Source organism: Hemicordylus capensis, chromosome 1, assembly GCF_027244095.1.
Source record: "Hemicordylus capensis ecotype Gifberg chromosome 1, rHemCap1.1.pri, whole genome shotgun sequence".
NCBI classification, from domain to species: domain Eukaryota; kingdom Metazoa; phylum Chordata; class Lepidosauria; order Squamata; family Cordylidae; genus Hemicordylus; species Hemicordylus capensis.
Window position 1 is genome coordinate 113,669,603 of NC_069657.1, and position 288,358 is coordinate 113,957,960.

The 288,358-nt window shown below is 43.2% G+C and overlaps 1 protein-coding gene and 1 long non-coding RNA gene across 11 annotated transcripts; both read left to right on the top strand.

The window, feature by feature from the left end:
- The first annotated feature begins 8,994 nt into the window (after window positions 1–8,994).
- SYT9 (synaptotagmin 9) lies at window positions 8,995–138,338 on the top strand. 8 transcript variants are annotated; one of them, XR_008313235.1, is made up of 9 exons: window positions 9,402–9,549; window positions 72,341–72,686; window positions 77,995–78,541; window positions 123,570–123,690; window positions 125,101–125,272; window positions 126,500–126,629; window positions 127,181–127,339; window positions 135,338–135,591; window positions 137,370–138,338. XR_008313235.1 is itself a non-coding variant. In XM_053284257.1 (7 exons), the coding sequence occupies exons 1-7, from the start codon at window positions 9,402–9,404 to the stop codon at window positions 135,350–135,352; spliced, it is 1,479 nt and encodes a 492-aa protein (XP_053140232.1). In that variant the 3' UTR covers window positions 135,353–136,220. The 8 variants fall into 8 exon arrangements, 4 of the variants coding, with proteins under 4 accessions (XP_053140233.1, XP_053140232.1, XP_053140230.1 ...); XR_008313234.1 differs by lacking the exon at window positions 137,370–138,338 and having other exon boundaries at window positions 135,338–136,220; XR_008313237.1 differs by lacking the exons at window positions 127,181–127,339; window positions 137,370–138,338 and having other exon boundaries at window positions 126,505–126,629; window positions 135,338–135,352.
- Window positions 138,339–231,231: 92,893 nt separating this feature from the next.
- Window positions 231,232–270,610, top strand: LOC128341206 (uncharacterized). 3 transcript variants are annotated; one of them, XR_008314259.1, is made up of 6 exons: window positions 231,232–233,405; window positions 235,633–235,758; window positions 236,189–236,260; window positions 238,046–238,111; window positions 266,496–266,614; window positions 268,476–270,610. It is a non-coding gene; the product is annotated as an uncharacterized LOC128341206 (long non-coding RNA). The 3 variants fall into 3 exon arrangements; XR_008314260.1 differs by lacking the exons at window positions 266,496–266,614; window positions 268,476–270,610 and adding an exon at window positions 240,746–242,020; XR_008314261.1 differs by lacking the exons at window positions 266,496–266,614; window positions 268,476–270,610 and adding an exon at window positions 241,206–242,020.
- Window positions 270,611–288,358: the final 17,748 nt, after the last annotated feature.

A 288,358-nucleotide genomic window follows, 5' to 3' on the forward strand; every position in this document is an offset into this window, starting at 1 on the left:
GCATTTCCCTAAGGGTGTCAGCAGAAGCAGCCTATGAGGTAAGGCCACAGCACCTTTTGATTCTGAACCCCCTCTGGTAGCAAGATGATGGACTCAAAAATGACTCCACTGTAAATGGTTTATAAAAACAAGCTCAGCATCTGGAGAACTCTATTGTGTGACTAAAAAGATGACTTATTTTCAAGCTGTGCCATTTGAAATCTTCCTCGAAACACATTATGTGTTGTGATCCTGAGTCTTTATCTACAAAGGGTTGGTCCTGAATCTTGAGGCTTCATTTCAGGTTTTGGTTAGATGTGGGACAAAGCTTTTTCAGTAGAGGGTGGGAAGCATTCACACCAAGGGCTGCCTTTGGATATGTGTATACTGTATTTACCCAAATAGATGATGAGACTGAATTTAAGACAACCTCCTTTTTAAAAAATAGGGGTTAAATCTAGGTTATACCTGCATTGATCGAAAAGGAAGATGACTCTGAATTTAAGGACCCCCCCTCCCCAATTTCTAAGATCAAAGAACTTGGAAAAATCTAGTCTTGGATTCAGGTAAATATGTTACCTAACCTAGAGATAGAAAGCAAAGGACTGCCTATAGATAGATAGTACAAAAAAGCAATGTATTTTTTTAAAAAAACATTTTGATATCTGGTAATAAGCAGAGTGCACTTGCTCTTGAGTAATAATCATGTATAATGTCAAATATGGGAAGGGGGAGAATTACTGCCGTCCCACTCTCTATAAATTGCTGACCCTCATCCTGAATTTGATCTATTGTTCTATTAGTTGTGTACAATTATTAATTGTGTGAGCAACTAATGATTCGTTCTGTTAGTTGTGAACAAAATTATGTTTGGATTTTCTTTGTAACTTTCCTCAGGGTTGTTAAATTTCCTTATAACTTTCCCTTGGAATCATGATTTGGAATATAACTTAGTCCAAATAAATGGAATATTTGCTATCAGATGAATATCTTCTAAATGTAGCATGGCTTTTAGTGAAGCTCACCAGTACAGAAGATATTTGAATGCAGTTTTCCTTGCCGGATATGGGGCAACATATTCCACACTTCTATCAGGGCATGCTGTGATGGAGCTGCCTAGCTATCATTCACCAAGCAAAAATCTGCAATGCTGTTTAACTAATGCTGGCACACAAGTGGATTACAGGGCTCCTGTGGAGTAAACCTATGAAAGCTGTACTTCTTATTGTTCTGAAAACTGATGTGCTTTATTATGTTGGAAAGCTTGAAAGGATGTTAATCAATTGCACCTGCCTTGATGCTATGAAACACTTAAACATGGGAAAGTAGCAAACAAACCAAGCTGGGAAGCCAATTTATCTCTAACAGTTCTCATGCACTACAATAAACAATCATTCAGTCAATTGGTCAAGTTTATTAATATGTAAGCCAAAGGCCACACATTATAAGCAAGCGTGTTTGCAATGGAAATGTGAATCAACAGAGGCACCAGATCTGCCACCAAAAAAAGTTATTTTATATAATTAGAAATCTATTCACTTACTTACATTTTTACTACTTCTTTTATTGTAAGGCAGTTTACAATATAATAGTAAAACAAACCAAAGTGAAAAGCAAGTTTTGGGCAGTATAGAAATGTAATAAATAATAAATAATAATAATAATCCCCTGCTAACTGGGCAAGGAGGCACCTTTTAAAGTGGTGGTTTTCTTTCTTATATTTCGCTCAAGAAGACCAACTGTCCCTGTTCTATCCTAGCACAGTGTCTATCCTAGCACAGTGTTTACCCCAGTACTGGTATCTAACAGTCCAGGGCTATTGCTGGTATCTATCTTGTGTTACTTTTGAGAAATGCTCTTCCAGGACAGGGCACCATCTTCTTCTTATTTTTCCTATGTAAATCAGAGTAAGCAGTAACAACAATGACACAGCCCAGATTTGTCTCAGGCCTTTGGTGGTCTCCTAGGAGCTCCCTGACCTACATAGGAACATAGGAAGCTGCCATATACTATGTCAGACCATTGGTCTATCTAGCTCAGTATTGTCTTCACATACTGGCAGCAGCTTCTCCAAGGTTGCAGGCAGCGATCTCTCTCAGCCCTATCTTGGAGAAGCCAGGGAATTTGTTCTGCTGTCTTTCACTTTATTGAGAAAGGTAATACAGCTATACAAGCCCTGCTGCATTTAATTCAATATTCAGTATTAATGTAACCAAGTCAACATTGCTATAACATAGTCTGAGCTTGAGTCAGACTTTGATTCTAAATTCTTGTCTTGTACCTTTCATATTTAAAATCAACTTCTTTTTTGAATGTAAATGGCTTTGAACATTTTTTTGTTGAAGAACAGTATATACAGTACATCATCATCATCATCATCATCATTATTATTATTATTATTATTATTATTATTATTATTATGCTATTTATACACAGTCTACCAGATGTTATTGACTGGATTTGGTACTTTAATTTCGGGCCCTTTCCAAGGGTCTAGGATAACTAAAGAAGAATTTAAGATATCGTTGTAGTATTCGTGCTGTCCCGAGTAGTGTGGCCTTCTGTAGTTCATTATTATTATTATTATTATTAGTAGTAGTAGTAGTAGTAGTAAAACCTTTTCCGAAATTATGTTTACTCTTCATTCCAGAACAACTTGCTACTGAAGCCATCATCTCAAAAGAACATTGTAAAAGCTGAAGAAATGGAATATCTGTGAACCCAGATTCTCCCTAAGGTGTTTTAACTTTAGACAGAATGTAAGAACAGATAAATATTTGTTTTCAAAAAAACTGCTTTTAAAAGCAAGGAGAGCAAAGCAGGAAAATCAAGCGGAGAAGATCAGATCTATTTCTGCACAAATATTGGTATCTTAGCTAGATACATTTTTGTTCAGATGATTGCAGTAGATTAACTATGGGTGTGCGAGCCGAACCAGGCCCTGTTCGAACCAAGCCAGCTCGGAGCTATACTGGTAAAGGGAAATCCAGTGTGGATTCCCCTTTACCAGTACAAGCAGCAGCAGAGGAGCTTTCCTCAGGATAGAGGGGGCAGGAGGGGAGTAAATATGTACTTGCAAGTATGGCTGTGGCAGCCACCGCCTCAGGAGGGGGGCGGGGGGCATGATGGTGACTTCCCCCACTCCCACTGGCATCCCCCTGAGTAGCCTGGGCCAGTGGCGGCCTGGTTCAGGATCTCTGTGGCCCAATTCAGGCCTCTGCACACGTGCGGGGGCCACTTTACTGACCTCCGTGCATGTGCAGAGGCCATTTGCATGACCACACAAACCAATGGCCTCTGCACATGTGCACTGGTCAATAAAATAGCCCCCACATGTGCTCAGAGGCCCAAATCAGGCTGCTGCTGGCCCGGGGTACTCAGGGGGAGGCCAGTGGGAGTGAGGGGAGCTGCCATGAACTCCTGCCAGTTTTTCTGAACACAAGGACTTTGCAAGCATGTTATACATCCAGAGACTGTTCACACAGCCAAGCGCGGTCTTTGCTGTGCGTGTGAACCCCCGGGAGCCATGCAGCTCCCGGCATCACAGTGGCAAACCCTGTAGGGAGCCCTGACTGTTAGCCAGGGTTAAGGGCAGAAGTGCGCTTTTACCCCCTGGCTAACTGATCGTGTGTCACTGCCACACAACTCTGTGTGCCACCTACACACGAGTAGCCTCCAGGCCTATGTCAGGAGGCTCCCCATAATGCACCATGCACTCACGTGGTGCATTGTGGGAGTTCCGGGTGCCAAGGCAACGTGCCCCGGTTCCCAAGCCTCTGCATGGCCATGGAAAGATGTTGTCTGTGTGGGCGTGCGATCCACACACTCAGCCCGGACAGGGCAGTCATCTGCAGGGGAGGTAAGTGTTTACAGCCTTCCTCCCTGCATGCTCACAATCGGTTTACAGTAATGAAGAGGTTTGGGCATATTAATGCAATTTAGCATTCATTTATTATACAAGGGGTTTATTTACAAAAACCAAGAGGTCTGGGCCTCATTGCTCCACATTTCTACTCTGCTCCTTCCTTTAAATAACTTGGAAAGGCTTACAGATTCTTCTCTTCCAGGCAGCTCACCATGGCAGATCTGCTTACAGGACCACCTAAAAACCAAACCACAGAGTCCAGTTTACTTCCAAAACTGTAATTTGGACCTGGGATTATGCCTCAATTTCACCATTCTAAACTTCTGTTAGAAAGGGGCCATCATGTTGTCTGCATGCATCTGCTGTTATAACTGTGGTTACAGGTTTAAGCAGCAGCTGGAACCAGTGAGTAGGGGTGTGCACGGAACCGCCACACTGTGATCCGGCACTGGGGTGGGGGGGTCGCTTTAAGAGTGGCAGGAGGGTTTACTTACCCCTCCCGCCGGTTTCCACTGTGGCGCCATAATTTGTAGAGTAATTGGGGCGGCAGGATACCTCCCTGCCGCCCCTTCCCCGCTGCAGCACTGCAAAACTCCCAGTAATGCTTTGCGCGTGCGCACATTGTGCACGTGCATCATGTCACTGATGTGCGTGTGCACAAAGCATTACTGGGAGCTTTGCAGAGCTGCAGCGGGGAAGGGGTGGCAGGGAGGTATCCTGCCACCCCAATTACTCTACAAATTACGGCACCACAGCGGAAAGTGGTGGGAGGGGTAAGTAAACCCTCCCGCCGCTCTTAAAGCGACTCCCCACCTTCAATCCGAACCACCCTGGTCCGGACCGGTCTGGAGGCCTTTCAATGGCCTCCGGACCGGTCCGGGCCCATCCCTACCAGTGAGAGGCCAGCTCAGAGCAGCACCAACAGGCAACAGCATTTAAGCTTTGGGCTTACCCAGCACTCCATGGTGTGTTCCCTTCCCTGAACGAATGTCACGCCCCTCCCCGCACACTTCCTACTTCCTCTGCCTGCCAACAGACACACCAGGCCCTGCTGCTGTTATAATTAAAGGGCCAGCTGCATTACCGAGCGAGCACTTCTTGAAGTCTGCGATCCTTGAAGCAATGGCAGTATTAGGTCCATGCTGGACATTGGACTTAATCACACTCCCTCCAAGCTCATGGCCAATTGTGAGTGACTTCCTGGAGCTGTGAAGACATGCCCACAACCTGGTGACAGCATGGCTATACAAGTGGGCGGAACCAAGCTCGGAGGACCAGAAAGTAGGCAGGGAAACTCTAACCTGCTTCAGGAGTTTCCCTAACCGGAGATGGAGGATTGTCTTTGATGCAATCCCCAGTTTAGAACTTTAACTGCAAACTGTAGTTCTAAGTCAGTTCCTGCTATGTCTGAATGTGGCCTTAGTCTGTTTATTGTATTCTTAGCCTATGTTTCAGTTAGTAATAAATATCAAACTCTTGTTTATTAGTTAAAGTTGTACAATTACTTATGGAAGATAAGTAATTTCTCTGCAACACCATGCATTCTATATCTCCCCACTAAGAGGCAGCAGGCCATTTTGGACACCTTTATTCTCTAAAAGATTTACAAGTGGGGAAAAGTTGAAAACACTCAGTCTTGCTTCTCCTTCCCCCTGCTGCCTGCCCCACAACCTGGCTGGGGTGGCACCAGCTCCCTGTTGAGTCTCATTTCATGGAGGCATCCAGCACAGCAGGGGTTGGTCAGTTTCCTAGTTCTTCCATCCATGTAGCTGATGGGACATTATCCCTTGAAAGGCTGGCTCAGTCTCTTCCTCTCCCATCTCAGTTTGTTTTAAAGGTAGTTGAGGGAGGGGCTGCACCATGCTCTGTGGTGTCCCTGTATTTATGTGGCTTGCAAAAAATGGTCCCTCTGAGCTCCTGGCTTCTATCTCCCTGGAGGAGAGCCCCAAGGGTGAAAGACCCTTCCACGGGTTGTCCCTCAGTGCAGCAAGCACTCCACGAACTTGCCTGCTGGTCTCACACAGAGATTTTTCATACTCCTTTGTTATCCTTCACAACCAATGGATTTGTTTGTTGGTGATTATGGGAAATGTGAAGCTATGAAATCTGGTTGGCTCTGTATCCAATCTGTGCAAAGTAGCTTGTAGTAAAATGCTACATACCATAAAATAGGTCAAAAAGACGTGGCATATGTTTGAGATTGTTCCTGACTTATACACAGACACATTTTGATTTGCATAAATAGCTGTTCGTTGCGCCTCAATTTCTAAACCAAAAAGGCTCTTTGTTTAATATTGGAAAACACAAGATGCCCAACCCCCCAAACAGTCAGGTGCAGGCTGTATGTACAATTGTGCATGCATTATTTATAGAAAATAATTGCAGAACAATTAGCTGAGTGACAGTAATGATTTTTGAATAGGAGTGAATAGCGAGACCCAGAAAACATATGGTATTTTACCAACTGTTTATAAATATTATAGCAGAATTGTATAGAAGAACAGCCTCCTCTTCTACAAGAATCAATACAGAAAATTACTGAAATATCTTCTTTAATTGCTGACTACCCATGGTGTGTTATTATCATCCTGACATTTTGTCCTTTGCGTACGTGGTTTTTTTCTCACATACACTCAAATTCTTTCTCTTCTTCCTTCCTTCCAGAGAATTTCTGTTTCTGCTATGCATCCTGGCAGAATAGGGTACAAACTGCCCCAAAGCAGCATACACAGTAGTTCTATTCAGACATAACTTTGTACATGTTTGAAGGTGTCTGTACACATGTACATGTTTTTGTGTGAATGACTGTACATGCATTCATTTTAAAGGTGAATCTGGATATTGGGTACTGGTCTCCTCAAATGCAGGGTATACTGCATGAAGTATACTACTGCATGTGCATTGAACATAATATATTAATAATTGTATGTATGTACAAATATGTACATTGTACACAGAGCTAGTGTGGTGTAGTGGTTAGAGTGCTGGACTAGGACCAGGGAGATTTGAGTTCAAACCCCCATTCAGCCATGAAACTCACTGGGTGACTCTGGGCCAGTCACTTATCTCTCAGCTTAGCCAAACACACAGGGTTTTTGTGATGATAAACATAACAATGGACACCACTCTGGACTCCTTGGAGGAAGAGCAGGATATAAATGTAAAAATAAATAAAACTAGCTGGCCCGGGCTCAGAGCATCTGCGCCCTTAGTTCTCCCTTGTCCCCCTCCCTCTTTCTCGGCCCCTCATTCTTAGCCCTCCCCCCTCCTCTTCCCTCCTCCAATGTGTTTTCTCTTTGGCCAGCCACCCCGCCAGTTGCTTTTTCCGGCCCTCCACTGCTTTCTTCTCCCCGCCCCAGCTGCTGCCACTTTCTCTCACCCTCCCCCCGCCTCTTTCTCTCCATCCTGCCACCACTGCATTCTCTCCCCCACCACTTTCTCTCCCCCACAGCTGCCACTTTCCTCCACTTTCTCCCCCCACCGCCGCTTTCTCTCCCTGCCCGCCCTTCACTAATCTGTCCATTGGCCTTATGTTCCCCACCGCCATTGCTTTCCTCTTCCCCTCCCCTTGCGAAGTCTCGCGAGAGCTGACACACATGGGATTAACCACAGGTACATCTTAGAGAATTTTATATACCTTAACAGTTCTGAGAAACTTCAAGCTTAAAAGGATACCATCTCCATGGGGAAATCCTAAATGTAAAAACCTAGTTGTTCTCGCAGAGTGTTAAACTGGAAGCCTGGGAAGGTCCCTTGAAAACGTCATCATACATCTTTACTCAACACAATCACTGGCTGTAAAGATTGTCAAGTTAAGATGCATCATCACAACTATTGAGTGTTGATATGGTGGGCTGCTATTGGCATAAGGAACACTCAAGTGAACAGGAGTGTAAAGAAGAGCGGGTATGAGTGGGATGGGAATGATCAGCCAAGACTATAACAACACTGTTGCAAGTGTACCTTTTCTTTTTTGTGTGAGGGGTCTATGTGACCTGAAAATTAAAACACGCGTACACACACACACACACAGCAGCCTTGGCATATGTTAGAAAGCTGTATATTGCATTGATTCTCATCTGTACTTTTATGAGCGTGTGTATGCCAGTGTTTGAAGCTACCTGAAGTGATTTCACAGAACATTCGGAGCACAAGACAATTGCTGGCAGATCTCTCTTGGACATCCACTGGCATTTGACAGAGTCTTTGCAATGTATGTGTGCTGTGGGGAAGCAGGGAATACTGACCTATTTTGAGGAGTAGTAACCTCATTGGCTTAAGATGTTGCCTTATTTCCCAATCCCATGAACCACAAAGCAGAATAAACCTGTGAAATGCATTCCTCTTTACCAAGGATTGTGTGCTGTTACCTCTGCATTAATTTGGAAGAGTATGTCTAGACAACACAGGGCCTCTATGGGGAAAGCAGGCAAGGAAAAACATGAGAAGTAGTAATAAAACAAAACAAAAATAAAACAACGACGACGAATAATCTATGAAGGTTTGTATATTTTGTTCCTTCCTTGCACTTAACAACGAGAAGGAAGCAACAGAAGCCATTTCTAACAGGAAAGTTTATGCAGGGATGAGTCCATCCTTCATACCAGCCTGCTTTCCTCCTGTGAGTGACCGGCTGGGGACGACGGAGCAGGAAGAGGCAAAGGATACAAAGCAAACCGTACATTGGACAGCCTCTCCATGTATGTAGCGTTACAGTAATAAAAGGGGCAGGGAAATTGACCAGGAAACAAAAAGCAGGCATGAGTGTAGTTTAACCAGCAGGATGAGTACTTGCTGTTAGCGGCTCCAAAAATGTATTCTAGTTGAAGGAGACCCTCCAGACACAGTCGCATTTCCCCCTCACATCTACACAGAAGAAAAGGGTGGGTGAAAAGGTGTGCTTGGTAGCTTTCGTTCCTTTGTGCAGGAACGTCCAGAAAGCCCGTTTAGATCACGTAATGTAAGTCCACAGGCAAACTTGGTTCCAGAAAGAACATGTGGGGGGAAAGAAACGTGGCAATAAGCATCTGGGGGAACACTGGGAGGGGCCCGCGCTCTCGTCTCGACTTCAGCTCCGAGCTTCCCTCTCCCGCGTCCCCCCGCCCTCCGGTTTGGCGCCTGCCTGCTTCGGCGTCAGCGAGAGTTCCCGCCGCTAGGGAGAGCTGTTTGGGCGCCGCTTTGAGCCGAGGCCCGCGCGCTCAGCCGCCGCGCCGTGGTTGTTTGGGCGCCTAGTCTTGAGCGCAACTGGTGTGTGTTTATGCGCGCGCGCGCGTGTGTAGGGTATCCTCCTCCGCCAGGCGGGCTTTCCTCCCTTTGCACGTACGGTGGTGACTCCAGCACAGTCCCAAGGCCGTCTGGGCGAAGCTGGGAGCAGCAAAGCTCCGAGGGAAGGGCGAGGAGGGGCGTTCTTGCTGCTGCTGCTGCTGCGCCTTCCAAGTATGCAGGCGGCTCCCCAGTTGCCTCGGCGGCGGCAGGCGGGCGACAAGCAGCGGCAGCCAAGGAGGTGCGTGTGAGCGACGGGAGAGCTCCTCTTCACTCACAAGGATGCTGGGGGGCGATGCCTGGCGGCAGGGAGGACGAGATTTGCCAGAAAGCGCTGCAGCTGCTAGCCGAGCTCTGCTCCGTCGGGGCGGTAGAGAACGACAGATGCCTGGAGTTCAGCTACTACCTGCGGGACAGCGCCAGACCCCGGCCCATAGACTCCGGTAAGCGGCGCCGCGCCTCTGGATGCGAGGCTTGGATGGGCTGCTAGAGATGGTAGCAGAAGCAGCGGGACGGGGAGCCCCTTGCCTTGGCATATATATATAGAGAGAGAGAGAGAGAGAGCAAGCTTTCATTTCTCCTGCTTTACAATCTTTGGAGAGGTGGCGCATCTGTGACCGCCTCATCCTAGCGCAATATCCCTTAGGGGGGGGCAGATTTCTTGCTCCATCTGAAATGTCAGGAAATATCCACCATCAGGATGTTATAGCCAGTAAGTGATACTGAAGTTGATGATATCCCTGTTCAAGACAACTAGTAAGCATGCTGTCCTGGGCAGCCCCCATCTCCCATGTCTTCTAGTCACATTTAGTCATCACTCCCGTTGGTTCTGCTGGGACCTTCTTCCAGCTCTGCATGCTTGGAGGATAGATTTTTAAATTGATGTAGAAGGGAATCCCATTGATTTAAACAGGACTGGAATCTTAGGAATCTCAACTTTCCAGCCCAATCTGCATGTTTGCATAAGAGGTAAATCCGCTGAGTTGAGCAGTAGAGTTACTCCATCTAAGTGTGCTTAGGTTTTGCAGCTGTAGGCCAGTGTAAGGTTATCATCTGAACTATTTTAAGATCCAGTCTGGTTTCCCATTGCTACTCTAAGACCTGCACATAAGCAGGATGAACAGAAGAACCTTCCTCAGGAACCAAATAATCATAGCACGGGCTGAGCATGGCAGTGGGATTGGGGTGGTGTGTGTTTTCTATAAGACATCACACTGCACATTGTTCACATTAACATAGTGACTAGAGGGCTCCTGGGCAATTCAGCTCTTACTGGAACGACCTCTCCTCAAAACATAACACAGCTAAATCATTTGTCATCAGTTCCTAATATTCTAAGCATTTGTGCTTAGAATATTTGTGTTACTACAAAAACAAAGCTCTATACCTGGATTCCATTAGGACTAAACTGATTATGAAAATCAACTGGCATCAGAGATTGTTTTCTTTAAAACATGTTTCCTGAGTCCAACAGGATTGCACTGGACTACTGAAGCACTGCCACAATTTATTAGTTCTATCCCTTTAAATGAGTAGCTGTTAGGCTTTGGAAAGTTATTTGCTTCCTGAGTGGAACTGAAAGCTAGAAGTCAGCTTTAGTAAGGAATTTAAGCAAAGTGTGTGCCCTAAACTGTGACACTGATTCTATTTTGTTTCCTCGAAATTATTCTTAGGCTATCATGCTGAGCATACTTGTTTGGAAGTAAGTCTTACTGAAATAAAGAAATGCGCCTCCAACAGTAAATATGCTTAAGGTATTGGGTGGGAAGGGATGTTGGGCTCTGCAGCAGATGAGATTTTGAGTTATTGTTTTCTTTAAGTATAATCCAGTCGTATGTCCTGTAGTGGCATTTTTAATACATTGACAAGCATGATGAGTTTCCTCTCTGTGGTTCTCTACCAGAACAATTGTGCATACTAGGCTTTGGAACTGATTATGGGATTTGCATTGGATTATGTCTTCAGTGTAGCATCTTTGGTTTCTTATCTTTTTGCTAATATTCTGCTTTAAATGCTTCTTTCTTAAGGAAGACTCTCAGTTAGGAAACTGTTGTTGCTGCTCTACTTTCTACAAGGATTTTGAAACACTTTTTTACCCCTGAAATCCTGGGATGAACTCTTCTAGGGAACTTAAAGGTCTCTTCGGGGCATTTATAGATTTGTATTGGATAAAGAGAATAGTTTCCAAATGAATAACTGGGAGGATTTGGTGCATCTTAGGTGTATGTGGGAGTGCATGCGTGCATCTCTGTGTGTGAAATTTGTACCCAGTGCACATCCAACTCCCAAAGTCTAAAAACATGCACAGTCTTCAGCCCATTATGCTCTACCACCCATTTGCCCTGCAGATGGGGGCGGTGATTGGAAGACTAGCATGGGTTATGCAACCAGTATAGCATGATGCAAGGTTCTCCTATGTCACATTATACCTGCTTTTTGTTGGTCCACCTCCTGGGCTTCTGGTTTGGTGTTTTAGCACTAAATCATGAGCTTGGGAAGCTACCAATCAGTGCATTATTAATGTCAGGCATGACGTTCTGAAACTGTATTGATAGTTTGTTTAACCTGAATGTCCTCAGAGTACTTATTGGAAAGAGTGTGCCATTGAATTCACTGGGACTTCTAAAGAACATCTTTCAGATCAGACTGTTAAAGACATTAGTTTATTTATACTTCTGCATCGTGGAGCATGATCTCACCAAAGAAAAACAAAGTCATTCCTATTGATTTCATTGGAGTATTGTGTCTATAGTTTTTCACCTGAAGTTCAGTGACTGTTACTTTATACAGTACAAGCAATTTAATGGATATATACATACTGTTAAATTATTACAGAAAAAGTAAGGGAACTCAAGCAGAACAAGGAAACCACCTCCCCCCCCCACCACCAAGTCTGACATCCTAACTAAATTAATTAATATTTCTGATCAGAAGTTACTCTGAAGGACCACTAAATTTCAGTAGGGCTTCCTCTAGTCCTATTCCAGGTTGTCAGCTACTGGGAGTATTTATCACCAATCTTTACATATAGAAACTATGTTCTGAAGTCAGCTAAAACTTCGCAAAGGGCACTTTGTTGCTAAACATGCATCAGATAAAATCATGCCGCTTGTACTAGGCAAAATATACAAGTGTAATGTACCATATTTACCCGAATCAAAGACAACTCTGAATGTAGATGGTTCCCTTTAAAAGTAGAAGTTAAATACAGATTATACCTGCATTTACTTGAAAGGAACAGAACTTTGAATATAAGACAACATCCTGATTTTCTTATATCAAAGAACTTGGAAAAACCATAGTCTTGGATACAGGCAAATACAGTGTTCTTTTCAGTAATTACCAGCCATAGGGTCATCATGACCTGCACCCTGATTAATGTCAGTACATTGTAAAATGCTTATACATTATAAAATACTTTTATTGTTAAAATGGAAAGTTCTGGGAATCCTACAAGAACGCCCATCAAAATATATAACTGAATGTGAAGATAGCACCTCAAAGACATCCCTACATTTGGTTGGATTTCATGATGAAAGATGAAAGTGACTTGCCTCTATTTTCTGACGATGTAGTCAAGTTAGGTAACTATTGGAATAATCTGTTTTCTTTGATATAAGGGTTACCTAAATTAGTAGGGAGTTGTATTTGCACCATCTTCTGCAGATGCCATGAAAAACAACAAATTCTTTGGAGGGTCCCTGTTCAGAAAGGAAAACTTCTAGATTATTCATCTGGAAGTTTCCCACATGTGGCTTTTAGCCTGCATCTCCTCCAGAATGGGTGTGTGTGTGTTCACATTTTGACCAGGTTTAACTCGAAGTCCCTGCGAGCTTTCAGGGAGCACTTCACACACAATTCAGGTTTTTCACTGCATGTTAGAATGTAGCCTGATTTATATCCGGGGTAAAAAAATCCATTTTGGGGGCAGCTTTGAACTCGCATAAAAGCCTCACAGCAAACTTGATGTAAAACCTGCTGTCTGGGAAAACTCCTGCTATGCTGAATGTAGAACTTTTGTAAACAGTCTCAGTAAATTCGTTTAATTGCTTCAGCACTATTAAGTGTGTTCATTTGGCTTCGTTGCCGCTCTCAGTCTCTACTACCACCCCCGCATATATAACAGTTACTACTCCATGGAACTGTTTACTAGTTTATGTGCCCACACCTATTACCTGTGTTGGCTGTTTGTGGCATAGCAACACTTAAAAAACCCCAATATGAAGCTGTCTAATACTGAGTCAGACCAGTATTGTCTAATACTGGCAGCAGCTCTCCCGGGTCACAGGCAGAGATCTTTCCAGTCTTGTTGCCTGATTTGGTGGGGATGGAGCCTGGAACCTTCCGCATACGAATTGCGTGCTGTCCTACTAAGTTATACCTCACCTCACCCCATTCCTTTTAAAGAAGCCTCCCTGCCTGGTTACATGGGGCAGTTACTTGCCGCAGGCAACCAAGTAAGTGGCTATTCACAAGCCCAGCCTATTTTTAGGAGCAATTTTCTGTATTAGGTTTAATGGTGAGAAATAAAATGTTACTTGGGCTTACACAAATGTCTGTACTTGTGAACATTATTATCAAAAGATCCCAAGCATTTCAAGTAAAGATTCTTAAACACTGAGGCAGTTCTCACGAGCAGCAGAAACCGGGTTAAGGGAGCCCAGCCTGGTTTCTGCTGCTCTTGTGCAGCAATGGGAGCTGTGTGGCTCCCGGAGGCAAGCCCGTCTAAATGCCTTCCCCCTTAAATGAGGTTAGCAGAGCGAGCGCTCCACTAACCCTGTTTTCTTTGGTCGTGTGCCGTGGCTGATTGCAGCCATGGCAGCCACACTGGGGGAGGGGGGACCCCAGTAATGCGCCATGTACTTGTGTGGTGCATTCCTGGGGCTCTGGGGGCAGGGCGCAGCATGGCAGCGCTTCCCTCTGCCCGACTCCTGGAGCTGCTGGATGAGCTGCGGCCGGGCGCAGGAGCGCCTGAGTGAAGCCACCACTCATCTGGGTGAGTGATTCGCCCGCCCAGTAATGGGCTAGTGATTGTCTGCAGGGAGAGCGAGTCAAGCCTGCTCTCCCTACAGAACCTGTTCCAGTTCTACATCATGGATCGTGTGTAGAGCCTTATAGTTGACCATTGTAAAAGGTTTAAACATGGGCTTCACAAGTTAAACCATAGCTGTCAATTATACTTGGTGGACATTCACACAATCAAAAAATGTGTTCTACCCAGTTTTGGGAGCTGTGTGTGTTCCCAGTTTTCAGTTGCGTGGAAGCAAGGTAGAAGGAAAACCTGGGTAGACGTGATTGTATGGAAGCAAATTAGGAGGAAAAGGCGAATAATCTCTTGGTGTGACTGATGGATACCTATCAAAAGGAATTTGTAAAGTGTTTGTTTCATTCGGCCTTTGTCATGTTGCTGAATTCTCAACTACATTTCTGAGATGTTGTCCAAGATAACTTTCAATAAGCAAATGACTTGGACTATATTGTAAAAGTTTTCTCTTCAATCCTCAGAGTTCTTGTTCAAATATAGTCTTATCCAGGCCCTACTGAGAACATTGGAATGGCTACTGTTCAGCTGCAAAATAATTGGTTGAGTACAGAAACCATTGATTTTATCAAAAGCTCTTGAGATTTCTTGCAAAAGACACATTATTTCTACAAAAATAGAATGTAGCTCAACTTCTCCCCTCCCCTGCCTAGTATCCTGAGCCTAAAGGTTGACAGTGAACAAAGTAGTGTGTCTTAATATAGTTATAGCATTGCTCTGTCAATGGCATGTGCAACTTGTCTATCCTGCTGTGTGGGTATAATCCTGAGCTTTTATTTTTCATAAGTTCTCAGTTTCATGTTTATTCCATTCAGTTCCATAAATATTCAATTTTCCCTGCTAACTTGGTGAAGAGGCACCTTTTAAAGTGGTATCTCTTACATTTAGCAGAGAGATAGCAATTGTCCCTATTCATCCCAGTGAATATTCATCCCAGTCTCCCAGTGACTTGATGGTGTTTCTCTTTAGAAGATTGCTAGCTACAGTGAACCATCTTCTCATTCTTTTTGCTATGTAAAAAAGCCCTTTCTTTTTTCAAAGGGTTTTTGTTGTTATTGAAAAGCACTATATGGATATTCTAAATGGTAAGATAAAAACAAGCCTTTCTGCAACTAAAGTGGCACCCTTATATTCTGCCTGAAGTTTTTGAAGCTACTTTATCAATATGGGCTAATATCCTCACTAATGATGTGGAGGCACATCACCCAAATCACCTCCACAGTGATTACTAATGCAGAAACACACTGCATATGTACAGGAAGGGGGCAGGTTTGCCAACTTTCCCCTCCCCTGGAAATACTACCTGTAACTCATAAATAGATCCCTGAGCATTTCAGGGAGTACTTCTGAGGGAGGGGCTTGACACCCACCTACCCCCCTGCCCCATGCACAGTGCAACTCTGCATTACTAAACGCTATGGAGGTGCTTTCAACTCTTTATTTGAAACCATGCTTACAGCCCTCAGGTGTACAGAACCCTGTTTCATGCACAGAGCATGATCCATATGCAAAAGTTTGCTTGCACCCACAGATATCTTTTGCTTTCAATATCAGGGCAATACAATAGAACTTAGTGGTTTTTAACATAGTGCTTTTCTTAATAATGAAATGCATTTTTTTTAAAGTGGAAACCATTATTTCTTATTGCTTTTTTAGCTGCTATGCAATGCATGAAGTAATTGGCTGACATCCTAACTAAATTTACTCAAGGAAGTCCCATTGAAATTAAAAGGTGATTTTTAATTTTAATTTCATCTTTTAATTTCAATGGGACTTCCTTGAGTAAATTTAGTCAGGATGTCAGCCACTGTCTACATATATCTGAGGACTGTGCTTTTAGCTCATCTTTCTCTAGCTGAAGTACTGTACACTGTATAATTATATGAGGAATGCAGATTAAAAGAAATTCCCTTGCTGGCTGCCTTTCTGATGATCAGGTCAAATGTCTTATCCTAGTAGGAAAACATTATATTGAGTTTACAAAAAAGAAAGGTAGTGCTCTGTGTGGCTCGGCAGAAACCTATCAATAGTAGACAAGCCAAAGACTGCTTGATTTATTCAGACAAGCAGTCTCATTGAGTTATTAGTGGAAGGCTGTTAATGGGCTCTGAGGAATGTCTCTTCAAGTTGTTGTGGTCTGGAAGGATGGTGGTAACAGAATGGAGCCAACTAAGAAAAAAATGTTCCTAATTAGTATTGTTAGCTTGACTCCAACATTATTCACATTTTAGCTTAATTCCTGTAAAAAATGTTTTCATTTGAAGATTTGATCATTATGGGGAAGGTTGCTACAAGTACATAAGATAGCAAATGCTTTAGAAAAATAAAAGAAATTAAAAGCAAGCATTGGTTTATCAATTTACGTGCTGTAAATAGTTGGGTACCCAGTTGAATTAGTAGCCAGCTTAAAGCCAGGGTTCTAGCAATGTGAGGTGGATCTCCTTGCAGGCAGTTGCCCCTGCTCAATAATGCCCTTCTGTGCGTTCTGCTTTTTCAGCCCCTTATAGGACTTTGCTGTGTGCAGTAAATAAGTCACTTCTATATTAATTTTATTTATGGATTGCATTTATATTCCGCTCTTCCTCCAACAAGCTCAGGGTGGTATACATGGTTGTTTTTATCTTCACCACAATGCTGTGGGGTAGGCTAGCATAAGAGAGAGGTTACTGGCCCAACCTCACTTTGGTAAGCTTGAAGGCTAAATGAGGATTTGAACTTGCATCTCCCCAGTCCAACACAGTAAACACTATTCCACAGTCCACACTTGTTTTCATGAAATACCTATGTGGGGAGGTATTCCATGCACTGTTCCCTCTAGCAGGGATTCCCAGATGTTGTTGACTACAACTCCCATAATCCCCAAGCAAAAGCCATTGCATCTGGGGATTCTGGGAACTGTAGTCAACAACATCTGGGAATCCCTGTTAGGGGAACACTGATTCCATGAGAAACAGTATGGAGTAGTGGTTAGCATGTTGGACTAGCAGATCAGACCTGCAGATCTATTTCCTCTATCGCAGGGCTGCTCAGCTTTGGCCCGCCTGCAGATGTTGGTCTACAACTCCCATAATCCATGGCTATTAGCCACTGTGGCTGAGGATTATGGGAATTGTAGTCCAAAAACAGCTGGAGGGCCTAAGTTGAGCAGGCCTGCTCTGTCGGCACAGTGATAATGAATGGAGAGCCATTCTGCCCACCCTGACCAGCTATCTGGATGGATTTGTACTGGATAGCAAATGCATGTGTAAATTTTAATACAGATACAGCTGCACACATCAGAAAATGGCATTTGACCCTCGCAGCAGACTCTTCCCTCTTGCATACAGGTTTCTTAGGGCTGAGCCCAATCTCTAAGGAAGATAATATTTTATTCCTGCCTCAACTGCTGCTTGGTTAGAGGTTTTGTGCACTGGACATGAGATCCCATGCTGGTCATTGCCAGCCACATGCTAGATGGGTGGCAGCATGCCTCCTTGGTGGTGACAATGGGGCTCTCTCTTTCCTGTATTCATGTTTCATGTTTTCTTTCCCCGATACGACATAAAATCAGATGTGATAGTAAGAACTGTCAGACAGTTTGTCTTTGTTTTATTCTTAGTTATGATTGAAGGGGTTCACTATATTAAAGCTTCTGAGATCTGCTAGTTTATGCAAATGCTATAGAAGACTCCTTTGGCCATAGAACTCCTTTCTATCACGCAGGAGGATGTCCAAGAGCATCCCCATTGCTGTAAACAGTGGCTGAGTAAGCAAACACTCCAGTAATGCTCTGTTGTTAGACATTTCCTCTGTAAATCTGAGGTCAGCCACTGTTTGAAATATGGCTCCTGTGTAAATGCGGTCTGACTGTTCCTATTGCATGTATGTATGTATGTATGTATGTATGTATGTATGTATGTATGTATGTATTGCATTTATAAACCGCCCCATCCAGAGGCTCTGGGCAGTGTACAACAACTTTAAAAATACATAAAAACACCCAATTCAAAGCACAGTGCTAAAACAATATAAAAACAATTCAAAAACAATTAAAACAATTTAAAACCAATTAAAATACTTTTAAAAAACAACAACACTTTACAAGCCTTGGAAGGCCAGGCCAAACAAATACGTTTTTAGGGCTCTCTTAAAGGCTGACAGTGAGCCTAAACTGTGGATATCTGTCGAGAATGCATTCCATAGACCAGGAGCAGCTACAGAAAAGGCCCAGTTCCGAGTCTCCACCAGGCGTACCGGTGATAACTGGAGACGGACCGCTCCAGATGAATCAATCATATTTAATGTTGGAGAATTAGTGTGGTCTGCTAGCCTTGGATCTTGAAGGACTGGGTTCAGATAGGATTAGTTTCCCATTTGAGTCAGCATAACATAGTGATTAGAGTGTTGGACTAGGACTGGGAATACCCGTGTTTGAATCCCCATTCAACCATGAAACTCACTGGGTGACTCTGGGCCAGTCATGTATCGCTCAACTTAACCTACCTCACAGGGTTATTATGAGGATAAAAATAAACATGTACAGTGCTCTGAGCTTGGAGGAAGAGCGGGATATAAATGTAAAATAATAATACATTAAAATAAAATAAAATAAATAAAATATTTAGTTGATGGCCTTGGGCAGAGTTCTCTCCCTCGCTTCCTCTCTCCCTTCACCACATGCTATAATCTTTCAGAGTAGGGATGTGTGTGGAGCAGATTTTGTGTTCAGTTTTGAGCTTGGAATGAAACACAAAATGACCGAAATGTTCCATTAAAGCAGCGGTCAAGCTGGTTGTTTCGATGGAACAAACTCAAAATGTTTTGAGTGTTTTGGCTGTAGGAACAATGGGGAAAACAAACACCCATTGTTCTTCATGGGTAGCTCCTAGAGACACCAACGTGGGTTGGATGGTAGGGCATGATGTATGTTATCTAACCCACAAAGAAATGGCAATTTTAAACAAATTTTTAAGCTTTCCCCCAAACCCCCATAGGATCTTAGTAGCAGGCATAGCCATAAGATGAACTAGAGCAACTTCAGCCACATGTTGACTAAGTACATCTTAAATACAGATTGCAGAGCAGACCGGAGCAGTGAGTGAAGCACAAGTTAAGTCTCAGGACCAGACGTTGAGTTCATCACAGCAATCACCAAGAAATCTCTCTCTCTCTCTCTCTCTCTCTCTCTCTCTCTCTCTCTCTCTCTCTCTCACACACACACACACACACACACACACACACACACACACACTGCCACTGTCCATTTCTCACCACAACACTATCTCACAAACAAAACAACCTCGACTCAAGGAAGGCAGGTACCCAGGTTCTGCCACTATCAAACTGAGATGCAGCAAAACCAGATAGTTATGCCAGCAATAGCACAGGCAGCATATTATACTCAGTAATGAGAAAATAAAACCACAAAATCAAACCTTCCTTCCTCCTGTCCTGATATATCCTCTTCTTCAAGAGAGGCACGATATAAGGGTTTTCTCTGCCTCCCAATGCCTCTGAATGCATTTTGAAATCTCCTCTTTTTGGGTTCCCCCACCCTCCTTACTCTCCCCAGCCAATGGTGGCACAGTTGCCCATGACAACACTTGATTTATTTGCTAATAAGCCAACCAAGAAGCAAAGTGATCACAAGCCAGTCAGAAGCCAGTGCCAGAAAACCAATCAGCAAGAGAAAAACAGATCTCCAAAATGGTGCTTGGAAGATTGAAACGTTTCAACCAAAATGGGGGTTGTTCTGCTTCAAGTTTGAAACAGGCACTTTATTTAAGGGGCATTCTGTTTCGAGCTCTAAACGCTTGAAATGGTCAATTTTGCTGGTGAAATGTTCTGCACATCCCTATTTCAGAGCTGAGAGGTGATATTTTATGGCTGCCATTGCTCATGTGTTCCACCATGGTCCCTGGCCAAACCTGATAGCAGTATTGTTTGGTGTTTCAAGCTCTAGCCTGGGGAAAATAAAACTAGTCTCTAGAAGTTAAGCTAAGCTGCTGCACATACATGTATGTGTTTGTGAATATCACAAATTTTTGTTTGTTTGTTTGTTTGATTGTTTATTAGATTTATATACCGTCTAATATAGAAATCTCTAGGCGGTGTACAGAATTAAAACACAATACAAATTTATAAAAAATTTAAAATTCACACAAAAAAGATAAAAATCATAATCAATAAAAAGACATTAAAATTTAAAATTTGGTTTCAGTTAAAAATCTGGGAAAATACTGTAGGTATGTCTTCAGGGTCCTCCTAAGAGCAAATAGAGAAGGAGATGCTCTTATTTCAGCCGGGAGCATGTTCCAAAGCCCTGAGGCAGCCACAGAGAAGGCCTGGTCCTGAGTTGCCACCAAACGAGCTGGTGGCAACCGTAACCAGACCTCTCCAGATGATCATAATAGGCGACGGGGTTCACGACAGAGAAGGCGCTCTCTTAAGTACCCTGGACCTAAGCTGTTAAGGGCTGTGATAACCAGTACTTTGTATTTCGTTCAGAAACATATTGGCAGCCAGTGCAGTTCTTTTAGAATCAGTGTTATATGGTCCCTTTGGGTAAACCCAGAGACCAATCTGGCTGCCACATTCTGTACCAATTGTAGTTTCCAAACTATGAACAAAGGCAGCCCCACATAGAATTCATTACAGACTAGAGGTTACCAGCACATGTACCACTGTTTTAAGGTCATTTGTCTCCAGAAATGAACATATCTGGTGTATCAGTGGAAGCTGATAAAAAGCACTCTTGGGCACAGCCTCAACCTGAGAAACCAGGGAGAGTTTGGGATCCAGGAGCACTCCCAGACTACGAACCTGATATTTTAGGGGGAGTGTAACCCCATACATAACAGGCAGATCTAAACCAACTTTCGGATCCTGAGCCCCTACAGACAGTACCTCTGTCTTGTTTGGAGTCAGCTTCAGCCTGTTATCCCCCATCCAGCCCAATATTGCCTTCAGGCAGGCACTTGTAGGGCGGGGTCATGCCATTTGCAGATGAAGTTGGTATGGAGAAATAGATCTGGATGTCATCAGCATGTTGATAGCATCCCACACCAAACTTCCTGACAATCTCTCCAGAGGTTTCATGTAGATGTTAAAAGGCATTGGAGACAGTATGGAGCCTTGTGGAACCGCAAACTTTAGCTCTCGCTTTTCAGAACATCAGTTTCCTTGTGACATCATCTGAAATCTGCCAGAGAGGTAGGAACAAGACCATTGTAAGACAGTGCCACCCATTCCCACCTCCTTCAAGCTACCCATTAGGATACTATGGTCAATGGTATTCAAAGCCTCCAAGAGATCCAAAAGGATCAGCAGAGTTACACTTCCTCTGTCAATCGCCAATTGGAAATCATACATCAGGCCGACCAAGGCAGTCTCAACTCCATAGACCACCCGAAAGCCAGTCAGGAAAGGATCTAAATAGTCTGTGTCATCCAAAACTTCCTGGAGCTGAGAAGCAACCACTCGCTCAATCACCTTGCCCAACCAAGGAAGATTAAAGTCTGTAATTAGCTAGCTCTGAGGGATCCAATTCAGGTTTCTTCAAATAAGGTTTAATAACACCTATTGAAGGTTTTAAAAATTTTCTTGCACAGGAAATTATGGTAATGCTTATGTAGCACTTGATAGAAAAACAAAGAAGGCTGTTTCCTTGTTCTTTCCACTCCCCCTGCCACACAAATGCCCTGCCATTTCAAGAACATATTGAGGCTATTCACACGATTGCAGAAAATTGGGCTAGCCTCCGCTAGCCCGACTTTCTGCAATTGTGAGAACCACCGGGCTTGACTGCGAGCCTGGTGGTTCTTGAGTGGGTAACCCAGTCAAGTAGCCCGCCCCTAAACTAGGGCTCCACAAACCCGTTTTTTTAATAGCCACGGCTACTCACGAGGAGACCTCCAGAGGGGAGGCAAAAAGCCGGCTTCAGGGGTCTTGCCATCATGCCCTGCGTGCTCACACAGGGCATGCTGGAACTTCCAAGGGCCGATTGGCCCCTGTTCCCCCCCAGCCCCCGCCGGCTCCGTCATGGAGCCAGCAATCGTGTGGGCGGCCAATTCGGCCCAGGGCTCCCACCCTGCTTGTGTGTGGGAAGAGCGGGCTTTGCCCTCTCTCCCCGCTCATTCTCCAAAACCGGGTCTCGCTGATCATGAGACCTGGCTCATTGTGTCTTCCCTATTTCTAGCCTAGACCAATTATTTTGCTTTGCTTGTTTTTGAATCCTCCTCCTTGCAAAAATCCCATCCCTACCCCAAGCAGAGCTAGGAGAAGCGGTAAGGCAAGCAAGGCAGCTCAGTGCAGCACATATAGGGGCACAACCAGAGTTGCCACATTTGTCAGAGAGAATTCCTGGACACACTCGAGGGGAGGGAGGGGTGCAAACGTTAAAACCCTACTTTTCTACCGTCCAAGATTGGAACAAGTGCTTGACAATGTAGCCTTGCTGTTGTTTCGCACATTTTTCCCTATAGTGTTCTTTCCACAGGAGATTGTTAGGAGCAAATATCGTTTTGGGTGCAGTAGCTGGAGTAGCTGAGCTTCATCTTTCATGTTGTAGAAGTAAAGGACAGATATATTTTAAGGCCTCTTCTTCCTTGCATTTCTTCCTGCAGTTCCACACAGGAGGTCCTTCCATTTGGCTAAGAGGGGCCCGCGCAAGCCTGCAGGTGCTACATCAGGCAATGAGTGTTCCAGAGAGAAGTGGGATTCCAAAAGTGCCACTAGAAAAAAGGGGGCTCTCTCCATCCATATACTTCCTGGAAGCCCACTACCACCCTTGCTACCTCTAGGGGTGATCCATAAAGGAGGGGTGGCAGTTTACTGCGCCATATAGAGAGAGCCAGCCTAGCAGTCAGTAGCACCAATACCAGAGAATGGGTAAGAACATGGGGCTTTTAAACACTGACATTATGTAGCTATAATGGCTGGAGAGAAGCACCAAAAAAACTGGTAAAAATTTGTTATTGCAGATTTGTAAACCACCCAGAGACTTGCATTTTGGGCGGTATATAAATGTTTTAAATAAATAAATACAAAATAAATGGAGGCAAACATTTCAAATGTGTTTTTCGGTTAGGGAAAAGTCTGTCATATACATAAATATTATTTTGTTCCTTATTTGTAGTCTAAAACCCTGATGTTGTTGCATCAGCACAAGAAGTGCTGTCACAAAACAGAGCCTACATCCTATCAGCTACTTTTAATCTTCAAAACCGGCAATGACTCAGTCTGCAGTGTGGCCCTTGGGGAAACATTAGTAGAAGATATGGGGATACCACATAGGATTGACAGCTCCATTATTCATTTCTATAATAATTTTTTTTACTGTTGATATGTACCATTGAGAAGAGCCAGAGCATGTGTTACTCCTGCCATGAAGATGCTGCCAAAAATGGCATCCCTACGGCTAGATGTCTGCTTCTTAGCAGCAACTAAGAGTGATTATTAGTGCACAGTATGTAGCCAACATATACTAAGTTATCCCTGGTCTTTTTCCATGTCCCTGATGGTGGCTGGTGTGAGTAAGGACACTCACAACCTGATAGCTGCACTCAATGCAGTAAGACTCAGCAGTGTATTCCCAGAGCAGAGGAAACATATTTTCCAGATCTTGGTATGGCACAATAGTGAGCAAAGGATGCAGTCATCTGCGCCCCTAATTCAGTAAATGAAATTTGAAATAGATTCATCTGTCAGCATTTTCTCTCATATTATATCCTCCAGTTTCGGTACATTCCCTTGGAATAGCAAACGTCCTACACAGATTAGTTTTTTTGAGTGTGTATGTTACAACTTTGAGGCAAAGAGGGTACTCTGGATTGCTCGTCATGTATTGTCATTGTTTTTGGAAACGGCTATATCCCTCCTTTTCATTCATAAAAAGTATTCTGGTAACATCAATGAGACTTTTTCCTAAGAAACAAGCAAGGATCTGACCCTAGGAACCTTCCATTAAAAATTCATAAAGGTCATGAGAAACTGTTGTGAAGCTCCAAAATAGGATGAAAAGAGAGATCAGGAAATACTTATGCTGATAAAGAAGATAAATACAAAGGCCAGACCATTAATCATGGTGAGTTTCATTAATGCCGCACTGAGTGGAAGAATGACACTACAGATATTAAGTAAAGCTTTCTGGTTTTTTTATTGCCATGCTGGGCTGTACATTGTTGAAACTCAGAAAATAAACTAATGGGCTGCTGCTAGTTATTTGTAGTAAAAGCAGCTTCTGCCAAATTACAATATAAGTAGATACTGTTACTTTACAAAAGGAGGTTTCTGAATTTCTGGAGGTATGAGGGAAAAGTGTAAAAAGTCACATTTGAGTATTTATTTTTACGTCTATAAGAAAAAGGGAGCTCTTAACAAGCATGTAATATGATTTGATACCGGTTGAATCAAATGAGGTTTAATCATTAATATTTTACTGTGCGTGTATATGTATGTGTGCATGCGTTCTCAGCTTTGCTTTTATTTGAATCAGGGAAACGATGATCGGGAAAATTAGAGTGTAAATACTCTTGATAAAATTAATCTAGCATGTTTCCTTGCTGGCATATACATGTATGTTTTTGTACACACACACACACACACACACACACACACACACACAGGGGCGTAACTACAATTAGGCAGGGGGAGGCCATTGTCTCAGGGCCCCCCGCCTTGGGGGGGGCCCTCAGAGGCTCTCCCCCACCCAGCGCCTACCCAATCTTCCTTGTGAATTGATTTTTTAAAAAATTTCTCCTCCTTGTTCTGGTGCCGCCTGCTATTTCCTTATTGTTTGTCTCCGCGAGTCCACCCTTTGCATCGTGGGGGCTCCTCCTCCTTCCCCAAATCCCCATCCATTGGCTGGCTGAGCAAGCAAGAGGACTCCTGCAAACAAACCGCCTGCAAACAAAACCGCTCGCAAACAAACCACTGCCTCACACTTGTATTTCCTCCATCATTTGGCAGATTCAACAAGTTACATTAATAAATGGTTCTTTGAGGGTGATGTGGGGGACGGGAGAACCAGCACTGACAAGCATCTGATCACATTCAACCCCGCTACTCCTCCAACAAGCCCCTGGCAAGCAAGCGGACTCCTGCAAACAAACCACCTTCAAACAAAACCGCTCGCAAACAAACCGCTCGGAGGAGGACTCCAGAACTGTCCAGAAGTGCCTCCGAATCCTTACATGCCTTCATGGATTATGTGCAACCCCTGGAAAGGAAGGAATGCCCTCATCTCTTGCACAGTAAGAGGCCTCTGTGCCTTTCACCATGCAACTCCAAAACTTTCCTATCATTGCACCAACAGCGCAGTGAACACAAACGAACACAATATGTATAAACCAATACAAAATCAACGTGTGTGTTTTCCATATCACTCACTCACTGTTGTATTAGTTGGTTCTGCTTTCGTGTTATCTATACCTTGCAACTAGTTGGGATAGTTAGCAGAGACATCGGGCCAGAGGAAGGAGAGGTAAGCGGTGACGGCGGGGGGGGGGGCATTTAAGAATCTTGTCTGAGAATCTAGTTACGCCCCTGCATACACACACACACCCCTAAACTAAATACTGTTTTATACTGTGCTCAAAGGACAAGACAATAGCATCTGGAGGGTAGTGAGTGGATGAATTTTGCTTGGTTAAGTATATATATATACTTACTGAATCTGAAGTTTACTGGGTTTTCAAAGCCATATACATTCCTAGTTAACTGCCAGAACACAAAATCAGATACTGGTTACTCACATATCTGTTATGGTTGTTAAAAATGGATGCTGGTGAGTAATACTGTGCCATACTCTGTTCTCTGATCTTGACATATTGTGTCTTGAATTTCATTAGTTAATCTGTGGGAGATAGATGATTGGTTGAGAGTTGGATTTGATAGCCTTTGGTCCCTTATGATTCTTTAAATGTGTGAACTGATGAATCTGTAAGAGGTTGAGGTGGTTTATATGTCAATGAATGTGTGAGAGATTTTGCTCTTGGACGAAGTGATCATACTGGGTGAACTCCAGATGCTTTGATTCTGCTACTGTGCTTCTGTGGCAATTCTAAATAAGGATGTCTTTTTCAAAATATGGAGGCCTCCTTTTCATGAAACCTTTCCCTATGTTAAAAGCCACCCCCTGCACTTTGGCATTCTTGTGGCAGGGGGACACTTAGGGATAAACATGTTTGTCATCTCTCTCCTATCTGGTCAATTAGTGATGCACTAATTGCCAAGAGATGTACATATCAGGCGGTATAGAAATATGATAGAGAAGAGAAGGGGAAGGGATCACACATGTAGTCACCTTGACAGTTTGCAAGGGTTTTGCCACTTTAAAGTGTGATTTCTCCACCCTTGCCTCCACCCAGCTTGACAAAGTGCTTGCAACGTGATGAGAGGGATTTGCATTGCAATATCCACTGCAATTTACAATTATAAAACTTGCAAATTGTAACTTTAAATCAGGCAAGATTCAGCATGGTCCCCCCCTCCAACTGGTGACAGCCTGTCCGGGTGGGGTGGCAAATGAGCAGCCAATTCCCATTCTTCTTGTCCTGCCCTGGCTGCCTTGTTCTCCCTCATCTTAACCCCACCACGTTAACTCCCACCTCATTAACCCCACCTTATCTGTCACCACATTAACCCCAGGTGCATGGACTGGTCATTCATTTGGTTCCCAAACCAAGAGAATGACCAGCCCTTATGCGTGAGGTTAACACTGATGGAGTGGGGTGAGGGAGATTGAGGCAGGTAGGGTGGGGCAAGAAGAATGGGACCGAGCCACACCTGAGGCTCATTTTCCCCTCCCCACCACTGCCCCAACTCCTCAGTTTGCCTGCTTAGATTGTTAAGATCACCATATGATGAATCCAGAAAGCACTGTACTCATTATAACCTTTGCCCTCAAGAGATAATAGCCCTGATTGGCTAGGATCACTCCCGGCAGTACAAGTCCGAGGAATAAAATGACCAAGCAGCAGCAGCTCCCGAATGTAACTATGGCTGCAAACAGTGCCATGGTAAAACAAGATGTGTTTTTAAAAAGGAACTTCTTTAGTTCCATGATAAACCAAGGTGTTTGGTGGATTTTTAAAAGGATCTATTTTGTGCCTCCATTATGCCTGAAAGCACAATGCCTGGCATGAAAATGTTCTCATGTAAACATTTGGCATAGCCCTTTTTCATTGTCATAGACTCTTCTAGGATATTACTTATCTTTAACTACTACTAAATCCCCCGAGCGAATGTGAAGTTAACTAAAAGAAAGAGCCTTTTCTTTTAAAAGGCAGCTTAATTTTTAAAGAAGGGTCATATATAATATTTTATGCTTGAATAACTCAAAAGTGATTTAACTGATTTTGGTCAAATGTTTTCATAATAGCATGAACTCTTAAAGATTAATTTAAGCATGACAAATTTCAGCCAAAGGGTGAAAGCATTTATAAAGTCAAGATAGAGTGGAACTGTGGATGTATAGGTGGAATAATTCTTTTAAGTTAAAATGCAGGTTGTAGTGAGTTAGCTGTGATGTTACTCATACTGGGGTACATTTACCAGTGTTTTGCATCCATCGTGGTGCAAATTAATTCTGACTAAATGATGCAGCCATTATGATTTAGTGGCATTTTATTTACATATTGCACAATTACAAACTATTCCATGAAGTACAGAGCTGTAGCAACAAGCATTTTGACAGTATTGGCAAGTGAACTACAGAGCTGAAAATGCAAGTATTGGATTTATTCATGCTATATTTTGGGGGCCATAATTGACCCTAATGGGCTATAAAAATTTGTAAAACTTTCATTGTGACCTATGCTACTTCATATGCTATGCATTCTCCTACAATAATGGGGTTGATTGTTCTGGTGTTTCAGCCCCTGCATCTCTCCCCCACACCCCCAGTTTTTAAATTTAAAGGTTCCAATATTGGCTTGGGTTCCAAGCAAAGAAGCATTACTCATCCTGAGAAGGGTGGAGAGCTGGTCTTGTGGTAGCGAGCATGAGTTGTCCCCTTTGCTAAAAAGGGTCTGCCCTGGTTTGCATTAGAATGGAAGATTACATGTGTGAGTACGGTATGATATTCCCCTTAGGAGATGGGGCCGCTCTGGGAAAAGCACATCTGCATGCTTGCATACAGAAAATTCAAAGTTCCCTCCCTGGCATCCCCAGGATAGGACTGAGAGATGCCCCTACCTGCAACCTTGTAGAAGCCACTGCCAGTCAGACAATACTGAGCTAGATTGACCAAGGGTCTGATTTGGTATAAGGGAGCTTCCTATGTTCCTATGAGAGTTTTAAAGTGACTTCCAACATAGTGAAAATTGTTCACTTAATACAGTAGCTAGTTTATTCTGATGCAACAGTTAAGATAATTTAACATAAAGGCTCGCCTCCATATTAACAGCACACTTGTAGAAATATATTATGTTAGCTCAAGGGAAAAGACATTATTTTTATTGCTCTCCTCTTTCCTTTGCTGCCCCCGATGCTGTCCACCTTGAAAATATGTCCCTGAAGGTCCCCCAACCCTCAAGTATATATATTTTGGAGGGGCAGCCAGAAGAAAGGCGGTTTAGCAAAAAATTGTCTTGTGTGAGCAGAGCAGAACGCACATCTGAAAATGTGATATATGCGAGTCTCAGTTCTTTTTATATTTATTTCATACCTCCAGATATTTTGAATTGAGGGATAAAGTCACAAGTAACATATTAGGAGGCAATTCAACACCATACTAATTAAAATTAACTGTTACTACGCTCGCTCACTACTTGTGTATCCTACACATGTGTGCACCTATGCTTTGAGATCCACATGGGGGAATCACTCGGACCCAGTCCAGATTGTGGCAAGACACATTAGAGTACCCCAGAGGAACAAACAGAAACAGAGGCAAGACTTTTGACAATAAAGAAATAAAGTTTATTTTTGTACAGAGCAAAGACACAATGTGAAAATATGGTGTTCAGCAACCTTCATATTACTGGGATTGAAGGCAGCTCCTGGGGAACGGGGAGACAGTATGGCAGCTAGCAGTGGGGGAAGGAGGGGTGAGGAGAGAGAGGGAGGGAGTGTGCATGAGTGAGTGTGTGCGTGTAAAGAGCAACTTCTATACCTGCTCTTTAGTCTGCTGTCTTGTGAATGAAGCCAAGGAGTGAATTTCATGCGGTAGATCCAAAGGGTCCTATCTACTGCCAAAGCAGTAGGCAAGGAAGGACAGCAGGGGTTTGACTTGGTAGCAGGATTCAAGAGGCTAAGGCACTCCGTACGCCAACAGCAAGTCATGGGGATGATTGTGGTTCCAACGCAGTCAGGTACAGCCTGCTTGTAGCAAGGCTATTCAGGGAGTGGCCCAAGGACAGTGATTTCTGCTCTAGTTCCAGCAGTGTCCAGAGCAGTCTTATGCAGGTCTCCCTGCACAAAGCCTACACAAGGAATCACCCAAGAATTGTGATTTCAAGTCAGGATTGGTACTCGGCAGTCCAGTGATTCAATTTAAGAGGGAGGGTGCACAAACGGGCATTCAGCCAGTCCAAGGCTTTAGAGCAGTACAGGGGAGACTGTTACCATGGTCCCATGTAGGAAGTTACACACACATGCCTTAAAGCAAAGACTATTTATAGGTCTTTCCTTCTGGGGTATCCTTGCAGGGACTGTAGCAGAGATAATTAGGAATTTCTGTTGTGGAGGCAGAGGGAATTTCCTAGGGTGGGAGTCTGTTACTCAGATGATTCATATACCTGCCAACGTGTCCTTATTTTCCCTTTCAGGTGAATGGGAAAATAGGAACATGTTGGCAGGTATGGGACTGCCCAAACAAAAAAACACTAGAATGCCACATTTAAGTCCTGTTTTGCACTTTAGGGTACAGCTTTGCCTCTTCAAGCTCTTATTGCAGTTCAAGTTGTAGGATTCTGCTATTTGATCCAAATGAAGTCCTGCTTCCTTCCTGGCACCAAACACCTGTCTCTGCAACAGTCTCACTCAGGTTCAAAACTGAAAGTCTGAGATGAAGGGAAGGGAAGGCTGACTGGTAGAGTTAAAGGCCTCTGATATCACCTCTGCATAGGTGTGCCCTGTACTAATCCTTAATATAATTTCATATTAAACTGGAGACATTCTGAAATACATTACACTGTACTTTTAAAACTATAACTTAATTGGTGTTGCTTTGACCCCAGTCTCTGATTAACAGTGTGCATTGGAGGGCTGACATGCAGAGCTGAATACCTTTAATTCAGTGCCTTTAATTCAATATACTGCACTTGTCTAATTAGCTTTATTGTCCATTAACTGTAAAGGGACAGGCTCTTAAACTTATTAGTGTCACTGGATGATGTTTTAAGTACTTGGGTTACAAGGCAGAAGTTATTTTACATCTAGAACTGCCAAATAACTTTGGAGATACAAGTTAAAAAATGTCTGTTAATAAGAACGACACAGTTTCTTTGCAAGCCCGGTTGGGCACTTTTAATTGCTATTTTACATAAGGTGGCAATACAGTTGTAATGGTTTGTTCCGTTGTTGGGTATAAAATGGAATTATTCCATTAAAGCAAGAAGTCTGAGGTTCATAACTTTTGAACAATACTTGCTGCTGAGAAATGACAGAAGCTCTGTCATTCCTTGTAAGAAGCTCTCTATTTTTATTTGTTTGTTTTTCCCCACCACCCCATGGGCCATTTATATTCTTCAAATGATTCATATCTCAGCTCTGCCATGGCTTTATGCAGTGGGCTTGACCTGCTGCTATCAGTCAGCCTCAGCAATGTGTCGGTGATAGTAGTAGCCTTCCATAGAGGGCTGTTGTGAGGATACTTTAAGTATTTAAGAGAAAGGTGCAATGTCAAGTGAGCTATTGCTGTAATTAACACAACTGCCAAGGAGGTGTTAAGTGGCAAGTGGCAGCTTCACAAGGTTGGAGCCAGGATAGGTCAGTTTTTTCATCTTGATTACAGCCCCAGTCCACTTGCATGGTGCTATGAGAATAGCAAAGGAGAGAGAGGAAGAGAGAGAGGGGCTACTCTTCAGAAGCTCTTCTGAGTTCCTCCCTCCTATATTAACCAGATTTGGCAAGCTTGAGCATCATTGTTGAGCATTACAAGCACCACTCTATGAACCTCAATGGTGTGTGATGAGTTATTACAGGTTAAATTTACAAAGGACTAGAAATATTATTCACATGCCTGTCTTCCTTAACAGTTGCATGAGTTAGACCTTTTAGATATAACTTTGCCTTGTTATGTTTCTGGGTGAAATACAAAGTGCTAGTTATTATCTATAAAGCCCTTAATGGCTTGGGTACAGGCTTTTTAAGGGAGCGCCTCCTTTGTCATGAACCCTGCCACCTTTTATGATCTTCTGGAGAGGTCCAGTTACGGTTGCCACCAGCTCATCTGGTGGCGACTCAGGACTGGGCGTTCTCTGTGGCTGCTGCCCCAGGGCTTTGGAATATGCTCCCTGCTGAAATAACAGCATCTCCTTCTCTGTTTGTTTTCAGGAAGACCCTCAAGATTCTCCTCTTCTTGCAAGCTTTTAATTATAATTAATTTTAATAATTTTAAAATTTTGTTTTATATTGTTTTTAGTGTGTTTTATGTATTTTAATCTGTGATTTTTAATATTAAAATTTGTACATAGCCTAGAGATGTACATATCAGGTGGTATAAACATATGATTGATAGATTGATAAATAGATAAATAAGCTGTCATTATAACAGCAGGAGATCTCCAGTCCACTTGGTGCCTGTAAAAAAAAAAAAAAAAGCATAAGATCAATCTGAAGTTTGCCAGTAGTGCAGAGCAATTGGAAAGCTGCTCCAAATATATGCAATATATTCATAATCACCTGTATTGGGTAGTGATGACTGCATTGGATCAGACCTGGGAAGCCTGTTTGGCCACTGATTTATTGGGTGGCATTAAGAAAGTGTTCTGTCAGTCTCAGTATTCAGTATGTAAAGGGGGAATAGAGTAATCTGCATTGGAGTGTTGTGAAAACTGGCAAATAAGGATTTACAAGCATATTTTCCTTGAACATTATAAGGCCTTACATATCAGGAGATCAGTGGTGTGCTGATATTGCTGGCTTGCGGTGAACCTATGATAATGGCAAAGTTGCTTCCTGTACTGACCTGTCTCTGCGATTCCTCTCTGCCCTTTTCCATGCTGCCTTTAGCATAAAAGACAACACATTGCACCCCAGCTTGTGGTTCTCCTGAAAACAACCAAGTTTGGTCCGTGGGAAGGCATCAAGGATAAATGAATTGTAAATATGCTCATTCATTATTCATCTTAAAAACCCAAGTAAATGTCACAGGAACATAATAATGGGAGTCAAACTGTAGGTCACTTTTGTTTTTGATATTACTGGAGAGCATTCGTATATGACTCCTTGCTGAAGGCATTAATAGTATGGAATATTTCAGAGATATTTTTGCCCATTATAAACCAAACTGTAAGAAAGATCTCATCAAAATAAATGAAACCAAAATGGACAACCAAATACCTGTACAATGAAACTATAAGACTCCTGTTTTACTTTGAAGATGTACATTAAAAAGAAACACCAAAGTCTTCAGCTTATCAGTGCTACAATTAAGGTTGTAATTCTTTACTCAGTTAGCAGGGAACACAGGCCCAATTCATTGTTTAAAGCAATAATTACTTAGTGGCGCAGCGGAGAAATGACTTGCATAGCAAGCATGAGGTTGCTGGTTCGAATTCCCGCTGGTATGTTTCCCAGAACACCTATATCAGGCAGCAGCGATATAGGGAGATGCTGAAAGGCATCTTCTCATACTGCGCGGGAGATGGCAATGGTAAACCCTCCTTTATTCTACCAAAGAAAAACCACAGGGCTCTGTGGTCATTGACTCGATGGCACACTATGCAGAACCAGTGTATTGGCCAGTAATGTAAGTGAAGAATAATCACGTGCGACTTGAACACACAAAAGGGATGCTCCTCATCCTGCCTAAATTGCTGCCTTTGTTATTGACCCTGATGCAGAGGTTCTTGTGCACCACAGAAGGCTGTCTGTTTGCTACTGAGAATCTCTGCCCAGGAAATGTATGTATGACACTGTAATCCCTGACTGACAGTGTTGGTCTTCTTTTGTGGGGGGGAAAGGTGTAGAACATGGGTTAGTGGCTTTACTCCCCAAATTAGTGGGATTCATCATATGAGTATTATGTCTGCATTCCTGGTTGGAGGATGAAGGATTTCTGATTTGGAATGTTGTCTTATCTTATTTGGAATGTTATCTATAATAATATCTAGACCCATTTCAGACTGGCTTTCGGGTGAGCTATGGGGTGGAGACTGCCTTGGCCGGCCTGATGGATGATCTCCAATTGGGAATTGACAGAGGGAGTGTGACTCTGTTGGTCTTTTTGGATCTCTCGGCGGCTTTCGATACTATTGACCATAGTATCCTTCTGGAACATCTGGGGGGATTGGGGGTAGGAGACACTGCTTTGCAATGGTTCCGCTTCTACCTCACAGGCAGATTCCAGATGGTGTCCCTTGGAGACTGTAGTTCTTCAAAATCTCAACTTTTGTATGGTGTCCCTCAGGGCTCCATATTGTCTCCCATGTTGTTTAACATCTATATGAAACCACTGGAAAAGATCATCAGGAGATTTGGTGCAGGGTGTTATCGGTATGCTGATGACACCCAAATCTATTTCTCCATGTCAGCCTCATCGGGAGAAGACATAACCTCCCTAAATGCCTGCCTGGAGGCAGTAGTGGGCTGGATGAGGGATAAAAAGCCGAGGCTGAATCCAGATAAGACACGTACTTTTTGTGTGTGGTCGGAACTCGGGAGATGATTTTGATCTGCCAGTTCTGGATGGGGTCACACTCCCCCAGAAGGAACAGGTATGAGTCTGGGGGTGCTTCTGGATCTGAACCTCTCTCTGGTGTCCCAGGTTGAGGCCGTGGCCAGAGGTGCTTTGTATCAGTTTCGGCTGATATGCCAGCTGCGTCCATTTCTTGAGATGAATGACATCAAAACGATGGTACATATGCTGGTAACCTCTAGGATGGATTACTGCAGTGCACTCTATGTGGTGCTGCCTTTGTGCGTAGTCTGGAAACTGCAGTTGGTTCAGAATGCGGCAGCCAGGTTGGTCTCTGGGTGATCTAGGAGAGACCATATTACTCCTGTGTTGAAGGAACTACACTGGCTGCCAGTATGGTTCCAGGCAAATTAAAAGGGGCTGGTCATTACCTATAAAGCCCTAAACAGCTTAGGCCCTGAGTATTTAAGAGAAAGTCTTCTTTGCCATGAGCCCCTCCACCTGTTAAGATCACCTGGAGAGTTTCATCTGCGGTTGCTGCCAACCCATTTGGCGTCTACTTAGGAATGGGCCTTCTCCATTGCTGTCCCTAGACTTTGGAATGTGCTCCCTATTGAAATAAGAGTCTCCCCATCTCTGGCAACTTTTTAAAAGGTTCTGAAGACACACTTATTCACCCAGGCTTTTAATTAGATTTATAGTTTTTTAATTGGGTTTTAAATGTTTTCAATGTGTTAAATGATTTTAATTGTTAATTGATATGATGTTTTAAATGATTTTAATTGTAAATCTCCCAGAGACACAAGTTTTGGGCAGCATTAAAATATTTTAAATAAATAAATACATTTGCCTGTGCTGAAGAAGACTATCTACCATATTTTATGGACTATAAGACGCTATGGACTATAAGACACACCTTAATTTTAATCCAGTTTTTCAGAGTTTTAACATATTAAACTGTTATCAAAACTGTACCGAAAAGTCCTTCTAGCTCCAGGAAAGGACTCCCAGCCTTGCTTCAGTTTGTTCTGCTTTCTTCTTGCCTCAGATAAGTCCTCTTTCAGTTGCTCCTACTCCACTCCTTGTTTTCTCTTTAACCTCGCTTCTGATCCTGTTAAAAAAAAACCCCACCTCTTTTATTTTCGAGCTTTCCTTCTCCTCACCAGAATGCACATACCAGAGGAGGGAGAGGCCGCCACTTCGGCTCTCCTACTTCTTTGCACTTTCTTCAGCTGAACATGTTTGCAGAAAGGCAGCTGAACATGTTTGCAGAAAGTAAAACGGGAGGGAGAGCTGATAACGATGGTGTTGCTGGTGGTGATGTAAAACTTGCATGATCGGGGAGGAGGAGGAGTCCACGGCCCAAGTGGCGGAGGGTGAGCTGGAGCGGCAGTCCCCAGGCGGCACGGGGTTAATAGAGGGTCGCCCCCAACCCCCTCCTTTAGCATCGGTACAGGCTTTGCCATGGATAGCCCCCCCCCCCCCCCCGGAACCTGTTGGGCAGGCTTACGAGTACAAGACGCAGTTACGAGTATAAGACGCACCTGAATTTTGGTGGATATTTTTTGAGTGAAAAAGTGCGTCTTATAGTCCATAAAATACGGTAACTGATGCACTTCCTAGTCTCAGCTATGTGCTACCAATACAATAGCACCCACCACCAAAATAAGGGGAATGTTCTTTTATCAGATCATTAGTCCAGGCTAGAGGATAAAGTGGGTAATCTAGCAATAGACTAAGGCTTCCTTTAAAATGTGGAACATTTTGTGCATAACTATATTTTTAAATTAGTATTTTGCAGTGTTGATCTGTAGTAGCAACATAAGAAATGAAAGGTTAGTTAAATGTTTAAACTTTATGTTTCTTGTAACTTAGACTTGGCATACAAATATGAAGGCTGATCTCATGAGCAGCCACACCCAAGCTTAGGCAGAACCACCAGGATCCGTGTAGATGCTGGCAGTGCTGCAGTGCCAAACCCAATGCTAAGGCCTGGCTCATAGCAGAGATTAAGGGCGCAAACTTGCCCTTAACTCAGATCCCGGGATCGTATGTTAGCGTGAGTTGCTTGCAGCTCGCGCTAACACAGAGTCAGGCGCCTAGAGTGCCCGTCCCCTGGGCGGAATCCCCCAGTGCACTCTGTCCTCCTGACAAGGACAAGTCAATCGTCTGGGGTGGAAGGCAAGATTTGCAAAGCCTTCCCACCACTGCCCACCTGCCTGCCTGGTAGATTCTGTGAATTACCCCTTTGTGTTTCTATCCTCTCATAGGCAATATTTGACTTTTTCAAGAAAGAAACAAAAAGGTAACGTTGCATACGTCAGAGGACAAATGCTTTATGTACCCAGATAATCTTTCCCCATTCAAGTGTGTGTTCGTTTGTTTGCTTTGGCAGTTTGCCAATACTTCTTCAATAGTACAATGTTCTGATCCAATTATACATCTGTATATGCTTGTTCCAGAAAGCTTTGGTCTTCAGGTTTCATTTCCGATTAACATTTCCAAATGTTGTCTAATTTGTGGCTCACAAGTTGTGTCTTCTTCCCTGACACAGCATTTAATGTTCTCAAAATATTTTGTTCTCCTCCTCTTTTATGATTTGTCTGCCTCAGTGGTTCTTGCGTTTCCTGTCAACTCAGTATCACTCGATTATTCCATTTATGATGAGTCTGCCTTTAATTCAAAAGGTATCGGGTGTAACTGGAAGCATCCCTGTGCCTCTTTGTGCTGGCAGCTTGGAATTTGAACTGCATTCTGGACCTAGTGTCAGATCCAACACCAGTTTCTACATTATGTCATCAGAATGTTTTAGACAGATTTGTGAATGTCTTTGTGTAGCTGCCCTTTTGTTCCAGGTCACTGTAACAAATTTCAGTGCATAATAAAGTGTTCATATTCTTTTGATGTTTTAATTAAGATTTCAAAGGACAAAATGAAATGCTTTGTTATGGTTTATAACTGCTAATTAAAACTTATGTGAAAGTACAAGCAGTCCAGTCCTCAAGGCTCTTTTCTTGGCACAAACTCTTGTTTCCTCATATATATTAGTTTGTTCATGTGATGTTATGCTGTTTTTCTGCCTGTATCACTTTAGGGATAACAGAGGGAAATGAAACATCTTACTGCTTCTTCTGCCTCACTTTTATATTATTATTTTCATCATACTTTCTCTTTCTTTAACTGTTCCCCACATAATTAACACTGGAATTTGGGTTTATCCCAAAGCTTGTCCCACTGCTCATAGTGTCACTTAGAGCAAAAATAATACAGGCAGTTGATACCAAAAAAGGAAGTCCAACACAAGACAAAAGAGGTTTTTGATTGTGTTTTTTATTGAACAATGAAAAACTGTTCTACCCAGGTTTGGGAGCTGTGTGTGCTCCCAATTTTCTGTTGTGTGGAAGCAATGTGGGACTAAAACCTGGGTAGCTTTGCCTCCTACTTTGCTTCCACACAACCAAAAATTGGGAGTACACACAGCTCCCAAGCTTAAAACAAACAAACAAACAAAAATAATAATATCCCCACTTTGCCTAGAAGTTAATTGCAAAGATGATGAAATGCCTGTTCTTTCAACATCCTCATTGTGATGGGGTTAACTACAGGCTGTTAAGGAATAATTAAGTTAACATATCTTAAGTGCAAAGTCTAAGAAGGTTGCACAACTTTGACCCTCTAGCTGTCGCTGGACTACAACTCCCATCATCCCTATTGGCCAGTAGTCAGGAATGATGGGAGTTGTAGTCCAACAACAGCTGGAGGGCAAATGTTGGGTAGCCCTGCTCTAAGAGATAGTTCCTATATATGGGTCTCTAGAGCAAAAATTAAAAATGATGGGATGCATTTAATAATAGTATTAAGCATCAATGTAGCACTTTAGAGCGTTCAGAGTGCTTCATTTACATTCACTTGTAATCCTTACAACAATCTTGTAGGTCATTAGTAGGTCATATTGGAATAATGAGGCTGAGAAAATAGTTTGCCCAAGTTCACTGACTGAATTCATCATGGCAGAGGCAGATCCAGCTGAGTATTTGCCTATTTGTAGCTGTTTGTTTATTTGTTTATTTATTTGTTTGTTTGCTTGCTTATTTATTTATTCATTCATTCATTCAATTTCTATACCGACCTTCCAAAAATGGCTCAGGGCGGTTTACACAGAGAAATAATAAATAAATATAAGATGGATCCCTGTCCCCAAAGGGCTCACAGTCTAAAAAGAAACATAATATAGACACCAGCAACAGTCACTGGAGGTACTGTGCTGGGGGTGGATAGGGCCAATTACTCTCCCCCTGCTAAATAAAGAGAATCACCACGTCAAAAGGTGCCTCTTTGCCACATTAGCAGGGGCTGTTGAATTTTGCTCCCAATGATCATATGCTCTTCTCCCTCCATTTGTGGTATTTTTATTTCAAGTTGCTTCCTAAACCCTGCTTCCATGCTTAAGGAAACATTGAGAGTAGAACTGTGCAATAAAGGCAAACATTCACCACCCTGCATTTGCCTTGTATTGCTAATGTGGAGGGTGAGCGAGGGACAAATGGTGGGCAGGTAGCAGGTGCTTAACTGTTCCCTGGCTGCTGATTCTTTCGCCCAGTTACTTCCTTTGGCTGTGCTTTCTCACTTTTCCCTTCGGCTAGCTCTGCGACAGAGATAGGAAATGAGCCTAGGTGGATGGGGGGAAATGCCTGGAGAAAGGGGGGCTGGTTAAGCATCCTTCTTCTACCTGACTGTTCTTCCCCACAGATGCCCATGCCATCCTCTACTTTACCATTGACTTGTTTGCTAAGGAAGCATGTAGTTCTGTCCTGTGCTGGATTTGAATGTTTGCCTAATGATGCTAAGAGCAGCCTTATGTTAAATCCGTCTACTACTCCATCTAGCTCAGTACTGTCTGCTCTGTTTGAGAGCAACTCCCAATGGCCTCAGTCTTTCCCAGCTCTGAGCTGAGGTCCTCGTTAAACTAGGTATGACAACAATTGAACTGAACTTTTTGCACAAAAAGTGTGGTCTGTCGCTGAGCTGTGACCTTTCCCCTGGTTGTATTGAAAAAGTAGGTGGATGGTGGGGTCTTAGGCAACCTCCTGAGCATTACTATTCTGTAATCTATCATCCACAGTCAGGGGTGTAGCAAGGTTGGCTTGGGCCCAGAGACAAGGTTTTAAAATCCCCCCCCCCCGCCGCCGCCCGTCACCACCTTCCTCTCCTTCTCCTGGCCCAATGTAAACTCTGCTAACTATCCCAACTAGTTAAAAGGTGTAAATAACAGCACAGCAGAACCAACTAGGTACACACATACACACACACACACACACTCATATCCAAGACAAACTACTTCATCACAGCCTTTTTTTTCTTTTGTAAATGCCACCAATACTGTCTTTACAGCAGGGAGTTCCACAGGTTAAAGACAATATGAAGAATTGAGGCAGCGTTGGGGAGAGCTGTAGTAATCAGTCGCCCTAATTATAACTATATGGGCAAGATCCAGGGGCTAAGCCCTATTGACATTAGTGATTAATTAATTACAACTGATTAATTTATTAATTAGCCACGATTCACGTTTCTCACAAACTTCCCTGAGGCTTAGACTAGATGCTGCACTCTCTCTTCCTGTGCCTTCCAAGTGTCTCCTTCTCCTAACCAGGCTTGAGTGATCCCATTGCCAAGCGGCAGCCTGCACGGGCAGCGGGGGGGGGGGGGGGGGGGAGATTTAAGCGCTGGGCCATCATGCCCAGTCCAGCCAGCCAAGGAGAAGCAGGCATGCCTAGACATGCGGTGGCTGCCTGCAGGTGGGCAGGGAGTTGGGGAGAAAAGCGGGCTGCCAGCGCCATGCCCAGCTGAGCGGCAGCCTGCGGGCAGGCAGGGAGAAAAGCGAGCCTCCATGCGGGCGGAGGTGTGTGAGAGAAGCGGGGGCCATGCCCAGCCATGCGGGCGGTTGGGGAGGGGGAGAGAAGCGGGCCATGATCATGCAGCTCAGGCTGCTGCCCAGTGCAGTGTGCCCAGCCATGCAGGTGAGGACAGGGAGGCGAAGAGAAGCGGCTGCTGCGGCGAACACTGAGCTACTGTAACTTGGCTCTGAGTCCTGCTGCCGTAGCCCCTCCATGCTGCTTGTGCCCGCAGTCATGTGACTTTCTGGCTCACGTGTGGCGCTTCAGCCAATGGATGGGGGAGCAGGAGGAGGAGCTGGAGCCCACGTGACATGGCAAAAGGGTGGAGAGGGAAAAAGGAGGAAGGGAGGACTATGCCGCGCTCCTGTCCCGATTTCAACAAGGATTTTTTTAAAAAAAATAAAATAAATGATACATGAAGAAGCTGGGGCAGTGGGCGCTGGGGAGAGACATGTGACATGTCGGTGGGGGGCCCCCAGAGGTGGGGGCCCTGAGACAACGGCCTCCCCTTGCCTAATTATAGTTACATCCCGGTCCACAGTCCTTACTTTCACATGACTCTCCTAGAAATCTCTCAAGCAACTACATAAAATAACCCCATTAATTCAACTGCATGGTGGGGTGGAGGCGTGGAGCAAGCCACGGACAAGATGGCAAGATGGCCTGTTAGTTCAATCGCTCTATCCATCTCAACCCCTTTATTAGACCGGGCCTTGAGAGTTGGGCAGCTACACTTGCTAATTCAAATCAAATCTCTTTATTTTGGTCAGCGACCAGCATGAGATTAAAACAAATGTAGAAGAGAAAACAATCTCTACAAACAAACAATACTACAAACATTAAAACCAAATAAATTTTAAATAGTCCTCCTGAACATAGATCAAGGTACTGAAAGTGGACCCACCAGAACTACTAAAAATACATAACTAAGAATAAAGGGAGACAGTAGTATTTCATACTTATGAGATTATTACATACAGATCAAAATTTAAACAGTTGCCTTCCCAGCTTCTGAATCTGAGAGGGGTTAAACAATTCAGGAGCTTGGGGAAATTTTGTTGTTAGATTTACTGAAGATATACAAGTGATCCCAATACCTCCGTGCCCACCTGCAGTTAGCCACACTGTAGCTGCAAAAGTTGCTCTGGCCTTAAATCCATCACCTATCTCCCCGTTATTAAGCTCATACACAAACAGAGGGCTGCACTACAGAATTTAGCTACCTGTCTGGTGGTGCTGGAATTACTTCCTTCCAACAGCCTGCCAATCATCTGAGGAGAATCAAGACCTGGGCATTTAGCCATCAAAGGGTAAATGAGATCCCAACGCAGGTCTCTATAGAACAAACATTCCAACAGCACATGGGTAACCATTTCCACTTGACCCTCCCCACATGGGCAGAGCCTCTCCCCATAGAGAGTCCCTCTATATTTGCCCTCTAAGAGGGCTGAAGGCAGGGCATTGCATCTTGCCAGACTAAAAACTCTTCTAAGTGGGGGCATCTCCAAGATAGTGAGATAGGATGTTGGGGCCAAACTATTCCTGACTGATACCTGGCTCTGAAAGTCAGGTGCCCTCGCTATATCCGTTTGTCTTTCGGTATCCTCTATTCTCTGTTTAATGAGCTTCCTAGCTGTCTCCAAACTTTGTGTAAGCAAGACAGACTGATCGAGGCCCAAGGCATTCTTCTTTTGGTTCAGAGCACACTTCCAGGTCAACTGATAGGAATCCTCTAATACTAAGCCGCTCAGCCCTGTGTCAGGAAAAAAAACCCTCAGCCAATAAAGCAGTGCCATTTGCCAGCATCTGGCCTCAACTCTGAGACCTGCCTACAATCTGAGCCTCGCATTAGAGGTGCACTTGGGTGTCTGAAATATTGCTCTCAAGAATTTAGACTGCACCACTTCTAGGGGGGACAGATCTGGGTAAGGACCCAATTGGGCACCATACAGTAACTGTGCCAATGATTTCGCTTGAAAAAGTTTTAAGGCTGCAAGGCACTTGCTAATTTGAACTGAGATTAAAGAGCCGAAGTGGAAAGGAAAAGGAATTAGAGTCTTCCTGGATGATTTGAAGCCAGCTGGTATGTTCCCCTCTCATAATGAAGGGGGGGAGGAGGATGAAGAGATCCAGGAAGAAGCTCAACCGGAGTTACAAAAACAACAAGAAAAGCCTTTGGACAGTCCCGGAGGAACCCTCGAACTACAATCAATTGAACATCTGATGAGGCAGCTTAATAAAGAAATGCAAGTGGAATGGAATAAATCATTTACAACGGTCCGTCAAGATTTGGCAAGTATAACTGATCAAATTAACAAGCAATTTAAGGACCTTGCATTGCAAATCTCTGATATTGGACAAACAGCCAGTAGTGCCTTTGATCTGGCTAATAAGAATGCCTTAGAATTAGCTATTACTCAGAAAAAAGTGGAGGAGTTAAGAGAGAATGTGGTCTTTATCCAAGATCGCGATAAAAGAAATATTTTTAAAATTCGGGGCATTAGCTCGAAGGTGTCAAATGCGGATTTAAGAAGCTATGTTATCACTAAAATGAATGAGCTGTCTGCTGACTTGCAAATTGAAGAAAGAGATCTGGAACGAGTCCATAGGATCTCATACAACATTCCAATACAGAAACCGTGAGACGTCCTGGTTAGATTTGTGAACGCTGGCTTAAAAGACAGAGTGCTATATCAAGGGCGTCAAAAAGACATAATTTGGAATAATGAGAAAGTATTATTCTTTCAAGATATAAGTGCAATAACTGCAGTGGTGAAAGGAATTAGGACCTTTGACTGAGATTCTTCTTTCAAAAGGGATTCGATACCAATGGGGGACTCCCTTTAAAATAATCTTTTTTTAAACCTGAAGGGAAGCAAGTCATCACATCTCTGGAACAGATGCAAAAAGATGTAGCTGAGCTGAAACGTCCAACAGGGAACACAAACACGGCCTTGAGTTAACTGGCAAACAGGAGAATTCTCTCAAAAGATATGAGCTCCTGCCAAGAAAAACTTCTCTTCTTTTTCTCTCTCTTGTCCCCCCCCCCCCCGTTTTCTCTTTCTCCTAGCTGTCTTCTTTGAAATCAGACACTCTGACCTCGAAACTGTGAAACATGGTATTTACGAGAAGCAGCTGGAAGATTAGTTAAATTTCTTAAACTTCTATATTAAGGGAAACTTAGGGGAGAGGTGAGGAAGAAGGGAAGAAATTATTGGGGTGATATAGATAACCACCTAAATAATTATGTGGATACAATGAATGGTGGGCTGGGATGGAGAGAGGGTGAGCTGGTGTGTCCCCACCCACCAAACCATTAGAGGTGTAATATAACTAAAAACATTAACAAATTATTCAATAGAAATTTTAACGTAATTTGGAAAAAAACTTAATAAGGATATAAATCACTGGAAAAGATTAAATCTTAACATTTTGGGAAGAATAGCAGTAATAAAAATGAAAGTTCTTTCTAAACTTAATTTTCTATTTGAATCTCTTCCTGTGGAAATCCCTGATAAAATATTTAGGCTATGGCAAAATAAAATTGAGAGGTTTTGCTTTAATACAAAAAAACTGAGATTAAATACAAACATAATATATAGACCTCAAAAACAAGCTGGATAGGGACTTCCAAATTTAAAACTGTACTACCAAGCTGCCCAATTAAGACATATGGTAGCATTTATAACGGAGGATGTATCAAAACAGTGAATACAAATAGAAGAGACACAGGAACCAGAAGGAGTCTTGAGACAAATAATCTTTCATCCAAGTAAATTTAAGGAGTTTAAGAAAATCAATAATGTATTCACAAGAAATATGATCCAGATATGGAAAGAAAAATTTACAGTAGTGATAGGAGATACTTCTCCGCTAACACCTTTACTAACTTATCTGGATACTGGGGCAGATAAATAGATTGGCTGTTTTGAAGATGTTGAAGGAGAAGAATTTTTAATAGAATAAGAGACTTTTATAGAAACAAAAGGTTGCTTAAGAAGGCAGAGATTGAACAACAAATAGGTTTTCAAATACCTTGGCTAGTCTGGTTTCAAATTAGATCTATATTGATGGATACTAGCTTTGAGGACTCCGCCACCCGAGCACTTACTAATTTTGAGAAATTAATACTTAGTTATTTGGATCAACTTAAAGGGATAAGTTCTAAGATACACAAAATGTTAATACAAATAGAGATTGAAGATCCCCCATTAGGTTTAAAGAAAACATGGGAAATGGATTTAGGTAAAAAGATAGAGGAGATGCCCTGGCTTTCAGTATGGAAGCGGGGGTGGGGGGAGCTTTCTCTCAGCCTCCATTCAAGAACTTCATTGGAAAATACTACATCACTGGTATTTAACACCTTCAGTATTAGCTCAGTTATCTCAACAAAATTCTATACAGTGTTGGAGGGGTTGTAAATAGAAAGGTACATATTACCATATGTGGTGGACGTGTGAGAAAATTAAAACTTTTTGGGAGAAAATTTTTGTTGAAATTAGTAATATAATGAACCAAAGAGTAGAGTACTCTCCAGACTTGGTTTTACTACATCTCTTTAGAGGAAATAATACCAAAGTTGAAGATAAAGAATTAGTTACTTTTTAAATCCTGGCTGCTAAAGCAATTATGGCACAGCAATGGAAACTACTAGATAAATTAAATGTGGAAAGATGGTACAATAAAGTATGGTCATGGACAATTTTAGAAAAAAATTCATATAAACTAAATATAATGAAAAACCAGAGAAAAGAATCACAATTTTATCACATTTGGAAAAAATATATCTTTTATATAGAGTGTAATTGAGGCAATTCTGACCCTATTAATGAAGTGTGGAAACTATGATTACTTTGATATGTTTAAAATAGTAGTTTTGTTCTTAGTAGCAGTCTTATACTATCTATATAGTTTTGTTGGTTGATATAAATATGCTATATTGATTCGTATTGACTTGTTGATTTGATTTGAATTGGAATAAATTATGTTAAAATGTTCCAATACACATTTTTTTAAAAAATCAGTTGTACTTGGCTTTGACTGTTTTTATTACCACTGGGGAGTATCTACTCATATGAGCAATGTATTGCATGACCTGGAAGTTCATACAGCTCAGCCATGATAGTTTTTATCTCTGAAGCTCTGAAATCTACCTAACATAAACTTGCAGCAAGAACCGATTGCCCATTTTGTAATGAAAGCAGCTGGTTTTGAAAACTTTATGTTGAAAAGCAGTTTATAAATATTCTAAATAAATATTATTAATAAATAAATATTAAATAATAATAGTTCCCAGTTTCCTTGTCACATTTCTCCTATGGGTGCACCAGGAAAACAGCTAAAAGCAATACTTGAAATAGCCTTGAGATTATGGTGAATTTTTCTAAACTGAATTTTGTTTCTAAGGTGTTGCTGATGCTGTTAATAGGTGTACAGAGAGGCAGAGTTTTCAGCCTATGAGGTTGTTGCCAATAAAAGGAAAAGCAAAAGCAAAGGGGGATGGTATATAATTGATGCCTTTTGATGATGCCATTCTCATAACGTTCTCATAAAAGTCAGCCTACTTGAGTTATTTTTAGAATGCTAAAAAGTTGCACTGTTCCTGGAGGGAAAGCACCATATACAGAGACACTGACCTATTATAGACCCCTGACTTTCAGTACTAATGTATTGGGTTTTTAAAAACTGAAAATGGATTATTCTTGGGTGCTGGTGTTTCACTGCAAAAAGTTTGAGTTTGCTGACTCATGCTTAAAAGATCAACAAATTAGATGTCAATGACACATTCTTAGATGAAGAGGAAGTATGAAAAAGCACTTTTGAATTATAAAGTGTTAATGCATTCCTAATTGCACCAGAGCTGCTCTTATGATGCCCTGTGAATCAGATTTGGCTTGTTATTATAGTGATGCAGTGCCTGCCTATCTTGTGAGTTTGTAAAGAGACTGTGGCCAAATTCAGATGTAACATAAAATCAGAGTTAAACATGGCAGAGGTTGGAACTCCAGTACATTCATGATACCCCAGTTTTGTAGCTAAAGCAACCTGCTGTTTGCCTCACCAAACACCAATTGGTTTGCATAAAAATTCGCTGCCAGGACCTACAGATTGGCTGCCGAAGGGTTGCATCCGAACCCAGATGCTGCCATAACTGCGGTTTCATGCCAGTTTTGAAACTGCAGTCATAGAGACGGCAGGGCAGACATGCCCAGGATTGCATCTGCTCCATTTCTGGTGCTTCTTGCTGGCTGCCTCTCCATGCACCAGCCCCTCCCCTCCTGTCTCTAATCCAGCAATGCAGTTGCCCGGCAACAGGGATGCCACCACTTTCCATCCCAAGATTGTCAGCCTGTCAAGCGACACAGTCACACAGAGGCATTTCCTTTTCCCACTCTGTCCCTTGCTCCCTCCTCCTGGCAAGCAGGAGGGAAAGGGGATGGGATGATAGGATGGGCACAAAGTGCTTTGCTCCTCCAAAATGAAATGACAATGATGTATGTTCACAAGCACAAACACTCCAGGTAGCAACATAAGCAAGACACCCCATCATAGCACATGGTGTGTGTTCACCTGGGGTTGATTTTAAAAGGCATTCCCAAGCAGGGATTCTCAAGCAGCCAAGTTCTATTTTTTTCACTGAAAGGTTGGGGAAGGAGGTCCAGCCCCTTCCCCTTGGGGGTTTGTGCTCCCTAGACTAACTCATGAGCAGAACTGGTCATCAGGTTCAGCAGTGCTCCAGTCGGAGTGCCCAGATACGGCAGTGGAACAGAAGGAGTATGCTGGCCCAGGCTCAAGAGAGTGCCAGGCCATGGCAACACCCTCTTACAGGGTGAGTAAAGAAGGTCCATCAGAGGGGAGGGGGGAGAATTGCTGAGCAAAATCTCGAATGATGCCTGATGGCAAAATATTCCCTTCTCCAACAGACCACTCTCTCATGAGAGTGCCAAGCCAGTGTTGCTCTATGCAGAAAAGTCATGGGGATGGATACCCTGGTGACTGCTCTCCCTGTCTTAGTGACTGCCACCAAGTGTCTGCCAAAGCATGCCCCCTGCCAGCCCATGTGGACATGTGCATCCTTGCTTGTGCCCCAAAATGGTGACCCTGCTCTCCTGAGGTCACTGGAAATCAGGGCTCCCCTCTCCTGCGATTCTCCTCACCAGCAGTTCTGCATACCGTGTAATGGCGGACCAAGCCCAGGCATTTTGAATGGGTTTTAAAGGTTGCACCCGGTGCTCCTCCCAGCCATGCACGAATCCCGGCTTTGACACATGAAGCATCAAAATTTCCTTTAGTGTGTGCAAGGCTTCATAGGGAAGAGAGAGCTGCAGCACTTCTGTTCTGTCTCTTTCCATTGTGAGTTGGGGGCCCCACACAAGTGGGACCCCCTTTGACAGGTTAGCTCAACTTGTGAGCATGCAGTCCAGCAGGAGTCCTAGAGTGTCCTACCTAATGGTCCTCCCCAGTATACTGGCCCTCTCATGAGAAGGTGACCCCACCGGCAGCAAGCTGCCCGTGGCGCAGGAACATAGTTTGGTCTGCATGGACTGCTTTGATGGGGTGATCCTTTACAACAGCATCGTAGATCATGACGGGACAGACCCCCACCCTGCATCCTTTGCCCTCCCTCATATACACTTCCCCTCCTAGAAATCTCCATGCCCCCTTCCCCCCGCCCCCGATTGTGCTTGTGTTGGACTGTGGGTGCAGGGCTTTTTGTGAGGGGGCCAGTGCCATTGCTTTCAGAAGAAGCACTGCCATGCTATTTAAAGAGATTTAAATCCCTTTCCCTGCCAAGGGTGGGCGGTCCATGCTCAGCATGCCCCTTTCAAGATCATGGCCAATTGTGGCTGCGCCGCTGACCTGCTGACGGGTTGCCCACAGTCTGGCCATGGAGCTTGCTGGGATCCCCTTGGCAGCCGAACAGCAGGGAAGGGCTCCCCTCTCCTGGAACTGGAGGTTGGTGGGTTTACAGTTTGACGAACGTCTGCGGTGCAATTTGCAGTTTAGAACTGAAACCACAGGTTCGCCAACTTCCGGTTTCATTTTATGTCTGAATCTGGCCAGTGTCTAATGCAGGTCTTCCTGAAATAACACATCTGACAAAATGTGAGTAGATGAGGAGGCAGTAATGGGTGGGGACAGACGGAGAAAAATGAAACTGCCTGGCTGATCCATAATATCATGGATATGTCTGGAAGTATGAATTGTATAGATGGGGAATCAATAAAGTGTTTAGTGACATTTTGAAAGAAATTTTTTTGCTTTAGTGCCTACCCCAGCGACCTTCTTTTCTTTGTTCTCTGCTGGATTAGGAGTACAGAAGAACCTCGTTATACGTGGATTTTATATCTGTGGTTTCATGTATTTACAGGTGTCTAATTGACACCCTATTTCAGTATCCACAGATACTAAAGGATTAACACCCATGTATCTGCGGTTCCTAGAGGGCCAAAAATGACTGCCAAGATCACTTCTGCACTCCATTTTGTCACCAGGAGCCAATTTGTGGCTTGTTTCTTTGAGGAAAAAAAACGTTTTTCCATGATGTTCTGCAGATTTGGGGGACATTTGGCAGTCTGGGGGTCATTGCTGGGCACATGAAGGGCACAAGGAGACCCCACAGAGGTAAGGTAGAGCTTTTTTTCACTGGTTTTTGACATTTTTCTGTCATCTTTTATCTCTTTTCTTAATAAAGCAAGCATTTTCAAGCAGTTTTTTTGCTTGTTTAGGGGGTCATTTTGTGGTCTTGGGGGCATTGCCGGGCACAAGGAGACCCCGCAGAGCATACTAATAAGAACACAAGAACAGCCCTGCTAGATCAGGCCCAAGACCCATCTAGTCCAGCGTCCTGTTTCACACAGTGGCCCACCAGATGTCACTGGAAACCTACAGGCAGGAGTTGAGGGCATGCCCTCTCTCCTGCTGTTACTCCCCTGCAATTGGTATTCAGAGGCATCCTGCCTCTGAGGCTGGAGGTGGTGTATAGCCTTCCGACTAGTAGCTGTTGATAGACCTCTCCTCCATGAAGTTATCCAAACCCCTCTTAAAGCCATCTGAACTAGTAACCAACACCACATCTTGTGGCAGAGAATTCCACAGGTATTCATAACAGCTAGAATTGAACTAGCACAAAAATGGAAAAACCAACATTGCCAACCATTGAGCAGTGGTATAGGTGACTGAGGAACATAGCATTAATGGACAAACAGATACAACAATCACAAGTATCCTAAGGAACAACTACGACTAAGACTACAAATAATCAAAAGTTGTCAAAGCAGTTTACATAGAATAATAAATAATAAGTAAAGTTGCTTCCCTGTCCCCAAGGGGCTCACAGTATAAAAAGAAACACAAAGGAGACACCAGCAACTCCCACTGATGGCTGTGCTGTGGGTTGGATAGGGATGGTTGCTCTCCCATTTCTAAATACAAGAGAATCACCACTTCAAAGGTTCCTTTGCTCTGGTAGCAGGATTTGCTAATTCTTTACTCAGTTAGCAACATCCTGATGTGCTCTTTTCATCCTGCTTACCAGTACTGTCAAATCCATTTTTCTAGAAATGTTAACCAGTTCCTAACTTCCTGTGTAGTCTAGCAGTTTGCTGTTTTAGTTGGTCTTCTGGTATTTATAACTGTTAAAAAGATTAAAAAAGAAGCCACAGCATTATGATGGATAACAATCAGAAGTGTTCTGATCTGAGTTTAACCTGTACTCAAACATTTATCTCAGCCTCCCTTCCTACGATACCTGTAGTGTTAATGCAATTCCATTAAACATCTAATTCTTGAGTAACATGGTATAGCACTGGTAGAGCTATGGGAACGCTGCATCTCAAGCCACTTATATGCTAGAGCAGGTAGTTTTAGAATTTAGCCGTTAGTTCCACTGACTACAAAAGGGAGAATCTGCTTTATATTCCAGTATTTTATCCAGATTACAAATAATAATACAGAATGTGGTTGCTCATCACTCACTCAATCTACTTCTCCTGCTTTTCACAGCCTGGGGAGGGTTAGGTAAGGCTGGGAAAGAATCCTGTCTGAAACAGTCTCATGCCATGTCAGCTGTGCATGTAGCTCTGCCTACCTTTTGCCTTAATGCCAGGAAACGGAAAGAAGTCCTTGATAGCTATGGAGGACTGGGAGATGGACGGGCCATGATGCAGAAGCAATTGTGATGGCCTCCAATATTTTGGAGAAGGTTGCTATGTGCAAAAGAGAAAGTTGCTATGTGCTGCAGGCAAAGGACTATGGGATGCTGTATATGTGAAATGCAGGCACCCTGTAAAGCAGGGCAAGGTAGTTTGAGGATTTTGCTTGCAAGAACAGAAGCTCTCTTAAACAAAGGATGAGAAGACAGCTATCATTAATGTTGTTGACAATTCCTGGGGAGCCAATAGCATTCACTTTAAGTGCAAATAAACCAGGGCAAAATAAACATTTGTCATTAAACTCAGCCAAAAAGCTCCCATATGTCGGTAAATGTTTACTGTTTTATTTTGAAGCAGGCTCTCTTAAATGGCACCAAGCTTCCTATATGTGAATGTCCCTTGGGGTAACTGCATTACAGTTTAGCTTGTGATGATCAGACTGTTTTATGCTCTAAGTTTCTTTTAAGTATTTTTGAGAATTTAGACCATTGAGTGCTTCCAAGGTTCCTTTGTACAATGAGACAAACCTATGTAATTGTATTAAGAGTTTTGTTTGCTACAGATAAAAAATAATCAGAATGCTACAGTTTACTAAGACATTTGTGCTCTCTTAAATTGCATTAGTCTGGTAATTTGTAGGAATATTTCCTGTACATGTCTAGCCTGATTTATGATCCAGTCTTGGGTTGAACGTGGCCTGCATTTCTGATTCCATTATCACTGTGGGCTATACTTACACCTGAATCACTCATGTGATTGTTGTTCTACAGATTTTTATCCTGCTCTATCCACAAAAATCAGGGTATGTTACTGCAATACAAGAACTCCTCCCACCCCACAAACAAAAGAGCATTATCTTAGAAGTTAAATTGCACCCTGCGGTGGGGGGGGAGTGGTCGTGCCGAGCGTGGCAGCTGCTCTAATGAGAGCAGCCACCACGCTCATTCCCTGGGGCATCCTGGGATGCAGGGTGGGGGAAAGTCCTCACCAGATGCTCCCAGCATCTGTCTCTGCCACACCACCGTTCATGTGAGCATGTGGTGCAGCAGCGGGGAGGTCAGTGGCTGCTCATCTGTTGGGGATGGCAGGCAAGCTCCTGCCTTCCGCGTGCTCTGCCCTCCCTCCCCAGCGAGGTCATGTGCACGGCCTCTGAAAGTTATAAAATAACACCTCCCACCAATGAAAGCCCGCTAAAATTTGCCTAATTCTTCCTACTCTGCCATTCAGAGATCAGGATACTATAATACCTCCCCTAGGGCTAGGTAGGAGGGCTGGTTCTAGAAGCTCGATGGTCTGGGGAGGCTCTCCTTCCAGACCATTTAAGACCACCATTTTAATGCCTAGCCAAGGCTAGGGCTAACATTCTAACATGGTGCATGTGCAAGGATGTTGTGGAAGGCTGCTCCACTAGTTGGTTGTGCCAAGTCTGAAGCTTGTGTTCCAGAGTAGTGTTGGGCTAGCATCATTCGGCTAGCACAAACGTGCATGCGCTTTCACAACAAGGTTCACAGCTTGTAGCACACCTCATACATTTTGCAGGGAGCTTTTGTATAATAGCACAATTCCAAAATTGCCATGTTTTAGCGCAGCTATGCAGTCTTCCTGCACTAGCGCAATTTTGCTCATTATGCAAGTGCAAGCATTAGAGAGGATGTTGTAACAGTTGCATTCACATACCATTGTGCAGTTCTGAATTTCCCTTTTGAAAAGCCCTGGCTTCAAAACTTATGAGTGGCTGACACCTTGGGATAGCAAACACATGGTGATGTTTTGCCAGAAGCAGGGAAGTCAGAGTGGTTTGGGAAAGTAGTGGTATTTTTGGATGATATATTCTTTACAGGAACCACCACACAGGAGCATCTAAAAAATTGGCTGAGGTCTTGGACAGTTTGGAGAAAGCAGGACTGCAATTTAAAAAGAGTAAATACTCTTTTTTAACACTAGAAGTCACCTACTTGGGATATAAGGTAAAAAGCCTTTTTCTTGGGACAAAGTGAAGGCTATTCCAAGAGGTTCCTATGCCATGCAATGTTAGTGAACCGAAAGCGGAGAATGATGATGTTCTCCAAGAATATTTGATGTTGGATGGCAAGTAACTAAAAGCAGTTGTCATAATATTTTGGGATTGTGGATGCCTAAAGTCATAATCAGTATTCAGCCATACGCAGAACTGCTGCTCCAATTTTTATTTTTATTTTTATTTTTGCCAAAAGTAACTGAGACAGGCAATTAAATGTTTTGAAAATGGGCAGGCTAATTTCTGACTCCCCCCGCCATATGAGCCCAGTATTGCAGACCCAATAGCTGTGAATGGGCATCAGTGGCTCCAAGGCCTTTTCCTGTATGTGTCTGTTTTGTAGTTCATCCTTCGACTGTGATCACATAGTGCCATTTACATCCCCTGTAGGAGCTCATCTGGCTTAATTTGCTGCCCTAAATGGGAAAGCTTTTATGTAAAGTTCAATTGCATGCACATTTCAGAAACAGCACAAGAAGAGGTTAAACAAGTGTTCCAAAAAATAAAAGATAAAGGCATGTTTCAACCAAGTTTCTCAGGCAGGGGCGTAGCTATAATTGAGTGAAAGGGTTCAAAGAACAAGGGCCCCCAGCTCCTGAGGGCCCTCCAGACCCACCCCTCCCTATTTTCTTCATTATCCCCCTCACTCTGGGGGGCCACCAGAGAGAGGGATGAACACGGGCCCCCTCTCCCCTAGCTACGCTCCTGTTCTCAGGTTAGTTGCCCCTGATTGCTGCCAGTTGTTTTATCTTCTATTTTTCATAACCAGCTATTACAGAACCAGTCAACAGGGATCCATCCCTGCTGACAGTGGTATAAGATGGTGTCAGGAGAATGTTATTTCAAAAGTGAGACCTAGTTTGATCCTGTATAAATAATATCCCATGTGCTTGATTTGATTTCAGATTCCTAAGACCATCTCTGCTGATAATGCTTGCCAGGCTTCTTAGCACAGTTCTCAGCACTTCCAGGAATCTCCCTTGTGGATTCTATCTCTCACAGTCTCAATCTCCTTCCCACACTGGGTACTTAGCATTGATTGCTTTGGCTTTATGTGGCATTCTGAGATTCACAGTCTAATCAAGTATTCATAAATATTGGTTTCCCTATAAATTTTACATTTGAAAAGGATCCAGTTCCTGTCATCTCTAAGGCAATAATATCATATAGCACTTGTGAATTTGTGAATATGAGTTTAGCATTTTATAATAAATCTGCATAAATGATTTGATTCATTCATTCATTCATTTGACGTATTTGTATAGCTCCCAAAACTTGCATCTCTGGGTGGTTTAAACAAAACAAAAATAAAAAGGTTAAAAGCATTATAAACAAAACAATTACAAAACAATAACAAACACATTACAAAACAATACAAACAAAATAAAAAGGTTAAAGACATTACAATGATTTAAAATTTAAAACAATGTTAGAAACTCTTAAAACAGTATCTAATTAAAAGCCTGGATGAACAGATGTGTTTTAACTCTCCTTTTAAAAAGTTATCAGAGATGAGGAGGCTCTTATTTCAACATTTTTCACTTTAGTCTATCTGTCTATCTATCTGTCTGTCATATTTTTATACCACCTGATATGTACATCCCAGGCGGTGTAAAATTTTTAATATTAAAAATCACAGATTAAAATACATAAAACACAATAAAACAATATAAAACAAATTATTAAAATTATTAAAATTAATTCTAATTAAAAGTTTGCAAGAACAGGGAAGTCTTGAGGGTCCTCCTGAAACCAAACACAGAAGGAGATGCTCTTATTTCAGCAGGGAGCATATTCCAAAGCCCTGAGGCAGCCACAGAGAAAGCCCAGTCCTGAGTCTCCACCAGATGAGCTGGTGGCCAAAGATGAACCATAACCAGACCTCTCCAGAAGATCATAACAGGTGGCAGGGATTATGATAAAAGAGGTGCTCTCTCAAATAGCCTGGACCCAAGCCGTTAGAAATCATTATATAAATGTGTGTATTTTTTATTGTTGAATGTGAATTATATTCAGTTAACCTTTCAGTTAGCCACCTAATGGCACAGTGGGGAAGTAATTTGCCTAGGGAGCAAGAAGTTGCTAGTTCGAATCCCTGCTGGTATGTTTCCCAGACATACTGTGGGAAACACCTGTATCAGGCAGCAGCAATATAGGAAGGTGCCAAAATGCATCATCTCACACTGCACAGGAAGACGCAATTGTAAACCCCTCCTGTATGACCCCTGCTGACTTGGCAAAGAGGCATCTTTTAACGTGACGATTATCTTTATTTAGCAGGGGGAGAGTAACTGGCCCTATCCACCCCCAGCACAGTACCTCCAGTGACTGTTGCTGGTGTCTGTCTTATGTTTCTTTTTTAGATTGTGAGCCCTTTGGGGACAGGAATCCATCTTATTTATTTATTATTTCTCTGTGTAAACCGCTCTGAGCCATTTTTGGAAGGGCGGTATAGAAATTGAATTATTAATAATAATAATATTCTACCAAAGACAACCACATGGCTCTATGGTCACCAGGAGTTGACACCGACTCGATGGCACAACTTTAAACCTTTTACTTTAAAAGCATGGTCATTTGGGGGCAGCGAATTATCGTTAACTTACTATTTCTGTTTGTATCCTTTCTGTCTCTGTACTTACAGAAGACAAAAACAGACTTCAGAATATTAAAACACATAAAATACTAAATATCATTAAAATGCAAGATGCAGCAGCCTGTTTTGCTCTGGAGCCAGTGGCTCATATGCTGTGCAGCCCTGTGGCAGTGGAAGGAGTGCTGCAAGTCCACACGAAGACTTTAGCATCCCTGCAAGGAAAGCTACTTTGCACAGCAGACCAGGCGTGAAGGGAAAGTGCTGAGAGAGAGTGATGATCCCTCTCTGCAAAAGCCCTTTCCAATTGTATAAATAGGTTATTGAAGCCGGTGTGACTAGGTGGACTTTAGGCTAATCAAGCAAGACACTCCTTTTGCAGTTAAGCAAGGATACATATTCAGGATCACTTAACACAGTTTAATCATGCCTTAACTGTTTGAAGATCCAAGAGCATGCACTCTTTATTTTGTAAATTTATTTAATCAAGTTTTTATACCGCCCTAAACTTTTGTCTGTGGGCAGTTGACAACAACATAAAACAAGTTAAAACACAGAGATGTAAGTTTTGGGCAGTATAAAAATATGTTAAATGCATACATACATAAAATATTAACATAATATTTATGTTAATACATAAATAATACATAAAACATTAAATACATACATACATAAAATAAAAACCTTAAAACAATTTAAAACCACAGACAAATTAAAAAGTTTGAGTGAAGAGAAAAGTCTTTAAGTACTTTTAAAAAGTTATCCAAGATTGGGAGGCTCTTATATGGACAGGGAACACATTCCAGAGTCTCAGGGCAGCAGCAGAGAAGGCTTGTCCCTGTGTGGCCACCAGACAAGCCAGTGGCAAATTCAATATATGTTGATGGATTCCAAAAGTGGGGATAGGCCATGCAAGACTGAAGCCTTCACCTGCTCTAAGGAGTAGGAAACCAAAGCCTGTTCCTTTGTTATAGCGTTATCAATTAGAAATACTGCTTGGAAATTGTGATCAGAAGGCAGTAGAGCACTTCTTGGTGTGCTTTTTTGATAATCCATTCTGCCTCTTGCTTCCAAACAGTCTTCAAGGGCACCCCCACATAAAGTTCGTGACAGTAAAACCTCTAGGTTACAGAGATTTGCAAGATCCAGAAGGGCGAGAGGAAGATGTAGCATTCTACATGTGTATATGTATATACATGATGTCAAGTTTATTAAAATAGGATAGTAAGCAACAATTAACATATATTTCATTGGTAACAATCAGACTCTCTTATACTTGTCCAGAACAAAGATTATAGTGGTAAATGTATGCAACATTTGAGAAGCCTGCTGAAAAAGTAGGGTTATTGCTCTTTTAGGTATACTGTTCACAAACTGAATTAACTTTCATTCCACTCTGCTCGCTGAAAAATTCTTATAAGATAGGGCCAACAGTTAATTGACTGGTCAAATATTGTCAGTTATCACCTATTATTTGACTGTGATCAAAGATTGTGAGATAGTCTACAAAATTAATAACACAGCTGCGTAAGTGGCAGCCTAACCTTTAATTGTATCGTTGCCCTTTAAGAATCATGGTACCACCCCCTTTCCCTGCAACTCTTACAAGAGAGTGAGGCTATACACATGATGGAGGAATACCGGGTTAAAGGAGCCCAGCCCAGTTTTCCTCCATTGTGAGAACCACCGGGCTTACTGGCGAGCCTGGTGCTTCAACGGTGGCTAGGCCGCCAAAGTAGCCCTCCCTATAAACGAGCTTAGCCGAGCGAGCAAACCACTCACTCATGATTATGAGTCAGCGTGGCAACACGAGAAGACCCCTACCGGGAGGCTACAACAAGCCTCCCGACATCAGGGGGCTGCCCAGAATGCCCCATGCACTTGCACTGGGTATTCTGGAACCTCCGGGGCCAAGCAGCCCCCAATCCCCACCACCCCAACTGGCTCCATGATGGAGCCAGTAGTTGTGTGGGTGGCTGATCCAGCTGCCCAGAGATGGCTTGGCGATCATCTGTGGGGAGGGTTATGCTAACCTGCTCTCCCCCCAGACCTGCCCAAAGCTCTTCTCACTGCTCGTGAGAAGAGCTTCAGTGTTTGCCAATTGTCATATGATTTAACTTGTTCTGCTGGCAATGTTGTAATTGCTAGCATTGCAGAACAGGAGCTGGTCCAGGAAGAAGTCTGAAGCAATATGCACAGTGGTCTAGGTTTAGGGCTGCTCAGCTAGCTAGCATTTTAGTGATTTAACCCAGTTCTCTTGGCTTGTAAGAACTGAAGGAAGGACAATGAATAGTCTCTTTGAATTACACTATAAAACAACCTGTTCTCAAGTGAAGGCGGTCGCCTAAAAATTCTATTCTGTGCCTTCATTTTATTGTGTTTGCACTGCACTGTTATTACTATGATTATATGTTTCCATTGTGCTAGATTTTATACAGAGGCATGGACCTAGTTCCAGGAGGAGCTTTTAAAGGGTCTGCAATAAAAAGATCTCAATATTCTCTTTTTCACCCACTAGCTGAAACAAGGCATCGCTTTCTGTCAGTCAGTTGAACAGGCATAACAGCATTCTGTCAATCATAATTACTTCTCCTCTTTTTGTAGAAATCCACATTATAATCACTTGACCACTGAAACTGGTCTGTTTAATAAATTGTAGTTATTATTTGAATAACACATCAGCAAATAACCAATAATTACAATACTATCTCCATTTTGAAAGTACTTAGGACATTAATATATCAATATATCTCTGCCAAGAAGCTATGACATTAAAGGATACTTGTTTAAACAATTAGTTCACGTGATAGATAGGAAGGAATGTAGAAGTACTGAAAAATAAGAAATGAGTACAGGTATCATGCATTTGTTATGGATTGATATTTGAATTATTTGTATGGGTGTGCTTCCCTTCGTGGCATCGGCACACAAATGGCCGGCACACATGCAAAAGGAAAATAATGCTGCCCAAGATCCCACCCCCACCCCCCCGAAATTGTGCTTGTGTGAGACAGATTTGTTTTGGGTCTCATAGGAGGGTGGAGATGCACTCACTGAAGAAGGGCTTGTATAGCATGGCATTTAAAGGGATTTAAATTCCCTTTCCCTGCTGAGGGTGGACAGACCATTCCAAAAAAAGCACGATTGCATTCGGCACACACCCTTCAAGATCATAGCCAATGACTGCCACTCTTGTGGTGTGCTGATGCCTTGGCCACAGTCTGGCAACATGAGCATTACAGAACTGGGTGGGATGCAGCCTCAGCGGACCAGGAAGAGTGAGAGGCTCCCCTGCCCTGAAAATGGAGGTTTTTGGACCACGGTTGAACGAACATCTGCAATGTGATTCACAGTTGGAAAATCAACCATGGGTCCGGCGCCTTCCGCTTTCACTTTATGTGTGAATTTGGCCAATGATTCATGATATTTCAGAGTGAAGGAGCCTCTACTTTCGCAATATCCACTAAAGTCTAAACATTATTCTAATCCAACTTTAATCAGATCATGAAATCATACAGAGTGCCTGGTCTCTCTTTTGGCATTCTCCTGAGCTTTCTGTTCCAGGGACAATGTCCTTCAAGCATCACTCTTAGTGTGATTCTGTGGTGCCTACCAGCAGCACAGGCTCTGGCCACAGCTAGGCATTTATAGCCTTTATTTCCCCAAGAAGGGACAGCTTGGCAAGAAGTCTGCTTCTGATGGGGTGCTTCCTGCCTCATCTTCACACCCTCTTGGAAGTTAGATATGCCAGCAGCAACAGTAATCTCCTGTGAGATTACTGTGAGAGGGGTTCAAAGAATGTGGCATTATATTAATCCCGTTTGGTGGTTCATTCACCTTCTTCAGTAGAAAAGCTATCATAAAGTTGCTGTGTGAATAAAGAAGTTGGGACATGAATAAATAATACAGAGTACTCCCATTGCTCCAGTTCATGGCAACCTATCAAATTTTTATATTCTTGCACTACTAAGGATTAAAGTCTTCTTTGCCTTTTTTCATGCAAAAGCAGATAGATTTCAGAGTGCCCTTTCTCTTTCAGCTAGGTTGGCACAGTAAGCTCATTTTACATCTTCTGACATTTGCATCTTTTCAAGCTTTGGGAGAATAAAAGGTCTCTCCTAACTGAAATCCCTGAAGAGCTTTGTTTGTGTGTCTTTTCTTTTTAAAAATATTTTTAACATGTCTCCAGTGTATTCAGTACAATTTTGAATCAAGCAAGATGAAAGATGACCAGCAGGTGAGGAGATATAAGTATATGCTGGACATCATCTTTTCAAAGAAGCATCTTAATTCTAAATGTAAACTCAAATAATATGCAACTATCTTTTTCTTGTTTGTTCATCAAACAGGAACCCAAAAAAGATCCTTAGTTTTATAAAAACAAAAACAAATGCTGTTAATGATATGTTGAGGGTTTTCCATATTCTGCACAAAGATAATCAGAATTCAGAGTAGGGCTAAATGCTGCAAGCCAAATACATTAAGCAAAACAAGCATTTTCATATAAATGTGTTTCCCGTTTCTCTCATGATTCATTCAGTTTTCCAGTTAAATCTTGCATTATCAATCTTTGGGGCCAGGTTTGGAAAATGGGGAGGGAATCATATATGGAATATATTAAAAGGTGCACAGTAAAGATACATGTCAGGAGAGAAGGAGCATAGTGAAAGGTCAACAAATTGAACAAAGCACTAAAACATCACTAAAACATCACAATCTTGTTCATCTTTGACGTGGATTCTTTCATTGGACAATGTTCATGTGTTTTCAAAGTTTCTCTGTAACCCTGAAAGCTAGGTATGCTGTATTTTGTGCCAAATATCAAAGGTGTGGCAATCCTACAGATGCATTTGGCTTTGATTATGCATCATACCTCTTCCTCCCACTCAGTTCTATGCTGCTACAGTTTTCTGCAGTGTAATGTAGAATCTTTATGAAAGCTGCTGAATATATAATGGGTTCCGTGATATTCATTTGTAAATCAGTTCTGTTTATAATTAGCTTAAATATGTGTGAAAATTTGTTCATATAGAGTAGAACAGAAGTCTGTGTGATTGCAAAGCTTTGATGCAGTAGCCTAACCTACTTCACAGTGTTGTTCTGAGGAGAAATCTAAGTATATAGTACACTGCTCTGGGCTTCTTGGAGGAAGAGCAGAATATAAAATGTAATAAATAAATAAATAAAATTTTGTATATCAAAAAATATGTAGTACAACAGTGCTAGTGACTTGTAAATTACTATTAAAGCTAGATGTTGAAAGTGAAAACAGTTAATTTTCATCTCATCAGAGTGCTAAAGCTTATTGGCAATGCTGTGCGGAGGTATTCTCACCCAGTACTTCTGGTTAATCATAGGTAATGTATGGAAAAATTGCTCTGTCCCTTTAAGCATCCATTGTTCTATTTTAACCCCCTTTGCACCTCTACCATCAGGCAGGTGCACTCTGCAAATGACAGGTATTTATTTATTTATTTGAAACATTTGATATCCCGCCCACTCCAAAGACTCTGGGCAGTGTACAAAATCATGCAAAACAAGACAGCATTAAAATTACATTCTAAATAAAACTAAAGTAACTAATGCGGGGGGGAAGATAGATAAACTACAGGGTAAAAGCCTGGTGAAAAAGATAAGTCTTCAATAAGGATTTTAAAATCGACAAAGAAGGAGCTAAACAAATCTGCAGGGGAAGGGAATTCCAGAGAAGTGGGGCAGCAACTGAGAAGGCCTTTTCATGGGTTCTAGCAGACCAACAAAAGGGCCATCTGACCAGATCTGACCGGATGGGAAGTAACTGGATGGGAGAGGCGGGTCTGTAGGTAAACAGGTGCCAAACCCCGCAAGGCTTTGAAGGTCAAAACCAGGACCTTAAATTGAACTCGGTAGCGAATAGGCAACCAGTGCAATGACTGCAGGAGAGGTGTTACCCTGTCATAATTTATGGCACACATAAGTAAACGAGCCTCTGCATTCTGGACCCGTTGTAGCTTTCCGATCGTCCTCAAAGGTAACCCTAGATAGAGGGTATTACAATAATCTAGGCGGGAGATAACAAGGGCATGGGTCACTGTAATAAATGCTTGCCGATCAAGGTAAGGGCGTAATTGATGAACCAGATGGAGCTGGGCAAAGGCACTTCTGGCTGCAGCCTCCACCTGCTGTTCAAGCAGGAGGTGCAAATCCAAAAGGACCCCCAAGTCATGTACAAGCTCCTTCGGGGGCAGCGCCACCCCATCTAAAACAAGGTTCACATCCAGCTGTTGGCCGGTACGAAGGCTGAGTAAGAGTAGTACAGTCTTGATGGGATTCAGTCTGAGCTTATTTTGATTCATCGAGACCTTAACAGCTTCCAGGCATCAAGTAAGCACAGAAACAGCATCTCCAGAATGGTCTGGGATGGCCATATACACCTGAGTATCATCAGCGTATTGATGAAATCTCACCCCAAACTGGGAAATGACCTGATCCAGCAGCTCCATATAGATGTTAAAGAGGACAGGGGCAAGAACTGAACCCTGGGGAACTCCATAAAGGAGTGGACATGAGTCAGAGCATCTGTCCTCAATGTATACCGACTGGACATGCCCGCTAAGGTAAGAATGGAACCACTGTAAGACAGTGCCCCCGATACCCAACCCATGCAGGCGGTCAAGGAGGATAGCATGATCAATAGTGTCAAAAGCCGCTGAGAGATCTAGAAGGAGCAGGAGAGGGACACTACCCTCATCAAGGTCCTGAAGAAGGTCATCTACCAGAGCGAGCAATGCTGTCTCTGTGCTATGCTGAGGCTTGAAACCCGACTGATAAGAATTAAGATAGCCAGTTTCCTCTAAGACCCTCTCAAGCTGGGCACATACAACCCTCAAGCTGGGCACATACAACCCTCTCTAACACCTTCGCTACAAAAGGGAGGTTGGAGATCGGCCTATAGTTGTCAAGGACCTCAGGGTCCAGGGAGGGTTTCTTCAAGTGAGGGCGAACTATCATATTACCCCATGCCAAACAGGAAATAGGCTTGTAATTGTCCTAGTCTAGCAGGACAGTTAAACATTCTCCTACTTCTTGCCTTTCCTTTAATACCTAAATAGATCTGGTTGGACATTATTCAGATTGGACAGTGCACTCAGTTATGGAGAAATGGGAGCATGTCTGCTAAGCATCTGCTTCATGCTCCAAAGCCATGCCCACTGACTCTCCTTGGGTACAGAGTTTTTTCTGTCGAGACAAGCTCTGAATCTGGGAGGAGATTTTTCCCATGATCTAGAAAGCTGGTTTCCCAGAGTTGAACAGGTGTGCCCCGGAAAACGGGAAGAGGGAGAGGAAAGGCCACCTTACCACAGGGGACCCTCAGGGTCAGAGTTTCTTCCCTGGGAGGTTTCTTTCCTCCATTATCCCTCCACATTTTCAAATGTGCACCCTTTAAAAATATTTCTCCCCTGTGCCAGGAAGCTGCTTTTGCAAGCATCACATTGGCTTGGATGAGGAATGGACTTATTTCTGATTGTTAAGGAATTAGCTCTGGTCAGCTGAGGGATGGTTTTGAGTGGGAAATGGATGGAAGAGACAGGGTTAAGCAACTCACATACACATTTTTCACTTAAATTTGCATATTCCTGATGCTGCTTTAGGTTTTTAAAAAGGGTGGACATTACATGTGACTGCCTGTAGTGTTTCATTTTAGCCTCAGTATTGATGCTTGTGGCAGTAGAGGAGCCACATCAGGTTTGACTGGAAAGGGGTTTGGCAGTGCCTCTCAGTAGGATGACTCTGAGAGCAGAGGGGATAATTTGCCTGTCTTTCTATCCCTTCACCTAAGATTATCAGACAATACTGTTAACGAGGAAATGGCTCCCACTTTCATCATTACATGCAAAAGGTGATTGTTCATATTTTTTTCTAGCAGTGAGATGATGGGTAGAACTTGATCATCGTATGTTAAGGAAGATGCAGATATTCCCTCAGAGGTCTGTGTACACAACAGAGAATCAGATCTGATTCCAGTCTGAGTAAGAAACAATTGGATTGATTCCCCAGTACAGATGGGGAGGCCTCTATCAAATCAGGCCGATGTCTCAGATTGGAACTGATGCACTGGCCAAAGAAAATAATGGCAGATCAGAGAAATGCCTTTAACTTGTTTGTTTTTAGTTATGGGATATGTTACCAGAACTGCTCCAGAGATGCTGGCTAGACACCTCGATTATGCTTTTGGCTTGGAGAGGGGAATTAGCTTGGTTAGAGGGAGCAGTTTGGATTTCATATCAGTTTGAGCAATTTTGCGTTTTGGGAATGATGATGAGGCAGAAATGGAGTACAACAGTTTTATTAAAGGTAAATGTGGGTACAGAATGTGAAGATTTAGTTAGGTAAGGCAATAAATCTTAGCTTATATTCTAGGCAAGAGTATAGCTTGGGTCCAGGGTACTTAAGAGACCTTCTCTGTCATGTACCCTGTTGCCTATTAAGATCATCTGGAGAGGTCCAGTTATGGTTGCTGCCGACTCATTTGGTGGTGACTCAGGTTCAGGCCTTCTCTGTGGCTGCCCCAGGGCCTTGGAATCCACTCCTTGCTGAAATAAGAGCATCTCCTTCTCTGTTTGGTTTTAGGAGGATCTGAAGATGTACCTGTTTTCACAGGCTTTTAAATGCAATTGAAATTTTAATATATTTTTACTCATTGAGATTTTTACCTGTTTTATTCTTTTTAACTGTTTTATATTGTTTTTATATTTGTTATGTTTTAACTTGTACACCACATGGAGATTTCTATATCAGGCATTATAGAAATATGATAAATAAATAAATAAATAAATAAATAGCTGGCGATAATTTAGCTTAAAGTCTTGATTGTGGATTGATCAGCTTGGCTAAGGTACTTGACTGAAGCCTGACTTAAGGCTTGTTGTGGAAAGTGCTTGAAAGCTGGGAGGAAGGAATAAGACTCAGAGAGGCAAGAGGTTAGTTTATCTATCCTTGGTCCAGTGGTGCGTTTGTTGTCTGAAGGGCTGGGGACCCTTCAGGAACACCTTATTGAACATTGAGAGGAAGGTAAGGAGAGGAGTTTGAGTTTTCAGTATTGCAGCTGATGAGAACATTATGCATCAGAGGGCAGCAGTGAGGATTAGAGAAAACTGCCTTCCCCCTCTTTTGTGATCATGACATTACTCTGTGAGCCATTGTGACTGAAAGGGAATGGAGATGCAGATCAACCAACCTTAGCATGTTTTCAGCAGCTGCAAGCCTGAAAAGTCATTCCCTCATTGGCTAGCTAGATATATCAGTTAGATAACTCCTTGCCCTATTCTCTCTTTGCACACTATATTTGAAGCATAACATTCAGGTGGTTGGATACCCTTTTCAGATATTCATGAGCACCATTGGGCTTATGGTTACAGCTCCCAAAGCAGGGAGGAAGTCACGCCCAGGAGCTGTCACTCTCTCAAGTCAGTCGCTCACATTTATGACCCTGTTTGTGTGAAGGGGGAAGTGCTGTTACTGTTGTGGCTGGCACATCCGTGAGCAGCAACCTTGGGCAATCCCGGTTGCTGCTCATGGAAGCACCGGTCATCATTGTTCTGATACTTCTAACAGTTATGTCACCGGCCATCATGGACTGTGAACACCCATCAGGAAGGGATAAGTAACAGCTCCTTGGCATGACTTCCTCTCCAGTTTGAGAGCTGTAACAGTGAGTTTAGCAGTGTTCATGAACATCTGAAGAGGACTGGAGTCTGTTGAATATCCCCCATTTTGTCATGAGCAGAGATCACTAACATACTGATATCCATTTCAGCAGTGTGATAAACATATTCACCCCTTTCTCAGTAGTTTGAATTGATTATATTGGTAGTGGAAAACAGAAGAAATGCTGAGATGGGCAGTACATAACAAATAAAACAGTTGATTTATTTGAGAACCATTGGTTGAATCCACTTTGCCCTTGAACATTACATAGAGTAGTGGTTAGAGTGTTGGACTAGGACCGGGAAAACCCGAGTTTGAATCCCCATTCAACCATGAAACTGACTGGGTGACTCTGGGCCAGTCATGTATCTCTCAGCCTAACCTACTTACAGGGTTGTTGTGAGGATAAAAATAAGCGTGTACTGAGCTCTGAGCTCCTCGGAGAAAGAGCGGGATATAAATGTAAAAAATAAATTAGCCAAATTCATGCTAGTATGTCAGAAAACAAGCTACCTGAACAACAGCCTGCTGAGGTAAGGGAGTGTATTGTGGTACTCCTGTCTTAAACATACAAAACACAATTATGACTAAATTAGTGAGCAATAGTACTGAAATTCTGAAGAACTACTGAGCTCATGCTTATGATTGAATGAGAGGGTTCCCGGGTGGGCAGTGAGGAAGGCTGCTTAAACTTACCTGCTGCTCTGTTGTTGGGCACCCTAGCTGTGCATCAAGACAATCCTCCACTGCACAAGGTAGTGCGGAGAGTAGGGGGCATCCCAGTCCCCGGAAATCCCATAGTGCACCTCAACAAGTGCATGGTGCATTGTAGGGATCCCCACAGTGACGGGAGGGTGCCTGTGCCTGTCACTGCTACAGCACCAGCTAAAAGCAGCCAGCACTGCACACAATTTAAAAAAACGAGGCTAGGGAAGTGCTTGCTCCCTTAACCTCATTTAAGGGGTCAGGTTTCACAATGGGGTTAGGTGGTGCTGGCCCACTGGGATCAGGCCTGATCCCAGAGGTTCTCACGTGCAGCCTAACCCAGGCTAGGTGTCCCTAGCTCAGTTTAGACTGTGTGTGAGAACAGCCTACAACACTGAATTTAAGTAGGACTTCATGTAGTAAATTTAGCTAGAATGTCAGCCACTGTTTTGAAGTGTCTCCACCTCTCTAATGCTCTGTCTATGTCCAGGGGTGAAAAGTATGTGAATTACTTAATTATTTGTGAGGATTATTTATTTATTTCATTATATGCATATCTTGCCTTTTTTACATCCCAGAAATCCAGGCAGGACTTCCCAGGTAGCAACCCATCCAGTCACTGGTTGACATACTGCACAGACTTCTGTGCGCATTGCAATGCAACCTGCATGCAGTTTCACAGACGCACACGAACAGCTGGACAGCTGGACAGCCGTTATTTCCAATGACCTTACTGTCGTGCAACCGTATGCAATTTCTGCATTTGGGAAGAGCACGCTTGCATAATTGTGTGCATATTTACAGTGTGCAAAGAAGTTTGCACAGTATGCCAGCCACTGACCAAACCTGCTTAGGTTCAGCAAGGTGTCTGTATGCTGTACCCTCAGACCTTGTTCTGAGACCAATATATTTATTCCTTCTCAGTAGTTTGAATTGATTATATTGGAAGTGGAAAACAGGAGAGAAGGCCAAGATGCATTGAACTACCACATTTGTGCAAGTGCTGCGGTTAAGCATTGTAAACATGGCAAGAAGATGTTTTTTCTTCTAACCACAAAGAGCGTATAGTCTGTAGTTCACATTTTTTCTTCTTTTTATACTTTTTTTTAATTTCTGTGTTTCACATGTTAATGTTTTCCCCCAATCTATTTCATTTGTGACTCTATAATACTTTCCCTCCTTTCTGTTTTGCATTTTTTTCCTTTGAGAAAGACAAAGGCAATGACGAGGCCATATTTCTAAAATATAGCTTCTGAAACCATGAAAGCTTTTAAACCATTTATTTTACTCTTTGGGGAGAAAAGAGCATTCTGTTCTAAATTCATGTTTAACCTCTCGAGACACCAACATCACTAGACCTTCACAAGAAAAAAGGGGTTTTCAGTTGCACTCAGTTTTCAAAAGATTGTTTAAAAAACCTCAGTAGATAAAAATGTTTCTGCTTCCTGACACAATCATATGACTTAGCACTGCTGAAACCTCCTTACACACAGTGGATAGAGGACCATTTCTAAAGAACATAAGATCATTAGTTTGAAACCAGTACTCCCTCTAAGGCATGCACGTGTGTGCGTACTCACACGTCCTCGTTTTTTAATGTCCGCTCAGTCAATTTTAGATTCTGTTCAGGTTGAATCAGGAAGGTCTCACTCTGAATGCATGTGCACACACTCTGCATTGATACTTCCACCCAGAACAAAACTCATTCTGCACACAGATGAAAAAAAGTAGAACACTGTACTGCTTGATGTACTGCTATGGAGATCAGGAAAGAACTGCTATCTAGTCTATCCTATTGGGTTGTCATTATTTGTGCAAAACTTAAAGCCATGTATTTGGGGACTGCAATTCTCCCACACTGTACCTGCTTCACTGCATCAGTAGGAAAGTGCAGAAGTTCCTATAGCACCTAAGAAACACCACCAGCCCTGATGACAGCAGGAGATTTTGGAAGTGCTACTAAGTGTTCAGCTGCACTAGCCAGCGTAGAGAGGCAGGCGTAAATAGTACACTGGTAACAGGCTGGCCCACCCAGAAGTGCGTAGCCACACAAGGTACTAGGACACTCGATTAATGTGGGCTGCTGGTGCTGACGGCATGAGGCCCAGTGTAAAGATCCTGATGCTGGTACAAGGGACAGTAATCCAAACGTTCTGCTGAAGAACCCTCAAAGGTGACTGCCACAGCTGAGAGAAACATCTCAATCATTAATTCTATCAGGGTGAAGAAGAGTGCTAACCCTGCTAGCCTTCTCTTGTCAGGAGTTGCAGATGGTCTAGGGCAAAAGGAAACTCCTGGATCCAGCACTCAGTGCTGAAAAACAGCTACCACTTAGGGAGTAACTGCAGGATAATGTACTGATGGTCAGTGTTCCCTCTAAGGTGTGCACATGTGTGCATGCTCACACATTTTTTGATGTCCGCTCAGTTAATTTTAGATCCCACTCAGGTTGAATCAGGAAGGTCCCACTCTGAATTCATGTGCACACACACTACCTTGATACTGCCACCCAGAACAAATTCTGCACACAGATGAACAAACCAGAGAACACTGCCCATGGTCAAAATGAACTCAATCTCATCTCTAGACTTTATTTCCTGAAGAGAGGGACAAGCACTGCAGAGCAATAGAAACTGACCTTACAAGAGGAACTAATAATAACAAATTATGTTGGCTCTTAACTTAGGGTTCATTTCTTTTTGTTCTCACTCACATAGTATCCATCTTTAAATGCAGGAGCTTTGGTATTTGCAAGCTTCAGTGGCTCACTTTCCCCTGATATATATGGCCACTGTCCCTAGAATTGGGCTGTGGCCTTTATAGTGATCAAGGTGCTAGTTCACTGCTGTGATTCTTTTGAAAATGTGTCTTAGAAAGATCATCAGCCTCTGTCTTGAGAGTTGACAAAGGCCTGAAAAGTGAGCTGCTCAGTTGTAGATTCTGTATATTTGAGCAGCAAGGGTCTATCACAAGGAGGTACTTGTTGGTGACCAAGTCAGACCAAGGAATAACAGCATGCATGAATATATGTATGTCCAGATGAATAGTTTAAGAAGAGCTTGAGTACAAGTGCAAGTAATGTGAGGGCATCTCCATAGGAACCCAGTCTGCTAACATTGCAGAGAGGAATAGTTGGAATACTCATTACCTGAGGCTTCTCTGGTCCAAGCGATTCACAGTTCCCCAGGGGACTTCGTAACTATGAACAGTGAAAGGAACTGGACTTCCTTGTGCGAGTCAGATATTCAGTACTCAAAGGGACTGCTGCAAACCGTTGCCTTGTCAGCATTTAGCCTCAATAAATTGCAAGCACCCACACATGCATACACAGCATTAGAAACAGACATGAATGCAACAAATACTAGAAACGATGAATAGCAAGGAGTGTGATGGAAAGACAAACTGACTTATTTTGCTGAGCCCTTTGCCACTCCTAAAAGTTTCACCTTAAAAACATACTCAATGTAAAATAAATGGTCATGCTTGGCTGAAAAAAACCTTGAGGCTATTTTCACAAGCCGCAGTGACCAGACTCCGGGAGCCCAGCTCGGTTCCTGCTACTTAAGTGCTGCAATGGGAGCCACATGGCTCCCAGCAGCAAGTGTCCCTAAATGCCCACCATTAAACGGGTTAAGCAGTACGCATGCTCCGCTAACCCAGATTTTTTGTTGTGACTCATGAGTAGACCTCTGATGGGGAGGCTACAACATGCCTCCCGGTGTCGGGGGCTCACCAGAATGTGAGTGCTCCTTTCACCTCATTTTTAATCATGTGCAGCCACAGCTGGCACACTCAGGAATGGGGGGGGGGTGTCCCAGTAATGCACCATGCACTTTCTCGGTGCATTATTGGGGCTCCAGGGGGTGGGGCAACGTGTGGCGGTGCGTCCCGGCACCCCGACCCTGAGAGCTGCAGCAAGAGCCGCTGCTCGTCTACAATCCGCCCACCCATGGACTTCAAGCTGATTATCTGTGGGGAAGGTACGTTAAGCCCTCCTTCCCTGCAGATCTCCTGTGAGCTTTTCTCATGGATCATGAGAAGATAAGGAAGCTGTTCCCACAACCAGGAGAAATCAGGCTAAGGGAGGCCAGCCCGATTAAATCTGGTCGTCTGCTGCCACGCGAGCCATGCGGCTCCCGGCAGCAAACTACCGAAACTACCTCTTCGCTTAAATGAGGTTAGCAGAGCGAGCGCTCTGCTAACCCCATTTAGTTGCTCGTGTGCTGCCGCAGCACAGCTCCATGCCACAGCAACACACAAGGAGACCCGTGCCAGGAGTCTAAAAAAAAGCCTCTGGGCCTCAGGGGTTTCTCTAGAATGCCCCGTGCGCTTGCGCAGGGCATCCTGGAACTTCCAGGGACTGGGCGGCCCCTGATCCCTGCAGCCCTCACTGGGTCCGTGACGGAGCCGGTAGTCATATGGGCCTACTCTCCCTGCACAAATCCTCCTGGCGCTTCACACAGGTTGTGTGAAGCACCTCACGGTGTTTCATTAAGAAACTTCTAGTGTTCTGCAATTCTTGCTCCAAATAAGGCATGAATATAGGCTATTGATTAGTTTATGTTTGGGGTGGCGCCCCTGTACCATTGATTAGGTTATGTTTTGTGGTGACTCCTTAAACAAAGAGATGTTCACAAAGAGATCACTGAGAGCAATCACCTGAAAGAAAGGGAAGAGGGCACATCACACATTCTGGTCTTACTCAACTCTGATAACAGCAAGGAGGAAATGAAGTGATAAGTTTTGTTTAGCATTGAAACTTCTTATCTTTGTATATGGGAGGAAGAGAGCTTGTATCACTTTTCTTTTGTCTCTCCTTTACTCTAATTTGGGTCTGCCCAGCATTTTTCTCTGTATATGCTCAGTTGCAATCAGAGGGGCATTTCCTTTAGTCCATTCCAGCCTTTTGCAAATGGCTTGAAGGCACCTGGAGGAAATGGCTTGACAGAATGACATTTTACCTAGAATGCACTCACCATTTCTAGTGATATGCATGGAATGGGATTCCATTCTGAGCTTGGAATGGATCCCCAGAAAATTCCATCAGAACAACCAGTCAAGCTGGTTCTGTTGGAACAAGCTTGGAACATTTTGAGTGTTCCGAGTGCCATTTTGGAGGCCTGACTTCCTGACTGATTTTGGCACTGTCTTCTGATTGGCTTACAATCTGCTTGCTTCTTGGTTGGCTTGTATTTCAAACAAATCAAGTTGAGCTTGTAACAAGCCCTTCATTTGAAGGGTGTTCTGTTTCGAACTTGAAACACTCAAAATTGCCCGTTTCAAATTGAAATTTTTGAGCTTGAAATGTTCTGCACATCCCTAACCATTTCTCTTCCAAGCAGGCTCAGGAAAGAAAATGTCTAAGTGGCTAAGTTTGGGGATACACTGAAGCACCCAAAATGGCATGGCGAGTGTGGCTAGTAACAGTTTCTTTCCCTTCTCTTCTGCAGCAATGTTTTGCTGTTTGTTTACTGTTTTGTTTTTTTACTAAGCAGACAAATGTATTTTAAGAAACTCCTAAAAATGGCTGAACTTCTGTTTCTATGGTCTTTTCCCATTATTATTTTCTGTAGTTACTTAGATGTTTCAGCATGCTTAGAAGATGGGATAATAGTAGGATTTTGTGAAAGGCTAGCAAATAAACCTAATTTAGCAGATCATTATTAAAAGGCCCCAGGAACATTGAGAGAGCTTTGAAAATAATAATCAAAGAGGTGTGCTGTTAGGAGGCTTCCAGGTCAAAAAACCCTAGTGGGTTGTTTTTTTGTCACCTCCCCCCCTAAAATTACAGTCCTTGGGCTCGTACAACTGACACATTTTGAGACACAGTAGTACTCTTGACCTCCACTTATTGTATACAATACATTTATTTGTTTGTTTATTTCTGTTAGTCATTGGTAAACCACTTTTCAGAATTGTTCTAGTTTCCCAGGAGGTATGTGCTAAAATAATCTAGAGGGCCTCGTGAATGGGGACATAAATATAAATAAAACCTGAAACTTCTCCTGCAGTAGAACAACCAGTGCTACAGTGAGAGAAGCATCTCTGCTCCTATAGCTTTTGTAAAAGAAAAAATGTGTACTTTCCCCTACACAGCAATATCTTACAATTTCAAAATGCATTTCTCCTGCTATAATGGTTTCTCTTTGATGAGTGTTTGACACTGATGCACACACATGAAATAAAACAAACAAAACAGTTTACATACATACATACATACATACATACATACATACATTAAACATCTATTTGTTTTATGTTCAAACACTTGTATCCTGCTTTTCTGCTTTAAAAAATCCCATCCAAAGTATCTTGCAGCTGAAAATGCAAATACAATTATTTCATGCCTTTCCATAAATTATGATATACAAGGCAACCAAAAGCAATATTAAACAGGTAATGAAACCGCATTAAAAGATAAATAAACATCAATCTATAACATGATTTCCCTGCAGCAGTAATGTTCTTCCCTCCCCAGCCTCTATTTTATTTGTAGAGCGGTCATACTGCTATTCAGAATTGATAAAATGTGAATTTTTTTGTAAATTAAATAGGATTTGTAAGCTTAGAGTAGATTTTTTAAAATCAGTTATACTAAGTGGCTGACATCCTAATGAAACACTCATGCTTCCAGGGACTGTGGGTACAGCTCCCCATTTCTGCCTGCATGAGTGCAATTGCATGAAGAGCCTTATACTTTGGAATGCTTCCTATGATCTGGAAGAGCTCTGCAAGATTAGAAACATGTTGCTAAAAATCAATTATGTGTTTCCAAGTTTGAAAGAGCCTAACTGAATCTAAAGGCTCTTGTGCAACTCTGCATATGCAGAGGGACAGGGAGAATTAGAGGAGGGGTCCCATTCCACCCCTGGAAGTGCAACTGATTCATTTGGATGTTAGCTGGCATTGTTTTTCTTTTTAAAATAATTACGTTTAAATTGAATCTGACTTTAATACAAACCATTTAATGTCTACAGTCTTTATGTTTTGAAATGCTGTTGGAAACAGGAAGAATTCTGAACTAAAATGACCTTTGGTTGGAAGTAGTGGGGATTCTTATGAAACAGCACCAGGTGAACATCAAAAGACTTGTGCTACATTTTAGAAGCACAATTTAGATTAATATTTCATTTTCATACTCCACCCCCCAAAATGTTGATGAAATAAATAACTATGTTCTTGGGTGGAGGAATGTAAAGAAAAATGCTTTTGGGAGTCATCTTTTTTAAAAAACCTGGCTTATGCTTTTATACATAAAGGAAGTTTAGCTTTGCACAAGGTTGCTTGTCTTAGAAATGCACTTAGCTATTTTTTTAATGGCACTGAAATGAAAGCAAACTGTTAACATCTGTCTTTTCAGATATCACAGTGAGTTTACTGTCCTTAGTTGTCACAGCCTGTGGACTTGCTTTGTTTGGGGTATCTCTGTTTGTGTCCTGGAAGCTTTGTTGGGTTCCTTGGCGAGAACGTGGCCTGCCTGGAAACAAAGACAAGCAGGAATCACTGAACTATACAGATACAGAAACCAATGACCATGAGTATAGCGAGGATTATCTGGGACAGCCTACTTCCTATCCTGACTCCTCCATGAAGATTAGCCACACCTCCCCTGACATTCCATTGGATGCTAAAACAGGGACCAAGGAGAACTGTGTGCACAATGTTCGGATGCATCGACAAATCACAGAGCCAACCCCATCTGCCCGGTCAGTAGCTATCTGTTGTTGTTGTTGTTTTAATGAATACTGCAGACCAAACGAGTAAACCGAAGTGGCTTTTACCCAGCTGCCCCCCTGATCACATAGAAATGTATGATTGGAGGTTCAGAGGCATCAAAAACTAAAACCAAAAATTTGGTTAATTATAAAACAATTTAATAAATAAAAAAATGCATCTTACACAAGATGTGTTTTGAACAAAACAGATACCACAGTATCTTCTGATACTTAATATGTGAACTTATTCCATCTTCAAGGAAACCACCTATCCAGCTCTGAAAGGCAAGAGTGGGGTCTATGAAGGATGAGAAAGAAGGAATTGAAGGCTGAGAAGAGTAGGAAGCCATTGGAGAAGCACCTGCTCTCCTGTGGAAGTGGAGGGCAATCACCAGTCCCGATTAACTGGTTCCTCTGATCCTGGCAGAGTCATCTGTCTTGAGTAGTCACCTGCTTTTTATAAGGACCTACTCACAAGCAAAGCAAATGGGTATTGCCAGAGACTAACTAGTAAAAGGGAGAGGAAGGGGTTGCTCAGGAAAAGGGGAGCTCTGTGGATCTCCATAGTCAGGGAGGGAGCTAGGAGTCGTGGAGAAGAAGGAACTTGGTGGATATAACCCCTTTTTCTTCTTCTGAGGCCAAACAAGCATCCTGTGTGAAGCAAGTAGTGCATGGTCTTTCCGATTTTGCATTTCTATGCATGCACTTTACTGCAATATATCACTTAGTGTGTGGAGCTGCACAAGTATAACCAGGACTTAGGTTCATGAAAAGCCTTTAGGTTCTTAGACTCTTAAAAGTTATAAATCTTAGAATCTTCCTCCATCTCACCCCATCATAATACTTCACTATCCAGTTTTCTGCTGCCCAAAATCTTTTACATATCACCATAGTTCCTACATCTAGCATAGTTGTTACTTGCTTAAACATATTTTGAATAAGAGCAAGGACCCAAATACTTCAAACAGTTGTTTTAAAATACTACAAATTCTTTAACATAGGCTTAGTGTCCCAGGCTTTCTTAAAGTCTACTGAAATTCAGCCCACAGTTTTTGCTGTCTTCTGTAAACAGAAGTTGGTTGATCTAAAAAGTGTTATAAACCTTTTTAAGGTATTCAGTTTGAAAAATCTATACAAATAGTCTCCTTGGCCTTAACTCATTAGCAGCTGCTGATACTGCATCTAATGGCTTGTCCAATAACTCTGTTCACAAATGACTTGTCCAATAGCTCTGGAACAATAATAATAATAATACATAATTGTCAGTCCTTTAGTAAGATTCTTGACAGTAGAAGGCAAGGAAGTTATGGGGCAGGCCATTTTGCAGGTTGCTGCTGCAGCCTGCAGATTTTACAGAAACACTTTCACTGATCTAACTGCTGACCTCAGGTCAGTCATTAAGCAATTAAGGTTATCAGTGCAATATGTGTTCCCTTATAGGGAAAGTAATAGTCTGCAGACTTGGGGGTGCCTGAGATGGCTTGAGGCCATCCCTGCCATGTCCACAAACCCACATGGCACCCCCCAAAGGGGGGGTTCAGGGCAGCCCCAAATTCCCATTATTCCTTATGGGGAAAATATTTTTTTTAATTCACCATTAATAGTAGGGGTACCCAATTGCTTTGGGGTTTGGCACCCCTGGGTGCCTACCAGCCACCCCCCTTTTGTGCCCCTGGGTACTTCACATAGGGAGTAATGGGCAATAATAATAAACATTTCAGAAATTCATAAAAAATCATAGGAGTGTCCAATTGCTTTAGGTTTCGGTGGTAGGCACCCATGGGTTTTGTAACCTTTTAGCTATTTCTGTTTGTGATTTGATTCTAGGCCATTGCAGTATGATATAGCTTGTAGAGGATATTGAGCCTTCATTATCACCAAATCCTGGGCTGATTCCTGGGCTGACCCATGGGTGCCTCCAGTTTTGTTCGAACCAGTTCAAAACAGTTTGAAATGGTTTGAACCTGATTCGAAATTGAACCAAACCGGGGGAGGGGTTTTGAGCAAAACAAAAACCAAACCACCCCACCCCAGTTCGAACCCAGTTCGAATTTGAACCGAACCAGGCAAACCGGTTTTGTGCACACTCCTAGCCAGTTGTATATATACATTATGTCTTAGTGAGACTAGTGAAGAGTAAACACAATCTTGACAGGGAATCATGGCTGTAATATGGAAGAGCAGGACAGTTACTAGAATATTATTATTATTATTATTATTATTATTATTATTATTATTAATTCAGTTTCTATACAGCCCTTCCAAAAATGGCTCAGGGCAGTTTATGCAGTGTTAAAATCTAAACCAAGATAGTATTAACATATTTTTTAAATATTAAAAAATATTTTAAATAGCTGATGTGCAGTGGTATGGTGCCACTGCATATTGCATCTGCATTGTTTGTAAGTCAAGCCCAACACTGCAGGGGGAAAATGGAAGTAACTGTGGTGATGCTGAGTGTGCAACTGCTTGTTCCCTGCACGCTGCCTTCAGGTCTGCAACAGCCCTAATGCAATGCGCATTGGTGCTGTACCTCTGTACATCATGTCTGCGGCTATATATGACACCATATCTCTTGACAAGTTATGAGACTTGTAAGGTCTTCTCCAGTGACAATATAAGATGTATCAATTAGTCCATACTTTAAAGTTATGCTGCAGGCTTGTCAGTGCCCATCTCCTTTTAATTTTCCCTTCTAGGGACCAATTGGTAGGGCTGCGCACGATCAATAATGTCGGGATTGGGTCCGACCCAATCTCTCTTGACCCCACAAATCTTGGTTCAGGGTCCTTTAAACCCTTCACAATGTTAGGATTGGAGTTGGGGTCGGGTATTTTCCCGACTAAACTTACATTTCTTTTAAAAAGTAAATGGACATACTGTGGAACCCAGAAGAAAAGCAACCCAACTTCAGAGAATTGCAGGAGAAACACAAAAATAGACTGGCAGCTGATTACTTTTTTAAAATGTAAGTTAAAAATAGACTTTTTAAAAAAATGCATAAATGCATGGACAGGCAAGCAGGCGGGTGGGCATAGATAATAGTTTTTAGCTGAGCAGTGTGGGACAGGGAACGGCGGTGGGGGGAAATGCAGACTCCTGCCACCATTAAAGTAAAGTAAAGTCGATTTCGACTCCTGGAGCCCACAGAGCCCGGTGGTTTTCTTTGGTAGAATACAGGAGAGGTTTACCATTGCCTCCTCCTGCACAGTATGAGATGATGCCTTTCAGCATCTTCCTATATCACTGCTGCCTGAAATAGTACCAGCGGGGATTTGAACCAGCAACCTTCTGCTTGTTAGTCAAGCATTTCCCCGCCGAGCCACTTAAAGTGATTAGGAACTCTGAAATGCTCCAAATTTTACTGAACCACATTGGAGAACTCTGGACTTACCTGGGCTTTCCAAGGTGGGTTTGGGTTTTCTACGACGTGGCCCAAATTGAAGCATTTCTAACCTTCCTGACCTGATCTTGCACACATCTGTACCAATTGGTATAATAACAACTTTGTAGAAACTTGGAGAACAGTACTATTGTTGGCAGGTACTTTTCCAAGAGTCAAAGTAGCAGCCTCGCTTTTCCAGGAATATATAGAAAAAGCCCTGCACAATTTTTACTGTTTTATGATTTAGACAAAATTGCCAGTCTGCTAAAGTCCTGTAGTAAGTGAAGGTGGCCTCAATTTAATCTTGCAAAGTAAATTCATTTGCACTTATCTCTACTGCTTTGGGTGCTGATATATCCCTGCAAAGATTTCAGCAAAAATAGAGCAGGTTAATAAAACACTTGAGAGAGTTAGAAATAGGATGTGCTTGGTTTTAGCCACAGCTTTGAATGAGTGGGTGGGTGGGATGTGAAATCATCGGGGGAGGACAGACTGAACAAAATTACATGAAGAAGAACGTGTAAAAGGGATGGGAGCACTGATTAGAGGAAGGCAGAGTTGAGAACATCAAGACCATCATGCAGTATCAGACCTATGATCCACCCAGTTTAGCACTCTTCCCCACAAATGGCTAGCCAATTGCCTCAGAATGGCCAGCCAGTTGCCTCAGCATGAGGATGACAATTCCTAAACTATGTAATATTAAAATCTAAACTAAGATAGCATTAGCACATTTATTAACATATCAACTATGTGGGGGGAGGGGGATTTAAAAATATTTTAAAATGGCTGCCCCTTCCTTCCTGTTTGTCCCAAACATCTGTTAATCAAAGCTATACTGCATCTCCAAACAGAAATAGTCTACATTTTGCTTTGGTAGCCAGTCTACCAGTGAGTTATCTCATACTTTCAAAGTCACTAATCTAGTGGCCATACTACATATTGTGGCCATTAATCCCTTAGGTTAATTGCTCGTGTATCCTCTTGTTTATCACCCTAAGCCTCTTGTTGAGATGATCACAATAATCTATGGCTTGGCCACATCAAGCCTTGATTGCTCCTTCCTTTCACCAGTGTCCTCTTCCAGAGTGCACTCTGCTCTCCTTGCTTGCCACATCTGGCTTCACCCCCCAGTCTCTCTGTCACTATTGCTGCTGCTGCTCCAGCAGAAGTAATGGACTCATGCACTCACTCTTCACCACTAACTGTCTCCTCAGCACAGCACTTCTCCGCTGCCTTCATCCTGCCCAAAACTCTCCAAAAGGACTAGACAGACTCTGGCAGCTTCAAATGTGCCACTCGGCCTACTCATCAATGGTGCAAAATTCCTCCAAAACTGTGCCTCTTCCACAATACTTTATAAAATTAAGTATTTTAATTCTATATATCATACCGAACTCAATTTTTCTTTTTCATACCAAATTCAAGCTTTTGTGTATGCTCTCTTTTAGGGTATTTACTATAGTTAAATAATGAGTTAAATTACACCACAAAATGTGTAGGGTTAGTGGGGGGAAGGATCCTGCCAGTTTGCCAACATAAAGTTATAGGAATTACATTGAAAACTATATGCTTTTAAACACTTCTTTGGAACAACAATGACCTTGTATATGGTAGTTTTCACTGTAGTTTGATTATTTAATTTGAACTACTGCCAGCTTAATTTAGTTCATACTGCCAGCTGTGCCAGTAACAGTCCTATTAAAAATGACAAGTTCAACCATTAAGATGTCAAAAAAGAATTACTGTGTTGCATCTCCCTAACAACTGATTTTTTTCTTTTAAAAGGAGGGGAAAGGGGGGAGGGGAAAAAAGAGTCTTGCTTTGGAAATTCCTAAAATTTAAAAGGAATATAGAGACTTGGTATTTCTACCAATGTAATCAAGTCTGTTTGTTTCCCTGTTTTTGTTTAAGGCATAATTCGATTCGAAGGCAGCTCAATCTCTCAAATCCAGACTTCAATATCCAGCAGATCCAAAAGCAGGATCAGCTGACAGGGATTGGACGCATCAAACCAGAGCTCTATAAGCAGAGATCAGTGGATACAGATGATGGGCGAAGAAATAATAGCAAGTCTTGTGGGAGACTCAATTTCATTCTGAAATATGATTGTGATTTGGAGCAACTGATAGTGAAAATTCACAAAGCTGTCAACCTGCCAGCAAAGGACTTTTCTGGGACCTCAGACCCTTATGTCAAGATCTACTTACTTCCAGATAGGAAAACAAAACACCAGACTAAAGTGCATAGAAAGACCCTAAACCCAGTGTTTGATGAAGTTTTTTTATTTCCTGTTCCTTACAATGATCTGAGCACACGGAAACTCCACTTCTCTGTATATGACTTTGACCGATTCTCCAGGCATGACTTAATTGGTCAAGTGATAGTGGATAATTTTTTAGATTTGTCAGACTTTCCCAGGGAGTGTAATATTTGGAAGGATATTGAATATGTCACCAACGTAAGTACAACCTCTTTTTATATTGAGAATTTATTTTCTGGCAACTGTTTGTTGTTTACATTGTTCACTTCTTTATCTGCTACCAAAGTCAAAACATTTTGAAGAAAAATCTCATTTTTTCTACCCTAGCATTGGGAATGATACCTCACAGAGAACAAAAAGGACTAGTCACAGACAGATAAGACAATGGCAGCTGGTGTCGCTGGTTCCAGGAGAGGCTGCAACAGTGGGGAGAAATACCTTTAAATAGGCATCCTGCAAAAATTCTGGGAGGCCTGCCCAGCATCTCATAGGGAGACCATCCCACCCCATGAATGTTCAGTGGCCATTTGAGTGCTCAGCATGGCACTCAGCTGCCATGCTGATCACTCAAATGGCCTCTGCACATGCACAGAGGCTAGCTGAGTGGCAGGAGCAGGACAGTCTCCCCGCAAGATGCTGTGTTGGCCTGCCAAGCTTCCTGCAGGTTGCTGGGTGCCAGCAGTGGCAACATTCTCCATTTTTTAAAAGTACCCCCCTGCGCGCCGCGTGCTTGCCGCCCCCCTGGAACCACCATCACTGGAGGAATGCTTGTAAACTGCAAGCCTATTTGCTAGTGTGTCTGTGTGTATTGCAATGATCAAAAGCCAGGAGAGGGATACGAAATCTTTCCTCTAGATGTGAGGAGTCCTAGGTAGGCTTCCACCATCCACTTTTTAATAGGAGCAGATTCGCCCTTTCAAGGGAATATTCCGGGAGAGTCAAGTGGAAAACCCCTCGCTACAAGAAAGGCTTGAGCAGTCTTAGGCCTTCAAAAGCGTGTGACTAGGGCAGGACCCAATAAGGAGTCACACTCTTTAACAACAAGGATTTATTAAAAACTAGTAATTTTTAGCCTGTTGTAATAACGGGCGCTAGCCTTAAGGGGAGCTACTGCCACCTCTTGCTGAGGCCGCGGCCGCCATCGGGGCTAGTCGCCCCGCCACCGCCTCACCCGCACTCTCGGTGGCGTCGCAGCCGCCGCCAACGGGGCCAGTCGCCCCACCGCGGCCACAACTACCTTTGGCCGAGGCCGCGGCTCCGCCGCCGCCTCGGCCACACTCTCCTCCTGCCGTTGGCGGCGGCCGCTTCTCCTTGGCCCGCCGCTTCTGCTCCTCCCGGCCCTCTCGCCGTAACGGCGGCGGCCGCCATCGGAGCCAGTCGCTCCGCCGCGGCCACCGCCTGGTCCAACATGGCCGCCCGTCTCTGGGCGGCCGTATCTTTTTCGCCCGATCTGGGCATGCGCTCCGCGCATGCCCAGATCGGGCGAAAAAGACACGGGCGGCACAGACGCACGCCCAAGGCTTTTATGGGTAAGGATTAGATGATAAGGAAAAGTATAAAGGCACCACAATCACTGCTTCCATTCAAGTAAAACCCTTCCTCAGGAACTTCAGGAATCATGCAGTCAGATCCAAACAAAAATAAATTCCCTGATGAGTCTAGCTAAACTGGTCCTTATCCTTCCTACTTACTTCCACATAAGGATCTCCCAATTGATTACCAGCCCAAGGCTGCTAGACTCCCCTTGTCCTACAGCAATTGCTGGCCAGACCTCACTCAGAGGCCTCCAGGGAAGAACTGAACTCTAACACACCCCTCCCCTAGTTCTATATAGGCTGTTGTCCAGTAAACCCTGCCCCTCACTCTGGTTTGGGCCACAGAAATTTGATTATCTCAGGCTTTCTTCCTTATTTGGAAAGGCCAACCCTCCAAGCAGTTACTCAAAACTGGTCACTTTTAGACATTGGCAGAGTATTCTGTTGTGAAAATTCTAAGTTCACACGGATTTATCTTTTAGAGCTCCAAATTCTCTCCCTGCTCCAAACAGTTTACAGAATCCATTCCAGATTCCAAAACTCAGATGCATATGTGTATTTGCATAATCTTCTGACAGCTCTCAAAATTCCCAGCATTGGAGGCTTCTGTAGGGTTTGTAGTACACCCTACAAAGTAGGCAATAACAAAACTTAGTGGGTTCCAGGAAATCAAAGGTTTTTTCCCTGCTAGGTCAATTCTGTATAGAGAAAAAGTACACATTTGCTTGTCAACTATGTAGTTGCATGAATATAAGATATTTGTGAGGCTCTTATCTGCTCTCCATATGAGTTATCAAATCACAACTCTCATATGACTTCTCTCATACGCAGTTAATCTCATCAATAAAGGCAAACAGAATAGTTGAGATCATATCAGATCTCAAACAGTTTCTCTGCCATGATAGTGTTTCCTATAACCAGTCATTAATTCCAGCACAGAAATACTTCCAAATATATAATAATTTCAGAAGTTGTGAGCATTAATAACAGGAATACATTTATTGAGCACTAATGAGAAGGTAGCAAGCTCTTCAGTAGTTGAAAACAAAGCAGAATAAAATCCAGGTCCCTCCTTGGATGCCAGAATGTGCTAGTTTCACAAATCAGAACATAGTGCACTTTCTTCAAAAAATCGTAATTTTATTAGGTCCACATTTTTTAATCCAAATATTTCTAAGAATAACAGCAAAGCAATCAAATTAATTACATGGAGAGCAGCATTTTAGTATATCTGAACTTTCTATGTACATTCTTGATGTTGTTCAGACAGGTATTAGTTGAAAATGCTTTGACCTGAATAGAGCTGTTGATGTATTATGTAGATCCTAATTTATCCAAAAAGAACAAGGAGTTCTCATATCTTTTCAGACTGCAGTATCCTTTTCAATGAAAATTATTCTCAGCTGGAGCCATAATCCAATGAGAATCTGCATATTTTACTTACTGAACTCCTGTGTGTGTCTGAGGTGGTTCTCAGACTACAAGCAATTTCAGCTCCTAGTATAGCATGCACTACAGTAGTATAAAATTCATTCCGTACAATATTTGGACTCTTGCCAGGGTTCATGAACCTTTCGACTGAGCAAGATATAATAAAAATAGAACTGATTTATTGTGCAGAAAAGACAGCACACAGATACGTTTTGACCATGTTCAGCTCTGAATCTTGTTTCAAAAGTCAAAGGAAAGTATTTAAAAGTAAAAGTATTTGTTCATTGAAGGGCCCCTTTAGTTAAGGGTTAGGGGTAGGGGAAGTGCCCCTTTAGCTAAGTTGATTAGCAAAAAAAACCCCATTCCGTCATTATAAGCCTCAAAATTATATTGCTTATAAATATGACAACTGTTGAGCTTTAGAACTTGAGCCTTGGTTGTGTGATCTACTTCATGAGGTCTACAAATGTGCTTAATTTCAAGGAGAAATGATTTTAAAATGCCACAGTTACAGCAAGTTAAAGTAATAAAGTAAATTAGTAATTAAGTATAAAGTAATGAAAATTAACATTTGGGTCCCTTTTTGTCCAAATTTTATCAAGGCATATCATATATTTCTTTCAAATTTTGATGAAAATAACTAATGTAATCTGTTTGGACTTGCCTAGAAGAGCATCTTTTAATGGTTTGGCAAAGTTTCTAGGTAAAGTTCAAAGGTTATTAAGGTTTTCTTGCCCCATTAAAACCTATGGGAAGCAAGTGCTGCCAGAAGTTATGCAGAGCATGACAGTTCTGATAATCCAGCCACTCGCCTGCCCGACTGGGTGGCGTGGCTTATTTGCCACAGCCCCCTCCTGGGAGGATGTGACGCGGTCGACCATAGCTGTCAGCTTTCCGGGGCAAGGCTTGGGCTCCAAGCACCGGAGTGTGCATGCGCCTGCTCAGTCCAGCCTCTGGAAGCACCAATGTTTGCCAGTCCCCTGACATCAGCAGAGGGAGCCAACTAGTAGATTCTATTCAAAGTGTAATGCTTATTTATTTAATGATGGAAAGGGAACTCTCAAGGAAGGGTGGGAGGGCAGACATTGAATAGACAGTTGGGGAAAGCCAGGTGAGTAGTTAGAGCACTGGGGGGGAGAAACACTGTGGGATTTACATCTGAACCCCCTGAACATCTGAATAAGCCCTCACAGGATTGCTGCACCCTTTTCTTCTGCCTCCCCCATTCAGTCTTATCCATCAAGTTGAGAGTGATTCCCTCACACTGCTTCAGAATTATCTCACACTATTCTGAGTCCTGTTGCCCATTCCCCACCATCAGAAGGCTGACAGGAAAACTGCACTTATATATAACATGCAGTAAACTTTAAATCAGCTTTCCATAATTATTCCCAAGCAGCCATATCTATATTATGACCCACATCTTGAACCCATTTTATCATAGTCATTTTAACCACTTCATCTCTTGTCTCCTAAGCCCTCTCCTAAGCAACCTGGGCTTTCCACACTCCGCTAACCTGGGCTTTCTGGACATGAGTTGCCACGGCAACTCACGAGTAGACCCCCGACCGGGAGGCTAAAAAGTAGCCTCCCAGCTCGGGGGTCTCTCCAGCATGCCCTGCGCACTCACGCAGAGCATGCCAGAGCTTCCGGGGGCCACACGGTCCCCGAACTCCCCAGCCCCCACCAGCTCTGTAACGGAGCCGGCAGTCATGTGGGTGGCCAGTTTGGCTGCCCGCAGCCAACTGATGGGTTATCTGCAGGGAGAGCAGGCTTAGCCTGCTCTCCCTGTTAACCCCATTCCGGCAGTTCCCACTGATTGTGGGAACCCCCTCTGTATGTGCCTTTCAAGATGCTGCTGGGGCTTTATAGGGCTCTGCTATTCTTATAGCCCTCCCCTTTGTCCTCCGGCAGTGGGAAAGGTACAGCCCTGCTTGGAGGTGGGAAATGGCTCCCACACTGGAGATTTATTTTTTTTACCCAAATGGCCCCCATGTGCACCTTCTGTATGTACATACAGTTATACATACTGTAGTATATAAAATATTTTAATTTATTTTTATCTTTATATCCTGCTCTTCCTCCAGGGAGCCCAGAGCAATATACATAGTTGTTATGTTTATCCTCATAACAACCCTGTGAGGTAAATTATAATGAGATATAAGTGATTTTCATTATTGAATTTCACCCAGTGAGTTTCATTATTGAATGGGAATTTGAACTTGGGTCTTTCCAGTCCCAGTTCAACACTCTCACTACTACATCACACTGCTTCTACTACACTGTTGTAAGAGTCCACTATAATGGACATAACATTTTTTAGAAATATCTAAAATATAATGAAATTCACTGCATTATATGACACATTACAATCAAGACTAAATGTGACATTGGGGAGGATGTTGGATTGCCAGCATGAATGATACATTTTCTTTTCACAAATCACAGAAATTAGAGAGTCTGACGATTTAAGACGAGAGTTAAGGCTAATTCACTTTGGCTCAAGCTCCACACTGCTGGAAAATTGCAACCTAAGTCTCATGCCTTAACAAATGTGCCACATGATCAGTAATGATATTGTGCAGCGTCACAAAGTGTGCTCACTTACAATTCACCCTCTATGAATCCAGATCTTTTCCTTGGTCTTTGAGACTCAAATCAAAATGGGGAAGATGGCGTGTGTGACACCAGCAAAGATCCCCATGTTCTACTGGCGCTGTACTGCCTTATGAAGCATCTGAGCCTTCTGCATGCCTTACGGTATTCTACAGTAAAACTCATTGAGCCTATTCCCATGATCACTAGAAAGTGGGCTAATGGAGCCTAGCCTGCTTTCTAGTGATTGTCAGAACCACCGGGCTCGCGGGCTAGCCCGGTGGTTCATGGCAGCTAGCTCGCCTAATTCCTCCTCCCCTTAAACGAGGATAACAGAGTGAGTGCTCCATTAATCTGATTTTTTGATCGTGTACCACCGCGGCTCACAGCGACACACGAATAGACCCCCGACCGGGAGGCTGAAAGAAGCCTCCTAGCCTCAGGGGTCCCCCACCCCCAGAATGCCACACACACCCACGCGGGGCATCCTGGGACTTATGAGAGCCGGGTGGCACCCTATCCCTGCAGCCCCCACCAGCTCCGTGACAGAGGCGATAGTCGTGTGAGCAGCCGATCCGGCTGCCCAGGGTTGCATGACTGATCATCTGCGGGGAGAGTAGGCTAAGCCCACTCTCCCCACCGAACCCTCCCAGGCTCTACACACTGTTCATGTGTAGAGCCTCATTATGTTACATCCCCAGATGCAGAGTAAGAAACTTGAACTCTCACATCATTCAGAAAGGGAGCTGCTATGGCTGACCAATGAAGTCAGGCCCTAGAGTGCCAGGGCAAGCCTCCCTGCCTGGCTACCATGTTTCCCTCCTTCACATGCCGGAGCAGTATCCTCCTCATCCTCATCCTCTTGTGCTCTGTGCATAAGCTGAGGCTTTAAAAACATAACTGGGAGGGACATAGACGACACTAGCAACTCTAGCATCTTCTATAGTCTATGGCAGTGTTTCTCAACCACCGGTCCATGGACCGGTGCCAGTCCATGAGAAGTTGAGTGCCAGTCCCTGCTGGTCCATGAGGAATTAATTGCCCCACCAAACAATTTCGAGCCGGTGGGGGCCACTGCTGCTGGTAGCTCTCTGGAGCTCATTTCTAGGCATGTAGCCCTCACTGCTGAGATAATGTTCATTTCAAGGAAGCTAAATGAGTGTTATCCCCACAGCTAGGGCTGCCTGTTTAGAATGAGCTCTGGAGAGCTCCTAGCAGCGATGCCCCCCCCCCCGGCTTGAAATTGTTGGGGGGGTGCATGGGGGTGAGGGGGGGATGACCCCTTTACTAACTGCAGGTCCTGGAAACTGCGCACAAAGGATGTACCGGTCCATGACTCAAAAACGTTGAGAAACACTGGTCTATTGGACCATCTTCTACATGTTTAGCATCTTCTAAGTCTAATTCCTGGCAGAAGAGAGGCAAGTTAGTGATAAAGGAACATTTGGTAACCTTTCTCCCTGAGCTTAGGACAAGCTCAGGATGATACTGGCATTCAGCCTTTACTGGAGTGCACCACAAAACCTCTGTTCTGTTGAGTCAGGATAAGGATGATAAAGGGTGCTAGAAGAGGGGTCCCTTCCAATTATTGAACCCATCCTGCAAGCTAATGAAGTAAACAACGAAATAGTTGTGGATCAACTCACAGGAGATTTCTTCTAGCAGTACAAGGCATTAAGGCAATACAGGACCAGGGGAATGTGGGGCATATTTGCTGGTGCATCCTCCAGGCAGCATCTTCCCCATCTTGATTTGTGCCTCAAAGACTAAGGAAAAGTCTTGGTCCATGGAGGGCAAGTTGTAACCAAGCACAATTTCTGACACTGCACAACATCATTACTGATTATGTGGCATGTCTGTTAAGGCACCAGCCTTAAATTCCCATTTCCCAGCTTTGTGGAACTTGAACCAAAAATGAGATAGCTTTAACTCTGTTCTTAAACTGGCAGGTTTTTTGACTATCTAATACATTTTTAATTGTAAGTACACTTATTAATGCAAGCACTGGGCCTTACTCTGAATAAGTAGATTAAGGACTATTCATCACGGTTTAGTTCATCCTATGCCAAGGGACCATCCATTACTTACATAAAATGCCTTTTAAAATCAAGTCACTAGAAATTAGCCTGAACAGGCAAGTATTGTTATACCTTGAGAGCTTCCTTGTGAAGGGGTCAGACCTTTAAATAATCTCATCCAGGAGATCTGATGGATTTTTACAATGCACCATAATGAAAGTCTTAGCATCTTCTGGGTCCATTGTACCAAGAAGAAAAGGAACCTCTCAAGAACAGTCCATTAAAGTCTAATACGTAAGACAAAGAGTTATCGGGAGGCACAGGATACAATTCTTCTACTAAAGCTAAGCGGTCCTGGTTTTTTAAGCTGCTTTGATGTTGATCTGCTTGGGAACTATGTGTCTGCTCCTCTGAGCTCCTTATAGGAAGAGAAAAGAAATGAATTCAATAATACAATCCCATAATAATGAAATAATCATGTTCTGATCATTGATACCATATGTTGCCAAAACCCTTGTGCAGTTTTTCCATCCCTGCTCTGGGTGTAGAGAAATAGAGCAGTTTTAGTCCCAGGGCCAAACTGCACCTTTAAATGCAGTGTATAATATTAGTCCAATGGCCATTTCTCCAGTATGAAGCATCCTTGATACTGGGTGATTTGTTCTTTTTTAAAGTAACCTTTTTCCTAAGTTCCAGTGAATTGCATTGGATGAATTGTATCATTTTGACAATTACATCAACAAATTAAAATGCATTTTTGATTAGGAAATGCCTTAAGAATACACTGGAAAAGTGATTTAAATCCATTATTAAAAGTGGGTTTTTTCTTTTGATTTAAATCAATCTACCCTGCTTAGAAAAGAAAAAAAGAGTTCCTACTGGTATTGAATTAATACTTCTGATCCTGCTGCATTTTTCTGATCAATGTAACATGTTCTTACTTCTGCTGCAGCAATTTTTATGTCATTTATAAAATTGCTCTAATTCAAGATGATATCTGTAATGTTGTTAATGATTGTGAAAGATTATACCTTGAACAAGTATCTATAATTCCCAACATTTCTCCTAGCATAAGTTCATAATGAGAAAGGAAACCAATCTTTTTTATTACTATTATTATACTTTAAGAAAGATAGCATCCATTTGGGGCCTTCAGTGCTCAGCTTCTTAACATATTTTTTTTTTTTTTAGCTGCAGGATATCTGCAGTTTTTCAAGCCAAACATAGGAATAGCAAGCTGTGAAAGCTTAAAACATACATCATTCGGATCCAGTGGGCTGGACAGCATGTCCTATATGCGTGCAGTGGAATTTCTGAGTGTCCCCTATCCTGAAGCAGCCTCCTGTACTGCTTGACAAATGACACTCAAACCCTGAAGGAACTTCAGAAGCAAAGCTGGCACATGGAAAAGAGGATAGATTTCCTTTATTTTTTAAGAGAGATGCATAGAAGAAGGAATTCAGCAGGTACAGCTTGTCATGCAGAGGGAAGAAAAGCTGCACCTGCTGCTGTTCCCTCTATGAAAGGTACAGGAGTCTGTCTTCTTTTTCATATAATAGCCCTATTCAGTAGGGATATGCTCGAACCTTGGTTCATGCACCAGTTCAGCGCTATGGGGTAGGTGAGCAGGATCTTTAAGGAAAAGGAGAGCAGGTCCTTACCTGCTCTCCACTGCCACATGCATCTTCCTGCTGCGGCGCCACTTGTCCCAAGTGCCCATGCTCGGCGCCAGCACACACATGGTGCCCACGCACACGTGGGTGCCATTTGTGTGGCCAGCAACACCATGCTGACCATGCAGATGGCGTCAGTGCATGCGTGGGTGCCATGTGCATGCTGGAACGTCGCAGGGATACTTGGGACAAGCGCTGCTGCAGCAGGAAGCTGCATGTGGCAGTGGAGAGCAGGTAAGGAACTGCTCTCCTTTTCCTTAAAGATCCTGCTCACCCACCCCATAGCGCTGAACTGGTGCATGAACCAAGGTTCGTGCATATCCCTACTGAATAGGGCTATTATATGAAAAAGAAGACAGACTCCTGCACCTTTCATAGAGGGAACAGCAGCAGGTGCAGCTTTTCTTCCCTCTGCATGACAAGCTGTACCTGCTGAAATTCCTTCTTCTATGCATCTCTCTTAAAAAATAAAGGAAATCTATCCTCTTTTCCATATGCCAGCTTTGCTTCTGAAGTTCCTTCAGGGTTTGAGTGTCACTTGTCAAGCAGTACAGGATGCTGCTTCAGGTCCGGGAGGGGGCCCGGCGGGGGTGGACCTGCGGGGGTAAGGACTTGCTCTCCTTTTCCCTAAAGATCCCGCTTCCCCTCCCCGTGGCACCAAGCCAATTCACAAACATCGATTTGTGCACATCCTTACTAGGGATGTGCACGGAACCGCGGCAAGGCGGTTCGATGCCAGCGGGGGTGCCACTTTAAGGGTGGGGGAGGGTGCACTTACCCCTCATTGCCGGTAAAAACCTCCAGGGGGGCAGCGTACCTCCCTGCCGCGCCTTCCCCCTCCTCACCCGAAAGTGGCCAGAAGTACCGGATGCGCCTGCAGGGGAAGAGCAGCAGGAGGTTTTTACCGGCAACAAGTGCCGGCGGGTGTGTGTGTGTGGAAGTGGCGGGAGGGGGAAGTGCACCCTCCCCCGCCCTAAAAGCGGCACCCCCGCCATGATCAAGCTTTGAACCGGCCTCGTGTTCGAACCTGTTCGGAGGCCCATAAAAGGGTCTCCGAACAGGTTGGTGCTCATCCCTAATCCTTGCTATTCAGAAGGGCCTATCCAAAGTCATGTGAGGTATGGGAGGTTATTACCAAAGAAATAATAGGAGAAACCTGGTTGCTGTGTGTGTGCGCGTGTGAGCACTTGTGTGCACCTAAAAGCTTTGCAGTAAACTTTTTATGATACATCTGAGATATATGTGAACCATCTATAGATCTGGTTGGCCTGAAACACCAAGAAATTGAAGTAAAATATATAAATGTCATAGCCAACTTGTTTTAAGAATAGTGTTTTTCCCCTTAACTTTGGTCACATAATTTGGTACATTAGAAACCTTTGTCAGAAAAGTGCACTGGAATTCTACAAAAGAACCAACTGAACATATGTAAAATCTGCTATATTAAAAAGCCATAGAGAACTTAACATGCTTGTTGCCGGTTCGAATGCCTGCTGGTACTATATTGGGCAGCAGCGATATAGGAAGATGCTGAAAGGCATCATCTCATACCGTGTGGGAGGAGGCAATGGTAAATCTCTCCTGTATTCTCCCAAAAGAAAACAAAGGGCTCTGTGGGCATCAGGAGTCGAAATTGACTTGATGGCACAGTTTACCTTTATTATGTATACTGTGCATGCTTTTCACACTATGCCTATCTGCACACAAAGCTCTCAACTGTCTCAATATGATCCCTGCACACCAGTTTTTATCTTGACTCCAGTCTTTTTAAGATGGTAAGAAATGAAAGTAATATACATACAACCGTATGTACATACAGAAGGTGCACATGGGGGCCATTTGGGGGGGGGGAAACATCTCCAGTGTGGGAGCCATTTCCCACCTCCAAGCAGTGCTGTACCTTTCCCACTGCCAGAGGACAAAGGGGAGGCTATAAGAATAGCAATTGCTATTGATTGCTCATTCAAGGTGTTGGTACGTGCCCCAGACCATGAAGCAAGTGGATGACTACAACAGTGTATGTCCTGACCAAGGAACAGTGTTGTGTTCCAGACTAAGGCTGCGCTGGAGAACATGGAAGGGTGGGAGAAACCATCTCCGCATCCTTTGGCTCAGGGGCATATTTTCAGGTGCCATGGGTAGCTGCAGAAGGAAGGAGAGAAGGTCTTCCCGCCGCCCCGAGTCTATGCACAGTGGCTTAGCTCTAGTCTAGAAGTCAACACTGCTGCGCCAACACTTTGTTAGTTAGGATGTCAGCTGATATAAACCAACAGAAGCATTTATTCATATTTTAAGAGGGTCCCAGGAGTCGGGCAAATTGCAAATTGCAACCATTGCAGATGCTTTGCAAGAGTGGGGAGAGAAGGAAGCAATATCTGGTTCAGGGTCTCCTTGTTTAACCAAATATGCAAGAAAATATGCAAACAAGGTCTTAAATCAATAGGTAGTTTTGCAACTAAAAGTTTTGAATATCTAGAGGTGTGAATTTTTCAAGGAACAACTCACTGTTGAGAAGGAAAAAATAATTGCTCTTCGCACTTAGCACAGCAGAAACACTTTCTGTAGCACTTCAGCTGTTTCACTTCACTATCTTTTTTTTTTTTACCACTTGTTTTACATTGTGTGATAACGCATATTTTCTAAGCCACCTTTCCAATACTGGATTATGGTTTCCTTTTCTTTTTAGACATTGACAAGTTTTAAAAATATGTTATTGAGAGTTCCTGTTAACCTAGAATTAATTTAGATTACTTAAAGACTATAGCTTTTTTGGAGTTGAAGCAGATATAGTAGAGGCTTCATACTGATGGTATGCACCCTCATCCCATTGTCAACTGTGTTCACAAGGTTGTATAGTTTAGGAACAAAGGAACATAGGAAGCTGCTTTATACCAAGTCAGACCATCGGTCCATCTAGCTCAGTATTGTCTCCACTGACTGGCAGGGTCTTCTCCAAGGTTTCAGGAGTCTCTCCCAGCCCTACCTGGAGATAGATTTACTTGCTTACTTACTTACTTATTTAGTTATATTGTTACATTTCTATACTGCCTTTCATTAAAACTATCTCAAGGCAGCTCACACAAAACTTAAAACAAAACTCCAGAAATTACAAAATTAAAATATTAGCTGGAACATAAAAATACAGATCTGATTAAAAGATTAAAAAACAAGCACAATATAACCACAAAAGATACAATATATCCGGAGCAGAGCCCCCGCCCTGGACAACTTTGTCAAGTGGGCAGCAGCCTTTGGGAGCAGGCAGTTCCTCAGGTATCCAGGACCCAAACCATTAAGGGCTTTAATGGTCAAAACCAGTACCTTGAAGTAGACCTGGAAAGAAATTGGCAGCCAGTGCAGCTCTTTCAAAGTGGGTATGATGTGATCCCAGCAGGCAGCTCCAGATAAAATCCTAGCTGCCACATTTTGCACTAGCTGCAGTTTCTGAATATTTTTCAAAGGCAGCCCCATGTAGAGCATGTTACAGTAATCCAGCTGTGACATGACTAAGGAATGGAAAACAGTGGCCAGATTTGCCTTCTCACGAAACGGACACAGCTAGCAAGAGGGACGCATCCCTTTCTCTGGAGATGCTAGGGAGTGAATCTGGGGCCTTCTGAATGAAAGCATGCAGATGCTCTTCCACTGAGCTATAGCCACAGCCCTTAGGGGCATGCCTTGCAGCACTCAGTGTAGTCTCCCATCCAAATGCAAACAAATTTAGACCCTGCTTAGCAAAGGGAATAATTCATGCTCACTACTGCAAGACCAGCTCTCTTCCCACAAGTTAATGTAGTCCCTTCAAAAGCTGCAAAACCTATTTGATGAGAAACTGCAATAGGACAAAAGATCTCTGTGTGTGCTTGCAACAAGGAACCATTAGGTCATTCACACAATCAAAAACTGTGTTCTACCTGGGTTTGAGAGCTGTGTGTGTTCCCAATTTTTGGTTGTGTGGAAGCAAGGTAGGAAGGAAACTTGGGTAGAGGTGATTGTGTAGATCACCTCTACCCAGGTTTTCCTCTTGCCTTCCTTCCACACAATCAAAAATTGGGAGCACTCTGAGCTCCCAAACCCAGATAGAACACAATTTTTGATTTTGTGTTTGACCTCCATGTCTCTGGTATTACCACCTTAAACACTCTTTGAACAATTATTACCCTGGTTCAAACACATACTAGACTGCATCTATGGAAGGTGAAAGAACACTTTTGCCCCTCCACCTACCCATGAGGAACAATGGGGTGATTTGAATTCCCAGTTGTTTCCTATGGGCGAATCACAAATTTCTCAAGAATTTCTGATTCGATTCATCAAACCAGCCAGCAATGGCTGACTGACTCAAAGAATCTGTTCAGTTTTTTGCAATTCAATTCAAGGTCAAATCAAATCGCAAAAATGATTTGTGCACATCTCTAGTATGAATCTTTGTACAGTATTCATCTTAAAATCCTGAGTCTTTGATTTGACTTTCTAAACTCAGCTTGTGTATGTCTTTCTCTTTACCTTCTTAAATTGTTGAATTACTTGCATACAGCTTTACACACAGCATTCTAACTGCAGAACCCAAATGTACTATATCTATGTGGGGAAAACATCCCTCTTACTGTTTAAATTTTAAACAGTTTAGAGAATTTGCCCTCTGCTTTTGTGCATACTATGAAGAATATCTTACTAGTCCTGAGAATTCATCTTTAAAATCTTAGCATTACAGATGCTGGTTCAGTTCCTTGGGATCTATTTCTCCCACTGAATTGCACATACTGTACTGTTTGAAATGCCTTGAGCTATTTTTAGCCTTTAATCCCTACAAGATATCAGAACCTCTTGCCTGTGGGCTTCTCAGAGGAATCTGGTGGGCCACTGTGTGAAACAGGATGCTGGACTAGATAGGCCTTGGGCCTGATCTAGCACAGCATGTTCTTATGTTCTTAACCATCAATCAGCCTTCTCTGCTGAACCATTCTTTCTAGTTTGGGGGATTTCACATCTCTTGTGTATAGTATTTGATCATCTGGTTTGGTTTGGTTTTTAATGTATTTTTCCCCATCTTGCAGTCATGGTTGTTCTTTTTTTGAGGAAACAATTTAATGTTAACTAATATATCAGGTTTCAAAGATACCAAAGCCACAGTTTAATTTCTGTTTAAACAGGAAAAATGTTGGACCTCATACACATTCCTTTCCACTAGCTCAAAAGGTCAGAATAGTGGAGGAATGCGGGGTGGAGGATAATGATACATTCAGATAAGTATTTTTGGACCACAGTCATGTTTGCCTTTTTATTTGCATGTATAGCTTATTTTGTTTTTTATTTGAATGTAGTAGCTTTGGGAAGGATAGTCTACAGGCTTTGTAGGTGTACACAGAGTTCCAGGCCAGTTCCTGGGGGAAAAGAAAGTTGGGGAGGTTTAATTTGCAGTTTATTTTTTTGTTATTTTTAAATTCTTAAAAGGAACAATTCTATGAATATTCAAATAATAATATAGTTGGCATGTTATATTAAGTAGAATTTAAGACTGATGTATAAGAACCTTGAAGATTCATATTTTCCCTTTTCACATTTGTTCTCAAATAGGTGATCAGTGTTGATGAAACTGCCTTGAGGGTATTTGGTCGCCACCCCCAGTTCGGGTGAATGTGGGGAATTTAGCTCAAAAGGGGAGACAGTTCCAATCAACCTTAATTTGTGCAAGCATATGAACTCAAGAAAATCGGCCTGAGAGAGAGATTTTAATTAAATCAAAAAGGAGTTTATCAAAAGTAAAATCAGACTAAATTACTGTGTGGCCTTAGTTTAAACGCACTACAAATATGCTAAGAAATAGACTATTGTAGGACACATTTGGCTTAAAGTTCCAAATTATGTGTAAATTCCCAGGCGGGCTAGAGAGGTACTTTAAGATAGAGGGGCAAGATTTCAGAAATAAGAGAAGGGGATAGATTCAGCCCTGAAGGAGCCGGGCAAGAGGCTATCTCACCTGTCCTGAAGAGAGGAACACCAGTGTGGTCTGCTGGAGTTTCTTGTTGCAGTCTGATGGGGTCCAGAGTGAGAGGCACAAGGGAACACTGAGAAGTTTCACAGTGGGAGTCCCAGGTGTAAGGAGGAAGCACCTTAGGTTAAGGAATTAGGGATACTTATATCCCAAAATGTGCCTTGAGGGCACATGTCTTTTGTCCTGCTCTGCTGAACAGGGGAGCCCAGACAGCCTTTTTGGAATGCATTGTGTCTGATCTTCCCTCCTGAGTAGGAAGGTGTGTGAATCACCTATTGTATTCAAGGCTGATTGTAAGGACAATTGGAGTGTGCAGGTGCATCCAGAGCATCCAGTTCTGGGAAAAGCTTCCCAATAGTTCTGTCAAGAGTTTCGATGGGCACCTCTTCAAAGTTACGTCACTGACTCATCCCTATTGTAATGGGTCTGCCGTCTTATCTGCCTTCACTTCCTGGCCCGAGTGCTTCCTTAACAGCAGGTGTTATCTCTCTTGTGAGAGGAAGAGGGGAGTTTAGATTTCATTCAAAGTCCGAAATGCTCTTGAATGCCAGACACTTGCAGTAGCTAGTCTGCTTAGCCAGGGCCCCCTCACAGAAAGAGGGAGTGTGGATCTAATCCCCTTTTCCAGTTTGTGAAGCTTATAGCCAAATCTAGGGGTGACCAGTCCACTGCCAACCAAGCAATTTGTCCCCATGTATAACATAGACTGGGAACTCGCTTTGTGGTGCAGCTCCTGAGCATAGAAAAAGTGTGATCTCCAAGCCTTGAGATACATTTGCAACCAGGGAGAATTCTGGGAGCAGGCAGAATAAGCTCAGCTGGTAACATTAGTTCCTTTAAAACTTCCCACTGACCCACTTCACCAGTGGCAGAGGGCGGGAATGTTCTCACAGCAGCCCTCCCGTGGCAGAAGCAACAACAGGCACCAGCGACAACTATGGCAGAGGCGCCCCTCCAGCAATGGCGGAGGCAAGCTCTGGATGTCTGCGCTCGAGCCGGCCCTGACCTTGAGCAGTTGTGAAGCAACAGCAGGTTACAGGGACACCGCCACCATAATGGGGATTGGCAGAGCACATCTGCCGTGGACAGCACAGCAGCAGGCGACTGGCAAACTGGCCAGTGCGGGAGGGGAGGTAAGCAAGGCGGCCTCTTGGCAGGGCAAGGTGGTTCCAGAGGCAGGGCAGCGTGGCTTCTTTGGATCTCTCTGCCTTATTGTAATTCTGCCCCTGCCCTTCACACATGTGCCCTGCAGCATAGGGACCACTTCAGCATACTACACTCCTACATTGTAGAGACATGCATGTGAATAGTGTGAACACATTGTTGAAGTCCACTATGTGAATCTCACAAGTGCAGTTAGTACCCACTGGTGTGAATTCCATAGGAAAGACCCATGTGATTGGGTGTGCTCACATGGTCACTGTATTCACACTGATTGATTGATTGCGCGCTGTCAAGTCGGCGTCGACTCTTAGTGACCACATAGATAGATTCTCTCCAGGATGCTCAGTCTTCAACTTGGCCTTTAAGGTCTCTCAGTGGTACATTCATTGCTGTCATAATCGAGTCCATCCACCTTGCTGCTGATTGTCCTCTTCTCTTTCCTTCAACTTTCCCTAGCATTATGGACTTCTTAAGGGAGCTGGGTTTTCGCATAATGTGTCCAAAGTATGATAGTTTGAGCCTGGTATGATAGTTTGAGCCTTTTCTATTGCTCTAGGATGTGGAGTGATGGAAAGCTCTCACTCCATGGGAAGAACTAAAGGAAGGACTTTCTAGGAGAGCTGTATATCTCGGTCTTCTAAAGACAAAGTTACTTTCTACAGCATCTTTCATATTTATCTATTTTTAGATTTAGCTTTAGAGTGGTGCAGGTCTCTTGTTCCTGGATGATGCCATATTGGACATAAATATAGCAAGTGCTCTGTGACATTACAGTTATTTATTAGAAAGCCTTTCCTTTAGACAAATGGCAGACATAACATGTCATGTCATCCAAAGGTCCTTTTTGTCAGAAAAAAAAAATCTTTAAAAGGGGATCACAAAACAGCTTGATTGTGAGAAATAAGGATACTACAAATAACAGACAGTTGTAATACCCTTCCCCACTGGTCTACTATATGTGCTTTCCTAGTCACATTTTTCATTCATATGCAAAACAAAGCATTTCATAATAACCTTCAGGCCTAACTAGAGGTGTGCAGTCTGGCTCAAGCTTGAACCGGCTTGGCTTGAAGGCTTGACCTTGAGCCGAACCAGCTGAGCTGGTTTGGGCCCAGTTCGAGGGGGTGGGGAAATTGGTGTGTGTGTTCTTATATGTTGAATTACCACCACTGAAGGCTTTGGCAGCCTTGGGAGTGCTGTGGTGGCCGCGAGGCAGGGGTCTCCAGCAGCTCACTTTCTCCCCGCCAGCCAGCTGTTTTGGTCCATTTCAGGGCCATTTCTACCCTGTGTGCATGCGCAGTACCCATTTTATGGGCTGCCACGCATGCACAGTGGCCATCTGCATGACCTGGGCCACGCAGATGGCCAGTGCATATATGTAGTGGACAAAAAAATGGCCACCGTGCGTGCACAGAGGGCTGAACCAGCCCCAGGGGAGGCCAGCGGAGGAGGGGGAGCTGCCATAGACCACCCAAGGCTACCAAAGTCCTTGGCGATGCTAAGTTGCCACTTTAAAAAAAAACAATTTTACCACCCCTCACCTCCCTCAAGCCGGGCCTTAACTAGTTCTAAATCGAACCAAGCCTGGCTCCAGCGTGCACAAAACTGAACCAAGTCCAGTTCGGCTCAAGTCCTGTTCTGTTTGAGGCAAACTGGCCTTTCCAGATTTATGCACACCCCTAGGCCTAACTGCACATTACAAGGGATTCATGGCTGCCACTGATCCAACGGCACCTCCCATCCACCCATGCACACATTGTTTACCCCATAGTGTTTGGCAAAAGAAATGTCTAGCATGACAACATCACATTTAGCATTTTCCTGCTCCTGCTACAGTTCATTGGCAGAGAACAGGATAATGCTGCTGCTGCTGCTGCTGCTGCTGCTGCTGCTGCTGCTGCTGCTGCTGCTGCTGCTGCTGCTGCTGCTGCGAATGATGTCACATCAACATTTCTTTTACCAAACATTTCCAAAGAGACCAACTGGGATAAATGGGTTGGCAGCAGCCACGCAACCTCTGGTACCCTGTTTCCCCGAAAGTAAGACCTACCCCGAAAGTAAGACCTAGCAGTAATTTCTGATGTACCGCTAATTGCCCTAGTGCATTTTTGGGGGCTAAAGTTAATATAAGACACTGTCTTATTTTCGGGGAAACACGGTATGTGTGTATAGGCTCTAAATCAGTAATTTTAAATCAGTCTTGAATGACAAGACTGCTAGAAAATGAGAGGAGCTGGTAATCTCCATAATCAAATGCTAGCCCTTGCTGTGTAATTTCTCAGTTAACATTTTAACCATATTGGCTGCTGTAAGCACCCTCCTGCTTTTTGAAGCGCCATACCACTCCCAGGAAACATTTGATTCTTGTGTGCACCTACTGCAATTTTGAGTCTTGACACTTCAGAAACATAGTGAGATTCAGAGGCAAAAGGCTCAGAAGATTTGAATTCCCACTCCAAAAAGCCATGAAATGTAAACCCAAGCAATTCCTGTCATCAGTGGCCAGCCTAGTAATCAGTGCCTCCAGGATGTGATATGATGTACTGAGAAAGCACTAACATTGCAGTGCCCTCCTTTTACGTAAGTGGAACATTAAAGTAGAGCTAGTCCCACAACTAGTTGTTCTTTCTTCAGTTTCCTTCTCCAGCCAAACTAGATGAGGAAGGCTCATGGTCAGGAACTTTGATAGGAGTTTTTAATTAAGTAATTAGCATCCCCACATAGATGCTTTTGAAGAGAAGAGGTTACCTTCTCCTCCATACCATGTCTCTGATCTAAATCCCCCCTCTCTGCTATTGGCTTCAAAGGGGTACACATGCAGGTCCCTGTATAGTTTCCCTGTTACACTAATAGCAGCTTGGGGGTGAGATGCAGAGGAAGGAAATGGCAAAGAAGGGAAATGATAATCAGCACCACTTCTCCAGTGTTCAAGATTACTAGTAATTTTTTAAAAGTACTTTTAATTACTACTAATTAAAAAACAACAAACCTGAGAAGAACCGTTCTGATCATGGATCTCTCCCACAATTTGGATCTCGGTTCCTGGATAGGGGAGGAAGTTTTCTGGAATTATGACACCCACTTGGGGCAGGGAGGTTGTTCTACCTGAGAACTAGTGTAAAGGAACAGAAACAACTGTGAATAAAACATATACAAACTAGGGATAGCAATAGCAATAGCACTTACATTTATATACCGCTCTATAGCCGAAGCTCTCTAAGCGGTTTACAATGATTTAGCATATTGCCCCCAACATTCTGGGTACTCATTTTACCGACCTCGGAAGGATGGAAGGCTGAGTCAACCTTGAGCCCCTGGTCAGGATCGAACTTGTAACCTTCTGGTTACAGGGCGGCAGTTTTACCACTGCGCTCCAGGGGATGTATGTGAAATTGATTTTGCGTTTTAAGCTCGGGGGGAAAATGCAGATTGCCAAAACATTTCATCTAAACAGCAGTCAAAACCAGTTGTTTTGATGGAACAAACCTGGAGACGTTTTGAATGTTTCAGCCATAGGGAACTAGGGGGAATTCAAAACATCCAATTGTTGCCCATGGGTAGCTCCTAGGGAAACCAAAGTGGGTTGTCTGGTAGGGCATGAGGAGTGCTACCTACCACCCAATCCCCAAAAGAAATGGGCAAGCAGGCAAGTCTTAACAGATTTTTAGCCTTTCTGCAAAATTCCCATAGGAGCCTATGGGGATTTGAGGGAAAGGTTAAAAAATTGTTTGAAATTGGCCACTTGCCCATTTCTTTTATGGGTTAGGTTGTAGTTAGCACCCATCATGCCCTTCTACACAGGCCACCTTGGTGTCCCTAGGACCTACCCATGGGGAACAATGGAGTGTGTTGAGTTTCCCCATTGTTGCTTATGGCCTGAACAAGCTGCACTCACAGAGAGCACACAAGTTTTGCATTGCAATTTGCAATGCATTTTCCAACCCTGCCTTGAAAAACACTGCAGAAGCACGCATTAAAAGGGAATCTGGCCCTCCCAACACAGAACACACATTTCAAAGATAGTTCAAAAATGGCCAAAAATGGAATCACTGACCCAGAATCCACTGTTAGCCACAGTGCCTGTGCTGCAGTAACATCAGTGACACAAGTTGCTCTCTCACACACAATTATGACTCCCTAGCATTGCAACAGCTGCCACAGCAGTATCCTTACTACTACAAATATTATATACTGCTTTTCAACAGAAGTTCCCTAAGCAGTTTACATAGAGAAATATCAATAAATAAAAGTGGATTCCTGTCCCCAAAGGGCTCACAATCTAAAAAGAAACATAAGATAGGGCCAGTTGAAAATCGTCACTTTAAAAAGGTGTCTCTTTGCTCATTTAGCAGGGTCTTAGCAGCAAGCATAGACATAAGCTCAACTAGAGCAACTTCAGCAACATTTTCTAACTGAGAACACCTTGCAATGCAGATTACAGAGCAGACCAGGGCAGTGAGTGAAGCACAAATTAGTCTCAAGGCCAGACATGGAGCTATCACAGCAATCACCAGGGAATATTACACACACACTCACACATGCACGGCTGCCACTCTCCATTTCTCACCACAACACTATCTCACAAACAGCACAACTCAAGGAAGGGAGGCACCCAAGTTCTGCCTTTGTCAATCTGAGATCCAGCAAAACCAGCTAGTTGTAGCAGCAATAGCACAGCATATTAAACTCAGTGCTGAGAAAACCAGAAAAATCAAACCTTCCTTCCATCCTGCCTGCCTGCCACAGAGACAACAGGACAGAGCAGTAATGGCTTGGGCGGCTCAGCTGTCTGAAGACGCTGAACAGGATGGAAGGAGCAGGAAAAAATGGAAGCAGCACTAAGATATTCTCCCTGTGGGATGGGGCTGCTCTGGGAAGAGCATCTGCGTGCATGCATGCTTGCTTGCATGCACAAGGTTCCAGGTTCTCTCCCTGGCATCTCCAGATATAGGAGATATCTCCCTCCTCCCTCACCACAGCCAATGGGGGCACAGTAGCCCATGACAACAGTTGATTTTTTTCACAAGTTGCTCTGCCTTTGTGTTAACAAGCCAGAAGCAAGGAGATCCCAAGCCAATCAGAAGCCAGTGCCAGAAAACCAATCAACAAGGGAAAAACAAGCTTCCAAAATGGTGCTCGAAATGTCAAAACATTTCAATTGAAATGTGGTTGTTTTGTTCCGAGCTTGAAACAGGCCCTTTATTTAAAGGACATTTTGTTTGAAGCTCAAAACACTCAAAACGGCCCATTTAAAGTTGAAATGTTTCAACTTCAATATGTTTTGCACAGCCCTAATACAACCGGAATGGTAGAGAAATTAGTAGCTGACATACAGAACAAGAATGCAGTGGTGCAGAGAGAGAGCAGCCTAACAGAACTTCCCAGCTAACTGCACCATTGCAGCAGGGAAGCAGCAGTTTTGGCACCCTCTCCTTCCCCAGGAAATCCTTTGTGCCACCTGAGAATATGTGCCTGAGGGTTGCAACGCCCTCAGGGACATGTTTTCATGTAGCATAGAGGGCTTCCTGGGAAAGGCTAGGATGTCAAAATTTGCCCTGGTGCAGTTAGTTGAGAAATTCTGTTGGGCTGATCTCTCACTGCACCAGTGCATTCTTGTTTTATATGTCATCCTTTCTTTCTTTCTTTCTTTCTTTCTTTCTTTATTTATTTATTTATTTAGCAGGCGTCTATACTGCTGAAAACTTGCATATCTGGGCCGTTTACAATTAAAACAATATAAGCATTAAAATAATTAAATTTGAGATCTTTTACAAACATGGAATATTAGGGGTTCTCAACCTTCAGTCCCCAGATGTTGGTGGATTTAAACTCCCGTAACCCCCAACCACAATGCCATTTGGCTGTAATGGCTGGGGAATATGGGAGTTGAAGTCAACCAATATCTGGGGACCCAAGGCTGAGAACCCCTGAATCTAAAAGCCTGGGTGAACAAATATGTCTCCAGTATGTGTGGGGTGGGGGTGCTTGTGATTACTCAATGGAGACGGGATGTTGGGCCATTAGAAAAATTCAAAAGCTACATGGGGCCAACGAAAACAACACACAAGCAAGCTTTTGAATTCCCCAAAACTCTTAATCAGGCTGGATGTCAAGCAAAGCAAAAAGGAGGTGAGGAGAGGGGAGCTGGGCAAGTTGTCAGTAGAGCCCGAAGTCTACAGGGTTAACCCTCTCATGATGGAGGTGGAGTTTTAGCAGGAGTTGTGTAGTCGCAGGACTGGATCCAGATGACGTTAGACAGGACAACCCACTGAAATTAATTTAGTCATCTCTCATTTGTGTCAATGTGGTTTGGTCATGATCACCTGGCTTGATCTGTATCCTGCTCTTAGATGTGCACTTTGTGAGGCGGACCTAATGAAATCTGCACAGCTCCTCCCAAACTCCTTTAAAAAGGTTACGTGGCAGGTACTGGGAATGGTTGTGTTTGTTTTTTTAATGGTGAAAGAAAATGTGAAGAAGAGTGGTGGGGACTAGGGATAGGTCCGGACCGGTCCAGAGGCCATTGTAAAGGCCTCCAGATTGTCCGGACCGGTCTGGACCTGGCCAGTTCGGTTTGGGTGGAGGGGGTTTCTTTAAGGGCGGGGAGGGTTTACTTACCCCTCCCGCCACTTTCCCCCCTCCAGGGCTCGTATATATTGTAATAATTGGGGCGGCAGGATACCTCCTTGCCGCCCCTTGTCCCTCTGAATGCCGCCTCCAGGACGGGGTGGGCGCACATGCGGCTCTGCGAAGGAAAGATCCTGAGGACTCAAGTTTTAAAAGTTAACTACCGATGGCAATGGTAAACCACAACGAGAAGCCGGCACAGCACCGAGCCAGCCTCCAGCACCTCTTCGCTCGGCGGCTCCCCCATCCTGAGCCGCCGCCAGGAGCCACTGCGAGGAGCTCCGCCAGGGAGGACGCGCCGACGCGCCCAGCCCACCCTAACTTCCGGCTCCCAGGCGACTTCCCCCCACATACAGCGTGGCCCGATGGGAGGAGAAGCAGGCAGCCACGCTGTATGTGGGAGGAAGTCGCCTGGGAGCCGGAAGTGAGGGTGGGCTGGGCGCGTCCTCCCTGGCGGAGCTCCTCGCAGTGGCTGCTGGCGGCGGCTCAGGATGGGGGAGCCGCCGAGCAGAGAGGCGCCGGAGGGACAAGAGGCGGCAGGGAGGTATCCTGCCGCCCCAATTATTACAATATATATGAGCCCTGGAGGGGGAAAAGCAGTGGGAGGGGTAAGTAAACCCTCCTCGCCCTTAAAGAAACCCACCCCACAGTGCCGGACCGCAGCTCTGCGGTTCTGTGCACACCCCTAGTGGGGACCTGGCATTAAAGGGAAGGGGGCAATTCTGAGATGGCGGGGGGCGTGAGGCATTGTAGTGGTGGATTCCTCATCTTCCTCGCTGGGGAGACGAGGCACTGTTCAGGGTGGGCGAGGCAATGGTGCACCGGACCGCACTGGAAGGTCGCCTGGGTCCAAGAGCTGCCGACGATGTGCTAGCGCACCAGAGTGCAGCAGGTGTTCCCCCATCCTCTCGCAGCGCTCACCTCTGCACCCTCCTCCCAACTCTTCTGCATGCACCAATCACACCAGCCTGCCTTTCGGGCCACGCAGCTCACGTCCCACATGCTGCCCGCGTGTTGCTGCGAGGCGAGCCAAGGCAGCCCTCCTCCCTCCCTCCACCGCTTAGCCCTCACCGTGGCATGATCCTGGCCAGAGGTTATCCCCACTGCCCGGCGAAGTCATAAAGGGGACCACCGTCTTCCACCGGCAGTGCAGACCAGGGGGTTATAGGGGCCTGAGGGACCACAACACCCCACCAATGCAAGAGGGAAACGGCATTTCCTCTCAAAGCGCCTCGGCCGCAACAGGCAGCTGGGTTTAAATCAATCAACCTTTGGCTGCAAACAATGAGCATGCAAGAACCAGCAGCCCTTCAAGTGGCGCCCACTGCCATACCTTTTCCTCGATGCCCCCGCGTCGCATACAGTTTGAAGCTGTAAAGATAGCTGTAGTAGGATCTCAGCAGCACATGGAGGCAAGGTGGAAGCAGGGTCCCGAGCCTCCATGATACTCCTCCTCTTCCTCTTCCGTGCCATGTGCAAAACTGAGGAAGTGAGTGCCTTGATTGCAGTTGTTGGGGGGGCAGGGTTGACTCCCAGTCACGGACTGCACTCAACCCTTCACGGACCGGCAGTGGTCCAGGGACCGGTGGTTGAGAAACTGTCTCCTAGAGGAATATGAAGAGTCTTGAGTTAAGAATGAGTTAAGCTAGCTATTGTTTGTCTGGAAGAAATGAAGCAATTCTACACTACTTCCCCTAGGGTGTTCAAAAAGCTAGATCTTCCAGAGATGACTAAATCAGATTTAATTACAGTTTTGCAGTGGGGAATTGTTAAATCTTAACTGGAACTTCCCATGTTATCTCCTGCCACAACTCAGTCTCTAGCCACTTCTCCCAAACAAATAACTAATGACTAGATATATAGCATCTGTGTGCATGTGTGTGTTTATCAGTCTAACAAAGCTATGTTTTAGTGATAGTTTATGCGTTATAGTTTATATCTGTACATGAAGACAACTTTGTTATCATGCTTCATGTGGCTGCTGTTATCACCCAGTGTAATGTGCTATGATTCAGCTGCCAGATCAAGTGATTATCATTTTCCCATTGCACACATCCAAAAATAAATGTTTGTATTAGTGTAGTGAAAAGTTTCCAGTCTGTGGGATGACTTTCTGCACACAAATGGCATGTGGTAGCAGTTGAGACATTATACAATTTAAAGTGGCATCTGTGTGGTAACCAGTCCTTAGAGATTTTCCCAGAATCTTATCATACATTCATGCACATTCATTTGCCACCAGGAAGACATTTGTTTATTGCCTTAACCAGCAAATGTTGCTTTTGGAATATGCATGTACACTTATCAGAAGCTCATTGTTCTAACACTAGTATGTTTCTGTTATCTGCTCTAGTGCTTTGTTTGATCTGTAACTGAGATGAAAAACCATCACCAGTGAAGATAGTCTAGAAATTGCTGGCAACAGATGACTAACAGTAGAAACACAACTTGTTTCTTTTAGTCATCTAGGTGTTATGGAAATAGACCTGGTATCACACTTCACATGCTCAGCTACCACCTGCTTGTGAGGCACCTGATGTACAGGTGAAACTCGGAAAATTAGAATATCGTGCAAAAGTCCATTAATTTCAGTAATGCAAATTAAAAGGTGAAACTGATATATGAGACAGACGCATTACATGCAAAGTGAGATAAGTCAAGCCTTAATTTGTTATAATTGTGATGATCATGGCGTACAGCTCATGAAAACCCCAAATCCACAATCTCAGAAAATTAGAATATTACATGGAACCAAGAAGACAAGGATTGAAGAATAGAACAATATCGGACCTCTGAAAAGTATACAGTGTACTGTGCTTGATTGGCCAGCAAACTCGCCTGACCTGACCCCATAGAGAATCTATGGGGCATTGCCAAGAGAAGGATGAGAGACATGAGAACAAACCATGCAGAATTGCTGAAGGCCGCTAATGAAGCATCCTGGTCTTCCATAATACCTCATCAGTGCCACAGGCTGATAGCATCCATGCCACGCCGCATTGAGGCAGTAATTGCTGCAAAAGGGGCCCAAACCAAGTACTGAATACATATGCATGCTTATACTTTTCAGAGGTCCGATATTGTTCTATTCTTCAATCCTTGTCTTCTTGGTTCCATGTAATATTCTAATTTTCTGAGATTGTGGATTTGGGGTTTTCATGAGCTGTACGCCATGATCATCACAATTATAACAAATTAAGGCTTGACTTATCTCGCTTTGCATGTAATGCGTCTGTCTCATATATCAGTTTCACGTTTTAATTTGCATTACTGAAATTAATGGACTTTTGAACGATATTCTAATTTTCCGAGTTTCACCTGTACTTGGTTTGCAATTTTGTAAGCTGAAGTTTCAGACATTTTGTATTTCCTTTTCCTCCTGATCCCAAATACATGTTCATGGAAATAAATTGGGGCTGTTTTATTTTTAGAGATTTCTTTTGCACTGCAAAAGGTGCAATTTCTGGTACTCAAGATATTATTTGAAAGCCCAGTGCACCCTGGTAGAGTTTTGTTTCAAAATGTTGTTTCATTGCAAAATGTTACAGGTTTGAGACTCTAATTCAGCATAACATGACTGGGTTTTAGAATTTCTCATAATGATTTTTTATTTTTATTTTTATTTCTGTTTCTATTATTGTGATTGTTATCATTGTTGTTCCTAAAGTTTTCTAGGCACTATACAAGATATAAACACAAGGCCTGGCACAGGCTTACAATCTAATAGACACAGTAAGAAAAGAAAAGAAGTCAGGAGGAAAGAAGGAAATAAAATGTCAGGTACTAATTCAAATGACCAGAGAGAATGGCAAGAGTGGAGGAGTCAATGGCACCCAAGCACTGTTCCCTCTAACAGGGATTCCCAGATGTTGTTGACTACAACTCCCAGAATCCCCAGCTTCAGTGGCTTCTGCTTGGGGATTACTTGCAGAGGGAACACTGCACCTAAGTCAATGGCACCTCAGCCAAGCTGAGGGATGCAGGCTATTCTTTGGTCTCTCGTGTTCTGATGAGAGTTCCCTATAAAAACATGCTAAACTTGAACTTCTGCAAAGCTGTACTTTTTCTTTTTGTTTTTCTTGTCCCTTATATTCTGTTGTCTGCATGATTTCTAAACTTTGTAGGTAACTGTTGGCTCTTTGATCCTCCTCACACTGAATAAAAATTCATGTGCAGCAACATCCTAAGCTGCAGCGTGATTATGTCAGCCCTTGTCATCTCTCATTATTTTTGTGTGGGGAAATGGAATAAATTGTGTGCCAGTAATATAGTAAGCATGAATTGCACTTATTTATTTATTTAAAATATTTTTACCCCGCTCATCCAGTACAATACTGCTCGGCGGGGGGGGGGGAGATAGCAACATTAATGAAGTAGATACAATCTAAAGTAAAAAATTAATTAAAATAAACTTAATTTCTTACTCTACTTTGATATGATGGTACACACATATGGAGGGGAGGGGCAAGTGTCGGGACATGATGCAGTCCTCACTGGTACTGGAGAGGATTTTTGTTTGTTAAAGTAACTCTCTTTGCTTACCTGGGGCTTAAGCCAGTTTTTCTTAAGGAGTGCATTTGAGTGTGAGTGGGAGTGATTGTGAGAGTTTGGTGCAAACCTTACAGGAGCATTATGGGAAGAAGAGGGAAGCTGCTTTTTGCAATCTATGAACATGTTCTTGAAACTGTGGGAGCCCTTCCAGCTCAGCCCTAAAGGAAATGCTGTTGACAACTGGAGCTGAAGAGCCCGTTCCTGTGTGATGATTTGTACTCAGATTCATATCATTCAGATGCCCAAGTTCAAAACTCATACATGCAGCTATTGGGCCCCAATAGACATGTATCTTAAGGAGGAATAACGATAACAACACATACAGCTGTGTTTCACATTTTAAGTTTCACCTGTGTATTCTGTAATCAGAAAAAACACACAAAAAGTCATGTAGGAAACCAACCCTTAATGCGGTGCTCAGGATCACAGTTTTTTAAAAAGGATAATATAATTTAGAAATTGCATTTTCAAAGAGAACATAATTGCTGTGATTGAGAGCTGTTTTTTCCCAGTTGACCTGACTGGTCAATTCAGAAAACAGAGCTTTATGATTCAGTAGTACCAGATATTTCTGGCAATCTCTGGTTTTAAAGGATTGTCCTTTAATGTGAGCCTGGGCTCAGTCTCTGAAACTTGTTTTTAATGTTGGGATTCAGTCCTTAGACATGTGAAATAATGCCGATGAGTGAGAGAGTGCCTCTGAGCCAGCCAGATAAAAGAGAATAGCTTCCTAGCCAAAGGGCACGACTCTCAGGCAGTCCAGTCTCTCCAGTAATTAAGTAATGCCTTTATCCAAGAACATCACAGCTCCTCAAATCGTATTTAGAATTGACAGTTTTGCCACAGCTTCTTTTCTAGGACAGCTCTTATGCAATTTTATCAGCTACATGAAAGTTATAAACCCAGTAGGTGAAGGTTTTTCCCATTATCACAAATATCTCAATAGGGGGTGGGGGGAGAGATTGTTTAATTTCTGCCTAGCTCTATAGGCATAGAAATCCTACTAGGAAAAAAGCCATTAACAATTATTTTTCTGTATTTTGGATACTGTAGCTTCAAAAAAATTTCTTATCTTTAAATCTGGGATTTCTACAGCCATCTCATATACTGTGCCAATAGAAGTGCTTTCTCACATAGTTAGTAGTTTTCAGAATCACATTTCTGCACCCATGTGGGAGGGGGACAATTTTGTGTTATCTTTCCTGCCTTCAGAAGTGTATCTTTCCTGCGCCTTCTGAAACTATGTCCCTAAGGACTGCATGACTCCCAGAGACATAGTTTCTGAAGACATAGAGCACTTTCAAAGGCAAGGAAGATCACCCCAAATCTCTCCCCACCTGAGGGTGCAGTGGCACTGGAAAAGCTTCCGGCTGCAAGGACACAGCACCTTACTCTGCTGCTCTGGATATTAGCCGCTGACTATAGAGCATTGAAAGTGATGCTTTACATTCCAGCATCAAGAGGGTATCGGTGCTATGAAACCAATGTGTGCACTACATGGGAACATAGGAAGCTGCCATATACTGAGTCCATCTAGCTCAGTGTTGTCTACACAGACTGGCAGCGACTTCTCCAAGGTTGCAGGCAGGAATCTCTCTGAGCCCTATCTTGGAGAAGCCAGGGAGGGAACTTGGAACCTTCTGCTCTTCCCAGAGTGGCTCCATCCCCTAAGGGGAATAACTTACAGTGCTCACATATGTAATCTCCCATTCATATGCAACCAGGGCAGACCTGCTTAGCAAAGAGGACAAGTCATGCTTCCTACCACAAAACAAGCTCTCCTCCCCACTGATACCATAAGATTAGCTCTTCTCCTCACATATTCATTAAGATCTACATGTGGTTTTCCATTAATGTCTACACATGGAAATACTTTCTGTTCAAGAATTTTATAGACTCTGAATTAGTTCTAAGATGTAATCAAGGGCACATCAGTGTGTCATGTCTACATTTGATTATCAGAGGCTGTAATAATTAGCTGGTTTAAAAGGCTGGTTGGCATTTGCATTTTTCAGAATAATGAACCTGGTCCAGAACATATTCATTCACTGTGAACTTGTACAAAAGGAAGAGAAAGATGCATAGCTGAGAGGACTGAAAAAAGGTTTGGAAGAGCCAAACATCATGGCTTTTCCCCTTTAAAAGCTCCATGACCATTTTCACCTTTTAAAGCTCCACGACCTCAGGTCTATATGTTACTGCTATAATGTGGCATTACAGGAGGCCCTCTTTATTTGTGGAGGTTCTGTTCCTGCCTATTTCAACAGATAATGAAATCGTGAATAAAGAGACCTTAGGGGTTAGATTCCTAAGCACACTGAAGTGTGCTGAAAATCACAAGAAAAAGCAGGGGGGAGCAGAAATAAGGGCAGTACCTTGCTCTCCAGCTCTTCCGCTCTCCAGCAATGTCCCCCAAACTGCCAAATCCTTTGATCTTTGTTCTTTTTGAGGGTGTGTGTGTGTGCAGAAAACAGCCCCCAAATGGCTCAGCATTACAAAATGGTGGCAGGAAATGACAGCAGAAGTCATTTCCAGCCACTCAAGGACCACAGAAAGGCAGAAAATAGCCCTGTTTTCACCACACAAATAAAGAAACTTGGTCCCTATGACCCAACTGCAGATGTGCAAAACCGTGGGTGTTGGGTCTGTAGATAATGAGGGCCCCCTGTAATGCAACCATTTTAGCATGATCTGAGTAATGGCTTACCCACTGCCACCACAACATATAGCAGTAATCTCCACTTGCTAGTTCCTTATCACCTGGAGAATAGGGATATGTGAGAGCCTGCCATTTGGCTGATTCAGTTTGAATCTGGACCGAGCTCAGTTTAACCAGGTCTGGTATGCCATCAAACTGGGCTGAACCGGTTCGCAGGCCAGTTAGGGAATACCTGTTCAGGGGATTCCTTGAGGATTTGCCTTTACAAGTTAAGGGGGACTCCCCTAATCCTAAAGGCCATGGGATGGGGGGAAGGGGCCTCCATACCTTTAGTGGAGTCCGTGGCAGAGGCAGTAGTGGAGACATTGGAAGCGATGGGGATTCCTCCCATGTCGGCCTCCCAAATGACAACCTGGGCTGGCTGCAGGCCAGTTTGGTCATTTGCGTCACCACACAATTTGCATGGTGATGCAAATGGCCTCCACTCATGTACAGAGGTCACAAAAATGGAGCCAGCCTGGGCCATAATTTGGGAGGCCAGCAGAGGGCTTGGAGGAGTCCCCACCACCTCCAATGTCTCCGTCACCTCCTCCGCAGCCTCCGTTGATAGTATAATAGCCAGTTAGGGTTGCCTCATATGCTGATGACACCCTGATCTACTTCTCCATGCTGATCTCATCAGGAAATGCCTGCCTGGAGGCAGTAATGGGGTGGATGAGGGATATCAAACTGAAGTTGAATACAAATAAGATGGCAGTATTGACTGTGGGGGACAGGACCTGAGAGATGGTTTAGATATGCCTGTTCTGGATGGGGTTACACTCCCCCTAAAAGATCAAGTATGCAGCTTGGGAGTGCTCCTGGACCCAAACCTCTCCCTGGTTTCTTAGAGATGGTAGCCAGGAGCACTTTTTATCAGCTTTGGCTGATATGTCAGCTTCATCCTTTTCTAGAGGTGAATGACCTTAAAACAGTGGTACATGTGCTGGTAATCTCCAGGCTTGACTACTGTAATGCGCTGTACGTGGGGCTGCTTTTGTACGTAGCCCAGAAACTACAATTGGTACAGAATGCGGCAGTCAGATTGGTCTCTGGGATAACTCAAAGGGACCACACAACACCGGTTTTGAAAGAACTGCACTGGCTGCCAATATGTTTCCGGGTGAAATACAAAGTGCTGGTTATTACCTATAAAGCCCTTAATTGCTTAAGACCAGGCTATTTAAGGGAGCACCTCCATTGTCATAAACCCTGCCACTTGTTACGATCTTCTGGAGAGGTCCGGTTATGGAGTGGCGGTCACTCAGGTAAAGACTTGCTGTACTCACTTTTAAAGGTGCTGCTCAATGCCACCCCCCATGCCACTCCTGAACTGCCGAGCTGGTTTGTGGTTGGGCCAAACTGGAACGGACCAGTTCAGTTTTGAACCAGTGCACGAACCAAGGTTCATGCACATCCCTATTTGTTTTTCTCCCTATTTTAAGATTTCCTTCCATTGATTACATGTTTTAATACTATTCTCATAATTTTCACAAATAAATGCGCAACTTTTATCACAGTAACTCAAACCACCCACTAAGTATCATTGGTAATTTAATAGTCTCTTTAATTCTGGCTGCTCTGTTCTAAAATACTGAAATATTTTCCCTATAGACCACTGACTCTTATTACTTTTAAGTAAATGAGGTCCTGATGGTAATTACTTGAATGTGTTCGTTTTAATAGTAATGCAGTTCCCTTTTCCACACTTAAATTTCAGTCAGCATATGGAGCTTAAGTATGAAGCCACGTACTTATGAGCAACTTGTTTATTTTAATAATTCAGTCACATGAACTGTGTTCAGGGATTCTAGAAATTAGCAAGATCATGAGATCATGGGAAGAAGACAGAAGGGGAACAGCTTGGGTGGGGCACTGACTGACTGCTGTCTTTGCCTCTGCCCCACCTTTCCTCAGGTGTGTGTAACATCTCCTTGGGCTGCTGCTGGGGCTTTGGCTGCTGCTGCTGCTGCTATATGGGGCAGGCTAGCCCAAGGGCACGAGCCTCTTGGCGCGAGCCGAAGGGCGAGAGCACAAGGGCTCTCATCCTTGTGGCTCTCTGCCGTGGGGCGAGCTGCCTGAGGCCCAGAAGATCTCTCTCCTTCTGCCCTGAAGATCCGTCTTCCCACAATTAAGAAGTCAGCAGGAGACTATGCAAGCCTGGTTTTGTTTTGTTTTTTAATTAAGCCAAGAAGCCGTGGTGGGTTAGTCTGGGGAGATGTGTCTGGGAGAGCAAAAAAGTGGGTCTGGAGTGGGGGCGGCAATATCACAGGTAGCGGGCAGAGGGAGGTATGGCGGTGGGAGTTGGGCAGGCCGTTACAGGGGAAAACGGTCCAGGCAATTGAGGCCTGTTCCTTTTTCCGGCCCGTCTCCCAACCCTCTGACCCCAGGGAGCTCTGAGAACACTCCCTCAAGGATTAGGGTGCTGCTGCTCAATGCCAGGTCAGTTAACACAAAAACATCTCTCATCCACGATCTGATTGTGGATGAGTGTGCTGACCTGGTATGTGTGACGGAGACCTGGTTGGATGCGCTGGGCGGGGTCGGTCTCTCTCAGCTTTGTCCTCCAGGTTTCCAGATTGTGCAGCAGCCCCGCCTTGAGGGTCAGGGAGGAGGCGTTGCAGTCATCTTTCGAGAGACCCTCCCCGTTTCCAGGTTCCCGGTCAGGCAATCTCAGAATTTCAAGTGTTTGTCCTTGAGGGTGGGCCTCCGAGATAGGCTAGGGATTCTGTTGGTGTACCGACCACCCCGCTGCACTTCAGTCTCCCTACCTGAGCTGGCGGGGGTGGTCTCGGAGGTGGCCTTGGGTTCCCCCAGGCTTATTGTTTTGGGGGATTTCAATGTTCACGCTGAGGCCCCCCTAGTGGGTGCGGCTCAGGATTTCATGGCAACCATGGGCCTGTCTCAATTGGTATCGGGCCCTACCCACGTGGCGGGACACACTCTGGATCTGGTTTTTGCCGACCCGGAAATAAAATGATCTGGAGGTGGGGGAATTTGAGACCACTCCCGTGTCATGGACAGATCATCACCTGGTGGGGTTTAGTTTGACTGCTCCGTCAGCCCTCTGCAGGGGTGGTGGGCCGATTAAGATGGTCCGCCCCCAGAGCCTTATGGATCCGCTTGGATTTCAGACGGCCCTCGGGGAGTTTCCAGTGTCCAGAGCTGGTGACCCTGTTGAGGCCTTGGTGGATCTCTGGAATGGAGAGATGGCCCGGGCTGTTGACACGGTTGCCCCCAAACGCCCTCTCCGGCTTGGTGGAGCCCGTTCTGCTCCTTGGTTTTCCTCGGAGCTTAGGGCGATGAAGCAACTCGGACGATGGCTGGAGCGACGCAGGAGGAAGAGTCGTCACGAATCCGACCGAACATGGGCTAGAGCCCATTTTAGGGACTATGCCGTGGCGGTGGGGGCGGCGAAGAAATGCTTTTTCTCCGCCTCCATTGCGTCTGCTCAGTGCAGGCAAACAGAGCTGTTTCGTGTGGTGAAAACCTTGCTCCACACATACCCCCGGACAATGGAGGAGGAGTCATCTACAGCTCTTTGTGATCGGTTTGCCTGTCGCTTTGCAGATAAAGTCGCTTGCATCCGTGCTGACCTGGACTCCAGAGTTTTGGCAGTTCCGGCAGACGTGCCTTTGGTACCATCTGGTCCCGTTGTGTTGGATTCTTTTCGGTTGGTGCGGCCTGAGGATGTGGACAAGATCCTGGGCAGTGTGCGGGCGACTTCGTGCGCTCTTGACCCTTGCCCTTCATGGCTAATAAAAGCTGCCAGGGAGGGGACAGGCAGATGGCTGGAGGTGATCGTTAATGCTTCATTAAGGGAGGGCAGGATGCCATCGTGCCTTAAGGAGGCGGTGGTAAGACCTCTATTAAAAAAGCCCTCCCTTGATCCCTCCAACCTGGACAACTATAGACCTGTGTCTAACCTTCCCTTTTTGGGCAAGGTGATAGAGCGTGTGGTGGCATCCCAGCTGCAGAGGGTCTTGGATGATACGGATTATCTGGACCCTTTTCAATCTGGCTTCCGCCCCGGGTATGGGACTGAGACTGCCTTGGTCGCTCTAGCGGATTACCTACGCCAGGAACTAGACAGGGGGAGTGTGTCCCTGTTGGTTCTGCTGGACCTCTCAGCGGCGTTCGATACCATCGACCATGGTATCCTTCTGGGCTTCCTCTCGAGTATGGGAATCAGAGGCACTGCGTTGCAGTGGTTCCGGTACTTTCTTGAGGGGAGGGTCCAGAAGGTGGTGCTGGGGGACTACTGCTCGGCCCCGTGGCCGCTGGCCTGTGGGGTCCCGCAGGGTTCGGTCTTGTCCCCCATGCTGTTTAACATCTACATGAAGCCGCTGGGAGAGGTCATCCGGGGATTTGGACTGAATTGTCAGCAATATGCGGATGACACTCAGCTCTATCTCTCCTTGTCATCTGATCCTAGGGAGGTGGTCGATGTCCTGAATCGAGGGCTGGAGGCCGTGATGGGTTGGATGTGGGCTAACAAACTGAAATTGAATCCAGATAAGATGGAGGTACTGTTGGGCAGTAGGAGAGCCAATCGGGATGAGGAGATTTTACCAGTTCTGGATGGGGTTGCACTCCCCTTGAAGAAGCACGTACGCAGCTTGGGGGTACTACTGGACCCGGCTCTGCTTTTGGAGGCTCAGGTGGAGGCGGTGGCCAGGGGTGCATTCTCACGGCTTCGGCTGGTGTGCCAGCTGCATCCCTTTCTCGAGAAGGCAGATCTGGCCACGGTTACCCACGCCTTAGTCACATCGCGGCTGGATTACTGTAACGCGCTCTACGTGGGGCTGCCCTTGAAGAATATCTGGAAACTGCAGCTAGTGCAAAACGCAGCAGCGAGGGTTTTATCCGGAGCTGCCCGTTGGGAACATATCACCCCCATTTTGAAAGAGCTGCACTGGCTACCGGTTCGTTTCCGGGTCCAATTCAAGGTGCTGGTTTTGACCTTTAAAGCCCTAAACGGTTTGGGCCCGGGGTATTTGAGGGACCGCCTGCTCCCAAGGGTTGCTGCCCGCTTGACAAGGACATCTGAGGGGGCCCTGCTCCGGGTGCCGACAATGAGAGAGGCCCGGCTGTCGTGCACTCGGGACAGGGCCTTCTCTGTTGCTGCCCCCAGACTCTGGAATGCTCTCCCAGTGGCCATTCGTTCCTCGGACTCCATCACGGCTTTTAGAAAGCTTGTAAAGACTTGGCTTTTTACCCAGGCTTTTACATAATCGTTTTTACTGCTGCTTCTGGGTGTTTTTATTTATTGTATTGTTTTATGCCTGTTTTTATATGTTTTTATACTTTTAGCATGATGTTTTTTTGTGTTTTTATTGTATGTTTTTAACTTTTGTAAACCGCCTTGGGGCTATCTTTTAACGAAAGGCGGTATAAAAATGCAAAAATAAATAAATAAATAAATAAATAAATAAATGAGATGACATGATCAGACACCCTTTAAAAAATACTAAGATCTTTCACGTGGCCATCTTGGGGTGTTTTGGTGGAGGAAAGGACACCCACCCTGATTCCCACAGATGATCAGAACCTCTAGTCACTCACCACCCAGATGGTTGCAGCAAGTTCTTTGTCCATGAGGAGAAAAAGGGAACTTGGTCTTCCAAGTATCCCACGTTGCATTGTGGTCCCAGTAGAGAGGCAGCCCTCAGTACAGCAGCAGCTATCCTCTGACTAGTCTTTCTAGCCACAGAACTCTATGATAAACATGACTGCTCACAGCCAGGAATACTTTTAAACAGTGAATTCAACATTATATCAAACTCCAAGGTAGAGCAGCTGCTGTTTTTGTCATACCTCATTTAAAATCAAGGTTAAAAAGTCAGGCTACCCACATTTAGCTGGAGCGCTTTTTAAAAAACTGTTAAAACACATCTTTTAAAGGAGGCTTTTTAATGTTTTATCTGTTGCTTATATCTGGTAGGTTCTGTATTTTTTATAATTATCATTTTTTAGATTTTTATAAGTAACTTAATTTGAAACTTTAAAAATAAATAAATTTTAATGTGGCTTTAGCCTGGTCTTTTAACTTGTTTAACTTTATTAATCTTTTATTTTACATTGTATCTATTTCATTAATTTTGTGAGCCACCCTGAACAGTAGTGTACTGGAGGAGTTGGGTATAATATTTTTAGATAGATAGATAGATAGATAGATAGATAGATAGATAGATAGATAGAATAAATTTGAGTGGGCTGAATTGATGAGCTTTCCATGAGTTCTCACAAGCAGCCTTTATGTTGCTGATCATGAGAATGAGCTCCTTCTCTCCCTGAAGCAGCTAAATAGACCATTCGGATAATTTTCTCAGTTTGAAAAAGCAAAATCTGTACTTAGAAGATCTTACTTTATCAGCTCTTTAAAGCTGTTCCTCTACTAGATTTGGGTACAGAAGAAAAAAAGGAGCCATTTGCACATCCTTTATGTAAGCCTAATAATACATAATTTTGCACTTACAACAGTTACTTGTACAGTTTGGAAAGGACATCTCCAGCACTTGGTGCTGCCACCGCACTCACCATCAATATTGCCTAACTGTTTAGAATCTATCATTTTCAATATGATCTGATTAGAAGCAAGATCTCATAGACGGTGTAAGAAATGAGTAGGCAGACGTATTCATCACAGCTGGTAACACAGAGAAAGCTATTCAGTGCTGAGGAAAGGTGAATGACAGTCAAGAGCAGAGCCTGCAGTTTCTATTTCATCCAGGTATATCAACATCACTCTGTCAACAAAGAGTTTTTCGCCCTTGCCAAACCAATAGATGGGATTGAATCAAGACTGACTGTTCTCTGTCTTTCTACTCACTTCAAGTATTATGAGATACTTCTGTTTCCCTGCTCATCCATTTCTGAGTGAAGTTGTTCAGAGCCACAGTGTCATAGAATGTTACAGATAGGTGTGTGGATTTTTATAAAGATCCAGGCTAGCAAAAGGCTCCTGCACTTCTCCATGCACACTTTTAGCATAACTTGACATTTAAATTTTGGTCCATCTGCTTTACAAGTGTGGATAATAGAGACATGCTGGATGGAAATATTTTAACTATATGAAGACTTCACGATTAATTTGTAGTCTGGAGCACTGGGGTGTTATATATATATTATCTCTCCAGGTATTATTAGGGGAAAGAGAGGCACTTCCAAAATACCTGAACCGGAATAAGATTTTGAAACAATTGGATGCTCAAGCTGTTTACTTATAACTAGCTGGCCCAGGTGCAGAGCATCTGCGCCTCTAGTTCTCCCTCATTCTCGGCCCCATTCTCAGCTCTCCCCCCTCCTCTTCCATCTTCCCCCCTTCAATGTTTTTTTCTCTCTGGCAAGCCGCTTTTTCCAGCTGCTTTCTCCCCCGCCCGACCACCACTTTCTCCCCCCCCACCATCGCCGCTGCTTTCTCACCCCGACTGCTGCTGCTTTTGCTTTTCCCCCCCAGCAGTGCTTTCTCTCCCCCCCACCGCCACTGCTTTCTCTCCATGCCCGCCTGCCTGCCCATTTGCTGGCCTGTCCATTGGCCTTATGTTCCCTGCTGTCGCTGCTTTCCTCTCCCCCTCCCCTCTCGCGAGAGCTTCCACACATGGGATTAGTGAAGGGTATGTCTAAGAGAATTATATATATACTAGCTGATCCCACACAGAGCATCTGTGTGGTAGTACACTCCCCTTCCCCCCAAGCCTTCCCACCCCAGTCTCCGTTGCCCGATGCCCACCCGCTTCTCCCTTTCCACTCCCTGCCAGGCTGCTTCTCCCCCCCCCCCCACTCCCCACCAGGCCACTTTCCCACCCATTTCGGGGCTGCGGTTCATGGTTTCTGCCGCCACTTCCTCACTGCAGCTGCCCGCCGCCACCTTACCGTGGACGGTCCCACCTCCACAGCCTCCTCGCTACAGCCGGGCTAGGCCTGTCGCTGCCGCTGCCTCCTACTCACGGTGGCCATTGCCAGCGGCCAACCAGCGCCCAGCCAATCAGGCACCTCCTCTGCCAGCACATGCCTCCCTTGACACATCCCCATGCATGGCTGTGGCTGCTGATGCCTGGTGTCTCACCGCCTTCCCCTCCCAAGGCAGTGGGTCCGGTTTCCTCCTTTCTTCCTCCTTTCCCCTGACTCTGCTGATTCCCCTTCAATTCTCCTTCTTCCTCCTCTCTCCCAGGCCTGCCTCCCTGGCTGCCATTCCCTCCCAAGGCAATGGCTGGAACTCTTGCAGGACCTCGCAAGAGTTCCAGCAGGCATCCAGACACATCCCCACATCCCCATGCAGTTCCCAACTCAGTCAGCAGTAAGAGAATTAAATATATAGACTAGCTTGACCTGCGCAGAGGATCTGCGCGCTAGTACTTGATTGCTCCCCTCACCCCCTGCCACAGGTCACCTCACCTCAGAGACCTCTCCACCCTTACATGAGCCACACTCCTGCTCCTCCTCCTCAATCCTGTTGCTTCCAGCCCCCTCACCCCTCTTGGTCACGGCTGCAGTGTTGCTGGCGCCCATTGGCCCTATCCCCAGAGACCTCCTCACCCAAGCTCTGCTCCTGCTCCTCCCCACAGGAACAACAGCAGCAGTTGACCAGGCCCTTCCTCACTGCCACCACCGCAATTGCCGCTCGTTCCCCTCAGGCCACTGATAGGCCCAAATCCGTCCTTCGCCTGCCTGCCTGCCTGCCTGCCTTCCTTCCTTCCTTCCTTCCTTCCTTCCTTCCTTCCTTCCTTCCTTTCTTTCTTCCTCTCCTTTTTTTCTCTCTTTCTCTCTCCTCCACTCGCTCTTCCCCTCTGTCTTTCTTCTCCTCCCTTCTTTTTTTCTTCCTTTCTCTCTTTCTTCGTGAGTTAACAGATCTTGTTCATCTTGTTTCCTCATCTAATTCACACAACAGCAGCCTACTTCTCCTGAAAGGGCCCTTTCCTTCCTCATGACCTCTCCCTTCGCAGAACCCTTCCATCTATCTATCTATCTATCTATCTATCTATCTATCTATCTACTATTCTTCTCTCCTCTACTATCAAGAATATCTTCCGACCAGTAACAGTTGCATTCCAACTGATCTTAACCATCACAGGCTCCTCCTCCCTATCTGCATATGGAATCCCCAATCACCACAGTGCTGCTGCTCTAATAGGTTCCTCCTTCCTATCTGCATATGGAATCCCCACTGCCTAATCACCACGGTGCTTCTGCTCACACACTCTCACGAGAGCTACCACACACATGATTAGACACGGGTATACCTTAGAGAATTATAGATACAGATATAGATATATAGATATAATCACGTGGTTTTTTGAAGAAAGTGTATATTTGCTGCTAGATTGAACTTGGAAAACAATGTGGTGGCCTCGTTCCCTTGTGCAGTGGTGTGTTGTCAAGCTGAAGTGGTTGTTCAAGTAATCTATGTCAGCTGGCCCTGAGCCTAGAGGGACTTGCATTCATTTTCAAACTTTTTGTAAGATGGCCAAGGCAGGTGGACCTGGATCAGTCTACATAGCCTCCCTAGTGTCCCATAGTTTCGACCACCTTGGGTAAATGTAGGCTCAGTCAGATAGGACTGTGAAAATCAGTCCTATACTGGTATTGACCACTGGTCATTGTCAGGATTTCACTGCATTGGTCAGATCATGTCAAGGAAGACTGGCTCATCAGGTATATGGAAATGCCTTCCGTTTGATCCTCCATGTGGTGCACCAGGTCCCTTCCACAGAGATGTACATCTTATGACCTATAGCAGCTGAACAAGGAGTGTGTGTGTGTGTGAGAGAGAGAGAGAGACGGAGAGAGAAAGAGATGTAGCCCAGCAAAAGATCCACTCATGATTCCAAGTAATAAGCAGGCACAAGTTCATAGTGATCTTGAAATTGTTTGGAGCTTTCCACAAATTAAATATCTTCCGCTGATAGAATGCCTTTCTGTTTATACTCATTAATATATCTTCCTAATAATATCACCTAAGATGTCAAATATGGGGCGGGGGGGGGGAGAGAACTATTCTAAAAGTTCTCACCACTGGGAAATTCTGCCATCTGGGATACTCAGGGCTTAAAGACAGAAAGGACCCAGTCTTTCCCACAGATTTTGAGGGAGGGTTGAGGAAATTGTGTCCCAATAAGGTCATCATGAGGCTAGCCTCCAAGGACCAGGTATCCAGTTAAGTGCACTTCAATTATTTTTTCAGGGCCCCCCCCCACCCCGCCACCAAAGAACTCCGAATGTGGTAGAGATGCTTGCACATTCTGTGCGAAGAAGTTTCAAGCCATATGAAATACACTCAATGTGATTCATCAGATTCACTGATGTTTGTCACACAAGTAATTCCCTTGTCTTTCAGTTTTATTAAAGTTTGGTGGGAGCAGTGATGCAAGTGGTGCAGACTAAACCAATAGGTAATGCTCAAAGGACTCAATCCCAGCCACTGTTTGATTTGTAAAACTGGCTTTTGAGCATAGGTACACCGCATGTTTCCCAAAATGACAACATATTACTTGTGGCAAAATTTAAGTTGTACATCTGAAACATTGCTAAGCTCTGTCTTTCTCACTGTTTCACCCTCTCATACATTTAAAAGGGTTTAATGTAACGATTCAAATCTTGAGTTTACTTCCATTTTTTTAACTCTTTCTTTGAAAGTATTTTGGTGTGCTTGTTGATTTTTGATAATCTCTAAAGATACCTAAGCTCTTGCTTGAGTACCATGCATTTGTGTGTGTGTGTGTGTGTGTGTGTGTGTGTGTGTGTGTGTGTGTGTGTTTTCCCCTGGATGCACTAAGTTGCACTAACAGAGACAGACACTGTGAAATCCAGGCATAGACTTAACAAACCAGTTCCTTTACAAGTTTGCATTTGCTAGGCAAGTCCTAAATAGGAAATTTCTGCAAAATCCTACATCACAATTGAACCCGCAAAGAGCTCCATTATCCTCATCATAACAGTCATTTCAAAAAGAGAGGGCTACATTAGTAAGTGAAGTCGGTCTCATTGTGGCATATATAATTCTAATGTACTATGTTTTTGTTTTTGTAAAATATAAAACAAAATAAATACAGCTGCCATCACCGGGAAAATAAAATGCTGTTACAAATCATCTACCGTCCCAAATATAGACTTGAGTATAGGAATTGAACAAGTAATTTAAAAATACTGAATACTTTCAAAACAATCTTCCTTACAGCTATCACATCCACTGACAGAATTTTTGAACTGGGAACATTGTTCGTTTACAAAGGGTTGTGCATAATTCACAAGGTTAAGGTAATTGTTCGCTGCAATCCCTTACCACCCAAGAAAGAAAGAAAGCCCATTCTCATGACAGGTAGGACAGGGCTATCCCCGGAGCCCAGATGGGCGAATGGTCTTCTTGGGGAAGACCAGTCGGCTGTTATGCTCTGCCAAGCCAAGCCTCTAGGGGGCTTCTATTGTTGTTTCACTTTAAGAAGCTGCTGCCTATCTGTAGGAGCTCTCTGTTAATTTTTTTTAAAAAACTTTGTTACTGAGGATTTTGTCCAGTTGTGTATGACCCACGAACTTAACATGAACGACCTCAGAATGTCGCAAGTTAGATGTCAAGTGGACTTTATGTTTTTATCCAGATAATGATTTAAACAAACTGAATCATTATTTATGTCATTTAAGCCATTTTTTCTGGAATGGAAGGATTTTCCCACCCTGTTCTGGAAGATTAGGCAAACTGCTTTAGGCATACAAGGGGTTCTCCAGAGAGGATCCTGGCATATTCAGTACAGGGTACTGCTGCCTCAGTGGCTTTTTTGCTTTCATGAAGGAAATCTGCAATGCTGCTATTTGGGCATTGATTCATACACTATTCATACACTATTGATTAATACACTATTTCAGCATTGATTCACAAGGCACTATCATATTACCAAAAAGTCCTCAGCCAAGGTTGCATTGAATAAGAAAATATTACAGAAAGTTGTCTAGGATGACTTTTGGGACGATCATAGAAAGATTTCTCACGTAATGATGGGACTGACTGTGTACAAACTAAAAGACAGAGCACTCTACTAGGAGAAAAGGGAATTTTGAACTTAAACTCCTATTTTTCCTAGTGGAAGTAGGACAGTTTCAACCATCCTATAGTGTTTATGTACGTGAGAGAGAGAGAGAGAGAGAGAGAGAGAGAGAGAGAGAGAGAGAGTACATATGGACTTCTGGGGATGTCCCACTTGTCTGACCTAATTCCATGTTTGTCTCTGTTTGTCTGATATTTTTATACTGTATAGATTGATGACTAACAAATATCTTCAGTTGCTTTTGTTATTGCTTCTTCTCGGGTTCTTTTGTTCAAGGTAGGTATGGGGGGTTTCCCCATACTGCTCTAGTAAGGTAGGAGCTCCTCCTACTGAGTGCATTCTCATATGGACATTGCCTGCTACCAGGATATGCTGCAATCCCAGAGGAAAGCTTAACCTACTCACACACACATAGAATAGGAATTCACAGGAAGTTCAGATTCCCTTGTTGCCCCTAGCAGAGAAAATACATTAAGGCTGTTCTCATGAGCAGCCTAGCACAAGCTAGGCTGGCATGCAGCCTGATGAGACATAGAGATGGGCACCTAGAGCACCCATCTGGTGGAATCCTCCAAGGCACTGCACTCGTGCGGTGCCTTCTGAGATATCCGGTGGCCAGGAAAACAAGTCCTGGCCTCTGTTGATCTGCACTTCTCCCGGCAGCGTGGATCATGTAGTTGTGCGACTCACACACTGAAGACACAAGAATCAATCATCTAGGGGAAGGTAGGCTGCACCCTGCCTTCTGCCCCGCCTGCCCTCCCCACCCTGGTATTGGTCTTGAGAATGATCTCATAGACTAATTATCTTCTTTTGGTGGTGGCTATTCTCATCCATGTTTTAAAGGCATCTGAGGAATTGGTATTGGAGCCTTGCTTTGTATTTAAAACATGACTGTCAGATGCAATATTTTTGGCAGGACTTCGGTAGTCAATGAGGGAGGCAGATGTGACAAGCAAGAGGGAAAAGTTGCAGATAGGATGAATCAGGTGTCTGTTTAGGGTAGGAAGTACTATGCTGCACAGGCTTCAGCACCTGACACAGTGTCTAGTGTTGCTGCATATTCAGCAAAAGCTTTTATATACCCAAAGCAGATCTGAGGAATGTCAGATCCTTGTCCTTAAACAAGGGGCAAGGGGCAACACACTGGATTGGAGCCATATGTTGTGGTGTCTGATGGCATTGAGTTGTATCTTTGGGGATCTTGAGCACAATGGGCAACTTTAGGTGGCTGAAAAGCTGATGGAAGAGAAGTTGTAAGCTCATTGACTGAAATAACCTGCCCTGTTCTTCAGAGAGATCTGGGAGCATGAGCAGATAGGATTGAAATGTCTGGCAGGGGAAAGTTAGTCTGTTTCCCACAGGTTTGGGTGCTGCAAGATTTCTAGGATGTGCTACTCTGGTTCAAGTTTACTGTTGAAGAGATCCAAAGCTTAGGTCACAATGTCATCAAAGAATTCACATGAATGATGACCACTCTAAAAAGATTCCCCTCGGGTGCCTTCACCACATCAACTGTTCATATGAAAATGCCCATTATTGTGCCCAGCCAAAGGTCTAGGGAAACAAGGCAATGATTCATAGCAGAATGGTGCTGCTGTGAAATGTGTCAGGGCTGTCATGGACCTGTAAGGCTGCCCAATGCTGCTGAGAATGCACAGTTGCAAAGGGCAAAGGGAAAGGTTATTGCAGTTAAAACAAAAAAGGATCAGAAATTTGAGGTATCTGAGAAATCCTGATGGATAGGGCTGATGCATGGAGCACATATGTATTCCACATATATTTCAGGTAGCAAACGTTCTCTACTTCAGGGTTCGATATTTACTCTCATGACATTTATGCACCTTCGATTTGGAGAATATTGCACTAATGTAGCACTAGATCACTGAACCATTCTAATGTTCAACCAAATTATATTTTAATGCTTATGAAAAGCAGGGTGATCGCCCTTTTTGATGGCCTCCTGCCTTAGCCAAGCCTCAATCTATTGGCAACTCCACTTGTACTTAGTGATGATGGGTTGAACTTCCCTTGACTTGAGTAGGATTTGGGCTCAGCTAATAGAAGCTATTTTCCAAAAATAATCAGAAAGTAGCGTTCGCCCACCCTGAAGTAACTCCAGAATTTACAAGCCCCATCATAATACAGTCTCTGTGTTTTCACACAGACCCATTTGCCCCGCAAAATCCACCATAAGCCTTCCCTGGTACCATCCACAGACCTCTGAGCCATGCCCTTTCCCTTCACCCCAAACTCACTTGGTGGTTACAAGGAGAGGAGACTCTTTGGAGCTCTTCCATTTCTAACTGTGGCCAGCCAGCCACATCAAATATTTTAAAGATCTTAAAATATTTGAAAACGATAGTTATCCTCAGCATAGAAGACTCCAAGGTATACTGCCTGTGAACATGAAGTTCTAGTTAACTTTCATACAATTCTAGTCATAGATCTCTTAATTTATGCATTTTCTCAAAAATCTTATTGTTCTTATTGTTAAGTTGTTAAACAGTTTTCCAAGCTAGTGATCATCAAAATATATTGTAGTAGTGAATTCTATAAGTTAATTTAATTATTGCTAAGAAAATAGCAGATGCAAACGTATTCTTACTTATATCCATGCAAAGTTAAGAGAGAAAAGAGAACACTTCAGATATTTGGATATATTTATATCAATAAATTACAGCAGAAAAGTGATCTCCAGATCTACTTCACTCCTTTACCACTAGATCCTTGGCATCCTTACAAATGTAAAGACTGAGAGTGCTGGTATTCAAAGTGACCACAAACATTTAAGAACCAGTTTCCTCCTGTGAAGGCAAATATCATAAATGCATTTGGGATATTTTGTCAGATGTGGAGAAATGTTTTATTATTGTCTCAAATGTATATTGTGCTTTATAGGACAAAGTGGATCTAGGCGAGTTGATGTTTTCGCTTTGCTATCTTCCGACAGCTGGTAGACTCACTATTACTATAATAAAAGCTAGAAATTTAAAGGCAATGGACATAACAGGAGCATCAGGTAGGAATATCTTTCATGCCATTTTTAAAGTACTTCAAAACAATTTTGTAAAAAATTATCATACACCTCTCAGTCATTGTTAGATCTTGCAGAAAGTGCCATATGTTGTCGATGCTAGTCCTAATATGTTCTTGTCTGTTTTGTATCTTTGAGCAAAAAAACACGGTGGCCAACATCCCCACTAACAGTGCATAGACACTAATATGTAAAGTGCCTCCACAGTGTTTAGTAAACCAGAATCATCCTGTGCGCTTGGGGGGACAATTTTTGTCCAACTCTGTTCCACCCTGGAAGCACTATTTAACATGAAAAAATATGTCCTTGGGGGTTGTGTGACCCTCAGGGACATATTTTCATGTGCTAAATAGTGCTCTGGTTCCCCATCCGTATGGCGTGACTCTGGATGACTAAACACCACAGAGGTGCTTTTCATGCAACACCTTTGCATCATTATTGAAAAGGTTGGGCATAAAAAAGTCACAGTAAGAATCTTGTTTATTCCTACTTCATTAATTAAAGAACATGCCTTCAGTATAAAGTATTGATAAGAAAATTTAAAAGAGAAGATAAATGTACAATGTTAAATGGGAATCCCATTCTATTTACTTTAAATTCATAATTATTCTTAAATAAACAAGTGCGTTTGTATAAATTGATATAACAGTGATGAAATGCGCATCACACACAGACACAGTTCAAAACAACCGCTTTAATATGCAAAAACAGGATGTTAAAGTAAACATACAAACATGTAACCAAAGCAAACATTTCGGTGTAAAACACCATCATCAGTGCTCTTTTTGGCATACCAGCTGGTAACACTTTAAGCCTTACATACAGTAACCAAACCGAAAGTGGAAACAGATGAGATGAGAGATATGAAAATGAGCAAACCTTTTTAACCCTTTCAGTGACCAATATATCTCATGGCTTAACTCATCTCTTCCTTTAACCTAATATTTGGTTGCACCGGATCTGTGAACATTGCTTCTTTAATATTACGTTTCATTAAATTCCCTTTAACTGCCAGTATTGATACTTTTGTTCATGTTACTTCCCCTTGTTCCCCTTGTATACATCGTGCATGATTTAATTTTTGTTTTATTATGCTGCATAACAACCACATGCTCTTTATATATTTTCATTAATGACCTTCCTGCTTCCCAAATATAAAATGCTGCACATTCCACACATTCTATCTTATACACTGTCCCCTTTGCCTTAACACCACCCCTTAAGGCTTAAAGTGTTACTAGCTGGTATGCCGAAAAGAGCACTGATGGTGGTGTTTTACACTGAAATGTTTTCTTGGCTTACATATTTGTAAGTTTATTTTAACATCCTGTTCTTGCACATTAAAGAGGTCATTTGAAGTTTTTGTAAAATATGTTTGTTATATCTTCCATGCAGATCCCTATGTGAAAGTTTCACTGATGTGTGAAGGAAGACGGCTGAAGAAGAGGAAGACTTCCACCAAGAGAAACACCCTCAATCCTGTTTACAATGAAGCCATAGTCTTTGATGTCCCTCCAGAAAACATTGACCAAATTAACTTATCTATAGCCGTTATGGATTATGACCGGTGAGATATCTGGAAGCCATTAAGAATTGAGAGCCAGCGTGGTGTAGTGGTTAGAGTGCTGGACTAGGACCGGGGAGACCCGAGTTCAAATCCCCATTCAGCCATAAAACTAGCTGGGTGACCATGGGCCAGTCACTTCTCTCTCAGCCTAACCTACTTCACAGGGTTGTTGTGAAAGAGAAACTCAAGTATGTAGTACACCGCTCTGGGCTCCTTGGAGGAAGAGCGGGATATAAATGTAATAATAATAATAATAATAATAATAATAATAATAAGCTAATGCAATCCAATGACAGTATGTGTTTTAGTAGATTAGAATCTCTGAAACACTAGAAAAGGAGAAGATAAATCTGACCCAACTTCTCCTGCACAGGAGCTGTAAAAAAATATGTGAGTGTCAGGCAGCTGAGAAGCAGTAACCTGACCTCATTCATGCATCATAGGTTTGGTCCTGGGTCTGCTCAGTGGTTACATTTCTGAATTTTACTGTATGAAATATACAATCTGTTAATATAGAACAAGCTGATTTTATCCTTTTCTAGTTTCCTAAATTGAATTTGCTTCATATTCAAGGGGAACAGAAATGGCTTGAAATGTTAGGTGTATTGTCTTAAGTAGAACCATTCCACATTTCCTAGAGGATATACCAGAATCCAGTATAGTATCTATTCTCTAGGGGTGAGGAAAAGCTCTAACATAGCAGGCAATATCCATCCCAGGTAAATCTAGTGAGTTCTGCACTATTACCATGAGTCCTAGACAAGAGAGAAAATAGCTAGCATGGTCTGCTAGAGAGTCAGTGGGTATAGATATAAAATGTGTATCTATAAATAGTATATCTATAAATAGTATACCTGCTATAGATATAAAATGTGTATCTACTATAGACCTATCCTGCTCATAAATGAGGCATAAAGAATCCTCCAATTCAACAGACTGATCAGATTCACAACTACTTAGTTTCTGCAATGTTGCTTTATCAGATATCCCCAGATCATTCATTGGGTGCCAAGAGTAAATGAGATTTCCAAGTTAACAGCCAGTTTCTAGACTTTGTGTGTTACATAAAGAAACAGGGTAGGGAGAATTTTCACTCAATCAAATGTTGAGGTCAGTTTTATACATAAGAGTAAAACTTCTAGTACCTTAGATGATTTTTTTAAAAAAATGCATAGATCCTGAATGCAAAATTTATTAAGAAATAAATATTATGGTACATTTTCACAGTGTAGGTCACAATGAGATAATTGGAGTGTGCCAAGTAGGCAACGATGCAGAAAGCCTTGGGCGAGACCACTGGAATGAAATGCTCTCCTACCCTCGGAAACCCATTGCTCACTGGCATCCACTTGCAGAGGTAAGACTTCTTCATCTCACTCCTTTTACATTATGGCAGACGCTCCTTAAAATGACACTAGCACTGGAGAAAATATATTTTTCCAACCAGAATCCATTTGCATAGGCTAAATCCTATTTAGGCACATCGGAATCCAAAGGCTTAAAGTGAGATTTAAAATCTGGTCCTCAGAGATTTTCTTTTTAGTGCAATGTAAAATACTTCCAACTTAACGTAAAATCCAGATATTATGTATATAAGGATTTTTATAAACTTTGGATAGATGCCAGTGCATCCTGGCCAACTGGATTATGTCTTTCTTTTATGGATGACAGTACCCACTGGCTTACATATATTGAGAAACAATTAAAAGAGATTGTTGTTTATATTTATATACAAAAAAGAAATATGGCTTATTATCTTGTAATAGTATAATGCCTCACGGTATCCAGAGGGATGTCACATTATGTGGAGGTCAAAAATGTCCTCGGAGATTAGGGTAAAAAACCATGCAGTCAAAACCTCTCCTCAAGTTACAATTAGATTCCTTTTTTTCTTTTGTCTTCATTTAGGGCCCTATTCCGCAGAAATGTTATGCGGGCCTTCTGCGCATGGATGGCTGCCGAAGAGGCTTCCTCACTCTTTTAACCTATTCAGCAGAAATTTGGCATTCCTGTTGAACTCTTTCTTAGCCATTTTCTCAGGGGCCATTCCGCAGAGAGTCCAAAGGGGTAAAGATATCCCTTTAATCCCATTATTTAACCCTTTCCCCGTTCACAACCCCAGAATATATTAATCTGAAACCATAAAACACAAAAATTTGTGTTAGTTATAGATGTACTTTTGTTTCTGATGCTTCCTACAATTTAGCTCTAACTTAGTTTCCCATGTCTATCAGTAATGTCTATATTGTCATTATTCCCCTTAAATTAATTGCACTGTTAGCTCTGTTGTCTAAATGCAGGTGATAACCAACAGTATATTTCAAGATTCATGGAAAAGAACATACTTACTTACTTACTTACTTACTTATTTATTTGATTTCTATACCGCCCTTCCAAAAATGGCTCAGGGCAGTTTGCACAGAGAAATAATAAATAAATAAGATGGATCCCTGTCCCCAAAGGGCTCACAATCTAAAAAGAAACATAAGACAGACAGTCACTCGAGGTTATGTGCTGGGGTGTATAAGGCCAGTTACTCTCCCCCTGCTAAATAAAAGAGAATCACCATGTTAAAAGGTGGTTCTTTGCCAGGTTATCAGGGGGGCTACTTATAACTACTATCATGGACGGATAAGGCGAACTTGCCCTGTTTTATGTTCCTAACGCTACTGCCCAATAATCCAGCAGTTATACTATGAGTAGGCAGTATTTATATTCATAATGTATGAATTAGAATGTAACAGTGATATGGAAGTTTCAGTAGACGGTATGTATTATCATTTTCAACCATCAATTGGTAACTACCAGACAGCCCATATGAACCTGAGAGGGAAGAATACACAAATACTGTTCCTCTATTATTGATTGAACAGAATATCTTACAAGTGACATGGGTTCCACTGCAAAGCAACACAGTTGCAAGCTAGTCCTGCCATTGCATTTTCAGAATGTGGCCTCTCTTGTAAAAGATTGTGGAATAGTCTAAATCAAAACCAGTATCACAGTTGGCCAAATTAGGCATGGTCCCAAGGGCCTCGGTCTGCCCACATCTGCCTGAAGGCCCATGCTCCACCCAACAGCTGTGGCAACAACAACTACCCCTCCTACCCTTCATGGGTGGATGGCTGAGAACTTCCCCCGCCCACCTGGTGGTTTGGAGGTGGGGAGAACAAAATGTGAGCAGGAACTCAGGGTCCAGTACAATGCCTCACCCCACAGCCTAGCACCCTGTTTTGCTGTAAATAGATGATGGCAGTGGGAAACAAGGTAGAGTTGAGAAACAAATGTGACTGAAATAAAAATATGTAAAAGTTATACCTCATATTAGACTTACTCTAGCAGTTTAAAGGCATTCTGTAAGCAAGCTAGTGAGCCTCATTCTTCACCAGGCATAATAATTCAGAACAAAAGAAAAATAAAATAGATTTGTATTTGATGACTCCATGGTTTTATTACCTGGTAGTCTGTGTCAAGGCTTTGTATCTGGATTGTAAATTGCTCAGCCTAACTTAAATGTAATATATTTACCTTGCAACATTGTTTCTAAAGGGGTTGAAACTTGACCCCTGCATCATTTCATTTTGGGCAAGGCTGAATAAATGATAGTCTAATTAGCAATTCTTGGAAGACATCCAAAATGGCAGCAGATTTCATCTGCAGGGAGGGACAATTAAAGCACTTGTTACATGGCATGAGAACATTATTCTAAAACAAAATGTGCAAGGACTGTCAGCCTCCTAGTAGAAGATAAATAGATCTTCCACTGACTCTTTTAAGAGTGAAGGGCTTTTGTCAATCAGGTTCTGAATAGCCAGTGTTAAGGATACTTGGTATCCTTAATGTGACACACTATGTGTATAACCAAGAACAAAGACATTTTAAAAATTCCTAGTAATTTACTGTTGGGAGCACTATTCAGTCTATAAAGATCACAGACTAAATATTTGTATTCAGTTTGTGATTCCATACTCAGTTTTCAAATAATTGAACTAAGCTTATATAATGAATTATCTCTATAACTATAATTCAGTCTTGCCCACTTGTAAAAATTGCAAATTGGAATCTATTCTGATTGATTTGTCAACATTTTAGCCATCTTACATAGTGAAAGGAAAGAGTCTGAAATGGGGGAGGGGCACCTCCCACATCCCTTCAGACTGAACCATTACTCTTCTAGATTCTGAACCAATCTGAAATGGGATGCTTAAAGATCGGGAACTATATTTCCCATGCTTCCTAGATTGCCTGAACAGAGCCATACATTTTTGCAAGAGTGTCCAGGCCTGAAGCACGAGACACCAACATTGCTGCAAACTCTTTATACTGCCCCATATCACCTGACCTTTTTTTGTAAACTATAGCAGTAAGGATTGTAAAGGGCAAAGTACAGCAGGATTAGGAAAGCCTCTGTGTCCACTGCATTTTTGATGACATTATCCATATTACATTGTCTAGTGGACGTTCTCCAAATTAATCCATTATAACTAGTTCCTACCCAAATCAAATATGGATGGGTCCAACTATCACTAATTTAGCATAATAATAGTTCAAAACATTAAAGCAGGCAGACTGCAAATACAGACAGACCTCAATATCTGTGGATTTGTGTATCCGCGATTGGGTAAAAGACACCTGACCTCGGCATATGCAGGGGTAGGGGAGGGGGAAAATACGTCAACCTCACGTATCCGCAGGTCGGGTGTGTCTGGAAATGATCGCGGAAGTCATTTCTGGCTGCCATTTTGTGTCTTGGAGCCTCAAAATGGCTATTTTTCTAAAAAAGAAAAACTGGTGATTTTCTGCCAATTTCTGGCTGATCTGGGGGCATTCTGGGGAACAGCACGACTCAGGAGAGCAGCAAAGCATGGTAAGGATCTTCCCCCCACATCCCCCCCCCGAATTAGCTAGTTTTCACAAATTGTTTACCATTTTACCGATGACCAGGAACCTAACCCCCACACTCCCATAGCCCCCAATGCCTGATATTTGCTGTTTCCGTATCCACAGTTGCAGCCAGGGACAGAATCCTCCTGTACTTTTTACACCCAGCTTTCTTCCAGTCATATTTTTCTGAAAAAGAGAAGAAAAGAATAGGCATTATACCAAACACATATTAGAAATGTATGCAATTGGTTCCTTTTAGGGTAGATTATTGTGAAGCACCATGAGGCTCCTGCAGGGTGACTGGCCTTAGTAGGGGTTGCAGGGGTTGGGGGCCGCCTGGCCCCCAGAAGGTCCAGAATGCCCCGTGTGAATGGGGCATTCTGGGGAGACCCCCTAGGAGATCGCATATGTCTTTGAATCAGGATCTTCTTTGACCTTTGGAAACAATATGTAGGATCAGGGACCCTGGAAACAATGGCTGACATCCTGACTAATGATGTGAGATGCAGCAGGAGGCTTCCCCATTACTTCAGTGGACAAGAGTGATTTTTGTTAATCTTCCCTACCTCTGGAAGTCATGCAGCCCTCAGGGACATAATTTTGGAAGGCACTGAGCACTTCTGGAGGCAGGGGAGATTAGCAAAAATCCCATGCCCTGCATATGTTGCAGTAGTGTGGAAGCCTCCTGCTGCATCCTCACTTCATTAGTCAGTATATCAGCCACTCTTTAGGATCAGAGTGGTGCCATGTTTAAACTAATATAGGCTATGATAGCCACGGTCACAGAAGAACCTATATTCAAATATATGCAGAATATTCTGGCTTGGACTTTACCTTCTATACGCATTTCCAGAAAATATCTGCAGACATTCAGAATAAGCTGCTTGAACACATGCCAAAAATGTGTGTGTAATCCTTGAGTACTTCTGTTTTGGTCAAAGCTATCGAAGCATATCTGTTATCATATACCTGGCCTTTCAGAAAATTTCATTGGAGGGAGCTCTGCGTATAAGCAAGCATGAAGCATAGTGACAGTTTTATGTTCTATCATGCATGAATCTCCAGTGTGGCAAAATCTGTACTCAGGCAAAACTCCCAGGAGGCCAATGGAAGCTTTGACTAGATGAGCTTAGGAGGACTATTGTGATTTTGTTGTTGTTGTTAAGTTGGTCCCAGTTTTTCTTATATTGCTGCTGAAATTGTCATTTTACTTGTTTATATATTTATTTGGATATTTCTATCCTGACTGTTCACCATTAGATTCTTAAAGCAACTTACAAACATAATTTAAAAGATTTAAAATACCAATTATTAAATAAACAACCCATACATTAAATAACACAACCTGAAAGCAAATACAAAGCAAATATTCAGTTATTCCCACTCAAAGCATTGTATTTGGATATTACCATTCCATGGCAAGCTATACAAATCCATAATTCATAACTTTGGTTATAGTACCAGATAATGATGATACTATTCGAATATGAGCCCACACATAACACAGTTTATGCCCACATTCTCTGCAGCATTAGGAAGGCAGAGAAAGAGCTTTGCCCTCACAGGGAGCCAGGAGACTAGCTGTACTGAAGGTTTTCTTCTTATTTGTTAAGATGGAGTAGATGAAGGAAAGGAGGAAGCTCATAAGCTCAAAGCCCATTAATGATGGCCAGTCTGTGGTTTGAGAGTTACATCTATGGTCTGTCCACACCAGCAATTGCTTTGGGTTAACAAAACGTATATCAGGTACAGCATAATCCCACAGCATCCCCCCATGAATGCCTTGAAGTTATGCTGTACCTGAGATGCATCTTATTATGTAAAACTAGGAAAACTACAAGAGAAATCAGAGGTGTACATGATATCCACAGGGCATTGAAAGAGGGGGCAAGAAGCACTTTCACAACTAATGTAAGGAAGGCGAGCATCTGAGGTATTTATAGTTCAGGAGGCTGTCCTCCTGCCCAACAGTTTCAATTGCTATAACTGAATATGAATCTACTTCCATATTGATTGGTTTCATTTGGCGTGAACTACCAAATGAAAGAAGGGAATGGAGAGCAATGAGTTCAGTCTTCATTTAAATCATTTTGATTTGCAGTGACCATTCATAAAAACACAAATTTCTTTGAAATGGGAGCCATACAATCACTGCAAGTCCTCGATTAAAATATATTGAAGATCAGAGCAACACTTCTTAAAGGTATAACAATAGTGGAGTGCAGTGGTGGGTTAATGGAGAAGCAGAGTAGGCATTTCCCTATAGCGGCAAAATTTGAGGAGCAGCAAATTTTGCACCTCCTCAAATTTTGTTGCCCCTCTCTCTGTGGCTGCAGCAAGGGTGGAGTGGGCGAGGAGAAAGTCCCCCTTTTACCTTTAAAAAGAAAGGCAAACCTTTTTTGTTTAAGTTTTAAAGGGTGGCAAAAGCCTTTTTACCTATGGGTGGCAAAAAGCTTAATCGACCCTTGGTGGAATGAGTACAAGTCTGTCAAACCTGCAGGAAATCTCTTTAGGCTAAAGGAATCAGTGGGGGGAAAGTGTCGTCTTTTGTTTTTTGCAGAGGGTGGGAGGCTCATTGTACTCCTGTTCAGAACCACTTAGACTAGCAATACAGTTTGGATGTGGGCTTTTGTTTTGTTTTGTTTTTTAGAGGGGCTTGGGTGGGTTTTTTGTTTTTCTTTTTTAGTATTGCTAATATAATGGAGAAGGGAGAAAAGTTAAAAATAGGGATAACTTAAATTTGGCCAAAACATACTGGAGTGTTCTGAATTTCATTCTGCCAAGAGCAATGTACTATAAAATGACTGTACCTCACAATAAAATTGGAACATAATGTCACTAGTATTCATAAGGAAAGAATTTTGCCATTCAGTCCATTTCCATAAAATAGCTTGTTATGTGAAAAAACACAACAGTGTAGTAATTCTTACAAAAAATGAGAACACTGATGTCTACTTCAGTTTGGTTCTCATGGTCATTAATAGTTGTTGCCTTCTTCATAATGGTGTTCCATGGTGTCAACAACAACAACAAAAGGTTAAAAGAAATGAACTGTGCCCAACTGAGGTGTGATGTAAATGGAACTGTGCATTCCAGGAAGTGTATCTTGAAGCATGGCATTAAAAGGTGATTTCTAATACAGTGGGTTGGGCAAGGAACTGCAGCTGGAAGTACGCCAGGGTCCTGCAATTCTCTCAAAGGGCCTCCATCTCCATGAAGGAAAATGAACTGTATAAATCCAAATGACTGTGATGGGACCACACTCAGGAAGGATTACAACACGGATACACACTTCAGCTGCTAAATAAGCTAACAAACCTGAAACAGACAAGGCACGTATAGAAGATGGACTGTAAGCATCTGGGTTCTTTTATCCGTTTGTTTTCCATTTTTTTTCTGTTTCTGTTTTTCTTTGGCCTATAATGAATGAATACAGATAACTATTCATCAAGTAGTAACATGCTACAATGTGCACATGACCACAGTGGGGTGGTAAGTAGTTATCTGTATCATCTTGCTACATGATAAAGAGCATGTTATTATCCTTCTGCACCTGATCAGAAATCTGGAGTAGTAACATTCTCCTTACAACTTGGGAAGACAATACAGATAACCAGCTTACCTAGTGGCTACAAGCACATCATAGCAATGTACCACTTGGTAGATGCTGGTTATCTGCATCATTTATCCACATCCATCTCTCAAACTGGGATGTTTTATTCAGTTGCATGCTGGACATTCATCCCCCTTTAATTTTATTTAATACACATCACAAACGTATGTAAAGAGACCTATGTTATTTAGATATGACTTGGTTTTTATGACACACAAACATTGTATTATATTTTACTATTTGTTGTTCAATAAGTAGTCCTGGAACACCTCTGTTCAGTGTCTAATTTTGGAACGTAAAGCCACATCCTTGTCAGGGCTTTGTCAATTTGGTGGACCTTTTCTCTTTGTTCAGTAGAGGTAATGCATGATTCATTTGCAGTAACAGTTTGAAGGATGAAATAAAGTTACATTTCTTAATTTTATAAAAAGTACAACGTTCTTATAAACACGAGTATAATGTACTGTGATTTTATTTATATAGATCTAGTCTGTATGACCAATTTTGTTCTTAATAAAATGACGTAAGAAATTGTGCAATTGTAATTCATGCCTATTTTGTATTTATATATTAAAGTTGGAGTAAATGTTTAAAGAGCTCACATTCCATGCTTTTAAAGTGTTTTAATTCCTGTTCCTTGATAGCAGCCTCTAAAGAAATTTTATCTCTTCCAAAGCCATATATTAATGCTTGAAGCAAAATAAGCAAGTACTTTATGCAACTAGGGGAAGACAATATGGCAAATATATTATTTGAGTTCCCTATTGAAATGAAAATCTGCAGGTTAAAAAACAATTTCTGCAGAATTAAGTATTATTTCCTTAAGCACCACTGAGCAATTTAAGGGCAGTATTGTGATTTGGCTCGCACACCCACCATGTTTTACTTTTTAAATGCAATTTTTCAGAGTGACAGAGTATAATTTACTTTTTTCTCTTTTTTTTAATGAGTAAGGCTGACTTTCTCTCTGCCACTGTTTGATATGCCATTCAGGCAAATTGCTAGGTGAGCCAGGTAGAGTGTGGTCATGCAAGGAAAAGAAGGAACTGGGAATAACGAAGATGCATTCTGAGCAAATCCATACCCATTTCATTCACCCATTGAAAGTCATTGCATTAAACTCAGTGAGACTAACGCTGAAAACATATGTGCCCTTACTGTGGTGGGAACTGAGTCCCACTAAACTTGGTTGGACTAACTTCTGGGTAACAATGCTTAGGATCATGCTGTGGAGCCTGATTTTATTTTCTAGACAAGGGATGACTCACACAAGACTCCTGCGACTGGATCACCATTAACATATATTGTGTGAATGATTCCTGTACTCGATGAGCTCCTGGATTTTGTTGATTTCACAAGGACTGCCAGGGAACTACACAAGGCATTTACTCTACACATGTCCATCCATGTGTATTTCATTGTGGGAAGCATTCATTAGTATTATAGGAGGTATAATTTCATATTTTACATATTAATGTATAGGTAAATAGAAAACAGTTCTTTACCCATACAAAGCTAGAGTTCAACTTTGTTAAACTTAACTGAACTGTGTTTTATTCTCTTTCCAGGAACTTTTAATCTAATTCTGGTGAAAATGTTGTACACTCATATGGCGACTACAGGACTAAGCAACACACTAGTCTTAAATACAGTGTCCCATGCGCATTCGGATGTGCTACTCCATGTACAGGCTGCCCCATTAACTTCTATGCATACTACTTGGCACATTGAGCTGCCCCTTCACCGAAGTTAATACAGCAGCACTTGCAGGCGGGAAAGCTCCATATGTGCACTGGAGCCCTACATCTGAAGGGATCTCTAGGTAGGTGCAAGTGGCTGCGATACACAACCTTTTTGTATGCAAAGGACTCTCCTTTCGATTTAGGGCAAGTGGGGCCTTTCATGTGATACTTACCTCTGCCATAGGCAAAAGGCTGACTTTTCTGCATACATGATTGCTTTGTTGATTCTCAGCTGTTGCTAAGAAAAAAACTCCCATTTTTCCCCAGTGGAATTTGTTACTGCTTTAAGTATCCTTAAGAACACAGCCCTGACCTTACTATGCAGAATCTATCAAGCTTTCTTGGGATACGCTTGTGCTTATTTTATGTGTGCTAGAGCTACATCAGCTGCCCTCATGGCAGTCTCTCCTGTCAGAAGCCTGGAAAGCCCCACCTCTACACTCTTTTGGGGGGCACTCTAAAAACATGGCTCTTTTGTCCCACTTTAGGGATGCTTCTTGTTGGCTCTTAATATTTGGATTATTTCTGAGTATCAGGATTGTCAAATTATGTTATTATTGTGGTTTATTTTGCTGTTTTGATTTTACCTTTTTATGTCTTACATGAGTGTTTATTGTTATAATTTAACTTTTGTTGTATGCTGCCTTGGGCTGCCTTTGGGCAGGAAAGGTGGAATATACATGTTTTGAAATAAACACATCCATCCATCCATCCATCTCACATTCTGGTCATCTCTCACTTTGACTACGGTAACCCTCTCCGCTCTGGTCTTCTGTTGTCTCACTTCAGCCCTGTCACTTCCTCACCTGAAGCACCTCACTTCCATTCTGTTGGGCATCCTCTTGCCAAAACAATTCACCTTTCTTGCCTCTTGGATAATGTCTTGTCCTTCTTTAAATCTCTTCACTGGCTTCCTGTCCACTCCCAGATGCCTCCTCTCTGATTTCCTTCAAATCCCTCCTCAAAACGTACCTTTCCCATGAAACCTTTGGCTCTGTACAAAGCGTTAGTCTCTGTACAAAGAGTTAGGGTTTGGCTCAACCATTTGAGCCTTTGGCACAACCTCCTAGTTTGAGTTTTTGTTTATAGCCTCTGTACAAAGAGTTGGGTTTGGCACAACCATTGAAGAGGATTTTGGCACTACCATTGAAAAGGGTTTGGGCAGAACCATTGAAGAGGGTTTGGGCAGAACCATTCAAGAAGGTTTTGGCACAAGCATTACTTTTAGTTTAAAGCCTCTGTATGAAGAGTTAGGGTTTGGCACAACCATTTGAGCTTTTGGTACAACCTCCTAGTCTCTGTTCTTCTTCCCTTGAAGCCTTTGGCACAACCTCCTAGTCTCTGCTCCCTACTGTAACTGAACCAAGTTGCAGTAGGGAACTAAGTCCATGTAACTGAAACAATTGCATGTTCTTTCCATTTTGCCCCACTTTCCATTTTGCCCTTAGCCTTGTCACTGTTACCAGACTGTGAGCCCCTCGGGGAAAGGCTCTGTCTTCTCGTCTGTTATAAAGCACCATATACATGGATGGTGCTATATAAATTAATAATAATAATAGTAATGTGGCAACATGCAAACAATATTATCTCCAAATTTGGGTCATGCAGCAAGGACATACAGCTAAGCCACTTTGACACCAGATCTTTTTTTTGTTCAGTGTCACTACAGCCTTGACATTTTGAATCTTAAGCGATGCTATGTTACAGTATGGCCATGAACAACAAAGCATTTTAAAAGTTCACTGTTGCAATGCTGTGTGTGTAGCTTCTTGTTTGACAAATATGAAAATCTATAATCCATTTGATGGTGACGTAAAATATAATCACATTCTTATTTTTCCTATCTAATTATAAACAGATGAAATCACTTCCCGCCATCTCCATCTGCCCATAAGCCATTACTCAAAGACTAATTTATTTGCATCAAAAGAGGAAAACAAGAAAAGAGAGAAAAGAAAATAAGAGGTTTCAGCAAAACCATAGAAAAGGTTGTGCACTTCCATTAAATGCCATTTTATTGTTGTTTATACCAAGGCTTGCAATGACATTTTGTACAACATACTCTGCATCAAATGCCCCAGCTAGTTGCCCCATCACTTCTCCCCCCAGATACTCATAAAAATGTGTAGTGGAAGCCTTTTACTCTAACAAGCTTGATTGTCAGTGCTTTTTCAAGATTATAATGCTACATCTAATTCTTGAAGCAGTTCATATGCTCAGCCCTATTAGATCAGAAATGTAGGTGCTTTCACCAAAGATCCCTTGGTGGGAGTGGGGAGGGAAGCAATGTAAGAATGCCATTCCCACCCAGATTCCTTAACCCCCAAGCAGATGATAAGAAGTCACTATGTTTTCTAGAGCACAGTGCTTTTTTTTCCTGCCCTTCCCACTAACATAATAAAAAACCAAGAGGGTGATGGATTTGTATTTTCTCCCTCCCCCCCAGCATGGAAACCTACTGAGGTTGTCCACTTGACCTCTGGCCACTGCTCAGAAGGGATGTGGAGAAGGGAGGAGCTTGCCTGCCTCCCCCAGCAGATGAGCAGTGGCTGGCTGTCCTTCTGCCATGCCGCGCGCTCACAGGAGTAGTGGCGTGGTGACGGCCGGAGCTTGGAGTGGGAGGACTTCCCCCTCCCGCTTCCCAGAGTGCCCCATGCCATGAGCTGCTCTCATTACCGTGTGGCCACTCCTTCCCTCCGGTTCGCTGCCGGAAATAGTGGCAGGCCAGGGAGGGGACCTTGTCACCCGGCGGCGATGGTTCTCATTATCACCTGCTGAACTAAACGCCGGGTGCAAAAGTTGGGCTAGTCGGGGCAGAAGTGCTGGAATTGGGAGTGATCCTGGTGTTCCACACGAGCAGCCCAACCCAGGCTGGATTTCCCTCGCCTGGGTTGGGCTGCTCATAGATATCATTTTTATTGATCTCTATCTATCCATGTTTGTTTTTTAGTAGCAAACATGGTTTTCCTTCACCCTTATCCTCACAACAGTCCGGTGAGGTAGGATAGGCTGAGGGTAGTGATTGACTCAAAGTCACTCAGTGAGCTTCATCACTGAGCTGCAATCCAAGGCTTTTCAGTCCTAGTCCAACACACTAGCAACTATAGCACACTAGCTTTCATCTTTTTCTGGTCCAAGCTGGGAATTGCAGAGCTTCCCCAGTATGCATATAGTTTAGCATTCATTACCCAAACCTGATAATTTTAAATTCATTGTAGATAACTGATATAACCTCAGACATTAACCAATTATTACTTGGTTAATTGTTGTGAAATGTTTTGTTTTCCTTCCAGACACGACTTTATTTGAACCCTTGCCATTACTTTTATTCTTATCATAGACTTGTTCATGGTTAAAAACACAATGTTTGAACTACAGTACAAATTATTACAGCACTCTCCACTATATAGGCCAGGCTGGCACAACTTGTGAACCACTAAGAGGAATGCAAGTGACCAAAGATGAACTTAGCCTGTCAGCCATGCACGGCAGTCCACTCGGGCTAGATAAACCTCCTGACTGGTTTGGTTTGGTTTGGTGGTGTTCTTTTCTCTAATTCCACAAAAACAGGGAGGTTGTCACACATCTGGCAGGCCACAAATTATGGCTGTGTTTGGCCTCCTGGATTTCAAGTTGTACAAGCCTGGAGGAAAGTCTGTGTGCACGTGAGATTACTGTGTCTGTCCCTTAATGAGAAAAAAGTGCATTTCAGGGACCATTTAGAATCCCTTTTGTCTCTGTCTTTGTGCTGGTTTGCCCTTTTAACACAGTGATCAATAATCTACAGACCATATATAGAAGTGTTTGCCATTTCCAATTTAATTAAACCACAAGCCTCAGTTTCATTCATGGAGTCACTGAGAAGGTCACAGATTTTAATTTATGTGATAAAACTTAGAAACTTCCAACATTTTGCTATTGTAAATTGATTTATTGATATTCCCCCAAACAACTGTGTGAATGGTTTATAGGAAATTTGCGATTGTTCCAATGGATCTAAATCTAGGTCATAAGATGTTGCTTTCATTGGAAGCTTAACATGAGCTGCTAAATGTACAGCCTGAAGTGTTTCCGAAACTCCTGCAAATGAATCCTTATCCTTCTAGTTTAACCAAAGAAACAAATAAGCAACAAATTACAGCAGATATCCAAGCTATGGCAGAAATCCAAGTATATGTGCATTAAGTTGATGGGATTTATCAGCATGTATAAGACTGCAGCCTAAGACCATTTTTTCCATGTGGGATAAGCTTTATTAAACATTTTAAAAATATTATTTTCTGTACAAGCAGTTGTATGATTTGGGACAAATATTGCAATTATACAATATTCACCTGTCTGAGCAGGGTTTGTGTGTCCTGGTATGAATTACAACGTATCCACTGTGGTACTAAAGATGCAGGAATTCAATTCCCTTCTCTGAAGTAAAATGAGGACTGAAACGAAATACTTTAGTCCATTTCAAGATTATTTCTCTTTCCTACATGACATGCACAGGGTTGGAAAAATCTGGTGCAACAAGGGTCACTCACGTCAAGTCTGGTTTCACATTGTTCTCGAGATACACAATGCAAACATTTTTCTTTACCATTGTGCATGCACAATGAGAATCTTCCTAGCAGATTCAACAGTTGTTAACCTATAGTAATGTCTTTCTTGAGGAGTCCTGCTTTTCTCACAAGACATTGGACCCAATCTAGCTAGGATCATGTTTTTATGTGTAGACATATCCCCAGATCAATGAGGAATCTCCTACCGACTGCTCATGCACAGTTCCTGGTTTGTGCACAAACAGTGCTGGTGAGATCATTGGTGAAAGCTCCAATCATTTATGCTGGAGGGGTAGCAGGGACTTAGATTTGGCTCCCTGATCCCAAACAGACCATCAGAATTACATTCTATGTGTACCATGGGTGTGAATGTTCCTAACAGGCCTTTGGAAGCAACAATTTCTTGAATTTGGAACATTTTAGGAACTGTAACTTGCTTTCAATAAGTGATCCAGTTTTACTTACCAGGACAAGTTAGAAATTGTTCAGAACTGTGACAAAATACATTTCTTTTCAGGTCATTCTATTGTCTGAAATCCTTCAAAATGTGTATACAAAGACTAAGATATGGAACCTCTTCCACAAACCTCTGATATTTAACCCACTCCTGTAAAATCCTTAATCATTTTTTTTCAAGGAGTAGGCACCTGGGGAAAATGAGCTGCTTGGTGCATCTAAGAGTGGTACAGAAGGATCTCACTTCAATTGCCTGGCTGGGTCAGTGCACTTAGGACAGCAGCAATGTGCCTAGCCTGGAATAAGCTTACCAGGGGAGCGCTATACTGGAGATTTATTTTATGTATTTATTGTGTTTATATCATGCCCTTCCTTCAAAGATTCAGGGTGGTGTATATGATGCTCCCTCACTTTATCCTTAAAACATATTATATTTAGGGTATTGAAATCCAACAAAGATTATGAGGAGCTCTGAAAGGATTTCTCCAAACTGGGGGAGTGGCCTACAAAATGGCAAACATGGTTCAATGCTGGCAAGTGTAAAATGATGCATATTGGGACAAAAAAAATCCCAACTTCACATATACACTGATGGGCTCTGAACTGTCAGTGGACAGCTCACTGAAAGTGTTGACTCAGTGTGCGGCAGCAGTGAAAAAGGCAAATCCCATGTTAGAGATCATTAGGAAGGGAAATGAAAATAAAAATGCTAATATTATAATGCCCTTATACAAATCTGTGGTGCGACCACATTTAGAGTACTGCTTGCAGTTCTGGTCACCGTATCTTAAGAAGGATATTGTAGAACTGGAAAAGGTGCAGAAGAGGACAACCAAAATGATCAGGAGGCTGGAGCACCTTGGAGGAAAAGAGGTGATTATGGGGAGGTGTATAAAAGTATGCATTATCACAATACTAGAACCGGGGGTCATCCCATGAAACTGAAGCCTGGGAGCTTTAGGACCAACAAAAGGAAGTACTTTTTCCACACAGCACATAATTAATCTATGGAATTCTCTACCACTGGAAGTAGCGATGGCCGCTAGCTCGAATGGCTTTAAAAAGGACAACTTCACAGAGGGCAGGTCAATCAATGGCTCCTAGTCTGGTGGCTGTAGGCCACCTCCTGCCTCAGAGACAAGATGTCTCCAAATACCCGTTGCAGGGGAGCAACAGCAAGAGAGAGGGCATGCCCTCAGCTCTTGCCTGTGGAGAGGCATCTGGTGGGCCACTGTGTGAGACAGGATACTGGGCTGAATGGGCCTTGGGCCTGATCCACCAGCGCTGTTCTTCTGAATCTACCCAGGTTCAGAAGCTGTGTGCACTCCTATTTTGTGATTGTATGCTCATACAAAGCAAGGCAGGAGGCGGGGGTCATGTGCAAGGCTCCCACTGGGTAGGAGAACTCTGACTTACCCAGCAGCTGTACCTAGTTAGAACATAAGAACAGCCCTGCTGGATCAGGCCCAAGGCCCATCTAGTCCAGCATCCTGTTTCGCACAGTGGCCCACCAGATGCCATTGGGAGCCTACAGTCAGGAGTTGAGGGCATGCCCTCTCACCTGCCATTACTCCCCTGCAACTGGTACTCAGAGGCACCCTGCCCTTGAGGCAGGAGGTGGCCTACAGCCCTCCAACTAGTAGCCATTGATAGACCTCTGCTCCATGAAGTCATCCAAACCCCTCTTAAAGCCATCCAGGTTGTTGGCTGTCACCACATCCTGTGGCAGAGAGTTCCACAAGTGGATCAGTTATTTAATGAGGTAGGAGGAAAAGCCAGGAGCCCTGCAGGCATTTGTTTTGCTTGCCCTACCCTATTGCTGTTCATGAGAACTAGGCTAGAAACTGCTCAAGGTCGTGCAACTAATTTCAGATTAACTTCCTCAAGAAAATTTAGTCAGGATGTCAGCCAGTAATCTTTACAACAGCCTCACAATGTTTCTCACTAAGGAATCAGCACAGTTTCTGCTTCATTCCCATTGAAAACTACTTCATATATTCCTCCTCTGAGAAGGAAAATAGAATAGAAATTCAAAATTAAATTATGTTCAAAAGACACGTGCCAGGTGAAGCAGCCCACTGAATCAGCCATGCAGTGGCAATTGTTTTCAGCACTAATGGCAATTCTGCTGTCTCTTAAGTTCCATCTCTCTGGCACTCGTAAGGCCAGCACATGTAGTAAGGAGAGATTGAACTCTCCTGTCCTGCGGCAAGGACGGCGCTGTGGGGACTGGTCCTCTGGCAAGCTCTCCGAGGCCTCGTTCTTCTCCCCTCTTTCGCTGCTCTGATAGTTTTCTCCATAGTGGTGTGGAAGGGCTCTGTGCCTCGGATATCATCTCTTGTACCAGTTACGGTCAGCAGCATATTTCCTGTCTTGCACTGGAAGTTTATTTGTTTGTTTAATTTAGATACCGCCTGATTCTGAAGGCTCTAGGCAGTTCACAACCATAAATACTATATAAACACAATAAAACCAACTATTAAAACAACAACAAGTTAAAACAAGCTGCCTTTTACTGAGGCAGACCGTAGGTCCATCTAGCTCAGTACTGTCTACACGGACTGACAGCGGCTCTCCAAAGTTTCAGGCAGATGTCTTTCCCAGCCCTACCTAGGGAGGCCAGGGATTCAACCTGCGAGCTTCTGCATGCAAAGCAGATGCTCCACCACTGAACTATGACCCCATCCCATAGTAAAGTGGTCACACATGTATTATTATTAATTATTATTATTTCTTGTTTACACAGTCAGACAGGTGTTATTGACAGGTTTGTTTATCCAGACATCGAGTCCTTCCCAAGGACCTGGGATGGCTGAATTTTATCATCAATACTGTTGGTTATTATAGATATCGTCGCAAAATATAGGCTGTTCCCAGCAAAGCTGCTTTTGGTAATTGGCTGATGGTGATTTCTGTGGCCCCTCTGGTGTTGAGGTGCTCTTCAAGGTCTTTTGGAACTGCACCCAGGGCACCAATTACCACTGGGATTATTTTGGTCTTCTTCTGCCACAGCCCTTTGTATTTGGTGATTTTTTCTATTTCTTTTTCTTCTATTCTGCTATCCCCTGGTATTGCTATGTCGATTATTTTCACTTGTTTTTCTTTCTTCTCGACTACAGTTCTATCTGGTGTATTGTGTGGCAGGTGTTTGTCTGTTTGTAGTCGGAAGTCCAGTAATATTTTTACATCTTCATTTTCTTCAACTTTTTCAATTTTATGGTCCCACTAATGTTTGGCTACTGGTAGCTTGTATTTTTTGCAGATGTTCCAGTGTATCATCCCTGCTACTTTGTCATGCCTTTGTTTGTAGTCACTCTGTGCTATCTTTTTACAACAGCCAACATCTTTTTACAACAGACAAAGAGTGCCTCTCCCATCAACAATATGGTGAGACGTAACTTTAATAAATCTATACTGGATCGGTCGTCACCCGGGTCAACAAGGACTGCGCCAGGTGCTGGAGTCCCTGGACATCTGGTAGCAAGTGGGCAACAGGACTCAGGATCTTCAGTTGAGCAACCAGGGCTGAAGACAGCAAAGTTACTGGAAGAAACGTCGCTTAACCGAAAAAAATATACGAAAAATGCCAACAAGGAAATTATTATTATTATTATTACATTTATATCCCGCTCTTCCTCCAAGGAGCCCAGAGTGGTGTACTACATACTTAAGTTTCTCTTTCACAACAACCCTGTGAAGTAGGTTAGGCTGAGAGAGAAGTGCTTGGCCCAAAGTCACCCAGCTAGTTTCATGGCTGAATGGGGATTTGAACTCGGGTTTCCCCGGTCCTAGTCTAGCACTCTAACCACTACACCACACTGGCTCACTGTAGTCACACTTACTAATATCTGTCTTTTCCCCTGATGTCTACAGTGTAGTACATTGTAGCTGTCATCAGAGTCTTTGAGCATATACAGAGTATATTTTTCCTTTAAATTTAAGACTTCCATTTAATGGTTACTCTCTCTTTCTTGCCATACTGTCTACAAAGCAGACAACAGGTGAGGGCTTCTTGACATTCTTTTAAAAATATATACTAATAAATCCCATCCCCATGTGACACTGGATAATGTCAGAGTTCTATGAGCACAGTCTGTGCTGCACAGGAGGTAAGGTGAGTTTACTCCCCACTCTTTCCCGCCTACACACACACACACACAGGGATTGTTCCATTCTCCCATTATTAAAAGAAACTTTATATTGTTTCTCTTCCCTGCATTTTTAAAACAATATTTCCACTACCCCACCCCACCCAACCCCCCCACACACATACTGAACAGGGATTATCCATTATCCACTGCATGTTTTTTTTTTAAAAAGGATCTTTCCATTATCTCCCCCATCCTATTTTTACATGGTTTCATTATCATCCCTTCCATTTTTAAAAGGATTTTCTTTATTCCCACCCACACTCATTAACAGTAGCACTTAAAGGTAATGTGTGCCGTCGAGTCGGTGTCGACTCCTGGCGACCACAGAGTCCTGTGGTTGTCTTTGGTAGAATACAGGAGGGGTTCACCATTGCCTCCTCCCACTCAGTATGAGATGATGCCTTTCAGCATCTTCCTATATCGCTGCTGCCCAATATAGGTACCAGCAGGGATTCGAACCAGCAACCTCTGGCTTGGTAGTTAAGCCATTTTCCTGCTGCACCGTTAGGTGGTTACAACAGTAGCACTTACTCTGGAATAAATATGGAATGGACTGAACTGTTAGACACCTGCTGCAGTGCAGACACAAAAGAGACTCAGCAGACCAGTCTAATCTCTGCTCTGAATGATGGTCAAGTTAGATACACAGCAGAGCTGGGTGACTCAGTGCACACAGCAAAGAAGAAAGGGAAGCAGAAGCCCTCTTTGTTACTGAGGGGAAATATTGCTACTGGGTAGAAACAGTCAGTCAGTCAGGCCATTTGCTGTGTACTGTGATGTAGGCCCTCAGTTGATTATATAATGGGGACTTCAAAAGGTAAGAGCCTCCTTTTCAAAGTCTTGTATTTTGGTCATGTGATCACTTCTCAACAGATCTGTATGACATTTAGAGAGAACTGTCCTCTAATGGTTGCATGCCACATTTCAAGTAGGTTAGACAGACCAAAAGGATGGTCAGGGCTTGTCATGGCGGAATGCAATTTTTAAACCTGATCTTCACTATACAGGTACTACCATGCCTGTATAATAAGTAATGCCCCCTCTCCCCAGAAAAAGCCTTGTAGTGTCTTGCTCTCCATTTCAGTGTTGCGCTGTCAACAAAGAAGACTGCTTAATATATTGTAAAGTGGGACTGGAACAGAGTGACACAATTCCCCTACTTCCACTAAACAAGTGACAATAGACCACTTTATGAAAAGAGACAGGCTTGTTGGAAGCTTCTAGCAATTATTGAAGCCAAAGGAGCTACAGATACATGGGATTGCTCTTAAAAGTGCTGCTTCTCCAAAGAGATGAGGTTATGTTACTCTACCTGCCGAATCCTTGGCTTTTAAGTACAGTTTTTGCTGTTGTACTAACCTAGGCCAGAAGAAGCCGTGTCAGGAATATATGTAGTGATGTGACTTTCTGTGTGAATAATGCCTCTGATGGTATGTTTAATAGGAATGCATATTGAAGTGATAAGCTGTTGACAGAAACCCAGTTGCTAATTTTCGTTTTCTATTATGTTCTCTTTCATTTAACATCTTGATCTGATACCTCTAGGACTCTACATATCAATATGCCATTATTGTAATCCGTACACAGTTGATAGGGTTGCACTGCTTTTTTGCAAATGTACAGAAACTAAATGAGCACAAGTCAGTACTTCTCATTTGTTATCAAGTGTTGCCATTTCATTCAATCCGTGATGATGGTAATCTTTGAAAAAGAAATGCTGGAGCCCAAGTCTGTCTGGTACACTACTTTCTGGTCTGGATATGGGAACCCTACAGATTTACTCAGTGATGAAAGGAACGTATTCGGCACCTGCTGAGGGGCATTTCCCCCCCCTCTCTAACTTTCTGGGGCTGTTCTCACAAGCAGCCAAGCCCGGGCTGAGGCAGCCAAGCCCAAGTGTGGCTGCTCATAAGAACTGCTGGGAGCCACGTGGCTCAAGAGCAGCACCTCAACAGCAAACCCACCTTGGGAGCCTACCTATTAAACGAGATTAAGGGAGCAAGTGCTCCTTTAACCCCATTTACCTGATCATGTGCCAGCACTGGCTGCTTTCAGCTGGCACTGAAGCACTGACAGGTGCCAGCCTGTCACTGAATCCCCACAATGCACCATGCACTCACACGGTGCATTGTGGGATCTTTGGGGCCAGGATGCATCATCCTGGCCTCCAGGGCTCAGTGATGCAGGCATGCAGCACTGCTCGTCTAAGAGTGTGGTTCATGCTCCCCAATAAGAACCCCAACAGAAGAACCCGGTTATCTGGGGGGGAGGTGAGTTAAAACTAAGCCCAGGGCCTATGATGGGGGAGGGGTGCAGGGAGTACATCGTACCCGGGCCCAGGCTCCCAAAGGGGGCCCAGGAGCCAAAGTATTAGCTGTAACCTACATTACAGGTTATTGCAACAGTTCATAGCTTATCTGTAGAACTTTTTTGGCCTAATGATGATAACTAAGATCGCCAGCTTGGCTAAGCCTATTCAAAAGAACAGGCATTGCATATTGTACATTCTGATAAGCCAATGATTTTATACTACAAAGAAACTTAAGTAGGTATGCTATGCTAAGTAGGTATGAAAATACAACTGGGGTGCAGGGAGGGACTCCGCAGTCCCACGCACCCATATTTTATGATATCATCAGAAGGGGGAAAGTGGCGGGGTGGGGACTGGCAGGTAGGCAGCGCTTCCCCTGCCCCTTAAAGGAAACATGCCCCACCTTCCCGGGAGTGCATGGAACTTATTCTGTGCACATCCCTATTACAGAGCAGATGTTCCATTTTTACAAAAGCTGCTCTTGCCATTTCAATCTTTTTATTATTATTATTTCTTGTGTACTGTCATTGTATTCATTTAACCATGTTCCCAAGTATTTATAATGTTAAACTCTTTCAATTTGGGTGTTGTTGCTTGTTAGGTTTGCTGCAATGGGAGGTCCTTTGCTGATGACCATGTACTTAGTTTTTCTCAAATTCATTCTCAACCCATATTCTACACTGACTTTGTTTATGCATTCCAAAGGATTTTGCAGATGGGCTATGTTGTCTGCTAGCATGACAGTATCGTCTGCATAACGGATATTATTTGCCGCTTCAACATTGATAATAAAACCACCTTGTTCAAAAGATACTTTGGTAAATATTGCTTCAGAATACATTTTGAATAATGCAGGGGATAGAACACATCCCTGTCTCACTCCTCTTTGAATGTCGATCTCTTCTGTCATTTCTCCATCAACACAGACTACAGTCTTTTGATGCCAGTATACAGGTGAAACTCGGAAAATTAGAATATCGTGCAAAAGTCCATTAATTTCAGTAATGCAAATTAAAAGGTGAAACTGATATATGAGACAGAAGCATTACATGCAAAGCGAGATAAGTCAAGCCTTAATTTGTTATAATTGTGATGATCATGGCGTACAGCTCATGAAAACCCCAAATCCACAATCTCAGAAAATTAGAATATTACATGGAACCAAGAAGACAAGGATTGAAGAATAGAACAATATCGGACCTCTGAAAAGTATAAGCATGCATATGTATTCAGTACTTGGTTTGGGCCCCTTTTGCAGCAATTACTGCCTTAATGCGGCGTGGCATGGATGCTATCAGCCTGTGGCACTGATGAGGTATTATGGAAGACCAGGATGCTTCATTAGCGGCCTTCAGCAATTCTGCATGGTTTGTTCTCATGTCTCTCATCCTTCTCTTGGCAATGCCCCATAGATTCTCTATGGGGTCAGGTCAGGCAAGTTTGCTAGCCAATCAAGCACAGTACACTGTATACTTTTCAGAGGTCCGATATTGTTCTATTCTTCAATCCTTGTCTTCTTGGTTGCATGTAATATTCTAATTTTCTGGGATTGTGGATTTGGGGTTTTCATGAGCTGTACGCCATGATCATCACAATGATAACAAATTAAGGCTTGACTTATCTCGCTTTGCATGTAATGCGTCTGTCTCATATATCAGTTTCACCTTTTAATTTGCATTACTGAAATTAATGGACTTTTGCACGATATTCTAATTTTCCAAGTTTCACCTGTAGGTTTCCTATTATACCAATGTCCATGTCATCGATGTTTTTGCTCTTCAATATTTTCACACTTTATAAAAGGCCTTTTCGTAATCTATGAAACATGTATTGATGTCTATGTTCATATCAAGGCATCTCCTCTCTTGTTCCCTCTCTTGTTCCCATTCCATTTCTGAACCAAACTGGATCTCACTTATATCCATCTCCAGCTTCTTGTAAATTCTGCTGTGGATAATCTTCAGGAATATTTGTAATGCATGACTCATGAGGCTTATGGTCCTGTACTCGGTACACTCCTTTGAGATATTTTTCGTAGGCAATAATACGAACATCAATTTCAGCCATTCATGTGGCATAATTCCAGTTTTATATATTGTATTATAGAGATAAACCAAAAGCTGCATCTCTTCTCCTATTAGCTTGAGGAGTTTAACTGGTACCTCATCTGAACCGACAGCTTTACTTTCTTTAGCCTTTTTCATCGCTTATTCTACTTCTCCATGTGTTATTTCCAGTCCCTGCTCATTATTTGATTTTGTTCATTTCTCTTGTTATTAAACAGTTCTTTAATGTATTCTTCCCACTTCTTCTTAAGTATTCTTGATAAGTCCAATAAAATTGTCCCCTCCTTATCTTTTATCACACCAGGTTGTGTTTTCTTTCTTCCTGTCTTTTCCTTAACTTTCTTGTGTACACCAAAAGTATTGTGCTTCCTTTCTATATCTTCAATTTCCTTGCATCTTTCTGATATTTTTTTTCCCTTTGGCTTCTCTTATTTTCCGCCTTACTAATTTATGAACTTTGCTATATATATTCACATCTTTTCTTTTATATTTTCTCCTTTCTTCCATTAAATTGAGGATTTCAGAGGTCATCCATCTTTTCTTTGGTACAACTTTGGTGCTTCTCAGTTTTTCCTTACTTGCCTTTAATAAGGCTTCTTTTATCCTTTTCCCTTTCTCATCTACATCAGGGCATACTTTATCAGTCTTCTTCACATTCTGAAGGTTTTGTCTGATCTCTTCCTTGATCTCACTTTGACTCTATCTTCTTTGAATATTTTGATGTTTCTATTCTGTTCATTCTGTTTCTTTATTTTCTTCAGTCTCACTCTGAACACACCTACTAGTGGTTATGGTTGGAATTTATGTCAGCACCTGGATACGTTTTTACTGATAGCACTACATTTCTATGCCTTTTGTTTATAAGGATGTCATCAATTTGGTTTCTTATAATATTCTCCTTTGTGTGCTTTCGTGATGTCCATGTGTAGAGTCTCCTTTTGGGAAGCCTGAACAATGTATTGATGTAGTGATCAGCCTCCCCTCTCCCTAAAGAGTTAAAAGGAAGTGAACTCTGTCTTGACTGACAGATTGGTTAACTCCAACACTTAGTCAATCAGCACACCACACCAGGTGGGTGGGACCTAGAGAGTTGTTGCCAGGAAGAAGGGAATTCTTCGTTAGAAGGCTGGAGGTACTCAGGAGGGCATATGGCCATGGAGGTTGGCTAAAGGAGCTTAACTGTAAAGCCTGGGAAGACAGGATTACAGGAGGTTTGAAGTCTCATCAGAAGTTGGTGAGTTAAAGGAAATGGGAAATTTAGTCTAGGGAAAAATTTGTTTAGTCAGACTTTGTGTTATGGATATTATATTTCTTTGTTATGTGTGCTCTGCATATTCTGGATACTGTTCTATTATAGTTCACCTGTAATGTAATTAAAATAAGAAGCACTAGCCTATGCCCATCCTACTTAGAGCATTGCAAAAGACTGTATAAACATCTAAGCAAACATTAAGACAACTTATCTTTGTTATCCTACTAAGCAATCTTTACTGTAGCTAAAAGCTGAAAAAGCTCCAGATGGAAGCAGTCTGTAGTAATGGAATAAAACTGGTTTTTTAGTTCTTTTCTTTTTACAGTCCTCTTCCAAGTTGGTTTTAACTCAGGAAAAGACGGGCCCAAAGGGGGGTTTCTCTGGTGCAAACATGTCCTCAAACGTTCAGCAGCTGTCAGTATTCTCACCACGTGTAGACTTGCACATGGAAGATTTTTTTTCGTGTCCAAGAGCCAAATTAAGAGATTTTTTTTCTGGGTTATCCCAACGCAAGCCCAGAGAGTTTTGGTGGACAAAAGGGGTGGTGGCAGCAGCATTTTGAACCTACAGATAATACAGAATAATTTTAGGAGAAGCCTAGCCAGGCAGCTCAGCGGGGATCATTCAGCATTTCTTTCCCTCATGTGAGCTTGCTCTGAGACAAAAGCTTTAATTAGCTACCACTGGTTGCCACCATATCTCTTTCCTGGCAAAATTCTATAAGTGTTTTACCTCATTCCTCATACCTAATCCATAGTTTCCAATACAGTCGTCAACCTTAGCCTCTCCTACTTACACACTAAAATCTCCTAAGATTATTGTGATATCTTCTTTCTTTGATATTTTTAGAACTTCATTTAGTTTACTATAAAATTCTTCGATTTTGTTGTTGTTATTATTATTATTATTATTTATTCGATTTCTATACCGCCCTTCCAAAAATGGCTCAGGGCGGTTTACACAGAGAATAATAAATAAATAAGATGGATCCCTGTCCACAAAGGGCTCACAAGCTAAAATAAACATAAGACAGACACCAGCAACAGTCACTGGAGGTACTGTGCTGGGGGTGGATAGGGCCAGTTACTCTCCCCCTGCTAAATAAAGAGAATCACCACATTAAAAAGGTGCCTCTTTGCCAAGTTAGCAGGGGATGTTGCTGTCAGGTTTATCCACGGTAATAACATAGATCTGAATCCAATTAATTTTGTCAATCAGCAAACATAGTTGCAACAGTATTATTCTTTCTGAATACCTTACTACATTTATAACAGACTTTAATATTTGTTGTTTAACTATTATTCCCACACCATATCTATAATCTGAAACATTTCTTCCTGAGTAGTACATCACACTTTCATCCACGAGACATTCTGCATTTCCGGGCCATTGTACATCACTAACACCCAAGTTTCAATCGGTGCATTTCAGTGATTACATTATGCAATTTACCAACCCGAAATAAACTCCTCATGTTCCATGTTGTTGTTCTCACTGAACGCACAGGAATTCTTAGCACCTCCTGACCATTCAAGGCCTGAGGGCCATGGTCTTGAACTTACTAGCCATAATGATTTGTTACTAGGGAGCTAGTATGAGGTGGTTTCCCGGTGCCTTCCTCATTGCAGTGCCACGGCCAGGGTAGTCATGTGACTATTGCCCACATTTTTCATGTTTTGAGCCCTTTTGAAATCCATTTTCTTTGCCTCAATCATGTACTGATGGAGCTGCTCCCCGTTGTCAGGGGATGTGCTTATTTAGTAGCGGCACTACTCACCACACCACAACATCTTTGGATTTGTAGCATTTCTTGAAGTAATCCTTCCCAGGGATTACCCACTATGTCCTGTTGTTGCTGCTGAGTTGCCTGTGACTGCTTATTCATCAGAATATCTGCTTATTTTACAGCTAGCCATGATATCTTATGGCCATTTCACTATCCACAATCCGTGGATGCAGCTGGCATACTACTTAATTGCCTTTAATTCCCTTCCTTGCCAGAAGCTTTTACAGTACGTTTCTGTTTGTTTTGATACTTTGTTCACTCCAAGACAACCAGCATGGTCCCACTTTGCACTTTCCCTAAAATTGCAACTGGTTTGTAATTACTGTCTGTAATCCAATTAATAAAATCTTGCAGCCCCCTAAAAAGATATAATTAGGGACATTATTTTGTATGTACATTTTGTCTGCACACTCAACTATCAATTAAATCATTTCTCTCAAATCCTATTCTCAGGCTGGGAAGTGTTCTTGTAATTCAGTAATTCCTGAAGCCACCAGAAGCTTGTTTTCAAATGATTTTTAAGTGAAATTACTGAGCTTATTGAATGAATTAAGGGAAGTACATTTCTGCTATGGAAATGAGAGTTGGAGTACTGTTTATCACTTTGAAAAGTGGGGAGGAAAGCAGCATAGTCTTTTCATGACTAATTGTTCTTACTTTACTGGCTTAGGTTCAATTTACTCATTATGGTGGTGGGCTGGTTGCCGCCAAAATGTTTCCAGGTGATTGATTCATGCAATTACTCTGCCTCTGCTAAGTGGGCAAAGAGGCACCTTCACATCATGTAAGTGAGTCTTTTCATTTACAAATACTTCTGCATACCTAGGAAATTCCTCAAGTATAGTAGTACCCACTATTTTATTTTGGGATGTGCCCCTTTCACTTGATATTAGTATGTGATGGAAAATATAAAGGCCGTTCTCATGACCAGCCCCCAGGTAGGAGAGCTGTAGCCTTGGTAGGACTGGTCATGAGAACCACCAGGATTGCTCCCAATCCTCTGGGTTGCCTGGGTTTCAAACCCAGATTAAAAGTGAGGTAGGAGGATGTGTGCACACCTCATGCCTGGGAGATGTGGAAGCTTGGGCTGCCAGCAGCCCGAACTCCCATAGAGCCGGGGGGGGAGTGGCCAGGCAGTGTGGAACTCCCCCAATGCACCACACTCCTTGTGCAATGCACTGTGGTATACGGGAAGACGCAGCCTGGCTTCCTGGCTTCCCCTTGCCGCTCCAGGATTACTCTATCTTTCTATCTATCTATTTGATTTCTACTCGCCAGTCAGGTGGACACACAAGCTGCAGCAACAATGGCAACCTCAGATCATGTGGGGTAGGTAGGTAAGCAGGCACCTGCCTTTCCCACAGCCCTACTCAGCCGATGCCCGATGGAAGTGGTCATGTAAATGAACTTATAGTCTCTTATCAGTAACCTGGTTGTATGGCAGTCATGGAAAAAGATTATCCCTGGATAGAAATAACAAGCCAGAAATGGAACATAGTACTAAGAACATGATATCATTCCTTAACCAAAGCTCTGATGGTGATCTTCAGAGAGAGATGGTAATCAGGAAGGCAGCCCAAAGAAAAAATGTTGTGATAATTCATTACTTCTGTTATCCTCACATTCATTTCATATACATTTGTCCCTCTTTCTACTGAGAGGTTTTTTGAAAAGAATAATTTGTGCCATAGAACAGTCACTTATGCAGCCAAGAAGATAAGAGACATAATTGTTGCCAAATGCATTTCAGAACAGTGACCTCAGCACTATTAAGTTCAGCATATATGTAAGTGAAAAATTGCCTAGAAAGTCCAACACAGTCACACTTAATTTCATAAGAATGGATTTTTCAAAAATGAGGATATGGCTTTAAAGGAGGTTGGAGGGGAGAATCAGGAAGGTCAAATCTCTTCAAGAAGTTTGGAGGTTCTTTAAAACCACTGTCATCGAGGCTGAGGTAAAATATATACCACAGATTAAAAAGGATACAAACATGAAGATCTCAGCTTAGTTCATTAATGATGTCAAAGAAGATATTAAAAGGTGAGAAGGCTGCCTTTAAAAAGTGGAAATCTTGCTCAAACAAAATGTTTAGAAAGAGCACGAACACTTGCAAAGCATATGTAATTTGAAGCAAGCATAGCAAGAAATGATTTTAGAATCAAATTGTTAAAAACATCCTAAATACATTCATAACTGGAGCATGGCCAGGGAGGTGATAGGGCTTTGAAAACAGGTACGTGAAAGGAGTACTAAAGGAAGGCAAGAACACTAGAGAAAGGCTAAATGTATTTTCCATCAACCTGCATCATGCCGGTTATTGTTCAGGAGACTTTGGAGGAGTTGTGCCAAAGAAAGATGGCAAAAGATTTGTTTTAGAGTTGAATGACTAATTACAACTTAACAAGTCTTTGGGGCTGGATGGCATTTATACAAGCATTCTAAAGAAATACTTGGCTTTTATCAAAAATGTGCAACATCATTAAAATCAGCCCCTTTACAAAGGATTGGAAGGTAGCCAATTTAATACAATGTAAAAGGGTATGGGGAGGAGACCCTAGAAATTACAGACTTGTTAATCTAACTTTGTAACAGGTTAATTGGCATAGAACTCTATTTAAATCACAGTTGTTAAAAGCACAGAAGGACAAGGGTGAATCGAATTGACTTCTCTACAAAGGAAAATGTTGCCACCATTTAGAATGTTTTGAGAGTGTCAATAAGTGTGTAGATGGGAGTGATCAGTAGACATATATATATTTTAGACTTCCAAAAGTCTTTTGACAAAGTCCCTCATCACAGGACCCTAAATAAATGCTGATATCCACATCACTTGTCAACAGCCCCACAGGCTGTTGACTCAACTAGAAGTATACAGAATTGGGCTGTATGCTGTTGAGCTGCTGATGCACTGTCAGTCTGATGCCTCTCCTACCTGCCTAGCAGAGTGAGAGCAAATGGTGGTCCAGTGAGATCACAGAGGCACAAGCCATGAACATCTCCAGTGCCAATGATGCTTTTTTGAGCTCAGAAAGTGTCCAGTACAACAGCAAGAGCCCCCACCTGAGCATGGCAAAGATGGTTTCTCCTCCTAGAAGACAGTGTAGCACCTGTCCTGTCTGTCCTGTCCTGTCCTGTCCTGTCTATTCAGAGACATGCCTGCATCTTTGGATGGTATTGCTACTATGGTGAATGTTTAATATTTTAAAAAACTCCAAATATATAAGACCATAGGAAGCTGCCTTATACAGAGTCAAACCATTGGTCCATCTAGCTCAGGATTGTCTACCCAGACTGGCAGTGGCTTCTCCAAGGTTGCAGGCAGGAGTCTCTCTCAGCCCTATCTTGGAGACGCCAGGGAGGGAACTTGCAACGTTCTGCATACAAGTGTTCTTCCCAGAGCAGTCCCATCCCCTAAGAGGGATATCTTACAGACTCACACATGTAGTCTCCCATTCAAATGCAACCAGGGTGGACCCTGCTCAGCAAAGGGGACAATTCATGCTTCCTATATTAATTATATGTACACACATATAGAGGAAAGTAACCTTAGAAGATTCTGATCAGTGCCAAACACTGTTGTGAAATCAATGGATGTTGTTTAATGCCAGAATAGTAAAACCTAAATGGATTATGTGGATAAATAGTAGCACCAATACTGAACACTGAAGGATTTGTACGGTCATTTATTATTTTTTAAAAGACTGTTAAGACTGAAACAATATATTTATAATATTACTCTTACAATATGAAAAATTCTAAGGACACATTACATTATGGGATAGCAATGCCTCACTGAAAGGAAGCCACAGTATATTATACCACTTTGTACATTGCATACATGAATGTGCAGGAGTGAGGTACGTGTAGTAAGTTGTCACACAATTTTAGAACTGACTACTTCCATATTATAACTACTATAAGATTAGTTTCAAGTATGTGAGTGCTTACAGAGTGCAATACTCTTAAAAGGCTCTCTAACTACGCACTCCTGTACATTCATATGCCAATCAACCAAGTGGCAGAATATTGCAGTAGGACCCCCTTACTGTAACGTGAACAAGTCCTTCAGCATGAATACTTGCTGAGATCATGCAATTTTATTTACAGTAAACTATTCACACAGCTTCCTTTACTGTAATATACAGTATTTCTTTTGCCCTGTTTGATTCGTATACTTAGTAGAAAATCCATCCATGTTGTTCCCACAGGACAATTTGTCCAACTCTCTTATATGGCTCAGTTGCAAGTTCATTTTCTAAGCAGTCGCCTTTAATATTATCCTAGTACTTTAACCCCAGTAAGATCAGCCGGTCAGTAAATGACTGAATACAGGGCTGATTTCAAGGCTGCAATCGACCTGTCAGAAGCAGCCCACCATTACCACCCATATCAATCATTCAACAATTACCTCCAATTTTAGGTAAGAAGTTATACACTCACTTGTTATTTCCAGCCTTATCCAACAACATTCACCCAACATTCATAGAGGAAGAATTTTAAGGACAAACTCATAATTTTTCTCTTCACTGTGTTATTTCTTCCAATTTTTCTTCCACCTCTTTGGGGCACATGAGCTTCCTTTGGGACATAAGAGCTTGCTTTGCTATGTCATGCCACTGAGACAAGCAGCAATCCACCAGGTGAGAAAGGACAAGAGACCTCTAGCCCCGCGGGTGGGAAGAGGAGAGAGACTCAGGGGTTACCACCAAACCAGACCTGTTTCTTCTGAGATGCTGGCAACATTATCCATGGCTAGATCCCATCATAAAGGGAGAAGAGGAAAGGGCCACCTATTGTTTAGTAACTGAATTTAAAAAGACAAACCACACCACAGGAATAAATGGACAGTTTTCACATTGAAAGGAAGCAAGCGATATGCTCCGCCAAGGATCTGTCTTGATATATTCTGCTTATTCTGAAAAGATCAGACCAAGTGCCATCTAGTCCATTAAATCTACAGCAGTAGCCAGTCACATCACAAGCAGATTATGGTGGCTACTGACATCACCCATTGTTTGTCCCCAGGCAGAGGTCTCCAGCTCAAACTGCATCCACAGGTGATTTTTAGGAGGATTCCTTCTTCACCTCTTCTCAGAAACCATTTCTACTAGGAGAACAAAAGTATGAGCAAAAGTAAACTTGCCACTCAGTTTTGGCATCCCCTGGCACCTCACTGGCTTTGTTTAACCGGCTTTTGCTGCCTGTGTTTTTCCCCATAAACCTGACAAATACTTTCATGTACCAGTACACTTAAATGTAAACAATTCTTTTCAATTCTGTGCATCATTTACTTCAATACTTTCCAATCTCCCCTTGGTTTATTACTTACTTTTAAATTGTTTTCTTGGGACCAATGTGTTTACTGGGAAGAAACAATACTCCACAGATTAACGAGTTTGAGGAATTGTTTTTATTATTAATACAGTCTTAGAATATGGATTAGTTGTATTGTGATCGTTCTGACAATACAAAATATTTCATTTCTGTTGGAAAACATGTTTAGATTTCTCCTTGGCTTTTTTTTTAACAACAAATGATCAGCTATTCCTATTTACACAGGTCTATCTGCATCAATTAACAGATGTTGGTTGATTCCAGCCTGGAATTTCCCATCTGCATCATGTGACTACCTGCCAAACAGCTTCTGACCCAGAGATGGGCAAAATACTCAGAAAAAGTATTTTAGATACAAAATACTTGGTAAACAACCAATGGAATAAAATACAAAATAGTATTTTAAAATACATCTTAAAATACAAAATGCAATGCCTAAAAAAAGGAAACAATTTTGAGATGTCCATTACCTATCCAAACTTGTTTCCGTTTCCTTTAAGCTATACAAGTTTTTCAAAGATTAAATCACTCAAGTTGTGCCTCCTGGGGCTGTGAATCATCCCAGCAAAGGAAAACAACCGTTCTACTTGATGTTAGATTAATATTATACCTAAAAAATAGCCGTTGGACAATGGGATACCCATCCAACATACTAATGTGCTTGGATTTGTCCTGCAAAAACTGGATAAGCTGCTGCCAGTCTGTGTAGAAAATAGTGAGCTAGATGGGCCAAGGGTTTGACTCAGTATAGGGCAGCTTCCTATGTTCCTTCCTATGTTACTATGGCTAAACCCAGTCCCCAGGACAGGCACAGTGAAGGAAGGGGTAAGTGCACCCTGCCCCCTCACCTTCGAGCCGGTGGAACCTTCAGCTGATTGAACTGGTTCGGAAGCCCATAAAGGATCTCCAAACTGGTTCCATGCACATCCCTACTTTCTGGGAGTCCTTCTGACAATGGCGGCTGAGCCACCTTGTGCTGGAATGGAACCAGAGCACATTGTAAAGGATTCCAAAACATGATTTAGGGTCTGCACTCAGATCAGGTCTAAATGTTACACTTCCCACAGATACAGATACATTCATGGTAGCCAAGGGGAATGTAATAATATGTGATACCTTGGTTTACACAAGGCAGATCCTGATATGTGACAACAGTACCATAAAAGTGAGTTGGAGTTCTAATTTTTCTCCAGATCCAGTGGAAACATATCCTAATATTCATGTGTTGCCCTCCAAGGAAGTGTGCTATGCAATTTCTATAATTTCTAAAACACGATATGTATTCCTGTACAGAAGCATAAGAGAAAAACCCTCATGCCACAAAAACCCTCATGTGTTTTGCCAGACCAAAACACAAACACATAGACAGAGAAACAAGGGGCTAGATTGTCTCCAGAAGATTGGCTATTCTGACCACCACATAAACTACTCTGATGGACAAATGACCTCCACCCAGGCCACATCTCATGAACTTAATCTAAACATTCACAATACCATGTGAGTGAGATATCACGCCCATCAATCACAGAACTCAAAGGTGAATTATGGATTCTCCCCACACCACTGTACATAATATACATTACAAATGAGCAAAATCATCATGTGAAAGCTCAAAGTATCACAATAAGAGAGTAACATTTAGATCAGGTCCTTATTATGACCCTCACCCTGAATCTGACCCTTAGGGGACAGGGACAGTGTTAGACCAGTCATGAGCCCTAAGACCAGGCCAGGGCTTGAAAGAATACTAGAACTGGTCCCCCTGAAACAGTAATCTCAGAACCTGAGCCCCTCAAAATTGACAACCTTGGAATCTGACCTCTCCAGACTCAGGGTGGACCAGTCCTCTGAGGCAGGCAGGCAGGAGCAGAGGGCTGGTCTAGCCACCAACCCCAATTTGTACACCAGCTTTCCCCAGAAAAACAGCACCAGTTTGAGGCCCGTTTTGCCAGATAGAGGTGGTCTGTGGGTGGGTCGACCAGCCCTCTGCTCCGGACTTAGCATGTCTGTCCGCTTCGGAGGACTGGTCTACCAGGTAGACCAGTCCCCCAAGTCAGGTAGATGTGCTACGTGAAAGGCTGGTCTACCTGCCAACCCCAATTGGTAGACCAGCTGTCCCCGGGGGAAAGTCCCCATTTTGAGGCCTATTTTTTCCAGCAAAACAGGCCTCAAAATGGCACTTGAATCATCCAATAATTTGAGCGTGATTCATTGAGAAAGATGGTTGTTTTCTATGAATCAATTTGATTCTGCGATTTTATTAAAGCTCGAATCGAACAGCAGAATCTGATTTGTGCACACCCCTTAAAAAACAGTAAGAACACAGTAAATAAAATAATAAAACAAAATAAAACAGTAAAATACAGTACACAGAAGCAGCAGCAGCAAAAGAGTACAGCACTCTTATTTAAAAGCCGGTTAGTGTTTTTTTAAAAACCATTTTAACCTGTCTTCTAAAAGCTCTCATGGAAACTGGCAGAGCATCTATACACTGCATAGTCTACTAGGAGAGCAGCTACACACTGCAGGGAAATATTATTAAAATATTTCTATACCACCCAAAACTTCCGTCTCTGAATGGTTTACAATTAAAATCATTTAAAACATTAAACCAATTAACAATTAGAATTATTTAAAACATTTAAAACCCAGTATTAAAATAATTTAAAACTGTAAATCTAATTAAAAGCCTGGGTGAATAAGGTTGACTTCACTGCCTTTTTAAAAGTTGCCAGAGATGGAGAGGCTCTTACTTCAACTGGGAGCACATGCCAAAGTCCAGAGGCTGCAACGGAGAAGGCCCATTCCCAAGTAGCCGCCAGATAAGATGAGATGCGGCAGCCTCAGGCAAACCTCTCCAGATGATCTTAGCAGGCAGTGGGGCTCATGGCAAAGAAGATGCTCTCTTAAATACCCAGGGCCTAAGCTATTTAGGGCTTTTTAGATAATAACCAGCACCTTGTATTTTGCCTGGAAATGTATCGGCAGCCAGTGCAATTCCTTCAACACAGGAGTAATATGGTCTCTCCTAGATCACCCAGAGACCAACCTGGCTGCCGCATTCTGAACCAACTGCAGTTTCCAGACTACATAAAAAGGAAGCCCCACACAGAGTGCATTGCAGTAATCCAGCCTAGAGGTTACCAGCAGATGTACCACTGTTTTGAGGTCATTCATCTCAAGAAACAGATGCAGCTAGCATATCAGTCGGAGCTGATAAAAAGCACCTCTGGCCACTGCCTCAACCTGGGATACCAGGAAGAAGTTTGCGTGCCTGTTCCTTCTGGGGGAGCGTGACCCCATTCAGAACAGGCAGATCAAAATCATCTCCTGAGTTTTGACCCCACACAATAAGTACCTCTGTCTTATCTAGATTCCACCTCAGTTTGTTATCCCTCATCCAGCCCATTACTGCCTCCAGGCAGGCATTTAGGGAGGTTATGCCTTCTCCTGGTGATGTTGACATGGAGAAATAGATTTGGGTGTCATCAGCATATTGATAACACCCTGCTCCAAATCCCCTGATGATCTCTCCCAGCGGTTTCATGTGGATGTTAAACAACATCGGAGACAATATGGAGCCCTGAGGGACACCATATGAAAGTTCAGATTTTGAAGAACAGTCTCCAAGAGACACCATCTGAAATCTGCCCATGAGGTAGGAGCGGAACCACTGCAGAGCAGTGTCTCCCACGCCCAATCCCCTCCAACATTCCAGAAGGATACTGTGGTCAATAGTATCAACATATAAGGGTCTGCTGTATAAATAAGTGATGCTTCTGGGATTTTCTCTTTCATTAAATACAAATTATGCTCTGGGTGCGTAATTTATTATTGTTCCGTGATTTATTTTCCCAACAAGGTTTTTTCGAAGGAAATGCACCCACCAAGCATGAATTATCCCTTTTGCTAAGCAGGGTTCACCTTGGTTTTTATTTGGATGGATGGCTACATGTAAACTCTGTCTGATATAAGATAGTCCTTTACAGGATGGGGCTGTAGCTCAGGCTAGAACACCTGCTTTGCATGCAGGAGATCCCAGATTTAATCCCTGGCATCTCCATGTAGGGCTGAGGAAGACTCCTACCTGAAACCTTTGAGATCCTCTGCTAATCAGTGTAGACAATACTAAGCTAGTTGAACGAATGGTCTGATTCAGTATAAGGCAGGGGTGTGTGTGTGTGTGTGTGTGTGTGTCTGTGTGTGTGTGTGTGTGTGTGTGTGTGTGTGTGTGTGTGTGTGGTGGGAATGGTGCTTAACCCTTTCCCTTCCAGGCATTTGTCTGCTGAAAAATATTCTCACAAGATGCTTTCCACTTGGCAGAATATAGGAAACTTTTGACAAGCCTGATGTGGCCTGTGAGCCCCTATTGCAGAGCAAGTTCCTAGAGTGGCCAAATCCAGACCATCTTCATTGCATGCCCATGTTTTCTCAGGTGTAAGATGCTAACTATGATTGTTGCTACTATTTTACCTTTTATCTAGCAGCAGTGAAATACTAGATACTCTCCATAATATCACTGATCAAGACAAGGATGAGAACACAGTTCAAAGAGTGACTAAACTGTCTTGACAAGCATACTTCCTAAAGTTGGGTATTTTCCCCTGTACGTTCCTCTTTCCCATGTCATTATTGCAGAAATGGGAGTGACTTCTAGGAATATTCTTTTTAGATTGCAATGTCTGAAGCAGCCCTTGAATAGAATAGCCAAATTTTAAAATGGGGGAAATAATTATTACCCTATTGAGCTAAGATATTTGAGGTCCATATATGTAAAATTTTATATCACAATTGGGTCTTTTTATTATTTTACAATTAAACATTTTTGCCCTGATCCAGCAAGGGAGAGCCATGTATGGAAGCAGGTCTCCATGGGTGCTGCACTTGTTGCAGATGCAGCTTGCCATGTGACCGGGCATCTGCATCCAAACTGTGATGCTCATTGAGGCCCCACTGAACCAGATAGAAGAAGCATTGAAGTGAATGGAGATGCACAGCCCTAACTGGGCTCACAAGTTGTTGTTCATCTAGTTGAATAAAGTTGGATCGGATCAAATTTCTTGCTTCTTATACACATTATTGTTCTTTGTAATTAAAAAACATAAAGGAAATGAAGACATAGAGAAATAGGAAAGAAGCCATTTGAAATGCCATTTGTTGCATTTCTAAATCTGGAGAGGGGAGCTGGTCTTGTGGTAGTAAGCAAGACTTGTCCCCTTGGCTAAGCAGGGTCCACCGAGGTTGCATATGAATGGGAGACTTGTGTGAGCACTGTATGGGGGTGGAGCCGCTCTGGGAAGAGCAGAAGGTTCCAAGTTCCCTCCCTGACATCTCCAAGATAGGGCTGAGAGGTACTCCTACCTGCAACCTTGAAGAAGCAACTGCCAGTCTGTGTAGACAATACTGAGCTAGATGAACCTATGGTCTGACTCAGTATATGGCAGCTTCCTATGTTCCCAAATCCCCTTTAATTAATGCATTTTAGTCTGTCAGATATTTATGCTTTCCAAATACATGAATGAAATTATTAAAACATTGTTACTTTATTAACATTAATTTACTTTTAAATGTAATAATCTGTCCTTTATGAATTCCCACAATAATCAAGGCCTACTCGTTTATGCTCAATTATATATGACCCTTCACAATCAAAACAATTTTTTTAAAAAAATTCACCACAGAGTGAAATGCTTATTCCATGATTTTACTGGGGATCCTTTTGTATATTATATTAAAAACTATTTGCTCTACTACCAAGGTTTGTGCATCCATTTAACCAGAGTAATAAAAGAAGACTCTGGTATTTATTAAGAGTGTTGTTCTGAATTATCAGCTTTGATGCAGTATGAAAATTACCACCTTGAAATGATAAATCAGAATGATAGGCACTTCACAATTGGATGCTAATTGAAGACAAGACAATCTTGTCCTGCATGAAATTGAATTTGAAACAACTGAAGATGTGCTTGTTTTTATAAGAACTGTAAATTTGTGATTTGAATCAGTGATTATGCCACTAAAACAAATCCACAGTTCCTAAATAAAATTAACTCTGTGCATTGATAATACAGACCTCAAGGATGCAGAACAAACCCTTTATTTTCCTTTTAGGCACTTGTTTACAGATTGAATGGTAATAAAGGCTTTAATATTTTGTTTGGTTTTAAATTCTTCAGGCACCATTAAGTAACTAGCCACTTAAATATACTATGAAGATATCTAGCTAACTGAAAAAGGCAAAAGTGCTCATTCATGCAGATAGTGTTTCATCATTATGTGACTCTAAGGCCTCCTCATTAAGCTCAGTAGGGCTAAAACACTTTAAATGGAAGTGATCCAACAAAGCCCTGTCCCACTGGAAAAGCACTGCACAAACATAATGGCCTAGTCCTATAGATGTGCTTGTTTTAACCAGAAAATGGTGACCCAGAATTTGGAATTTGGATTGACTTTGAACAATACAGAGAAGCAATGACCGCGGACTCACACTTCTGCTTTTTAAGCTTCCAATCTAGCATCTTGTGAATAAAGCTTTAAGCGCTGATTATGCAAGACCTCACTTAATGTTTCACTTTCCCTGTGAGCTCTGTTTTCAGATCAGAGTGGCTCTGTTTTTTTATCACCTGCAGTGCAGCTAAGGACATATCTTCACTATAAACTTCCATCACTTTCATACCATTTTAACTCTTATGTTTCCCCCCAAAGAATCCCAAAGTTCATAATTTGTTGAGAGTGCTGAGCCTTGTAAAGATCACTCTTCCCGCTGCCACAGAGCTACACTTCCAGGGATCCATGGGCTGTCTACCTGCTCCAAAATGCCACTGCCTTCCTGCCTTCTCTTCTGTCCTTGCCTATAGCTGCATTGTTGGATTTTGAGGCTAGGCTCTAAATCTGTGGAAACATACCATTGACACCCTCAAGAGTGGCTTCAGGTTTCTGTGGGCCCCAGGCACCTAACAACATTCAGTGGAACACAGGAACATAGGGAGCTGCCTCATTCCGAGTCAGACCTTTGGGTCATCTAGATCGGTCTGGTCTGTGTTGACTCGCAGCAGCTCTCCAAGGTTTCAGGCAGGAGTCTCTCTCAGGCCTACCTGGAGATTCCAGCAAGTGAACCTGGGCATGTGAGCAAGCAGATGCTCTTCCACTCAGCCAAGGCCCCATCTCCTAAGGGAGATAGTTTACAGCTTATAGTCACATATCGTTCACAAATACTCCCATCCAAATACAAACCAAGATGGGCCCTGCTTAGCAAAGGGGACAATTCATGCTTCCTACCACAAGACCAGCTCCCCCGACCCACAACTGGGCTCCCCCTTGCTTGTACTCTGGGGCTCATGCCCTTTCATACACCAGCCAAGGCTCCAGCAGCACAGCCGGTTTGCTGAGTGACAGTGCAGCCCTTTATTATTGTTATTATTTGTTTGTTTGTTTGTTTATTACATTTATAAACCACCCCATCCAAAGGCTCTGGGCAGTGTAAAACAAGTTATTGTACATATTGTGCAAGTCCTTATTCCCGCACCCCAGCTGCAATGTGACATGGTATCGCCACATCACCACTGCCAGGCCTGCATGCCTACCTGAGAACAGCTGGCCAGCTGGGCTTTTACATGGTGTAAACCTTCAAGATTCCAAATGGCTCCCATCTTGCTACAGACCTGCTGCTTACTGCTGGCTTTCTTATTCATTTCTCTGACAAGAGAGCCACAGCAGACAGTCTGAGAATTCTGAGGCTCTGTGTGTGAACACTTCTATTTTATTTATGGATGGGCTTTACCTGCCTTTCAACTGAATGGTCCTCAAGGCAGCTTACAACAGATTGCAATAGGAATAAATTTAACACCACATAGCTACAGAACACACATGCAGCTTAGCAGACCCAAGCCCTCAGCTTTCTTCTACCATTGTGTACATACCTGAACATGTCCACAAAGGTCCCACCCACCCCCCAAAAAATGGTGGTGTATGGCAACATTTTCTAGTTTCTCCAGACCAGGAGCAGTCGGAGCGAGTGGGGGGCAGAGAAAGTCACCTGTAAGCATAAATTAGTAGGTGTTTCCCTCTGCTCCAGCCGCAACTGCAAGCTGCTCTGAGCAGCAGGGTACCACCCATCACTCCCTGCAGCAGGGGATTGGCTCCATCACTCACCTGGCTTCCGCGGAGCCAATCCCCCACTGGCAGCCAGGTGGGTGGTAGAGCTGATTCTCCCCTGCAAGGAGTGCTGGGCAGAATGCTGCTGCTCAGAGTAGCTTGCAGGTGCAGCCTGAGCGGAGGTAAGGTAAAGGTAAAGTGTGCCGTCAAGTCGATTTCGACTCCTGGCGCCCACAGAGCCCTGTGGTTGACATTGGTAGAATACAGGAGGGGTTTACCATTGCCTCCTCCCACGCAGTATGAGATGATGCCTTTCAGCATCTTCCTATATCGCTGCTGCCCAATATAGTACCAGCAGGGATTCGAACCAGCAACCTTCTGCTTGTTAGTCAAGTATTTCCCCACTATGCCACTTAAGGTGCTGCGGAGGTAATTATCTTCTAATTAATACTTAAAGGTGGATCTCACCACCCCCTGCCCCCCCCCCCACCGATGGTGCCCACACCAGCCACTACTGCTCCAGACCCTGGCAGCTGCCCAAGTCTGATGTCGGTCCTGGGCACACTGAATTCCAGTCTACCTGATCTCTCCCCCATCATCTGGTTTTAACTCCCACTGATTTCTGAAGGTTGGGGGGGGGGTAGCAAAACAATCAAATTCAACATTTAATCTCTTGATGCTTCTCCGACGGCTGTTTTCTTTCCCATGTGCAGTATATCGTCTCTGTCAGACATGTGATATATTCCTATGAAGCAGGGAATTGGAAGAACACAGTCCATGGCTTTTCATATAGCAAGAGACATGAAAGCATTAAAATAGTCCCACAGTGTCTCATTAAAATGTTTTGGAATCAAGACGGCGTGTACATCTTATACAAATGAGGTTTGCACTTCAGCATTGGGGGTGGGTGGGGGGAGAAGTACCCATAAAACAATGTGCAACAAATTGTGAAAAGAAATATCTCATATGTTGTATACATTTAGAGGCAAGCAAAACTCTTTAAGGTGTAGGATGTGTCTGCTCTTAATAGTGAAACAGTTTACATTTTAACTTGTCCCCCAAGAACACTGGGAATTGCATTTTTTTTTTCAGTAGAAGTGAATCATCTGATAGGAGACATTCCATAAAATATTTCACACCGGGGCTTGGGAGATAAAAGTTGACAAAAGAGGCAAGGGACTACTGTTCAGGTGTTATGGAAAGTGGGGAGATTACCTGTGATTAGCATCCCAAAGAATGTACTCTCCATGCTGAAAGGACAAGAGCTGATTAGAAGAACATTTGAAAGGGGAATAGAAGCACATGCAGCACAGCTAGAGCATATTGCCATCTCACTGGCTGAGGCCCCTATTCCGGCAAATTATATGCTCTCTTCCCATTTCCCCACATCATTGTTACATGCAGTAACAAATCATGCCATTGCTCCACTGTCACAAATTCAGAGAGGAGATCTGGTCTTGTGGTAGCAGGCATGACTTGTTCCCCTAGCTAAGCAGGGTCCACCCTGGTTGCATATGAAAGGGAGACTTCATGTGTGAGCACTGTAAGATATTCCCCTTGGGGGATGGAGCCACTCTGGGAAGAGCATCAAGGTTCCAAGTTCCCTCCCTGGCATCTCCAAGATAAGGCTGAGAGAGATTCCTGCCTGCAACCTTGGAGAAGCCTTTGCTAGTCTGTGTAGACAAAACTGAGCTAGATGGACCTATGGTCTGACTCAGTATATGGCAACTTCCTATGTTCCAGGGTGGCCTTCCAGTGGGAATTCAAATGGTTGGGGGTGGATCTGCCGGTCCATCTATATCCACTTTGTGCTGGGAAAAGAAACCTATCATCACTGTTGCACCAGAAGATCTATCTGTCCAACACCACTATGCAGTTAATGTAGAGGAAAAGGAGAATATCGGATCAGAGACAGAGTAGGTGTAACTTCAGTGACTGCTATGCTCAAGTCAAAGAAAAGCTCACTACTTTGACATGTAGACTTTAAAGAGGTTTTAGTATTACAAATATGTACAGTTGGTGCTTTAAAAAATGATTGACATCCAGACTAATAAAACGCTGGTGCACTTCAAAAAAGGCACAGTATTTGTCAATGTCCCCTTCCCTCTGAAACCCACTAACTCCTAAAAATATGTCCCTAAGAGCGTCATGACCCTCAGGCACATAGTTTCAGGAGTCATAATTTGCTTCAGAGGGAAAATGAGAGTGATCAAAGACACCTGATGCATGAATGCACTGTCACGGTACACCCAGTCTTGCAAACCAGCCTCGCCTCATCAGCTACCTGGACAGGACAGCATCTACCACCTGTGAAATCTTGAGTGAGGTGATTTATGTTCTGGAAGACCTGTTTATCCAAGACATGATGAAAGTGGGCAATGTGGAAGAAGTGATTATGGGGGCTCTGAGAAATAACATTCTCAGCAATAGCAGTTTCTCTTGATTCAACATATATTGAAATGTTAGTTACATCACTGAAGGGTAATGAAGATTATTCCCAGCAAAACCATTACAGCATGATTCCACAAGCTGCAATAGATTCTACTGACTGCTTCATGGACATCTTTCTTGGTGTATCTAAAAGTGTCCCCCAAAAAAGCCTTTTTTTTTTTTTTTTTTTTTTGCCGGCGGGGGGGAGACTTCTGTCTTACTAAGAAGCTGAATTCTGGAACCTTTGCCGTGGGACATTCCACATTGGTGAACATTTCAGTGAAGCCAGTGCTCTGGGAGACCAGGCATATGCCCATCAGACATGGCTCCTTACTCCCTACAGTGCTCCTTGAAACACCATGGAAGAGAATTTCAGCTACCACCACAGCAGGAGCAGGATGGTGGGAGAGAGTTGTTGGAAGGCTCAGACCCAGGTGGTGGTTAACCTTGCTTAATGTTGAGGAAGATATAGTTATGGATATTATTGTTGTGCACTTAACAGTGATGGCCATTGCAATCAGCCTTGGGGTGGTAGTGAACAGGCAGAACAGGGGCAGAGCTATAGTAAGGTGGATTATTTAAAGGATCTGAGTCACCCAGCTCCTAGGAGCTGCTTGACTAGCCCCTCCCCTTGAAGTGTATTTCCCAGCCATGTTCATTATTGGGTGCATGTTTTCATTTGGAGCAAGGGAGCAAATGAACATAGCATGCACCCAGCAATGAACACGGCTGGGAAATGAGCTCCAGAGGGCTCATGCAACTCATCCGGGATTCTGGCCTCCCCTCCTTACATGTGACATCAAGTGCAAGGGAGTGTGGCCAGAGCTCCCGAAGGGCCATGCAAGCCCTCCGGAGCACATTGGTATGGGGGAGATTGCTTTCACAAACCAATTATCTGGGGACATGGGAGGCTGCTTTCTGTTGACCACACTTCTAGAAGCCCAGCAGCTGAGATTCACAGCAGAGGAATGTTGCACATGACTGGCAGGGGAACTTCAAGGTGGTGCTGAAGTAATTTCTGGGATGTTTGAAATAGCAAAATATTTAAGTGAATGACCTCGGACACACCATTGCAACTTCAAAATACAATTTTGAGAAGTATGTATATGTAAAGATAAGTATCTTCTCAGCTACAGAGGGACCTAAACAAACTGAATGCAATCAGGTTGCAATCACTTCTCTCAGATTTCTGAAAATCACTTCTCTCAGATTTCTGGTGAGCAAGCCAAGAGCAATTCCTACTGCCTCACATTTTTAATTGCTCAACATGTACATTACTCCATTACTGCCTCAGTCCATCAATATAGGAAATGACAGCAGTGCACAAAAACCAAATTGCCTCCAATCCCAAGGGTTTATTCATGCACTAGCAAGCAGATTTATGAACTGAAGCTACCTGAGTTGCAATTACTGAATGACCATCCCACAATTATGCTACTCATTTCATCACAATGGAAGTGAATTATTGCCATAGTCAGGCTAGAATATGGAAGTAAAGACTGGATTAGTGAGTGGCTGCATACCATATAACCCACTGGAAATATTTTATTTACTTACTTACTTATTTGATTTCTATACTGCCATTCCAAAAATGGCTCAGGGCAGTTTACACAGAGAAATAATAAATAAACAAGATGGATTCCTGTCCACAAAGGGCTCACAGTCTAAAAAGAAACTTAAGACAGACACCAGCAACAGTCACTGGCGGTACTGTGCTGGGGGTGGATAGGGCCAGTTACTCTCCCCCTGCTAAATAAAAGAGAATCACCACATTAAAAAGGTGCCTCTTTGCCAAGTTAGCAGGGGTTAGGAAATCCAAGGAAATAGTGCCTTGGATTTTAATGAGGAGTAATTCAGTCCTAAAACAGAAGAAATAATGGAAGACTTCCATTACTTTAAAATGGGATATGAGCCAGGTCAGTTTTCACCCCTCTGATATCTGATGAGCCACAGCACAGAAATCAACAAACTATAAGTTGGAAGGAGTGACTATTTTCACTGATGAAAGTGGAAAATCTATCCCAGAATTTCAGCCTTTTACTATTTTAAAAAAAATCCTCTTTCCAGCTCCCAGTTCCTGGATGTATGTTGCAGGGAAAGAAAGAGCTGGTCTTATGGTAGCAAGCATGACCTGTCCCCTTAGCTAAGCAGGGTCTACCCTGGTTGCATATGAAAGGGAGATTTCATGTGTGAGCACTGTAAGATATTCCCTTTGGGGGATGGAGCCTCTCTGGGAAGAGCATCAAAGTTCCAAGTTCCCTCCCTGGCATCTCCAAGATAGGGCTGAGAGAGATTTCTGCCTGCAGCCTTGGAGAAGCCATTGCCAGTCTGCATAGACAATACTGAGCTAGATGGACCAATGGTCCATCATTGTCCATCAGTGGTCCATCATCAATATGGCAGCTTCCTATGTTCCTATGTAAAGATCAGGAACAGATTGCTCCCTGCCTCACAACTCTTTCCAGGTTTGATATTAGCAAATATCCCAACCCAGCATGGGAGATCTATTGTCTTGCTGATGTGAATTTTACATCACAATGCTGCCTTATACTGAGCAAGATCATGGAGTCCATCCAGTTCAGTATTGCCTACACTGATTAGTAGCAGCTCTCCAAGGCTTCAGGTGTGAACCCCTCGCAGCCCTACCTGGACATGCTAGGGATTGAGCCTGGGGCCATTAGCATGCAAAGCAGGTGCTCTACCATTGAGCTACAGCCTCATCCTCTTATGGGTCCTGGTTAAATATAATAGGGCTGTGCAATCATATCCATCCAATACTTTCAATAGTGCCCAATTGTGGGCATATCAGTCTGACATCCCTGTCAGATGGATATGATTGCACAACCCAAGCATCTATTATGTTTAACCTATAATAGATCTATTATATTAATAGAGATATATAATATATCTATTATATTTATATTTCTGAAGTACTTCAGAAATCACTTCAGGGAGCCCTGATAGTCATAACTCCAACTAAAATCCATGTTGTATCTGAATTCCTTCTACTGCCAACATTCCTGTTAGACTGGCTGAACTTGGCTGCACATGGTATCTTTTAAACCAGCCAGGGAGCTGGCTTGGAGAAAATGTCCAAGCTCCCTGGGTCCTATTCAAGTGCTGCACTCAGGCAAAGGCAACACCCCCAGGAGGGCCCACTTGGCCAGAGGGTCTCCTGTGGTGGAGGGTAAATTTTGTGGGGGTGAAATTTGCCCCCACCCCCAGATTTTGGGTGTGTAGTCCTTAAACACCAAGCTGGCTCCCAGAGTTATTTATAAAGACTGCACCCATGAATTTGGTGGTGGGGGCAAAGCCAAGACCCCTCCCAACGGGGGGGCCACAATGCCAGAGGGTCACCGCAGGGTATTACCTCGGCTCCCAGGCAGTGTTCCCTCTAAGAGGGATTCCCAGATGTTGTTGACTACAACTCCCAGAATCCCCAAGCAAAAGCCATTGCAGCTGGGGATTCTGGAAATTGTGGTCAACAGCATCTGGGAATCCCTCTTAGAGGGAACAGTGCTCCCAGGGTGGTATTTAAGGACTGCATCCATGAAATTGGGGGCAAAAGCAGCCCCCTGTGAGGGACCAGTGGGCACAGTGAGGTCCCCACAAAGCATTATATTTACCCTAGCCCCCTGATTTTGGGGATGCAGTCCTCAAAAAATCAGCTTGGGAGCTGGTTTGGAGAGACAGTCTCTCTAAACCAGCAAGGGAGTTGGCTTAAGGGGACTGCACTTTGGAAACCGGAGAAGGAGGGACAAAGGCAACCCACCACTGGGGACCCTCTAGGCCTGTGGGTCCCTCATGTGGGATTGTCTTTATCCCCACTCCCCACTCCCCCCACCCCTGTTTCATTCTTTTTCAGTTCCTGAAAAGAATGCAGTCAATTCCAACCAGTCAGCAGTTTTGCTGAGGGCATATTGGCCCTCCTGAAACCAACCCCGTTGGATCTGATCAGGTCAGATCTGATCTGATCTAATATTTCTTATAGTGCACAGGCCTAATGGATGCATCACCTACAGAATGGGAAAGACATTCCCATCCATCCAGGGTCATTAGTCACACACCAAACTGTGTGAGTGGAACTTGATTTGGATTCATTACTTTCATTACCCTGTGCATGACATGAGATCTACATAATGTCAAGGTTTAAGGCCTCTGTTAAATACTTGTGCACACCCATTCCGATGTCTAAGCTGTTTTAAATGTAGTCACAGTTTAATCCATACTAATGTATTGGTCTTTGCCTGCATGATACTTTATTATATTGCCTTTCCTTCCAGCTTTCAAACAGAGAATGAGTTTCCTGTTTCTTGTATCTTTATGGATATTATCTTTACTCTGTGAATAGGAGTGTCAGAGGAATAATCAACATCCTGACCAAATTCCAGTGATCCAACAGATAATCCTAAATAGCTTCACTCAGAGGCTCAAGCTACAGCTTAGCCTAAATGTTCTTGTTCTGAAATGGAACAAATATCTGGTACGTCTTGCCTCCATCATGTGAAGAAATCACTTTACACCAAGCAATGAGTCACAAAGCAAAGCAACAGAAAGTGGAAAGGGGAGGGGGGATGAAAAAGCATAAGAATTAAGAGCAGTGAAATAGAAAACTGCCTTACAATCCTAGTAGGCTCCAAGCAAAAAGATCTGTGAGCGTCACAACGATAAGGAGCAAGCAGCAGACACATTTGTACAGATGAACAGAAGCAAAATTAAGGATTTAGCAGACTCACCAAAGTACATCTCTCTGTTGTTTCAGGGTGCCAAATCAAATTGGGCTGCACAGCCAGATGACCCGCAATATATTAGGAGATATGAGTACATGATAATATTGATTACTTTAATCTATTAACAGATAGATATATAATTCCCCAAAAGGTAGCTTACAGCAATGATGGGCTGAAAGTAGAGCATGGTCTACTGGTGGATCACTGGCTTATTTCTTGTAGACGCAGACCAGCCCCAGTTATTACCATGCTTGGACACCTTCTGGAGACGCCTCTAACATCTTTGTTCAGCTTGGTGCACCTGTTCAACTCTGTGTACAACCTCATCTTGGCTAAGAGTATTTCATATTGGACTAATGGTTAAAATAGATGTGAAGTTATTTTCAGCCACCAAGGGCATTTGTACCCATGTAGTTTAAAACACCATTTAGCCTCACCCACAATATTTATCTGAATATGTGATTGTTGTTAATACAGAATTGAGAGCAGAAGAGAGTCATTTGTCTGGCAAATGAACATTCTAGCCAATGTCCACTTTTATGTTTGCATTACAAACATTCTTTGAGGGCCAACCTACATGAGATCATCAATCATGTGTAGTTTGTCCCTGGTGTGATTTCCTTTTCCTTTTATAAAACGTGGCTGCAGAAGCCACAACCTAAACTGGAAGACCTGTGCAGTTGGAGGGGCTTTGTAACACCTTCTCTTCTACCAGCTTTTCCACTAATCCTCCCCAGCTGTTTTTCACTCCACAGAGGAAAAGATTCGGGTTTAGATTGCAACATTCACACCTGCATTTTGAAAAAAAGAACAACACAAAATATACGTATTTTGATTAAAAAGAATGAGAATCCCATGAAAAGTCCTTTTGTTAAGGAATCGGAGGAAATGCTATCAAGAAATATTTCCACTATTTGTTATATTAAACATACCAAGGGGTTTAGTACCATCCCTATTTTTAAAAAATCATTACATTCATTAAATTCATTAAATTGTACCATTCATTAAATGATTCATTAAACTGTAGCACTGCTGGTATCTCACAGTAGCAAGATTTCATAAAATCTATGAATCCAGATGTGATAGCCGCGGGAGATGCACCAAAGGCTAATTTTCTCCACAATTGATGGACCTGCACATCTGTGGAGATATTTTGGAAGAAAAGAGCATGTGTCTAGAGTTAAACACAGGGTATATAGAGCCCCAATGGATCCAATAACTGTTTTATTGAATTACCTCTGTTTATCCTGAGCATTCCAAGTGATTATGGATGAGTTAGGAGTTACCATACCTTCTACAAAGATCTTAATAGCAGCAAGCTGGCATTCACAAAATTCCCTTGGCACCTTGCTGAAATGATCAAAGTTACTGAATATATTCATTTATGATAAGGGGAAAGAGAGCTCTCTTTACGAACTATTGGGTGCAATTTAAACATAGGTCTATATGATTCTTTTAAGTGATCTTAATTTGTTTCAAGTGGGGGCCACTTTGCCAAAAAAAACCTACAATGTGGGAGCCATTTCCCACTGACTTCTGCACAGTACTGCCCTCTTCTCAGTGCTGGGAGTGCTCTTCAGGAGAGAGAGAGCCCTTTCTTAAGAGCTCTATGGGGAAAGTGCTGGGGAGGGCTACACTTTGCAGCACCCCATGCACTCCTTCAAAGACGGTGCAAGGACTCAAGTGCTCAGTTTCCCTTTAAGGAGCACACACACACACACAGAGTCACACACACACACCCCAGTGCTGTGTGTGGCACTGCATGGTGAGAATGGTTGTCTCCACATGGTGCCAGGGGGGCTGTGCAGTGTATTCAGCTTCAATCAAAGCTTCATACAGGCCAAATAAACAATTAGTCAGGAGGCCACACTTAGGGCTGGTAGGCACTGCCATTGGCTCCAGGGCTGTACAATGCAGGACACTGTTAGAGTGTTTTATATGTACATATCTTCAGCGTTTGGTCTATTTATTTATTACATTTCTATACCGCCCTATCCAAAGGCTCTGAGACGTGTCAGTTTGCTTATTGACACATAACGTCAGTTATGTATATACTTTTCCTTTCTTCTTTTTGGTATTAAATGTTCTCTGCATACTAAAAAGAGAACACCTAAAGGACAAGCTGCATGTGACTGGGCGCCACATGTTGTTTAGACCTAAGCTCTCTGTGTCAAAATGCCATGAGTATCTCTCCGCTCAGTTTCCAGTAGGCATTCAAGCTGCTGTATTGGGAGCAACATTTAAGTATTACAGAATAACACAATAGTGTCAGAAGCATTTTAGATATCTCTGTGAATGCTGATGTGCGTCATTACCATAAACCCATCTTGTAAACATGCTGCACTTTTGATTCAGCACAATGCATTAAGCCAGCATGATCACATAATCTTTTTTAAAGCACATTCTGCTCTCTTGAACAATTACAGTGTAAAAAGTTTCCTTGTTTCAGGAATTGCTCTGTCTGCAAAAAACAAAACAAAAAAAAACCCAACCCCAAAAAACAAAAAAACCCTGAAAAACTAAAATCTGGAATTGCACCAAAGGGGGATTAGTTGCTATTAGCTTTACTGCATTGCTCTGTGCATTGAAGAAAGGGCAGTCTGCATTTGATGACAATTTTAATAAATAATAATAAATTTTAACATGTGAAGACCTTTCTGTTAACTCAGGCTTTTAAAAATTTGTTTTTAAAAATTGATCTAAAAAAACCCAAGTTTATAAATTGTTTTGTATTTGGGGTTTGGGTGTGTGTGTGTTATGATTTGATGTTTTTTATGTGTTTTAACTGGATGTTTTAATGTTGTGTTATGAGCCGACCAGGGAACAATTTGTTATGGGGCAGCCTACAAATAAAAATGTTTATTAATTATTCATCATGATCATCACCAATATCACTTTCGTTATATGAAGAACAGGGAATTACCGACTCGGCTCTATTTCCTATGTTCCAGAGCCTTGCCTTCACAGATAAGCTTGCCCATGGGCAGAGGCATGGCAAGCTGTGTGGAGGCCCCGGGACAAGCCTCTACCACATTTCTCTCCCCTACCCCCTGCCCTGCCTTGCCTCTGCCACTACGCTTCCCCCACCCGAATGTGGAGGCTGTGTGTGCTAAGCCACACTCCTCTCCCCTGTGTCTTCCAGACCGGCTGGGGGGAGAAATGTGAAGCGGTTCCCTCCCTCTCTCCAGCCCAAGAAGTGCTTGCTCCATTTTCCACCAAGCACCCAGCCGGCATGAAACAAGTGCTTCACAGGCTGGAAAGGGCAAAGGGGCTGCTACACAATGAAGTGGGGTGTCAAAGGGCATGTTGGGGGAGAGGGGAAGCCTCGGCAGTCCCCCTGGGCCCCACAACTCAGGTGTGCTCGTCCCCCCTTGCTCCATTGTCCCTACATGCCTGCCGATGACCTGGTTCACCTTCCCAGTCTAGGGGGGTAGGAACACAGGAGCAGGCATCAGAGTATGGCCAGATGTGTTCCCCACACCTCCTTGTAAAAGGGGTATGAGGCTCTTCCAGACTGTGATATATTCCAGCTGCAGCATTAATTATGATGAGAAATAAATCATCTACACCACACACCAATATAAGGACATTGGATAGTGTTCTTAGCACTGTCTCCTAACGATCTGTGGCAATCCACGAATAAACTGTAGGTTTGTTCCAAGTTAGAATAAAAGGAGTTACACTCACACCAAATTGGTTTCTGTAAAGTAATGGTTCATTTCTCATATAGCTTTTTAAAAAGGGTTAGACAAATTCATGGAGAACAGCCCTATCAAAAGCTACGAGTCGTAACAACTAAACTGAACCTCTGTGTTCAGAGGGAGTATACCTCTGAATATCAGCTTATGGGGGCATACAGTAAGGAAGGATGGTTCCTTTCGTGCCTTGTCCATGCATTTCCCAAAAGCATCTGGCTGACCACTGATAGAAACAGATGGACCTTGGTCAGATCTAGCAAAGCTTGCCTTATGTCCCTATTGTTATACTGATTCTGCTAGCATCCTATCCCATGTACACACATCTAGCCGGAGGATAGGATCAGGCTGCTGCTGTGACATTACAACTTCATGTTATAAGTTTCTTTGTAATAAGCATAAGCAATACCACAAGTCACTCATTACCCTTTCTGCTGTTCTTTATATGACACCTATAATGTTAATAGGCATTCCGTTAGCACATTCAAAAGCATAGGCTAGCCTTAGGAAGGGGAGAATTAACATCTCAGTGGGGGCATCCACATGACCAGGAGGGTGGGGGGGGGTGCGGACGGGCAAGGAGGAAGGCTGCTCTTATTCACCTTCCCCCTAGGAGTGTGCACAGAACCGGGAAGCCCAGTTCAGTTCAAATAGAACCGAAATGAAACTGAACCAGAACCAGTTTGGTTCCATGCATGTCAAACCAGGCCCCAGTTTGGCTTAAGGTTGAACCGGTTTGGGCCTGGCTCAAGGGAGGGTGGGTCTAAATATTAAAAAATAAAATAAACTTACAGCCAGGTCCAGCAGCCTCCAGGGGATACTGCTGTGGCCACCCAGGGGGTGGGTGTCCTGGAATGTTCCCCCTCCCAATGCTGACCTCCTCTCAGTCATCATGACCTAGGCACAGAAATGGCCAGTGCACATGCACGGTGATGTTCAAAATGGCCTCTGCAAGCAGGCAGAAGGCCCAAAGGCCTGTAAATGGGCCAAACAGGCCCGAAGATGACCAGGGGGAGGCCCATGGGTGGAGGGAAAACCTTTGGCAACCCCCCCACAGCCACGGCCGCACCCCCGGAGGGTGCCGGACCCAGCTGAAAGTTTAAACATTTTTTAAAAAAAATTTCAAACCCCCGAGCCAGCCTGTGGGATTCCACTCAAAGTCGAGCCAAACCAAACTGGGCCCTGTTTGACTCAAGGGCAAGCCATCGAACAGGCTTAGTTCAATGGTTAACTGGCTTGACCTCAAGCTGGTTAGCACAGCCCTACTTCCCCTCAGAGAAGCAAGGAAATACTGTTGGGAGCATGAAGCACACTCCCAGACGATCCAAGCTGCGCCAAGCAGTGCGGAGCTCCAGAGACTGGGACGATCCATCACAGCCACAGGATAGCCCAAAATGCATCATGAAACATGTGTGGTGCATTGGGGGATTCCCCCAGAGTCGGGTGCTCTAGGCGCCTAGCTCTGTATCCTCTGGGGCTGAATGTAGCCTCAGTGAACACACGATCCCGAAGCCCGGGTTAAGGGCTCAGTTGAGCCTTTAACTCCAGCTAAAAGCCAGGCTTAAAAGCTGGGCTAGGCAACATTGCCCCGCCAGGATCACGCCCAATCCCAATGGTTGTCATGCACAGCATAACTCAGCCTGGGCTTCCCTAACCTGGCTTAGGGTACATGTGAGAACAGCCTCAGTGTGTGACAAGGAGTTCAACATGTATATAATCATGCCTCCTACCAAACATCATATCACAAGCCAAAGAAATTGTGAAATGGCTTACAAAAACATTATTTCAAAAGTTATTACTTAGCTGGTCAAACTTTCTCAGAGAAGAATGTGTTGTTTTTGCTTAAAGGAAAAAAAATCACCATTTTCCCACCACAATTGTGTACTATTTTGGGGTGTGTGTGTGTGTGATGAATATTGACTTGCATTGAGCTGTCAGTATTCTACTCCGACCTAAAGAATACCCACTGACCAATGAATGACGGGAGGCTAAAAAGTCACACTTGATGACTAGTTGAGGAGAGGCTGAAAATTCAGTTGAGCAGAAATTATTTCTCTGTATCTGACAGACATTTGGAGAAAACCTCTATGCAACATCTGAGGTAAAGATTTGCATCAGAAGGGGGTACACTTCTTTTAAAAGGCTGGGGACCCCTGTCATGAACTATTGTCTGTAGGGCAGCTCATGGAATCAGACCATAAGGCCCACTTCATATATCACAGGTGTGCTTTAAGTCCACACCTAAAGATGTAAAGTGTGAATGCAACAAACATGTTTTTGAAAACGTGTATCACACACGTATACTTGTCAGGGAAACAGAACTGACTGCAGATTCCTATTGTATAAACATTTGGTGGAAAACCTGGACTTGCCTCTGCAAAAGAGCCCTGAGGCGCAAATGAAATGGGTCTCCCTCCCATGTCTGCTCCGTAGTATCTGAAGAAAGACGATGCATGATCTGACATCTTTATGCTCAGCATTTCCCTGCCATCCCACCAGTGACAGCCAATGAAGTTGTGCGGGAGGGAGGCAGGTAACACTGAGCACAATGATGTCACATTGTGTGTCTTCTTTTACTCGATGTTGCTGGGGAAACGCAGAGAGGAGACATTTATGTGGCAGCCACATATCCCCCATAATATCTAGTTTGAATCTAAGGCTGCAAGATAACTGCACAAAAACATGCTAGCCTTTCTTCATTGCTATGCAAATGAGATCTGGTCTTGTGTTAAACATGAAAAGAGAGCAGTAGATTACCAGAGCACTGAAATATGGAGAATGACAAATGTTGGTAAGGGTGGGAAAGTGATACATCAAAACAACAAAACCGCCAAGTGTCGAATTTTACTTGTGCCAAATAATAGTCAAAATGAGATGCAAAGGCAATTAAGAAATATATAAATAAAAGACAGTTACCATGGAGACATCAGCAATATTCTTGGGTGTCAAGAAAGACAATTAATTTGCAGGATGGCTTTCAAATACTTTGTACCTCAACTCTCTGCATTTCTGCAAGCTGTTGTGTTTTCTTAAAAGCTCTGTTTTGCTGAAATAATTAATTTAGCCTTCCACTGTGTGCCAATCCTATACATTTTATTTCATGTTTCAAAATCAGCAATTAGCAATGGGCAAATCTTTTGAAATATTATCAGTTAATGTTTTTCCCCACAAGTATAAGCTGGCTTAGGTTTTCATTGCGTTGTGTCAATAAACGAGTATGACTCCTTGCAGGCACAGAAACATGACCCAGTTTCTTTCTTGGTTCCTACAGATGCTTCAGATTCCTGATCTATGTGCTTTTTTCTCATTTTGCACCATGATCTGCTTTTTAGTGAGCAAAAAAATGCACTAACATTTGCCTAAACATTTTGCATACTGATTTGCCTGTTGATGAGGTTGCAAATGAAGACACTAGCATGGACAGTTGAGTCGGAGTGGAGAAACAGTAGCACACAGATGTACTCCAAGTTATAAACGTTTATGGTTATTATAACACTTGTCTGCCAAAACAATGTACCCTTGTGTATATTCTAGAAAAGTCAGGGTTTTACTACTACGATGACGACGACGACGATGATGTACCACTTTTCAACAAAAAGTTCTCAAAGCGGTTTACATAGAAAAACAAATAATTAATAAATAAGATGGCTCTCTGTCCCAAAAGGGTTCACAGTCTAAAAGGAAACACAAGCTGGACACCAGCAACAGCCCCTGGAGGGATTTCGTGCTGGCCTGTACTACAGGATATGTAAGTACCATAGGATTGCTACTCTAAGTATTATAGGATGTGTTCCCAACATCTATGATTGTTAAGCTGTAATGGCTGAAGTAAGGATTGTCCCACAGTCCTACATTGCTTAAGGACCTTGGATCAGAGTTGGTCTGGCTTCAGGTTCCAGGAGGCCCTCAGCAAAGAGCCCTCTGTGGGCCCCCTTTGACCTCAGTTGGCCCCGAGAGAGCCATACCACATAAAGGCTATGGGCAGAGATGGTCTCAGGAATCAGCAGTGGCCCTTCTGTTGTCCATGGGTCCTCAGCAGCTGCTCAATTATGCCAACCCTCAATGCCAGCCCTGTGATTGGCGGGGGGGGGGGAGGTGGTTGGTTATGTTTTTGTTTTTGCTTTAGTCTAATGTGCAGTTATGCTCAAGTAATCTGCTTCCTCTGCAGGCAGGTTGTACAGGGCAACTGTTCTCCCAGTGTGGCTTTGATTGCTTGCTTGTTTGTTTAGGGTTTTTGTAAATCACCTTGAGCCATTTTTGGAAGGGCAGTATATAACTCAAATAAATAAATCCCTAGGAGGTGCACATAAGTTATAATACAACAAATATAAAAACAGGATAAAATGATTAACACAACTATGATATACAACCAATTAAAATTAATTAAAAGCCAGAGAAAACAGGTGTGTCTTGAAGTCCCCTATTCTGCTCTTGCATGCTTTGTTGCATAGATAATGGCCCTGGTTAAGAGTGCACATCCTTATCTATGCCAATCAAATGTGTCACTTTAATGCACATCTGCATCCACTGCACACACAGATCTGCATGCCTGGATTATGTCAAATATATAAATGATGGCTATATTGATTTGCAGAACATCAGTGGTGTTGAAGTGAGATTTGGCTTCAAGACCTGTGGTTGTTCCAGGTCTATGATTCTCTGGCTACAGTCCAAAGGAGTTGCAGCATGAGCATAAGGGATTCAAATGTGCAGTCACAATTGTCTTTATAGATTTTCTCTAGTGCTCCAACAGCTGATGAGCCAAGCCACTTAAACTAAGCTATGGTTTGGCTCATTGGTTAGCTGAGCTACTGCAGCAACAATAGGCGTTTCAGAATGCAAAGGTGCATGTAAACAGCTTCTAGGGTTTGAGCAACGATTCACTCACTTACCGCATTCGTTTGGCCAGGGGCGTATCTAGGGGTAGGGCAGGCAGGGCACGTGCCCCGTGCGCCACTTGAAGGGGGGGGCGCCATTTTTAAAAATTATTTTTTTTAAAAAAAATGGCCACTGAAAACAAAATGGCCACCGTGAATGCTCAAATGGCCTCTGTGAGGCCCCCATGCCAGGCATCGCAGAGGCCATTTGAGCATGTGTGGCAGCCATCTTGTTTTCAGCGGCTATATATAGAGGCCAGCGAGGGAAGCGGGAACCTTTGCAGACCCACCCCACAGCCTTTAGGGGCTACAAGTATTTTTTTTTAATTAATATAATATAAGTCACTGTACACATATTCAGTTTGGCACTATGTACAGAGAATCAGGGCTTGTGAATAATGAGCTGAAGCTTATGAGCTAGGATTGTATTCATTTGCTCTTTGCTTCTTGTTAAACGTGATGTCTTAATAATATGGCTATTAATGGTGAGTTTGTCTTTCAATCAGTGTGAAATTAGTATTAATTAGCCTTAGTATTAAGGCCCACTGGGAGTTTCTTGCTCTCTTTCTCTCATTTTAACTGTCTTTCTGAAATACTAGAATATATTCCAAGCAGTGACACAGTTTACTCTGCATATCTTTTAATTATTTTAAAAGTCAAATTCTCCATTTCTTTTAAAAACTTATGTAATAGTGATCCTACAATGCATAGTAGAGAATTAGACATTAGTTTTCCAAGTATACCTCCACATAGTATTTGGGTATTTCATGAGCCCCAGCATACTGAAATTTGTAGTTTTCTAAATTGTTTTTGAAAAATTAAAAGATTAACGAGCTTGACTTGTATTTTTCAGCTGATATTATGGTAAAGTTATCTGAAAGATGGGTGTTGGATGTTTGGACAAGGGGCGCAATTTCAGTGCTTGCCCTAGGTGCTATTTTCCCTAGATACACCTCTGCGTTTGGCAGTAAGTCATCAATTTCAAGGGACCTCTTTCAAGTGAAGCATGATTGTGAGGTACAGTCCGAAATTGTCCGAAATTCTCTATTAGTTCTAAAATATCCCTGGGCAATTCGAAAGCAGAAAGGTTGTTTGTGGGGTTATCAGAGGCGTAACTATAGGGGGGCAGGGGGGCACGTGCCCCGGGCGCCATCTTTTCTGGTCACGTGGGGGGCACCGCCATGACAATTTTTTTTTAATTTTTTTAAAAAAATTTTGTTAATACAAATGTTTCCTGCTTAGTGCAGCAGCGCTGCAGCAGTCAAGGGAGCGCGTCGGCGCCCTCTCCCCCACGAGCGGTCCCTTCTGCGCCGCCCACGCCCCCCCATTGCTTTGCTTGGCGGGGGGCGCTTGTGAGGAAAAACCTAAGTATAATGTAGTATGTTGGGGGGCGGGGGGGCGCGGGGGGGGTGCCATTTCAGTGCTTGCCCCGGGCGCCATTTTCCCTAGTTACGCCTCTGGGGGTTATTGTTGTTGTTTGGTTAAAAACAACCAGTATAAGTGATAATAATGACCTCTCTCTCTAGAAAGATGAATAGCTTTCTTATGCAAAGTTTATAGGTGGTCCCTCAGCACCTTAAGAAGCAGTTACATCGGGAAGAAATATAATATCTGAACAAACCCAACCAATGCAGTTGTCATGAGACACAGTTTCCAATATAATTGCTCCTGAAAGAAAGCAAATGTCAACAACAGTGATAACTGCTTTGAAAAAAATGAGATCTGGCAGAATTGCGAGGAAGCTTTGTCTGTACAAGAGTCTTTGAAGCTCTGGTTTAGACAAGATTTCTTTACAGACTGTGCTAGTGTGCCCAAACAGACTTCAGCCTAAGGGCAATAATTCTGCAAACTCCTCTTCAGTGGCAATAGTGTAATATCCTGTCCGTACTGAATGGGAAAGAGATGGTTATACTGCATTTCATTCCCCTTAAAAACAACAACACTTAACTGGATGAATAAATGTGCAAATGGTGGCAGGGTCTTGGGTGAAGTGGCCTTAGTGTTCTTTGAGCCAGTTATTCTTCTTAAAAATGTACATTTGGATTGGCACTCTTATAGTGAAGCCAGAGCTTTTACCATGCATTCTCCAGAAAGCCTGGGAAAAACCTAGGCCAAAGCAATTTTGCCCAACTCTTCTTAAAATAAACAAGATAATCTCATGTTTATGAAACTGTTCTTAAAACTAAATCATTTTCAGCTACTACAAATTGTGATTTAGATTGTATGATGCCAATCAATAATTTCAGTTAACAGATTTCACCTCCTCACCTTCATAAGTATAAGAAAAGACCATCTTGCCACAGAATCAGCTAGACTGCAACAGTCAACTTAAATTATGCTCTTCAAAACACTACTCTGTTCTAAATAACAATTGCTTGATTTACAAAAGCGCTTTACAAGTAATCTTTGATCTGTCTGATGATTGCAGGCATTGCTGAAAATCAGCACTATAGTCTGAATGCCTTGATGGCATGAAATAATATCTAGAGATTTAACATACCAAAACAAAACTTCTTAGTTTACCAAGAACATTTTAGTTACAAATTATGCATTAAAAACATACACCATAAAATCTAGCTTTCAGCAATTAAAAAACAATGGCTGTCTTCGGACATAGCATAACAACTTGGGTAGACAAAACTGTGGTTAATCTGTGAGCCTGGGAATCATCCTGCAGATGATTGTGATGCCTCGGTTTCTGGGCAGAGGCTTCCCTCCCTCTTTCTGGTCTGCTGTGCCCACATCCCAGCAAGCTCCATAGTGCTCACATTACCAGACTGGGGGCAAGGTGCCAGGACGTCAGCAGAGTGGTAACTACTGGCCCAGATCTTCGAGGGGTGTGCCATGTGCAATCATGCCATTTTATTTATTTGTTTGTTTATTTATTTATCACATTTGTACATCGCCCAAACTTTTGTCTCTGGGCAATTAACAATAGCATAAAACAAGTTAAAATATATACAAAAACTTAAAACAATTTAACAATTTAAAAATCATCCACAAATTAAAACCTTAAATTTTTAAATTTTTTGGGGGGTGGGGCAATGATTGGCTGCCCTTAGCAGGGAAATGGCATATAATGCGATTCCTCACACTACTTACACCCCTGCTCTTGCAAGAGCCCTGCAACCATTAAGTCTTGCACAAGCACAACTACTGTAATGGGGTGGGTGGGGGTGGATGGAAAGGGACATTAGTTTCCTGTTACTCCTGGAAGAGTCATGATGACTTCCTAGGAGGTACCATGTTTATGAAGATGGGCAAAGGATCCTATGGTTTCGTCCACTGTGACAAAGAATGCTCTTGGAATGGTAGACCTGGGCCAAACAGGCCAGGAACACCCAACACACTCCTGCCCCCAGGTCAGCTTGCCAGCCAGGGATTAATCCTCTCATGAGAGGGCCAGTCCACTGGGAAGGACAAGAAGCTCCATGAGCTTCTGGTCCCCCACTGGACTGCCTTCTCATGAGACAGCCCATCCAACTATAAGGGTCCCTGCTGATTCCCCCCCCCCCCCCGATATCTCTGGTCAATAATAGATCTCACACTCCACACCTTCCCTTCTCCTCAGAATCCTTCTAGGCTCACAAGGAGTCTGGCCCACTTTATGTATCCAGATGGGCAGTTTGGTACCAATGGGGATGGCTCCTAGTCCACATTCAAACTTCCTGGGCTGGGACCAGCAGTGTGGTGTATGTAGATCAGCCACCACCAGCATCCCGGGGCAGGGCACCAGCTGCTTTCAGCAATCCCTAACAAGACAGGTGGCCATGCTGGGCCAAAGAAAAACATTGATATGTGTTGTGAGGAGACCAGATTGCAAGAGGGATCACTTGGACTGTTTCTTCACTAGTAGTCACTGGGACAAGGAAAAGTGTTGCCGAGGAACCCTTCCCTGGGGCTTGCATGGATCCAGCAACTGGGCTGGGCAACAACAGCCCTCAGCCCACATGTGTGTCTCCATGGCCTTTCACTCTCATGAGAGAATGGTCCACTCTAAAACATGATCCATCATCATCATCATCATCATCATCATCATCATCACCACATCGGAAGACTCTCTCTTGTGATTGGATTGATTAATGCTCCAGGTGGATGGTCCTTCTCATGAATTATGTCAGAGACTGCATGTTTACACCCAAGGCAAAGGGGCTGGGCCCCCTTTCCCTATACGCTGGTACAGAAATTAGAACAGAACCACTTAAGAATTCTAGGGGAATACCCCTTTGATGGTAGACTTTCTTTTACCAATGTGCAGGGCACCGCAACATTCTGGGGCACCTCCAAACCAGGGGGCCAAAGTTGAACATTCTTTTTAGATTTTGAGCCCTTTGGGGACAGGGATCCATCTTATTTATTTGTTATTTCTCTGTGTAAACCGCCCTGAGCCATTTTTGGGAGGGCGGTATAGAAATCAAACAAACAAACAAACAAACAACAAACAAACAAACATTTGAATACACATATATATGTGTGCAGTGTTTAGGGGAGCACTCTGTATAGTCGACAGGAGCAGCACCATCCACAGGAACCTTATTAGTACAGGCAATGTCCAGGCACCCTAAGATCAATTCCCTGCTGACCTACCACACTCCACACACAATGCCTTAGGCAGCCTGCCTTGCTGAGAAGCTGCCCTTGATCAGGTGTGTTATTAATGAAAGGGTTCCCTGCATGTGTGCCCCCTCCCCTTCCCTAAATAGAAGCTATCAAAATGTCTTGTATGGAAACTGCAATTGAAGGGCAACATACCTAGGTGTGCGTTGCGGGTTGTTCAGATAATCCAAGCAAACTGACAGATGCCGACAGATTGATTTATTTATTTATTTATTTATACATACATACATACATACATACATACATACATACATACATATTTCTGTGCCACACAAAACTTGCATGTCTGGGTGGTTTACAATTAAAATCATATAAACGAATAGGGATGTACCCCATGTTAGAGGCCTCTGAACCGGTTCGGAATTGGGCCAGTCCGGCGGTCCGGTGCGGGAGGGGTGTCTAGCTTTAAGGGCAGGGTAGTACTTACCCCTCCCACCGCTTTTCCCACTCCGGCATTCCACTCCGGAGCAAAGTTTTAGGGGTGGCAGCGTTCCTCCCTGCCGCCCCTGGCCCCGTCGTCACCTGGAAAAAGGGGAAGTTGCTGCCACACATGCGCCCGTTGCAGCATGCGCGCCCATCGCTGCCATGTGCGTGCACGCTGCACACGTCACACATTGCGTGCGCACACAATGTGTGACATGTGCGGCACACATGCACACGGCACCAACAGGTGCACATGCCGCAACGGGCGCATGCGTAGCGGCAACTTCCCCTTTTTTCAGGTGACGATGGGGCCAGGGGTGGCAGGGAGGAATGCTGCGACCCCTAAAACTTTGCTCCGGAGTGGAGTGCCGGAGGGGGGAAAGTGGTGGGAGGGGTAAGTACTAGCCCCCCGCCTCCCTTAAAGCTAGACACCCCCCAGTGCCGGACCATGCCTCCGTGGTTCCGTGCACATCCCTATATACAAACATTAAAATAATTTAAAACTCATCATTGAAAGTATTAAAACTAGAAATCAAACTAAAAGTCTGGGTGAACAAATATGTCTTCAGTGCCTTTTAAAAAGTTGCCAGAGATGGGTAAGCTCTAATCTCAAGAGGGAGCACATTCCAAAGCCCGGGGCAGCAATGGAGAAGGCCTGTCCCCGAGTAAACATCAGACAAGTTGGTAGCAACTGTAGACGTACCTCTCCAGAAAAGCCTAATGGGCAATGGGGTTCATGGTGAAGAAGATGTTCTCTTAAAAACCCAGGGATATGTGGGGATATGAGTTGACTCTTTCTTTATATGAATGGACAACAGGAAGATTTCCTCGGATGGGGTTTCCATGGGTTTCTTCACTAGTTTGACACATTGGTATTTCCAGGTGATGTGGTATCATTCCCTTGGCATGTGTGATCTTTGTTGGGAAACAACCAGATTTCCCAGTTCCTGGTGTCACTGGGGCTCCATGTGTTTATGCTCATACTTCCACAGCTTTTTATTGCTTGAGACCTTGCCCACTGTGCCCATCTTGTCATCCCATCCTTTTGTGCGGATTGATAGGAGGGGACCACAAGACACAGAGGAAAGCGGGATTTTCCTGATGTGATTATATCCCTATGCATGCATTAGAGTTGGGGATGTGACAACACGGTGTCACTTTTGCCGGGCAACAGGAGGAATGTGGAGACTGCAGAGGGTGGGGCAATTGATCAGAGAGCCGGCCAGTGAGAAACATGGCAGGCATAAAGCTGATGCGTTTCTGGGCTGGTTTAAGCTGCCTTCTCTATGGTTTGGGGAGCAGCCACCGCTTAAAATCCAGGTTATGATGGCGGCAGAATTTGGGCAACATGATGCCACCTTCAAACCTGAGGTTTTTGCAGCAAAACTCACTACAAATCAAAAGTTCAGATTACAGTTTGGGATCGAAAACCTCATGTCACTTTTGTGATGAAACTGCAATTTCACACATTTAAATGACCACAAAACCAAACCTCTGCCATCAGTTTGGTGTTATGTCCGAAGGCGGCCAATAGCTGACATCCAGATCCACAACATATGCACAGAAGACTGTTTTGTGCACACAATAGTTGAGGGGCAATTTTATATCCATCCTCCCTTCCATCTACAGTCCTCTTTGTATCCCAAAAATATATCCCTAAAGATTGTGGGTCCCTCAAGGGCATATTTTCAAGAGGCACTGATAGCTGCAGGGGGAAGGAGGGGTTGGTGAAAATCACCCCTCCCCCACTGCACACACCAACCTTTCTTCCATCCACATGTCGTTAGTCTTGATGCCAGCAAATGCAACCTAACACTGCAAAATTAAAAGAAAAAAGAATGGAGGGGAGAAGTTAAATATCCTTTAAAAAAAACAACAACAACCTATTCATAAAGAAAACCCCAATCCTAAAATCCCAGAGGTGAGGGAAGAACCAAGTTGCAAAACTTGTTGTTGTGATAACTTGGGTTTGTCTTTATTTTGTTTCTACAATTGTTATGCAGAGACCTGTTTAATCTTGCAATGTGATATACACATAGCTGGTACCAGAGCACTGAATAAGCATCAGTGCCCATTCCTGTACGTTTCACTTCAGAAACACTTAATCAATCGATCAGTCCAAGAATCTGGCAATAGCTCAGCATAGCCATGCACGGTTGCCAACTGACCAGCAAAAATCAGTATAGCCTAGTGCCTTTAACAGGAACTTCATCTGCAGAAATCAGCAGATGAAACTTCCACAAAACATTAGAACAGGTCATGTCCCCTGTTGGTGTCTGCAGGCTTTTTGTTAAAAGCACCACTGATTCGAAAATCTGCAACCTGCCTAGCCATGACTCTGGTGGTAGCTGAATCACAAATCTCTATGTACAGTTCTTATCATGGAAATTATTGGCAAGTAGGGTTGTCACCTTTTTAATACAAAGGCATAATTGCCAACGCTATCAAAAGTGTCACTGGTCGATGTAGCTATTAACAGAATCGCTGGCCTTATTAAAAGTGGCGAACCTTCCTAAAAGTAGGACTCCACAGACCCCAGAATGTTATGTTAAGTAGTTTGGAATCCACAGACCACTGGGAAATTGTCTTAAAAAGATTTTCCCAAGAGCACAAAGGATGGTGCCCTTCATGTTTAAAAACTGACAAAATGTAGCTGGGGAATGCAGTATGTATGTAATTATGTCTTGCATGCTGTTACTGTTTCCAAAACATTGAGATTCATACCCAACTGCATCTGGGTGATTTTTCTGCATATTGCTTAATTATGTAATGAGCAGAAACACAAAAATGAGTCACTTTCACCTGCTGCACAATTACTGTCAGGAAACTAACATTCTGCTTTGTTAAACCATTTTGCAGAGCTGGCGATGCTTTAAAGGAACAGATCATATATCGTGATGTGACTTTTGTACTGGCATTTTTAAAGGTCCAGCTGAGCCCTGTTAATTGAAGAGACAAATAGCAAGCAAAAGAGAAATATATGATGCAAATGTTTGACAACAGAATCAAATCAAATCAAATCAAAGTTGCACTGTATATACTAACTATGTGAACACACAGTGTCCCAGGTTATACATAACAAAGAATTAGGGATATGCATGGAACCGGTTTGGAGGCCCTGTATGGACCTCCAAACTGGTTTGAAAGTCTGGCAGTTCGGCTGGTTCAAAGGTGGGGAAGGGATAACTAAGGATGGGGAGGGTTCTCTTACACACACACACACACCTGCCGTGTTTTCCCCACCAGAGCTGTCATTATTAATTATTAATTATTTATTTTTATTTTACAAAGACAGGTGTTATTGACTGGTTTGTTTTATCCAGACATCAAGTCCTTCCCAAGGACCTGGGATGCCAGAATTTTATTGTCAATGTTGTTGCTGTTGTTATAGATATTGCCGCAGAATATAGGCTGTTCCCAGTAAAGCTGCTTTTTGTAATTGGCTGATGGTGATTTCTGTGGCCCCTATGCTGTTGAGGTGCTCTTCAAGGTCTTTTGGAACTGCACCCAGGGCGCCAATTACCACTGGGATTATTTTGGTCTTCTTCTGCCACAGCCTTTCAATTTCCATTTGTAGATCTTTGTATTTGGTGATTTTTTTCTATTTCTTTTTCTTCTATTCTGCTATCCCCTGGTATTGCTATGTCGATTATTTTGACTTGTTTTTCTTTCTTCTCAACTACAGTTATATCTGGTGTATTGTGTTGCAGATGTTTGTCTGTTTGTAGTCGGAAGTCCCATAATATTTTTACATCTTCATTTTCTTCAACTTTTTCAATTTTATGGTCCCACCAATGTTTGGCAACAAGTAGCTTGTATTTTTTGCAGATGTTTCAGTGTATCATCCCTGCTGCATTGTCATGCCTTTGTTTGTAGTCAGTCTGTGTGATCTTCTTACAACAGCTGATTAGGTGGTCCACTGTTTCATCTGCTTCTTTACAAAGGCGGCACTTGCTGTTTGTTGTGGATTTTTCTACTTTTGCTCTTATTGCATTTGTTCTTAGTGCCTGTTCTTGTGCAGCCAGTATTAAACCCTCTGTTTCTTTCTTCAAGTTGCCATTCTTAAGCCATTGCCAGTTCTTGGTGATGTATGATTTTCCACTTATATTGTGCAAATATTGACCATGCAGTGGCTTATTTTTCCATTTTTCTGCTCGGTTCTTGACTTGTTCTTTCTTGTAGGCCTGTTTTGTTTCATTGGTGTTGAATAGTTTTGTGTTCCTGACCATTTGAAGTGCATCTTCTTCACTGTCCCTTATATATTCTTCAAGGCCTCTTTTCTCCTCCTCTACTGTTTGATGGACTTGCAGCATTCCTCTTCCACCTGAGCTGCGAGCGAGGTAGAGCCTATCTACATCACTGCGGTGGTGCAGAGCATGATTGATGGTCATGATTTTCCTGGTCTTACGATCTAGCCCCTCTAGCTCTGCTTGGGTCCAGTCTATTATTCCTGCAGTGTATCTAATAATAGGTATAGCCCAGGTGTTTATGGCTTGTATGATGTTCCCGCCATTGAGTTTGGTCTTGAGGATTTTTCTGACTCTCCTGATGTATTCACTTCCAATTTTTCTTTTAACTTCAGTGTGTGCGATGTTATCAGCCTGGAGACTGCCCAAGTATTTGTAAGGTTCTTTCTCTTCCAGGTTCTTGATCTTGCTTCCATTGGGCAGTTCTATTCCTTCTGTTTTTGTTATTTTCCCTCTGTTCATTATTAATGCAGCACACTTGTCTAGTCCAAACTCCATTGCTATATCGCTACTGAATATACGGACAGTGTTTAGCAGTGATTCGATTTCTGACTGGGACTTTCCATACAACTTCAGATTGTCCATGTACAGCAGATGGTTGATTTTACTTGATGTTTTAGATGTTTGGTATCCGAGGCTTGTTTTGTTTAGTATTTGTGAAAGTGGGGTCATGGCAATTAAAAACAATATAGGGGATAGTGAGTCCCCTTGGAAAATGCCTCTTCTAATGCTAACCTGTCCAAGTGCCTCGCCATTGATTGTTAACTGTGTGCTCCACATGCTCATTGCTTTTTTTAATAAATATCTGAATGTTTCTGCTGACACCTGTTGTTTCTAAACATTTTAGTATCCATGTATGAGGCAATGAATCAAAGGCTTTCTTGTAGTCAATCCATGCAACACTTAGATTGGTTTTTCTTCTCTTGCAGTTTTCTAAAATCATTTTGTCAATCAGCAGCTGGTCTTTTGTAACTATGGTGTTCGGGCAATTTCCTTTCTGTTCAACTGGAAGCTGTTTGTTAGTTAATAAGTGTTGCATCACTTCATCTGCTATTATTCCAGTTAATAATTTGAACATGGTTGGCAGGCAGGTTATCGGTCTATAATTACTTGGAACTGCACCTTTTGCTGGCTCTTTCATAATGAGATGAGTTTTCCCAGTTGTTAGCCATTGTTCAATATCACCGCCTTTCATAATGTGATTGAACTGTTTTGATAGTTGTTTATGAAGGCTTGTTAGGTGTTTAAGCCAAAAGCCATGCAGTTCATCGTCGCCTGACGCAGTCCAATTTTTAATTTTCTTTGCTCTTTCACTTATTAATTCTGGTGTTATTATTAGATCTTGCATTTGTTGGTTACATTTTTTGACCTCTTTCATCCAGCCTGCTTTTTTATTATAATCTATTGGATTGTCCCATAATTTCCCCCAGAATTGCACTGTTTCTTCTTTATTTGTTCTTTCTACCTTTCTTGCAGTTTCTCCTTCTATGCTTTGGTAGAAACGTCTCTGATTTGACTGGAATTGGGGATTCTGCCTGTGTTGTGTAATTCTGGCTTCATATCTGCTAATCTTCTTTGACACTGCTGTTATTTGCTGCTTTATTATTTCCAAGACTTCTCTAATTTTCCTTGAATCTAGGTGGTATTTTTGGATCAGATACTGTTGGGTGTTTTCATTCTTCAGCTTCTTGTCTTTCATATCTTTCAATTTACTAGCATCTGATCTAAGCCTGGAGATTTTATTTTCTAATCTAATCTTCCATTTAGGTGATGTACTACTTTCTTTTTTTTACACGTCCATTGATCTTATATCCGAGCTCATGTGTTGTTATTGTTGCTGTACTGTACATTAGTTGGTTTGTTTCTTGCAAATTATTGGTTGTTATTTCTGCAAGTGCAGCATTGACATCTTTTAATACCTGAGCAAGTTGTTTTTTGGCAACTGTTTTTAGAGCTGGAAGTCGAACCCTGGTGGTTGTTTGGTTCATGTGCTCAGTTATTTTTTGCTTTAGTTCTTGTTGCTTTTCTGTTCAACGGCATTTGGGTTTTTGAGGTGAAGGCAAAGGGGAGATTGCCTGGTTTTGATTTTAAAACAGTTCAGCAATAGTGGTATCCTCTATTTCCAACACCTCCTCCACCTGCGCCTGAGCAACTTCTTCAGTTGGTGGTAATTCTTCTTCCATATCTTGAGCCTGTGTTGCTCTTTGCAGTTCTTCCAGCTCAACTCCTGTGAATACTTTATTTCTTATGATGAATCTTCTCTGGTCTGCTAGCCTTTGTTCTGTTATTTCTGTATCTGGATGCTTGTCTTTCCAAATTTGGTACATTCTTTTTAAATAACCTCTTCTAGTTGGACTAGACTTGTAATAGCAGATCATTATTTCCTTGTTGGCATGTTTTGTATATTATTTTCGGTTGAACAACGTTTCTTCCAGTAGCTTTGTTGTCTCCAGCCCTGGTTGCTCGACTGAAGATCCCGAGTCCTGTAGCCCACTTGCCACCAGATGTCCAGGGACTATAGCACCTGGCACGGTCCTTGTTGACCCAGGCGACGACCGATCCGGTATAGATTTATTAAAGTTACGTCTCACCATATTGTTGATGGGAGAGGCACTCTTTGTCTGGCTCCTCTGGTGAGACCTGTATTATTATTATTATTTATTATTATTATTATTATTATTATTATTATTATTATTATTATTATTATTTCGATTTCTATACCACCCTTCCAAAAACGGCTCAGGGCGGTTTACGAAGAGAAATAATAAAGCATTAAATTAAATTAAATTAAATTAAATTAAATTAAATTAAAATTGGTCCCGCGGGGCGGCAGCATACCTCCTTGCCGCCCCGGTACATTTTGGTGTACTTAAACTAGTGCTTTAAGTGCCACCCGTTTCAAGGTGGTAAGTGCATGAATGCTTGGGGCATGAATGCTTGAATGCTTGAGGCTTCACTAACTTGTGAAGATGGTAATTATCAAGAAAGATTAAAGTGCAAGGAAAGTAGGCAGATTAGTTCTTCTTAGAACTTCTTGTTCTTCTTGGTAGCAACCATACTACCAATACATTTATAATCAGAATAACATTTAAATCAAGCGTAAATGAAACTTATCCCATGTATGTAGGAAACGTTATATATCAATGCAGTCAGCACTTGAGTTGCCTCCTGTGTTTTAAAGATACATTTCTCCTGGGTGTGGCTTCTCCCATCACCACAGCTCTGTGACTGGAAAAGGTAAATATGGACTAAATTAAAAGCTAAATATGGACTATTAATTTCAATGAGACTTCCATCAAGTATCTAAGTCAGGATGTCACATTTTTGTCAAAATGTACTTCCTTATGCTTTTCTTGAATATTCTTCTTTTATTGGGTGGTTGCCTAGCAGGAAAACTGATATATTAGGACACCAATAGCCTTGCATTTCAGAACAGATGAGGGTGCCCTTCATTGTTAAGAGCACATGCCTTATTTGGATCTCTTTGTTCTCACTACAGAACTGTGTGGAAATATCCATTCTCTCCTTCAGCAACCATCAAAAATAATCTATGTAAGCTTACATTATATTTGATAAATGTGGTGAGCCAACCTTTGATCACAAATCTGTATCGCATGAGTCCTTCACCTTTTCATATTGAAATCCTCCACCTTGCCACTCATATAGGAATGAGAATTTTGCTAACTACTGCGAGCCAAGACTATAATACTTATGTGAAAATAAGAGTTCAACTGTAAAAAGGGGGAAATACCTCTGCAAGCATGCGTCAGAGTTATGACACAACTTGACCTACTTATATTTATGTAAATGTCCTTAAAAAAAGAAATGAAATGGAGCAAAGAACTGAAACTGCCCAGTATGACACTTTGTATGAAAGAAAGGAAGAGTTATTTTGGTATATGTGTGTGTGTGTGTAATTTCACTTTTTTTCAATTTCACTTTTTCTTAATAAAAGAGATTAATATAATGTTTGCAAGTAGCAGAACCTTCTAAGGAAGCTGCTCATGACTGTTCCTAAAATTACTGGTACTCCTAGTTAATAATTATACATGCTTTGCTGAATCTTTTGGTGTTAGGACTCTGCTCATGCCTACATTCACAGATTTACAAAGAAAATTATAATAGCTTCTTAACCTTCAGTTCGGTTCTTAGATGCAGATCTAATGAACTGATAATAGTAGAGTCTTTCCATGGAATCATACACTTCCAAACAAGCTTAAGATATGAATCAGTCAGGCTAAAAACCAGGGCTTGGAGGCTATTCTGGACTGGGTGGGGGCAAACAAGCTGAAATTTAATCCAGTTAAGATGGAAGGAGACTTAACAGATTGTGCAAACCATCACACAATATCTTTAATTTTACATGCTAGCAAAATAATGCTCAGGATCATCCAATGCAAATTAGAGTCCTAAGTGGAAAGGGAAATGCCGGATGTCCAAGCTGGTTTCAGAAAAGGCCAAGGAACATGAGGCCTCATTGCTGATGCATGCTGGATAAATGAGAAAACCAAAGAATACCAGAAAGCTTTATTAACTACAGAAAAGCCTTTGATTGCATTGACCATGTCAAGTTGTGGAATATCCTTGGGAAAATGGGCATCCCAGAACATCTGATTGTTCTCATGAGCAACCTACACACAGGGCAGGAAGCCACAGTCCAGACAGAACATGGTGAAACAGACTGGTTCCAGATCGGCAAAGGAGTAAGACAAGGCTTTATACTTTCTCCTTCTTTATTCAATTTATATGCTGAACATATACTGAGAGAAGCTGGATTGGAAGAAGATGAGTGTGGTTTTAAAGCTGGAGGAAGAAACATCAATAACCTGCACTATGCTGATGACACCACTCTGATTGCTGAGAATGCGGATGATCTGCAAGCTCTAGTAATGAAAGTCAAGGAGCACAGTGAGAAAATGGGACTACGACTAAATGTAAAGAAGACTAAACTAATGACAACGGGTACAGCAACCAGCCTCAGAACTGATAATAAAGTCATCGAAGTGGTGGATATCTTCTGCCTTTTAGGATCGACTGTCAACAGTAAAGGATCCAGCAGTCAAGAAATACACCGCAGACTAGCGCTTGGTAGGGTTGCAATGAAGACCTTGGAAAGGATATTTAGATGCTGTGATGTGTCTATATCTACAAAGATTAGAATCGTTCGGAGAATGGTTTTTTCTGTCACACCTTATGGATGTGAAAGCTGAACTTTGAAGAAGAAAGATACAAAAAGCATTGATGCTTTTGAACTTTGGTACTGGAGAAGACTTTTGAGAATACCATGGACAGCCAGGAAAACAAACAAATGGATCATAGAACAAATCAATCCAGAATTTTCACTCAAGGCACAAATGATCAGGCTCAAATGATCATACTTTGGACACTTATGCAAAAACCCAGCTTCCCTGAGAAGTTCATAATGCTGGGAAAAGTTGAAGGAAAGAGAAGAGGATGACCAGCAGCAAGGTGGATGGACTCAATTACATCAATGAATGCACCACTGAGAGACCTTAAAGGCCAAGTTGAAGACAAATCATCCTGGAGAGAATCTATCTATGTGGTCACTGAGTCTACACCGACTTGATGGCACTTAATCAATCAATCAATCAATCAATCAAGATGGAAGTACTCTGGGTTGATAAAACTGATCATCTGAGTAATGAGGTAAATCTGATCTTGACGGGTTTACACTACCTCTGAACGACAAAGTCTGCTGCTTGGGGCTGTTTCTGGACCCAACACTGTCTTTGGCACAGGTGGCAATGGTATGCAGAAGTGCTTTTTACCAGCTACAGCTGGTATGTAAACTGTGACCCTACTTAGAGAAATCAGACCTGACCTTGTTTGTTTGTTTGTTTAACACTTTTGTATACCACCCAAAACGCAAGTTTTACAACAAAACAATAAAAACAACAGATAAAAATATTAAAACATTACAACAATTAAAATTTAAAACATTAAATTTTACTGTTCACTACACCACCACTCACTCTGGGCCACCCCGGCACCCCACAAGTGGCTTTAAGGTTTTTCTCCATAGGGAAGAATGGAGGTGTCAGCAGCCCCAAAACTGCACTTGGGGGGGTGATGGGGTGGCCCAGAGCGAGGGTGCCAACCACCCCCATGGGTTGCTAACCCATGGGGTACTGGGTTTTGTTGTTTCTGAAGTGTTCTGAGTGTAGATTCTTTGGTAGCATATAAGGTTTTTAATGACAAACCATGAATCCACTCTCATTGCTAACCTTAAAGACAAATAAACTTCAAAAATCACTTAAAAACCAGCCCTTTGCCCAATTACTTTCAAATAATTCTGATAGCTTCCTGGCCCCCCTTGGGCACTACCACCCACCACACTCTGCTCTAGGCCACCCCTTTGCACTTGACATGAAGTTATACATTTGCTGACACCTCCATGCTTCTTTATGGAGAAAAACCTTAAAGTCGCGTAAAGTTCAAAAATCACTTAAAAATCAGCCTTTTGCCCAATTCCTTTCAAATAATTCTGATAGCTTCCTTGCCCACCTTGGGAACTACTGCCCACCATGCTCCGCTCTAGAACACCCCCTTTCCCCCCGATGTGAAGCTATACATTTGCTGCAATCATCATTATACCCTATGAGGAATTCCAAAAGAATTTTAAAATTCACCAATTATCAGAGGAGTGTCTGATTGCCTTGGAGATTTGTGGGTGGTAGGCACCCCTGGGTGTCTACCACCAACCCCACTTTTGTGCCCCTAGGTGCTCCACAATAGGGGATATGGGCTGGTTCTGGTCCCATTATACCCTGTGAGAAAAATAATTGAAAATATTTCAATGAATATTTAAATATTCATTAAATATCATAGGGGTGTCCGATTACTTCGGGGTTTGCGTAGTTGTTGGCACCCATGGATGCTCCATAATAGGGAATAATGGGCTGGTTCGAGTTCCATTTAACCCTATGAGAAAAAATAAAAATAAAATTCAAAAATTCATTAAAAATCATACAAGTGTCCAATTGCTTTGGGGTTTGGAGGGCAAGTACCCCTGGGTGCCAGCTACCACCCTAACAATTTTTGGAGGTCCAAACCAGTCCAAACTGGTCCAAACCAGTTCAAAACAGTTCAAACTCGAACTGAACCAAGGGGAGGTTCGAGCAAAACCAAAATCGAACCACCCCCTCCTGGTTTGAACCTGTTTCGAATTTGAACCAAACCAGGCAAACTTGTTTTATGCACATCCCTAAGTATGAGATGATGTCTTTCAGCATTAGCTCCATCACATCTTTGTACACAATTCAACCTTTGCACACAGGTGTATCCCATTAGTGTTCTGAAAGCAATTTTAACTCTTGTTTCCTTTGCTCCTTTTGAAAGAGAGCTAGCTCTGTACATGCTTTCTTGCCATGTAGATATCTTCATGGAGACATTTATTTTTGATCTGAAATATAATTAAAGATATCAGTATAATATCTTATACAGGACAAATCTATTGATTTGAAAAGGAACCATCTACTTGAATTTGTAAGCAGTTACATTTATGGAGCTGATTACAATAGTGATGGAAAACTGAATATTGAAAATATTCATATTTAAAATAATATGCATATTTAAGTCTCAGAATCTAAGGTTGCTTCCACACTAAACATTTTCTCTAGACTGCCAGCCTTTGTTTACTAACATTTTACAGAGTAGCCACTGTAACCAGGGGCATATCTAGAGTAGGGCAGGCAGGGCACATGCCCCGGTTGCCACTTGAAGGGGGTGTGCCATTTTTTAAAATTAAAAATTAAAAAAATGGCTGCCAAAAACAAAATGGCCACCGTGCATGCTCAAATGGCCTCTGTGAGGCCCTAGGCTATGCCAGGCCTCACAGAGGCCATTTGAGCATGCACGGTGGCCATTTTGTTTTCAGCTGCCATTTTTAAAAAACAAATTTTATTTTAGAAAATGGACACCGCACATGCTCAAATGGTTCCTGTGAGACCCTAGAGGCCAGCGGGGGTTGGCCTCTACAGAAATTTGTAGTTTTCCAGCATTTTTTGGCTACGTCCACTGCTAAATAGATTTTGAAATATTAAAAGATTAACTAGCTTGACTTGAATTTTTCAGCTGATATTATGGTAAAGTTATCTGAAAGATGGGTGTCAGATGTTTGGCCAGGGGGTGCAATTTCAGTGCTTGCCCTAGGTGCTGTTTTGCCTAGATTTGCCTCTGACTGTAACACTCTGAGCTTCCTCTCTCAACTCCCATTGCAAAGCAACCAGACTGCATGTAAAGTGGAACCATGGGTCCAATGGACTAGTGGTTCTGCACCCCCTCCCCCCGTTCTCCCATCTGAATTTGGACATTCAGGAAAGCTCCCTCTCTGCAGTTTTGCTGACTGCAGAGAGGAGGGGGAAGTGGCTGCCTGGACCAGATTTCCTCCCTGTGCAAGTATGTACATTGAATTACTGGTTTCTTTCAATGCATTCTCTTTTCTTTCTTTTACAGTGAAATAGCGCTATTTTGCCATAAAAGAAGAATTCTGAAGTTAGTTAATGCTGCCAACCATCCTGCTCATGGGGAACAAATGCTAACTAAATAAGGACAATTCAGCACTCGCACACCAGCCGTGCTGTCCTGAGAAAGAATAAAATGGGTTGAACCTGGAAACAGGAGCTCTTCAATTAGCATTTGAAAGAAGTTTTTTCTGTACACAACTTACTTATGTTTTTTAGAGAGACAGAAAGCTGCCTTATACTGAGTCAAACCATTGATCCATCTAGCTCAGTATTGTCTATACAGACTGGCAGTGGTTTCTCCAAGGTTGCAGGCAGGAGTCTTTCTCAACCCTATCTGGAGATGAAAGGGAGGGAACTTGGAACCTTCAGCATGCAAGCATGCAGGTGCTCTACCCTGAGTGGTCCCATCCCCTAAGGGGAATATCTCACAGTGCTCACCTCATCTAGTCTCCCATTCAAATATAAACCAGGGTAGACCCTGCTTAGCAAAGGGGACAATTCATGTGTGACAGCATTGTGGAGTCTTCAGTAGAAAAGCACAATGTAGTAAGGACTACATGCTTGAATGAGACCATTCTCCTTTCCCCAAAAGTTCACAGTCAGGAATTCTGATTCTTCTGAATTCTGACAAAAGATGGCTATAACAACAGCACTTCCATCGCTAATCCATCCTATTACAAATGAACAGCCTGGAGCCAGAGAAGGTTTGTGCAATGACAGTCAGTGTGGTGAGGTTGCTCAAATGTTTCACAAGGATCAGGAAGACCCGGATTCAAATCTGATGTCCATGGGGTAGATTTTGGCAAGATAGTAAGTTCATTCACACAAGCAAAAACTCTGTTATATCCAGGTTTGGGAGCTGTGTGTGCTCCCAATTTTTGGTTGTGTGGGTGCAAACAACTAGGTAGGAGGAGGGAGAAGTGATTGTGTGGAAGCAAGGTAGGAGGAAAACCTGGGTAGCTTTTCCTCCTACCTTACTTCCACACAACCAAAAATTGGGAGTGCACATAGCTCCCAAACCTAGGTAGAACACAGTTTTTGATTGTGTGAATGACCCCAACATATAATTCAGCCCATCTGCTCACCCATTTTCATGTTCTGTTTCACCAACTGCAACATTTCTGGTTTGTTTCCAACCATTGTTTTTCAGTGTGGGAACTGAAAACTGTGGGGACTGTTTTTCAGTGTGGGAACATTCGTTATACAAACAAATGATTTTCCCATGTGCACACTTGAGGTATGGACTGCACCATATACCCTGCGTATGGCTTGTGAATCAGCTTAGGATCAGAACTGTGAAAATCATCTCAACAATGGAGGCAGAAGACAGAATAACAAAACATGATGATGACCCACCTCTGCCAACCCAACTCACTGCAGTGGTGAAATTTAGGGATTTGCACGGAACCAGTGGGGGGCAGTTAAAAGCTGGGGGGATAACTTTAAGGGTGGGGGGTGCCCTTACCCCTCATAACATATTTTCCCCATGGCACTACATTTTAAAAGTGTACCTCCCTGCCGCCCCATTGCCTCATCTGACTGGAAGTACCCAGAGTGCGTGTGCATGCCCGACATGCATATGTGCACTGGGTACTTGCAGTTATTTCCAGTCCAACGAGGCAATGGAGCAACGGGGAGGTATGCTGCTGCCCCGCCGGACCCTTTTAAAGCGTAGTGCTGGAGGGGAAAACGTGGTGGGAGGGGTAAGAGCACCCTCCCCCACCCTTAAAAGTATTCCCCCCTCCACTTTTGAACCAGCCTAACTGCCGGTCATTCGAACCTATTTAGAGGCCCATAAAATGGCCTCCAAACAGGTTCATACACATCCCTAGTGAAATTTGCTAGTTTTCTTAGTACGCCTTTCAAGCATATGGTAGCTGCTTGGTAAGAGGGCAAGCTTTTGAGTTACTCTGCCAAACAAATTGATGGGAAACGTAAAATATGAAGCCATTGCTCTTTGCATTTGTTAAGTCCTTGTATATCAGGTTGATCCCTTTTATTCTTCACTCATAAGAGACAAGTGACACCAGAACGTCAATGTCAAACTGGCTGACCACAGAAAGCTCAAGAAGAAATAATATATACTGGTTTACCAGATAGGCATTTTTGCTGGTACGTGTTTGTGACATCAAGTTAACTTCTGCTGGTTACAGAGCAGTCACACAATGCTGCTGATGACTAGGGACAATTCAGCCAACTCCGAAAATAAATAGTGCTATGGTGCTTCCTTTGGACAAAGTATTACTAGAGAGCTTGGAACCTAAACAACCAAGTAAATGATTGCTTATGTCTGATGAACATACGTGCTGATACTTACAGTCTTTATCACATTTGTATCATTCTTTCTTCCAAAGGGCTCAGGGCACCATGCATGGGTTTATGATCTCATATTAGCTTCAAAGTAATTCTGTGAAGTAGGTTTAGGCTGAGATATAGTGACTGCCTCAGTCGGTAAGCTTCATGATTCAGCAGGGATTTGAACCTTAGTTTCCAGCATTCTATCCACTATACCACACCACCTCCATTTCCTAAAAATTCAAAACTGGATCACATATGTACAAACCTACACCGTTTATGTATTATGCGTAACCTTTTGGTGTTTCCTTTCGCAGCCTCTTAGACTAGGGCAATGCAATGGAGAGAGCTGAAATTTGGATGTGAGAGGAAACCGTAGACAAATGAGCTAAGGAACTGTCTTAAGCCTTTTGTGTGCTTAACGGTGCTAAAGATCATTAGTAATAATATCACCGATAGTGATGATCTGAAAGCTATAGTCTGTGGCTCTTCATTCTACAAATGGTGAAATCCTTCTGGAACAAATGACAACAGATGTTTTGGGCTGTGATGTAAATACAAAGATTGATTGCATGTTTGTGTGTGTGTGTGTGTGTGTGTGTGTGTGTGTGTGTGTGTGTATAGAGCATCTCCATATTACTGCTAGGCTTTTGCGGCAGATGGCAGAGAGGACAGTTCCTCCCTGCTTCCACCCAAAGAAAAGCTGCACACCCATTGCTTTACAGACTGATGGTTGTCAACCAAAATGTATTGAAAAAGTCAAAGGAGGGGAAATAAATGTTTAGGCCCTGTAAAATGCACATAGGTTATGCTACTGTGACAAAGAGACTTTGACAGCTTATCTAATAGGACTTGCTAATTGGAAGACTTTAAATGTCATGTGGGAAGTAGACACATGTGGTATTTCTTCAGTGTTAACCTTTTGTTCAAATTGGTATCTAGCTGGGCTTCAAGATGGGAGGTGCTTCAAGTATCAGGAGTAATGATTCAGCACAACCAAGTGAGCCAGAGAGGAGTTTGGGGCAGCAGGATCATACCCATTCACTGTAACATCTGTAAGATCCTACATGCACATAAGCACTTTACGCATGACCATAGATCCAGCTTTTCCAGGATTCCTAATCACAAAGAGAGAAGCCCTATTCAGCTCTTAGGTTCAACACATATACAGTCTGTATACAGCATATGCACCTACAGAGTTGTGTGCACATACAGTTATCTGTGTTATATGCACAGTATGTACAGTAGTACAGTTCCTATCTGTACCCTGTATTTGAGGGAGCCTGTACCCAGGTTCACCTTTAAAATGATCACATGCACAGTCATTTACACAAAACAGGTACATGTGTACAGACATCTGTATGCAGGTAGAGTATAATGCCTGAACAGGACTAGATTGTTCATGTGTACCGTTTACATACTTATGTTTGTTCAGAGGTTATGCTGACTACACACAGAGCAGGCAGATCCAGTCAGTTTGATCTTGCTCTCGCCTTTATCCATGCTTGGTAACTGCATCCTAACACATGCTTCCTGGGCTGATCCAAATGGCAACTGGATGATTGGCTGGGTGCAGATAATGGTCTTCTGGCCATGCCCTACACCGGGGTGTCCAACTGTGACCCTCCAGCTGATTTTGGCCTATAACTCCCATCATCCCTGGCTACTGGCCACTGTGACTGGAGATGATGGGAATTGTAGGCCAAAAACTGCTGGGGGTCTGCATTTGGACACTTCTGCCCTACAACCTCAGGTAATCAGGTTCAATGATTTATGACCCAAGTCCAATGACTTCGGCAGTCTTGCAACCCATACTTTAAAAACCCCACAGCCTTGACTGACGGTTGACACTTTGGAGAGAGCATGGCAAGCCCCATTTGCAGAAACTCTGTCCCTTTTACTCCAAAGCTATGGACAAGGGCAAGAGCCAGGAAAAGAGAGAGCTCTTTTTCTCACTGTGCCACCACCTATTGACATCAGGGTTTGCTACCTTTACAACAGTTATAGGTTCTGCTCATTCTCTTTCTAGCATCTTCCAGCACACACCACAGTTCAGTTTAGCAGCTTCTCAGCCTGCTACCTATCTCCTTTACCAGTGGATTCATAAAAATATATGTCTCATACCTGTAGCATGAGGCCTATTTAAACCATAATCCCCCAAAGGTTGTACCGGAGGTTGCACCATGACCCTCCAGCAATAAAATCAGGGAGTGGGGATGGTTAACATTCTGATCCAAGAATACAGAGCCGAAAGTCAATCCCATCAATTTCAATAGAACATACAAACTTTGCAAACTTAGACCTACTGAAGATAACAGAAATAGCTTGGCTTAAATCCAAGTAGACTACGATGGATGTGCACAGCAGCCAATCAACACACCATACTATCTGGACATCCTTAGTTACAAAGATCCTTTCCTTACATTTATTCACATTGTTACCAGCCACCTCTTTGTCAGAATCTCAAAGTTTAAACCAGATTTTTAAAAGGAGCCTCTTGTTCTGAGCCCTATTAGAGACCCTGAAAGATGGCACTCAGAAATAGCCCATGAATCATTAACCTGACCCAGAAAACATTACCATCATTCACTAGCAGGGCCCTCATGCGCATTGCTGGTGCATAATTCAAACACTTAGTCTTGAATCTTACTGGAGATGGAGCAAACCAATGCTGTAATGCACACAGCAGAAGGTCATCATGAGAATCAGGAGAATAATCTGAACATATGATGCTGCCTTATATGGAGTCAGACCATTGGTTGACCTAGCCCAGTCAGTCAGTTATCTACCAGGGGCATAACTATAATAGGGCAAGGGGAGACAGTTGTCTGGGGGCCCACTGCCTTGGGGGCCCCCAGGCAAGTCACATGACTGACTCCCCCAGCCGCAAACCTGCCCAGGCTTCCTTCAGTTGTATTCGAAATTGATGTGAGTGTTAAAACCTGGAGCTACTAGAACAGCATGTCTTTCTCTAGTACCATTAAATGACTTGCATCGTACACAATTTACAAAACCTTAAAAAAAATAATTTAGGATGATATTCTATTGTGGCACATAGGTTATATATATAAAAATTTTACTGTGCTTTTTGTTACCACTATTCAGCCTCATTAAGATTTCTTTACTTCATGAGCTGAACTTCAGTGAGTGGGAGGGGGGCATTTTAAAATCTTGACTCTGGGCCCACTCCAACCTTGCTACGCCCCTGTTATCTATATAAGATAATCTACAAGATAATCTGCACGATAATTTATCTACACTCTGCCACAAGATGTGGTGACAGCCAACAACCTGGATGGCTTTAATAAGGGTTTGGATAACTTCATGGAGGAGAGGTCTATCAACAGCTACTAGTTGGAGGGCTGTGGGCCACCTCCAGCCTCAAAGGCAGGATGGCTCTGAGTACCAGTTGCAGGGGAGTAACAGCAGAAGAGAGAGCATGCCCTCAACTCCTGCCTTTAGGCTTCCAGTGGCATCTGGTGGGCCATTGTGTGAAACAGGATGCTGGACTAGATGGGCCTTGGGTCTGATCCATCAGGGCTGTTCTTATGTTCTTACACTTTCCAAAGCTTCCGGCAGGAATATTTTCCAATTCTATCTGGAAATGCCAGAGATAGAACCTGAGACCTTCTGCATGCAAAGCATGTGCTCTGTGCCTGAACTATGGTCTCTTATCCAACATACCTATCTATGCAACGTATCTATACCAATGCACAACTTACATATCTATGCCCCTATTAATTATCAATGCCCTTTCCCTCTGCAGCCATTTCTGCCTCCCACCATATTCCTGAAAGGGTGGTGACCCTCAGGATGGTTTAGGAAAGCACAGACAGCTGCAGAGAGAAGGGTAGATAGGTGAAAATCACCTCTCCCCACGTGCACAATAGAAAAACCTGGCACATTCATGGTTAGCCAGCATCTTAAGCATTCCATTCCAGCTTTCAGTGTGTTTATGTGGTGGGCATGGCTAAGACCTCAGCCTATCACTTTAATTTGCATAAGACATATCCTTTGATGATTTTTTAAGAAGTATAGGACATGATCTGGCCTGATTTCATCTTTGGGAGTTAATTTTAATTGTAAATCAGGATATAAATATGAGAAATAAAAAGATTTTTCAGATTTAAGCATATTTTTCAGATTTTTCAGATTTAAGCATATCGTTTTGAAATATATAGGATGTAGAAATGGTTAAATTTCGCTAGATTGTCCACAGTTTACAAACAGCACCTGCTGCAGAAATGTCAGTGCTTGCACCTTGAACCCAACAATTCCTTTTCCAAGGAAGAACAAGACCCAGAGGAAATTTAGGACTGACAAGAGGAAGTACTTTTTCACACAGCGCAAAATTAATCTATGGAATTGTCTACCTTAGGATATGGTAAGAGCCAACAGCTTGGATAGCTTTTAAAGGGGCCTAGACAAATTCATGGAGGACAAGTCCACCAAAGGCTACAAGTCTTGTTGGCCTAAGAGCTACACCCAGGTTCAAAGGCAGAAAACCTTTGAACAGCAGTTGCAGGAGAGCAACAGCAGGAGACAAGGCATACCTTCATCTCCTGGTTGCAGGCTTGCCAGAGGCATCTGGTGGGCCACTGTGAGAAACTAGATGCTGGACGTGATAGGCCTTGGCCCTGATCCAGCAAGACTGCTTGTCTTCTTATGATGAGATCCCCAGGGAGTCCAGGAAGTTTATGCCCCCCAAGGGACAGTCCGGGGCAAACCCACAGATGACACCTCATTTGAAGAGGCTGCAATAATGAGGAGCACAATGCTCCCTGTCACAACCCTCACCCCAGAACTCAAGAGTAGTGATGACAGGCAGTGTATGTCAAAGCTCATATCCAACCCATCTGGTTACCCAGCCCTCCTTTCTTCTGGGCTACTCATGCTCACAGCCCTGCAATGATCCAGGAAAAGGCAGGGTCAGCAGGGCCACTTCAAAGCTTTCAGTCCCAGTACAATAGCTTTGTGGGGACGTACCTTACTTAGCTTTGCAGTCCCAGTTCTGGCCACGTCGATGCCACTGGGCAATTCCCCTGCTGGTCCAAGCTTCCTGGCCGAGATCCTGCTCTTCCTACTCTTGTTCCTGCCAGACACTTTTCTGGCTGGTCCAGACCTCCTACTCAGTATTTGCTTATACTGTTGGTGACCAATGGAAACTTACAAGAATATGGGCAGGACTGGGACCATGGGAGCACCTTATACTACTGGCCCAGGGTATGCACTGATGCCCCCCCCCCTGCATGTTTGAACACAATTCAGGATGCAGGGTTGAGCTATTGGCTTAGGCCAAGGGTTCCCAAGCTTGGGCCCACAAATGTTGTTGGACTGGAACTTGTATTATATTCATACTACATTTTATTCTCTTTTGTATACTTCTGCAAAAATTAAAAATTAAAAGTATAGAAAAAACTAAATATCCAAACATCAACCAAGAGCGTCCTTTTTGGCCTGCATTCCAGACATAGAGGTTGAGACAGGGAGTGCACACAAAGAAACATACAGGGGCTACTTGACCTCTCGAAAGCTCCAAGGTAGCAATTATGTTTGAGATCAGGTGGCCCCTTAGGGTTACTTGGAGGACTCTCGGGGTCCTTCAAGCCATCCTGCTTCCCCACACTGCACACACACACACACACATACACACACACACACACACGCTGACAGCCCTTGATTTAGATTATACATTGTTGTTGGCAAGTCACATGGAGGTCTGAGTTAAGATAATTGAGAGGCTGATCTGTAGTGTTTGTCACTTTCTTTTCTTAATTGGATATATATGGCTGCCATTCAAATGTTTTGGGTGATGAAAAGTTAAATAAACACAAATTTGTGTGTGTGGGCAAAGTGCTTGCATGTGTAGTGGCTGACCAGCTCCAGACACTCTTGGAAGAAACTGATTACCTAGAGCCATTTCAATCAGGCTTCAGGCTTGGTTTTGGAACAGAAACTGCTTTGGTCACCCTAGGAACACCCTAGAAGCTGCCTTAAATTGAGCCAGACCATTGGTTCATCTAGTTCAATATTGTCCACACAGACTGGCAGTAGCTTCTCCAAGACTGCTGGCAGGACTCCCTCCCAGCCCAATCTTGGAGATGCCAGGGAGGGAACTTGGAACCTTCTGCATGCAAACAGGCAGATGCTCTTCTCAGAGCTCTTCCCAGAGCGGCCCTATTTTGTTTAGCAACAAAAAATAGGTAAATAAGAGTCTGTAAAGTTTTGCTTTGTTTTTGTTTTGTTTTGTTTTTGGGGGGTTTTTTTGGTTTGTTTGTTTGGGCATCGAGGGGGTACATTCAGCAACTGTGCTTTGGTTTTTCTTTTTTAAATTTTGCTGAACCTCCAATGAAACAAAGATTGCTAGTGATCCACAGACCTCTGGGGATGCTGAGGCTGGTCTCATTCCAGTTTCAAGAGCAACATTAAACATTCTTTTTCAAAGAAGCACACCAATATTCTCATACTTCCTGATAAAATGTGCTGCCACTTGTTGCTGTTTGTGACAAGAACATAAGAACAGCCCTGCTGGATCAAGCCCAACGCTATCTAGTCCAGCATCCTGTTTCCAAGAGTGGCCCACCAGATGCATCTGGGAAGTCCTCAAACAAGAGCGGAAGCCCCCTTTCCTGCTGTTGCTTCCCTGCAACTGGTCTTTAGAGTTATCTTGTTTCTTAGGCTAGGGGTGGCCTGGCAACCTCAGACTAGTAGCCATTGATAGACCTGTTCTTCATGAATTTATCTAACCCCGTCTTAAAATCATTCAGGCTGGTGTCTGTCACCACATCTTGTGGCAGATAATTCCATAACTTAATTATGTGTTGTGCGAAAAAGTGTTTCCTTTTCTCGCTCCTAAAATTTATTGGCAATCAGTTTCATGGGATGACCCCTGATTCTAGTGTTATGTCTCCCCTCTTTTTTCTAAAGTAAAAAGCCCCAGGTGTTGTAGCCTTGCCTCAAAAGGAAGGTGTTCTAGGCCCCAATCATCTTGGTTGCCCTGGCTCTTCCACACTTTCTCCAGTTCTATAATGTCCTTTTTGAGGTATGGTGAGCAGGATTATACACAGTACTCCAAATGTGGCCACACCATAGATTTGTGTAAGGGCATTAAGACAACAGCAGTTTAATTTTCAATCTCCTTCCTAATGGAATTGGCCTTTTTCACAGCTGCCACACATTGTGTTGACACTTACAATGAGCTGTCCACTACGACCCCAAGATCCTAGTCAGTTACCGACAGCTCAGACTCCATCAGCATATATGTGAAGTTTTTGCCCCAGTATGCAGCACTTTATACTTGCTTACATTGAACCACATTTGCCATTTTGTTGCCTACTCCCCCAGGGTGGGGAGATCCTTTTGGAGCTCCTCACAATCTCTTTTGGATTTCACTACCCTAAATAGTTTGATGTCATCTGCAAATCTGGCAACCTCACTGCTGACCCCAACTTCTAGATCATTTATGAATAAATTAAAAAGAACTGGTCCCAGTACAGATCCCTGAGGGACCTCACTTCTTATTTCCCTCCATTGTGAAAACTGTATATTTGTATCTACCCACTGCTTCCTGTCTTTCAACCAGTTATCAATCTACCCGTGAACTTTTCTCCTTATCCCATGACTGCTAAGTTTTCTCGAGAGTCTTTGATAAGGAGCTTTGTCAAAAGCTTTTTGAAAGTCCAGGTATACCATCAAACTGGATCACCTTTATTCACACACCTGTTGACACTCTCAAAGAACTCCAAAAGGTTGGTGAGGCAAGATTCACCTTTGCAGAAGCCATGCTGTTTCTCCTTCAGCAGGGCCTGTTCTTCTATATGCTTAACATTGAATTGATCCCCAAACTGAAGTGATCCCCCAGCATTATCAGGGCAAAACACATCAGGTTGTCAATGAAAGATGCCGGAACAAGTGTGCTTTTGGCATGACCCTTTTTTAACTGTGTGGGCCAGAAAAGTCTTGTCCGAACAGGCCCTTTATAGCTTAACCAAGCAGCATGGGCCCCCAGAAAAGATCAGCCCTGATCAGGAGCTTTCCCAAGATCCAACATGAAGATAAGATACAGAACCTTCACAAACCACTGACATGGAACAGCACCACCTTCTGGTTGGAGGTGTTGTTTATATAACTATGACATAAAACACCATGCATCTGATAAAGTGGGCTGTACACCATGAAAGCTTATCATGCCTTAAAGGTGTCACGAGACTGTTATTTTTTTCTGCAGCACACTAGCACAGCTCTGGAATTTATTCTCTTAGTGTTACTCTGTAGTTGGGACAATTTTAACAACAAATAGACTGTTACGATTTAAGTACATTACAAATTAAAAGACCTCTTGAAAGATGGGTGTTTGTGATGCACTTGGAACATTATCTTGGAACAGTAAGTTCCAATATAATGTTAACCCTTGTCTCTTTTCTCCATAGTTGTAGATTTACCTTATGAATGTCATGGAATTGGTGTAATGGTGATCATTGCATGTGTGTTATATTTTCTATTTTGGTATTGAAATTTTTTTTTAAAGGGTTCTTATTGCAGCAACATTGGAAAAGAGGGTTTCCAAGTTTAAAATATGACAGTTTAAAAGATGACTGAATTATTAATTGCTAACTATGATATTAATGAAGCAAAGGATCAATGCACTTAAAAAAAAATTTTGCTGATGAATTTCATTCCAGAAATGTTACATTTTGACTGTCTCTCTGATACAATAGGTTGAATCAAACATACATCATTTAGCAGTAAGCCTGCTATGGGAATGCACTCCCAGCATTTTGGGCGCACATGTCATCTTCTGCCCTGGATCAAGTTCAGGAGAAAACTGTTCTTGTGGTTTTCAGCAGAATCCAGATTTACACAGTGCTGACTGGCAGATCCTTATATCAACCAAAAAGCTACTCCACCCTACTCCTTGGAGCAGAGCAATGGATATTGCTGATTGTCTGACCCTTGTGTCAATCACAAAGCCACATCCAGTAGTTGTAGTGTTTTGGGAAGTGGTTTCTTTCCTTTGAAAAAAAATTAAGACCTGAACAAACATTTAAGCAGAAAAGCAATCAAAGTCCTTCAGTGGGGGGTCTTAGTGGGGGCAGACAAGCAGTTAGTGGGGGCAGACAACCCACCAGAAACATGGGGGTAGAGGAACATTGGCTCTGAAGGCTTTAATCATGTCATTACAGGAGTGAGGGATACCTCATCTGCAGCAGAAAACCCCTTGCCTGCTTCTATTTGAAGGTATGGCCGAATTCAGATGTAACACAAAATGGGAGATAAACGGGGCAGAGTTTGGAACTCCATTATGTCTGAATTCGCAAAGCTGCAATTTTGAGCCAACAGCGACCTGTGGTTTGCCTCACCAGGCACCAATTTAAACCTTGTACAAAGGTTTGCCACCAAGACCTCCAGTTTGGCTGCCAAAACATTATGTCTGATCTTGGATGCCGCCATTACCACAGTTTCATGTCAATTTTCAAAGCACAATCACAGAGACGGTGCCACAGACACTCCTGGGAAGGCAGCTGCTCCATGGATGTGGCGCTTCTTGCTGGCCACCTATCCAAGCAGCAGCCCCACCCCTCCTGTCACCTATCCAGCTACAGAGTTGCCCAGCAACAAAGATGCTGCCACATCCCATCCCAAGCTTCTTAGCCTGTCAAGCAGCATAATCACACAGGGGCATTCCCCCTTTCCATTAAGGAGGGAAAGGGGATGGAATGATAGGATGGGCACTAAGTGCTTTGCTCCCTGAGAATGAATCAACAATTATGTATGTTCACAAGCACAAACATGCCAGGTGGCAACATAAGCAGGGCACCCAGGTGCCAAGAGCAGAAAAAAATGTGTGTGTGTGTGGTGGTGGTGGGGGGTTACCCGGTGTCAGGTTTAAAAGGCAGCCCCAACTAGAGAATCTTGAGTAGCCAAGTTCTATTTTGTTTTCACAGAAGGTTTGGGAAGGGGGTCCCAGCCCCTTCCTCTTTGGGGGTTTGCAGTCCCTAGGTTTACTCATGAGCAGGGCTGGGCAACAGGATCAGCATTGCTCCAGAGAAAAGAGTGATTCCTTATATATGATGAGGATGGATGCTGGCCCAACGTGGACTGCGCTTGCTCAAGAGAGTGCCAGGATATGGGGACAACCCTTCACAACTCATATGGAGAACAGTCAGAGGGGAGGGGAAAGAATTGCCAAGCAAAATCTCTAATAATATGTGATGACAAAACAACCCCTTCTCCCACAGACCGTTGTGGGAATGACCCAGGCCACGCAGAGGCCCATTGCACAGACATGGTGGCCTCGAAAATGGCCACCATGCCAGAGGGGGATGGCCTGAACAGGCTGAAAAGCTGGCCGAACGGGCTGGTTAGGGCAGTAAGGGAGGCAGAGGGGAGGGGGAACCTCTGTGGACCCACCACCACCACCTCGAGCAACTCCCCCAGAAGGGGGTAAGTTCAAAAACTGTATTATTATTATTTTATTTTTTTTAAAAAAAAGTGAACCCTGCAAACGGCCGAGGTGTGTGTGTTCCGGTCCGGGGCTGGACCAAACAGGGGGTGGAACTGGTTGAACAGTTTAATCTGTTTGCACATCCATACTTTTCATGCCGAGGGTGGGTGGATGGCTCCAGATATGAACAATCGCGCTCAGCACACCCCCTTCAAGACAGTGGCCAATCGTTGCAACTCCGCTGACTTGCTGATGTTTTGCCCACAGTCTGGCCATGGAGCTTGCTGGGATCAGCCTCGGTGGTCGAGCAGCAATGAGGGGATCCCTTCCTCTTGAACTAGAGGTTGGTGGACCAGAGTGAGAAGAATGTCTGCCATGAGATTAACCATTTAAAATTGAAACCACAGGTTCACCCACCTCTTGTTTCAAATTACATCTTAATTCAGCCAGAATCTCTACACAAACTTGTTTTTAGATTTGCTTCTAAAGATTTTCACAAAACCATGGGAAAAGAGAAAGACCCCAAACAATCCCATCATATAGCTTTTAGCCCTGCTGTTTCTTGATTAGTTAAGTACACTGGATACTGCATTGTAAATCTTTGTATGTTACAAGCCTATGGAGATGGAGACTAAATTTATGCCAAAACATGGTAATTAAAATAGCCTACTTTAAGCATATCTGCTTCATGGCAGACAACAACAGCTGCTTCCAAGATGTTTGTACTCTGTTAACTACCTGAAAAAACAAGTTGTTGACATGAACCACCTGTGCATTTTTAAGTTCTTTTCAGATAATACATTTAGTTCATCATCATCATCTTTTCCATGGGATCACAGGGAAATCAGCTAAACTAATTCTCAGTAATTGCCCATTAAATGGTTTTTAACCTCTTTAACACAGATTCACATTGGTTAATGGGAATGAGTGGGAGTTGGCTGAAAGATGGAATAGTGCTTAAAACTTTTAATTTGCACATTAAACAACTTAGGCTAACTGGAACATAGACTTTATGTCAAGCAGCACAATCCTATTCATCGTGCTTACTCAGAAGTATTTCCCGAGAAGTTAAATAGTCATCCCTCTCCAACCGCGGGTTTCCCAATCACGGATTTGAGTATCCGCAACTGGGAAATTGCCACCAGTCTTGCCAACCATGACTTGAGTATCCATGGTTTGGTGATTTTTTTAAAAAATGTGGGGTTGATGTATTTGGGGAGGGTTGGGAACATTTTTGAGGGGTTGGGGTGATTTTGGGGGGTTGGGGTCATTTCTGGGGATCAGGGGTAATTTCCCGGGGTCAGGGGGCGATTCTGTTTTTTACCTTGTTTTTTGGTCCTTCCACAACTGCAGTTCCCCATACCCCCTGTTTTCAATGCTTTCCTATTGCTTGTCTACCACGAATTTGCCAACCACAAAGCTTTCCAGGAATGGAACCCTCGCGGTTGGTGAGTGACGACCGTAGTTGAGAACAGAAAATATTTTCAAGGAAGTGTGTACAGGAAGGTAGTCTAAGAGCAAAGATAATAAATTACCCAATGGTAATTCACAACCATTGCTATGTGAAGTAATGAATTAACTTGTTTTCTCTAGAGATACTGTTCAGTTTTAGCATTAAAATGCTATTCATATCTGTATACTTTTTGGTTAGCTGATAGGAACATAGGAAGTTGCCTTCTACCAAGTCAGACCATAGGTCCATCTAGCTCAGTACTGACTACACAGATTGGCAGCAGCTTCTCCAAAGCAGAGGTACCTTTACCCCTGGACTTCTGGGCCAATGTCCAGGGCCTCCACAACCCTGGAGGCCCCCAAATCCTGTCCCAGGTGGTGTGGTTGCCACACAGCACCACTGGCCTGCCCTGTGCCAAGCGGCCAAGCATGACCTCTGCTTTAGAGACAGCGGGAGAGTGGGGGGGGGAATTGTGGGATGGGAATATTTGTGGTGGACTCCCAGTTCCAGGCAGTCTTGGAGGAAACTGATTATCTAGACCCATTTCAAACTGGTTTTCGGGCGGGCTATGGGGTGGAGACCGCCTTGGTCAGCCTGATGGATGATCTCCCATTGGGAATTGACAGAGGAAGTGTGACTCCGTTGGTCCTTTTGGATCTCTTAGTGGCTTTTGATACTATTGACCATAGTATCCTTCTGGAATGTCTGAGAGTGTTGAGGGGTGGGAGGCACTGTTTTACAGAGGTTCCGCTCCTACCTCTCGGACAGATTCCAGATGGTATTGATTGGAGACTGTTGCGCTTCAAAATCTGAGCTTAGGTATGGCGTCCCCCAAGGCTCCATATTTTTTCCAATGCTTTTTAACATCTACATGAAACCGCTGGGAGAGATCATCAGGTGATTTGGAGCTGGGTGTTATCAGTATGCTGATGACATCCAGATCTACTTCTCCATGTCAACTTCTTCAGGAGATGGCATAACTTCTCTAAATGCTTGCCTGGAAGCAGTAATGGGCTAGATGAGGGAGAATAAAATGATAATGAATCCAGATAAGATGGAGGGACTTATTGTGTGGGGTCAGAACTCCAGAGATGATTTTGATCTTCCTGTTCTTGATGGGGTCACACTTCCCCAAAAGCAACAGGTTCACAATCTGGGAGTACTTCTGGATCCACACCTCTCCCTGGTATCTCAGGTTCAGGCGGTGGCCAGAGGGGCTTTCTATCAGCTTCAGCTGATACGCCAGCTGCGTTCGTTTCTTGAGATGAACGACCTCAGAACAATGGTACATATGTTGGTAACCTCCAGACTTGACTTCTACAATAAGCTCTATGTGGGGCTGCCTTTGTACATAGTCCGGAAGCTTCAGTTGGTACAGAATGTGGTGGCCAGGCTGGTCTCTGGGTTATCTCAGAGAGACCACATCACTCCTTTGTTGATAGAGTTACACTGGCTGCCAGTAGGTTTCTGGGCAAAATACAAAGTGCTGGTTATAACCTATAAAGCCCTAAAAGGCTTAGGCCCTGGGTATCTAAGAGAACGAATTCTTCATTATGAGCCCCGCTGCCCATTGAGGTCATCCCGAGAGATCCGTCTCCAGCTCGGCTGGCAGCCACACGGGGACGGGCTTTCTCCGTTGCTGCGCCGAGACTGTGGAATGCACTCCCTGCTGAGATACAATCCTCCCCATCTCTGACAATTTTTAAAAAGCATCTGAAAACCCACCTCTTCACCCAAGCCTTTTCAGTTCTTTAAAATTTTAAGGTTTTAATTTGTAGGTGATTTTTAAATTGTTAAATTGTTTTAAGTTTTTGTATATATTTTACTGTTTTATGCTATTGTTAACTGCCCAGAGAGTAAAGTTTGGGGCAGTGTACAAATTTGATTAATAATAAGTTCAGTTCAGTACAGTTCAATTTTATTACAGTCATTGACCAGAAAAGAGAACATAAACAATACAAATAACAATGTCAATATAACAAATATAAATTAAATAAAGGAATAAGGAACTTGGAATATACGTTTCAAAAAATTTGATTGTACAGCTTCCAATTTATTAAAGCAAGGATAAATGCCCAGCTGTATACCATATAGAAGCTGTGGACATACTTTAGCTTTAAACAGTTTGCTGATTGCCGCAGGGATGAATTGGGCACCTCTTGATCGATAATAAGATTGAATTTTTAAAAAGTGCTCTTTTTGGCAGTCTGTATAGTATAGTCTCTGTGAGCTGTACAGGTGTCTGAAAGCCTGGAAGATAAATCCAAGATACTTAAAGTGCTTAACCTGCTCTAGCCTACAACCATTCAATGGCCACAAAGAAATTTTTGGGCGCTTTGCAAATATCATGATTTTGGTCTTATCACAATTCATTTCAAGATAATTCGATTTACAGAAATCATCTAGTGAGCGTAGCGCTTGTCTTAGGCCAACCTGAGTTTGCGAGATAATCACTACGTCGTCCGCATACATAAGAGCTGTAAGGTGTTTATCTGCTAGTTTTGGTGGATGATATTCTGTTTTAGATAAATGAGGAACAAGGGGATTGATAAATATGTTAAATAACAGTGGCACCAATATGCAGCCTTGTCTTACTCCTCTATGGGTCAGGATTTCTTTGGTAATATGGCCATATTTACTGCAGTGGACTCTTATTCATGAATTATTACATAGACTTATTATCAGCCACAACAGGCGGTGGTCTATTGTCGAATCTGAAAGACTGATCCATAGTTTTACCCTAGGAATCATGTCAAAGGCTGCCTTAAAGTTCACAAAAGCTGCATATAGGGCTCCACCTGGGTTAGATGTGTACTTTGCAACCAAATGATGTAAAATTGAAGCGGGATCTACTACAGAACGGCCAGGCCAGAAACCAAATTGCTCCTCATTAAGTATCCCATGGTCATCACACCAATCTAGTAGTTTGTTGAATAGGTGTCTAGCATACAACTTGCTTATAATATTAAGCAGGCTAATAGGGTGATAGTTTGTTGGTAACTTACGATCCCCCTTCTTATAAATGGTGATAATTATCGCCACTCCCCAATCATTAGGAACCAAAGCAGTCCTATCAATAAATGTGAATAGGGAGGCCAGGATTGGTGTCCACCATTCCAAATTGTTATTAAGGACTTCCGCCGTAATATTGTCAGATCTGGGAGCCTTACCCGGTTTTAGTTGGGCAATTAAGGCACCTATTTCCTCACAGGTCACAGGGGGCCACTGGGTTAACTGACTGAAATCATCCATTGGGATATAATCAAAGACCTCAGCCTTCTTATAAAGCTGAGAAAAATGTTCCTCCCATACAGTCAAAGGAATTATATAATCCAATCTCAGTGAACAACCATGGGAGTGAGAGGCAATCAAGCACCAGAATACCAAAGAATTTTTAGATTTAGCAGCAACTATCAATTGCTGCCAGTCAGCCCGTATAGCCTCTCTTCTTTTTTGTTTAACCAGCTGTTTATAACATTACTTTTGATTTATAGCATAATCAAGGAAAGAGGATGACGGAGCAGACCTATAGGATTGGTAGGCAGAAATAAATTGATCTTTAGCATTCATACAGTCCCTGTCAAACCAACCAAACTGAACTGATTAATAATAATAATAATAATAATAATAATAATAATAATAATAAGAGTGAGGCACTACCTCCCCCAGTGAGGCACTACCTTGGCGTGGTTGTGGGGCTTGTGTGCTCTGAGGAAGGTGAGAGCTATGCCAGAGGTCCAACCATACTGGACAGGTCTCACCAGAGGAGCCAGACAAAGAGTGCCTCTCCCATCAACAATATGGTGAGACGTAACTTTAATGTCAGTCTATACCGGATCGGTCGTCGCCCGGGTCAACAAGGACCACGCTAGGTGCTGGAGTCCCTGGACATCTGGTGGCAAGTGGGCAACAGGACTCAGGATATTCAGTTGAGCAACCAGGGCTGAAGACAGCAAAGTTACTGGAAGAAACGTCACTTAACCGGGGGCGGGGGGGGGAATACGAAAAATGCCAACAAGGAAATAATAATCTGCTATTACAAGTCTAGTCCAACTAGAAGAGGTTATTTTAAAAGAATGTACCAAATTTGGAAAGACAAGCATCCAGATACAGAAATAACAGAACAAAGGCTAGCAGACCAGAGAAGATTCATAATAAGAAATAAAGTATTCACAGGAGTTGAGCTGAAAGAACTGCAAAAAGCAACACAGGCTCAAGATATGGAAGAAGAATTACCACCAACTGAAGAAGTTGCTCAGGCGCAGGTGGAGGAGGTGTTGGAAATAGAGGATACCACCGTTGCTGAACTGGTTCAAAAGCAAAACCAGGCAACCACCCCTTTGCCTTCACCTCAAAAACCCAAATGCCGTTTAACAGAAAAGCAACAAGAACTAAAGCAAAAAATAACTGAGCACATGAACCAAACAACCACCAGGGTTCGACTTCCAGCTCTAAAAACAGTTGCCAAAAAACAACTTGCTCAGGTATTAAAAGATGTCAATGCTGCACTTGCAGAAATAACAACCAATAATTTGCAAGAAACAAACCAACTAATGTACAGTGCAGCAACAATAACAACACAAGAGCTCGGATATAAGATCAATGGACCTGTAAAAAAAATAAAGTAGTACATCACCTAAATGGAAGACTAGATTAGAAAATAAAATCTCCAGGCTTAGATCAGATGCTAGTAAATTGAAAGATATGAAAGACAAGAAGCTGAAGAATGAAAACACCAAACAGTATCTGATCCAAAAATACCACCTAGATTCAAGGAAAATTAGAGAAGTCCTGGAAATAATAAAGCAGCAAATAACAGCAGTGTCAAAGAAGATTAGCAGATATGAAGCCAGAACTACACAACACAGGCAGAATCTCCAATTCCAGTCGAATCAGAGACATTTCTACCAAAGCATAGAAGGAGAAACTGCAAGAAACCTAGAAACACCAAATAAAGAAGAAGCAGTGCAATTCTGGGGGAAATTATGGGACAATCCAATAGATTATAATAAAAAAGCAGGCTGGATGAAAGAGGTCAAAAAATGTAACCAACAAATGCAAGATCTAATAATAACACCAGAATTAATAAGTGAAAGAGCAAAGAAAATTAAAAATTGGACTGCTCCAGGCGACAATGAACTGCATGGCTTTTGGCTTAAACACCTAACAAGCCTTCATAAACAACTATTAAAACAGCTCAATCACATTTTGCAAGGAGGTGATATTGAACAATGGCTAACAACTGGGAAAACTCATCTCATCATGAAAGACCCAGCCAAAGGTGCGGTTCCAAGTAATTATAGACCGATAACCTGCCTGCCAACCATGTTCAAATTATTAACTGGAATGATAGCAGATGAAGTGATGCAACACTTATTAACTAACAAACAGCTTCCAGTTGAACAGAAAGGAAATTGCCCGAACACCAGAGGAATAAAAGACCAGCTGCTGATTGACAAAATGATTTTAGAAAATTGCAAGAGAAGAAAAACCAATCTAAGTGTTGCATGGATTGACTACAAGAAAGCCTTTGATTCATTGCCTCACACATGGATACTAAAATGTTTAGAAACAACTGGTGTTAGCAAAAACATTCAAATATTTATAAAAAAAGCAATGAGCATGTGGAGTACACAGTTAACAATCAATGGCAAGACACTTGGACAGGTTAGCATTAGAAGAGGTATTTTCCAAGGGGACTCACTATCCCCTCTGTTGTTTGTAATTGCCATGACCCCACTTCCACAAATACTAAACAAAACAGGCCTTGGATACCAAACATCTAAAACATCAAGTAAAATCAACCATCTGCTGTACATGGATGATCTGAAGTTGTATGGAAAGTCCCAGTCAGAAATCGAATCACTGCTAAACACTGTCCGTATATACAGTAGCGATATAGCAATGGAGTTTGGACTAGACAAGTGTGCTGCATTAATAATGAACAGAGGGAAAATAACGAGAACAGAAGGAATAGAACTGCCCAATGGAAGCAAGATCAAGAACCTGGAAGAGAAAGAACCTTACAAATACTTGGGCATTCTCCAGGCTGATAACATTGCACACACTGAAGTTAAAAGAAAAAATGGAAGTGAATACATCAGGAGAGTTAGAAAAATCGTCAAGTCCAAACTCAATGGCGGGAACACCATACAAGCCATAAACACCTGGGCTATACCTATTATCAGATACACTGCAGGAATAATAGACTGGACCCAGGCAGAGCTAGAGACGCTAGATCGTAAGACCAGGAAAATCATGACCATCAATCATGCTCTGCACCCCCACAGTGATGTAGATAGGCTCTACCTCGCTCGCAGCTCAGGTGGAAGAGGAATGCTGCAAGTCCATCAAACAGTAGAGGAGGAGAAAAGAGGCCTTGAAGAATATATAAGGGACAGTGAAGAAGATGCACTTCAAATGGTCAATAATGCGAAACTATTCAACACCAATGAAACAAAGCAGGCCTACAAGAAAGAACAAGTCAAGAACCGAGCAGAAAAATGGAAAAAGAAGCCCCTGCATGGTCAATATTTGCACAATATAAGTGGAAAATCAGACATCACCAAGACCTGGCAATGGCTTAAGAATGGCAACTTGAAGAAAGAAACAGAGGGTTTCATACTGGCTGCACAAGAACAGGCACTAAGAACAAATGCAATAAGAGCAAAAGTAGAAAAATCAACCACAAACAGCAAGTGCCACCTTTGTAAAGAAGCAGATGAAACCGTGGACCACCTAATCAGCTGTTGTAAAAAGATCGCAGAGACTGACTACAAACAAAGGCATGACAAAGTAGCAGGGATGATACACTGGAACATCCGCAAAAAATACAAGCTACCTGTAGCCAAAAATTGGTGGGACCATCAAACTGAAAAAGTGGGAGAAAATGAAGATGTAAAAATATTATGGGACTTCCGACTACAAACAGACAAACATCTGCCATACAATACACCAGATATAACAGTAGTCGAGAAGAAAGAAAAACAAGTCAAAATAACCGACATAGCAATACCAGGGGATAGCAGAATAGAAGAAAAAGAAATAGAAAAAACCACCAAATACAAAGATCTACAAATTGAAATTGAAAGGCTGTGGCAGAAAAAGACCAAAATAATCCCAGTGGTAATTGGCGCCCTGGGTGTAGTTCCAAAAGACCTTGAAGAGCACCTCAACAGCATAGGGGCCACAGAAATCACCATCAGCCAATTACAAAAAGCAGCTTTACTGGGAACAGCCTATATTCTGCGACGATATCTATAACAACAGCAACAACATTGACAATAAAATTCTTGCATCCCAGGTCCTTGGGAAGGACTCGATGTCTGGATAAAACAAACCAGTCAATAACACCTGTCTGACTGTGTAAACAAGAAATAATAATAATAATTGGCTGATGGTGATTTCTGTAACACCATAGCGGCCAGTTGTTTTTTGCACCCTCAAGAACCCATGTGTTAAGAATAACGCATGTGCCACGGTGTGTGTGTATGCAGGGGGATGATGGTTAACTTGCAGCAGGGGTGGGGGCAGGACTCGAAAGGCCTTTTGTCCGGGCTCCAAAATTACCTAGGTGTACCTCTGCTCAAAACGTATGTCTCTGGGCAGTTAACAGTTGCAGGCAGGTGTTTCTCTCAGCCCTATCTTGGAGATGCCAGGGAGAGAACTTGGAACCTCAGATAAGGAACCTCCCAGAGCAACCCCGCCCCCTAAGGGGAATATCTTACAGTGCTCACATGTAGTCTCCCATTCAAATGCAAACCAGGGTGGACCCTGCTTAGCAAAGGGGGCAATGCATGCTTGCTACCAATCATCTATATTATACTGCCAAATAGTAAAGAAAATATTGCCACTTTCTTGTTTCCCTAGAATTTCTGATGAGTGCAAAGATGTAAGATTTCCCTTTTTATTTAGTGAGACAATATAGATAATCAGCTTATGAAGTGGTTATGAAGAGTTTTTATCCCACTATTATATTATTATAATATTACAGATGCTATAAAACATATCTGTGCCCCTTTAATTAAAGCAAGTGGCAAATTAAGGGGGGTGGGTTCCGCCAAAATAAGCCTCAAAATTATTCTTCCTAGGAGATGGGTATGATTGAGTTTGGGTATGATAGGTATGATTGAGTTTAATTATCAAAAAGGGTGGTGTGGGCCCAGGGCCAATATCTGTAAGTACCTAGCAATGCCCCTGCCTGCCATCACTTTCATTTCCAACACATATGATCAGGATCATTTTCTGTTCGTTTTTCTGAAGTGTAAAGGCAAAGGTTTTATTTCCAAGGGACACGTTTAGTCCATTAAAGAACTAGATCTACAGAAACATTTCTGCAAAATTCAATTTTAATGAGATTTTCTTCTGTATACTTTAGGAGATTAAGTACTGTTGAAGGCAAGCCATTAACTAATGCAAATGAAGCATTTAGGAGAATATTACTGCCAGAATTCTCACAACTATAATGCATCTTTTGCTTCCACCAAAAAAATGCTAAGGCTACAAAATCATACTAGTCATTACAATGGGCTAATTCGCGCAGCCATAAAGCTCAGTGCAGTTCCGGTACCTTTTAGTTTCTTATTTATGTACTGTTGCCATTTGCAGGATTAATTTTTTCAATTTCTTGTGGTAGTGCAAACAATCACATATAATCCCAAAATCACTTCCCCAGTTCCCATTATGCAATAATATATAATAATCAAATCAAGACTCAGATTAGCCCAACAAACTGGTTCCCAAGGGAAATTTTATGATGTGATAAATCGGATAACATGAGAGAAAACCTGTGATTGAACTGGGACTGGATGGCTATGTTTACTCACATTTAAAAACAATGGTTCCTCCCCCGCCCCATTATTGATTTTTGTTGTTATAAAACAGATCCTGAACTTAATCAGATTAATGCGGTTTAAATTTAGCTTAAATTTATACGAAGCATCATTATTGACTTTCCTCACTTTTCTCAGCATATTTGGCGCTGAATATTAATAGAAATAAGATTATCAATGTGATAGGACAATAACTTGAGATGAGATGCAGGAAGATTCTGGACTGAAATTCTACCACCTATCACCCCATGACCCTGAGTATAAAGGTGCAATCAAACCAGTGTCCAAGCTTCCATTCTTGGTACCAGCTTGAAACATAGACCACCTCTGTCTATGTCCTCCCCCCACTTTGAATTTCTATTTTGTGTAATTCAAAGTCTGATTGGTGTTTTTTTAGCTTCTTTAGCTTAAGTGCCTTGCAGTAAGTGCCTTGCTGCCTGGTTTGTAATTATGTATGACATCTATGGGGCTATTCCCACAATCAGGGAAAATTGGGCTAGGAAAGCCTAGCCCAATTTTCTCCGATTGTGGGAACCACCGGGCTCGGCTACGAGTCCGGTGGTTCCTAGGTGGGTAACCTGCCTAAGTGCCCCTGCCCTTAGCCTGGGTTTGCAGAGTGAGTGCTCCACAAAACCGGGCTCCCTGATTGTGAGTATCCATGGTGCGGCTCCGCACCATGGCTACTCACGAGTAGACCCCTGACTGGGAGGCGAAAAGCCGGCTCCCGGCTCCGAGGGTCACCCCCATCTGCCCTGCGTGCTCGCACAGGGCATACTGGGGGCTTCTGGGGGCCACACAGCCCCTGAGCTCCCCAGCCCCTCCCGGCTCCAGCTCGGAGCTGGCAATCGTGTGGGCGGCTGATCTGGCCACCCAGGGCTCCCTCCCCGCTCACGAGCGTGGAGAGTGGGCTTAGCCTGCTCTTCCAGCTAACCGCCCCAAACCGGGTCTCACAGATCGTGAGACCCGGTCCTATGTGTATTAACTATCAGGTCAAGTGTGTGCGGGGTGTGTGTGTGAGAGAGAGAGAGAATGAGAATGAGAATGAGAATAAATGCCCTTGCTTTCCTTCCAGGCACTATTCCCTTTTGTTGTGTCAGTTCTTCTCTTTGCTATCTGTAGACCAGACCCAATTCATTGACTTACTCTTGTCCTACAATACCCACCACAAGCAACTCTCAGGGCAGGTTGACATGGTTGGTGGCGCATAAAGTGGTGGGAACTGGAGGTTCCCAGCAAGCACACGCTGCCAGTGCAAGCCACAAGTTGCATGCATTTCTTATCCTCGGAAGCCTGAAACATCAAGTTGCAAAGCAGCACTTTCCCGTCACCCGGAATCCGCTGTCTAAGTACAAATGTTAGTAACAGGTGCCAGGTACCTTCTTGGCAACCCAACACTTCCAGTCTCATATGACACAAAGGCAGTATAAATGGGGGTGCAATGCTACTACCTTTCTGCACCAGAAGCTTTCCCAGAGGGTGATTTTACTTTGCTTCACCCCCAGGCGGGTGGTTGTGCATTCACATATCAACCAGTTATGCTGAAGTGAAGTCCTTGCAATATATCAGAGAGCATTCCATACACAATTCAAGTTCCCCCCTGCATATTGGAGCTTAGCCCAATTTATGTCCAGGGTTTAACAAAAAATCCACTTTTTGCGACAGTATGGGGGGGGGGTTTGGCTAAGATTCATTCTAGGATACCCCTCTCCCACGTGTAAGCCTGCATTTAAGCCTGCTGTCTGGGAATTCTCCGTGTTGGAGGTAGGGGAAGGTAAAAAAAAAAAAAAATCAGAACAGAAGAAACCAAATCAAATCTGTGCGTCAGTTTGTTTAATCCGGGTTCTACTGATGCAAAAGTGCTGCCAGCTGGTTTCCCATTGTGAACTGAGAGCACAGTCTTTTCCCTCCCCCACTACCATCCCACTGATGATTTTGTAGCTTTATCTTTGGTGATAGGTGGCTTTGATTTTATTTTTTTAAGTGCCATGGCACTTCTTTTGACCATTCTTCTTATTGAACTGTGTATGTTAATACACATCAGATATTTCCCACCCTGGAATTGAACACACACATGGCATATGGCTCTGAACATTGTATGATCAGATGTAGTCCTTGAGGATTTGGGAGATCAAGCAGCTCATCAGTAATTTTTCTACAGCTGGTGTAGTTAATCCCTTAGCTTTCAACCTGTTTATTGGTCTTTCTATCTCTATAGATTTTAAATGGAGGTTTTTTTCAGACTACTGTAGTCACACTTCACATATCGCAAGATCCTTTCAAACTTACATAATGATTTTTTTTCACAGAAACCGTGTTTACGTTTATCTCCATGGAATTAGTTCATGTTAGATTACATTAGATTAAATTCCTAAAGCAAAGGCAATAATATGCATTCATCGCAAGTTGTCAAAGTGCTTATTGAGCACCAGTCTTGGCACATTCCCGCAATTCAAGAGTGGCTCCTTAAAATGATGGAGGTGTCAATGAAAGAAAGAAAAAACTGCAGACAATTTGAATTGCATAATCAAATCTGAGTCTTCATAGAGTGTTTCAGGACACACTAATACAAGATTTAAAAATCACATACTCCAGGCTGAGAGATTCCTCCCCCATTATATTTAGCTATGTATTTGTTTACATAGCTAGTCCAGATGGGCTAGGAGCTAGAGAGTCTACAGATAAATTTTCTGTGAGTTTTTTCATCACTCTAGGTTTTCTACATTGCATATTCCATGTGCATGTCTTTCCTTTGGGCTCGGCAGCCTATGCTGACGGCTGATCTACCATGAGGGCTGCTGAGGTATCAAAGGGTGGGGCAGGGTCAGAAGGACAAGTGCTGCAAATCTGGAAGGACCACCTTAGAAATCTTTCATGCAAACTTGTCACCATTGCAATCCTACAGTGACAAGTGACTCCAGATAGCCATGCTTGTGATCAAGTTGTAAACAGCTGCAACAAAGTACTAAGTGAAACTGGAAGGCAGTCTAATTATTCAAAGTTTACCAAAAGGCCTTCATGTTTGGAAAACCTCTAATGAGGCATCATTAGCAGAAGAGGAATGGAAAGTGGAACACATTTTGAAGAAGATTGTACAGTAACGAGTTGCAGAATGTCACCATCACTAATATTTGCTGCTTCAAGGAAAGATTAATCTCCTAACATGAGAATCTGGACACTTCTTTGCCTACATCTGTTATCTAGTTTGTTTTACAGTGGCCTAACGGGCTTTGTTGCTCCTTCCCAGATATTTAAAGAAACGCTATCCTTCATGCCTGACACACTGAAATGAAACAGCCCAACCTCCTTAATCATCCTAATTGTGAGTAAAACAGGGTAGTGATTATTATATCATGAGGAATATCTGTTATGAGCAGTTGGGAATTAGGTGATGTTTCTTACTGAACACTATAGCAATTTTTTATAGTCCTGTGGGACCAAGCAGTTGCTTATAGTCAGGGGGGCGCACCTAGGTAATTTTGGGGCCTGGACCTGAAGGGGTTCAGAGCCCAATCCCCACCACTCTGCTGGCTTGAAGGGTTGGGGGATGGGGGCAAATTAAATCTTTTTAATACCTTTTTTTCAACCACTGCTGTGTGGCGGGCATGGTAGCGGAGATGGGGTCGGCTGGTGGGTGGTGGGCACTCGAGGGGAGACTGAGGCAGGGAAGGAGGAGGGGCAGCAAGAGCTCCTTTCCTGAGACCACCTGCTGCCCAAATGACAGGTCGCACCATATTTGGCCTATTTCAGGGCTCTCTGCGCACATGGACAGTGGGATGGTGGGCACGAGGCAGCAGTGGGGCTCTGGGGAGGCCCCCAAGAACATTTGGAGAGGCCCCCAAAGACAGGAGGCCACAGACAAGATCCTCAAGGTCCATGGCAAAGTGCACCTCTGCTTATAGTTTCTGTTCTGCTTGCCAGCAGTTTACATCCAGGCTGGAGCCAGGCCAGGTTGCCAATGCTTCAGGATTGGGCCTGGATCTCCTGGAATCAACATCAGTCTCCAGGTGACTAATGAAAGAAATCCTGGCAATTGTGATGGCTGGAAATGTATTAGGGGAGGAGAAGTCTCTAAGAATAGCTTCAGTGAAAAAAGGCAACTAAGAACCAGGAAAGGCCCCAGTAGCAGAGCAAGGACACCAGCGGCCCCTGTTCAGCCCACCAGCGGTGGCCCCCACCAAGCCATGCCCCCTGCGACTGACAACAGATGCATGTGTGTGACATCAGATGCTATGGGGCATGGGCCCCTTAGCAAATGGGGCTGTGTGCTCCATTTTTGAAAGGTTTCAGCCAGTGCTGGGTTCCCAGCCTGGCCAGAATGCTTCTCTCTGCTTTTGCAAGCAGGGAGGAGAGGCGCTCCTGGCCACGCTGCAAACCCCGTGGTGACCAAAGTTTATTTGCAAATGGGGTGTGCAGCCCCTTTTGCTAACGTGGCCACACCCCCTACATCTGATGTCAGACACAGGGGGCGTGGCAGGGGAGCCAGGCATGGCTTCTGAGGGCAGCAGCCCGGGTTCATTGAACCCCCCTGCACAATGGTGGCTCCTCCCCTGAGAGGCTCCTTTTTTGTTCTAGTGATGTTTTCAGTCCTGTCCCGGTGGATCTGTCTTAGACACTCACTCCTTTGTTTCTCACACCTTTAAAAAACATATTGATAAATCTCAGATAATTGTACACAACATAACACCAGCAAGACAATTGGGTATTCACTTCCAACATGCAAACAAGATTTACATGTAAGTAGCCCACATGGTGTAGTGGTTAGAACATTAGGTTAGGACTCTGGAGATCCGAGTTCAAATCCTCATTCCACCATGAAACTCACTGGGGGACTCTGGGCCAGTCACTTATCTCTCAGCCTAACCAACCTCACAGGCTTGTTATGAGAATAAACATACCATGTACACTGCTCTGGGCTCTGTGGAAGAGATGGGATAGAAATGTATAAATAAATAAAATTTGCACTGATGCGTGTTCTTCCTATGTGTTATTGACTGCTTTTAAAATGTTCTTATGGCCTCTGTTTTCTTGATATTTTGTATTTGAACTGATATATTGTTTTTAAATTCATTGCTGCACACTGCCTTGAGTGTAGGAAAAGCAGGATATAACTATTTTAAAGTAACAAATGAATAATGAACATTTATATAGCATGCTAAACTGTTCAGGGAGCAATTAATCCAGGTAAAGTTATTCCCCAGAGGCATCATTTTGCACTATGTTTACAGGCCGTCCTTTTAATGGATGGTTGATATTCAGTACAATGGGGCTTCTCAATTGTTTGATACCATGAACCCCCTAAAATAATATATAAAGTTATGTGATCCCCCCTCTGATTACAGCTACTGATTTGATTATGTAGAGATAAATGAAGCACTGTTACCTTTTCAGTAAAAAGGATGAGCTTGCTCACTCACTCCAGGCTCCAGTTTATTTTTGATCGGTTTTTAGCATTTGTGAGCAGCAGCATCTGAAAACTCTGATTCACACAAATAGAATGTTGCAAAGGGGACCAGTATTTTCATAGCTCTCTCACTTAAAGCTTTGTACTCAACTTGCAAACTAATCCAAAATTCAGAAAGAGACCTCGTCAGGAACTTCAAGTCTTCTGAAGAGCGGCCCCGACACGTCTGTGTGATGGGAAGTCAGACACTGAGGCAGGAGCCAACAAACCCCTCTTCTGAACATGAGATGATTTCATGCAGTATTACTCAAACGAGATAATATCCAAGAAGGTTGAATGATTTTTTATTGTCTAACATGCAAAAGGATAACTCACATATAATAGATGCTGTTTCCTCAGAGTTTGTTGGTGAGATCATTCAGATTGATGATGCTTGGACATTAAACCCAAAAAGACCATTGTTTTCAGCCAGGTTCAGGTGAGGATCAAAGGTAGGTTTCTTTCTTTCTTTCTTTCTTTCTTTCCCAGAGAGGCATTTCCCCCACTGCCAGTAGGATCAGCAAGGAGAAGGTGAAAGACAAAGGCAAAAGAGGAGCCAGCGCTTTCATTGGCTCTCAGACTGAAACAGCCATACTAAGCTATTCCCTATACGTGGACTCTACATAGGCTGTACTAGCTGTTCTCTGCTTACACGATCAACATGGCTTCTAGTTCTTCTAATAACACTGACGATTATCCACGAATGTGCGGCGGGGGACATCCTGGAGAGACCTCTGAGCCCGGGAGGCTGGCTGCAGCCTCCTGGTCGGTGGTCTACTCATGTGTTGCCACGTGCTGTGGTAACACACAAGCAAAAAAATGAGGTTAGCGGAGCACTAGCTCCCTTAACCTCATTTAAGGGGAGGGGGAATTCGGTGGGCTAGCCGCCTTGGGAGCACCAGGCTCGTCTGCAAGCCCGGTAGTTCCCACGATCACTGGGAAGCAGGCCCACTTCCCAGTGATCGTGGGAATAGCCTCTAAGTCATTCTTCTAGAGTTACATGCACCAAAAGGAAGTCTAACAGTATTAACCTGGCTTGCTACTTGCATCCATAGTAAACCTGTGATGCTGTTGAGGCAGCACAACCACCCAGCATCCTAGGAGGGGTTTGCATGGACATGCTGGGAACCCTTGTGCAACTCCCCCAGTCCTTTTGTGTGCATGCTATTGCACAAGAAGGCTAATACTTATGAACACTATTTGCACTCTAGAAGCACTCTGTAAGAGCAGGAACACAGTGCTGAACTTACAGAGTGCTTCTGGAGCGTGAGCAGAACTCAGAAGCATTAGCTCTCTGGTACAACAGCCCACACCCAAGAAGACTGGGAGAGTTGCACAAAAGCTCCCAGTGCATCCCTGCAAATCCCACTAATGCACACGATTCATTCATCAAGATATCAGCCACCATGCTTTAAAAAAAATCCACTGGACAAAATCAACTTTTCTGCCAGCTGAAACATTAGGATTTTAACATTGTGGTTTATGCTAGCACTTCAGAGTACAGCTGAAAGATTTGGCAGTTGTGAAAAATACCATGTGCCTTGAAAGACAATATAAAAAATTAGATTACAGAGCAATGCTTACAATTATTCCTATGTTTACTGAATTATACCAAGGAAACTGCCCGGAGACAAAAGTTTGGGGCGGTATACAAATCTGATAATAAAATAAATAAATAAATAAAATCTTGAAACCTCTCTTTAAAGAAAGCTGGCCTTAAGCTACATGAAGGTTCCAGCACCAAGAAATCTGACTCTGTCCCCCAATTTAAAGTTAACATTCCGTCCTTTTCCAGAGTTTGCTATTCTTATCATTTGTGCAATAAAGAAATGGCATCTTTCTGTTCCAGTTCTGAAAAACCCATCACATTTATTATCTGAATCTTAAAAAACATAAAGAATGTTTGTTTTTTGTTGTGTCTTTCTAGACTTTGTGATGATCTGCACTTATGTTGATATGCTTGACATTTCCGCTTGCATTTTTTTAAATCCGCAAACTTAATTTTGGAGCCAGTCAGTGCTCCAAAGCAGTCATTTCTGTTGTGTGGTTGCCCAACACAGTGAGTGTGTTACATCGAGGGAGCAAGTTTGTGCACTCTGGTCAGATGGCTTTTCAAGCTCCCTGGAATTTCTCATTGGACAAGCGAATCAGTTGGTTAATAGCGAACTGTTCTCTAGCATGGATTGCATAACATCATTCATGCCTTGCCAGCTCTAATTGACTAATCACAAGTGCATGTTTTTTGCTGTCCTGTAAAATAGTGATTGATTCCTATCCCAGTGGGCACTTCACACTCTTTTGCCCAGTGGTGGCAGACATTTGTTATTAAAGGGTGAGAGTTTAGTGCCTGGAAGATCCAGAGTTTAGACTCAAATGCAATTTGGAACTTGCTTCTGAAAGTTGCTGCAATGGAGTAGGCTTCCTCCCATAGATATATAGATATAGATATAGATCCTAGTTTCTGTTTCCTTGCTCTCCTTCCACTCTTTTCTCACTTGCGGTTGAATATTATGCCACAGTGTAAACCGCTGAGAGGCACTTATTTTCTTGCTTATGCAAGATTAATGCTAGTCTGTAATAAGCTCAAGGAAACAAAATTTAATTTATTCCATAAATGTTTGCATTGAGTACAAGGAAATTGGCTAATTTGTGACCTATACTAAATAAACCATTTTCCTACTACCAAATAAAGAGTTATAATCAAGTACAATCCACCATGAACTTCTTTTCTTCAAACCCCATTGAACTGAAATTGTTTGAGCCAAATTCACACTTGACATTTTATTAATTTAAATTGTAAATGTACCTGAATTTAATGGGGAGAAACATTAATAGGGGGAAATCCCTCTGTAAAGGATTTCTCCCCCACCCCCCACCCCATCCCCTCCTAATGGGGGAAAACAGGAGAGTTGTTCCCTTTGTTAAGCAGGGTCTGCCCTGGTTTTATTTATTTATTTATCAAATTTATATACTGCCCCAAACTTTCATCTCTGGCCAGTTAACAATAACATACAAGTGAAAACATATATAAAATTTAAAAACAATTTTAAAAAATTAAAAAATTAAAACAGATTAAAACCTAAAAATTTAAAAAGCCGGAGAAGCTTGGTCGAAGAGGTGAGTTTTCAAATGCTGTTTTAAAAATTGCCAGAAATGGGGAGGATCATATTTCAGTAGGGAGCGTATGCCACAATCTTGGGGCAGCAACTGAGAAGGCCCATCCCTATGTGGCCACCAGCCAAGCTGCATATGGTTGCATATGAATGGGAAACTACTTTTGTGAGCACTGTAAGATATTCCCCTCAGGGGATGAAGCCGCTCTGGGAAAAGCAGAAAGTTCCAAGTTTCCTCCCTGGCATCTCCAAGATCGGGCTGAGAGAGATTCCTGCCTGCAATCTTGGAGAAGCCGCTGCCAGTCTGTGGAGATGATACTGAGCTAGATGGGACAATGGTTTGACTCAATATATGGCAGCTTCCGTTGTTCCTATGTGAAGGGCTGTCAACTCTGCATGCTACATATACATGACCATTGTTTGTTTGTTTGTTTGTTTGTTTGTTTGTTTGTTTGGCATATGTTTATATCGCCCTAAACACAAAACTTTTCATTTCATTTCAATAGATGAATTCGTTATAAGCAAAATAAGGACCTGTTTTTGTAACCCTGAGTGTGTGTAGCCCTCTGTTGGTTGGGGAGGGTGTTGAATTACCTTTGGCCCTGGTGGCTTGCCATAGGGAAATGTCTATGAGGGAGAGTCAATCAACCTATCCACATGACATGAGCTGCCTGGGTTACCCCTGGCAGCTCGTATCATCTGGAGTACCAGGAACTCTGGTTCTGGGTAGCCCAGCCCCCCAGCCGTGTATCTGCTTGGGCTACATACTGCCTGAGTAGACACAGAGCTGGGCACCTAGAGCACCCGGCTGAGGGATAATCCCTCAATACACCGCGATCCTTGTGTGGTGCATTTAAAGATCTCTGGAAGCCAGGCTGCATTTTCCTGGCTTCCAGATGGCCACATGGCTCCTAGGGGAGCTGCTCATGTGGGGGCATGAGCTGCGCAGCCAGAAGAGGACCAGAGATCATCTGGGGGGAAGGTAGGTGCTCTCCTGCCTTCCCCCCTCCCCTCCCCACCTGACTGGAAGGGCAGGTGAACAACCTCATAGTTTTACTTGGAGGGGCAAAGACTAATCCAATTTTAGACATAAGTTTATTTCTGTTCTAAACGGACATCAACCATAAGAACAAAGGACAAAATAAAATGAGGTGTGCAACCAGCTATCCTATAGGGATGTGCAAACTGGCCTGTCGTCGAGCCAGTTCAACGTCAAGCCGGTTTGGTTTGATGGTTTGGGGTCAAACCGAACCACCCCCTCTTCATTCTGACCCCAGACCAAACACCCCCTGAATGCAAACGTTTTAGACTTTAAAAAAAAAAAAAAAAGTTAACCTTCCCTTCCGGGGAGTTGCTGGAGGCGGCGGGGATGGGGCGCGCGGAGGTTCCCGCTCCCCCTGCTGGCTTTCTATGTGCCGCTCTCCGGCCAGTTCGACCTGATTTCGGCCTTCTCCCCTCGGCAAGGCGGCACCTTCCTCCGAAGCAAAGGAGTGCCTTCCTAGCGTATGACAAATGAAACGTAATTGAGAGAGTGAGCTGCTCCAAATGTCAAGGAATTCATGCTGAAGGCTTCATAAGAACAGCCTTGCTGAATCAGGCCTAAGGTGTATCTAGTTCAGCATCCTGCTTCACACAGTGGCTCACCAGATGCTTCGGGGAAGCCCACAGGCAAGAGCTAAGGGCATGCCTTCTCTCCTGCTATTACTCCTCTGCAACTGGTATTTGGAGGCATCTTGCCTCTGAGGCTGGAGGTAGCCTATAGCCACCAGAATAGTAGCCATTGATAGCCCTGTCCTCCATGAATTTATCTAAACCCCTCTTAAAGTCATCCAGGCTGTTGGCTGTCGCCACATCTTTGGTAAAGAATTCCATAGGTTAATTATGCATTGTGTGAAGAAAGTACTTCCTTTTGTCAGTCCTAAATGTCTTGGCAATATACTCTTCATATACTCTTACCTCACAAACATGTCAATAAAAATCAGAAAAAAGCAACCATTGCCATAAATTATGCCTACAGCATTTTATGACACTGATCATGACCTACCCACCCCCAAAGACCAGCAACTGAATTATGCTTCCAGGGGAGCTCACAGCAGAAACAACACAATCAAGGCTTCGGACTCAGTAAACACATATCACAGGCCAACACTAAACATCATGACAAACTAATTAGCACAAATATGATTTTGGAAGCCTGGAAGCATGGAACTGTCATCTCAGAATTCAGATGAGGCTGCAGGATTGACCTAGAGCAGGCCTGCTCAACTTTGGTCCTCCTGCAGATGTTGGCCTACAACTCCCATAATCCCTGGCTATTGGCTGTTATGGCTGGGGATTATGGGAGTTGTAGTCCAAAAACAGCTGGGGGGCCTAAGTTGAGCAGGCCTGACCTAGAGAAACAGCAAGATGCACTCATCTGTAACTTGCAAAAACAAACAAATAAGGATGTGAACACTAATTAGAAGCAAGTTACAAAGTCCTTTCCAAGTAGTAATCAAAGATGAGGTCGTCAACATGAATGTTAGACAGAGGGACTGTATTTATAATGGCAGTCAGTGAGGTCCACGAAGCTGATTATAGTAGGCCATTCAAATTGTTCTGATTTGTTAAAAAGACATTTGATGGATTATATCCTGCAGAAACTATAGGTCAGTCAGCAGGAATACAGGTCAGTTTATAGAATACCTGCTTTTATACAGATTTGTCTGCTGTAATACTTTAACTCCTATTTTGAGCTTGGACAGGTCACGGGAATCTGAGGACAGCTCCTCTGCAAAATCCTCAGGAGCAAAATCCTCAGAATGATGCAGGTAAAAGTCAGCGCAATGGGACTACCTGCAAGCCTGTGGAATGGGAAGCATTATGATTTTGTTGCTGTAGTGCAGTCTAGGGGAGGTGGGGGAAGGGGCCTTGTCCTGTTCTTAAATAATGAAATCTTGCATTAGGTTCTGAATTCAACAGCATAACCAGCTAAACCTCAAGCCTACCTTTTTGGAATCTGCTTGCCCTCCCCTACCCCAAGTGATAGCATTTGCCAGTGACATCATATGTGTATGTTGGTGCCTATAGGCCTCTGAAGTTTCAGTGAGCTTTCAAGGAATTGGGGGAAACTCTGAACCAAACTCAAGATTTACCGTGAATACTGCTTGACTTGATAGTAAATCTGGAAATCAGTGTTGGTAGGAATTTGATGTAGAATGTCATTTAAGGAGGCTTCCCTGGTTCGTGGACCACATGTGATTATTCCTCAGGAGCACTTATGTTTCTCATCAACTGACTGGATCTACACACTCCTATAATAAACTATTATACAGGCATATGGACTAGATATGTATGACAAAGCACAAATCCCTCAGTTTAAAAAAGGGGTGGGTGGGATCCTTTTTTACCTGAGTTGACAATGTTGCTACTGTTATTATGAGATATTAACTTATAACTACACCAAATAGTCTTAAAATGTACTTGTATTTTGAGGGCTGAGAGAGATTCCTGCCTGCAACTCTGGAGAAGCTACTGCCAGTCTGTGCAGACAATCTTGAGCTAGATGGACCAATGGTCTGACTCAGATAATGGCAGTCTGACTCAGATAATGTAATTGGAATACTACTAAGAGTGGATCTCTAAACATTGCTGAGGATCTTGGCCCACCTTCTGAAATTGCTCTTCTGCTACTGTGACAGTCTGATCTGATGGTATCACTAGCTGAGATCCTCAGAAAGGCATGTGTCATGTTGTCTGATGCAGAGACAGCTGCACATAGTTTGATAACCAGAGATGCACCTAGGTAATTTGGGGGCCTGGGCCTAGAAACCTCCCTCCGCCCCATCCTGGCCAATATAGGTAATGTTGGACGCTGGACAATGGGATAACGGGGGGCCCCCTTTGCAACATAAGCACTCTCTCCATATATATCTATGTATATCCACACATGCTTGCATGCAGGATTGGGAGTGAGAGATCTGGCTAATTTCTTCTTTGAAGCCCCATGTGGATATGCATGTTAGACATTATGAAATCACCTGTAGAACAAACGAAGTGTTAAAAAGACATAAGTGTAGCACACAAGGTCTCAGAAGACATTTGTTTCCTGCTTTTCCACCAGCGACAAAAAATTTTTTAAAAATCACAACACAGTCCTATGTATGTTTTCTCAGAAGTCTTACTGTGTTCATTGGGGTCACTCCTAAGCAGGACTGTAGCCTTTGTGCAAAGGAGAAGATCCAGATAGAAATACTATTACTCCCCCAACCCCAAACTTCAATATTCCACATATCATTGATACAGAAAGTAAAAGTCTGGATAGCCTGATAACAAGACAAGAAGTAATAGATGCAATTAGCATATTAAGTTATATCAGTGTTCAGGCCTCAGCGTTTCCTTTTAAAAATTGCTGTGAAACTGGCAGCAAGATTAGTTGATGACTGTTTCAGGCAAAAATATTTTTTCCTTTGAAATTTTTGTAAGACAAACAATAGAAGCGAAATCATTACAATCTAAAATATATCTGATTTCGGTTAATTTTGAATTAGGGAAAGGTAAAGCTGGAATAATGGGAAGGCGGTTGAAACAAATCTATTTCTGATGAAGAATAACATTATTTATGTTAAAAAGTCAGTATACTTAAATTGTGTAAATTTAAAATACTACTTTTTCAGAATATTGTACCAGTGGTATTATACAACTGCTAGACCTGCATTTTATCAGTCTTCTAACATCTGTAGTAGTGTAGTATAGCTGTTTATTTTACAGATAAATGTTTGTAAACATTCACTGTTGAATGTTTGTATTTCCCTTTTATATTTTGGGAGTAATCTAAGATAAGCTACCAATATACAAAATCATGTTTTATTTTTGTAACTTTGTAAAATTTGTAATTATTTCATCTTTCCTTCCGTAATTTCGCTGTTGCTTTAAACTGTTTCTAAACGCTTTAAAATAGAAATTTAAAAAGAAAGCCGATAAATAATTGAGTCATCCTTTGGAATTAGAGTACAGCAAATTCATTTGGCTAATTTTCATTCTTTTCTGACTGAAAAGGAGACCTGAAAGATCTATAGAAACATGTCTGTGTTAGGGGAAGCTGAGAAAGTGAAGAATGAAGGTCGCTGAATAAGAAGAAATTCATTTATCTTCCATTATGCCAATCTCCACTCAGAAGAAAGGGTAATGTTAATGTTCATTTACCTCAAAATGCACTAATCTCAAATGCTGAACACTGACTAAAACATTTCCTTATCCAAGCATCCATGCTTTTTGAATATTTATCTTTTTATTCCTTTTACTGTCATGACTACTGTGGCTTTGAGCCAGCCGTTGTCTCCTGCCCTATACTACATAAAGCATATGCTATACTGCATAAAGCACAGGCAGCTCAATACATGCATATAATTGGGAATACCACTGATAAGCTGATCAGGCCTGGGGCAGAGTTCCTCCCTCCACCCACCCACTGTTCTGTCACCTCTGAGTGTACAATCACTAGTTTTCTGAGTAGGGCTACATGGCTGCTGGTTTAGCCTAAGAACTGTGTGTATAGCTGTGTATGTGGTTGGCACATGTATGACTACTGTTTGTCTTTCTGGGGCTACTCCAGGTGGAAGACAGGAAGTTGCTTCTTCTGAGTCAGACCATTGATACACTGATTGGCACCAGCTCTCCATTTGAGGTAGGGATCTTCCCCAGCCTTATCTGGTGATGCCAGGGATTGAACCTGGGACCTTCTGCATGCAAAGCAACCCACGGAGCTGTGGCCCCTCCCTTAATTAAAGTGGGCAGTGGAAAAGGATGCCCAGTAAGGTTGCTAGGTAACTGCTGCGTATAGGCTGGATACTAAGCAAAGAGGGAGGGGGGATAATACAAAGCCGGAATCCAATACTTCGAGCTGGAATCGAGCAAATATGATGAAGATTTAATTAGGTTGGGCTGTGCTTGGTAAGAAACGGTCTCAGATTAGACCAAAGGTTACAGAGACAGAGAAGCACAACTGCTTTCCCTTTGAAAATTTACATTTGTTGGTTGGAGAGAAGTCTTTCATTTTTATTCATATTTGTTTTCTCCTGAAAAAGATGAGTCCTTGAAATGCATCGCGACTTATCCGAGGCATAAATTATACTTGCACTGTTCCTCTTTCTGTCATACTGTAACCCTTGGTGTGGTGCCATCCTCACCTTCTGCTGCCTTTGAAAATTTATATACGGACCTTGTTCACCGCAGACATTTCCATTTGAATGGTTTCGGTGCAGGGCGAGGGATTCTCTTAAGAGGAGGCAGGCAGGTCCTATCTGCCCCTCCTGTAATCCTCTGCCGCCCCGTGACACTGTACTCTGTAAAGTTCTACCATGAAAGCAGCGGCCCGTGCTGCTGTCTCCCTTAAGGTGCCCACCACAACGACAGGATGCTGTTCCCGGCATCCCTCACATGGCGTCGGCGCATGCATCAGTGCTATTTGCGTGCCGACGCCACTCAAGGGATGCTGGGAGCAGCATTTCGTCACTGCGATGGGTGCCTTAAAAGAGAGAGCAGCACAGGCTGCTGCTGTCATGGTAGAACTTTTCGGAGTACAGCGCTGCAATGGGGCAGCAGAGGATTGCAGGAGGGGCAGGTAGGACCTGCCTGCCTCCTCGTAAGGGGACCCCTCCCCATACCCTGGGATGTACCCAAAGTATTTTATGCACATCCCTAGTTAACAGGGCCTCAGGGGCAACAGCTTGTAAATGATAAACATGGAGATTTGTGTCAGGTTAAACTAATCTACTTTATTCAGAAGTACATGATGATAGGAAAAGACCTATTCTAACTTTTGGCTATGTGTTGGTCAAAGAGAAACCTATAGAAGCATGGTGCTCCAAGAGAGAGTTAGAAGCATTCTGGGAAGGAAAAGGAAGTCACTCCCAGGAAGTTCCTGAGTACATTCTATCAATAGAGGAGTCATAGAGGCAGAGATGAACAGGAAAGAGAAGGTGACCCTATCTCTACTCCCAATGCCCCTAGTGGTCATTAGGGTTACTGGTGCAAAAGATCAATGCCATCTGGAGCTGGATCTCCAACAAGTACATGAAACAGATTTCAATAAATCTGAAGCAAGCTTTACTGAAGAAAATCTGCAAACACTAGCATAAAGACAGCTGCTCCACTGACAAAATTGCATTTCACACAGGAGTAGTGTTAACTACCTTTGCACAGCACTGTTCCAAGGGAATCAATAAGGCTTAGCTTAACTGTGTAAGTAAGGTATGGACCAGAGAGCCTGTAAACTACAATACTCCCTAAAACCATGATAGCTAATGCAGGCCTATGAGGTGGTGGTTGTCAGACTAACACTGATATGCTATCAGGCCCCTAAAGCCACCCACATATTCCCAAGCAGTGCATGCATTTTAAGTGTCACTCAGTTTTTCAGACCGATTAGTTGTAGAGTTTTACAGGCAACAATCTACTTGTCCTTGATCAGATGATCCCAACAGGCTGAGAATGTGATGAGTTTGGGATGAACACATGAACAACTTGAGAACTAAAGGTAAGAAAACACACCAGTTACTGGAGCACTAAACATATATGAATGTAATATATAGACAAATGTAACACAGGTGGGCTTTTTTCATTTTTGTAGTGAGAGAACCACCAATAATACTTGTATTAATTATTCAAAATAATGATTTAAGTTATAAATCATTATAACTTAAAAGACATTATAACTTAAAATCATTATAACTTAAAAGTGCATAAAAGACAGAAAACTGTACATGTAGGCAACTGCAGTTAGTGATTTTCTCCTGGATTTATCAGAATCATTTTATCAACTTTATATGAGCTTGATAGCTAAATTCCCTTTTACAATTGCACCTTTCCCCCCTTTGGCAATTCATTACATGTTAACATTAATTCCTCAGTGCAATTTAAACAATGGGGTCATGTTCGTGCTGAATTTTTTGCATGCACTGTAGACAAGTCAGCTAAGTATGATCTTCATCAATATCTACTAATAAAAATTATAAATGCACCAGACAGGCAAATGTACTTCTTATGATGTGGAATGTTATCTTACTAACATTATTCAGCTGACTTTTTTCCCCTTGCAGTTCCATCTTGTATGCATTAGATAGCACACACTACTCTTTTCCCAGTTCTTTAGCAGCTGTTGTAGCAACCTTCTTCTAAATTTAGCACACTGTAGACCTCAAGGATAAGAACCACTATTATTTAATCAGAACAATGCAGGCAGAGTGATCTTCTTTATCAGCTGTCAGTCTCTAAAGAAATGAGAGAGAGAGAGAGAGAGAGAGAGAGAGAGGATTGCCTAAAAAATAAAACCACTGTAAATGAGTGGTTTGCGTGTGTGGTTTTTTTTGTGTTTTGTTTTTTAAAGCCACCACCTATTTAATTTTAATCCTGTTACATAAAAATGCCCACCTGACCTAGTGCTGAATATAAGCAGGCAGCCAGTGACTTAAGAGTTGGGTTAATTGGTCCTGTGCTTCCCTCAGTGAAGTGATTGCCACACAAAACTGTGGTAGTGGTAGGCACCAGAAGGGTTCCAAGTTCATGGTCAATGAGCTAATGCACTGCAGGCAGCTGGGCAAGGCAAGGCTTACGGTGCAAGTGCAGATGAAAGCTGGGGCTTGCTGAGCTGGCTAGAGCAAGAAGCCGCAACAACCCAAGGGGTTTCTACATGGTGTGAAGAGTTGGCGTGATGATATACAGAACACCAGAAAGAGAGTTGTCTTGTGAACCTAATGGCTTGCCTGCCTGCCAAAGCAGATTGTGTCCTTGTTGTCCCATCAATAACTACACATAGGTCTTTGCATTGGTCTATTGCCCTTCAATAAGGACAAGAAGCTGGAAAGGAGCGAGACTGAAAATATCACAGAGTGTCACTGCTTTCTGTGTGGTGGGGTGACAGTTTCAGAGAGAACAAAAGCAAAAGAGAGGGAGGCAGCAAATAGATTGAAAGGGTGGAGGTGGGTAGGTGCCATGATGGTAGAAGCAATGAAAAGAAAGCTAAGAATAATAAAGGGGTGGATATACTGGAAACCCCAGAAGTAAGAAAAGGAGGAGTGAGTGTTGGAAGCACAGTGGGTATCACAGCTAACAAGCAGTCAATGTAGTGCAACGTATGAGCCTCTTCTGTTACTTTCAATAGTCAAAGAACAAATTAGTTCGGAGGGGCAACCTAGCCAAGAGGTTTTACAGACAGGGCTTTTGCAAATCCACTCCTGATTGGAGTGTGCCAGTCCACATATTCCCTGGATTTAACCTGACCTCCCGGCGGGCTATCAGGGACCAGGACAGACAGTGCTTTGGTTTTCTCTGAAGGAAGGCTGTGAATTCTGGCTTAGCCAGAGATGTCCAGGATTTTTTTAAAAATCCCCATTTCCAGCAGCTTTTGAAAAAAACCTCTAGGGCTTCTGCTTTCTCCAAGGCGATGGAGGTGCTGATGGCTATGCAAAGGAGGTGCTGATGGCTATATGAATGGTCCATCTAATCCCTCCAATTAAAATGCCTCGAATCGGCTGCAAAGCAGATTCGCTCTTCAGATACCCAGTCACTGGAGGTACTGTGCTGGGGAGGGATAGGGCTGCTAAATAAAGAGAATCACCACGTTCAAAGGTGCCTCTTTGCCAAGTTAACAGGGGTAAGTTATCATATAACCTGCATTGGAACTTACCTTGATATTGATCATAGAACTTACATTAGACATAACCATAGAACTTACCTTAATACTTAACATAAATGTTACACTGGTACTGATCACAGAACATATCTTGGTACTTATCTTAGACCTTACCTTGGTAATAATAATATAACTTTCATAGAACTCATGAAACTTATGTTAGACCTTACCATAGAGGTTACCTTGGTACTGAAAAGCTTATCATAGAACATACCTTATTACTTACCTTGGAGCTTGGTACTGATCACATAACGTATCATAGAACTTAGTTTGGGACTTGCCTTATGCCTTACCATAGAACTTACCCTGGAATGTATCATAGAATTCACCATAGAATATACCTTGATATTTACCTTAGACCTTACCTTGGTAATGATCATTGAATTTAGCTTGGAACTTACATTAGATCTTACTATAGAATTTACCTTGGTACTGATAATAGAGCTTATCTTGGAACTTATGTTCTGTCATGATCCATAGGTCTAACTCTTCTTTGTCTGAGGCAGACCCTGAGATAGAGTCCAATGATGCAGAGGAGGAAGCAGTCTGTGAGGTCCCCCCACTCCAGGTCCCATGGGACCCTACTTCCCTTGAACCCCCTTTTCAGCCTGTGGATGTTCTCCAGGACTTGGAGAACCCTATATCTCCTGCACCTCCCCTTCAGCCTGAGGATGCCCCACTGCCCACTTCCTCCTCTTCTTGTTCAGTAGAGGAGGATGAAGTCACACCAGTTCCAGCACCAGTGCTTTGACTCTGCAAAAGCCAGCAATTACAGAATAATGAATGGGCATTTTAAGCCTGCAGCGGTACAGATATGGGGGTGTGGCCAGACTCCACACTTCCCTTTCAAAAGCACTCTGCTTGAAACAGAACCTTGCTGTAGCAACTTTGTTGCCAAGCTCTCAGCCTGCTCCTTGTGTATTATCTTGCTCCCCTGTAGACATGACCTCCTGTCTTGACTTTCTGACCTTGGCTTGTTACTGGACCTGCTTCACCTAACTCCTATATAGACCTGACTTCTCAGCTCTCTGACCTTGGCTTGGTAACCTCACTTTACTCATCACTCCTGTAGTGGACAGGCAGCCAGCACTGATAGAGTTAACTGAAAACAAAACCAGCTGACTTTGATTGACAGACTAGAAGCCCTAGGTCATGACCCAATCAATTAACCAGGTGAGTGGGACTAGAGGTCTCCAGAGGGGCTTCTGGGAGGAAGAAGGGTGTGACCCAGATGAGAGAGGAACAATAGAGTCTCTCTCAGGGTGAGTCTGGTGAGTCTGCAAATTCTTGTGAGACAGAATTGCAGGGGGCTTTTTCTCACCAGGGTTTTGGTGAGATTCAAGTGGGGAGGGAAGCCAAGGCTGGTGAATTTGGAAGTTTGTTTGGAAGTGAATTTGGAAGTAGAGCAGGAGAAACTATTTTTAGTAAGACTTGTGCTAGAAGTTATTTTCTTTTGTTTGTGTGTTGATTTGCATACCTGAGTTTCTGTTTTCCTGTAACTGAGTAACTGGATTACCTACGTGCAGCTTTAAAAAGATCTGGGTGTTTTGAAATACTCTTGTAACCAACTAAACGTCTCTAAGTGCAACCAAAAAGCTGAAGTCTAAGACCAACTAGTTTGCAGCAACTTAATAAATTGTTTTTCTCTGTTTTTACAAACCCTCACAGAGTGTTTGGTTAACTCTCAGTGGGAGGGAAGGGAAGCCTCTAATGCAAACCATTTCCAAATGGACTGCTAAGCCAGCTATCACTAACTCTCACCACATCCAGGCACACATGTGGAAAACAGGCCACACCCTGTGAGTGTGACATCATGTACATGGGATGTTGTTAAAGGGGCCGCTGGGCAGGGCTGGATCGAGGTAACCGTGTGGCTGGCTCCACGCCTGTGTAGTACTTACCTTGGAACTTAGAATTTACCATAGAGTTTAGCTTGGTACTTATAACAGAATGTACCGCAGAACTTATCATGGAACATATAGAACTCATCACAGAACTTATCTTTGAACTTACTATAGGACTTACCACAAAACTTATAGGATTCACCATAGAACATGGAGGCTCTCTCCACAAGTGGAGATAGCCCACACAGAAAACAATTCACATGTTAAAGCTACCACATGAAGTCACTACATCAAGCCATCATCACATTGAAGTGTCTCCTGTGACTTCCATGTGGTGCTATAGCACAAAGACTTTGTGGCTCCCTGCCTTTCCAAGTTCTATCCTGTAGACGTGCCTTTTCAAGTTCTATCCTGTTTGAATAGGCTTTCCCTGGCCCCAAGGAGCCACTGGATGTTGAAATACAGTTATGCATGTTCTCAAACATGTTGTTGTTCAGATGTTTTGTGATTGGAGTCAGTTAAAAGCTATAAACATTTAATAAATATTGATTGACATCCTGTCTAACAAAGTGAGGATGTGGCAGGAGGCTGCTCTTAATGCAGCCAGAAACTTCCCCAATTTTGCAGCTTGCAGAAGTGGGGAAGCAGGGGCGTATCTAGGGGTAGGGCAGGCAGGGCACGTGCCCTGGGCGCCACTTGAAGGGGGGTGCCATTTTGTAAAATTAATTTTTAAAAAAAAAAATGGCTGCCCAAAACAAAATGGCCACCATGCATGCTCAAATGGCCTCTGTGAGGCCCTAGGTCATGCCAGGCCTTGCAGAGGCCATTTGAGCATGCGCGGTGGCCATTTTTAAAAAAAGATTTTTAAAAATGGCCACTGCACATGCTCAAATGGTCCCTGCGAGGCCCTAGAGGCCAGTGGAGGGAGGAGGAACCTTTGCAAATCCCCCAGCCTTTACGAAGCCCCCCAAAGGGGCTACATGTAAATAAATAATAATATATAATATAAGTCACTGTACACATATTCAGATTGGCACTATGTACAGAGAATCAGGGCTTGTGAATACTGAGCTGATGCCTATGAGCTAGGATTGTATTCATTTGCTCTTACTTTGCTTCTTGTGATAAGTGAGTTAAATGTGATGTCTTGCTAATATGGCTATTAATGGTGAATTTGTCTTTGAATCAGTGTGAAATCCTTAATATTAAGGCCCACTGGGAGTTTCTTGCTCTCTTTCTCCCATTTTAACTTTCTTTCTGAAAGACTAGAATATATTCCAAGCAGTGACACAGTTTACTCTGCGTATCCTTTAATTATTTACAGAGTATCTGGGAAAAGTCAAATTCTCCATTTATTTTTAAAACTTATGTAATGGTGATGCTAAAATACATAGTAGAGAATTAGACAGGCACTTCTGTTTAGTTTTCCAAGTACACCTCCACATAGTATTTGGGTATTTCATGAGCCCCAGCATACTGAAATTTGTAGTTTTCCAGCATTTTTTGATCTGGCTAAGTCCACTGCTAAAATCGTTTTTGAAATATTAAAAGATTAACGAGCCTGACTTGTATTTTTCAGCTGATGTTATGGTAAAGTTATCTCAAAGATGGGTGTCAGATGCTTGGACAGGGGGCGCAATTTCAGTGTTTGCCCTAGGCGCTATTTTCCCTAGATACGCCTCTGTGGGGAAGTAATTTTTGCTGATGCTCCCTGCCTCTGCAAGTTCCCTGTGCCTTCCAAAAATATGTCCCTGATGATTGTGCAGACCTCAGGGACATATTTTTGGAAGGCACAGAGCTCTTCAAAAGGCAGGGAAGATCAGCAAAAATCCCCACTTGCTACAGCAGTGAGGAAACCTCTGGCTGTATTAAGAGCAGCCTCTTGCTGTGAGGACACAGCTTCTGCTGCATCTTCACTTGGTTAGTCAGGATGCCAGCCACTATTAATTGCTTGATATTTCTTATGTATACAACACCTACATCAGGAAGTATACAATCAATATTCTGGAGGGCCAAAAATTATTTGTCAAAATGATCCTTGTCCCACAAAAGGTCCAGTTCCTTTCAAAGCACTTCAGATTTTCTGCATAAATCCAGCACGGATTTTTGTCCCCAAGATACCATCCAGACTGCTATAGATGGCACAACCTGAACTCTCTTTGTTCAAGTAACACATCTTATTTGGTCTAGGAAGAAGCCATTTAATAGTTATACAATCTGTTAGTTTCTATGACAACATACATTTTTCTGCTTTTTGGCTAATAGGCAATTTGGTAATTCAACCATAATCATATTCTTGTTATGAGAACATCTTTCCTGTAATCCATCATGAGATATTTTACACTTTTTTTCCTGGTCCTCCGACTCTACAGACAGATATACAATTTGCCCATCAGTCTTGATAACAATTTGTTCAGGTTTGATTGTGCTTCTAGATGTTTGCTGAGGTTGGCAGTCATCAAACTCCTATTTTCCCTGTTATAATACAAGCTACATAATAGTACCTTCCTTAGTACTCCTCTGATGCTATCCTTCAGCATCACCATCATCTCTAATACTTCTGTTGTCACACAGCTCCTTTGGCCCAGTTATTTTCATTTGGATTTTGTAGTTCATTCTAACACAGTTTGATCCTATGCCTGTGCAATATCATGTATGTTATGCCAATAGCATGGTGGTATCATAGTCAAATTCATTACAGAAGTTTAGGACTGGAATGCTAGATGCAATCATTGCAAGCGTAATTGTACATGTTTTCTGGAGCTGACTTCAGGAATACTGGACTCAAGTTCCCCTTTTCTTTATGATCCTGTATGGCTATTGGCTAATAGACTGAAGTAATCTATTAACCCAAGTTTTACTATGGCCGCATTCACACAAAACAAGAAACTGAAGGTTGCCAAAACCGTAGTTAATTTTTCAAACCATGAATTGCATCGCAGATGTTTGTCCAACCACAGTCCTGCAACTTCCGTTTTCAGGGCAACGGAGCCCCTCCCTCTTCCTGGTCCACTGAGGCTGCATCCCAGCAAGCACCATGCCATGCAAGCCTTCTTCTGACAGCTGCCGCCCTCGTAAGAGCCCACAAACAAAACTGTCTCAAACAAGCATAATTTCTGGTGGGGGTGGGATGCTGTGTGGCACTATTTTTCTGTTACTAAGGAAAGGGAACATGATGACTTCATAGGAGGAGATATGTATATAAGGGAGGGCAAAGGATCCTGAGGTTTGGTGACATGGAAATTATCCACAGGAGGCTAATTTAATAAGAGGAGACCACACCATCCATCAGGTTCAAAGCTTAATTGATTAACCACCAGCCAGGTGCACCTCTAATACAAAAGGCACACCCATGGCCTATAGCCAGCAGATTATATACAATAAATGATGTTATTCAAGCACACCTTATTACAGTATTTACTAAACCAATCATAAAGTTACACAGAATATATAGTTCTGTTTTCACATTCCTATAGCCTGGTTTCCCTTTTATGGCTTTTTTATCTTCTAGTCTACTTCCTCATACATACACCCTGTCTGGCCTGCTTTTCTCCACTGGCCCGCTGTGACCAAGGATGCTCTTGCAATGGCTCACCCTAGCAAAGCAATCCATGGAGACCAAACAACACTCCTGCCCCTGTGGTGGCTTGCTGCCAGGGGACTAGCACTCTCATGAGAGGGCCAGTCTACTGGGGAGGACCTTAGTCTCACTAGCCTTAGTCTCACTTCCGTCAGACTGAGTGCTCATGAGTTGAGCTAACCAAAGAAAGAGGGCCCTGCTTGTATGGAACCCGTGTTCTCTCTGGTTAATGATAGCACTTTTGTACAATGACCCCCTCCTCTGCAGGGAAGCCTTTCATGAACCCAAAGGGGATTTTAATGCTCTATGTCTCTGTGCATAACCAAGTGGGCATACTGGGGAAACACTGAGACCGGGGACAGATCTTAACCCTCATTCAAATTTCCCGGGTTTGTGCTGGCATTGCATTGCTTGCAGATCTGCTGCCACGGAGAATCATGGGAGAGGGGAGCCCCGGTTGTCTGTGACCCAGGAGAGTGGGGTTGCCATTCTGGGCAAAAATAAAGATGGACATGTTCTAATGGGCAGATGGGCTGGCAGAGGGCATGCTCTGAGAGCTTCTATGCAACAGTCACCAAGACAGGAAGAGCTGTTGCCAGGGTACCCGTCTTCGCGGCTTGCTTGTATGGAGCAACCTGGCTGGGCAGCATCTGCCATCTGGACCCCATGCATGTGTCTACGTAGCCTGACCCTCTCATGAGTGAGCAGTCCGCTCAGGAACAGCATCCATCACCATCACAGATGCCCAACCATTCACTGTAGGAAATGCTGATTCTTCTGCCTGGCCCTTCCCATGAGTAAGCCTAGGGACCATACACCTTCCCCAAGATCACTGTGAAAACAATAGAGCAGAGCCATTCAAGGACTCCTGGTTGGGGTTGCCTTTTAAACCTGGCCCCAGGTATCTCCACTAGGGATGTGTATGAAGCGTTTTGTGCACATCCAGGTGGGGGGGGGGGAAGTGATCACTTTTACCTGCCCCTCCATTGATCCTCTGCCACCCCAGTGTGGCACTGTTTGTATTAAGCAGCCAGTCTCTCTGTTTGGAGAAGGCACGCTACCCGGCTGCCTTGCTTGGGAACAGGAAGTTCCCTGTTCCCAGCAGCCTGTGGGCAGTGTTGGAAAGGAAGTGGCATCTGAGCATGTGCAGACACCATCTTGAGGGGTCAGCAACACTGTGGAAGGCAGGGAACCTCCTGTTCCCAAGCAAGATGCAACCGTGCCATGCTGAGGTGGCAGAGGAGCATTGGAGGGGCACATAAGACTTGCCTTTCTCCTGTTAGTGACCTGACTGTCCCTGCTGAAACAATTCAGTTGGAGCAGCTTGAAGCATTTTGGCACCTTGAAATAGAGGTGCTGAAACACTTAAAGCACCACCCTGCAATATGTGGCCATCCCAGCACTCTAATGGGGTAGCCCTGCTTATGTTGCCACCATGACTGCATGTGCTTGTGCACATACATCCTTATTGCTTCACTTTTGGACAGCAAACCACGTAGTGCCCATCTTGCCATCTCATCCCCTTCCTCTCCTGACTGCCAGGAGATGGAAACAAGGGACAGAGTGGGAAGGGGGCATGTGATTTTCCCATTTGACAGGCTGACAAGCTGGGGATGGGACGTGGCAGCATCCCTATTGCCAGGCATCTGCTTTGTTGGATCAGAGGCAGGGGGCGGGGCAAGTGATCGGAGAAGCGGCCAGCAAGAAGTGCAGCAGGCATTGAGTGGGTGAGATCCCAGGCAGTTCTGCACTGCCCTCTCTATGTTTATGGTTCCAGAAACTGCATGAAACCATGGTTATGGTGGCATCCATGATCGGATGTAATGCTGCCACCGAAAACCTCACGTTGCGGCGGTCAAACTCACTACAAACTGAAGGTTCAAACTGGAGTTTGGTGAGGCAAACTGCAGGTTGTTTTTGCTGCTGCTGTGGCCAATATCTCAAGTCCAACAGTGATTTCTAAATCACCCAGCTGTATAAAGGGCTGTATAATCTATATCTTAGAGAGCGCCTTCTTCTTCATGATCCCCACTGCACATTAAGGTCATTTGAGGAGGTCATCTTCACTTACCACCAGTTCATCTGGCGGTGACTCAGAGGCGGGCCCTCTCTGTAGCTGCTCCTGGGCTGTGGAATGCACTCCCGGCAGAAATTCATAATTTGAGTTCATTATTGTCTTTCAGGAGAGCCCTTAGAACTTATCTGTTTGGCCTGGACGTCCAGGGTTTATAAACTGTTGTAAATTGTTGTAAATTGTTTTAGATGTTTGCCCTGGTTTTCTAGGGTTTTTATCTGTTTGAATGTTTAATTGGTTTTATTCTATTTTTATAGTTTTGATTTTAATTGTTAACTGGTTTTAGTTGCTTTTATTTTGTTGTAAACCACCCTGAGCCATTTTTTGAAATCCTCCAAGGCGTTTTGGAATCCCATTAGCTTCAGCAGCCATCTTGGGTGGACCATCTTAATAGGTCCTCCACCCCTGCAGGGCTGGGTTGTACTTAAGAGTGTGGGGTTTTTTTTAACATAGTGGATCCCCCCCCCCCACTTGCATTCTGAAGTGGTACAGTCCATTCTCATGCACCTTATTTCCATTTCTTTCTGGGGCACATATAGACAGTATAGTAGGAGCCAAGAACTCTGTGAATGCTCAAAAGGCATTACAACTAACAAGGAGAACACAGTCTTACTCTATAGCAGAGAAAGCTTTGCCAGGTCTGAAGTTCTGTTATTAATTTAAGAATAAACTTGGCTATAAAATTCTTATATGCACTCCTGGCAGATATCTGTAGTTTGGACTCATTGTTGACTTTCAAGAGAGCCCTAAAGACTTACTTGTTTGGCCTGGCCTTCCAAGGTTTTTAAATTGTTTTTAAGTATTTTAATTGGTTTTAAATGGTTCTGAACTATTTTAGAATTGTTTTTCTATTGTTTTAAGCAGTGTGTTTTGAATGGTGTTTGTTTTTATGTTTTTTAAACTTCTTGTGCACCACCCAGAGCCTTTGGATGGGGAGGTCTAGAAATGTCATACATACATACATACATACTAGGAGTCTAAGGGGAAAGCTGAAGTAGCAGTTTTCTTCCTCATGTGCTGAACTCATTTATTTATGGTCAACAACCAAATAAACACTACAGCAAAGAGCAATTCAGTACAATACAATAACATAAGTAAAAATTTAAAAACCAGTTTGCAGAAACCTTATTTTACGTGCCTCCGAACAAAAACAAGCAATCCTATGAGTAGCTTCTTCATACCTATCTCCTAAGAAATAAACAATAAAATGTTCCTCAGACCAATCCAAATGTTTCTTTTGATAGGGGGCGATCTGAATGGAACGGGCAATATCATAGAAAGGGCAGTTAAACAAAGTATGTGTTAATGTTTCCACCTCAGCAGCTCCACATGGGCATCCCTCATGTGCTAATTTTCTACTGCACAGGATTTCCGCATAGAAGAGAATCAGAAATTGCATCTCTGTCTGCAGTCTAATGCAGCATAATCCATTCTACCACTTCTGCTTTTTACCACTTTATTATATGGCATGTAGGGGTGTGCAGAACCAGTTCAAATAGAAGCCAGTTTGATTTGAACCAGCCCAGTTTGACCAGTTTGAGCTCAAACCGGACTGCCCTCCCCCACAAAGGGAGGCCAGTCCAAGTTCAAACTGAGCCAGGCCTGGTTCAGATCAAACTAGTTCGGCCCAGTTCGGCCAGTTTGGGTGGCTATGCTTGTAAAGAGAAATCCAGTAAGGATTCCCCTTTATAAGCAAAGGGGATCCCTAATGTGAAAAGGGTTGAAAGGGGGGAGTGAGGGGTGATAGGGCACCTTACCACCAGTGGCTTGGTGGTGGTGGCAGCTCCCCCAGGCCCCCCAGCACTCCTCCCAGCAGCGCGGGCAGGTGGGAGCCTGGTTCCGGCTTCCACGCGTGATGGTTCTCTGCACATGATGGGCCTTATGATGTTTCTCATGGGGCCCCAGCCGGTTCCTGGTGTGGTTGACCCAGCATCTCTGCCCACATTATACTTAGTTTTCATTCTATTTCTAATCATTGTATCTAGGCTCCATATATCTCATTATAACAGGGTTATTTATATCTATCTATTTATTTTAATTGTTAGGATAGTGGCAACATTATTTTGAGGTTTACTATTCGAGTCTCCTACAATGCATGTCATCTGCGGAGATCACTAGCATACTATTTCAACTTAGTACATTGTCATTTCTCATCCTTTGACATATTCAGAACAAAAATTTACAGAGCACGTTTGATTTGAAAGTTATAAAAATATCTTCTTCCAACAAGCAACTCTGTACTGATCCTCTGCACTGATGAATTAGTTCAGAGCTCTGCTCTCTCTGAGTGTTACATTAACCAATCAGGTAAGATGTATCTGTTGTAATTGGAGATTTAATTAATCACATTCAGAAAGAGCATCTGGACATACACTGAAGCTATCAATATCACACCAATAGGGACATGCAGGTATAAAAATTGTGCTAGGAACAGAGCACAAACTTACAACTCCATCTCCCATCCAGATTGGTAAAAGGCAGACACTCTAGACTCTAAAGTATTATGGCAGTACAGAGAGACTAGAATTGCTTAAGAAGCCAAGGCACTGGGCTCATTCTCACAATTATTATTAGGGTAGAAGAAGCTTCTTAACTTATTTTGGGGACTGAGTGTGTTCCCATTTTGTGATCATCTGTGAATTTAAAACAAAGTCAGAGATGTGAAGCTTGCATCATGCATTAAGTTAGAGCTGGGTAGATCAAGCATGCCCAACACAGATTATGTCCCCAGCTTTGGAATGAGGTAGGAGGAGAAACCGTTCTGCCCAGCTGGGGCTTAGCAGATAAGCAAGATCCCCACCTTTGATCTTGTGTTAAACTCACAGATGATCACAAAATGGGCCCACTATTTAGCCTCTGCAAGGCCTGGCAGAAGCCATTTGAGCATGTGCGGCAGCCATTTCGTTTTTGGTGGCCATTTAAATATATATATATATATATATTAAAATGGCTGCTGTGCATGCTTAAATGGTCCCTGTGAGGCCCTAGGCCTTGCCTCATTTGAGCATGAGCGTCAGCCTCCAAAATGGCCAGTGCGCCGATCTTTGCAGGTATGAACGGGCCTGAAAATCAGCAGGGGACAGGTTGTGGCGGCGAATTAAGAGGCTGGCGGGGGGAGGGGAACCTTTGCAGATCCCTCCACAGCCTTTAAGAAGCCCCCCAAAGGGGCTAGAGGTAACAATTTTTAAAGAAAAAAATTAATTGTGAACTGGGGAGCGGGGTTCAGTTCTAATCCCAACCCCCGAAACCCAAACCAGTTCGCACATCCCTAATAACTGGACCTCCCCAGATGATCTTAATAGATGTGAGGGTGCATGACAAAGGAGGTACTCTCTTAAATACCCTGGACCAAAGCCATTAAGGGCTTTAAAGGTAATAAGCAGCACTTTGCATTTCACTTGGAAACATAGCAGCAGCCAGTGCAGCATTTTAAAGATTGCTTTTATATGGTCTCTTCAGGTTATCCCTAAGATCAGTCTGGCTGCCACATTTTGCACCAACTATAGTTTCCAGGCTATGTACAAAGGCTGCATCATGTAGAGTGCATTACAGTAGTCAAGCCTAACTGCTATAATGGCATTTTCCTCCAGAAATGAACACAGCTAACATTATCAGCTGAAGCTGATAAAAAGCACCCCTGCCCATTGCCTCAACCTGAGAGAGCAGACTGATTCTTTGATCCAGGAGCACCCCCAAGAGACATATTTTTCTTTCTGGGGGAGTGTAACCCTATACAGAAGAAGCAGATCTAAACCATCTAAACCATCTTCTGATCCCCCAGTCAGTACCTCTGTCTTATTTGGATTCAACCTCAGTTTGTTATCCCTCATCCAGCCCATTACTGCATCCAGGCAGGCATTTAGAGAAGTTATGCCATTACCTGATGACAATGGCGCTCTTACCCCTGGACTTTTGGGCCTCCACACCCCCTGGGGGCTCCCAAATCCTCTTTAGTCTGTCCTGGGTGGTTTAGTTGCCACTGGCCAGCACTGTGCTGGGCAGCCGAGTGTGATTGTGACCTGTGCCAGGTGCTTTAGAGACAGAGTGGGGAGTGGGGAAAGAAATATGAGGGATGGGAATATGATAAGCTGTGTGTCAAAATGTTTCTGCTAATGTATATTTGCATAAATGTACCTGTTTTACAGTATTTTCTTACATTCTTGTGAGTTCAGTTGCTGTTTGTGCCCTCAAGAACCCATGTATTAAAAAATAGTGTGTGTGTGTGTGTGTGTGTGTGTGTGTGTGTGTGTGTGTGTGTGTGTGTGTGTGTGTAGGGGGATGATGCTTAACTTGCAGCGGGGGGGAGGGGCTCCAAAAGAACTTTAGGTCCAGGCTCCTTACCTAGGTGCACCTCTGCCAATGAAGTCAATATGGAGAAATAGATTTGGGTGTCATCAGCAACTCTAGAAAGTTTAGATTAAAAAAAGAGAAAAGGCATGATATACTTTTTAAAAACTGTGAATGTGTGGAGAAAGTGGATAGTTTGTCTCCTAGTACAAGATCTCAGGGTTGTCCAAAGGCACCAACGGTCAGTTGATTCGGAACAGAACAAATGGAATAGTTTTTCACACAGCTAACTTCAAAAATATGGCAATGGTCATGATTTAGATAACATTAGTAGACAAATTTAGAGAAGACTAAAGACTATCAGTGGCTATTCACCAGAACAGCTAAATGGATTTTCCTTGTTCTGGGGCACTCTACATCTGAGCATCAGTTGTTAGCAGAGAAACAACTGGGAAGGTTGATGCCCAGCTGATCTTCCTGACCACTGTTGGAAACAGGAAGTTGGACTAGATTCGACCCTTGGACTGATCAAGGATGGCTCTTCCTGTGTTTTTAGCCTAAGCTTTCTTATTTCAAAGTAAATGAATTTGAAATAAATAGGATATAACTTCCAATGTTGTGATCAGAATCAGGGTTCTAGTCATTTCTGTCCGAAGCTGATTACGTGTCCTACTTTCCCAAGGCTTTCGGCCTGTCTGGATGTAATTGCATCCCCCTTGGGGGAAGCAGCATCTGTTAAAGAAATGCTGCTTATCTCAGAACCATTTTGTAACGTTATTTTCTCACAATTCCCAGCACAGAAGGAATCACACAGAGTAAAGAGAAATATAAAAGACAGTGAAAAATAGCAAAGCACTGATTACATCAAGAAACAAAACAGCATTAAAGCAACCTTGGCATCATTCATTATGGATTATAGATAGGATTACATACAATTAAATATAATCATAATGGGAGAAGGCAGAAAAGCCTAGACAGGAAAAGTGAGCTATTTCAGTATGGTCCAAGGCATAGGTCTTGAAATAATTTAAGATTCAAATGTAGAAAGTATGATATTTTAGATTTTTTTTGGTATAACATTTTTGTATTTGTAATATAAGCAAACAGCTTTTGATGCTTTTCTTCAGTTTGCTCAGTTTGCTTTCGGAGAACTGAGCAAAGAGACACCTTTTAAAGTGGTGATTCTTTTGTATTTAGCAGGGGGAGAGCAACTGGCCCTATCCAACCCTACCTATTCAGTCCAAGCGCAGCATTCCAGGCTTGCTGCTGCTGTTTACCTTACGTTTCTTTTTAGATCGTGAGCCCTTTGGGGACAGGGAACCAACTCATTCATTTCTCCATAACAGTATCACATGGGAGTAACACACATGGGAGAAACCAGCAACTTTGGATGCTTTCCCTCTGTACCTGTCATTTCTCTGTACAGGCAATTTCTCTGGTGAGGAATTGGGCATCTTGATATTTCACCTTTAGTTTTGAGTAAACAAGCCTTCCAGGACTGACTAATCATAAACGATGGCTATCGGGCATGAAGGAACTTTACCAGACTGTGGGGCTTTTTAGAAGTAACAAAGACATGAATTGCTGTTAGAAGAAAGAGCAGGCAGGAACTTTGCATTTGCATGCACTCTCCTTCCCTTCCCGTTTTCTTCTTCCCTGGTGCCCTGAGATGAAAAACTCCCAATCTTAGTTTGTGCCAAAGCATCATTTACAATTTTGTCTGAATCAGGCAAACTATCATGAAAGTGAAGAGGGGAGAGAGTATATGAATTTGAACCCATGAGTTGCCCATTTGGGTGTGGCAGGGGGGAGTAAATTCTCCTGGTTCCCCAACTGTTTCCCCAACTGGGCGAATAGCCAGCGTGTGCGCCTGGGGTTAGTGCAGTCAGGGGTGTGGCTATAATTGACTGGATGGGTTCAAAGAACCTGGTACCCTCAACTCCTGAGGGGCCCCAAGATCTCCCTTCCCTAGTATCTTCATTATCTCCCTCACTCTGAGGGGCCACTGGGGAGAGGGGTGAACACAGGCCCCCTCTCCCCTAGCTACGCCCCTGAGTGCTGTGGTGGGCAAAACAAGGCAGAATGAGGTGGCCCCTGGTGGAGAAAGGGAATGAACTGCACCTGTAGCTTATTTACCACCACCCTTCCCAGATGGGCTGCTCCTTCCTGAGACATGTGCTTACTTTTTCTTGGAATTTTAGTATGGTGGTGGAAGCCCTCTGTACAATTTTATTTGTATTTATTTATTTGATTTCTATACCGCCCTTCCAAAAATGGGTCAGGGTGGTTCACATTAAAATAAAAACAATTAAAATCAATTAACAGTTAAAATCAAAAACTATAAAAACATATAAAACCAATTAACAATTGAAACATTTAAAACAGTTAAAACCTGGCCAAACATTTAGTTTAAAAACAGTTTAAAAACCCTGGAAGGCCAGGCCAAACAGATAGGTCTTAAGGGCTCTCCCGAAGGCCAATAATAAATTCAGACTACGGATTTCTGCAGGGAGTGCATTCCACAGCCCAGGAGCAGCTACAGAGAAGGTCCGCCTTTGAGTTGCCACCGGACGTACTGGTGGTAACTGCAGACGGACCTCCTCAGATGACCTTAACGTGCAGCACCTTCATACAAAAGAAGGTGCTCTCTAAGGTTTAAGAAGACAAGGATTGAAGACTAGAACAATATCAGACCTCTGAAAAGTATACAGTGTACTGTGCTTGATTGGCCAGCAAACTCGCCTGACCTGACCCCATAGAGAATCTATGGGGCATTGCCAAGAGAAGGATGAGAGACATGAGACCAAACAATGCAGAATTGCTGAAGGCCGCTAATGAAGCATCCTGGTCTTCCATAATACCTCATCAGTGCCACAGGCTGATAGCATCCATGCCACGCTGCATTGAGGCAGTAATTGCTGCAAAAGGGGCCCAAACCAAGTACTGAATACATATGCATGCTTATACTTTTCAGAGGTCCGATATTGTTCTATTCTACAATCCTTGTCTTCTTGGTTCCATGTAATATTCTAATTCTCTGGGATTGTGGATTTGGGGTTTTCATGAGCTGTATGCCATGATCATCACAATTATAACAAATTAAGGCTTGGCTTATCTCGCTTTGCATGTAATGTGTCTGTCTCATATATCAGTTTCACCTTTTAATTTGCATTACTGAAATTAATGGACTTTTGCACGATATTCTAATTTTCCGAGTTTCACCTGTAATAGCTCCTATTTCGAAGAGCAACCGTCACCAAGCTCCACCATCTGGAATCAGCCTGAGATATAGGAGTGGAACCACTGCAAAGCAGTGCCTCCTATCCCAAACTCTCTCAGGCGATCCAGAAGGATACCATGGTCGATGGTATCGAACACCACTGAGAGATCCAGAAGATCTAGCAGAATTTCCTGGTAGAAGTCATCCATCAGGCCAACCAAGTCTGTCTCAACCCCATAGCCTGCTCTAAAGCCACTTTGAAATGGGTCTATCAGGGTGGCCAGAACCTCAGGGGTATACTCGTGAGTCAAATGGGCTGTAACCCAAAATTTGGCTTTAAAAAAACCAAATCTGGCAACAAAGGAATCAGCTTCCTCCAAAACCGCCTGGAGCTGGATGGTCACCACCCTCTAAATCACCTTGCCCAAACAAGAGAGATTGGAGACTGGTCTATAACTATCCATCACTAAGGGGTCCAGGGAAGGCTTCTTAAGAAGTAGCCTAGCCATTGCCTCCTGCAAACAAGGAGGTACCCTATCCTCCCTCAGCGATGAATTTATGATAATAACTAGGCCTCCTCCTACAATCTCCCTGCTAAATGGAAGCAGCCAAGTTGGGCAGGGATCCAGAGAACAGGTGGAAGGCCACAATGCCCCAAGCAGTTTGTCCACATCCTCAGGAGTCACAGATTGAAACTGGTCCAATCTAATACTCCAAGAGGGATTGCTGGACACCTCCTCATCGACCCTGCAGAAATAGTGGAGTCCAAGTCAGCCCGAATACAGGAGATTTTGTCTGCAAAGAACCTACTAAAAGCGTCACTGCAGATGAGGGCGATGTGGTCTCAGTGGGCCTTCCTTGAGCCAAAGGCATGCAGGACTACTTCCAGATATTTCAAACAGGTGACCTGCTTCTTCTTCTGAGGCCTATCAGTGTCCTGTGGCATCGTCGGCATAGAAAGGAAATTGGTACAGTCTGTGTCTTGCAGCGGAACCACCCAGCCACATTCCTCAACAGGACCTTGATCTTATGCTGGTCTGTGGAATATCATGAAGTTGAGGCGGTAGTTGAATTTTGAATTGGAAAACTCTATGAAGGAATCAGAGAATCTCCAGCAGTCAAGCTAGGAAATTGGAGCTCTTATCAAGATTGGGGGACATCTACTGGTGTCTGCCCTTCTGGCCCCGGGGGCATTAGTGAGGCACTTGTCTGGTCCAACACTTCCTTCCAGAAGTTGACTGTCCTGGATTCAGACCAGGGAGGTCAGTTGAAAAGTCCTGAGTGCTCACTGTCTCAGGTAGACTGCCTTGGGTACTCAGCTCACCAGGGCTCTCGAGATGAGACTCGCTTTCCAAAGATACACCAGTGCCCAGGTCCTGCAAGGCATAGGGTGCATCCACAGCTTCTCCAGATTCATGATGAGGAGATGCTGTTGGCAGTGTGTGTGCTGTGTGGCTCTGCCCTTCACTGTCACTGGATGTCAAATGGCTTGTGTGAATCGGTTCATCCATCATAGAAGTCATCCCCAGCAATGAGAGAGGGGACACTGTAGATAGGGCCTGGGGAGCCTGTGGCACGGCCAGTGTCTGCCTGGGGCAAGAAGGGCCGTTACACTGTCAAAGTCAGGATCTGAGGCACGAAGCACTCCAGGGCACATGTCTGGCAGAGTGGAAGTCCCTGCTTCAGTAGTTAGGGGACATCCAGGGGAGGCAGAGGGAAACTTGGGGGATAAAGCTCCAGGGTTGTCTCTGACACTCTCACTTTCATGTACACTTTCAGTTTCACTTTCTGAATAGAAGTCCGATGGGTACACTTTCAGCAGCCGTGTGTGTGTGTGTGTGGGGGGGGTGTTTCACCTCCCTTAGGGTGATCTGGCTGTGGATGTCTGAGCCATGACTGGTTTTGGAGTTGCGGGGCTGAAGAGTCTTGAGATTGTGTGTGATAGCTGACTAGTATCCTGCTCAGGTCACTTCCAGAATCTGAAGTCAAGCACGAATCCCCTTTTAATTTTGGCTGCGGACTTAACCTGTCCATAACTGCAGTGAGTTGAAGCAGTTCATCTTTAATAGGAATATGAGGCTGCAAATGAGCCAGCTCTGCAGAGAGAGTTGCCTTGGAAGGCATACTAGGGATGGGGGGAGGGGGTCCAAATTGGGGCAGGAGCTCAAGAGTTGGGCTGTTAGCCAGTCACCATCTTTGCTCCATCCCCTCCAAGAACAATCCTTCACAACCCCTTATTTTGTCCACCCTTGATTAGCATTCTTCTCTCTGTCTCTTGTACACACACACAAACACGTGCAAAGCACTTTGCTCATAGAAGTGCCATACTGCTAGGAGTGTTGTATCCTTATTGTTTTATGCTTTCTTATTATCAGTGCTGAGAATTTTAAAAAAATTAATTATACATAACAGTTAACAGAGTGAATCAATCCTTTCTGAATTTGCTGCCTGTAATTTTGAATGTCAAAACATCATCACACAATATAGCCTTCACAAAATCACTAAGACATGGTAAATTATTCTTTTTAGAAAGCTAAAAGATCTTGTGATTACATTTACAGATGGCTGAGCCATAATTATTCTAGCCATTTATTATGTATGAAACAAATAAATAATTTTGGTATCATTAGATTTTCTATTAGTTAATTATCTGAAAACTATTCAAAGTAGATACCATCACTGGGAAGAAGTGTTTCTAGCATAAAGCTCTTTGAAATGTGGTGATGGTATGAATTCCATCAGGCAGTTTTGCATACAAAAGGCCAACATCAAAATTGCATGACTGTGCTGATAAAATAAACATTCATTGTATCACACAGCCTCTGCCTCTGTGGGTCTTATTCCTTTTAAATCCCTGGTCTCTCCATTAATTAGTTAGCAAAAAGCAAAATTAAACACAACTGAGCCAAATCTATCCAGGTTTTTGGGAACATTTTTGGTAGATACCGCTCACTTTCAGCAATGTTTTGAGTATTCCTTAAGGAAATATTTGCTTGTTCATTTCATGTAATCACTTGCCCTTGCTCTTAATTGCCTGGGGTGTTTTCATATAGTTGGATTTGATTGGTTGTGATTTTATTTACTGAAGTTCAGTGATGTCATAACATTATATGGGTGGGATCATTGATGTTTTTAATTCAAGAAAAACAACCAGTTGTGGGAGGAGGACAATGCTAAAGAAGAAACAGCTAGGGAAAACAACTGTGCTCTACAGAACAGGAGAAGAAAAGGCTCTAAGTATCCACGAATTTGGGGGGAGAAAATTAGTAGTCTCCAAACCCCCAGCTGAATTTATATCATGTATTGATTTTATGAGCATATCTGCTGAGCTGAAAAATTGTTATCCAGTTCAGAAGGTGTAGTTAGTTATGAGTTCTCATCTAGAAGTCCATTCATTTCAATGGAGAGAGCAAACTTGTAGTAGAAAGGGAGGTGTGTGGGTACACATTTTCCTCCAATGAAATTGATTGGGGAACTCAGTCACCAGGACTCCTTGGGCTTGGTAGTCAGGGATCCAAGATGAATATGAAATAATTAATAAACAAATAGTGGGTTCTCTTGTTCTCGACACAAACTCTCTTAGCCAAGTCTATGACCCTGTTTCAACATTTAAGTAACTAAAAGTTTTAATGCATGCTTGAAATCGCAACGTTTAGAAATGTGTTCTAGCTAAATTGAAAGACAAAACATCTGGGGTTTTTTATTTATGGCAGAATAGTTAATACAGGCTTTACAGAGTTCTTACCTCTTCAAGACATAGGCAAGCTATCTGTGTCATAGTCTGCTGAGCACTATGGGAAAGTGGGAGGGGCAGGTGATGCTCTTTATGGACAGAGATATAGTGGAACATTGTAATAGGATCTGATAAAAATAAAGCAAATAACACAAGGTTACATTTTATCTATAAGAATGCCTCATTTAATAATAGGAAATCTCATGGAGAAATGTCAATGACATTTTTAAAACTTTCAAGATTTTCTCCCTGTTATGGAGTCTATGGTCACAAAACCTTTCCCCTTTATTTATAGAGCAGTTTCTCACATAGAGCCAAGCAATTTTTTTTAAAAATCTACAATCTATTTTTTCCTGCTTGGTGACGTTTGATCCGTGAGGGCTAGAGGTTTTGTTTCTGAAAAGAAACACCCCAGACATCTCAGACTCTAAAACACTTCTCAAATAGCAGGTGTTTCTTTTCTTCTCTTCCTGTTTTTGCCCTATGTTTGGAATATTATTTTGTTAAGAAAGCCTTGACATTTGTGCAGCTGCAGATAGCTAGACAACATGGCAACAAAAATGTGTTATGTCTCAAAAACCAATTTACTATGGTTCTGTTTCACAAATCTCTCTCTTTTATGATTTGGATTGGACACCTATCTTTTATACAGTCAATAAGTAACTTCAAAAAGAATCAAGTAGGAGTGATCTCCCTCTTACCCCGTAATCACTTTCACCATCATATTTCCTTCAACATTGGATGAGGAATTGTATAGGCTTCAATCACAAAATCTCGGCAAAAGTTGCAGTCAGGGGGATCATGTTTGAGTTATGATGATCCTATGTACATTATGCATAGTGAATCCTACTATCTCCTCTCCTGAGCTTGCCCACACCCTTAGATCAGTTGTGGAGACTCTTCTGTGTCCCACCACCACTATTGGTGGGGCTGGCATCTGCCCATTCTGTGGCCATGTCTAGATTGTGGAACTCCTTCCCTAGGGAGAGTCATTTGGCTCCTGCCCTGATGACATTCTGTCCTACTGGCTTATATGTTGTGCCGAGCTACAAGGTCAATTCAGAACCGCCTGCACTGATGTGAGCATCTAACAAATACCTCCTCAGTGTTGTGCAACAGGGCTCTTCCACTGCTGCTTATCCTTGCACAATCACACATTGAGGCTATTCTCATGACCGGAGGTTGAGTGGGCGGGAAGGCTACACAAACGTTACCTCCCCCCCCACCCCAATGATCTCTGCAGCTGGTGGGAGACACGGACTGTGTTCCCACATGATCTGTGCTACTGCACACAATGCAGATCTCTGGAGGCCAGGATGCTTTGTCCCAACCTCCACATATCCCACAATGCACTGTGCAACAAGTGTGGTGCATTGGGGGATACCCCTGTGAGATGGGCACACTAGGCACCTGTCTCTGTATGCGTTCAGGCTGCAAATAGGCCAAGCAATCCTGGTACCTGAGTTAATAGCATGCTTGCAGGGCCACACAGATCCTGGTGCTCCACACGAGCAGCCTAGCCCAAGCTAGGCTGCCCTAGCCTGGATTAGGCTGCTCGTGAGAACAGCCTTATTGTGAATGGCATTCATTGGTAGCATCGCAATGTGTAATTGTGTAAAGGTAAGTAGTCGCAGAAGAGCCCTGTTGTGCAGCACCATGGGTGTGTTTGTTAGACATTCAAAGTGGTGAGGGTGGTTCTGAACTGCCCTTGTAGAGCTGTGCATCATGTAAGCCAGTTGGAAAATATTTTTGTTCTAGCAGGTTTTGGCTGCTTCAATGTATGGTTTGCTTATTATTACTACTATTATTTGCTGCTTTATTGTTGTGCCTTTTAAGCTGCCTTGGACATTTTTGTTAATAGTACAATAATAACTGAATAATATAGTACCCCATTCATGAAGTTGCTTTTGTTTCACTACATTCATTTGCTACAAAGCTGAACTCACATAATCAGGATTGGGGTAGGGGATAAGATGTCTGAGGTTTGCACTCCTTAGAGGTGGTACATCAAAATCTCATCTACACAATATGTTCTATGTGCCCTCTACTGGTTCCTCCATATCATGGCTTAAAAAATAAAACAACTGGCTGAAAATATGGACAGGAAAACAGACAGCTGTGAAGTTTATGTAACAAAATAGGTGTTTGAGGGCTTAGTTAAGCACAAGGAGTTTATAACAGTTATTCTATATGCCTACAGTTAAAATAAATACAGTTAGAATTCTGAAATATTCTGCACAAAGTATAAGGGATGAAGAGGGGGAATGGCTCTCTGGAAAGCAAATGGGATTGAATTTGTTGCTAGAAGAGAGGCAAGAGAAGAAGCTCTGTGTCTTTTGAGAGCGAGAGTAGGCCACTGAATTGGGGAACAGTCATATTGTTCATGCTATCTCAAAATATTCTTAACAAGCAAGTTTGACACTGTCAAAATCATGAGATTGGGGAAAGAATTCCAGGGCTGAAATATTCAAATCCTTTGAATTTGTCAAATGCTTCTGGAACGTCAGAGGGGATTGGGGTTGGGAGGCACTGCTTTGCAGTGGTTCTGCTCCCACCTCACAGGCAGATTCCAGATAGTGTCTCTTGGAGACTGTTGTTCTTCAAAATCTGAACTTTTGTATGGTGTCCCTCAGGGTTCCGTATTGTCTCCGATGTTGTTTAACATCTACATGAAACCACTGAGAGAGATCATCAGGGGATTTGGAGCAGGGTGTTATCAATAGGCTGATGACACCCAAATCTATTTCTCCATGTCAACATCATCAGGAGAAGGCATAACCTCCCTAAATGCCTTCCTGGAGGCAGTAATGGGATGGATGAGGGATAACAAACTGAGGCAGAATCCAGATAAGACAGAGGTACTTATTTTTCGGGGTCAACACTAGGGAGACCATTTTGATCTGCCGGTTCTGGATGGGGTCACACTCCCCCAGTAGGAACAGGTATGCAGTCTGGGGTGCTTCTGGATCTGAACCTCTCTCTGGTGTCCCAGGTTGAGACAGTGGCCAGGGGTGCTTTTTATCAGCTCCAGCTGATACACCAGCTGTGTCCATTTCTTGAGATGATTGACCTCAAAACAGTGGTACATCTGCTGGTAACCTCTAGGCTGGATTACTACAGTGTGCTCTATGTAGGGCTGCCTTCAACGTAGTCCGGAAACTGCAGTTGGTCCAGAATGCAGCAGCCAGGTTGGTCTCTGGGTCATCTAGGAGAGGCCATATTACTCCTGTGTTGAAAGAACTACACTGGCTGCAGTGTTCCCTGTAAGGCAGCCCTGCTTAACTTAGGCCCCCCAGCTGTTTTTGGACTACAACTCTCATAATCATAATCCCATAAATTCCCAGCAACAGTGGCCAATAGCCAGGGATTATGGGAGTTGTAGGCCAACATCTGCAGGAGGGCCGAAGTTGAGCAGCCCCGCTCTAAGGCATGCTCAAGTGCCTGTGCTCACAAGTTCTTTTTATGTCTACTCAGTTAATTTTATCCCGCTCAGGTTGAATCAGGAAGGCCCCACTTTGAATACATGTGTGCACTCACTGCCTTGATACTCCCACCCAGAACAAATCTCATTCCGCACACAGATGAAAAAAATTAGAGAGAACACTGACTGGCTGCTGATACGTTTTCAGGCAAAATACAAGGTGCTGGTTATTACCTATAAAGCCCTAACCAGCTTAGGCCCTGGGTATTTAAGAGAACGTCTTCTTCACCATGAGCCCCACCACCTGTTAAGATGATCTAGAGAGGTTCACCTGCAGCTGCTGCCAACTCATTGGGCAGCTACTCAGGAATGGGCCTTCTCCACTGCTGCCCCTGGACTTTGGAATGCACTCCCTGTTGAAATAAGAGCCTCCCCATCTCTGGCAACTTTTTAAAAGGCACAGGAGACACACTTACTTATTCACCCAGGCTTTTAAGTAGATCTATGGTTGTTGTTGTCGTTTTTGATTAAGGTTGGTTTTACATGTTTTTAATGTTAATGGTTTTAATGTTTAAAATGATTTTAATTGTTTTGTTTTTGTTTGTTGTAAACTGCCCTGAGCCATTTTTGGAAGGATGATTCCAAATGATTATAAATCATTTTGGATTATTGATCAATATAAATAAAATAAAATAAATAAATACTGTTTTGCCAAAATACTAAAAATGACAACATGCAAAAGTCCTATGAAAAGAAACCTTCCAGATAATAAGGTTGTCCACATGACTGAAAACCAGGTAGGACAAGAAAACCAGGGAGGAACCCAGCATTCGAAACTGTGCATGTTCATGATTTTCAATAGCAAATTAGGTAGGAGGAGAGGTGAGTGATCATCTGAGAGCCAGGAAATGGGTAGGGCAGCACCAGCCTACCCAGCTCTCATAATCAGTATTTTGAGAAGGTAGGAGGAAAAGCCACCCTACCCACTTCCCCTCTCACACACTAGCACCCTCCCAGATCCTACCTAGTTGTTTGCTCATACACATTAGAAAATTGTGAGTGCACACAACTTCTGAAGTTGGTTAGGACACCTGTCGTACCCAGTTTTTGGTCAAGCGAATAGCCTTAATATCTAGGATAAATTTGTATCCTGTGCAGAAAGGCTATGTGTAGCCAGGCATCATATGCAATGAGATGTAATGAGGAAGCTCTACCCTATTTGTGATATACCTCTGATGAAGATTTCATCAATTTTTAAAAAATTTGGACCCCCTATTTTAAACTTACTGTACTTTCTGCCCTTCCGCACCAAACCCCCAATTAACCATGTGTTTCACAGGTGAACATACAGAGATCCTTGTCTTTCTTTCTGCCCATCTTCTGTCATCTAAAATCTAAACACATGTTTTCTCTGTGCTGTTCACTGTTCTCTTGTCGGTTGTTTCCTCACCATCAGAGTAGAGTGCCCTAATCATCACCAGCAGTGCCAATATGGCCCAGAGATTAACCTCCAAATACAGAAATTAGGACTTTACTTTAGCTTGTGTTATTAAGCTAGTTTCTCAGATTCCAAGCAGCTAATTTCTGGGATTCCAGGCTGCCTTCTGCTGTAGGGTGTCTATAAGCAAGTACAACTGTCTACAATAAGATTAACCTATAATTCCTCTCTCTTTTTTTGCCCTAATTATTTGGCAGCAGTTTATTATACAAAAGGCACATGTTTAGCTGACTGGACACAGAAAACAAGCTGAGATATTTTCCAGTGGTAGCATCTGGTTCCTACAGAAGAGGCAGGCAGTTGGGTTAACAGCAGCAGAGATGCCTTTGGGTCTATTTTGTGGTAAAACTGCAGATGGGTTGTTTAGGTTGCCAGACACTCCTGGTTGATTTCTTTTGATTTACCCTTTAATACCATATTTGTTCATTGTTATAGTCTATATAGTCCCCAGAAGAACAATGGTTTGCTGCTTTTTCTTTACTTCAGAGTCAAACAATTTACAATTATTTATGTGCATATTTCTCTCTCCACAAACATATGCATAGCTAAACAAATTTTAGATGGCACAATAAGGAAGTATATGGCATTAAAACAGACAGTATGAGATTCTTTTGGAACTGGCAGTGATAGCACATATGAAACAGCCTTACATTGACTGGCCGCATTTGCAAGCAACGCGAAACTGGAGGTAGATGAACCCGAGGTTTCAATTTGAAACAGTAAATTGCATCACAGACATTCGCCCAAACGCAATCCGACAACCTCCAGTTTCAGGAGAGGGATGCCCCACCCTCTTTCTGGTCCACTGAGGTTGCATCCAAGCAAGCTCCATAGCACTTGCATCGCCAGACTGTGGGCAAGGAGTCAGCACATCACCAGAGTGGCTGCCATCAGCCACGATCTTAAAGGGGGGGTGCTGAGCGTGATCATGCATTTTTGGAACAATCCACCGACCCTCGGCATGGGAAAGACATTTAAATCCCTTTAAATGCCATGCCAGCATTTTTTCTGACAGCAATTGCACCACCCCCCTCCCAAGAGCCCCACAACAGCACTGTCCCGCACAAGCATTATTTATTCGGGGGGGGGGCGTGTCTTGGTAAGCACTATTCTTCTGTTACTCAGGAAAGGGAAAGGAACATGATGACTTCCTAGAAGAAGGAAGGTGCTCATGAGTTGAGCTAACCCAACAAAGTGGCCCCCACTTGCATGGGGACCCCACTTTCTCTGATTAACAATAGAACTCTTGCACTGCAAACTCTTCCTCAGGCTAGGAAGCTTTGCATGGACCCAAAGGAGTGTCAGAGTCTATCCAGGTGTGCAGACAACCAGTGTGTGGATGGATCTTTACCCTCATTCAAAATTCATGAGTTCTGGCCAGCATCCCAGCATATGCAGATCTGCCACTATGGGGAATCGTGGGAGAGGGGAGCCCCTATTCCCAGGGACTGCAGGAGAGTGGGCTAGCTGTTTCAGGGTACAAGCAAGGGTACATATGTCCAAATGGGTGGATGGGCTGGCAGAGGGCACACTTTGACAGCTTCTTGGTGGCAGTCACAAAGAAAGGGGAGCAGTTGCTAGAGTACCTGTCACTGCGGCTTTCCTATATTGAGCAAACTGTCTAGCCCCCATGGCCTGATACTCTCATGAAAGAGCTGTCCATGGGAGAAGGGAGACTGTGGTTTCACATTATCAGCTATTCAGCCCGGCACCTCTGTTCCCACAGATAGTTCTTATGAATTGTGAGGGGGGTGTCCCTATGGCCGTACACTCTGAGTGAGCGATCTGCTCAGGATCAACATCTGTCACCATCACATATGAGGAATCTCCTCTCTCAGTGTTGGCAATGCTGTTCCTGCTGCCAAGCCCTTCTCATGAGTAAGCCTATTGACTGCACAGGTACCCCCAAGGGGAAGACTGGGGCCCCCCTCACCCAACCTTTCTGTACAAAAGAATAGAAATTGGCTGTTCAAGAATCCCTGGTTGGGGATGCCTTTTAAACCTAACCCCAGATATCACCACCCTGCCATATTTTTCCATTTCCACCATTCTAATGGGGTGCCCTGCTTATGTTGCTACCTGGAGTGTTTGTGTTTGTGGATATACATCATTGTCACTTAATTCTTGGGGAGCAAGGCATTTAGTGCCCGTCTATCATCCTGTCCCCTTTCCCTCCTGCTTGCCAGGAGGGAGGAGCAAGGGACAGCGTGGGGACAGAGAATGCCCCTGTGTGACTTTGTTGCTTGACAGGTTGACAAGCTTGGAATGGGACGTGGCTATGCCCCTGTTGCTGGGCTACTGCTTTGTTGGATTGGGATAGGAGGGGCAGGGTGAGTGCTCGGAGATCCGGCCAGCAAGAAGTGCCACAGGCATACAGCGGGCGTGATCTCAGGTGGGTCTGCGCCACCATCTCTAAGATTGTGGTTTCAAAAATTGCACAGAACCATGATTATGGTGGTATCTGCATTTGTACCTAATGCTTCGACAGCCAAACCTCAGGTTTGGGCAGCAAAACCTACTGCAAACTAAAAGTTCAAATTATTTAGTTATTTATTTAAAATATTTATACACAGCTCCTCCAGTACACTACTGCTCGGGGCAGCTCACAACCGAGGCAAACCACAGGTCGCTTTAGCCACAGAACCACAGTTGCATGCATTTGCATGTAATGGAGTTTCAACCTCTGCCCCAGGTAACTCAAGTTTTTAGTTACATCCGAATTCGGTCACTGTGCCATACCATATAACCCACCACTGCTTATTCTGTCTGGCAATGATCCAGGGTCTCAGGCAGAAGTCTTTCCCTGCTACCTTCAACGGGAGATTCCAGGAATTTAACCTGAGGCTTTATTCATGCAAAGTGTATCCTCTGCCACTAACACAGAGCCTAGGGATCAAGCACTTAAAACAAGGGTTACCAACCTTGGGTCACCAGATGTTGTTGGACTACAGCTCCCATCATTCCCAGCCACAATGGCCATTGATTTTAGAGTCTCCAGTGTGATGTTGAAGCTCTGCATTTCAACCACCTGATGTCTTTTTCTTACTCAAAACACAGCTTCAGGGGCCTAATTTGGATCAGAACTGTGACATGCAGGGAGTGGGGATTATATCTTCACCAGATCCCCTGACCTAAATTTCCCCTTGAAGCTATTAGCGATGCAGGAGAAAACTTTAGGGCACAGGATTAAATCTCTACTCCAGCCATAAAGCTCACTGGGTGACCTTGGCCTGGTAACTTTATCTCTTAGCCTAACCTACCTCACAGAGTTGTTGTGAGGATAAATGGTAAGGAGAACAGGGATGTGCCAGGGAGTGGTTTTTGCTTCAAAACTCAGTTTGGTTTTGAAACAACCTTCATTTGTTTAGTTACTCATCCACAAAAATAACATTTGTTTAGTTATTTATTCAATAGTGACTTCTATTGTCATCCCCATCTTTTGTTGGGGGTGTGTGTTGGAGCTAGGGCCCTGGTAGCGTCAGCTCTCAGCTGCTATGTCTCACAGTGACCACTGGAGGGCTTTAGGGTCATGGATAAAAGTACTGGACTCCTCCCCTCTTTGTTCTTCCAGTTCTAGTCTCCATTTTGTCTCTCCAGAGATGGCTTTGTTTTGTTGTCTCTCCAGAGATGGGGAGGAGAGCTGGTCTTGTGATAGCAAGCATGACTTGTCCCCTTAGCTAAGCAGGGTCTGCCCTGGTTGCATATGAATGGGAGACTAGAAGTGTGAGCACTGTAAGATATTCCCCTCAGGGGATGGAGCCATTCTGGGAAGAGCAGAAGGTTTCAAGTTCCCTCCCTGACTTCTCCAAGATAGGGCTGAGAGAGATTCCTGCCTGCAACCTTGGAAAAGCTTCTGCCAGTCTGTGAAGACAATACTGAGCTAGAAAGACCAATGGTCTGACTTAGTATATGGCAGCTTCCTATGCTCCTAGTCTCTCTCCCCTTCAGCCTTTAGCTCAGCTTTCCTAGTGTTTTGTAACTTTTCAATAAATCCTTGTAGTTCTTTGATACTAAAGAACTGTCTCAAGACTTCTTGCTTTGCTGCTTTCTCACCAAACTGGCTTGGCTTTGCTATTTAGGGACTGAACTGCCATTTCTCCCTTACAGGGGCTAAGCAGTGGGCTTTTCTCTTAAAAAAAATTTTTTTTTAATGTATTTTAAAATTGAAAGAGTGGCAGAGCCTCTCCATTCATATCCCCCCCCCCCACAAATAATTAGCCACTCTGGACTACTGTAATAGGGATGGTGAAATTGCACTCTGCTGGTGGCAGCTATTTTCCCCTACAATGCAACATCCAGAGCATTGGGGGGGGGGAGCATGGAGGTTGCTGAAAGAAGGACTTCTGTCACTCATTCTCAAGTTTAAAGCCAAGAAAAAGTCTGCCACTGCTTCCATTTGGCCACACTACAAGGTAGCCCCCCCCCCCCACTGCCCCATTCAATAAATGAATGTAGGGGGAAAACAATAACAAACTGTCTATATCCTATCTGTTCTGGGAACTTGTTTGAGAACAAATGAAAATACTAAAGTGTTCCACTTTTCATCTTTAAAGGTCAGTATGGAACAGGCAGCATGACATGGACCAATCTTCTCTGCTGCTTGACTCCTGGGACACTACCTGCTCTATAAAGCCAACATTTCATTTCCCAGTTTACTGACTGAAAAGAGACATTGATGCCTGCCAAATGCAGTCTTCGTGTGGTTTTCTATTTGCAACCTGTTTCCCCTCATTTTCTGCATGAGGTTATTTTTCTGTTTGCTTCCATAAATAATGCAGGTTGAAAAGTCAATTTGTTGTAATGCAGATGTATAGGAGGGAGAGAGATATTATAAAAGTAGAGATGCTTCACTTTGGGAGCTCATATGCATTTGAGGACAGATTTTAGGACACAAACTTAAGAAGCTGCAACACAAATGCCATTTGTGTTTATCCTGAGCTACAACTCAGGATCTGCAAAAGCTCCACCCAACAGCTCCAAAAAACTAAATGAGCTGCAGAGGTTCCAAAACCACAGTTTGTGCACCAGGGGTGGTGTGCGGGGGGGGGGGGTGCCTTTAAAAGAGCAGGGAAGGAGCTCCTTACCGCCTTGCCCCCGCCCTGCTGCTTTCCCCAGCGCTCAATTTTTCATCAGCGTCGGCACGCACAGGGCTCCTTACCTGTTCTTTTAAAGGCACTCCCCGCCAGTCAAGCCGATTCGAACGCCAGCATTCAAGCCAGTTCAGTGCTTCCTTTTGCAAGTGTCGAACTGGCTTGTGCACATCCCTGCCACTGACTAAGAAGACAGCACTCCCTGCCATACACAACAGAAGCTTCCTGTTTTACACCTGTGCAGATTTATCCACTAAAATATTTGCTCTGAAAGATAAAATAGGTGAACAGAACATAGCTCCAAGATTAGCATACTGCAAAGTAATGAGTAATTGAGATATCCAGACAGCTTATCACACAGAGAATTTTTAATTTGCATGCTGTATATATGAACACAGATAAAATGCACAGAGATTTGCTTTTAAGCCCACTGTTGTCTTCCACTTAAACAATGTCCATATGGTCCATTGCGTTCCCACCACTAGCTTCTTCATTTGAAAGAGCCGCTCCCCATGCCTATTCCCTCAGAGCCATGTCTCTTTTTGTGCTATGATGTCCCCTGGTGGCTGCTCTGCAGTTCTTTGCCAAGCAGTTTAGATTAAACGTAGCCAAAGCAGAAGGTTGGTTTGGCTTGAAATCTCAACTGTTAACATGCACAATGTAAAAATGTTCAAGGCTTCAATAAAGAGTATGAAAAACATCGTTGATAAACTGCCCGGCAGCTTGGAATCCAGTGCTTTCATGGATGCAGGATCAGTCTGAGATTTCTGAAAGAACTACTGTGTTACTTACAAATGCAAACTGTATTTGAAGTGCAAAATCCTCTGAGTCCGCCTTGAAGGTGTTCATGCTCACCCAGAGTTCTTATGCTCCCTCTGTTCCATTCCCTCTTCCTCTTGGACTTGCTTCCAACAGCCCTTTACAACCAGGAGCAAAAGGAAAACAGATGCAGCCACCATTCCTCTAGTGCTGCTTCCCAGCGCCCCACCCATACCCTTTACTTGATATTTATTAATAAAATCATTTTAAAATGAATGAAGCTAATCCATCAGGGCTCTGTAAACTTGGATGCCGATTGGGATAGTATAGAAGCAACAATGGAAGAAGTTTCCTTTGAACATTTTTACATTGAACCAACCCTTCTCCCATCCCTGGCAATGGTGTGTGCCAGTACACAGATAAAAAACTTAGAAATTTGTTGAAACTCCATTTTTAACAGGTAACACTGTTATTTCACCCACAATGTATTGTGCATATTGGTATGTGTATGAGGCTTGTTTTGTGTGAGGAAATGTTAGCATGAACCATAATGCTATTCATTTCTCATTCAATTTGTAAGAGATCTTCGTGAAAAAATGATTCTTTTATTTTTCTTTCATTCATTGTTGGATAGATGGATGCTTTATTCTGACAATATGAGAGAGTGTGAGTGTCCAGCAGATCACTGAGGGATGACAATTTGAAAGTCTGAATACTAGATAAGTACTCCATTCCCACTCTGGCATTCTCCCTTCTGACCTACAAATTCCCTTGGGGAGGGCTGCTTACTTCTATGACTCAGAAAAAGTATATACTACAAAGACATTCTGTTTTCATTATCCTTGATCCTTCTTTCTTTCCTGATACCAGATTTTTTTTAAAAAAATAATCAAACTTATCATTAACACACCAATTAATTATGCTTTTCCTACAGAACAAAAAATATCTTTCATGGATATTGAAAAGAATTAACATGTGGATGACAATTAAGCTGAATCTAAACATGTGAATTTAAATGCTTGAAGGCTGAGTGTTATCAAGGAGTGTTATCAAAGAGTACACAATTTTCTTTCCCCTAGGACATTTCTGGAGGAAGAAGTAGGCATATGCTCAAAAGCTTCCCCACATCTAACTTTCAATCCCTGTGAACAGGAAGAATGCAGGAATATTTTATGCATACCACAAGATGCACTTGATTCAATGCAGTCCACCACGTTGAGGCAATGTAATATTCAAGAAGTGAAAAGAGTAGTGGACAAGGAAATCATAGTGGGTAAAATGGGGGAGTCACCTTAAGTGGTGCAGTGGGGAAATGCTTGACTAATGAGCAGAAGGTTGCTGGTTCAAATCCCTGCTGGTATGTTTACCAGACTATGGGAAACACCTATATCGGACAGCAGCAGAGGCGTAACTATAGGGGGGCAGGGGGGGCACTGCCCCGGGCGCCATCTTTCCTGGTCACGTGGGGGGTGCCGCCATGACAAAAAAAATTTTTTTAAAATTTTTTTTTGTTAATACAAATGTTTCCAGCTCAGTGCAACAGCGCTGCAGCAGTCAAGGGAGCGCATCGGCACCCCCTCCCCCACGAGCGGTCCCTTCCGCGCTGCCCGTGCGCCCCCCCCATTGCTTTGCTGGCGCCTGGCAGCCAGTCAGTGGCCTGGCTTGGCGGCGGCGGCGGGCACTTGTGAGGAAAAACCTAAGTATAATGTAGTATGTTGTGGGGGGGCGGGGGGCGCCATTTCAGTGCTTGCCCCGGGCGCCGTTTTCCCTAGTTACGCCTCTGGACAGCAGTGATACAGGAAGATGCTGAAAGGCATCATCTCATACAACGCTGGAGGAGGCAATGGTCAGCCCCTCCTGTATTCTACCAAAAGAAAACCACAGGGCTCTGTGTGAGCCAAGGGTCGAAATAGACTTGATGGCACACTTTAAAATGTGGAGACATCCGTGCATGGGAAGAGGGAAAGCAGTTCATTCCTCTCAGAAGTCAGTAATCATATTATTGCCTATCACTGTTCTAGTTGCAGTGGTAGCGACAGGGGCTGGCAATGCTGCTGCCAAAGGGACATTCTAGCCAGCCGCATTCGTCATAAAGATACAGGCTTGTGCCAGTGCTTTGGGGAAAGAGCTACTACTCTGAATCTAATAAAGTTGCTCTTGTAGCTTTCATCCTTCCTTAGCCATATGGCTCCCATCCCTAATATTTACTTGCCATCTACAAACATATTTGGCAACATCCATCCTATTTCCCATTGAAATCAATGGGTTTCACTGAGTCATGTCTCATTGATTTCAATAGTCCTAAGTCATCACTTACTAGTCTGGATGCTGCCCATTGTGTGAGACATATTAGCACTGTCTGAGTGAAATCATTGACTTCCAAGTCATATTCAAACTTTTCTACCTGGAGACATCACAATTTTCACATGCACACCTCCAAATCACTGGGCCATAGGAGGAACTGATGGGAGAGAGATGCTATTGTCAGCTTGAAACAGGTCGGTTCTCTTACTGCTCAAGAGAGCAGTAACATTAGGAAGAGAAGCCGGGGAAAGGAATGAGTTAATAGTGACTATAGGAATGTTTTTAATGTGACATCACACATAGGATAGGCAACATAAAGAGGCTGATGATGATCAGCCAAGCCCGGTCCTGACTGATCAGTTATAGCAATAGTTAAGCAAACTGTTTTTGGTAGTTGATAAAGCAGTTAAATGGATATGATGAGGAAAATTGCTCAAAGTAGTCCCATTGGCTGGCAGTCTCTGCAGGGCTATGGAAACAGAAGTAGCCTTGCAGAAGTGCAGGCTGGTGCTTAAGGGCGTGAGGTGGAAGGGAGAGAATGCCGGTTTCACTGCTCTCTCGCCTCTCCAGGTGGAGGTTTTACTTCTAGGATTTAGGAATCTGTCCCTGGTGGCTGTGGAGTGGTGGAATCACTCTTTCTATTGCTATTATTTATAGACTGCTTTTCAACAAAGTTCTCAAAGTGGTTTGCATGGAAAAATAATTTAAAACATGATTTTCCAAAGTATAAAAAGACACACAAAGCAGATACCAGCAATAGCCACTGGAAGGATTGTAGGAGTCAGAGTTGCTAGGGTTGGGCCGTTGAAGCTTATAGGTGCACCCCAGACCCCGTCTGGTACAACCTCCTGAAAAGGAACAATAATCTTGGTGACTTTGGTGAATTCTGAAACAACCAGCATTGAGTTGTTCTGTTACTATAGTTTAGGCCGCATAGTCGATTGGTGTCTTATATGGCTATTTAAATAACATTCATTCTTCAAAGAAAGGGTTTGGTAGTATTTAGTCACATGCTCACTGTATGCTTTATCTAGTTTAAGACATTTTAAAATATTACACACTGCTGCATACAGCTTCACAGTAATAAAGCCATGAGAGCCTCCCAGTGGTGGCCTCTGATTCTTTATAAATCAGACCACTCCGCACTGTTTTGCTGTAGTGACACATAGCTTCCATCCCTAGAGAATATCGTTTTAGTATAATACACTCTACAGGTGCAGAAGTGGAACAAACAGAATATCCTTTTTAATATACATTACATAACATACAAACACTCCTGTTTATAGGCTGGAACTATAAGCATTCAAACTTTCTGAATGGTCTGAGGAAGACAAGAACCAATAAAATGTATTCCTGTATGTATTTGCATAAAATGTATTCCTGTTTATATGTGTCACACTGATCTAAGAATGGCTACAGGGACATGGGGCCATTCGTAATATTTGCATGCAATCAAATGGGTGGATAGCACTAAATGTGGATATGATATGACACTGTTTTCACTGGTTGAAGGCTAGTGCAAATAAGCCTGATAATCACCTGGATTTATTAGCAAACTTCAACTCTGTGTTTCAGCTAGATAGAAAAACAGTCACTAAATGTGATGTTGCAAATTGTGAAATAAATTTATGGTGCCAGGGCTTCAGAATGAGTAGTTACACAAGCAGTGCTACCACTAGAGGTGTGCATGAATCGTTTTTTGCCATTTGAGTCAACCTCTACTTGAATCTCAAAAAATCAAATCGATTTTGTTCAACGAATCAATTTGAAAATTTGCAGCAACAACAAAAACCACGATTCACCCATAGGGAACAATGGGGGACTCAAATAACCTCATTGTTCCCCATGGATAGGTCCAAGGGCACCAAAGTGGGTTGGGTGGTAGGGCATGATGAGTGCTACCTATCACCCAACTCACAAAAGAAATGGGCAAGTGGGCTATCTATCTATCTATCTATCTATCTATCTATCTATCTATCTATCTATCTAAATTAAACTTTCCCCCCAAAATACCTAGGATCCTATGGTGGTTTAGGTTTTTTTAAAAATTAAAAATTGCCTGCTTGCCCGGATGGTAGGTAGCACCCATCACACCGCACCATCCAACCCACTTCGGTGTCCCTAGGTCCTACTAATGGGGAACAATGGGGTGATTCGAGTTCCCCATTGTTCCCTCTGGAGTGCAGTGCACACATTTTGCAACCCTGCCTTGAAAAAAACACTGCAGAACAGACACACACACAGTTCCTCCCAACACAGAACAACATATTTTGCCAAACACTCCAAATATGGCCAAAAAGGAATCACTGGCCCAGAATCCACAGCCAGCCACAGTGCCTGTCCTGCAGTAACATCACTGGCACAAGTTGCTTTCTCCCACACAATTATGACTCCATCCTTACTTTCTGACATTGCAAAAGTTGCCATAGCAGTACTCTTAGTAGCAGCAAGCATAGCCATAAACTCAACTGATCAGGGTGGTGTTCCGTGGGTGGGGACTCCTACAATCTCCCCGTTGTCATGGATGGACCACCATCTGGTTAAGTTTGGACTTACAACCACTTTCCACTTTTGCAGGGGCGAGGGTCCTATTAGAATGGTCCGCCCGAAGAGGTTACTGGATCTGGTAGGATTCCAAGAAGCCTTGGAGGGATTTAATGTTGGCTCTGCTGGTGATCCTGTTGATGCCCTGGTTGAGAACTGGAACAACTTGCTCACCAGGGCAGTAGACACGATTGCTCCTAAGTGTCCCCGCCGACCTGCTTCAAAATTGGCCCCTTGGTATACGGAAGATCTATGGGGGCTGAAGTGGCAAGGTAGGCAACTGGAGCGCAAGTGGAGAAAAACTCGACTTGAATCCAACAGATTACGACATAGAGCAAATTTAAAGATCTATGCTCAGGCGATACGTGGGGCAAAGAAGCGGTTATTTTCTGCCCGTATTGCCTCTGCGAGTTCACGTCCAGCGGAATTGTTCAGGGTTGTGAGGGGACTAGTATCTGCTCCTTCTCCCTTGAACCAGAATTTGGAGGTTACCCGCTGTGGTGTGTTTAATGAATTTTTCACAGACAAAATCTCTCGGATTCGGGCCAACCTAGATGGAGACTCCACAATTAATTTGATGTCTGAACTGGAGGTGTCCGACAACTCCTCTTATACGATTCGACTGGCTCAAGTTCAGTTTGTGACTCCTGATGATGTCGACAAGCTGCTTGGAGTGGTGATGCCTACCACTTGTCCTCTTGATCCTTGTCCAACATGGCTTGTTCTATCTAGCAGGGAGGCTGTTGTAGGCGGCCTGGTAGAAATCATAAATGCTTCTCTGAGGGAGGGCAGGATGCCTCCTTGTCTTAAGGAGGCAATTATTAGACCTCTTCTAAAGAAGCCTGCGTTAGATCCCTCAGAGTTGAGCAATTATAGGCCAGTTTCCAATCTCCCATGGCTGGGCAAGGTAACTGATAGGGTGGTGGCCTCTCAGCTCTAGGCGGTCTTGGAGGAAACTGATTATCTAGACCCATTTCAAACTGGTTTTCAGGCGGGCTATGGGGTGGAGACTGCCTTGGTCGGCCTGATGGATGATCTCCAATTGGGAATTGACAGAGGAAGTGTGACTCTGTTGGTCCTCTTGGATCTCTCGGCGGCTTTCGATACTATCGACCATAGTATCCTTCTGGAACGTCTGAGGGGGTTGGGGGTGGGAGGCACTGTTTTACAGTGGTTCCGCTCCTACCTCTCGGACAGATTCCAGATGGTGTCGATTGGAGATTGTTGCTCGTCAAAATCTGAGCTTAATTATGGTGTCCCTCAAGGCTCCATTCTCTCTACAATGCCTTTTAACATCTACATGAAACCGCTGGGAGAGATCATCAGGGGATTTGGAGCTGGGTGTTACCAGTATGCTGCTGACACCCAGATCTACTTCTCCATGTCAACTTCTTCAGGAGTTGGCATATCCTCCCTAAATGCCTGCCTGGAAGCAGTAATAGGCTGGATGAGGGAGAATAAACTGAAGCTGAATCCAGATAAGACGGAGGTACTTATAGTGTGGGGTCGGAACTCTAGAGACGATTTTGATCTGCCTGGTCTAGATGGGGTCACACTTCCCCAAAAGGAACAGGTTCGCAGTCTGGGAGTACTTCTGGATCAACGTCTCTCCTTGGTTTCTCAGGTTGAGGCGGTGGCCAGGGGTGCCTTCTATCAGCTCCGGCTGATACGCCAGCAGCGCCTGTTTCTCGAGATCAATGACCTCAAAAAAGTGGTACATTTGTTCGTAACCTCCAGACTGGACTTCTGTAATGCACTCTATGTGGGGCTGCCTTTGTACGTACTCCGGAAACTTCAGTTGGTTCAGAATGCAGCAGCCAGGTTGGTCTCTGGGTCATCTCGGAAAGACCACATTACTCCTTTGTTGATGGAGTTACACTGGCTGCCAATAGGTTTCCGGGCAAAATACAAAGTGCTAGTTACAACTTATAAAGCCCTAAACGGCTTAGGCCCTGGGTATTTAAGAGAGCGTCTTCTTCGCTATGAGCCCCACCGGCCGTTGAGGTCACTTGAGGAGGTCCATCTCCAGTTGCCACCAACTCATTTGGTGGCAACACAGAGACAGGCCTTCTCGGCTGCTGCCCCGAGATTGTGGAATGCGCTCCCTGCTGAGATACGATCCTCTCCATCTCTGGCAATTTTAAGAAAACACCTGAAAACACATCTCTTCAACCAGGCTTTCTCAGCTTTTTAAAACTTGTTTTAAATTGTTCTGATTATTTAATTGTTGTTTTATGATGTTTTTAATTGTTAATCATTGTTTTATGCTTTATAATTTTTGTCTTAATTATTAACTGATTTTAATGGTGTTTTAATGTAAACCGCCCTGAGCCTTTTGGAAGGGTGGTATAGAAGTTTTAATAATAAAGAATAAATAAGGAATAAATAAATAAGCACCTCGCTGCTTACCCCTGCTTCTAGATCATTTATCAATAAATTAATAAGCACCGGTCCCAGTACAGATCCCTGAGGGACCCCACTTCTTACTTCCCTCCATTGTGAAAACTCTCCATTTATACCTACCCTCTGTTTCCTGTCTTTCAACCAGTTAGCAATCCACACATGTACTTGTCCCTTTATCCCATGACTGCTAAGTTTCCTCAGGAGTCTTTGATGAGGAACTTTGTCAAAAGCTTTTTGGAAGTCCGGGTATACTATGTCAACTGGATCACCTTGATCCACACACTTGTTGACACTCTCAAAGAACTCCAAAAGGTTGGTGAGGCAAGATTTACCTTTGCGGAAGCCATGCTGGCTCACTCCAGCAAGGCTTGTTCTTCTATGTGCTTTACAATTTTATCCTTGAGGATGCTTTCCATCTATTTGCCTGGAACTGATTTTAGGCTAACCGGCCTGTAATTTCCCGGATCGCCCATGGATCCCTTTTTGAAAATTGGCTTATGTTTATCCGGTGCTTTTTAATTTATTCATAAATGATCTAGAAGCAGGGGTAAGCAGCGATGTGGCCAAATTTGCAGATGATACCAAACTCTTCCAGGTAGTGAAATCCCAAACGGAATGTGAGCAGCTCCAAAAGGATCTCTCCAAACTGGGGGAGTGAGCGACAAAGTGGCAAATGTGGTTCAGTGTTAGCAAGTGTAAGGTGATGCACATTGGGACAAAAAACCCCAACTTCAAGTATATGCTGCTGGGATCTGAGCTGTCGGTGACTGACCAGGAGATGAATCTTGGGGCAGTGGTGGACAGCTCGTTGAAAGTGTCGACTCAATGTGCGGCAGCTGTGAAAAAGGCCAATTCCATGCTAGGGATTATTAGGAAGGGGATTGAAAATAAAACGGCTAATATTACAATGTCCTTATACAAAACTATGGTGCAACCACACTTGGAGTACTGTGTACAATTCTGGTCACCACATCTTAAAAAGGACATTGTAGAACTGGAAAAGGTACAGAAGAGGGCAACCAAGATGATCAGGGGCCTAGAGCACCTTTCTTACGAAGCAAGAGTACAACACCTGGGGCTTTTTAGTTTAGAAAAAAGACGACTGCAGGGAGACATGATAGAAGTCTATAAAATCATGCATGGTGTGGAGAAAGTGGATAGAGAGAAATCCTTTTCCCTCTCACACAGCACTAGAACCAGGGGTCACTCCATGAAATTGATTGCCCGGAGGTCTAGGACCAACAAACGGAAGTACTTTTTCACACAACGCGTGATCCACTTGTGGAACTCTCTGCCACAGGATGTGGTGACAGCCAACAACCTGGATGTTTTAAAGAGGGGTTTGGATAACTTCGCGGAGGAGAGGTCTATCAATGGCTACTAGTCGGAGGGCTATAGGCCACCTCCAGCCTCAAAGGCAGGATGCCTCTGAGTACCAGTTGCAGGGGAGTAATGGCAGGAAAGAGGGTATGCCCTCAACTCCTGCCTGTGGCTTCCAGCGGCATCTGGTGGGCCACTTTGCGAAACAGGATGCTGGACTAGATGGGCCTTGGGCCTGATACAGCAGGGCTGTTCTTATGTTCTTAAGTAGGTACGTACACTGCTCTGAGCTTCTCAGAGGAATAGCAGGATATAAGTGTAAAAATAAATAAATAAATAAAATAATCTGAGATCCAGCAAAACCAGAGTTAATAGCAGCAATAGCACAGCATATTATACTGAGTGCAGAGAAAAGTAAACCACAAATCCAAACCTTCCTTGAGGTCATTCACACATTCACAAAAATGTGTTCTACCCAGGTTTGGGAGCTGGTTGTGTGGAAGCAAGGTAGGAGGGAAACATGTCAACATGCTGGTGGCTGGGGCGCACGTGTGCCAGCCATGTATGTGCCAACGCCGATCGGGGCTGCAGGAAGGACTGCTGCAGCCCCACACATCTCTTTCAAAATTGAGCACTGGCAGGGGAAAGTTGCGGGGAGGGGGTGAACAAGTAAGGAGCACCTTATCTGCTAGTTTAAAGGCATCCCCCTGCGCCACCCCAGTGCAAATTGTCAGTGCACAGCCCTAGGGATGACAAGCAAGGGGCTAAGCAAAAGACATCATGGGAAAGATTTGAAGAGTGGTTTTAAAGAAAGAGAGAGAGGAAGCACCGAGTAGGTGTTCAGGGAGGTAGCTCCAGGTATAAGGGGCAGCAAGAAAGAATGGGTGGGGTTGTTTAAAGGAGCATATAGTGGTAAAACCCTAATTGTACAAAGTGCTATCAGCAAGGAACAATGCAATTAGATGCTGAGCATCCCAACTAGGTAACTAGATCATTGTCTTACATGTAGCTGCAGTTTCAGAGGCATAGCTACAATTGAAGAAGTGCCAGTGGGGGAATGTCCCTGGGACTCTGTGTGTGTGGTGGCGGAGAGGTCCTGGCTGGGTGACAGCTTGCTTTTTGTTCTCACGCTTCTCTGAAGCAGGCAAAGGAGGGCAGAGGCACACCTTCACTTTTTGTCCCAGGGCCCACTCCAACCTTTCCACGCTGCTGTGCAGTTTTACACACCTTCTTACTGCTAAGAAGGTGCTAACTGAGCAGTGGTGATTCTCTTTATTTAGCGGGGAGAGCAACTGGCCCTATCCATACCCAGCACAGCATCCCACCAGTGGCTGTTGCTGGTGTCTATCTTATGTTTCTTTTTTTTAGATTGGGAGCCTTTGGGGGACATTTTATTTGTTTGTTTGTTAAGTAAACTGCTTTGGAAACTTCTGTTGAAAAGCGGTATATAAATATTCACCGTATTCGTGCAAGTATAGTATAGGTGCAAGAAAGCAGATGGACTCCGTGCAAGTGCTGGAGTAATATTAGCAAATGGATGGGAAAAGAGTAACTGCTGTATACATTATTGATAGAGAATCCCATTAGAGCTCATCAGAGCTGATGTTGGTATTACTGTATTAGATTACTCTTGAGTACATAAAATCATATCTCTCAGGAGCCATCTAAATTGGAATTATAAAGGGCAATACTGCTTCTACTGCAGCAAACATGATTCTATTTATATGTATTTCTTTGCTGCTGATCTGGTTTATGGCATCTGTGTTGAAAAATTATTGGGGAAGGGGAGACACACAGATGCCAGTGACTGTGATACCAGGAAGATAATTGACAGGCGCACCATTGGAGTATACACATACTTAGTACTTAAAAACAGATGAAATGAATGTAAGAAGTAGCAATTCATATGTACTCTCTAGAGTTTTAAATCACTAATTCTCACATGAAAAACAAAATCACCCTTCTACATGCATTGCATTTACAAACATTGCAGGAGAAAGACAGCAGGCTGTCCCTAAGTATACTGTAAGGACAAGATGAAAACAATATTATTCATTCAATGAGCTTGCAACAAGAAAGACTAAAGAAGCATATTCAAGGCCTCTTAATGACCATCATCAGTTACTTTTTAACATCCTTAAAGCACCCATCATCCTCACAATCAGGGTGATTAAACATAGTAAAAACATAGAAAAACATAGTGAAATTTCCACCCCCATCCCCATCTCTTCAATCTATGTCTAAGTATGAGGAGGAATAAATAGTAAGAATGTAACACTACACTTTTTTAAAAAAGTGTAGAGAGGGAGAAACCATATTACTCCTTTGCTGATGGAGTTACACTGGCTGCCAATAGCTTTCCGGGCAAAATACAAAGTGCTAGTTGTAACTTATAAAGCCCTAAACTACTTAGGCCCTGGGTATTTAAGAGAGTGTCTTCTTCACTATGAACCCCACTGCCCTTTGACGTCATCTGAGGAGGTCCATCTCCAGTTACCGCCAACTCATCTGATGGTTACACAGAGATGGGCCTTCTCAGTTGCTGCCCCGAGATTGTGGAATGCACTCCCCACTAAGATACAATCCTCCCCATCTCTAGCAATTTTTAAAAAAACATCTAAAAACCCATCTTTTTAACCAAACTTTCTCAGCCTTTTAAAATTCGTTAGTTTTAATTTTGTAATTGATTTTAAATTGTTGAATTGTTTTAACTTTTTATATGTGTTTTAATCGTTTTATGTTAACCGCCCAGAGATGAAAGTTTGGGTGGTTTATAAATGTGATGAATGAATGAATCCTCTCCAATAACAGCCTTGGTGTCCGTCCGTGGACCTCCCTTGGCTGTTCTGGGCATGCGCGGAGCGCATGCACAGGACGGCCGTAACAGAAACAGAGACAGTCACCAGGTGGCCATGTTTGTGACTCTGCCCAGCCGGCGACGGGACCAGACCACCCGCAGGCAGCAGATGAAGCTGCGGCTGCAGCAGCCGCTGGAAGGCAGAGACGGCAGCGTGGAGAACGGACAGAAGAGGCGGCTGAGGGGGAACCGGGAGAGCGAGGAACAAAAAAAAAATGGCAGGGGGGGGGGAAGTAAAAAAACGGCCCACGGGGAGCAGAGAAGGAGGCGGAGGAGGTCGGTGGGCGGCGCGGGGGTGTTTTGTGCACACAACAAGCCGCTTCTGGGGAGGAAGAAGCAAAGAAGGGAAGGGAACCCGCAAGCAGCTCCGCGGCCACCCAAAGGGAACCCGCTGCGGCCTCCTGCCTTGCTTTGAGAGCCGTTTGCCCTGCTGAGCCGAGCCCAGCCAAGCCCGGCCCCTCGCCTTACCCAGACAGCATGGCTGCTGCTGCTGCTGTTCCTTCGCCTCCTGCAGCCGCCAGACGTTCCCGGGCAGCAGGAGGAGATGGTGCGTGCCGCTTGCCTGTCGCCCAGCAGCACTCGGGGCGTGGGCAGCAGGGCCAGCAGCACCTGCAGAAGCCGCTGCTGCCACAGCCTTGGAAAAGCGCCTGTAAAGCGCCCCTCACAGACCCGAGGTGATTCCCTCCCGGCGGCGTCTTGGCAGCCGAGAGTAGGAGGAGGAAAAGCCAGGGCTCCCCTCTGCCCTCAGAAAAATTACCCCACTCCACAGCACAGAAGGCACTGGCCCAGCCATAAGGAGGAGGGCACGAGGCAGCCACAGGAGACGAAAATAGACAGCACCAAAGGACTACTAGCTAACGTGGGCCAGAGACTGAAGGAGGAAGTCAAAGATAGAGAGAAAGAGAGAGAGAGAAAGAGAGAGAGAGACAGACAGAAAAGAAGGAGTGCAGGAGGGAGACAGGACAATAGAAAAAAAAGAAGGAATAAGAGAGACGGGAGAGAAAAGAACAAAATAAACAAGGAGGGAGAAAGAGAAAATAGGAAAGAAAGAAGTAAAGAACAAAGGGGGGGAAAGAAATGAGGGAGAAAGACAAAAAAACCCCAAAACCCGCCAGCCCCAAAGAGCGCGCCCATTATAGAAAGAAAAGAGGAAAAGAAAAAGAAAAAGAAAAAAATTGAGAAAAAGTGGAAGGAAGGAAGGAAAAGAGGGAGAGGGAGAGAGAGGAAAGGAAGGAAAGGAAAGAGAGGAAGAGGGAGAGAAAGAAAAAAAGGGGGGCAAGAGAAAGGGAGAAGGAATAAAGGACAACAACAACAAAAGGTACTAGCGCCCGTTATTTTAACAGGCTTAAAAATACTAGTGAATAAATAAATACCTAACAGTCTGAATGCCATAGGATCTAGCGTATGCTCCCTCTGCCCCACGATTGGTACATGCTGGCAGTGTTGTCATGGCCATTGGGAGAATGACTGGCAGGATTGCACCTCTTTGATTCTTCAGCATTTCATTTCATTCTCCCATCTTGTGCTGGACTAGTTTAGGATCCCAACTGCATTAGGATAACCAAAGCAGGACACTGGCATAACTGGCGTATAGGTTTGCTTGATCAGTTCCCTGCATCTTTCCCTACTCTTCCAGCCCCTACTGCCGTTTGAATCCATTTTTTCATCATCAATCCTCATCCTCATCATATCAAGAATACTATTTTTATTGACTGTTTTACATTTTAAAAAATCAGGGTTTCCTGCCCCTCAACCCCCATGAACATGTGCAAGTGTTTCCCATTAAATCACACTAATTCATATTTTCTGTCACCAGAACATAGGATCAAGGCTAAATTCTGAATGATGTGACACATTGTCATGCATTGAATCAATAATACTCACATGCAAATACTTCTGCTTCAGAGATCACAAAGGGAACACTCAAGTGGGTTTGAGTATAATTCCCATGGAAGGATGCCAGAAAAACAGAATTGAAATCTACAGGAGTCTATAAAGCAGCAATGAATACTGATGTAATGCCTATGATGAAATATGAAGAAAAAATGCCTCTCTGTAGCATTGTTGGGTGGCCATAAGTTAGAAAGATGTAGTATGATTTTTCTGCCATTTTAAACATGCATATTAACTGAGACATGTAATCGTACAAACATTCCAAAATGTAGAAAATGTTTTTCTACTACTTTGCAACAGCATTTGCATTGTCTAAAATAATAATTGCAATAAATATCTTACTCATATTCTCACAATGGTTCAATTTTATTTTGGAATGATAAAAGAAAAGGACAACTAATGTGATTTACCACTGTGCATGGCTTCAGGCACCAATTTATTGTAATACCCATAATCAGCATGGGTATTAATTACGGGGGGAGAGGGGGGAATATGTGTTTCCCCCCATATACTATATGATGAATTGAGTGTTCTCTTAGTCAGACACCTGAATTAGAAGCACCAGGCATGGCATCGGATAAGAAGCAGGGAACTGAAAGCATATGACAGTCTAAATATTGGATGACTGAAGTATAAAGATGGTTGAAGCGCAGAAGGAGTTATTCATTTGAGGGTTGTGAATGGCCCCAGTGAATCCTCCAAACAGATTAGCCCAGACATTGGATGTATACAGAAAACCATATCATCATAGGGTAGCTTCTTGTAAACTGATTGCAGTGAACATATTGCCATATGGGGAAGATTATTCTATACCATTCAGCCATGTGGAGAGATTAATTTTATTACATCTCTGCAATCAATCAGGAATGCACAGTAGTAAGCACTGGTAAAATGCTAGGTCTGTGATGAATGGATGCCTTGTTGTTATCTCAGAGAGAGAATATACAGCAAACACCTGACAAAGAAGCTTTCATATTTAATATTAAGGGGACGATAAGTGCTATCATACTTAGCTGATAGTATGGTAGTGAGTAATGTTATTGTGTGAGTAATACTATTGTGTGGCATGCTCTATTGAAGTACTCTTAGAATATTAACTTTTAAAAATACTTGTGTAATTGGAGAATGACAGCAGTGCGCAAACACAGCCTTGACTGATAGACAGACAGCAGGATCAGCTTTCTTTTTGATGAGAACTCTGAGGTCCACCAGCTGGAGTAGACACAAAATGGTGGCTGTAAGTGGAGCCAGACACAGCTTGTGGCACACAGGGTGCAGCCCATTACCTGCTGCACCCTACATGCCATGAAACATACACTAGGTTAACCCATATATGCAAGTATAAATTTATATCTGAGTTATTACATCTGAGGCTCACCACCACTCTACCTGAAGAAGCCCCTTCTCCAATATTCTCCTGTTCTTTAAGACCATCGGACCAGTTCAGATGATACTTTTAAAAGCAGTTAGTATAGCTGTGGAAGTTTATATCTACTTGGAAAACAGATTCAGATAAACAGACCAATGTGGGTAGAGTGTAAAGTATTCTTCCAATCATGTGTTTAGAACCTTCCTTTCACAGATGCAAGTCTATCACTCCCTTCTCACTATGGTTCCCAGGTGTCCTTTGTTGTATTTCCTGCTTCAAACGCAGCACCTTCTCATAGATATAATTACATAGAATGATAAAATGATCACATGCACAGTGATCAGCTGTGGACATGCAATTGTTCCCTAAGGGAGAACTGGGAGCTTTGGCTCCTTTGGGCCAGATCAGATGAAACTTTCAATGCATGTTTAGATTTTTCTACCCATGTACAAATAATCATCCAAATGGAAAACCACACATTCTCTACCCTGGATTTAAATACTAGATGTACTGTAGGATTTAGAATCTGGGGTAGTCACTATCATGTGATTAGATGAACATCAGAATTGCAATGTGGTGTTTCCCCCACCCCTTAACCATAGAGTTTGGATTGTAAACAGGACAGAGCCCAGGATTGGATCATCCAGTTACGTAGGGAGGACTAGGGGTGTGCACGGAACCGGCTAGCCCAGTTTGGTCCGGCCCCCCTTCAACCCCCACCCCGGTCCGGTCTGGGGAGGGAGTTCACCAATTTTTTTTTAATTGTTAAAAAAAATCATTTACCTCTAGCTCCTTCAGGGGTCTTCCTAAAGGCTGTGGGGTGGAGGTGTCCACGAAGGTTCCCCCTCCCCCCGCCAGCCTTGGTAATCACACTACGGCCTGTTTTACTGTAGTTTCTGGCACATTTGGGCCTCTGTAAGTAGGTGCGGCAGCCATTTTGCCTGCCACCACGCATACACAAATGGCCTCTGTAAGGCCCTGGAACTGGGGGGAGGGGGTTGGTTCGACCCCAAACCATCGAACCCTCGAACCAAACCCCCAAATCCCCAAACCAGTTCGCACATCCCTAGGCAGGACTTACTTGTGGCACAATTTTCCTTCTCATTGCCTGGAGTGGAGAGTTATGAAGTGAGCGCTTTTAATCTCTGTCACACTAACTGGCATTAACTGACATAGGTGGGAATTGTGTCGATTACAAGTTTCACCTGTTTTGGGGGGTCAATAAATGTGAAAAACTGTGTGAGAAAATGTGAGTTCCGAACATGAGGTTTTTGTTTTTCTGCGATAGCAAAAAGGGGCAGTCCTACCCACCAAATAAAAGCCTTAGGGAGAGTGGGGTCACCCCATGTCCCTTGTCTTCTCCCCCCACCCCAAACCATTTCCAGTGCCCCATATGCAGCCTCTTCCATCACTCCCCCACCACCATTTCTCCCTGCTAGGATCTGACAGAGCATTTTGCCCAGGAAGATCCTAGTTAGGTTGGGGTTGAAAGACTGACAGAGAGATTGTTAGAGGAGAGAGCTCAAGGTGCATTTGTGAGGGGATAGGCCAGACCACCAGGCAGGCCCCTTAAGGCATAGGGGTCACCCCTAGTCCATTATCTTCTCTCCCCCACTCTCCAGTGCCCCACTTGCAGCCTCATCAGTCATTTCCTCCCTCCCCCCCCCAAGTATTTAGAGCTCACTATATTATTCACTACTATCTATCTATCTATCTATCTATCTATCTATCTATCTATCTAAAGCTGTTTCAGCCTATCTCACTCACAGACATGGAAGTCCCAGACCAAACCACAAAAGATAGAAACGTGTTGTTTTTTCAGGTAAATTCCACACCTCATCCCCAAAATCCCGAATCGTGGGAATTTTTACCTTTCTAGTGAATGCAGGTATGCAATTTAGGGTTGCCAACATTTTATTGCCAGAAAGAGGGACACAAGTTGGAGGGAGGGGCTGGCTAGGAGGCAGCGGGGGAGGAGATGTATGCAGTGGTAATCAAGAGCCTGAGTATCAGTGACATATATGTTAATGAATTATATGCTACTAAATAATGCCAGCATTGTTATTTAGAACATATTCAAGCGTTATCGCTTTTCAAACAAAAACTTCTCAAAATAGTTTACATAGCAAAAGGAATAAAATGCCCCCCTACAAGTATTTTACATTTCATTGTGGATGTTTATTTGTAAGCTGTTCTGGTTGCTGTTGCAGAAGCACATGGGGGAGGGGGGAGTGGAGGATCATCAAATTCTTAAAACAAAATAAATAATGTTAAGAAGAAAGGTGGGAGTCAAAACCTTGCATCTCCCAGAAACCTACAAGCAGATAGCCAACCTGGGACTCTCTAGCTGCTGTGGACTATCATTCCCATCATCCTGAGCCACAACATCTGGGAATGATGGGAGCAATAGTCCACCAGCAATGGCAGAAGAGTCCCAAGTTGGCCACACCACAGCCAATGACTTGCAGGAGCTCTTTTTGCCTCCCGCAGTATTAATTACACCCACAGGAAGCTGCAGGTGATGACTTAGCAGCAGAGAAACTCTCCATGCTGAGTCTGGCTGGACTCTGGAGAAAAAAAGAAACAAGACCTTGCCAGCAGCAGCATCTCCTTTTTGGCACCAAAGAACCAGGGGAAAGAAATAATTTTAAAAGTCTCTCCCCACCCCCACCCCATGCCATGTTCAGGTTGTTGCAGGGAGAACAACTCTGGCAAATATAAATTCAATACAGGAGCCAGAGAGAGAGCTCAGCCATTCAGAGGCTACAAACAATAAATGTGCTCATTTCTTATTCTTCTAAGGCACCTTAAGAGTCTTAGCAAAGCAGTTTCAGTTCTCTCTGCATTGAAAAGACAGAGGGCGGGGGACGAGACATTGGAAAAAATCCACATGGATAAAACTTGCCTGCAGCAGCCTGCTTCCTTTACTCCCTGCTTGCCTTTTACTTTTTTACTTTTCCACACACCTCCCTTTTCCTATTCTTCCCACCCACCCTAGCCAGCCCAGATAACCTCCACTCCATACCTTAAATTTTGTTATAAGTTTAATGCTGCTGCTCTGTGTGTGTGTGTGTGTGTGTGTGAGAGAGAGAGAGAGAGAGAGAGGCAGCTAGCTGCTTATAGCAACCAGGCCATGGTGTATTAACATAGTAGCAAATGTAGCATTTGCTATGGGGCCCGCGTTTTCGAGGGCCCCGCACACCCGGCTTCCAACTAGGAATTAAAGTTAAAACTTTACCTGTTCTATTTGGTCCATGTTAGATAAAATATCCCTTTTCTGCTAAATGTGCCTTTTAAGAGAAGCCCCAGCACAGCATTTGTCCAGTGGCTCTTGCTAGTGCCTACCACATTTTTCTTTTTAGAGTGTGAGCCCTTTGGAGACAGAGAATCATCTATCCACTCTTTATTTTTCTGTGTAAACCACTTTGAGAATTTTGATTGAAAAATGCTATATAAATGTTCACTGTTGTTGTAGTAAGTGTGAGTTTGTGGCTTAGTCTACCATACTCCAAAATATAGCAAATGAAAAAATTGCATTACTTTACTACACAAGTAAATAATTTATGTTTTAATATTTATGTGCATTTTTTAAAATGTAGGGCCCTTTTATAACATATGCTACAGGCCCCGCACTAGCTTAATCCGGCCCTGAAACCAGACCGGACAGGAGGAAGCTGCTAAGCCATTTCCTGTGCAAACTCCGCCCACCTGCCTAACAGCTGATTGGTGGGTGAGTCCCAGGCTCTCAGCTCAAGTAACAGCAGCAGGGAAAGGAACAAGAGCATTGAGCTCAGGATGTCTGTCAGCCTGCCTCTGTCTGCCCCCTGCCAGCAAAATGCAGGAGAAATGTTGTGCCGGATGGAACAAACATTTTCTCTCTTAAATGAGAGACCTCCC

Excerpts from the sequence above, each read along its gene's own strand:
- SYT9 (XM_053284255.1), top strand. The coding sequence starts at position 9,402 with ATGCCTGGCGGCAGGGAGGACGAGATTTGCCAGAAAGCGCTGCAGCTG. Across the intron at positions 9,550-72,340 it reads ACCCCGGCCCATAGACTCCG|ATATCACAGTGAGTTTACTG; the intron begins GTAAGCGGCGCC and ends CTGTCTTTTCAG. Across the intron at positions 72,687-77,994 it reads GAGCCAACCCCATCTGCCCG|GCATAATTCGATTCGAAGGC; the intron begins GTCAGTAGCTAT and ends TTTTTGTTTAAG.